Source organism: Oncorhynchus keta, chromosome 8, assembly GCF_023373465.1.
Source record: "Oncorhynchus keta strain PuntledgeMale-10-30-2019 chromosome 8, Oket_V2, whole genome shotgun sequence".
NCBI classification, from domain to species: domain Eukaryota; kingdom Metazoa; phylum Chordata; class Actinopteri; order Salmoniformes; family Salmonidae; genus Oncorhynchus; species Oncorhynchus keta.
Genome location: NC_068428.1, coordinates 5,595,759 through 5,848,648, shown reverse-complemented (window position 1 = coordinate 5,848,648; position 252,890 = coordinate 5,595,759). Strand labels below are relative to the sequence as shown.

The 252,890-nt window shown below is 43.8% G+C and overlaps 2 protein-coding genes and 2 long non-coding RNA genes across 6 annotated transcripts; 2 read left to right on the top strand and 2 right to left on the bottom strand.

Annotated features, from left to right (window-relative positions):
• Nucleotides 1–85,332: 85,332 nt before the first annotated feature.
• On the top strand, nt 85,333–95,769 carry LOC118386743 (creatine kinase B-type-like). The gene is made up of 8 exons (XM_035774513.2): nt 85,333–85,490; nt 86,230–86,434; nt 87,573–87,727; nt 87,983–88,115; nt 88,825–88,996; nt 92,840–92,963; nt 93,214–93,403; nt 95,379–95,769. The coding sequence occupies exons 2-8, from the start codon at nt 86,242–86,244 to the stop codon at nt 95,555–95,557; spliced, it is 1,146 nt and encodes a 381-aa protein (XP_035630406.1). The 5' UTR covers nt 85,333–85,490; nt 86,230–86,241; the 3' UTR covers nt 95,558–95,769.
• Nucleotides 95,770–104,229: 8,460 nt separating this feature from the next.
• LOC118386742 (MAP/microtubule affinity-regulating kinase 3-like) lies at nt 104,230–246,739 on the bottom strand. Of its 2 annotated transcripts, XM_052523415.1 has the most exons (17): nt 246,018–246,739; nt 226,032–226,223; nt 225,422–225,475; nt 182,150–182,198; nt 160,928–160,993; nt 160,276–160,346; nt 149,169–149,225; nt 145,761–145,997; nt 145,153–145,272; nt 138,077–138,176; nt 131,923–132,035; nt 131,261–131,414; nt 129,826–130,046; nt 127,094–127,200; nt 120,344–120,589; nt 110,267–110,311; nt 104,230–106,695 (listed from the first exon to the last, which is right to left on the bottom strand). In XM_052523415.1, exons 1-17 carry the CDS (start codon nt 246,066–246,068, stop codon nt 106,320–106,322), a joined length of 2,259 nt encoding a protein of 752 aa, XP_052379375.1. In that variant the 5' UTR covers nt 246,069–246,739; the 3' UTR covers nt 104,230–106,319. The 2 variants fall into 2 exon arrangements, with proteins under 2 accessions (XP_052379375.1, XP_052379376.1); XM_052523416.1 differs by lacking the exon at nt 110,267–110,311 and having other exon boundaries at nt 246,018–246,737.
• LOC127931326 (uncharacterized) lies at nt 166,699–168,625 on the bottom strand. 2 transcript variants are annotated; one of them, XR_008140693.1, is made up of 4 exons: nt 168,341–168,625; nt 168,205–168,252; nt 167,789–168,068; nt 166,699–167,604 (listed from the first exon to the last, which is right to left on the bottom strand). It is a non-coding gene; the product is annotated as an uncharacterized LOC127931326 (long non-coding RNA). The 2 variants fall into 2 exon arrangements; XR_008140692.1 differs by lacking the exon at nt 166,699–167,604 and having other exon boundaries at nt 167,613–168,068.
• On the top strand, nt 187,100–191,585 carry LOC127931327 (uncharacterized). Its single transcript, XR_008140694.1, has 3 exons — nt 187,100–187,161; nt 189,684–189,868; nt 190,397–191,585. It is a non-coding gene; the product is annotated as an uncharacterized LOC127931327 (long non-coding RNA).
• Nucleotides 246,740–252,890: the final 6,151 nt, after the last annotated feature.

Here is a 252,890-nt window from a genome sequence, read left to right as displayed (position 1 = left end):
GCAAGTGTATAAGGGAAAGCCAGACGGAGGAGCCCCTGAGAAGAACCAACGGATGCAGGTTGTCCTGGATGTGACACAGGGACTCCATGGTTACAACATGACATGCAATACCTTTTTTACGTTGCACAAGCTGGAACAGGAGCTCCTCAAGAGGAAGCTGACGATGGTAGGAACGGTACGAAAAAAACAAGCCAGAGCTCCCACCTCAGCTGTTGAATACACGGAACAGTGTCCTACATGCCAAAGAAAGGCAAAAATGTATTATTCATGAGTACCCTGCATACAAATGGGAGAATCTGTGGCCAGGAATAGGTGGGTGGACAATTTAGACAAGCTGGTGACTGGCTACAGCTGCAAAAGAAGAACCGTACGCTGGTCACTTGTGATATTCTTCAACATCTTGGACATCTCAGAGTAAAATGTGTTTGTCATCTGGATGGCGTTAAACCCAGATTGGAACAGAGGGAAGTTCCAGAGGAGACGCCCAGCTCCACGAGAAAGAGCCAAGGATTTGTTAAGACCTCAAATCCAGAGGAGGCAACATATCCTAAGTACTCCAGCTTCTGCAGCCTTCGTGAGGAGGATTCAGGAGGAAGATGCTGGTGCCGCATCCGCCCGACCCACAGAACCAACAACTCCAATACAGGAAGTGTGAGTGATATTGTTGCATGTGTGTGTGTCTGGCTCTCCTACTACATACTGTATATATACATACATACATACATACATACATACATACATACATACATACATACATTATATATATATATATATATATATATATATATATATATATATATATATATATATACGGGTGTACGGGTGTACGGGTGTGTATAGTGCATATGTTATCAGTAGGCCATCATTGTAAATAAGTATTTGTTCTTAGCTGACTTGCCTAGTTAAATAAAGGCCTGTAGGACCTGCCTTGTTGATAGGGTTGTTAAGAAGGTAGAGCATCACTTTATTATGGACAGACTTCTCCCCATCTTAGCTACTGTTGTATCAATATGTTTCTACCATGACAGTTTACAATCCAGGGTTACTCAAAGCAGTTTAGTCATCTCAACTTGCTAAATTTCCATTCATTCCATTCATTACAAGATGTTGTTGAGGTTTAGGGTTTAGTGAATGATTTGTCCCAATTATTAACCATGTATGCTGTCTGCATTGCTTGTAACTGAAATAAGTCAACATCTAAGTATTACGTTTTTTTACTTTTTTAAAACGTTTTTACTTTTAAACTATTATGGCTGTATTATAAAAATAAAAATAAACAATGTTGTGTGTCCATCAGACCCATGAACATTGGGTGAATAACAAAAACATGAACACCACACAATGATGAATTATTCCCTTTTTGTTAACAAAACACAAGCTTCCAACTTATCTAACTGGTTAACTCTTGAGGTCCCTCTGGTCTCGATTAACTTAGGTAAATCCTCCCATTGTTTCAATAACTTGCATCTTGATTACCTGGTGCCGTTTCGATTGATTGTAATGGTTTATTTGTTAAAATTGTAGGATTGTAATTGTACCTTTTTTATTCTTGTTTCAAAACGTCTTATGCCTGTAGGGGTAGTATTGAGTAGCTTGGATGAAAAGGTGCCCATTGTAAACGGCCAGCTCCTCAGTCTCAGTTCCTAATATATGCCAATTATTATTAGTATTGGATAGAAAACACTCTAAAGTTTCCAAAACTGTCAAAATATTGTCTGTAAGTATAACAGAACTGATATTGCAGGCGAAACCCTGAGGAAAATGAAAACAGGAAGTGGTTTCTATTTTGAAAACTCCATGTTCCATAGCCTCCCTTTGCTGGATTTAAAGGGATATGAACCATATTCCCTTTCCTATCGCTTCCTCAAGGTGTCAACAGTCTTAAGACATAGTTTCAGGCTTTTATTTTGAGAAATGAGCCAGAACGATAACATCGCGTCAAGTGGTCACATGAGTTTTGCTCGCGCAACAGAATTTGGATAGGTATTGCTTTTCCCTCTCCTACTGTGAAAGACGTTTGCGGTTGATATATTATCGTTTATATATTTTAAAAACAACCTGAGGATTTATTATAAAAAACGTTTGACATGTTTCTGTGGATATTATGGAAACTATTTGGAATTTCCATCTGCGTTGTCGTGACTGCTGTTTCTTGTGGATTTCTGAACATAACGCGACAAACAAACGGAGGTATTTTGGATATAAAAATAATCTTTATGGAACAAACGGAACATTTGTTGTGTAACTGGGAGTCTCGTGAGTGAAAACATCCGAAGACCATCACTGGTAAATGATTATTTTGATTGCTTTTCTGATTTTCGTGACCAAGCTTCCTGATGCTAAGTGTACATAATGTTAGGTTATGCTATCGATAAATTTACACAAACGCTTGGATTACTTTCGCTGAAAAGCATCATTTCTAAATCTGACACGACAGGTGGATTAACAAAAGGCTAAACTGTGTTTTCCTATATTGCACTTGTGATTTCATGAATATAAATATTTATAGTAATATTTATTGTATGTAGCGCTATGCTATTCAGCAGTTGTTGATGACACTTATCCCGATAGGGGGAATGCAGCCCTATAACAAGTTAATTTGAAGTGTTTGTAGTCAGGGCACTACTGTGAATGAGACCCTGGTCTCAATTGGGCTCCACTGAATGAATAAAAGTCTAAACTGATGGGGTTGTTTATTATCAATGGACAATATCCGTTCAATGTACTAATCATTTCACATTCCCAACAGTTTCAAGAGTTCCAGAACAAGGAAATGGGAAACTGTTGTGTGTAAATTCACAATCAAACCTACAATACACAACATATTCCCACCTAAATTGATCACATCCCCTGTGTCACGACTCCGACCGAAGGTAGCTCCCCTTCCTGTTCGGGTGGCCCTCGTCATCACCGGCCGACTAGCTGCCACAGATCCCTTTTCCCCTTTTCTGTTTATTGGTTTCACCTGTGTTTGTTTTAGGCTGATTGGTTGGGCTTTATTTGCCCGCCTGCTGTGCGGGATTGTTCGGGATTGTTCGATGTACACGTCTGTGTGTCACGGTTTTCCCATGTGTTTGCGTTTTTTGCTGGACTGTTTAAGTCCCCCGTGTTTGGGGCATTTGTTTTGGTTGGCGTATGTTCACCATTGTTGTGCATTAAAAGTTAGCACTACCCTGAACTCTCTGCTTCCTGCGCCTGACTTCTCACCCACTACACCCCGGGCGTTACACCCTGCCAATTTGGGCTGCCACTGTTACCACCATCATCCACCCTTCCAATTCCCCTAGAAGATATAAACCCTCCATCCATTCCGTCGTACCACTTTAATCAGTAATTAAAGAGGCAGTAAAATGGCAGCCATAGAGCACCAGTGGTAGAGGGAGACAGATGGGACATAATTCATCTATAAAACGGTCCATATAAAAATGCAGTTAAAACCCAAAACATTTCCCCTTTCATCCGGTGCCAATTTGGTTCTGAATCGTTAAATTGGCCACGCAGGTACAAATGGGATATATTCATTAGTGCATACCATAGCAAACTGTAGCAAAACGTTTCGCATTGAGAACAAGCGTTTTTTTTTTTTGGGGGGGTTCAGGTTAGTCCCTCCCCGTTTCAGCCCATTTCAGTCCATTTGCTTCCATTTACTTCCTAGTGAATACACCCGTGATCTGCTCAAACAAGCACAGGTGGCTTGGAGAATGCCCGTTTTTTTTAAAGTCAGCGATTATGGTAGATACCATGAGATACCATGAGTTGCATAATGAATAGGAAATATAGTCAAGATGTTGACAAGTTTATAAATAATCCTTCAAACTTTGCTTTTGTCAAAGAATCCTCCATTTGCAGCCATTACAGCCCTGCAGACCTTTGGCATTCTAGTTGTCAATTTGTTAAGGTACTCAGAAGAGATTTCACCCCATGCTTTCTGAAGCATCTCCCACATAGTAGGGTTGAGATCCGGATACTATGCTGGCCAGTCCATTATAGACACAATACCAGCTGACTGCTACTTATCTAAATAGATCTTGTATAGTTTGAAGCTGTGCTTTGGGTCATTGTCCTGTTGTAGGAGGAAATTGGCTCCAATTAAGAGCCGTCCACAGGGTATGGCATGACGTTGCAAAATGGAGTGATAGCCTTCCTTCAAGATCCCTTTTCCCCTGTACAAATCTCACACTTTACCACCACCAAATCACCCCCAGACAATTACTTTGCCTCCACCATGTTTGACAGATGGTGTCAAGCACTCCTCCAGCATCTTTACATGTTTTCTGCGTCTCACGAATGTTCTTCTTTGTGATCTGAACACCTCAAACTTAGATTTGTCTGTCCATAACACTTTTTTCCAATCTTCCTCTTTCCAGGTGACTCCGGGTTGCTGGCATTCTAGGCAGAGTTCCTCTGTCCAGTCAGTGTATGTGATCTTTTGCCCATCTTAATCTTTTCTTTTTATTGGCCAGTCTGAGAGATGTCTTTTTCTTTGCAACTCTGCCTAGAAGGCCAGCATCCCGGCTGTTGACGTTGAGACTGGTGTTTTGCGGGTACTAGTTAATGAAGCTGCCAGTTGAGGACTTGTGATGCGTCCGTTTCTCAAACTAGACACTCTAATGTACTTGTCCTCTTGCTCAGTTGTCCCACTCCTCTTTCTATTCTGGTTAGGGCCTGTTTGCGCTCATCTGTGAACGGATTAGTACATAGATCTTCAGTTTCTTGGCAATTTCTCAGATGGAATTGCCTTCATTTCTCAGAACAAGAATAGACTGACAAGTTTCAGAAGAAAGTTATTTGTTTCTGGCCATATTGAGCCTGTAATCAAACCCACAAATGCTCCAGATACTGAACTCGTCTAATGAAGGCCAGTTTTATTGCTTCTTTAATCAGAACAACAGTTTTCAGCTGTGCTAACATAATTGCAAAAGTGTTTTCTAATGATCAATTAGCCTTTTAAAATGATAAACTATGGTTAACTAACACAACGTGCACTTAGAACACAGGAGTGTTGGTTTCTGATAATGGGCCCTTGTACGCCATTGTAGATATTCCACAAAGATATCTGCCGTTTCCAGCTACAATAGTCATTTCCACATTAACAATGTCTACAATGTATTTCTGATTAATTTGATTTTAATATAATGGACAGAAAAAATGATTTTCTTTCAAAAACAAAGACATTTCTAAGTGACCTGAAACTTTTGAACTGTAGTGTATGTACACTTATGTAGTATGTTAATAAATACCAGTACCTGTTGTAATGTCTACACTGGGAGTCGGAAAGCAAGTAGAGGGAGTGACTTTAAGAAGAAATTTCACATGGAGCAAAACAAGAGTAGCGTACAGACTTGAAACACTGAACCAGAAACAATAACACCTGGGGAAGGAACCAAAGGGAGTGACATATATAGGGAAGGTAATCAGGCAGGTGATGGGAGTCCAGGTGAGTCTGATGAGGTGCTGGTGCGCGTAACGATGGTGACAGGTGTGTGTAATAATTAGCAGCCTGATGACCTCGAGCACCGGAGAGGGAGTATACGGACAACTGTGTTAATATCAAATAGAAAAAAAGGTTTGTCTAGATGTATTTTTACAGTACAGGTGTTTTGAAATTTCTCCAGTTAAAGAAACAATTTATGCATTGGTGAATTTCATCAAGTGACGACAACGATTATGGACTTGTCATTGTTATATCACTTGCGATAAAGATGAATCCTCAGCACACAATCACTTCTTCTTCATTGCAATTGTTCTTTATCCACACCCAGTGCCACATTTGAATGTAAATTGAATTGACCTGTGAATTTCATCCCCACTACTCCACTGTAGCTTCTTATCCAGGGCGACTTACGGTAAGTGCATTCAACTATAGTAGGTAAGACAACCCCAAATCACAGTCAACGCAAGTATACATTTTCCTCAGCCAAATCAGTGTTAGTGAGAAAATAAAGACGTATGAGTGTTATTGCGAGAAAGACAAGTACAACAGTAAGGTGTTCATTTTTTGTAAGGGGGTAGTCACGGCAAAGGGACGGGTTTGATATTGTCACGTTCTGACCTTTATTTTCTGTGTTTTGTGTTTAGTTAGTATGGTCAGGGCGTGAGTTGGGTGGGCAGTCTATGTTTGTTTGTCTAGGTTTTGGGAATTTCTATGTTTCGGCCTAGTATGGTTCTCAATCAGAGGCAGGTGTCATTAGTTGTCTCTGATTGAGAATCATACTTAGGTGGCCTGGGTTTCACTGTGTGTTTGTGGGTGATTGTTTCCTGTCTCTGTGTATGCACCAGATAGGACTGTAATTTGAGTTTTCACGTTTTCTTGTTTTGTTAGTTTGTTCATGTGTACCTTAAAGCATTAAAGAAGTACCATGGAAAATTACCACGCCGCGTATTGGTCCTCTGATCCGTTTCGCCTCTCCTCTTCGGAAGAAGAGGAGGAAACTCGTTACAGAATCACCCACCACAATCGGACCAAGCGGCGTGGTAAAGGACAGCGACGACAGCAGCAGCAGCATCAACAACAGAGGCCACCATCACAGGACTCCTGGACATGGGAGCAGATATTGAACGGAGAGGGACCCTGGGCACGGGCTGGGAAAATCGCAGCCCCAAAGCAGAGCTGGAGGCAGCGAAAGCTGATCGGCGGCAATATGAGGAGCCAGCACGGCAGTGCGACAGGTACGAGAGGCAGCCCCAAATTTTTTTGGGGGCACACGAGGGGTGGTACTAAGCCAGGTAGCAGACCTGAGCTCACTCCTCGTGCTTATTATGAGCAGCGCATTACTGGTCAGGCACCGTGTTATGCGGTTGAGCGCACGGTGTCGCCAGTGCGTGTCCATAGCCCGGTGCGCTATAGGGCAGCCCCCGAGAGTGCCATGCGAGTGTGGGCATTGAGCCAGGGCGTATGGTGCCTGCTCAGCGGGTCTGGTCGCCGGTACGCAGTCTGGGTCCAGGTTATCCTGCGCCGGCTCTGCGTGCTGTGTCTCCGGGCGCTGGGAGGGTGCAGTGCGTCCTCTGCCTGCGCTCCGCTCGTACCGGGCAACTGTGGGAGTGGAGCCTAGGGGAGAGGTGCGTGTAGTAAGCACTAGATCTCCCGTGCTTACCCACAGCCCGGTTCAACCTGTGCCTGCACTTTTGAGGGTCCGGGCTCGAGTAGTTGTCCAGCCTGGGGAAGTGGTGCCAAGGTTGCGCACCAGAGCTCCAGTGCTCCCCCACAGCCCGGTCTTTCAGGCTCCTCCTAACACCAAGCCTCCTGAAAGTCTCCCCAGCCTGGTAGTTCCTGTGGCAGCCCCACGCACCAGGCTGTCTCTCAGTCTCCTCCCTGCAGGTGCTCCCGCCTGTCCGGCGCCGCTGCCGGAGCCTCCCGCCTGTCCGGCGCCGCTGCTGGAGCGTCCCGCCTGTCCGGCGCCGCTGCCTCCTGTAGCAGCTCCACGCACCAGGCTGTCTCTCTGTCTCCTCTCTGCAGGTGCTCCCGCCTGTCCGGCGCCGCTGCCGGAGCCTCCCGCCTGTCCGGCGCCGCTGCCGGAGCCTCCCGCCTGTCCGGCGCCGCTGCCGGAGCCTCCCGCCTGTCCGGGAGCCTCCCGCCTGTCCGGCGCCGCTGCCGGAGCCTCTCGCCTGTCCGGCGCCGCTGCCGGAGCCTCCCGCCTGTCCGGCGCTGCTGCCGGAGCCTCCCGCCTGTCCGGCGCTGCTGCCGGAGCGTCCCGCCTGTCCGGCGCCGCTGCTGGAGCGTCCCGCCTGTCTGGCGCCGCTGCCGGAGCGTCCCGCCTGTCTGGCGCCGCTGCCGGAGCGTCCCTCCTGTCCGGCGCCGCTGCCGGAGCCTCCCGCCTGTCCGGCGCCGCTGCCAGAGCGTCCCGCCTGTCCGGCGCCGCTGCCGGAGCCCCTCAGCCCAGAGGCGCCAGAGCCCCTCAGCTCAGAGGCGCCAGAGCCCCTCAGCCCAGAGGCGCCAGAGCCCCTCAGCCCAGAGGCGCCAGAGCCCCTCAGCCCAGAGGCGCCAGAGCCCCTCAGCCCAGAGGCGCCAGAGCCCCTCAGCCCAGAAGCGCCAGAGCCCCTGTCCCTCTGTCCAGAGCCCCTGTCCCTCTGTCCAGAGCTTCTGCCCCTCTGTCCCGAGCTGCCCCTCTGTCCAGTGGGGTCATTGAGAGGGGTTGCCATGGTGAGAAAGCCACGGAGGCGGACAAAGACAATGGTGAAGTGGGGTCCGCGTCCCGCGCCAGAACCGCCACCGCGGACAGATGCCCACCCAGACCCTCCCCTATAGGTCAAGGTTTTGCGGCCGGAGTCCGCACCTTTGGGGGTACTGTCACGTTCTGACCTTTATTTTCTGTGTTTTGTGTTTAGTTAGTATGGTCAGGGCGTGAGTTGGGTGGGCAGTCTATGTTTGTTTGTCTAGGTTTTGGGAATTTCTATGTTTCGGCCTAGTATGGTTCTCAATCAGAGGCAGGTGTCATTAGTTGTCTCTGATTGAGAATCATACTTAGGTGGCCTGGGTTTCACTGTGTGTTTGTGGGTGATTGTGTCCTGTCTCTGTGTATGCACCAGATAGGACTGTAATTTGAGTTTTCACGTTTTCTTGTTTTGTTAGTTTGTTCATGTGTACCTTAAAGCATTAAAGAAGTACCATGGAAAATTACCACGCCGCGTATTGGTCCTCTGATCCGTTTCGCCTCTCCTCTTCGGAAGAAGAGGAGGAAACTCGTTACAGATATCCTGTTTAACCACCTCTCTATGTACCTTCAAAAAGTAACGAAGCTAGTACTGCATGATACTTTAGAATTTGGAACAAAGCTTTGAGCATAAAGATTATTTTCACACAAATATTTACACAATTCTAAGTATTTCATTTTTATGTTGTAATGGGTTAATAAGTGGTGTCCAGGCTATCCCCAAAATGATCTGTCAAATAGTCAGATAGACATGTTTCCTTATTATAGTAAACATTTTACTCACTTTCTGCACATCTGAAATTCAAAATAAGAACATGCTAACTTTTTGGGATTTGACAACCCGTGCCAAAGCACAAAAGAATAGTACAACTTTGAGATTAACCAGTGTGCATGTTTGAAGCAGGGATAATCTTTGTGTGAATTATGTTTAATCCTCAAAAAAAACGGTAACCTGTGTTGTACATCACTTGTCAAGCATATTGCCTAGATTCAGAGTTGAGAACCACATACTCTGACTTCATTGTAGTCACCTGTCAAGCATATTGGCCCGATTCAGAGTTGAGAAACACATACTCTGACTTCATTGATGTCAATTGGAGACTTGAACATTTGAGTTAGTTATCCCAAGTCACAATATTGCCCATACAACATTACCAAATATTATTCGGAAACCTCTCCCCTCACACATGCCCTTTCTTCCCTGCTAGTGCCATTGAAGCAGGCCTGGCATTGGTTGGTGTTGGCAGTCCATAGCGGAGACAAAATTATAAAGGTTACGACGCACGCCTAATCACAGAGCTGTAGCTAAAACATGAGCACTCGCCACGCCATTCGTTCAAATCCAAGAGGGATCGTTTAACTTTCCTGAGTTGGCAGCAAGCCAGCATCACTCTTGTTACGGTTGCCCAGGTCTTCACCACAGAGCGGTAATGGGCCTTGAAGGATTAAATAGATATCACTCTTGGCCTACTTTTCCCGGTAATTTTTTGGATTGATGTTTGGCATTTGATCTTCTTGAGGATGAAGAAGATGAAGAATCACATGCATACAGATGCAGTCTGTTTTTTTTCACGTTTCGCAGCACAGCATGCCTCACTCACCTGGGTCACAATTTCTGAGAGAAAGGCAGACACGGTCACACCCTGAACTGAGAGCTCCTTTTTATTCTCTATTTTGGTTAGGTCAGGGTGTGACTAGGGTGGGCAATCTAGTTTTCCTATTTCTTTGTTTGGCCTGGGGATCATACTTAGGCAGCCTTTTCCCCACCTTAGTTTGTGGGATCTTGATTTTGTATAGTTGCTGTGTAACCTGCAGAACTTTATATTCGTTTTGTATTTTGTTGTTTTTCGGTGGTCATTTTAATAAAAGTAAGATGTCCGCCTACCACGCTGCACCTTGGTCTAACCGCTCAAACGGGAGACTCCTGATTCAAACGACGAGCGTAACAGACACAAAATGATTTCAATATATCCTGGTGATATGTGGCATTTGCTATTTCAATTTAATGCATTTAAATACTTTTTTCCAGGCAACATGCTCTGCTGTGTGCAAAAAGAAGACTACATCTGTATCTAATGGTGAACACAAGAAAGCATGCCTTCCTATTACAAAGCCGTAAAACACTTTATCTCCCCACCGATGGGTTCCTCCCTATCGGTCAACCCTACATATTCCGTTAAGCAGTGGTGCTGAGTCATCATGCATACCATGCACACCTGTCCCCATAAACCACCACCAACATTCATTATGGCCTCCGTGTCCAATTCTTCATTTCCAGATGCCAGCTTCCATGCTCTGAGACGAACTGGGGGGCTTCCATACTGGTGCATTACCCACAGTTCCATGGGACACGCTGGGCTGGTGCCTGGTGGCATACGGGATGTTAAAGGGTGATATGGTTTGCTTAAAACTGATATGTGCATTATGTTCGTCCAATGGTGAATTACATTTAGTGAGACAGAAAACGGTTTGGGATGGGTAAATGGGGTTGGTTGGTTGGTTCTTGATGTAATGTTTCATGTAGGTTGTGTGTTGATTTGGATCAGAGTTTCTACACCACATAGCTGTGACTGGAGTGTGGGCGCCTTGTTGGCTCTGCATCCTACACACACACACACACACACACCCACACCCTTACACAGCATCAATTCAATCAGATCTCCAAACTGGTTTTGTTACCAAACACTATTGGTGTGTTTCGTAAGATGCAATCTTTACAGCTCCCAACTGTCTTCACATTGCAAAGAATGGGTGAACTCACAGGGACATTGAAAGCTGGTTTCCAGGTTTCCCGGGATCAGTCAAAAACACCACTCTTAGAATGCAAATTTGGGTTCATGTGCTCAACAATATAATGTACAGTATACATTGTGAAAACAAGTACCTACTCCTTCATAGTGTAAGAGCAACAAAGAGCTAAATATGGTATGAATCTTCCTACAGATTGCTCAGCAACACATCTGAGTAGAAACGTATTCTACCTATCAGGGGTATGGCTGAAAACAAAGGAATCATCGAGGAGGCCATACAGTAAATATTTGCTCTAAGAGACCAATTATAAGCTGATCTAGAAGACCGAAGAGAAAAGGAAAACCATGTGGAGAAAAAGCTTACACTTTACCACTTTATCACAGTAATTACAAGGCATGATATAATAGAAGTACCTGGTAATATACGAATAGACTAGTGGTTAGTTGCAAATGATGTTTGATTTGGACATAATATGCATCTGCATCAAAATCTGTGACTTCATTGTAAAAAAGCAAGAGTGACTAGGCCCTAAATCTTAACAGTTATCAAGATTTGGGAAAACTGAAAAGTTCAAGATGTTGTACTTACCACAGAGGTTTTCTGTGAGACACCTCTTGTCTCACAAATCTTGATTGTAAAAGTGGTGATCACTAACGAGAGGATAGATTTACGTAGGCCTGCTGCTCCTAGATACGGGGTGAGCAATGACTCAAAAGGAAATGATCATAACCTAGCTAGTAAGCACTTATTGGACCACTGGTGTCTTTCATAGAGGGGGAATCCTTCTTAAATAAAACATGGGAGAACACAAACCTATGAAAGTCTTTCTCGTGGCCACCTATAATTTCATCATTGTGAATTTAAAACCTTGTCTCCATGTTGCAATGCAGTTTTGTTGCTACTTTGCTATCTGGCAACCTTTTTTTACTTTAAAAAAAATTAAATGTACCAACGTCTTGAGTTTTTAATTTTTTCCTCGTTCTACTTTTTTCATTCATATTTTCACTCTGGACGCTTTATCTGGACATGGTTCTACAGAATCTCCACCAGCCGAAGGTAAGTAGTAACATTAACATTATGCCTTCTAATTGCAGTCGCTGTACTCATAATATATAGGAAAACTATCGCCTTATGGTGATAGCCGTGCTGCAAGCCCAGTTTCAGACGCAATCGTCAGGCAAGGTTAATTTAAGTGTAGGAAAGGATGAAACAGTGTCTGTGCCACCAGTACGTACAGATAGTAGTATAAATCCCCTCAAACGGTCCCCGCAGCCGGACAACTTTCTCATGGCTTCTGGAAGAAAATGCTGTCGGAATGCTCAACCGGTGTCGCTCAGTCAGCTGACAGAAACTTTCACCCTTTATGGGATCTGAGCCGCCGAAGCCTCCCACCATTAGCTCTAACAAATTGAAAGCCCTAGTCATTGGCAACTCCATCACCAGCAGTATTAAGACTTCAAACGAATCATCCAGCGATCATACACTGTTTACCAGGGGGCGGGGCTACCGACGTTAAGGCTAATCTCAAGAGGGTGCCGAAACAATCAGAAGTCACCAAGCACAACATTGCTCCAGCGTGTAAATTACCTAGAAAGATGTGTTGGTATGAAGTAATTGTCTCTGACTCACTCCCAGGAGTGATGAGGGGGGAGTAGGGGAGTGATGAGCTCTACAGCAGAGTCTCACACCTCAATCGCTGGTTGAAAACTGTTTCTTGCCCCTCCCAAAAGATCCACAAACAGGACCAAGCCTGGCCTGCTGAGGAGTGACGGACTCCACCCTAGCTGGAGGGGGGCTCTCATCTTATCTATCAAATAGACAGGGCTCTAACTCACAATGAGATAGGGTGCAGGCCAGTGTTCAAAGTTTTTGATATTTTTTAAAACCCAACCCTGATCTGTACTTCTCCGCAACTTTGTTCCTGACCTGTTTGGCGAGCTCCTTGGTCTTCGTGGTACCGCTTGCTTGGTGGTGCCCCTTGCTACGTGGTGTTGCAGACTCTGGTGCCTTTCAGAACAGGTGTATATATACTCAGATTATGTGACACTTAGATTGCACACAGGTGGACTTTATTTAACTAATTATGTGACTTCTGGAGGTAATTGGTTGCACCAGATATTATTTAAGGGCTTCATAGCAAAAGGGGTGAATACATATGCATGCACCACTTTTCAGTTTATTTAAAAAAAATTGAAAGTTATTTTTTTCATTTCACTTCGCCAATTTGGACTATTTTGTGTATGTCCATCACTTGAAATCCAAATAAAAATCTATTTAAATTACAGGTTGTAATGCAACAAAATAGCGAAAACGCCAAGGGGTGTGAATACTTTTGCAAGGCACTGTAAGCATGTCTGACGTCTCTCTGGGAGTTTTGGGTTGGGTTGGGTGTAGGAGTTGGCACATGTCACGACATACACTGTCAACTGTGGGACCTTATATAGACAGGTGTGTGCCTTTCTAAATAATGTCCAATCCATTGAATTTACCACAGGTTGTAGAAACATCTCAATGGATGATCAATGGAAACAGGATGCACCTGACCTCAAATTCTAGTCTCATAGGAAAGGGTCTGAATACTTATGTAAATGAGGTATTTTCTGTGTATTTATTTTTAATACATTTTTTTTAGACCTGTTTTCGCATTGTCATTATGGGCTATTGTGTGTAGATTGATGAGCAAAAAATATAATTTTGCCCATTTTAGAATGAGACTAACGTAACAAAATGTGGAAAATGGAATAGGGGGAAGGGGTCTGAATACTTTCCGAAATGCATTGTAAATCCACTCTTACAATAACACCTGACTACGTGACTGTAATTTCCCGAGATCATTCTTTCTCGATAACTGACAACTATCACAAAGGGAATGCTGTCCGTACAGTTCCATGTGAAACGATCATCTAAGAGCCAAACACTTAGATTCTGATTGGACGGAGGCAGACAGGAAGGTACCTGTGATTGGCTTAAGTATCGTAAGTGATTCAGGCACCACGTTATATCAGATTAATGTTGGCTTGTTTGGTATGAGATGCCATGGCAGGGGTTATATAAAACATTTCCAATTCAAATGAAAAGCTGCAGTCCAATGAGAATTGTGGTGAGATTAAAAATTCCATTGGATGTGGCTAGATTAGATCCTTGTGAAGCTCATCTTACATTTTGACCTTTGATGAAAGTACAATCATCAAATCACTGCATGTTATCACACTCCAAGATAATGAGGTAAATCCTTTGCCATAGAACGGACATCACCACTCAAGTCATTCTATGTCTTTGTACGTTGCAATCTTCTCCTGCCGTTTAAACCACTTCAGAGCTTAAATCGTAAGCAGAGCTCTATAGTACATTTTTCTACTCATGTTTTATCTTACTAAATGCTGATAATGTATAGATACCTTTTTTGTGATGTATCTTGTATTTCTTGCAATACAAAATAGTACATTAAAGTTATCACAATCTTGTAAGGAGGTTTGGGGCCTTTGGACAGCATTACCATGCTTTTGCAAATGATAGCAATCTCCATACCTCACATACCTGTTTCTATATCTTAATGCCTTCTTGAAAATGAGAGCCAGGTGAAAAATCTCTGTGCCCTTGAGCAATGTACCTAACTCCCATTTGCTCCAGGGGTGCCGTGCTACTCTGGCTGACCCATGTAAAATGGTACATTTCACTGCACTTTTACAGTGTATGTAACAATAAACCATGTTTTTTTGTTAGCCAGCAACAACCAGTTTTTATGGTTGTTGAGTCAAATGCACGTGACCATTTCAAGACATTTAGACGTGTAGTATAACCCTCTGTAGGACTACTGTACAAACAGGTACTACTGGAAAATAAATTACATGGATGTGTCCTCATAATGATGCTATTCCTTATCCTGCCGCAATAATACATCCAAGGTATCACAGACACAGACAAATCTAAAACATCCCGTGTTTAGCATCATTAGTAGCGTATGTGCTAATATGCATTTACCGGTATATTGTGGCCATCTTTGAATGCATCAATGTTATTTTCTCAAACTCTTTAGGGACTTTTGTGATGAGTCCAAAGACCACATTTGGATAATGATCATTTTAAAACCTCTTCAGGCTAGGGGGCAGTATTTTCACATCCGGATGAAAAGCGTGCCCAAAGTAAACTGCCTGCTACTCAGGCCCAAAAGCTAGGATATGCATATAATTGGTATATTTGGATAGAAACAACTCTAAAGTTTCAAAAACTGTTACAATTATGTCTGTGAGTATAACATAACTTATTTGGCAGGCGAAACCCCGAGGACAAACCATCCAGGATTTTTTTTTGCTGTTGAGGTGACTGTGTTTTCAATTCGTTTTGTATGTCAACCGTCTTTAGAAATTGGTTGATGTTTTTCCTTTGAGAAATGACGAAGTAGCCCTTTCCTTTCTGGGTGTATAGCCAAGTGGACTGTTTTGTTTGGGGACGCGTGACCTGGAGCTCGCTCCATTTTCATTTTATCCGCTATTGAACACAGTTTATCCCATCTTAAATTTGATCGATTATTTACATTTGAAAATACCTCAAATTGGATTAGGAAAGTTGTTTGGACAAAGCTTACAGGTAACTTATCATCTGTAGTCATGTTGGGCGAGTTGGAACAGGTGTTTATCTGAATCAAACGCGCCAAATAAATTGACATTTTGGAGATATAACAACGGAATTTATCAAACAAAAGGACCATTTGTAATGTTTATGGGACATTTTGGAGTGCCAACAGAAGAAGATCTTCATAGGTAAGGCATGAATTATATCGTTATTTATGAGTTTTGTGTCGCGCCTGGAAATATGATTGTCATGTGTTTGGGGTGCTGTCCTCAGATAATTGCATGGTTTGCTTTTGCCGTAAAGCCTTTTTGAAATCTGAGACGGTGGCTGGATTAACAAGAAGTTAAGCTTTAATTTGGTGTATTGCACTTGTGATTGTCTGAAAGTTAAATATTTCTAATGATTTTTTTTTTTATTTCATGCTCTGCAATTTCACCGAATGTTGTCTAAACGTTCCGCTAGCAGAACCCCTAGCAGTAACAGGTTTTAAGCATTAGCGTTACACTATTTCTTAAAAAGTAGCTTTGTTTGATTTGACTTTCTTTGTATTGAAAATAAAATGTGTCTCCTTGCTTAATAAGTAACAGACAAATTTGGGAAACTGAATGAACTGAACTAAAGCAGTGGAAACAATGGAAATTAGATGGCTGCCGGAGGAGATGGCTGCCGTTTTACGCGCTCCTAACCAAATGTGCTGTTGTTTGTGTTTTGTTTGCGCTGTTTGGAACTTATTTTGTATATAATGTTTCTGCCACGGTCTCTTATGACCGAAAAGAGCTTCTGGATCAGAACAGTGATTACTCACCTCAAACTGGACAAAGAGTTTTCTTTAACGAGTCGGACGCATAGGATTTACTGCTGATAGCGGACCAGGTCCAAATCCCCGTCATTCGCATTAACAAGCGATGCCGATACAAGGGACACATGTCCGGGTGCCTTGTGAGAATTCGTCGTAGAGTGGGTAACCCGCCTCTACCATCCGTTCTATTGGCCAACATGCAATCATTGGAGAATAAACTGGATGAGCTCCATTCGAGACTATCTTATATCTATTGTTTCACTTCGTCGTGGCTGAACGACAACATGGATAATATACATGTCAGGGAGGCGAAAAGGATCAGAGGACCAATATGCGGCGTGGTAAGTGTCCATGGTTCTTTTAATACGTAACTGTACACATGAACACTACAAAACAATAAACATGAAAAACCTAAACAGTCCTATCTGATGCAAAGACAGAGACAGGAACACTCACCCACCAACACACAGTGAAACCCAGGCTACCTAAGTATGATTCTCAATCAGAGACAACTAATGACACCTGCCTCTGATTGAGAACCATACTAGGCCGAAACATAGAAATACCTAAAACCTAGAAAAACAAACATAGACTGCCCACCCAACTCACGCCCTGACCATACTAAATAAATACAAAAGAAAGGAAATAAAGGTCAGAACGTGACAATACAGTTGGCTCGGTTTTCCGGGCGTTGACATAACAGAACAGCTGCATCCGGTGGTCTGTATCTGTTTGTCAATAACAGCTGGTGCCCAAAATCTGACATTAAGGAAGTCTTGAGGTTTTGCTCACCTGAGGTAGAGTATCTCAATATAAGCTGTAGACCACACTATTTACTAAGAGTGTTTTCATCTATATTCTTCATATCTGTCTATTTACCACCACAAATCGATGCTGGCACTAAGACCGCACTCAACGAGCTGTATAAAGCCATAAGAAAAAAAACTCTAGACCACCTATACTCCACACAGACGTGTACAACGCTCTCCCTCAACCTCCATTTGAAAAATCGGACCATAATTATATCCTCTTGATTCGTGCTTACAAGCAAAAACTAAAGCAGGAAGAACCAGTGACTCGCTCAATACGGAAGTGGTCAGACGACGCAGATGCAAAGCTAAAGGAGTGTTTTGCTTGCACAGACTGGGAATATGTACTGGTATTCATCCGATGGCATTAAGGAGTATACCACATCAGTCAGTAAGTGCATCGATGACGTCGTTCCCACAGTGACCGTAGGTACATACCCCATGAATTACATATCCCAACCAGAAGCCATGGATTATCGGCAACATCCGCACTGAGCTAAAGGGTAGAGCTGTCGCTTTCAAGGAGCAGGACCCAGATGTTTATAAGAAATCCCGCTATTCCATTCGACGAACCATCCAACCGACAAAGCGTCAATACAGGACTAGTATTGAATCCTATTACAGCAGCTCCAACGATCATCGGATGTGGCAGGGCTTGCAACCTATTACAGAATACAAAGGGAAGCCCAGCCTCAAGCTGCCAAGTTATACGAGCCTACCAGACGACCTAAATTACTTATATGCGCGCTTCGAGGCAAGCAACCCTAAAGCATGCATGAGAGCACCAGCTGTTCTGGATGACTGTGTGATTATGCTCTCCGTAGCCGATGTGAGTAAGACCTTTAAACAGGACAACATTCACAAGGCCGTAGAGCCAGACAGATTACCAGGACGTGCGCTCGCTGACCAACTAGCAAGTGTCTTCACAGATAATTTCAACCTGTCTGTAATACTGACATGTTTCTAGCAGACCACCATAGTCCCTGTGCCCAAGAACACCAAGGTAACCAGCCTAAATCACTACCAACCCGTAGCACTCAGTCTGTAGCCATGAAGTGCTTTGAAAGGCTGATCATGGCTCACATCAACACCATCCTACTAGAAACCCTAGACCCACTTCAATTTGCATACCAGCTCTACAGATCCACAGATAAATCCATCTCAATTGCACTCCACACTGCCCTTTCCTACCTGGACAAAATTAACACCTACGTGAGAATGATATTCATTGACTACAGCTCAGCGTTCAAAACCACAGTGCCCTCAAAGCTCATGACTAAGCTAAGGACCCTGGGACTAAACACCTACCTCTGCAACTGTATCCTCGACTTCCTGATGGGCCCCAGGTGGTAAGGGTAGGCAACAACACATCTTCCACGCTGATCCTAAACATGGGGGTCACTCAGGGGTGTGTGCTTAACAGGGAGTGCAGTCAACTCCTGCACTCCCTGTTCACCCACGACTGCGTGGCCAATCATGACTCCAACGCCATCATTTAGTTTGCTGACGATAACCAACAACGATGAGACAGCCTATAGGGAGGAGGTCAGGTGCCAGGACAACAACCTCTCCCTTAACGTGATCAAGACAAAGGAGATGATCGTGGACTACAGGAAAAGGAGGGCCAAGCATGCCCCCATTCTCATCGACGGGCTGTAGTGGAACAGGTTGAGAGCTTCAAGTTCCTTTGTGTCCACATCACCAACAAAATATCATGGTCCAAACACACCAAGACAGTCGTGAAGAGGTCACGACAATGCCTATTCCCCCTCAGGAGACTGTAAAGACTCGGCATGGGTCCTCAGATTCTAAAAGATTTCTATAGCTGCACCATCGGGGGCCTCCTGACTGGTTGCATCAACACCTGGTATGGCAACTGCTCGGTCTCCGACCTCAAGTTGCTACAGAGGGTAGTGCGTAGAGCCCAGTACATCAATGGGGCCAAGCTTCCTGCCACCCAGGACCTCTACACCAGGCGGTGTCAGAGGAAGGCCCTAAAAGACTCCAGACACCCTAGTCATAGACCGTTCTCTCTGCTACCACACAGCAACAGGTACCAACTTAACAGCTTCTACCCCCAAGCCATATGTTTACTGAACAGCTAATCAATGGCAACCCGGACTGTTTAGATAGATCCCCCCCCTTTTTAACGCTGGTGCTACTCACTGTTTATTATCTATGCATAGTCACTTTACCCTCACCTACTCATACATATTACCTCAATTACCACATCGAATTGGTATCGGTACCCCCGCACATTGACTTGGTACCGTTACCCCCTGTATATAACCTCGTTATTGTTACTTTCATTTTTTTTTTTTTACTTCAGTTAAATTAGTAAATATTTTCTTAACTCTTCTTATTCTTAAAACGGCATTGTTGGTTATAGGCTTGTAAGTAAGCTTTTCATGGTCTACACCTGTTTTATTCGGTGCATATGTGACAAATATAATGTCATTTGATTTGAAGCATGCAGGGGAAATACAAAAACAATCCACAGATGAGTGACGGAATCAGTGGATTCAGAGGAAATCATTCTTATTGGAGAGAGTCTTTCAAAAGAGTCTTTGGAAAGCTGTGCATGTTTGTAACAGGAAACAGCATCAGTAAGTGTCCCACAAGAGTGATGAGTTCTCATCTCCAACTCTTGGAAGAACACGTTAGGACTTACTTCCCAAACCATTTGACTCCAATCCTGGCACAGTTGACATGCTGGTAAATGAAATCATGTGACAGAATGCATGGAGGAATTTTGATTCCTGACGCAAAGGGAATAATCTGCTGTCTGCCTCTGAGAAATATCGCCGCATTCAAAACAACTGGGAACTCTCTGACTTCCGACTTCAGTGCATTCAAAGACAACTGGGAATTCTGACAAAAAAAGAGTTCCGACTGAGGAAAAAATATTTTTGCCCTTGGGAACTCTGGCCTTTCTAGAGCTCCGACTTTCCGAACTGAAGATCACTGACTTCATGATTTGACCTCACATTTTCAGAGACCCCAGTTGTCTTGAAAGCACCTTAAAACTCATGGTACCCTTCGTCAGCTCATATCTGTGTGAAGCTGGATTAAGTGCCCGTCTCCATTAAAACCAAATATAGATCCAGGTGGGATGTAACAGCAGAGATGAGGTGCACACTGTCGACAACGCCCCATGACTTTGAGAAGTTCCAACGCGGCATTTTTTTTTCTTATTTATTTAAGCAGGTAAGCTAGTTGAGAACACGTTCTCATTTATAACTGCGACCTGGCCAAGAATAAAGCAAAGCAGTTTGACACATACAACAACACAGAGTTACACATGGAATAAACAAACATACAGTCAATAACACAATAAAAAAAGTCTATAAACAGCAAGTGCAAATGAGGTCTGATACCAACAGGCTCAGAGACAGTTTCTATCTACAAGCCATCAGACTGCTGAACATTTGAACTAGACTAACCACCTGCACTAACTCTAGGTCTTCATTGGTAATCAGATTTGGACCTTTTACAATTCTTGAATTCAGAATCTATTTAGGTGGAGTATTGCATATTGTTTTTCTGCTCTCTGGTCCTCTACATTAAGTTTGAGTAAATGTCTTCACATTTCAGTGTATGTAATTATAGATATTCTAACACTTATTAACAATATAAATATTACTTCTGTTGTATTCACTTTTTAAACAATCTCTTTTTACCAGAAATATATCACAAAATAAAGCAGTTACCACATGATCTGAGATTTGTTTGCACCTCCTCGACAATACAGTTGAAGTCGGAAGTTTACATACACCTTAGCCAAATACATTTAAACATTTAAACAATACCTTGACTTTGCTGTCCTAAAGCCATTTTGCCACAACTTTGGAAGTATGCTTGGGGTCATTGTCCATTTGGAAGGCCCATTTGTGACCAAGCTTTAACTTCCTGACTGATGTCTTGGGATGTTGCTTCAATATCTCCACATAGTTTCCTTTCCTTGTGAAGCCATATTTTGTAAAGTACACAAGTCCCTCCTGCAGCAAAGCACACACACAACATGATGCTGCCACCCCCGTGCATGGTTCATGGTTGGGATGGCGGTCTTTGGCTTGCAAGCCTCCCCCTTTTTCCTACAAACATGATGGTCATTACAGACAAACAGTTATGTTTTTGTTTCATCAGACCAGAGGACATTTCTACAAAAAGTATGATCTTTGTCCCCATGTGCAGTTGCAAATCCTACTCTGGCTTTTTTATGGAGGTTTTATACTTGCATACTATTGTTTGTACAGATGAACGTGGTGCCTTCAGGCGTTTGGAAATTGCTCCCAAGGATGAACCAGACTTGTGGAGGTCAACAATTGTTTTCTGAGGTCTTGGCTGATTGCTTTTGATTTTCCCATGAAGTGAAGCAAAGAGGCAATCAGTTTGAAGGTAGGTGTCACGACTTCTGCCGAAGTCGTTGCCTCTCCTTGTTCGGGCGGTGCTCGGCGTTCGACGTCACCGGTCTTCTAGCCATCATTGATCCTTTTTTCATTTTCCATTGGTTTTGTCTTGTCTTCCCACACACCTGTTTTCAATCCCATTCATTACCTGTTGTGTATTTAACCCTCTGTTTCCCCTCATGTCTTTGTCAGAGATTGATTTGTTGTCAGTGTAGTGTTATTGTTTGTATAGGTGCGCGTCGGGTCTTCGTACCCATGTTTTGTTTGTTTGTACATTTATTGTTATGGAGCATACTTGTGGAACTTTATTAAAAGACTCCATATTTACACTCCATTTGACTCTCCTGCGCCTGACTTCCCTGCCACCTATTACACCTATGCTTGACAGTAGGCCTTGAAATACATCCACAGGTACACGCCCAATTGACTAAAATGATGTCAAATAGCCTATCAGAAGCTTCTAAAGCCATGACATAATTTTCTGGAATTTTCCAAGCTGTTTAAAGTCACAGTCCACTTAGTGTATGTAAACTTCTGACACGGTGAATTATAAATGAAATAATCTGTCTGTAAACAATAGTTGCAAAAATGACTTGTGTCATGCACAAAGTAGATGTCTTAACCGACTTGCCAAAACTGTAGTCTGTCAAAACTATAGTCTGTTAACAAGAAATGTGTGGAGTGGTTGAAAAACTAATTTTAATGACTCCAACCTATGTGTATGTAAACATCTGACTTCAACTGTACATGGTAAGTTAATATTTTTGTCATTTTATTGTTAATCTGTTATCATAGGTACACATATTTACACTTTTGAGGTTTAATGATTTAGCTGAAATGCAGCTTTAAATATTTTATATTTGAGGAAATACTGTACATTTATTTTTATCATTTGCTAATGCACTTTTTTTTTCACTTCAGTGTTGTATGTGGCAGTGCAAACATTGTGTCGCCAGAGAGGGTAGTAGGTACAAATTACTTAAACATTTTAAATGACATCATCCTCATGGAAGAGGCCAACATTATCTGTGCATATATGTCAATTGTCCATGCACATTCAAGACGTGGAGTGGACTCAATACCCATGTCTATAAAGCTAATTTATCTCAGTTTACACAGACAGTTTACACAGACAGCTTGTATTGATTTGTTTTGTTCATATTGGAACACATCTGCAAAGTAACGAGACAGTTAGTTGTGTGTTTCTTGGTTGCCCTTTCGAGACAAATAGTTACATACATTTTATACACACAAAAAGAGGAAGAATCATCCACAAACACAGAAACATTTAAAAGCGCAGTTGCATTTGTGGACCCGGTGCAAGTGTCAGATACCTCTGATAATGTGAGGCCTGGCTGTTCTGCTGATGTATCATATGGTGAAGTCAGTGACAGAAAGTGATGACGGTGCTGTTGAAAATCTGCCAGAACTAATTAAGGGGAAAATAGCAGTAATATTGTTGAAATTTGAACATACATTTCATATTCCAGCAATAGGAGTAAGATTAGTTATTTGAAGAGTTGCATTTTTTGTTAAGTTCAGCTTGTGAGCCTGTCATAAAGCGTACAGCTACAGACATTTTCAAAAGCTATAACCTCCACATTGGTCCGGCTGTTATTGAAAAACATGCGAATTCTGTGTGTGTTTCTAACCCTGTGGCAAAACTTTTTCGAAAGTGTGGCCCTCTTGCCACTTCTTATAAAAGAAAACAATACTACAAGCTACATTTTAGAGTTGTCGAGCCTATTGAGTATTTTTTTATCTGTAGACCAAACGAGGTCATTTCAGCACATCCCTTTATTACAGTTATTGCAGGAAATACTACGTCACAACAAATTGCTGGATAAAGTTATGAAGAACAAATAGCTCAAGAAAATAGAGAGGATTTGCATTGTGATCAGCGGGTTTACAGGTATGTTCTGGATGGTGAGCATTATAAAACAAATCGCTTTCAAGCTGTTAAGGAGTTGAACATTTCCATAAAACTTTACATTGACGATTTTGAGGTTTGAAATCGTCTTGGGATCTCATGCAAAAAGCATAAGCTTTGTGGTGTATATTGGGTGTTGGACAATTTGCCTCCTGGCTCTCTCATCCATTTATTTGTCTGTTCTTTGTAAAAGTGAAGATTTGAGGACATTTTGGTTTGAAAAAGTGTTGGATTGTGAAAGATCTGGTAATTTTGGAGCCACGTGGTGTGTTCATAAGTCAGTCGAACGAGTGTATCAAAGGCACTGTGAACTGCGTAATAGCTGACAACCTAGGAGCCCATGGGATGGCAGGTTTTGTTGAAAGTTTTTCTGGTGAATACATCTATAGATTCTGCACAGCTAAGAAATCAGAAATTCAGTCTTTGACTGCTGGTGTTTTTGGGAGTAGAACGCAGGAACTTCATGAAGCCCATTTGCTAGAAGGCCAGCATCCCGGAGTCGCCTCTTCACTGTTCATGTTGAGACTGGTGTTTTGAGGATACTATTTAATGAAGCTGCCAGTTGAGGACTTGAGGCATCTGTTTCTCAAACTATACACCCTAATGTACTTGTTCTCTTGCTCAATTGTGCACCGTGGCCTCCCACTCCTCTTTCTATTCTGGTTAGAGCTAGTTTGCGCTGTTCTGTGAAGGGAGTAGTACACAGCGTTGTACGAGATCTTCAGTTTCTTCGCAATTTCTCTCTTGGAATAGCCTTCATTTCTCAGAACAAGAATAGACTGCCAAGTTTCAGTAGAAAATTCTTTGTTTCTGGCCATTTTTAGCCTGTAATCAAACCCACAAATGCTGATGCTCCAGATACTCAACTAGTATAAAGAAGGCCAGTTTTATTGCTTCTTTAATCAGCACAGTTTTCAGCTGTGCTAACATAATTGCAAAATTATTTTCTAATGATCAATTAGCCTTTTAAAATGAACAACTTTTATTATCTAACACAACGTGCCATTGGAATACAGGAGTGATGGTTGCTGATAATGATAATACGCCTATGTAGATATTCCATAAAAATCAGCCGTTTCCAATGTCTACATTGTATTTCCGATCAATTTTGTTATTTTAATGGACAAAAATGTGCTTTTCTTTCAAAACAAGGACATTTCTAAGTGACCCAAACTTTTGAATGGCAGTGTGTGTTAGTGGACCTTTGGTAATGTAATTCAAATGCATTCTTACTAGTACTAGCAATGAAAACAACACTAATTGAAACAACAAGATTGACATTAGTATAACAGGCAAAACCTATATTGGTTCATTCAACAATACTGACATTAGTATAACAGACAACCTATACTAGTTCATACACAAGTCTACATGTTGTTGTACTAATGTTTGACCAATGTAAACTAAACTTAAATTAATTTGACTAGACTAAGTAAAAGACATTTTAATTAAACAAAAGGAAAATTGATTGAATGTAAATATTAACATGACATTTCACCCACAAATCGATGTGGTGTTCGAACAACACAATCAAGATAGACTGATTTTACTTGATTTGTTTAGATGGAATATAGGTGGCATGATTCAATTACGTTCATCCAATAATTGTATTTTTATTGAGTGTAGGCCCTTACAAACCTTCTAGGACTACAGCTAGACCCACGTGAGATTAGCTGAAGCCTACAGGTGTGTCATCTCTCTCTTCAGACCGGTTGGACAGGTAACAGAAACCGATCTCCGAACGCCCCAGCTCACGTGAATCGAACTTGGCTTGACTGGTCGGACCGGTAAGAGCTTCCTTCCTTACGGGATCGTAAGAGCTGTTTGAGCTGCCAATTACAAAGTTCCATATATATACAGCACCTTGTTGGTGAAAGAGGCAGAGTCGGGATTTGAGTGCTTGGAACTCACTGTCTCCAGATGAAGATGCCATTTATTTTTTTACTAGACTGCAGGATGCCAACTTTGGATTGGAATCTGGATTTGCGTTCAATATATTTTCCTTGTCTTTTTCGTGCCTTTTTTGGTGGGCTGAATAATCGGAAAGATTATACCTCTTTGGTCCAGTGGTTCTAAATAGTTCAACAGTGTTTACCGAAATTGTGAAATGTTTAGGACCACTTGATCAGCGCAAGGGAACGTTCTACCCCAGCCGCTGGACTTCCATCACTCCACAAAGGACGCTTCCAAAGACAAGTGTGAATTGTATCCATGTTTGTTGGTTTATGATTGCAATCGTCACTGTTTAAGACGTACTACATCTATTTGAAAATGCATGATCAGAATACGTTAGGTGGGTATGGGCCTATCGATATACCAGTCGGCATATAAACTACCCAGTCTTTCCCTCCACGTTAAAATAGGCCTAGTCGTATAGGAACATAACCCTATATGTTTAAATGCTTATATATTTGTATTTACAACGTTATTGTAACTATTGTGAAGTGAATCTGTGAATTTTCATAATAAATATGTTCAAATTTGTCAGTCAGCCTAAATTACGTTCATTTATTTTTCTATTGCATGGTTGAAACCAAATGAAATCTTTGTCTTTCACCTTTTCCCCCATAGGCTACTGATTTTATCTCTGCACATGCATCTAATGCATCTAATCAGAAACTTTCTGTCCAAAAATGATGCAGAAAAATTAATCCATGCTTTTGTCACTTCTAGGTTAGACTACTGCAATGCTCTACTTTCCGGCTACCCGGATAAAGCACTAAATAAACTTCAGTTAGTGCTAAATACGGCTGCTAGAATCCTGACTAGAACCAAAAAATTTGATCATATTACTCCAGTGCTAGCCTCTCTACACTGGCTTCCTGTCAAAGCAAGGGCTGATTTTAAGGTTTTACTGCTAACCTACAAAGCATTACATGGGCTTGCTCCTACCTATCTCTCTGATTTGGTCCTGCCGTACATACCTACACGTACGCTACGGTCACAAGACGCAGGTCTCCTAATTGTCCCTAGAATTTCTAAGCAAACAGCTGCAGGGCTTTCTCCTATAGAGCTCCATTTTTATGGAAAGGTCTGCCTATCCATGTCAGAGAAGCAGACTCGGTCTCAACCCTTAAGTCTTTACTGAAGACTCATCTCTTCAGTGGGTCATATGATTGAGTGTCGTCTGGCCCAGGAGTGGGAAGGTGAACGGAAAGGCTCTGGAACAACGAACCGCCCTTGCTGTCTCTGCCTGGCCGGTTCCCCTCTTTCCACTGGGATTCTCTGCCTCTAACCCTATTACAGGGGCTGAGTCACTGGCTTACTGGGGCTCTCTGAGTGGGTTGATTCACTGTTGTGGTCATCCTGTCTGGGTTGCCCCCCCCCCCCACTTGGGCTGTGCCGTGGCGGAGATCTTTGTGGGCTATACTCGGCCTTGTCTCAGGATGGTAAGTTGGTGGTTGAAGATATCCCTCTAGTGGTGTGGGGGCTGTGCTTTGGCAAAGTGGGTGGGGTTATATCCTTCCTGTTTGGCCCTGTCCGGTGGTGTCCTCGGATGGGGCCACAGTGTCTCCTGTCCCCTCCTGTCTCAGCCTCCAGTATTTATGCTGCAGTAGTTTGTGTCGGGGGGCTAGGGTCAGTTTGTTATATCTGGAGTACTTCTCCTGTCCTATTCGGTGTCCTGCGTGAATATAAGTGTGCGTTCTCTAATTCTCTCCTTCTTTCTTTCTCTCTCTCGGAGGACCTGAGCCCTAGGACCATGCCCCAGGACTACCTGACATGATGACTCCTTGCTGTCCCCAGTCCACCTGGCCATGCTGCTGCTCCAGTTTCAACTGACCTGAGCCCTGGGACCATGCCCCAGGACTACCTGACATGATGACTCCTTGCTGTCCCCAGTCCACCTGGCCATGCTGCTGCTCCAGTTTCAACTGTTCTGCCTTACTATTATTCGACCATGCTGGTCATTTATGACCATTTGAACATCTTGGCCATGTTATGTTATAATCTCCACCCGGCACAGCCAGAAGAGGATGGGCCACCCCACATATGCTCTCTCTAATTATCTCTTTCTTTCTCTCTCTCGGAGGACCTGAGCCCTAGGACCGTGCCCCAGGACTACCTGACATGATGACTCCTTGCTGTCCCCGGTCCACCTGACTGTGCTGCTGCTCCAGTTTCAACTGTTCTGCCTTGTTATTATTCGACCATGCTGGTCATTTATGAACATTTGAACATCTTGGCCATGTTCTGTTATAATCTCCACCCGGCACAGCCAGAAGAGGACTGGCCACCCCACATAGCCTGGTTCCTCTCTAGGTTTCTTCCTAGGTTTTGGCCTTTCTAGGGAGTTTTTCCTAGCCACCGTGCTTCTACACCTGCATTGCTTGCTGTTTGGGGTTTTAGGCTGGGTTTCTGTACAGCACTTTGAGATATCAGCTGATGTACGAAGGGCTATATAGTTACATTTGATTTGATTTTTGATTTGATTTGATTTAATGTTGTCCAAAGCTTCGGGGCCTTTTAACATGTCCACATATGAGCCTTTCTGACACAACAAAAGCCTAATTTATTATAGACAAGTGACTCGCCAATGGCCAATTGGGATAAGGTCCGCTTCCCCATCATGTCAGTTGGTTAAAATGCCTTTGTGGATCAGTAAATATCGAGCATTTGAGTGCCGATTATCAGGTGGGTTAAAGCCGGCATGCGGCTCTGTCCATGGTGCTGAACAATGAAAAGATTTTTGACAACGGGCCTTTCGTGATACTGCAAGCAAGCACGCACACACACACAGGTAACCTAAAGATTCACTTTTAACACGTTTAACAACATTGGGCAATCTCACTTGCCTAACAGGCTTACTGTTGGGAAAAAAATAGAACATTCAAGATTGTTGTACACTATTATCGCCTAAGTCTATTAGCCTACTGTTGACACAGAGACCACAATCCTCAACCATATTACTTTCCTCGTTACTGTCTGACGACAAGCACTCATTGTAGATAGACCAATGTTTTTTATGTTTAAATTGATTTAGTCAAGCACGGCCTTCAACAGCCGAAACACTAAGGGTTAAAACCAAGACATTAGAATGCAAAGTAGGCCAGCCTTCCCATGTATTTGCATTATATGCCTTGCATATAAGAATTGGAAAACCTACAACTCCAAGTTCTGCACCCTTTACACGGGACACGAAGCAAATTATTGCACCCGATATTCTTTTTATTTTGTACACGTTAATCAACTGTCTCGTGGTCGTCAACAATTATTTTGCTGAGTTCCAAATTGCTTTTCTGTGATCGGCTGACTGGTGTGAATAATGGTCCATATCATAGATGGCTTCCAGAGAAATTGAAGAAATAATTTAGTTGTCATTTCAACGCACCAAGTATGACTATTTAACTGGTTTGGTATTTTTTTTCTCTCATTTATATTTTCACCTCACTTCATCTTTCCTATTACACTTCGGAGAAAATGTGACCATGTAGCTTTTATAGGCTACCAATGCCTTAAAACTATAATTAAATTCTGAATAAAATATGAAAGGCAAATCTGCGGACACTTTCGACAAAAGGTTATCAATTAAGGGTAGCTTAGTGTCCACACAGCCTGTGCAAATACATAGAGATTAGGTTTGGGCACACAACAAGCTTTGAGTTTTCCCATAACTAGTGCAACAAAAGGCCTACCTTTAATCTTAGGCCTACAGCACTGTAATATATTTCGATGGGGCGTTAGTGTTGTCTAAAATAAGGGAAACAGCCCAAATCTACAGAATCAAACTTGGCCTATGGCTTTATATAGCCTACTGTTTCCTTGTGTGTGAGGGGTTTATTTAACCGGGACAAGCTAAACGTTAAGAAGTTAGACAAAAACATTTCTATCCAGAGCAAGTATTTGTATTAATTAAAGAGTTAACAGCTGAGAGATCCCGTTGGGTGCGCTCTTTGGGAGTTTCATTAGCTTTCAGGCATGTTAAATCATTTTTAAAATGGCTTATAATGATTGCCTCTGGACCCGATAATGCCTTATTTTTTTTATTACAACTCCTCTTGACAGGTGTATTTTTGGTCGAAATTGTGTTTAGCCAATGGCCCGAGGGAGAGAGGTGCCATCCACCGGCACATGACGATATCAAGGCTGCGGCCAATGCCAAGTACTGACATAGGCCTAATCCAAATGAAAGGATGCGAGGAAAGGGACGATTTGCCTATTTCTCTGGGTTATATCTCGTTGAATGTGGTTGGCATAGAGGGCAAGCAGGTAATATCAATGAATGTTAATACCTATGCATGGCTGTCAGTTTATTCGCCCTCGTGGACTGCTCTCTGGGACCAACATTTCCCAAGGGATGCGAGACACGTCACCACCATTGATGGAATTCAAGCGTCTCTCTCGCTCTCCATCTCTCTCGCTCTCCTCTTATCTGCTTTTTAAATCAACAGATGCATAAAATTGTGATTTGGAGCCCTCTAGGTGCATCTGAATTATATCTCATAAGTGATAGACCGTTAGCCTCGTACGAATCATCCTGGTGGTTCGTATGAGGATCATTTGGTTGCTTTGGTGATTCGAACGTGGAAATTAGGAGGTTAATATGGAAACGAGCATACGAGCATAACGCTTACAAATAGGCCTATCTACTTAGCATTGTGATCAAGTGACTCGTGGATGTTCCTCCATTTCTGGAAACACAAAATGCCCCGACTGCCTTGATAGATTTGAAGTCATTGTCCGTTTTATCTGTGGGGCAGGTGGCTTTGTCAATCAATCGACATGGCCCAGAAAAAAAGGTTGCTAAAAACCTCTCATGATGAGAATGATATAGGGCAACCACTACAACCGGTTTATTCATTTAAAATAGACAATTTCCCCCAAGAGTAGGTAAAGGTTACCCAACAAACAGTCACATAATGATGGCCAAAGAATGGGCAAATGGGCTACGACACAAGTTCAAATGGTGAGCGCGTGAGTGACGGGCAGTGAGCGGATGATTTGAGGTGGTCCACGGGCAGCGTGATCACATGCTTTCATTTGGAACTGATAGAATGAGCGCAACCGACTTTTAGATTCACGCGCTCTGGTGAAATAGATGATGTGCTACTGACTTGGGATATACTAATGGGTTTTTGTAGTTCTATTTCCCTGTGGAACTTCGGGAATTGGACAAGCGAAAGCTGTTCTCAGGAATTATTTTGTCATGGCGGATATATCAGTGAGAATATAAGGTTGAAAATATTACGTGATACTTGGCTTATGTCGGTTTGACAGGGTGATAGCGATGACTTTCATGGCTTCACATAATTCCGCTGAGACGGCTGTCCACGTGGCTATATATTTGGATATACCAGTCATTTTATGTGAAGAAAATCTCATGCATAGGTTTTATTTATTTATTTAACCAGGCAAGTCAGTTAAGAACACATTCTTATTTTCAATGTTCAGGGGCAGAACGACAGACCTTGTCAGCTCGGGGGTTTGAACTCGCAACCTTCCGGTTACTAGTCCAACGCTCTAACCACTAGGCTACCCTGCCGCCCAAACCCAAGTACAGTAAGTAGCCAGGTATTAACATTATGAAGTAAACTGCCAAAATAAAAAACATAATTGCAACTAAGGTATTGAAAAACAGTGTAATTTCATGTTGTTTGAATGGTAAAGAAATCTGTGTCTTTATCAGATTTCACGCTTGTTTGCTAATGGCTCGCGTTAGCCTAGATCAAGATTCAGCATGATGAACAGTGTCCGTGCTTCTGTGGAAAACGTGTTGCTTTCGTTCAGGTGCTGAAATTCACCGGAGGCACTCTCCCATTCATAAAACAGGCTACGGAAATATGATATGCATTTGAAAGTGAGAAACGTGTTTGTGCAATATGTGTAAAGCCTATTGAGAAATATCGGTAACACAAAAATCCTATTGAGAGACTTGACACATTTTGCTTAAAACTTTTCCTGGGTAAATAGGTTATTGTTGTTTCAATATATTGCATTCTTCACTTGTGTGGTTCCTCTAACTGAAAATAGCCAAACAATAGTAGCCGAAAAGGGCTGGTTAAGTATAGTTAAGTATAGGCAACAGCCTAAAACAGGAAAAGCTAGCCTATTCTCTCAACAGCCGCAATTGTTTCACGATAACGCATTCCAGAAACACAGAGAGGATCGGTAGTGCCGTCAATCATTCCTCATATATCAGATCTGGATTTCTATACTGTGAGCCGATGTCAGTAATCCATAACGAATTATTACGTTTCAGATAATGGTCAGATGAGGGCGCCAGAGTAATAAGAACCAAGGTTGTCTTGTTACAACAGGTGGTGGGTGTAACAGCCTACCCAACCCAAGTACAGTAAGTAGCCAACTACTGAGGGGGGATGTCTTCACTATCAGTTGCCTAGTTATTTTATGAAAAATACATGAGATCACACAGACGCACAAAATAAATGAAAATGGTTCCTGATTACATAGGTGAGTTGACTGTCAACGAGTAGCTTCAATAAACAGACCAAGCTCTCTACATCCCCACTGTAGGAGATTTGCTGATAAATTATTAATATATACCCACTGATTCTTGAAGAATTTAACTTATGAAAGCCTCATGAGCTTAGTTCAACTGTCATATCCCATCGTAACCCAATATATATATATATATATATATATATGATTACTGTATAGCCTCAGATCATGGTTAAAACTATACATTTGATGTAATGGATGCTCAGTCCTTGCATCCATAGCTCTGTCTATGAATTTGACAGTGGTTATATTTCTCCAGCCCCATCGCTTAGCTGTTTAGTGAAACAGGGGCGGGGGACAGGCTTTGTTATTGTTTGAATTAAGGCTTCCAGCTTTAAAGGTGCAATATGCATAAATCACTCCACCATTTCTTGTTTGCTAAAAATCTAACAGTTTGCCTCATTTCAGTTTATATGACAAAACAAGAAGTTAGTGTAGAGAATCATTGTACCATGTACAATCATTGCCCCCAACCATGATAGACCCTCCATCTCCAAATCGATCCCGCTCCAGAGTACAGGCCTCGGTGTAACACTCATTCCTTCGACAAAAACGCGAAACGGACCATCTCCCGGCTAGCAAACTAAATTACTACAACTACAACACCTCTTTCGCCATCTGGCTTGGATCCTTTGTCGACACGGCGCCCCGCCGCACCACCACGACTAGTCTGCCAACGAATACTCCTTGCGCTGTGCCTTCAACCGGGACCTCCGTCAGACGTCGGAGCAGATGCTTCTATTAGCCCCGGCCTGCTAACTTTTATCGCTGTGTCACCCGCGTGCTAGTGTAGTAGTGACTACTCCTGTTCAGCAATCACTGCCTCATTGCCTGTATCCGCTATGGGTCCGCGGTCAAACGACCACCCCTCATCACTGTCAAACGCTCCCTAAAACACTGTTTATTCTGTTTATTTTTGTTTATCTGTCTTCCCCAGCCGCGAACTCAGGCTTCCCTGTTCCATCTATTGCTGTCCCCTGGACCCTATGATCACTTGGGTATATTCCATTCTGTTTATTTTTGTTTATCTGTCTTCCCCAGCCGCGAACTCAGGCTTTTTGTGTAATTAACCGACCCTCCCTGCCCATTCATTGCCGTCTTAGCTGATTAGCTGTTGTTGTCTTACCCAGCTCTCCCAATCAATGATTGCTTTATGTCTCTCTCAAATGTCAACATGCCCTGTTGTTTAGGTTAGTTATCATTGTTTTAGTTTACAATTGAGCCCCTAGTTCCAGTCATCATACCTCTGATACCTCCTTTGTCCCAACTCCCACACATGCAGTGACCTCACCCATTGTAACCAGCATGTCCAGACATGCAACCTCTCTTATCATCACTCAGTGCCTGGGCTTACCTCCGCTGTACCCATACCCCACCATACTCCTGTCTGCACATTGTGCCCTGAATCTATTCTACCACGCCCAGAAATCTGCTCCTTTTATTCTTTGTCCCCAATGCTCTAGACAACCAGTTTTGATAGCCTTTAGCCATACCCTCATCCTACTCCTCTGTTCCTCGGGAGATGTGGAGGTAAACCTAGGCCCTGCGTGTCCCCAGGCACCCTTATATATATTTTTTGACTTCTGTGATCAAAAAAGCCCTGGTTTCATGCATGTTAACATCAGAAGCCTCGCCCCTAAGTTTGTTTTACTCACTGCTTTAGCACACTCTGCCAACCCTGATGTCCTTGCTGTGTCTGAATCCTGGCTTACGAAGGTCACCAACATTTCTGAGATTTTCATAACCAACTACAACATTTTCCATCAAGATAGAACTGCCAAAGGGGGAGGAGTTGCAATCTACTGCAGAGATAGCCTGCAAAGTTGTGTCATACTTTCCAGGTCTATACCCAAACAATTAGAAGTCGAACTTCTAATTTAAAAATGTAATCTCTCCTGAAATAAGTATCTCACTCTTGCCGCCTGTTATCAACCCCCCCCTAATCTCCCAGCTGTGCCCTGGACACCATATGTGAATTGATCGCCCCCCATCTAGCTTCAGAATTCATTGTGTTAGGTGACTCAAACTGGGATATGCTTACCACCCCGGCCGTCCTACAATCTATGCTAGATACCCTCAATCTCACACAAATTATCAAGGAACCCACCAGCTACAACCCTAAATCCGTAAACATGGGCACACTCATAGACATTATCCTGACCAACTTGCCCTCCAAATACACCTCTGCTGTTTTAAATCAGGATCTCAGCAATCACTGCCTCATTGCCTGTATCCGCTATGGGTCCGCTGTCAAACGACCACCCCTCATCACTGTCAAACGCTCCCTACAACACTTCCAAATCCAGAAAGCAACTGCTCTGAAACGCTAGTAAAACCAAATGCATGCTTTTCAACCGTTTGCTGCCTGCACCCGCCCGCCCGACTTGCAACACCAGCCTGGACGGTTCCTACCTAGAATATGTGGACAACTACAAATACCTAGGTGTCTGGCTAGACTGTAAACTCTCCTTCCAGACTCATATTAAGCATCTCCAATCCAAAATCAAATCTACAAATCTAGAATCGGCTTTCTGTTTCGCAAAAAAGACTCCTTCACTCACTCCGCCAAACTTACCCTAGTAAAACTGACTATCCTACCGATATTCGACTTCTGCGATGTCATCTACAAAAAAGCTTCCAATTCTCTACTCAGCAATCTGGATGCAGTCTGTCACAGTGCCATCCGTTTTGTTACCAAATCACCTTATACCACCCACCACTGCGACCTATATGCTCTAGTCGCTGGCCCTCGCTCCATATTCTTCGCCAGACCCACTGGCTCCAAGTCATCTATAAGTCTATGCTAGATAAAGCTCCGCCTTATCTCAGTTCACTGGTCACGATAACAACACTCACACGTAGCACACGTTCCAGCATGTATATCTTACTGATCATCCCCAAAGCCACCACCTCATTTGGCCGCCTTTCCTTCCAGTTCTCTGCTGCCAGTGACTGGAACGAATTGCAAAAATCGCTGAAGCTGGAGACTTATATTTCCCTCACCAACTTTAAACATCAGCTATCTGAGCAGCTAACCGATCGCTGCAGCTGTACATAGTCCATCTGTAAATAGCCCACCCAATCTACAACTACCTCATCCCCATACTGTTTTTATTTACTTTTCTGCTCTTTTGCACACTAGTATCTCTACTTGCACATCATCATCTGCTCATTTATCACTCCAGTGTTAATCTGCTAAATTGTAATTATTCGCTACTATGGCCTATTTATTGCCTTACCTCCTTATGCCTTTTGCACACACTGTATATAGACTTTCTATTTTTCTACTGTGTCATTGACTTAGTTATTGTGTATTCCATGTGTAACTCTGTGTTGTTGTTTGTGTCACACTGCTTTGCTTTATCTTGGCCAGGTGGCAGTTGTAAATGAGAACTTGTTCTCAACTAGCCTACCTGGTTAAATAAAGGTGAGGGAAAAAATGACAAGCTACCGGGGTCTGACAATCTCGATGGAAAATTACTGAGGACAATAGCCACATCATATTTGCCACATCTTTAAGATCCTGGAAGAAACAGGTACAAAATAATCTATATCCAGAGTAAAACGAGTCCTATATCGACATAACCTGAAAGACCGCTCAGCAATGAAGAAGCCACTGCTCCAAAACCGCCATAAAAAAGCCAGACTACGGTTTGCAACTGCACATGGGGACAAAGATCACACTGTTTGTAGAAATGTCCTCTGGTCTGATGAAACAACACGGAACAAACCCCTAGAATGGCATGGCTCCCAAAGTTAATACTTATTTTTCAGTACTACCAATTACCCCACCGAAAACATTCTTTAAAAAAATATACTCTGCCATAAGAGAATTCATAAAACTCAGAATAAATAGGAAAGTTTTACATGTCCCTAAATGTAATTTAAAGGTGGTTTAAACCTTCCAGATTTGGAATTGTATCTTTCACCAAGCGAGGCTTTAAAAAAAAACTAAAGAGGAACAATGGGTACATATTGAAGATACGCATGCTCATCCCCATAATCTTTTCACGTGTCTGGATTCAAAGGATGGAGCTAAGAACATGATGTAACGGTTAACGAAATCCCAAAACATAGAAGAAGGAAGACAGACAACCAACCCAACTCACGCCCTGACCATACTAAAACAAAGACATAATAAAATACCCCCCCCCCCCCCCAAAGGTGCGGACTTCAGCCGCAAAACCTAAACCTATAGGGGAGGTTCTGGGTGGGTGTCTTTCCGCGGTGGCGGCTCTGGCGCAGGACGTGGACCCCACTCCACCATAGTCCTTCTCCGCCTCTACCTGCCTCCGTGGCCTCTGTGGCGACCCTTGCCGCCGACCTCGGACTGGGGACCCAAGCCACGGGTCCCGAATGGACGGGAGATTCCGGCAGCACCGGACGGACGGGAGACTCCGGCAGCTCCGGCGGAGTGAAGGACGATTCTGGCAGCGCCGGCGTGACGGACAGTATCACTACAGACCCTGGTTCGATCCTGGTGTTGAAACATAACGAATGAAATGACAGTTAACAAAAATGTACGCTTAATCCAGTATAAACTAATGTAAATCATTTATTATACAGGAGACAAAATTCACTAATTCTACAGCACAATGTCAGAGTCATGTACAGTAAGTAGCCTACTACTGAGGGGGGGATGTCTTCACTATCAATTGCCTAGTTATTTTATAAAAAATACATGAGATCACACAGACGCACAAAATTTATTAAAATGGTTCCTGATCTTATAGGTGAGTTGACTGTCAAAGAGTAGCTTCAATAAACAGACCAAGCTCTCTACATCCCCACTGTATGTACGCTTAATCCAGTATAAACTAATGTAAATCATTTATTATACAGGAGACAGAATTCACAAATTCTACAGCACAATGTCAGAGTCATGGGCAGAGTTATAAAGCTGGCTGTGAGAAGTTCTACAATGTAAATGTACTTTTAATCCGCCTATTTGCATATTTCAAGACATGGCATATGGAGGTGTGGTGAGATACCCAATGGGCTGGACATTATTATTTCATCACTTATATTGAAGAAGCTGTTACTTAAATACGGGAAGTCAAATAATACTCCAGCATTAAGAGAATAATCAAATGCTTTCTTATTTAAATCAAGAAAAGATATCTGGCTACAGACAAACCACATAACACATTTCGAAGTCATGTGAGGTCGTAGTATTAGAAACAACATTGGGTGTGGACGCGGTGGGAACATGTGGGTCTGAGAAAGTGTGATGTCATTACTGTTTGTGAAAATGTATGTAAACATTTTTTGTTGTTTTTGTCAATTGCATGTTTTTTGTTTGTTGTAAAAAAATAAAAATAAAAATTTAAACGAAAAATGTAAATTAAAAAATATTTTTTTAAATAGTAAATGTATGTAAATACCTATGGATGTTGGGGGAGTTTCAGCATTTGCAGCATTTCGTTTTGATGGCCTGAGAAACAACACTTGCACTCAATTACCAGTCCTGTGACAACTCAAGACAGTTTACACAAACAGACCCTCAGGCCTGATGGGACACTCTTGCTTTATGTCCACCCCTGCCTTAGAGAAGCATCTCTTTTTAAATAACCTAGTGTCTTTGGTTTTGATGGTAACATAATATAAATAATCATAATATATGCCATTTAGCAGACGCTTTTATCCAAAGCGACTTACAGTCATGTGTGCATACATTCTACGTATGGGTGGTCCCGGGGATCTAACCCACTACCCTGGCGTTACAAGCGCCATGCTCTACCAACTGAGCTACAGAAGGACCACCCATACGTGGTCCTTCTGAGTTAAAGGTTGTTCACCTCGATGCCTTCGTTATTCATCCTGGGTATGCAGCCTCAGGATCATCAATCTTCCAAGGCTCTGAATTTCAGTTGACATGAATAGCAGGTATCAAACCTCTAATTCAACACAGAGAGATAATCAACAGAGACATCAAGCTGAGCCGTTTTATGTTTTCCAAAAGCTGTTAATGTTACCATTGTTACTGAGTTAGCACCTAACTTGTGAACTTGTTTATGAATAAAACTCATTCTCATCTCCCAACTTTATAAGCTCATTATTATCCTCTTTCCTTTTACCTTTGTAACAGAGCTAACACCTAACATGTATCTATGGCACAGGGTTATTTTTGTTCAATGTGTGTGGAGGAAAATAGTGCAGCCCGGCTCCCTTTAGATCTCTTTGTCTGTGAGGAGAATGCAAAGGACCCTGGGTTGCTGCCTCAGCATTTTGCCCCCTCCGAAATAACAGGGGCTTTATAGGAGAAGTTGTTGGTGGTGGTGTGGGCTTGTGTGTGTGTGTGTGTGTGTGTGTGTGTGTGTGTGTGTGTGTGTGTGTGTGTGTGTGTGTGTGTGTGTGTGTGTGTGTGTGTGTGTGTGTGTGTGTGTGTGTGTGTGTGTGTGTGTGTGTGTGTGTGTGTGTGTGTGTGTGTACGCACACCCCTGGGCTTCGCTTGGTCGGAGACAACTTCAACAAGGACCTTCGTACGCCACAGCTCAGCACTTCCATTGCAACTGTTCATTATCACACTGCAATGGCTGGGGACCTTTCTGTCACTGCTGGCTGAATGAATGCTGGCTCTTTGTAAGTTCTACCCGATACACAACACCCCAGAGACCACACGAGGCTGAAGGACGCGATGACCCACGGCCTGTACATGAGGCTTGGAGAATTATAGGTGATTCCGGACTGCTGTTTCTCAATCTGGCCTTATCTCCCATGGGAAGAGTCTGGAAAATAAATATGGTGAATATCCCCCCCAAAAAATGTAACAAAATGCAACTGGTGATTCAAAATCCTCTTGTTAATCATACACAAGGACATTTTCGTTCTCAGTTTGTGAATTGAATTGCTTTAATTTGCTCAAGTATACAGTGCATTCAGAAAGTATTCAGACCCCTTCTCTTTCTCCACATTTTGTTATGTTACAGCTTTATTCTAAAATTATTTATTTTTTTAAATGACCTCATCAATCTACACACCCCATAATGACAAAGCGAAAACAGGTTTTTAGAAATGTTTGCAAATGTATTAATATTTTCAATCAGAAATAACTTATTTACGTAAAGTATTTAGACCATTTGCTATGAGAGACAAAATTGAGCTCAGGTGGATCCTGTTTCCATTGATCATGCTTGAGATGTTTCTACAACGCCATTGGAGTCCACCTGTGATAAATTCAATTGAATGTACATGATTTGGAAAGGCACACACCTGTCTATATAAGGTCCCACAGTTGACAGTACATGTCAATTCAAAAACCAAGCCAAGGAATTGTGGGTAGAGCTCCGAGACAGGAATGAGTCGAGGCACAGATCTGGGGAAGGGTACCAAAAATGTCTCCAGCATTGAAGGTTCCCAGGATCACAGTGGCTTCCATCATTCTTAAATGGAAGAAGTTTGGAACCACCAAGACTCTTCCAAGAGCTGGCCGCCCAGACAAACTGAGCAATCGGGGGAGAAGGACCTTGGTCAGGGAGGCGACCAAGAACCTGATCACCTGTTCACTCTGACAGAGCTCCAGAGTTCCTCTGTGGAAAGACCTTCCAGAAGGACAACTATTTCTGCAGCACTCCACTAATCAGGCCTTTATGGTACAGTGGCCAGATGGAAGCGACACCTCCTTAAAAAGGCACTTGACAGCCCACTTGGATTTTGCCAAACGACAAATAAAGGACTCCCAGACCATGAGAAACAAGATTCAACGACCCTAAGTACACAGCCAGGACAAGGCAGGAGTGGCTTCGGAACATGTCTCTGAATGCCCTTGAGTGGCCCGGCCAGATACCCGATCAAACATCTCTGGAGAGACCTGAAAATAACTGTGCAGTGAAGCTGCCCATCCAACTGGACAGAGGATCTGCAGGGAAGAGTGGGAGAAACACCCCAAATACAGGTGTGCCAAGCTTGTAGTGTCATGCCCAAGAAGACTTGAGGCTGTAATTGCTGCCAAAGGTGTTTCAACAAAAGTACTGAGTAAAGGGTCTGAATAGTTATGTAAATATATTTAATTATTGTATTTTTTAATAATTTTCAAAATTTTCTAAACCTGTTTTTACTTTGTCATGTATGGCATTGAAGCTCGTTTGGAGGTTTGTTAACAGTGTCCAAGGAAGGGCGAGATGTATACAGAATGGTGTCGTCTGCATAGAGGTGGATCAAGGAATCACCCGCAGCAAGAGCAACATCAATGATATATACAGAGAAAAGAGTCAGCCTGAGAATTGAACACTGTGGTACCTCCATAGAGAAGGTCCAAGGTCCAGACAACAGGCCCTCCGATTTGACACACTGAACTCTATCTGAGAAGTAGTTGGTGAACCAGGCAAGGCAGTCATTTGAGAAAACAAGGTTGTTGAGTCTGCCAATAAGAATGTGGTGTTTGACAGAGTTGAAAGCCAAGTTGATTTAAATGGCTGCACAGTATTGTCTTTTATCGATGGTGGGTATGATGTTGTTTAGTACCTTGAGCGTGGATGAGGTGCACCTGTGACCAGCTCGGAAACCGGATTGCACAGTGGAGAAGGTATGGTGGGATTCGAAATCGTCAGTGATGTTTATCAACTTGGCTTTCGAAGACTTTAGAAAGGCAGGGTAGAATGGGTATATATCTGTAACAGTTTGGGTCTAGAGTGTCACCCCATTTGAAGAGGGGGATGACTGCAGCAGCTTTCCAATCTTTAGGGATCTCGAACGATATGAAAGAGAGGTTGAACAGGCTAGTAATAGGGGTTGCAACAATGGCGGCGGATAATTTAGAAAGAGAGGATCCAGATTGTCTAGCCAAGCTGATTTGTACAGGTCCAGGTTTTGCTGCTCTTTCAGAACATCTGCTATCTGGATTTGGGTGAAGGAGAAGCTGGGGAGACTTGGGCAAGTATCTGCGGGGGTGCGGAGCTGTTGGCCGGGGTTGGGATAGCCAGGCGGAAAGCATGGCCAGCGGTAGAGAAATACTTATTGACATTCTCGGTTATCATGGATTTATCGGTGGTGACAGTGTTTCCTAGCCTCAGTGGAGGAGGTGCTCTTATTCTCCATGGACTTTACAGCGTCCCAGAACTTTTTGGAGTTAGAGCTATAGAATGCAAATTTCTGCCTGTTTCTGCTTTCCTAACTGACTGTGTGTATTGGTTCCTGACTTCCCTGAAAAGTTGCATATCATGGGACTATTCAATGCTAGTGCAGAGGATGACACAGGATGTTTTTGTGCTGGTCGAGGGCAGTCAGGTCCGGAGTGAACCAAGGGCTATATCTGTTCTTAGTTCCACATGTTTTGAATGGGCATGCTTATTTAAGATGGTGAGGAAAATACTTTTAAAGAACAACCAGGCATCCTCTACTGACGTAATGAGGTCCATATCCTTCCAGGATACCAGGTCGATTAGAAAGGCCTGCTTGCTGAAGTGTTTTAGGGAGCGTTTGACAGTGATGAGTGGTGGTCGTTTGACCGCAGACCCATTACGGACACAGGCAATGAGACAGTGATTGCTGAGAACCTGGTTGAAGACAGCAGAGGGGTATTTAGAGGGCCGGTTGGTTGGGATGATATCTATGAGGTTGCCCGTGTGGCCTTCCTAAGCCAGGATTCAGACACGGCTAGGACATCAGGGTTGGCGGAGTGTGCTAAAGCAGTGAAAAAAAAAACTTAAGGAGGAGGCTTCTGATTATCTGTTGCAATTGTTGCAACCCCTAATACTAGCCTGTTCAACCTCTCTTTCGTATCGTCTGAGATCCCTAAAGATTGGAAAGCTGCTGTGGTTATCTCAACTCTTGGTGTGGTCCTTCTGTAGCACAGTTGGTAGAGCATGGCGCTTGTAACGCCAGGGTAGTGGGTTCGATTCCCGGGACCACCCATACGTAGAATGTATGCACACATGACTGTAAGTCGCTTTGGATAAAAGCGTCTGCTAAATGGCATATATTATTATATTATATTATTCTTCAAAGGGGGAGACACTCTAGATCCAAACTGTTACAGACCTACATCTATCCTGCCCTGCCTTTCTAAAGTCTTCGAAAACCAAGTTAACAAACAGATCACCGACCATTTCAAATCCCACCTTACCTTCTCCGCTATGCTATCTGGTTTCCAAGCTGGTCATGGGTGCACCCAGCCACGCTCATGGTCCTAAATAATATCATAACCACCATCGATCAAAGACAGTACTGTGCATCCGTCTTCATCGACCTGGCCAAGGCTTTCGACTCTGTCAATCACTGCATTCTTATTGGCAGACTCAACACCCTTGGTTTCTCAAATGACTGCCTCACCTGGTTCACCAACTACTTCTCAGACAGAGTACAGTGTGTCAAATCGGAGGGCCTGTTGTCCGGACCTCTGGCAGTCTCTATGGGGGTAACATAGGGTTCCATTCTCGGGCCGACTCTTTTCTCTGTATACATCAATTATGTCTCTCTTGCTGCTGGTGATTCTCTGATCCACCTCTACGCAGACGACTCCATTCTGTATACTTCTTGGCCCTTCTTTTGACACTGTGTTAACTAACCTCCAGATGAGCTTCAATGCCATACAACTCTCCTTCCATGGGCTCCAACTGCTCTTAAATGCAAGTTAAACTAAATGTATGCTATTCAACCGATCGCTGCCCGCACCTGCCTGCCCGTCTAGCATCACTACTCTGGACGGTTCTGACTTAGAATATGTGGACAACTACAAATACCTAGGTGTCTGGTTAGACTGTAAACTCTCCTACCAGACTCACATTAAGCATCTCCAATCCAAAATTAAATCTATAATATATTTTTCGCAGCAAAGCATCCTTCACTCATTTTGCCAAACATACCCTCGTAAAACTGACTATCCTACCGATCCTTGACTTCAGCTATGTCATTTACAAAATAGCCTCCAACACTCTACTCAGGTAATTGGATGTAGTCTATCACAGTGGCATCCGTTTGGTCACCAAATCCCTATATACTACCCACCATTGCGACCTGTATGCTCTTGTTGGCTGGCCTTTGCTTCATATTTGTCACCAAACCCACTGGCTACAGGTCATCTGTAAGTCTTTACTAGGTAAAGCCCCACCTTATCTCAGCTCACTGGTCACCATAGCAGCACCCACCCGTAGCACGCGCTCCAGCAGGTATATTTCACTGGTCACCCCCAAAGCCAACACTTCCTTCGGCCGCCTTTCCTTCCAGTTCTCTGCTACTAATGACTGGAACGAATTGCAAAAATCACTGAAGCTGGAGACTCATATCACCCTTATAAACTTAAGCATCAGCTGTTAGAGCAGCTTTACAGATCATTGCAGCACCTGTACATAGCCCATCTGTAAATAGCCCACCAAACTACCTCATCCATATGTTATTTTTCCCCATGCATCCCAGTATCTCTACTTGCACATAAATTGTCATTATTTCGCCACTATGCATATTTATTGCCTTACCTCCCTTATCTTACTTCATTTGCACACACTGCACAGTATATAGACTTTTCTATTGTGTTATTGGCTGTATGTTTGTTTATTCCATGTGTAACTCTGTGTTGTTGTTTGTGTCGCACTGCTTTGCTTTATCTTGGCCAGGACGCAGTTGTAAATCAGAACTTGTTCTCAACTGGCCTACCTGGTTAAATAACGGTTAAATAAAATTAAAAGCACATTTTAATAAAAGCCCTTTTCGACAGGATTACCAACAGACTGACGAGCTCAAATAGACAGAAGCCTAGTCAGTTGTACAAATGAATGCATCTTCCACATTTAACCCAACCCCTCTTAATCAGAGAGGTGCTCAGGGCTGTCATAATCAACATCCAAGTCTTTGGCACTTGGGGAACAGTGAGTTAACTGCCTTGCTCACTTTATCAGAAAAAAGTTGTGTTTGTCCTGAAACCTCTCTGTTCCATTGCATGCCTTCCCTCCATTTAAAGGGATATCAACCAGATTCCTTTTCCTATGGCTTCTACATGGTGTGAACAGTCTTTAGACATAGGTTTAGGCTTTTATTCTGAACAATTAGCGAGAAAGATCACATCGCGTCATTGGATGGCTGGGTGCCAGCAGAGTTTTGCATGCGTGAGCAGCTTTGAGCAGATATTTTCTCTCTCCCTCCTATTGAAAAAGCTACGGTCCGGTTGAAATATTATGAATTATTTATTGTAAAAACAACCTGAGGACATGTTGCTTTGGAATTTTCAACTGCCCCGTTGTGTCGGCTCGAGCCTGTGGATTTCTGAACATAACGTGCCAACCAAATGGAGATTTTTGGATTTTAAAATAATCTTTATGGAACACAAGGAACATTTATTGTGTAACTGGGAGTCTCGTGAGTGCAAACATCCGAAGATCATCAAAGGTAAGTGATTCATTTTATTGCTTTTCTGACTTGACCAATCTACTTTGCTGCTAGCTTTTTGTAATGTTTTGTCTGCTGAGACAGATGTCCTAACATAAACACTTGGATAGCTTTCACCGAAAAGCTTTTTTGAAATCTGACACGCCAGGTGAATCAACAACAAGCTAAGCTGTGTTTTGCTATATTGCACTTGTGATTTCATGAAAATTAAATATTTTTAGTAATTTAATTTGAATTTGGAGCTCTGCCATTCAGTGGATGTTGACGAAAAGGATCCCGCTAACGGGATTGGTGCGCCAAGATTAACCAACAGGACTCATAATTTAACAATTGTATTCGTATTTACAGATGGCATACAAGTTTGTTATCAAGGCAGATGAAAGTTTACCTGTTCGAGAAGGCATTTCTGCCAAAAAATGCATTTTGATTAAAGAAAACATTACATTCAAACGGCTCTCCTGTGAAGTTGTGACTTGCGACATATGCCTAGTTTCCTGAATCAGGTCACATATACATGCGTTTATCATTTGTGACCGATCAAATTGGTCTTATGTAGCAAAATATGAAATTATGTTTTTTACATCGGATAAAAAATTGAAACTCATAGCTAGAACATGCTATATCATACACTACAGTTGATGAGCAATTGAAAGTAATTCTGCTTTGAAAAAGTTTATAAACTTGTAAACTCACTTTTGAGAAAATGGCCTTTGAAATGTTTTGGTACTTCTGCTGGAGAGCCCTTCTTTGTCCACGCCCATTCAGAATCGTTCACACCCTCTTCAACTTTATCCCCACCCATCTCTTTAAGGGTTGATCTGAGCGTTCTGTACTAACAGTAGTAGTCAAGCACTCAAGCTAACTTGCTAACTACTGTACTGTCGTGACGTTGCTATTATTAACGCTATGACGGCTATACCACATTCAGTTATTACACAATTAAATTAATTATATAACAATTAATTATGTAGTAGTCTGGAGCACCATAGGAAAAGTTCATTTAACTGGGTATTAAGTTGCAATAATAATGTTTAAAATGATTTTTTTATGACTACCTTATCTCTGGAACCTGCACATGCAAGTATTTTCGTAAAGTATTCAGACTCTTTTCCTTTTTCCACATTTTGTTATTTTACAGCCTTATTCTACAATTGATCAAAAAATATTTTTCCCTCGTCAATTTAGACACACCAGTCACTATAATTACAAAAACAGGTTTTTAGACATTTTAGCAAATTGATATAAAATCAAAAACAGATACCTTCTTAACATAAGTATTCAGACCCTTTGATTTGAGACTTGAAATTGAGCTCAGGTGCGTCCTGTTTACATTGATTATCAAATCAAATCAAATCAAATCAAATTTATTTATATAGCCCTTCGTACATCAGCTGATATCTCAAAGTGCTGTACAGAAACCCAGCCTAAAACCCCAAACAGCAAACAATGCAGGTGTAAAAGCACGGTGGCTAGGAAAAACTCCCTAGAAAGGCCAAAACCTAGGAAGAAACCTAGAGAGGAACCGGGCTATGTGGGGTGGCCAGTCCTCTTCTGGCTGTGCCGGGTAGAGATTATAACAGAACATGACCAAGATGTTCAAATGTTCATAAATGACCAGCATGGTCGAATAATAATAAGGCAGAACAGTTGAAACTGGAGCAGCAGCACAGTCAGGTGGACTGGGGACAGCAAGGAGCCTTCATGTCAGGTAGTCATAACATCTTGAGATGTTTCTACAACTTCATTGGAGTCCACCTGTGGTAAATTTAATTGATTGGACATGATTTGGAAAGGCACACACCTGTCTATATAAGGTCCCACAGTTGTCAATGCATGTCAGAGCAAACAACAAGCCATGAGATCAAATTACCACTCTTCATATGTTCAACCATGGTGGTGGCTGCATCATGTTATGTGTATGCTTGTCATTGGCAGGGACTTGAGAGGTTTTTTTTTATAAAAAGAAGCAAAATAGAGCTAAGCACAGGCAAAAATCTACAGGAAAACCTGGTTCAGTTTGCTTCCTAACAGACAGTGGGAGACACATTCATCTTTCAGCAGGACAATAACCTAAAACACAAGGTCATATATACACTGAAGTTGCTTACCAAGATGACAATCAATATTCCTGAGTGGCCTACTTACAGTTTTTACTTAAATCGGCTTGAACGTCTTTGGCAAGACTTGAAAATGGCTGTCAAGCAATGATTAACAACCATCTTATCAGAGCTTGAAGAATTTAAAAAATAATAATGTGCAAATATTGTAAAATCCAGGTGTGCAAAGCTACCCAGAAAAACTATTTCTGTATTTCATTTTCAATACATTTGCAAAAACTTATAAAAACATGTTTTCACTTTGCCATTATGAGGTATCATGTGTAGATGGTAGAGAAAAACAACAAAAAGATGGAATAAGTCAAGGGGTATAAACACTTTCTGAAGGCACTGTACATGCATGCCAAGTCATAATAATATCATAATAATATATGCCATTTAGCAGACGTTTTTATCCAAAGCGACTTACAGTCATGTGTGCATACATTCTACGTATGGGTGGTCCCGGGAATCGAACCCACTACCCTGGCGTTACAAGCGCCATGCTCTACCAACTGAGCTACAGAAGGACCAGTCTTGTGCAGCCTTGTTAACACACCTTTGTACAGCCTTGTTAACACACCTTTGTGCAGCCTTGTTAACACACCTTTGTACAGCCTTGTTAACACACCTTTGAAAGCAGTTTTATTAGACACTGTTAAAAGAGGATCACAGAGCTTTCTAGCATTACTTGGCAACACATATTTCTCAAATCCAAGAAAATAGTCAAATGCACAACCAGAGAACCAGAGTTTTTAGCAGCAGCCGGCGCTAAATGTAATAGGGGCTAAATGTAGCAGGGGCTAAATGTAACAGGGGCTAAATGTAACAGGTAAGCCTACATTATATTCACAGTACATGATCCATGGTTGGTTGAGTGCCATTGGAACATTTTAGGGATATTCATGAAAGCCTAATGTTTATGCGCTAAAAAAAAAACTTGGTTCTATTTGAGACTCTAGACTACTTATTGGTTTTCATGAGCATACTTACCCACGTGGGTGAGTGAAAGATGAGAGACTATTTAAAGAAAACGAACTGGATTCCTCCTTTTATCTGTGGATTAATTGTCAGCTAGAGAACACACGATTTGGTATGACTCAATATGGGTGAATATTCTACTGCAAACTTTCTGGTCAAATAACAACCCAATGATTTATCTCAAAGGACAAATTAGATAGAAACAGCAAGCTTGCTAAATGTCAATGAATGTTTGTGTGTTTCGAACCTGTCCTCAAATGAATATAGTTGGTTCAGTTTTGTTTTGCTATTTTAACCTGCCTGTCATGAACGCGTCTGGTGCGTATAGACAGTTTGGTCAAGGTAAATCCAGGTGGCCTTTGTCTGTATATATTGTTAAGGCTGGATAGATGATACAGATGAAGGAAAGGAGATTTGGAAAGAAAATACATCTGGACAATTCAGTAACATCCAGCATGGGTCCTCCCATCACCACTATTGGTAAATGCTGCCCCCTCGCAGAATCCTGTAGCAGTGCTGGTATACTATAGCAAGCAGTGGTGATGCGCTCCATAACTGTAATATCAGCTCTAGACTTCACTGGAACACTGCTGTAAAATCATTCTACCTCCACCACTGTTCTCTACAGCAGAAAGTCCACTTGAAATAGAGAGAGTCCGAGAGGAAATTAGAGGATGTAAGGAAACAGAACACATATATCACACGCTCATACCCTTTGTCCTTGACCGGGCTCTGCTCTCCCTGCTGTTGTCCCCATGGCAATGGTCACATGGGCATGGCTGTCCCAGATTAGTTGACCCCCCCCTCCCTTTTTCCTCTGCACGCTCCCTCCTTCTCTCACCACCCCTCCCCCTGCTTAGCGGTTCGCTTAAGGAGAGACGGAGAAAGAGAGCCTCTCCATCCATACATCAGCACTCCTCACCCCTACTCCCTCCCTCCATCCCAGCTGTTTATGGCATTGTGTTAGATAAAATACTCAGTTTACATATCATTCCAAGCCTCTGTTCCAGCCCCTCCTATTATGGGTGTAAAATGGCACAGTGATGCCATCTGTTGGTAAATGTTCATTACTGCAACTCATGTGTTTTACCGGATGCATTGTGATGTACTGAACAAGACTGGTTACTCGCAACAATGCCTTGTCATTTAACATTCAAACAATTTCTCCCAGACCGTAGGCTACAAAAAATGGTACTCTTGTGTGTAACTTCTGCTCTATGCCACTATGCAAATACAATGGTATGCATGCAATGCTTTATTATAATGTTTATTTTATTTTATATATTGGCAGTGTATCAAATACTTATTCTCCTCACTGTATGTGTGAGAGGGAGAATGTTGTGCAACTCACATTTTACCAGACAAACATATTAGGCCGTGGCAACACTTGATTCTTACATGGGACTTCTGCTATCAGAATACGAAGATCGCATTGAAAAGATGGGTCTAGACGTACAAAAGTCACTTTGTGGTCCGACTGTGTTCAGCTCTGGTTGACCACTTCAGAAGGTGGTTAGGGATGTGCGGATTTCTCCTCAATCTGGATGCAATCAGGCTACCAATAGTGAATACAGTGGGTGACATCATCAGAACTCCTCCCACAAGTCTCCATAAAACTTGTGTTTTGGGATTTGGGATTTGTAGAATGCATACTGTCATTTGAATATATCTTGGGAAAAGGGAATCCGGACACACCGTAAACACATTTAAATGTAGGAGTAGATTCATGACGTGTTGGGAATTCCATTGATCAGAACTCTATGATCAGAATAATAAAGCTGCATGAACTGTCAAGTCTAGACACGGCCTTATAGGCTGACCACACCGCTAGCGTCGCATGCGCGAGCGGTACAAAATACATTTAGATATCTATGTCATTCAGTAATTGCACCCATCTCTCCCATCTCCTCATTGGTTTATAGAAGCAGGTACCCACGTGCCATCTCCTCATTGTGTCACGTTCTGACCTTAGTTCTGTTATTTTATCTTTGTTTTAGTATGGGCAGGGCGTGAGTTGGGGTGGGCAGTCTGTTTGTTTTTCTATGTTGGTTTTTGAGTTCGGCCTGGTATGGTTCTCAATCAGAGGCAGCTGTCAATTGTTGTCCCTGATTGAGAATCATACTTAGGTAGCCTGGTATTCACTCTTGGGTTGTGGGTGTTTGTTTTCAGTGTTAGTACCACACGGGACTGTTTCGTTCATTTCACGTTTATTGTTTTGTATTTCGTAGTGTTCAGTTTATGTATTAAAATAAACATTATAGACACGCTGCAAATTGGTCCTCCGATCCTTCTTGCTACTCCTCCTCAGCAGAGGAGGACGAGGGTCGTTACACATTGGTGATACTCGTGTGGGTGATTGAAAGACGATCTGTGTTGCCGGTCGGTGTAGTAATACTATGAAAGTTTAGATGCCAATCACCATATAAGTTCAAAGATGAAAAAGCCTGGAAGGAGGAGAGATGACTAGAAATTATTCGGATGAACGTTTTATGTGTGGATTAATTGTCGGAGTAGAGGACCTTGTGCATTTCAGGTAAAATAACAAATCAATGTTTATATCCCAGGACAAATTAGCTAGCAAGTGCAAGCTAACTAGCTAAATTGCCATAAATGTTTAATGCTTTTCGACCTGTTCCCAAATTAATGAAATTGGTTCAGAGTTTGTTTCGATATTTTTACCTGTGTGTCGTGATCGCGTTTGGTGTAGGGGGACAAAATACATTTATGCACGATGGCGCACCGTGCAGCCAGTTTGGGTTCCGTGTTAGACACTATATTGCACACAAATGTAATGACAACATACCATATTCAACACACCAATACACGCACACAGAATATTATCACTGCTCATGCTAAGACCCAGATGCAGACACATGAGGCGGATAGTATGAGTCTCAGAGTTTATTACAGTACAATGGACAGGCAAAACGTAAGTCAAGGCAGGCAAAGATTCATCCAAATCAGAGTCAGGCTGCTAGAGGACAGCAGGCAGGATCAGGACAGGCAGAAAGGTCAGAACTGGGAAGACTAAGAAAAACAAACTAGCACACAGGAATACGCTGGTAGGACTTGACGGGACAAGACAAATTGGCCACAGACAAACAGAAAACACAGGTATAAATACAGGAGATAATGGGGACAAATGAGAGACACCTGGTGGGGTTTGGAGACGAGCACAAGGCAGGTGAAACGTATCACGGTGTGACAATTACGTAGTTATAAATACCTTGGGCATTAGGCGCAAACTTCAAATAGGTATACTTCTACTTAACACTATCATATCTGTACACATCTATAAACCAAAGACCCACAATGGTGGTCAATGCCATAGAAAGATTGACTTACATAAGGACATCTGTCCTATGAAGGTGCTGTATGTGCTTGCAGCAGAGAAAGAGGTAGTAACTGCACATGAAGAGGTAACAAGAGAGTGGTGATTATGTGCATGTTTGAGATTGAATACATTGCCGTCAGACTGTGCAGAATCCAGGCAGTTCACTGTCAGTGTTCAATGTCCATCCACTTCTGAGGACATCGGGAGATGACATGGAAACTGGCCGCTAGGTACAACAGTGAGCGCTGTTACCTTCAAATAGGTTTGGGGTTTGCTAGGCTATTGTGGACAAGGATGGTGGATGGGCATTAACATCTGCCTCTGATTTGAAAGGCTGCGTGTTCAAATCCAGTGATAGAAAGTTGTTTGGGAAATGTTAGCTTTAAGACTATTCCGAACCTTAACTCTTACCATAACCATTTGGATTTAATGCCTAACCTTAAGAATGATGAGTTGATGCCTAAACCTTAAACACTTTGAAATGTGACATTTGGAACCACTTTGAGAAACATGGATGAACGTCTCATTCGGACGTGAGACTGTGAGAACTTCACTACAAATCACCTTCACCCCAAATTACTACTCAAAATTAGTGATTCTGTGCTGGCTCAAACGGATCCCCTCAAAACACACTGAAAGTGCGTGTGTGTGTAAAGGCTGATGTGGTTAGGAGGAGTGTGAAAGGATCATGTGTGCTGTGTGTTTGCTGTGTAGTATGTGTAGTGATGTGTAGTGATGTGTAATAGTGGTGTGCATGGCAAGAGTTTGATTGGAGTGTAGACTTTAAAACCTACCATAACCAGAATCTGTGGATAGATGGCAGCATTCGCGCAAAACTGAATGTGCGAACCACCGCATTTAACCATGGCAAGATGACTGGGAATAGTCATTCCCTCCACAGAGCAGTCAATCCCTCCGCAAAGGCAATCAAACAGGCAAGTTGCAATTCAACGGCTCAGACACGAGACGTAATGTTGCAGGGTCTACAGACAATCACGGACTACAAAAGGAAAACCAACCACTTCGGAGACACCAACATCTTGCTTCCGGACAAGCTAAACAGCTTTGAGGATAACACAGCGCCACCGACACGGCCAGCTACCAAAGACTGTGAGCTCTCCTCCGTGGCCGACTTAAGACATTTAAATGTGTTAACCCTCACAAGGTTGCCGGCTCAGACGGAATCCCTAGCCGCGTCCTCAGAGCATGCGCAGACTAGCTGGCTGGTGTGTTTACGGACATATTCAATCTCTCCCTATCCCAGTCTGTTGTTCCCACATGCTTCAAGAGGGCCACCATTGTTCCTGTTCCCAAGAAAGCTAAGGTAACTGAGCTAAACGACTAGCACTCACTTCCGTCATCATGAAGTGCTTTGAGAGACTAGTCAAGGACCATATCACCTCCACCCTACCTGACACCCTAGACCCACTCCAATTTGCTTACCGCCCAAATAGGTCCACAGTCGATGCAATCTCAACCACACTGCACACTGCCCTAACCCATCTGGACAAGAGGAATACCTACGTGAGAATGCTGTTCATCGACTACAGCTCGGCATTTAACACCATAGTGCCCTCCAAGCTCGTCATCAAGCTCGAGACCCTGGGTCTCGACCCCGCCCTGTGCAACTGGGTACTGGACTTCCTGACGGGCCGCCCCCAGGTGGTGAGGGTAGGCAACAACATCTCCACCCCGCTGATCCTCAACACTGGGGCCCCACAAGGGTGCGTTCTGAGCCCTCTCCTGTACTCCCTGTTCACCCACGACTGCGTGGCCACGCACGCTCCAACCCAATCATCAAGTTTGCGGACGACACAACAGTGGTAGGCTTGATTACCAACAACGACGAGACGGCCTACAGGGAGGAGGTGAGGGCCCTCGGAGTGTGGTGTCAGGAAAATAACCTCACACTCAACGTCAACAAAACTAAGGAGATGATTGTGGACTTCAGGAAACAGCAGAGGGAACACCCCCCTATCCACATCGATGGAACATTAGTGGAGAGGGTAGTAAGTTTTAAGTTCCTCGGCGTACACATCACAGACAAACTGAATTGGTCCACCCACACAGACACCATCGTGAAGAAGGCGCAGCAGCGCCTCTTCAACCTCAGGAGGCTGAAGAAATTCGGCTTATCACCAAAAGCACTCACAAACTTCTACAGATGCACAATCGAGAGCATCCTGTCGGGCATTTCGCTACACTCGCACTAACATCTGCTAACCATGTGTATGTGACAAATAAAATTTGATTTGGATTTGATTTGATTTGAGACCTCCATGAAAACGATATAAGATACAGTGGGGCAAAAAAGTATTTAGTCAGCCACCAATTGTTCATGTTCTCCCACTTAAAAAGATGAGAGAGGCCTGTGATTTTCATCATAGGTACACTTCAACTATGACAGACAAAATGAGAAAAAAATATCAATTTTTTTATTAATTTATTTTTAATTAATTTTCTGGATTTATTTTCTCATTTGTCTGTCATAGTTGAAGTGTACCTATCGAAGTGTACCTATGATGAATATTACAGGCCTCTCTCTCATCTTTTTAAGTGGGAGAACTTGCACAATTGGTGGCTGACTAAATACTTCAAGCTGCTTGTCATGGCTGCCCTGTGATAGATAGATAGATAGATAGATAGATAGATAGATAGATAGATAGATAGATAGATAGATAGATAGATAGATAGATAGATAGAACAGGCAGGCTGTCGTTCGACACTGTCAGGCTGGGATCTCAGCCCCATTCCCTTTCTCTTCCTTTTGGTGCCTAAAGGACTTGCCCCAGGTTGAGGTATGGAAGGAACTTAGCCGAAGTGTAAGCACCCTACAGTTTTCTTTTACATTGTCATAAAAAATTTAATAAAAATCCCCTTCATGTTTTTTGTTGTTGTTGAATTTGTACCCCTTTTTCGTGGTTTCCAATTGTTAGTAGCTACTATTGTCTCATTGCTACAACTCCCGTACGGGCTCGGGAGAGATAAAGATTGAAAGTCACGCGTCCTCCGATACACACCCCAACCAACCGCACCAATGTGTTGGAGGAAACACTGTGCATCTGGCAACCTTGGTTAGCGCGCACTGTGCCCGGCCCGCCACAGGAGTCGCTGGTGCGCGATGAGACAAGGACATCCCTACCGGCCAAACCCTCCCTAACCCGGACGACGCTAAGCCTGGGCACGAACCCAGAGTCTCTGGTGGCACAGCTAGTGCTGCAGTACAGTGCCCTTAACCACTGCGCCACGCGGGAGGCCCTTTCATGTTTTTTATATATTTTTTGAAAGAACTGTAGGGAAATGAGTGAGATTGCAGATGGAAACAGGAATGGTACACACTGGTCTTGAAACCCCGTTACTAGACAAGACTCTGAAACAACTCAATTCATTTTTGTCTCCTGCTGCTCTCCGTCTCTGTTTCCCTCTCAATTCAATTTCAATTCAAGGTTTTTTTTCGCATGAGAAACATATGTTAACATTGCCAAAGCAAGTGAAGTAGATAATAAACAAAAGTGAAAAACAATTTTAAAAAATGAACAGTAAACATTACTCACAGAAGTTCCAAAAGAATAAAGACATTTCAAATGTCATATTATGTCGATATAAGGTGTTATAACAATGTTCATATAGTTAAAGTACGAAAGGGAAACTAAATAAACATATATATGGTTTGTATTTTCAATGGTGTTTGTACTTCACTGGTTGCCCTTTTCTTGAGGCAACATGTCACAAGTCTTGCTGCTGTGACGGCACACTGTGGTATTTCACCCAGTAGATATAGGAGTTTATCAAAATTGGGTTGTTTTCAAATTATTTGTGGGTCTGTGTAATCTGAGGGAAATACAGTATGTGTCTCTAAAAGGGTCATACATTTGGCAGGATGTCAAGAAGTGCAGCTCAGTTTCAACCTCATTTTATGGGCAGTGTGCACATAGCCTGTCTTCTCTTGAGCCAGGCATGCCTACGGCAGCCTTTCTCAATAGCAAGGCTATGCTCACTGAGTCTGTACATAGTCAAAGCTTTCCTTAAGTTTGGGTCAGTCACAGTGGTCAGGTATTCTGCCACTGTGTACTCTCTGTTTAGGGCCAAATAACATTCTAGTTTGCTCAGGTTTTTTTGTTAATTACTTGACACATTGGAAATAATTATCTTTTTGTTTTCTCATGGTTGGGTCTAATCTCTCTGTAGGTGATTGCTTTGTTATGGAAGGTTTGGGAATCGCTTCCTTTATTTACTGTTTAGATTTTCTACTGCCAAGTTTACACCTTCGCTATTACATCGGAACGTTTTGTCCAGGAAGTTGTCTAAAAGGCATTGAATTTGAATTGGTTGTTGCCCAATAGTTTTTTTGGGTAGGTTTGCACACTACATTCCTTCCATCTATAGCATTTCTTAACATTATTCAGTTCCTTTGGCTTTGATGCCTCATGATTGAGTATTTCTCTGTTCAAGTAGACTGTGATTTTGCTGTGATCTGATAGGGGTGTTAGTGGGCTGACTGTGGACACAGAGACTCTGGGTTGAGGTCAGTGATAAAGTAGTCTATAGTCCTACTGCCAAGAGATAGATGTACCTACCATAGGAGTCCCCTCGAAGCCTACCTTTGACTATGTCCAGCGTGTTATAAAAGCTGTAGGAGTTGTGACTCATTTTTGATGGTTATGTTGCCATAGTTGTGTCTAGGGGGAAATATGGGGAGGGAATCAAATAAAATTTGATTTGATTTGACCTCCAGCTAGGTGTTTGTCCCCCTGTGTGCTGAGGGTGTCAGTTTCTTGTCCAGTTCTGGCATTCAGGTCACCACAGACTAGTACATGTCCCTGGGCCTGGAAATGATTGATTTCCCCCTCCAGGATGGAGAGGCTGTCATCGTTAAAGTATGGGGATTCTAGTGGGTGGATATAGGTAGCACACAGGACAACATTTTTCTCTGTTAAGATCATTTCCTTTTGAATTTCCAGCCAAATGTAAAATGTTCCTGTTTTGATTAATTTAATAGAGTGAGTTAAGTGTGCTCTATACCACATTAGCATACCCCCTGAGTCCCTTCCCTGTTTCACACATGGTAGTTTGGTGGATGGGACTACCAGCTCTCTGTAACTTAGAGGGCAACCAGTGGGTCCGTCTCCTCTATACCATGTTTATTGTAGGATGACAGTGGCTGTATTTCTGATTTTTTTAATGAAGTCCAGGTTCCTGCTCTTTAGACCAAAGCCAGATGACCTCAGGCCTTGGATATTCCAGGATGATATAGTGAAGGCTTTGTGTTCCATAAAGTGTCCAATGTTGTTGGTCATGTGGTTTGGCCTCAGGCCAGTAGGTGTGAGCAGAGCCTGCTGAGCATCTGGTACATGCCATTGACTTGACCTAGTGTAAGAGTAGGGGTTGGGCCTGTTTTCCTGCTCACGGCCTGGGCGTATATGTGAATTCCATGTTGAAGTACGGGGGGCATGGGGTGGGCAGGAGGGGCATAGGTCTGATCTAAGGGGGCCCAAATGGGGTGTGGGTATGGTTGACTTGGGGGGGTGTTGAATGGTTGGGGTGGGAGTGTGGATGTGGCTGGTGGTGATGCGGTCTGGATGTAGGTCCTCTCGGTGTGTAGGTTCGAGGGGGGTGTTCCCGCAGGTCTGGCAGAGTGTCTTGCTGGTCTGGGCGGGTTGTCTTTCGATCTGTTGCTCCTGTGTGAAGTGTTGAGGGCGATTGTCCTTTAGGGTCCGGGCAAAAGTTGGCACTGCTGATTTGTAGAGGTAGACCTGGTCATAAAGGCTGGTCAAGTCCAGGGTGGAATGGTGGGCCAGGTAAACATTTGGTTTTGAGGCATAGTCACAGGAAATACTTGTGTTTACCCGCTGTATGGTAGCAGTGTGGAAGTCTTTCTGTGGTAGAAGGGTGGATATAACCACTTGTGCATTGGGGAAAGTAGAAGAAGGTTTTTCAATCAATCCCTTGAGTGCTGTGTCCACCCTTTCCTGCTGTGCTATTCTTCCTGACTGTAGTTATTACGGACATGGTTTTGTGATTTCATAACTGTGTTACAGCTCTCATAACATGTAAATGAGGTAATGGAGACTTGTGTATTATTATGTGGCTGGGTGACCCTAGTTGGTCCTCAGACAGAAGGTCTAGGGCGCGCTGGGTGTTTGGGTATTTCCTGTATATATTTCCCATTTGAGTCCATAAGGAGAACAATCTGTGGCTTGTGTATGTCCTCAATTGATGTGGGGGTGTTGTCAGAAGGGCTATCAGGGTGGCTGACAGGGGGGTGCACAGAGGGGTGGGCTTGGGGTTCTTAATTTGTCTGTCCTCCTGTGATTTTGAATATATGGTCAGGGTCTGGGGTGGACTGTTCTGCTGTTGTGTCAATACTTTTGACGGCAGCTGAGGTGGGCTGTTCTGCTGGTTTCTCTGCAGAGGTGGCCACCGTTCCAATTGGCTGTTCTCTGTCAAACGCCATCACCCTCTCCTCCAGCAGTCTGATCCTCTCCTCTAGTGCGCTGTTCATCTCCTGCTCCTGCTCTTTCTCCTGTTGAAGTTGTCTCACCACTCTCCAGAGTGCAGATGTGTCTCTCTCCACCTCCAGCTCTCCGGGTCTGGTTTAGGGAGTGTTGTTAAGCTGGTGTCACGAACGTTGTTGTAAGAATCGGACCAAAGTGCAGAGTGGTTTGGGTTCATCATCGTATGAGCACCGGCACAAAAAAAAAACTATAAAGAGCAAAGAAACAAACGTGCAGCTTTGTCGTGCTCAAAGGCAACAATACAAAAGCAAGATCCCACAAAAGCCCAGTGGGAAAAGGCTGCCTAAATATGATCCCCAATCAGAGACAACGATATACACCTGCCTCTGAATAGGAACCATACCAAGCCCACATAGACATATAATACCCTAGAAAATACCCTAGAAAACCCACCCTAGTCACACCCCGACCTAACCAACATAGAAAATAAAATGCTCTCTATTTTCAGGGCGTGACAGCTAGAGGATTTTTTTGTGCTGACTGGAGTGTGTTCACCTCCTGTTCCGTGTTCCCCTCCTGTTCCAGCTCCACCTGCCTTACCTCCAGCTGGGTGAATGTATCCTTCATTTCAATGAGGTAGTATTACTCTGTGCTGGGAGGTTGACTTTCCTCTTGGGGTTGCTCGTCTGTGGGGTTGTTAAATGAAGAGGTATGGTCTGACATGCTCGGGGTGGGGGTATCTTTCTCAAGAGAGAGCTTATCCTACTGAGCTATCTCTTTAATAATGTGAAAGTCTAGCTGAGACTGTTTGGGGTTTCCCTGTGACATTACGGTTCCAGATTTGTACATGTTCACATTTGCTGACTCAGAGTCCTTGTTACGCATCGGTAACAACCCCCAGGGGTAGTGTGTTAATATAGCACTATGCCATGCCAGGGGATGGTTTGTGTGGAAGATGAAGTTGTTTATGTTCCCATTTTTATAACAGTCAGAAAAAAGTCTCTCTTGAGTTTCCATAAGGAGCTTAATTTTGTAATCTTTTTGTGCCTTATAATTTTTTTATATACAGTGGGTACTGTATTTTAAAATCAGGTTGTAGGTTTGAAGTTTTGATTGGGAGGTTATGTTGTGGAGGGTAGCATCCTGTATACTTTATGTTCCTGACAAAAATCCTCTCTTTAAAAAAAAATCATGCTGAAAAATGCGGGAGCTCATCTGCTCATGACCTCTACCTCTCTCACTCTCTCTCTCTGTTAGTGACTCAGTAGAAAATAAACCGTTGATCAGATTAAAATCCAAAAGCAATTGAGGGAAAGCTGTGTTGCCTTTTTAATACAAAGTACCAACCTCCTATTACAAAATCCTCTATGTGCTCTGGGTGTTTGTGATGCTCCCTCCGGCCGCAGACACAATATATAACATTCTGGTTAAGAATAGACCCAAACGCCACACACATACACAGCTCATAACCCTGCACATACACACATGTAAACAAATGCGCAAACACACACAGAGACATTCTCTGTCACACAAACTACTATATAATACTACTATATGCCATTTAGCAGACGCTTTTATCCAAAGCGACTTACAGTCATGTGTGCATACATTCTATGTATGGGTGGTCCCGGGAATCGAACCCACTACCCTGGCGTTACAAGCGCCATGCTCTACCAACTGAGCTACAGAAGGACACTGACACTGAATAATTATTCTCTTGGTAGCAATGTGTAATCACCAGCGACATAACTGACTAACTGCAGTGCTCTCTAGGATGACCTTCCAGGCACAATACAAAAATTATATCTTATTTTTCCATTTCATGACATAAGCCCATTTTTCTGGACATATTCACTGAATTTAGTCTTCAGAAATAACGCCAGGGTTTGATTTGACAAATGGGACATCATAGCCCAAGCCGAGAGGTCACCAATGGCTGCTACTGACCTTTACATGTGATGTACATAGTCTTGTCCTGCCTTACAGGTGTCTTAGGGAGAATTAAGACTATTTTCATTCATTACATAACCGGTAGATAAATGTTTTTATCTAAACGATCTGAACAGTTGCTGTTTTTTTCTTCCATTATATATACAGTACCAGTCAAGAAATTGGACACATCTACTCATTCAAGAGTTTTTCTTTATTTTTTACTATGTTCTACATTGTAGAATAACAGTGAAGACATCAACTATGAAATAACACACATGGAGTCATGTAGTAACCAAAAAAGTGTTCAACTTTAGATTTTTCAAAATAGCCAGCCTTTGCCTTGATGACAGCTTTGCACACTCTTGGTATTCTCTCAACCAGCTTCACGACGTAGTCACCTGGAATGGATTTAAATTAACAGGTGTGCCTTTTTAAAAGTTCATTTGTGGAATTTCTTTCCTCCATAATGCGTTTGAGCTAATCAAATCAAATTGTATTTGTCACATGCAGATGTTAATGCGAGTGTATTGCGAAATGCTTGTGCTTCTAGTTCCGACAATGCAGTAATAACCAACGAGTAATCTAACCTAACAATTTCACAACAACTACCTTATACACACAAGTGTAAAGGGATAAAGAATATGTACTTTACTTTAAAGATATATGAATGGGTGATGGTACAGAACGGCATAGGCAAGATGCAGTGGATGGTATCGAGTACAGTATATACATATGAGATGAGTATGTAAACAAAGTACGTATACATATGAGATGAGAAATATAGGGTATGTAAACATATAAAAGTGGTATTGTTAAAAGTGGCTAGTGATACATATATTACATCAAGGTGGCAAGATGGTATAGAGGACAGTATTTAAATATGAGATGAGTAATGTAGGGTATGTAAACATTATATTAAGTGGAATTGTTTAAAGTGGCTAGTGATACATTTTTACATCAATTTTTCCATTATTAAAGTGGCTGGAGTTGAGTCAGTATGTTGGCAGCATTCACTCAATGTTAGTGGTGGCTGTTTAACAGTCTGATGTCCTCGGTCCCAGCTTTGATGCACCTCGCCTTCTGGATGATAGCGGGGTGAACAGGCAGTGGCTCGGGTGGTTGTTGTCCTTGATGATCTTTATGGCCTTCCTGTGACATCGGGTGGTGTAGGTGTCCTGGAGGGCAGGTAGTTTGCCCCCAGTGATGCGTTGTGCAGACCTCCCTACCCTCTGGAGAGCCTTACGGTTGTGGGCGGAGCAGTTGCCGTTGTTGTTACCCACCCTCACCACCTGGGGGCGGCCCGTCAGGGAGTCCAGTACCCAGTTGCACAGGGCGGGGTCGAGACCCAGGGTCTCGAGCTTGATGACGAGTTTGGAGGGTACTATGGGGTTAAATGCTGAGCTGTAGTCGATGAACAGCATTCTCACATAGGTATTCCTCTTGTCCAGATGGGTTAGGGCAGTGTCGCCAATGCACTTGCTAATAAACTCGCTCACTGAATCAGCGTATTCGTCAATGTTGTTGTTTGATACATTGCGGAACATATCCCAATCCACGTGATCGAAGCAATCTTGAAGCGTGGAATCATATTGGTCGGACCAGCGTTGAACAGACCTGAGTGCCGGAGATTCCTGTTTTAGTCTATGTCTATAGGCTGGGAACAAAATGGAGTTGTGGTCAGCTTTTCCGAAAGGAGGGTGGGGGAGGGCCTTATATTTACATTTACATTTAAGTCATTTAGCAGACGCTCTTATCCAGAGCGACTTACAAATTGGTGCATTCACCTTATGACATCCAGTGGAACAGCCACTTTACAATAGTGCATCTAAATCTTTTAGGGGGTGAGAAGGATTACTTATCCTATCCTAGGTATTCCTTAAAGAGGTGTGGTTTCAGGTGTCTCCGGAAGGTGGTGATTGACTCCGCTGTCCTGGCGTCGTGAGGGAGTTTGTTCCACCATTGGGGGGCCAGAGCAGCGAACAGTTTTGACTGGGCTGAGCGGGAACTGTACTTCCTCAGTGGTAGGGAGGCGAGCAGGCCAGAGGTGGATGAACGCAGTGCCCTTGTTTGGGTGTAGGGCCTGATCAGAGCCTGGAGGTACTGAGGTGCCGTTCCCCTCACAGCTCCGTAGGCAAGCAGCATGGTCTTGTAGTGGATGCGAGCTTCAACTGGAAGCCAGTGGAGAGAGCGGAGGAGCGGGGTGACGTGAGAGAACTTGGGAAGGTTGAACACCAGACGGGCTGCGGCGTTCTGGATGAGTTGTAGGGTTTAATGGCACAGGCAGGAGCCCAGCCAACAGCGAGTTGCAGTAATCCAGACGGGAGATGACAAGTGCCTGGATTAGGACCTGCGCCGCTTCCTGTGTGAGGCAGGGTCGTACTCTGCGGATGTTGTAGAGCATGAACCTACAGGAACGGGCCACCGCCTTGATGTTAGTTGAGAACGACAGGGTGTTGTCCAGGATCACGCCAAGGTTCTTAGCGCTCTGGGAGGAGGACACAATGGAGTTGTCAACCGTGATGGCGAGATCATGGAACGGGCAGTCCTTCCCCGGGAGGAAGAGCAGCTCCGTCTTGCCGAGGTTCAGCTTGAGGTGGTGATCCGTCATCCACACTGATATGTCTGCCAGACATGCAGAGATGCGATTCGCCACCTGGTCATCAGAAGGGGGAAAGGAGAAGATTAATTGTGTGTCGTCTGCATAGCAATGATAGGAGAGACCATGTGAGGTTATGACAGAGCCAAGTGACTTGGTGTATAGCGAGAATAGGAGAGGGCCTAGAACAGAGCCCTGGGGGACACCAGTGGTGAGAGCGCGTGGTGAGGAGACAGATTCTCGCCACGCCACCTGGTAGGAGCGACCTGTCAGGTAGGACGCAATCCAAGCGTGGGCCGCGCCGGAGATGCCCAACTCGGAGAGGGTGGAGAGGAGGATCTGATGGTTCACAGTATCGAAGGCAGCCGATAGGTCTAGAAGGATGAGGAGAGAGAGTTAGCTTTAGCAGTGCGGAGCGCCTCCGTGATGCAGAGAAGAGCAGTCTCAGTTGAATGACTAGTCTTGAAACCTGACTGATTTGGATCAAGAAGGTCATTCTGAGAGAGATAGCGGTAGAGCTGGCCAAGGACGGCACGTTCAAGAGTTTTGGAGAGAAAAGAAAGAAGGGATACTGGTCTGTAGTTGTTGACATCGGAGGGATCGAGTGTAGGTTTTTTCAGAAGGGGTGCAACTCTCGCTCTCTTGAGGACGGAAGGGACGTAGCCAGCGGTCAGGGATGAGTTGATGAGCGAGGTGAGGTAAGGGAGAAGGTCTCCGGAAATGGTCTGGAGAAGAGAGGAGGGGATAGGGTCAAGCGGGCAGGTTGTTGGGCGGCCGGCCGTCACAAGACGCGAGATTTCATCTGGAGAGAGAGGGAGAAAGAGGTCAGAGCACAGGGTAGGGCAGTGTGAGCAGAACCAGCGGTGTCGTTTGACTTAGCAAACGAGGATCGGATGTCGTCGACCTTCTTTTCAAAATGGTTGACGAAGTCATCTGCAGAGAGGGAGGAGGGGGAGGGGAGGAGGATTCAGGAGGGAGGAGAAGGTGGCAAAGAGCTTCCTAGGGTTAGAGGCAGATGCTTGGAATTTAGAGTGGTAGAAAGTGGCTTTAGCAGCAGAGACAGAGGAGGAAAATGTAGAGAGGAGGGAGTGAAAGGATGCCAGGTCCGCAGGGAGGCGAGTTTTCCTCCATTTCCGCTCGGCTGCCCGGAGCCCTGTTCTGTGAGCTCGCAATGAGTTGTCGAGCCACGGAGCGGGAGGGGGAGGACCGAGCCGGCCTGGAGGATAGGGGACATAGAGAGGCAAAGGATGCAGAAAGGGAGGAGAGGAGGGTTGAGGAGGCAGAATCAGGAGATAGGTTGGAGAAGGTTTGAGCAGAGGGAAGAGATGATAGGATGGAAGAGGAGAGAGTAGCGGGGGGAGAGAGAGCGAAGGTTGGGACGGCGCGATACCATCCGAGTAGGGGCAGTGTGGGAAGTGTTGGATGAGAGCGAGAGGGAAAAGGATACAAGGTAGTGGTCGGAGACTTGGAGGGGAGTTGCAATGGGGTTAGTGGAAGAACAGCATCTAGTAAAGATGAGGTCGAGCGTTTTGCCTGCCTTGTGAGTAGGGGGGGAAGGTGAGAGGGTGAGGTCAAAAGAGGAGAGGAGTGGAAAGAAGGAGGCAGAGAGGAATGAGTCAAAGGTAGATGTGGGGAGGTTAAAGTTGCCCAGAACTGTGAGAGGTGAGCCGTCCTCAGGAAAGGAGCTTATCAAGGCATCAAGCTCATTGATGAACTCTCCGAGGGAACCTGGAGGGCGATAAATGATAAGGATGTTAAGCTTGAAAGGGCTGGTAACTGTGAGAGCATGGAATTCAAAGGAGGCGATAGACAGATGGTTAAGGGGAGAAAGAGAGAATGACCACTTGGGAGAGATGAGGATCCCGGTGCCACCACCCCGCTGACCAGAAGCTCTCGGGGTGTGCGAGAACACGTGGGCGGACGAGGAGAGAGCAGTAGGAGTAGCAGTGTTATCTGTGGTGATCCATGTTTCCGTCAGTGCCAGGAAGTCGAGGGACTGGAGGGAGGCATAGGCTGAGATGAACTCTGCCTTGTTGGCCGCAGATCGGCAGTTCCAGAGGCTACCGGAGACCTGGAACTCCACGTGGGTCGTGTGCGCTGGGACCACCAGATTAGGGTGGCCGCGGCCACGCGGTGTGGAGCGTTTGTATGGTCTGTGCGTTATGCGTTGCAGAAGTTAGAATAACAATGATCCAGTGTTTTACCAGCCCTGGTAGCACAATGGAAATGCTGATAGAATTTAGAGATTCTTGTTTTCAGATTAGCCTTGTTAAAATCCCCAGCTACAATGAATGCAGCCTCAGGATATGTTTCCAGTTTACATAGATTCAAATCAAGTTCGTTCAGGGCCATCGATGTGTCTGCTTGGGGGGGAATATATGCGCCTGTGATTATAATCGAAGAGAATTCTATTTGTAGATAATACGGTCGACATTTGATCGTGAGGAATTCTAAGTCAGGTGAACAGAAGGACTTGAGTTACAGTCTCTTATGTCTCTCTGGAATGCTACCCTTGCTCGGATTTCATTGTTGTCAAGAGACTGGACATTGGCGAATAGTATGCTCGGGAGCGGAGCCCGATGTGCCCGTCTCCGGAGCCTGACCAGAAGACCGCTTCGTCTGCCCCTTTTACGGCGACGTTGTTTTGGTTCGCTGGCTGGGATCCGATCCATTGTCCTGGGTGGTGGGCAAAACAGAGGATCCGCTTCGGGAAAGTCGTATTCTTGGTCGTAATGATGGTGAGTTGACGTTGCTCTTATATCCAGTAGTTCCTCCCGACTGTATGTAATAAAACCTATTGTGTCGAGGGCAAAGATGTGGGGAAGGGTACAAAAACATTTCTGCAGCATTGAAGGTCCCGAAGAACACAGTGGCCTCCATCATTCTTAAATGGAAGAAGTTTCCTAGAGCTGGCCGCCCAGCCAAACTGAGCATTCGGTGGAGAAGGGCCTTGGTCAGGGAGATGACCAAGAACCCGATGGTCACACTGACAGAGTTACTCTGTAGAAATTGGAGAACCTTCCAGAAGGACAACCATCTCTGCAGGACTCCACCAAACAGGCCTTTATGGTAGAGTGGCCAGACGGAAGCCACTCTTCAGTAAAAGGCACATGGAAGCCAACTTGGAGTTTGCCAAAGGGCACGTAAAGGACTCTTTGGCCTGAATGCCAAGCGTCACATCTTGGGGAAACCTGACACCATCCCTACAGTGAAGCATGGTGGTGGCAGCATCACCTTGTGGGGATGTTGTTCAGGGACAGGGACTGGGAGACTAGTCAGGATCGAGGGAAAGATGAACGGAGCAAAGTACAGAGAAATATCCTTGATGAAAACCTACTCCAGAGAACCTCAGACTGGGGCGAAGGTTCACCTTCCAACAGGACAAAGACCCTAAGCACACAGCCAAGACAACACAGGTTCGGTTTCAGGACAAGTCTCTGAATGTCCTTGAGTTGCCCAGCCAGAGCCCGGACTTTGAACTTGATCAAATATCTCAGGAAATACCTGAAAATAGCTGTGCAGCAATCCTCCCCATTTGACAGAGCTTGAGATGAATTGCAGAAACCCCAAATACAGGTTTGCCAAGTAGCGTCATACCCAAGAAGACTTAAGGCTGTTATCGTTGCCAAAGGCGCTTCAACAAAGTACTGCATAAAAGGTCTGAATATTTATCTAAATGTGATATTTCAGTTATAAATGTGAAAAATGTATTTGAACATTTTCTAAAAAACCTGTTCTTGCGTTCTCATTATGAGGTATTGTGTGTAGATTGATGAGGGAAAATAACAATTTAATTCATTTTAGAATGAGGCTGTAATGTAACAAAATGTGGAAAAAGTCAAAGGTTCTGATTACCTTCCCGAATGCACTGTAAGACAAAACTAGAGCCTGCACGACTTGCTGTTTGGCGTGTGGTGTCAAAAAAAAAAGCAAAGCATCTCTTTATTAAGGGCAGACCTCTCCCCATCTTTACAACCATTGAATATATATGTTTTCAACATGACCGTTTACAATATAAGGTAACACAAAGTAATTTATTCTCGTTAACTTGTTCAACAGCCGCAAGATTCATTACCAGATTCAAACGAGGACTAGAATTTAGGGAATGCTCTAAGTTGCAGAGATGTTCAGGACCAGTTTATTACTGGCCAACCATTCCAAAACAGACTGCAACTCTTTGTAAAGTGTTTCGGTGACTTCATTAGCTGTGGTTGCTGATGCGTATATGGTTGAATCATCAGCTTACATGGACACTACAGACAGATAATGGGGTTGAGAGGCAGGAAATAGACAGAAAGAAGAACAGGAGACACAAAGAGTGGGAAATTATAGCAATAGAAAGAGAAATTGAGAGATGGCGAGAGGGAAAGATGAATAAGGGAAACAAATCGAGAGAGGGGGCAAAAATAGGAATAGAAAATGTTTTAAAAGGGACAGAGAGGGAAGGGACTATTGAGATAGTTTGAGAGTATGGGTACAGACGAAATAGCATTACTGTAAGTTCCATCTGGCCACACCCTTCTCTGCGATAGCCCCCTTCTGTCTGCCACTCTCAGGCCCCAAGGAGTCTGCAAACACAGACGAGAGAGAGAGAGAGACCTTTCAGATAAGCATAAGTAGCTTGATCTTTCGCAAAAAATCTCCAGTTCCTATCATTGCATTACCTACGTGAAAGATTTTGAGTGTAACACTTGTTTCTCAAGTAAGGATGGAGTACAAAACTGTTGTAACTGCTAATTTACTTTACTTGCATTACAAAACACCTTGCTTGCTTGCTGTCAGTCTTGCACGGCCACGGCATGAACTGCATTACATTGCTGAAAGTGATAGAAAGTCCAAGAAAGTGATAACATTGTTACTGTTGGGTGTGAAGACACTGAGGGTTATTTTTAAAGAACCTGAAACACAGAGAGTTGGAGATATGCACACACACACACAAATGTGCACACACACACACACACACTCTATCTCCTTTGATGTATTACGTGCCTCTATTTTAGCCACAAATTGTGGCTTGTGGTTTCACATCTCTTTTACAAGGAAAACCAGACCAGGACGAAGTAATGGTAAAACCGAAGCTAAAATATAGAGTCTGGCTCTGCTTTCACAGGGACTTCAGCAGACTCACTAACAAATGATACTGACACATAGACAGACAGAGAGAGAGAGAGAGAGAGAGAGAGCTTGAAATGAACCCACACAGGCAGATGATGAAAGGAGAGGAAAAGCTGATTATGTAAGGGATTGGGCGGTAATGACCAGTCTGCTGTAAGAGCAGTTGCCACGAGCGTGCACACTTAATCTTTCCCTCCACACATAACAGCAGCAGTGATTACTACGGCTGTGGATCCTACTATAGCCTCACCCGCAACCACCAACCTTTCACCCGTAGAGGACCTGCTATTTCAGGAATTCCTCGCAGGAGCACTGTGGTGAAATAGTCCTAATGAGTGGAGTCAGTAAGCCGTTTCCAGGAAATCAACAGGATTCACCCTGGTGATTACCCAGGGGAAGAGGAAGGAACAAGGTTGGCCACAGGCTGAACTGAGGTTAGGCCTTCTATGCACACAAACAAACCTTTATATTAAGTTATTTGTTAGCCCAAGGTTTACTGTGGAGGGTTACTCCGCTATACCCACATTAGCCTCATATACCCGAAGACAAAGCCTCACAAACAATGGACATTTATTGATGAGCTTTGGGAAACTTAAATCAGTTTTACCAAACTTCTATCAGCATGTTAAATGTGTAACCAGAGGGAAAATAACTCTGTACACCTATACTCCACACACAGAGACGCATACAAACCTCTCCCTCGCCCTCCATTTGTCAAACCTGACCATAATTCTATCCTCCTGATTCCTGCTTACAAGCAAACATTAAAGCAGGAAGCACCAGTGACTAGATCAATAAAACAAGTTGTCAGATGAAGCAGATGCTAAGCTACAGGTTTTTCTAGCCTGACTAGAATATGTTCCAGGACTACTCCAATGGCATTGAGGAGTACACCACGTCTGTCATTGGTTTCATCAATAACTACGTCGATGACGTCGTCCCCACACACTCTCCGCAGCCGATGTGAGTAAGACCTTTAGACAAGTCAACATTCACAAGGCCGCAGGGTCAGATGGATTACCAGGATGTGTACTGCGAGCATCCGCTGACCAACTAGCGAGTGTCTTCACTGACATTTCCAACCTCTCCCTGTCCAAGTCTGTAATACCAACATGTTTTAAGCAGACCACCATATGCCCAAGAACACTAAGGTAATGTCTGTAGCCATGAAGTGCCTTGAAAGGCTGGGCATGGCTCACGTAAACACCATCATCCCAGAAACCCTAGACCCACTCCAATTTGCATACCGCCCCAACAGATCCACAGATGATGGAATCTCTATTGCACTCCACACTGCCCTTTGCCACCTGGACAAAAGGAACACCGATGTGAAAATGTTGATCATTGATTACAGCTCAGCGTTCAACACCATAGAGCCCACAAAGTGCATCACTAAGCTAAGGACCCTGGTACTAAACACCTCCCTCTGCAACTGGATCCTGGAATCCTAACGGGCCACCCCCAGGTGGAAAGGGTAGGTAACAACATATCCACCACGCTGATCCTCAAAAAAGGGGTCCCTCAGGGGTGTGTGCTCAGCCCCTCTCTACTCCCTGCTCACTCATGACTGCACGGCCAGGCACGACTCCAACACTATCATTAAATTTGTCTATGACACAACAGTGGTAGGCCTGCTCACCGACAATGAGACAGCCTACAGGGAGAAGGTCAGAGACCTGGCAGTGTGGTGCCAGGACAACAACCTCTCCCTCAATGTGATCAAGACAAATGAGATGTGGACAACAGGAAAAGGAGGACTGAGCACGCCCCCATTCTCATCAACGGGGCTGCAGCGGAGCAGTTTGAGAGCTTCAAGTTCCTTGGTGTCCACATCACCAACAAACTAACATGGTCCAAACACACCAATACAGTCGTGAAGAGGGCATTACAATACCTATTCCCCCTCAGGAGACTTAAAATATTTGACATGGGTCCTCAGATCCTCAAAAGGTTTTACAGCTGCACCATCGAGAGCATCAGTGCCTGGTATGGCAACTGCTTGGCCTCAGACCGCAAGCACTACAGAGGGTAGTGTGAACGATGTACTGGGGCCAAGCTTCCTGCCATCCAGGACCTCTAAACCAAGCGGTGTCAGAGGAAGGCCCTAAAAAAATTGTCAAAGACTCCAGCCACCCTAGTCATAGACTGCTCTCTCTGCTACTGGAGTGCCTAGGCCCAAGAAGCTTCTAAACAGCTTCTACCCCCCATAAGACTCCTGAACATCTAGTCAAATGGCTTCCCAGACTATTCACACTGCCCCCCTCCACACCACTGCCACTCTCTGATGTCATCTATGCATAGTCCCTTTAATTAACTCTAACTACATGTACATACTACCTCAACTAACCGGTGCCCCCGCACATTGACTCTGTACGGGCACCCCCCTGTATATAGCCTCCACATTGACTCTGTACTGTAATACCCTGTGTATAGCCTACACATTGACTCTGTACCGGCATCCCCCTGTATATAGCCTCCACATTGACTCTGTACCGTAATACCCTGTGTATAGCCTCCACATTGACTCTGTACCGGTACCCCCTGTATATAGCATCCACATACACTCTGTACCGGTACCCCCTGTATATAGCCTCCACATTGACTCGGTACCGGTACCCCCTGTATATAGCATCCACATACACTCTGTACCGGAACCCCCTGTATATAGCATCCACATACACTCTGTACCGGTACCCCCTGTATATAGCCTCCACATTGACTCTGTACCGGTACCCTCTGTATATAGCCTCCATATTGACTCTGTACCGTAATACCCTGTATATAGCCTCCACATTGACTCTGTACCGGTACACCCTGTATATAGCCTCCACATTGACTCTGTACCGGTACCCCCTGTATATAGCCTCCACATTGACTCTGTACCAGTGCCCTCTATATACAACATCCACATTGACTCTGTACCGGTACCCCCTGTATATAGCCTCCACATTGACTCTGTACCGGTACCCCCTGTATATAGCCTCCACATTGACTCTGTACCAGTGCCCTCTATATACAACATCCACATTGACTCTGTACCGGTATCCCCCCGTATATAGCATCCACATTGACTCTGTACTGTAATACCCTGTATATAGACTCCACACCCCCTGGCTATATCCCTAGTCCAGCTACTCCTCTCCCTGGTCCAGCTACTCCTCTCCCTTGTCCAGCTACTCCTCTCCCTTGTCCAGCTACTCCTCTCCCTTGTCCAGCTACTCCTCTCCCTGGTCCAGCTACTCCTCTCTCTTGTCAAGCTACTCCTCTCCCTTGTCCAGCTACTCCTCTCCCTGGTCCAGCTACTCCTCTCCCTGGTCCAACTACTCCTCTCCCTGGTCCAGACATTATTCTCATTATTCATTTTTCTCTCTCTGCTCCTCTGTGTTGTTCTGTGACCACATTAAACAAAATCAATCCAAAAAGTTACATTTTTACTGTGTATTTCCATGAAATTGAAAGAACTTCAACACCTAGCTATGTCTCCGATTGAGATTGGAATCCATAATTTTGGTGTTGGGTAAGCTTGTATGTAAAGAAAATGTAAGGTTTTTAGAAATGTGTTAATTGACTACATATTCTGTGAAAACAACATGAATTATGTTGATTGTATGGTCCATAACAGACGGATGTTGTGCTAATTGTGTTTAAAGTTTTGAAAATGTCAATACAGATTGGACAAAGGTGTCACATCTGTTCCTGCCACACCCCCTAGTGGACATCTGCTGTCTCCTTGACCTGCAGCCGCTCCTCCTGGGCACAATCTCTCTCTCTCTCCCCCTCCCTTTCTGTTTGTTTGTGATTGTGTGGTTGGAGACAGGTGTGTTGGAGCCAGAGCAGATCCCCACCAGCTGCAACCCATTCCATAATCAAGACCTCTACAAATACTCAGTCCTGCCACCTCCACTCTGCCAGATAGTAATCTCTGTTCATTTTGCCGCTCTGACTCAGTCTCCTGTTCCACATCGTGCTTCCCTGTTCTGGATTCACCATACCACTACTCCTTTGGATTCCACTCTGGACCTGTTTACCCTGTTCCAACCCAGCTCACTCCAACCTCAGCCTCCACATCTACCACTCATCTGAGCTTCCCCAGATCTGCACTCCATATCTCCCTGTGTTACAATAAATACCTTGGATCATTCATCCCTGTTTCTTGGTCTGAGTCTGCTCTTGGGTTCCCCTGTGCTGCTCTGCCTAACAAAAAGGATGTTAGCGATTGTAAAAAAATATATATATATATATATATATATATATATATATTTAAAAACTAATTTCTCTATGCTGTACTCTATTAAGGAATTACTTAGAACTTTGCCATGAGTTTCCAATATTTGTCCCAGCAGGACTTGGAAGCTTCTTGCAATGTCAACTTACACTTAGAGAATGTGCCCATTGAACACACACACACACACACACACACACACACACACACACACACACACACACACACACACACAGTCCTAAAGAGGCTTGGAGATTATAGTCTGGCCTGTACAGTACAGAGTCATGTGACACACATTGTGATTGAAACGCACATATTTTATTTTTGCATGTGAGTGCATTTGTGAGTGCATGTGTTTGAAAATATAGGTTTATGTGTAAATGTATACATGCAGTATTTGTGCGCATAGATGTTACATGTAGCGGAACTGTGTGTGTGGACAGGCTTACCTTTGCACTGTGGGGGGCAGCCCATTAGGGCCTTGATTTGAGTAAGCAGATAAGGAATAGTGAGCGGCGTGTGTGTGTACAACCCGGTCTTCAGACAGCAGCACAGCCACTTTACCCTCACCTCCATTTTGACATGCCATAGATCAAGGTGACCAGAGATGATCCAGTGTGCGTGAGTAGATCCTTTTAACATGATAGACAGATGTTGATCCCTACTGTGACACATATAGAGGGCCATTGAAAAAACACACTATCGTGACACGGTCCAAGCCGGGCAATGACCCCCCTTCATTTTTCCGTGTTGTAAGGTTTCAGCACACAAGACAGTGACAATCCTGCCTTACACTTCACCCATCATCCAACTCCTGGGTGCTAGAATACACATCGCACCACCATGACAGCAACACCTAATATGGCTCTCATATGCACTAGCTACAGTAAGGAATAGATCGTATCACGTTACAGTTTTATCCTCACTTGCAGTTATAATGCTTTATAACTTGTTATAAGCACGTATGATCCGTTGTAATGCCTTATTAAATCATTGTGTTGATAAACCACATGGGGAGCAGAAATTACAGTGGATTGTGGATTGCAAAGTATTCTCGTATACACTACCGTTCAAAAGTTTGAGGTCACTTAGAAATGTCCTTGTTTTTGAAAGAAAATCACATTTTTTGTCCATTAAAATAACATAAAATTGATCATAAATGACTATTGTAGCTGGAAACGTCTGATTTTTTATGGAATATCTACATAGGCGTACAGAGACCCATTATCAGCAACCATCACTCCTGTGTTCCAATGGCACGTTGTGTTAGCTACGTGCCATTATCATTTTAAAAGGCTAATTGATCATTCGAAAACCCTTTAATCATGAAGGCTATTCCATGTGAGAAATTGCCAAGAAACTGAAGATCTCTTACAACGCTGTGTACTACTCCCTTCATAGAACAGGGCAAACTGGCGTGGGGAGTGGGAGGCCATGGTGCACAACTGAGCAAGAGGACAAGTACATATCCTCATGACTCCTGTAATGAAAGTGTCTGCCCTGCCACTGTTCCTGTGCCCTCGCTGGGGCCTGCTGCTGTGATGAGCAAGCCACTCTCCTCTCCCCTATGCACTCAAGAGCAAAATCGTTGGACATTTCAAAATGCAATTGCAGGAAAAGCAAAGCTTTGGAAGCTTTGTCCCCCTTTCCCTGTCGAAGAAAGGAGGGTCTCAGCTTTCTGTAAGTATATTTTTTCTCAACTCTCAATATTCAGCCCAATAGCAACTATGTTACAACCAAGATATTTGATATGGCTTTGAGATATGGAGCGCATTGTGCGCGAAATGCCCACCGGCCATTGTGACTGCTAATAGGTTTTATATTAATAATAATATTATTATTATTATTATTATTATTATTATTATTATTATTATTATATTATATTATATTATAATAGGTCTAATGGGTAGTAGTCTGCAACAGTTTTTTATGACATTAAATGTACAGTTGGATAAATGTGTGGCTAGTAGCAGTGGTTATTATACAGTATTTAGAGTTAGCATTCTAGTTCATGTGTTTTGAGTTTCCACTTCCATAGGTGTTGAACCCCACATTAATTTGCCTATGAATTTAGTTAGTGCACATGAAGATCTATGTAATTCATCTCTATTGAACCAAATAAAATGAAAAAAAATCTGTACTATTTTGACAGTAAAATATAGAAACTATAGTCTCATTGTCAACCCTAAATTCATGACAATCACTGGATTAGGTTGCGCATCAAAATATCTTGACTCATGCATTCCTGCTTGTTAGATTAGACAATGTTTTTCTTGAATACCTCAGTAGTCTATGTATTATACTTCTTAACAAAGCACTATGAATGAGTTCCTAATATGATAAGTCATGATTTGGGTCCGACCAAATCATGGGCTGGTGCACAAACCGGGGTGATGGTATGTGGGTGGCAGGTAGCCTAGTGGTTAGAGTGTTGGGCCAGTAACTGGAAGGTTGCTGGATCAAATCCCTGAGCTGACAAGATAAGTATCTGTCTTTCTGGCCCTGGACAAGATAGTTAAACCCACTGTTCCCCGTTAGGCCGTCGTTGTAAATAAGAATTTGTTCTTAACTGACTTGCCTGGTTAAATCAATAAAAAACATTTTTTAACTGTAAAGGTGAGTGACCCCAGAGGAAAATGTTAGTGCCCTGTAATAGTGTAGCTGTTCATTCAGGGGAACTAATTTGAAATATAGCCTACGTTATTAGCTTGGCTTTTATAATGTATATGGCTTAAGCAGGAATACAGACAGACAGTCTGAGAACAAAAAGAAGCACCGAGTGACAACAGAGAAAATGCTGATGGAGGCGGAATGTGTTGTAGAACAGAATGGAAGTACTCTGAAACACTCAAAGTGGTTCTTCAATCTGAATATTGATGTTTTTAATAGTGATGGGAAGTTAGGCTCTTTTTAATGACTCGATCTTTTTGACTCATTTGGTCAAAAGAACTAATATTTTGACTCATCTCCTTCCTTTGGATCAGTAATGCCCAGGGCACCTTGTCCGAGAGAGATTTACATGGTTATCAAAACATCCCACCAGGGTAAGCCTACACGAAACACAAACCTTATTTTAAGTGTTTCTAGAAATGAATGGTGGAAAAACGATGGAACCATTTCTCTGTTTGACTGCTAGGTTTTATGTGTATTACAACACCTCTGCTACAGGAGCTGTCATTAAAAAAAATGAATGTCACCTTTATTTAACTAGGCAAGTCTGTTTATTTAAAATGACGGAATTATCCAGACAACGCTGGGCCAATTGTGCACCACCCTATGGGACTACCAATCACAGCCGGATGTGATACAGCCTGGATTTGAACCAGGCACTGTTGTGGCACATCTTGCTTTGAGATGCAGTGCCTTACACTGCTACGCCACTCAGGAACATTTGCAACAGAGATCTGTAAATGTTTGCTTTAAACAATGCACATTTGTTGATTGCTAGGCATTCAAACAAAATGATTTGATAACCTGAACCAGTTTGCATGCACTGGTTACAGTTAAGAGATGGATACATGCTAGAAAAACAGAACAAAACAAAAGTAGGTTACCTACCAGGCTACCACCGACAAATAGAGCAAAAACATTCACAACAAAAAACTCTCATAGTCAATAAGTATTCAACCCCTTTGTTATTGTTATTGTCCTCCAGTACATCAATCTATCTATCTTTCCGTATCATTGGCCCCGTGGGGACGTAGATGTGGACATCCGCGAGGATCTGGAGAGGGAATCCGCCCCTTTACCTGCCCTCCAGAGCGCATCTACGTCCCCACGGGGATGAGAGATCAACTGATGACATTTGTACATACATCCCTTGCCGCTGGCCACCCAGGTATCACCAGCACCATCCAATCCCTCTCTGATAAATACTGGTGGCCCACCTTGGCACAGGACATTTCACACTATGTCAACTCCTGCTCCATATGTTCAACATCTCTCTGGAACACTCCAGCAGGGAAACTACTTCCCCTCCTCAGCGGCCTTGTTCTCATCTGTCCATAGACTTTGTAACCCCCTTTCTGATGGTTTTACCACCATTATGGTTGTTGTTGACAGATTCTCTAAATCCTGCTGTTTTATCCCTCTCACTGGTCGACCTACCACTCTCCAGGTTGCTGAGGTACTATTCAAGCAGGTCTTCCGGCATTATGGCATCGTTTCCAATCGTGGTCCCCAATTCACATTGCGGGACCTCGAAAGCCAACATGTCTCCACAATACTAACCTAATTGACAGAGTGAAAAGAAGGAAGCCGTACAGAATAGAAATATTCCAACATGCGTCCTGTTTGCAAAAAGGCACTAAAGTAATACTGCAAAAATAATTATCCTGAATACAAAGTGTTATGTTTTGGGGCAAATCCAATACATCACTGAGTACACTCCATGTTTTCAAGCACAGTGGTGGCTGCATCATGTTATGGGTATGCTTGTAATCATTAAGGACTGGGGAGTTTTCCAGCAAAAAAAAAAAAATGGAATGGAGATAAATACAGGCGGAATCCTAGAGGAAAACCTGACTCAATCTGCTTTCCACCAGACACTGGGATATGAATTCACCTTTCTGGAGTTGCTTACCGAGAACACCGAGAAGTGAATATTCCTGAGTGACCGAGTTAATGATTTGACTTAACATATGCCTGAAAATCTATGGCAAGACTTGAAAATGGTTGTCTAGCAATGATCAACAACCAATTTGACAGAGCTTGAACAACTTTGAAAAGAATAAGGGACAAATGTTGCACAATCCAGGTGTGGAAAGCTCTTAGAGATTTATCCAGAAAGACAGCTGTATTCTCTGACAAAGAGGATTCTAACATGTATTGACCCATGGGGTTGAATACTTATGTAAATGAGATATATTATATGTATATTGTAATCAAGATACTGTATATTAGTGTTAATAATTTTTTACAAATGTTATCATTTTAACCCACTTTAACATTACAGACAAGTTTCTGTAGATTGTAAACAAAAACATGACAAACCAATTTTAATACTATTTTGTAATAACATTTTTGGTAAAAAGTCAAGAGGTGTGAATACTTTCTGAAGGCACTGTAGTTGTTATTATGTGGTTGTTGTTAGCAAATATATATAATAACACTATATACAGTATCATTCAAACGTTTGAAAGGGTTTTCTTTATTCTTAATATTTTCTACATTGTAGAATAATAGTGAAGACATCAAAACTATGAAATAACATATGGAATCATGTAGTAACCAAAAAAGTGTTAAACAAATATATTCTTCAAAGTAGCCACCCTTTTCCTTGATTACAGCTTTGCACACTCTTGGCATTCTCTCAACCAGCTTCATGAGGAATGCTTTTCAGAGTCCTGAAGGAGTTCCCACATATGCTGAGCACTTATTGCCTGCATTTCCTTCACTCACCTGTCCAACTCATCCCAAACCATCTCTATTGGGTTGAGGTCGGGTGATTGTGGAGGCCAGGTCATCTGATGCAGCACTCCATCACTCTCCTTCTTGATCAAATAGCCCTTACATAGCCTGGAGATGTGTTTTGGGTCGTTGTGATGTTGAAAAACAAATGATAGTCCCACTAAGCGCAGAATGCGGTGATAGCCATGCTGGTTAAGTGCCACCAGCAAAGCAGCCCCACACCATCACACCTCCTCCTTCATGCTTCACGGTGGAAACCACACATGCGGAGATCATCCGTTCACCTACTCTGCGTCTCACAAAGACACGGCGGTTGGAACCAAAAATCTCAGATTTGGACAAGCAAGTATTTTCTTCTGATTGGTTAGTAGTGATCCGTTAGTAGTGGTTTCTTTGCAGCAATTCGATCATGAAGGCCTGATTCATGCAGTCTCCTATGAACAATTGATGTTGAGATGTGTCTGTTACTTGAACTCTGAAGCATTTATTTGGGCTGCAATTTCTCAGGATGATAACTCTAATGAACTTTTCTTCTGCAGCAGAGATAAATCTGGGTCTTCCTTTCCTGTGGCGGTCCTCATGAGAGCCAATTTCATCAATCAATCAATCAATCAATCAAATTTTATTTATATAGCCCTTCGTACATCAGCTGATATCTCAAAGTGCTGTACAGAAACCCAGCCTAAAACCCCAAACAGCAAGCAATGCAGGTGTAGAAGCACAGTGGCTAGGAAAAACTCCCTAGAAAGGCCAAAACCTAGGAAGAAACCTAGAGAGGAACCAGGCTATGTGGGGTGGCCAGTCCTCTTCTGGCTGTGCCGGGTGGAGATTATATCAGAACATGGCCAAGATGTTCAAATGTTCATAAATGACTAGCATGGTCGAATAATAACAAGGCAGAACAGTTGAAACTGGAGCAGCAGCACAGTCAGGTGGACTGGAGACAGCAAGGAGTCATCATGTCAGGTCGTCCTGGGGCACGGTCCTTGGGCTCAGGTCCTCCGAGAGAGAGAGAGAAAGAAAGAGAGAATTAGAGAGAGCATATGTGGGGTGGCCAGTCCTCTTCTGGCTGTGCCGGGTGGAGATTATAACAGAAGATGGCCAAGATGTTCAAATGTTCATAAATGACCAGCATGGTCAAATAATAGTAAGGCAGAACAGTTGAAACTGGAGCAGCAGCATGGCCAGGTGGACTGGGGACAGCAAGGAGTCATCATGTCAGGTAGTCCTGGGGCATGGTCCTAGGGCTCAGGTCAGTTCATCATAGCGCATGATGGTTTTTGCGACTGAAATTTTCTGGATTGACTGACCTTCATATCTTAAAGTAATGATGAACTGTCATTTCTCTTTGCTTATTTGAGCTGTTTCTTGCCATAAGATGGACTTGGTATTTTACTAAATAAGGCTATCTTCTGTATACCACCACGACATTGTCACAACACAACAGATTGGCCCCAAAGCATTAAGGAAAGCAATTCCACAAATGAACTTTTTACAAGGCACACCTGTTAATTGAAATACATCCCAGGTGACTACCTCATGAAGCTGGTTGAGAGAATGCCAAGAGTGTGCAAAGCTGTCATCAAGGCAAAGGGTCTCAAATGTAAAATATATTTTGCTTTGTTAAACATTTTTTTGGTTAATACATGATTCCATATGTGTTATTTCATAGTGGTGATGTCTTCACTATTATTGTACAATGTAGAAAATAGTCAAAATTAAGAAAATTAGTAGAATGAGTAGGTGTCCAAACTTTTGACTGGTACTGTATACAACAGTACTGCATGTGGACACCCCTTCCAATGAGTGAATGTGGCTATTTCAGCCACATCCGTTGCTGAGAGATGTATAAAATCGAGCACACAGCCATGCAATCTCCATAGAACAATTTGGAAGCATTTGGTATTTTAGTAGGATCCCCATTAGCAGTTGCAAAAGCAGCAGATACTCTTCCTTGGGTTCCACACAAAACATGACATATTACAGAACATTAATAGACAAGAACAGCTCAAGGAGAGAACTACATGAACTCCATCCATCCAATAAACCTCCCTCTCCCCCATTCTCCTCCCAATTCTTCCTCTTTCCACTGGCTTGCTCCTATACCGACTAGAGTCCTGTCCCAACTAGGTAAGTGAAGATGTTGCCCAGGTCAGAGAGTGCGAGGCTGGGGAGAAAAGGAGCCGGGGTGGGAGGGGGGGGTGTTGAATGGTGGACACACTGTTCCCAAATCAGAGCGATCGCACAGCCTTATCTGTGCACTCTAAATCATTCATACAGTACAGCTCGGCCTGGGAGCACATGGGGTCTGTGGCGAAGCTCTGACTGCCTAATCTGCTCCTATATGGTAAAAGCCATCTGTATCCTCCAGCACTGTGAATTATGTAAAAGGCCACAGAATGAGAGAGAAAGAGAGAGGCCATGAGACATAGAAAGAAAGGTAGAGAGAAATGTAAATGGAGAGAGAGAAGAGGGAACTATAGAGTGAAGAGGGAGGAGTATAGGAAGAGGGGGAGTGAAAGAAAGAATGAAGATTGGAACAAGGAAGAGTGAAGAGAAAGGGAGACCGAGGGAAAGATGTTCAGATTAAAGATAACGAGAGGGAGTATTTTGAAATAGAGACAGATCTGAGAATACTAAGAGATGTACAGATTAAAGGGAAGAGAGGGAGAAGTAGCCTTCAGCAAGGGATGGCTTGAGATAAGAAAGAGGCTGAAATAGAGAGGAAGGGTGATGTATAAGTGAGGGAGAGGTAATGAGAGAGAGATGGATAGAGAATCTGTTCACACACTAACCCCCCCCACACACAACTCTCCTCCATGTTAACAGCCTTACAGCAAGCAACAGTGATCAATAACTTGTGACAGCCCCGAACAACCAAAGCATCTGCTAAATGACTCAAATGTAAATGTAGTGTTCTCCAGCCTCTGTGTGTGTGTGTGTGTGTGTGTGTGTGTGTGTGTGTGTGTGTGTGTGTGTGTGTGTGTGTGTGTGTGTGTGTGTGTGTGTGTGTGTGTGTGTGTGTGTGTGTGTGTGTGTGTGTGTGTGTGTGTGTGTGTGTGTGTGTGTGTGTGTGTGTGTGTGTGTGTGTGTGTGTGTAGCCTCCCACACACACACACCAGCCTCCCGCACTGGCCTCCTGTCATTCAAAAGTATGAAAGCCAAACGCAAGAGCCGGGCCAAGGAGATCCATCATTCTTACAATGCCAGGCCCTTTAACCAGGCAGTAGAACATTTTAAAGTGCATGCACTGGGATTACCTGTAAAACAGCTATCGTTAGCTGCAGCATTTGTTGAGTGGCATCAATGGAGCTTTGAAATCCTTCTGTGCATTTGCTTCCTCTGCTGTTGCTTAGTTGCACAGACACAGGTGGAGAGTGTTTAGGGGATAGGAGGAGGGCAGGGTTGTGAGACTAGGAGAAAGTGTGAAGGAGGGAGGAAGATTTTGCTCTATTCTTCCTTCGCTTTGAAGAGAGAACAAAATGGCTGACAAGTGCTGACACGGCTGGTTGCCATGTGGAGTGGCCAACGCGGATGCCAGGACTCTGTGTGCCTGCGTTTTGAGGGCTCTTCCGATGTTGTTGGTGTTCTGAGGTTGGTTCTGGGGAAAGAACATAACCTGTCCTGTGTTACTGCGGTTTTTCATCAGGCCTAATCTGAAGCCCGGGTTCAAGGTCTAGTAGGGTTGTGTTCCAATTGGCACCCCGTTACTGAACTATAAAGGGAATACTTTTGACCAAGGCCCTTAGGGCTCTGGTCAAAAGTAGTACACTATAAGGGGAATAGGTTACCATTTGGGAAGCATTTTCAGGGCTTGAGAATGTAGGGCATAATAGGGCATAGTAGTAGGGTGTCTACTGACAGGTGGGAAGAGGTGGAGGGAAGAGAGAGAGACAATCAGAATGTCCTTGGAGGCAGAGCAAATGACAGCTATGGATGCTTGGTATTAAAAACATCCAAAGATACGGGGCAGTGGCACATAACTCAGTGGGAAAACACACCACTAATGCAAGGAATGTCATCCTACTTTTCCTAGGTTTCAAGTTCTACAAACAGTCACCAACACCAAGCACCAATTCTGATAGCTCAAACACAGATGACCTTATAGCAGGTAGAGGTGCTCACAGACACAAACAAGATATGATGCTACAAACTGTATTTTTGCATCCAACAGAGACAAAATGGGGGCACTTTGATAGATAATCTAAGAGATTATGCAGGGCTCTTAAAGATTAATGTTAACTGCATGACCAAAATGGATTACTACTTCTGGGAAAGAGAAAGCAAGGCTAAGAGACACGGAGACAGAAAGAGTGACGCTGCTGTACTGAACACATGCATTTGTTCTTGGTTTTCTGGTTGTCATAGATATTGAAACTAGCCTGCAATATGTTCTTAGACACAAATAGCATTGATGGCATACAGTACACACTGTTCCTTTGTTTATATCAAGGTCTTTGCTATGAATATGCATTTCAACTAAGAGATCCTCCCATTTGCTATTACACAGACGAGTAAGGCCCAGATTTCATCATCCCACGGCATGAATCACCCATTCTACTTCTCATCTACATTTGAATCATCACGACTTCACATTCGGAGGGGATGGATGGCAAAAAGCAGCGAGGGATACAATGGATGACCACATAACGAGGATGCTTTTTCCCAACAGCACTCTTGGCTGGCCCACCTGGCACACCGTGTGAGCACATGCTCTTCAGAGCACTCGTCTGGTAGAAAACCAGAAAGGTTTTTAGGAAAGGAAGATAAAAAGAACTAGGGACCATGGCAAAGATATCAACAGTGGTTCAGGAATTAGGATGCTAGCGGAAGTCAGATTGCGGCACAAAATCCTGTTTGTAATTCGGCAAAGAACAAATGACATTTAAAAAGCTATTTTCTTCCCTGAAATCGAATTATTGAGCGATATGTGCTGACATTCAGACGCGACCACAGAAAAGATCATGTATCTTCCTAACCAACTTGAACTCCAAATACACCTCTGCTGGTTTCAACCAGGATCTCAGTGATCACTGCCTCATTGCCTGCATCCGTAATGGGTCTGCGGTCAAACGTGACAGATGTTCTGAAAGAGCTGCAAAATCTGGACCCCTACAAATCAGCCAGGCATGATCATCTGGACCCTCTCTTTCTAAAATGAACTGCCGCAATTGTTGCTACCCCTATTACTAGCCTGTTCAACCTCTCTTTCATATCGTCTGAGAATCCCAAAGATTGGAAAGCTGCTGTGGTCATCTCCCTCTTCAAAAGGGGAGACACTCTAGACCCAAAATGCTATAACCTATATCTACCCTACCCTGACTTTCCAATGTCTTCGAAAGCCAAGTTAATTAACAAACAGATTACCACCCATTTAGAATCCCACCGTACCTTCTCCGCTATGCAATCTGGTTTCAGAGCTGGTCATGGTCCTAAACGATATCATAACCGCCATCGATAAGTGACATTACTGTGCAGCCGTATTCATCGACCTGGCCAAGGCTTTCGACTCTGTCAATCACCACATTCTTATCGGCAGACTCAACAGCCTTGGTTTCTCAAATGATTGCCTCGCCTGGTTCACCAACTACTTCTCAGACAGAGTTCAGTGTGTCAAATCAGAGGGCCTGTTGTCTGGACCTCTGGCAGTCTCTATGGGGGTGCCACAGGGATCAATTCTCAGGCCGTCTCTCTTCACTGTATATATCAATGATGTCGCTCTTGCTGCTGGTGATTCTCTGATCCACCTCTATGCAGACGACACCATTCTGTATACCTCTGGCCCTTCTTTGGACACTGTGTTAACTAACCTCCAGACAAGCTTCAATTTCATACAACTCTCCTTCCGTGGCCTCCAACTGCTCTTAAATGCAAGTAAAACTAAATGCATGGTCTTCAACCGATCACTGCCCACACCTGCCCGCACGTCCAGCATTACTACTCTGGATGGTTCGCTTAGAATATGTGGACTACAAATACCTACGTGTCTGGTTAGACTGTAAACTCTCCTTCCAGACTCACATCAAACATCTACAATAAAAAATGTAATCTATAATCGGCTTCCTATTTCGCAACAAAGCATCCTTCACTCATGCTGCCAAACACACCCTCGTAAAACTGACCATCCTACTGATCCTGACTTCGGCGATGTCATTTACAAAATAACCTCCTACAATCTACTCAGCAAATTGGATGCTGTCTATCACAGTGCCATCCGTTTCGTCACCAAAGCCCCATATACCACCCACCACTGAGACCTGTATGCTCTCGTTGGCTGACCCTTGCTTCAAACTCGTTGCCAAACCCACTGGCTCCAGGTCAACTATAAGTCCTTGCTAGGTGATGCCCCGCCTTATCTCAGCTCACTGGTCACCCGTAGCATTTATTTGATTTGTTTTATTTATTTTGCTCCTTTGTACCCCAGTATCTCTACTTGCGCATTAATCTTCTGCACATCTATCACTCCGGTGTTTATTTGTGAAATTGTAATTATTTCTCCACTACGACCTATTTATTGCCTTACCTAATCTTATTTCATTTACACACACTGTATATAGACTTTTCTATTGTGTTATTAACTGTGTGTTTGTTTATTCCATGTGTAACTGTGTTGTTTGTGTCACGGCTGTTGAATAAGGATGTCCAAGGTGCGGCGTGGTGAGCGTACATATTCTTTATTTTTAGATGACGCCAAAAGAAAAACAATAAACACTACAAACAAACCGTGAAGCTATGTGCCCTAAACAAAGTCAACTTCCCCACAAAGAAAGGAGGGAAAAAGGGCTACCTAAGTATGGTTCCCAATCAGATACAACAATAGACAGCTGTCCCTGATTGAGAACCATACCCAGCCAAAACATAGAAATACAAAATCATAGATATCAAAACATAGAATGTCCACCCCAAATCACACCCTGACCAAACCAAATAGAGACATTTAAAGGCTCTCTAAGGTCAGGGCGTGACACACACTGCTTTGCTTTATCTTGGCGAGGTCGCAGTTGTAAATGTGAACTTGTTGTCAACTGGCTTACCTGGTTAAATAAAGGTGAAATAAAAAATACATTAAAAAAAGATATATACTATATGTAGGAATGTCTTGTGTCGGTCCTACCTGTAGTGTTGGTACATTGAATATTCCTCATCTGCATATATCATAAATTGCTATTGCAAATAGAAGTATTATGTTCAACAACTGACATTTGCAGATATTATTTTGACAAACACACCTTGGTGCTTACAATTCATTCTCTATTGTCATAGATTTGGTGGGCATTGTCATCTGTGATATGACTTTCTTTTAAGCACGTACTGATGAAACTGTCACTTCATATTTTTTTCTTGACGTCTCCAAACGCTCTACATTTATTCACTCTGTGATAAGGTTGGATCCTATATGCTACTTTTATTATTGTCCTGTAAATGATTCAGTGCCTATAATTTACACTGTGTGTAGAATGGGCATAAAGGAATGTACCTCTACTACTAAATTACTACTAGATTATAGTGATAAGGAAAACAGCATACACATTTGGCCTGTGCATTTATTTGCCTATAACTAATCAGAATTCCATTATGTTTACATAAAAAAAAGAGAGAGTACTTCAAAATGAGAAGATCCTGCCATGGAAAAGACGACTGGGTGGACATAAAGTGGAAAGGAGGAGAAATAACTCCCACCATGCAGCAGGACACCTTCAGCTGTGGGGTCTTTGTAATGCAGGTTTGACAGTTATATTTTCAATAATGAGTAGCTGTTATGTGGCAATTAGGTCAAAAACGTTGTTTTATTTTTTGGTGGAGATGGTCTGTAAAGCTAACAGGTTTAAGTCTAATAGCATGAGATGAAAGTAGACAAACATCAGAGTGTGCGATTTGAGGTCACTGGGTCACAAGACCAAGGAGCTATTGAAATTCTACATTTTGAAAAATTCATGTAAAATCATGTGAGATGAAAATGGACAAAATAAAGGGTGTGCAATATAGAAGGGTAGTCATTGAACATAATTAACCCTTTTTAAGTCATTAGGTCACATGACCAAGGAGCATTTGAATTTTTAAATAAATAAAACAAATAATGTAAATGAAATTGGACAAACTAAAGGGTGTGCAATGTGTAGGCCCACTGAGTGAACCTTGTTTGAAGTCCCTAGGTCACATGACCAAGGAGCTATTGAAATTCTAAATTTAGAAAAATTCATGTAAAATCGTGTGAGATGAAAATGGACAAACTAAAGGGTGTGTAATATAGAAGGATATTCAGTGGACATTCTGAACCTTGTTTGAGTCCAGTAGGTCATATGCCAATGAGCTATTGAAATTCAAAAATGTAAATTAATCATTTAAAATAGTGTGAGATGTAAATCAACAACAACAAAAAATGTGTGCAATGTGTGTCTATGCCATCGGGTTAGCTGGAAACAGGTTTTAAAGTTTTAGGAGTAGTGGTTAAATAGCAAATGAAATTTGAAAAATGTGATTTGTCACTATGTTGACGGTCCCTAACTGCTGTTGGTGTAGGTAAGGAAAACTGCAGGCGAATATCCATTGAATATCCAAACTGAAACCAGCTTTACCTCAGTTTTTTGTGGGGGGAGAAATAAGCCCCATGGAGCATATAATATGCCTATTGTTAAAATGGCATTACAAATGAGCCACACAAAAGCATTGGAATATGAAAATAAAACATTATTCATATATATTAATAGGCCACTAAATGTCCCCATCATCATAAAGAACAACGACATTCGCCTGAAACAGCCCGACATTTTAGCTTATGTATAGGCTACCTGAAGCCCATTGGACCATATTAACATATTTGACATTGCTAAATGAGCAGGGCAGGGTTCTGTGTGTGGTGACATTCCGGCTTAAATGGAATGTAGCCACTGGTACCATTCAATTCTCTCTTACTGTTGTCAATAAAGAGATCTGTCAACGAACGCACCACTTGATCTGAGTGGTGTCGGCTGTAAAATCCCAGCAGTGACGCTACATGCAATTGCGTTATTCCCATTTCCAATAGGATGAATGAACTTTAAATAGTATCCAATCAGAGGAGAGCTCCTCTGGCATATAAAAACCTAGTGAAGCTGATTCAATCTGAACACCATTATTAGCTTTGGTGTGTCTTTTCCAAAGAAAAACGTCCTACGGTAGGTTTTTTTAACGTTGTATAAATGCACAAGTATGTCATCATATTTGCAGAACTGTTAGGTGTCTTATATGCTTTGTATTTAATACATGTATTGGTCAAATAGGCTATATGATAATGGCAAAACGTTTGTAATATAGGATGAACAAAGACTGGTATTTTTAGACAGCATCTCGGGAAAGCGCATCTAACCCTAGAGAAATGGGGAGACGTCAGTGATTTGGTTTCACTCAAAACGATTAAATCGAACTGACATGTACAATATTTCACCCTGGTTAAAACCGTCAACTAGTGTAGAGGGGTGTATTTTCCGTTTGGCTTCGCCGTTTACACGGAAGAGACCGCAAGGTCGTGGTCTATCTGCAAGGTCTTATCTGGTGCTTGACATCACGCATTCGGTTGCTTCAAACTAATGTGAACAGTATTGCCTCGCACTGTAACCGATATATTTTGGGTTAACGTGGATTTAAATGCATTCCCTTTGTTGGACATTTTTATATTTTAGAGAAAATAAATAGCCATATTTGCGTGTTGCCTGTACCCTCTCAGATTGAGGAATTGGCACGCAAATGGCAGGAATTTTGTTTGCTACCTCAAAACCAGGTGTCGAAATAGCCGACCACTGCGTCACAATACGTACAGTAACTCAAGTCTTTTTCGACCCTGTTCCTATTAGTTATTCCATTTCCGGGTCTAGGCTCTTGGCCACTGACACCTCATCGTTTCATCCTTGCGCACAGGTGAACGCAGTCATGCCTTTCGGTAACACCCACAACAAGCTGAAGATGAGCTACTCCGCGGAGCAGGAGTACCCCGACCTCAGCCAACATAACAACCACATGGCCAAGGTGCTCACCCCAGAGATGTACGCCAACCTGCGGGACAAAGAGACTCCAAGTGGATTTACCGTGGATGATGTCATTCAAACTGGAATTGATAACCCAGGTAAACAGCCCGAGCTTGCCTAGGTTGGTCCTAAACCGTCTTATCCCGCTTCGAGAGGGCGAAGGGTTTTAGTTATAGCCTACCCACTCATCCGGTGCTTGGATTTTGCATTGTCAGCCATGTACGGAGTGAAAAACCTCCGCTGTTGAAACGGTGACCTTGTTACCAAGTGCCTGTGATGTGGCCACTAATGCAATGTTCAGTATAATAATAGGAATTCATTATTTGTGGCCCTGTCGATCGCATTGTTCCAGTTAACAATCAATGCATTAGGACTGACATATGGGATCCATGGCCATACACCAATTTATTCCAATTTGTCACAGCAGCATCACCAACAATCTTTGTTGAGCAAGGTCAAGTCCACTATTTGTCTGCAGGTGACATTACAGGCTAAATTGATGCCTTGAATTTTATTCCCCTCTGTTGTTGGGTCACATGTTCATGTAACAGCGGAATTACTGACTTTGAATTGTAATGTAGGCCTTTAATTTGATAATGTCTATTGTGAGGCCCTACTACAACATCCAGTGTAAGTGGCAACCAACTGAAGATGTGTACCGGTATGCAAACTAGACCTGGGTTTAAATACTATTTCAAATACTTTCACATTGAGTAGTAGCATATAGATGTTTTTTATTTGAAAATACAAGTAGTTGAATATTGGAATGTGTATTGGCATGCATTTAAAAATATATATATATCATGCATTTAACTCGGGCCCTACATTGGGAGTATTTTAAATACATGTATTTGAAAAACCTCAAATACACAGAAAATAAGTATTTAAATTACAATTTTAAACCCAGGTCTGCTGCAAACCTTAGTCACCTCAACTTAACATTTTTCTTAATCAGAACATGTACAGCATTATGAATGTCAACCCAAATTTGTATTAATGGCTTCAGTGTAGATGGTGTTATTCTGACAGCTTGCATCTGAAGGGTGGCTAAAGCTATTACTGGAACTAAGACCAATGTGACTGCTGGCACAGCTGACCAATTTTCAATACAATTCCAAAACCAATTACTGTCAACCAACTGCATTTTGTCAGTGAACTTTCACTTGGATGACGTCAACTGTTGGCACCATTGGCTGGCATTTTTATTCCTTCAACTCTGTCCCTGTTTTATTCAAGGCCACCCCTTCATCATGACAGTGGGCTGTGTGGCCGGAGACGAGGAGACGTACGAGGTGTTCAAGGAGCTGCTGGACCCCATCATCGAAGACCGCCACGGCGGATACAAGCCCTCAGACAAACACAAGACTGACCTGAACCCAGATAACCTTGTGGTAAAGGCACACAATGTCCACACTCTGAATCGCCTCACACCCTGGTTCACCACATAGACACTCCCAAGGTTGTCCTACATGAGTTGACTATTTGGGAAATTAATTTGTCAATGAAAATCCATATTTGGCATAATGGCCACACAACCCATTATTTTCAAACCTCCATATAGCCCAACCCTGGTTTAGTCGCTATCAAATGTCCATACCTGTTAGCAATTAGCATGAAAGCTAACACGACGGTTGTTGTTTTGGCAGGGTGGGGATGACCTAGACCCCAACTTCGTCCTGAGCTCCAGAGTGCGAACTGGCAGGAGTGTCCGTGGCTTTTGCCTCCCCCCACACTGCAGCCGTGGGGAGCGACGTGCCATTGAGAACATGGCAATCGAAAGTGTGTAACTGAGCCCTGTCCTCTTCAATGCCTTGAGTCCTGCTGCATGCCCTTTGTGACACTGCCCCCTGACAGCACTGAGTGGAACTTTCTTAATTAGACTATTGAAGTCATGCCACACTGCAATTGACTTGCTGCTCTTGACTGGCATTGGTTAAGACTTAATTATTCCAAATGTGTTTTATATAATGGCAGTTGTGTAAAAAAGTACCCAATTGTCAAAGTAAAGCTACCTTCATAGAAAATTATTCGAGTGAAAGTCTTCCAGTAAAATACTACTTGAGTAAAGTATGTGGTTTTAAATGTACTTAAGTATCAAAAGCAAATGTAATTGCTAAAGTATAAGGACTTTGGAATTATTTTTATATTAAGCAAACTAGTCAGTACAATTTTTATTTACAGATTGCCAGGGGCACACCATAATTGAAGCACTTGTGTTTAGTGCGTCTGCCAGATAAGAGGCAGAAAGTGTAGCTTAAGTAAAAGCAGTCAACCCAAAAAATGACTTGGGTAGTACTTTAAAGTGTTTTTACTGAAGCATTTTACACCACTGTGTAATTGAATCCTTAACTGAAATTGCCACTTTGAGAAAAATATAACTGCTTGATTGTTGGCCTAATCCTTACAAATATGCAATTTATAGTTGGTGAAAAAGGTTGACCACTCATGTAGGCTTACTTGTTTTACTGACGTTCTCATTTTTTTGCAGGTCTAGCCTCACTGGATGGGGACCTCAATGGCCAGTATTACGCCCTGAAGAACATGACAGATGATGAGCAGCAACAGCTGATTGACGACCACTTCCTGTTTGACAAGCCCGTGTCCCCCCTGCTGTTGGCGTCCGGGATGGGCCGTGACTGGCCTGACGGCAGGGGTATCTGGTGAGTTCCCCGGGCACCACAGCAGAGTTATCTCCATGTAGATGTCAAATGGCTTCCTTTTCCTTTCATGATGGCAGATGAATAAAGGGACTTAGTCTGGCATTCTCCTGCCACTCAGCTTTTCTAGTGAGTCCCTCCCATGGTCTGTCGGTGTTCACTAAGGAAGGCGCGAAAGTGCAGTAGAGGGTAAAATGGTGCCGGAGAATGCTGACGTTTTACATGTCCCCAACCAATTGTTTTTGTTTACTTGCAACTTTTTGAGAATTATTTTGTACATGATGTTGCCGCTACCATCTCTTATGACCGAAAATAACTTTTACTCACCACGGACTGGCAGAATATTCTTTGTCCTGTCTGACGAGCCCGACGCAACTGATTTACTGCTTTCTCGGGAACAGGCCCAGATCCCCATGATTAGTGTGGGGAAAAAGGGGCCAGAGGGCATACTGACTTCTGAGAATTTGTAGACTATCGAATAAACCCCCATTTCCTTCCATTCTGCTAGCAAATCTGCAATCTTTGGAGAATAAAATTGATGACCAATGCGGAAGATTAAACTTCCAACGGGACAATCAAAACTGTAACATCTTATGCTTCACGGAGTCGTGGCTGAACGACGACACGATCAACATACAGCTGTCTGGTTATACGATGTACCGGCAGGATAGAACAGCGGCGTCTGGTAAGACCAGGGGCGGCGGACTATGTAGTTTTGTAAACAACAGCTGGTGCACATTATTTAAGTCTTGAGCTATTGCGGTCTACAGCTTATGAGATGCTCTATCTACCTAGCGTTTTCATCTGTATTTTTCATAGCTGTTTACATACCACCAGAGAAGGAGACTGGCACGAAGACTGCATTGAATGAGCTGTATTCCGCCATAAGCAAACAAGAAAACGCTCACCCAGAGGCGGTGCTCCTCGTAGCTGGGGACTTGACAGCAAAGAAGCTTACATCCGTTTTACCACATTTCTATCAGCATGTTAAATGTGCAACCAGAGAACTCTGGAACACCTTTACTCCACACACCGAGACTCATACAAAGCTCTCCATTTGGTAAATCTGACCATAATTCTATGCTCCTGCTTACAAGCAAAAATTAGAGCAGGATGCACCATTGACAAGCGCAATAAGTGGTCAGATGAAGCAGATGCTAAGCTACAGGACTGTTTTGTAGCACAGACTGGTATATGTTCTGGGATTCTTTCGGATGGTCACTGGCTTCAAGTGCATTGATGACATCATCCCCACAGTGACTGTATGTACCCCAACCTGATGCCACGGATCACAGGCAACATCCACACTGAGCTGCCACTTTCAAGGAGCAGGACTCTAACCGATGCCCTCCGAAGAATCATCACAGGCAAAGCGTCAATACAGGACTAAGATTGAAACTTACTACACCGGCTCTACCGCTCGTCGGATGTGGCAGGGCTTGCAAACCATTAGACTACAGAGGGAAGCACAGCTGAGAGCTGCCCAGTGGCACGAGCCTACCAGACCAGCTAAACTACTTCTATGCTCGCTTCGAGGCAAAGACCACTAAAATATGTATGAGAGCACCAGCTGTTCCGGGAAGATTGTGTTATCACACTCTCTGCAGCCAATATAAGACCTTTAAACAGGTCAACATTCACAAGGCCACAGAGCACGACGGATTACCGGGATGTGTACTGCGAGCATGCACTGACCAACTAGCAAGCGTCTTCACTGACATTTTCAACCTCTCCCTGTCCGAGTCTGTAATACCAACATAATGTAACCACACCACTATATTGCCTGTGCCCAAGAACACTAAGGTAACCTGCTTCCATGACTACCGACACGTAGCACTCACGTCTGTAGCCATGAAGTGCTTTGAAAGGCTGGCCACGGCTCACATCAACACCATTATCCCAGAAACCCTAGACTCACTCCAATTTGCAAACCGCACCAACAGATCCACAGATGCGATATATATATTGTACTCCACACTGCTCTTTCCCACCTTGACGAAAGGAACACCTTTTTGAGAAATGCTACTCATTGACTACGGCTTAGCGTTCAACACCATGGTGCCCTCAAAGCTCATCACTAAGCTACGGACCCTGGGACTAAACACTTCCCTCTGCAACTGGATCCTGGACTTCCTGACAGGCCGCCCCCAGGTGGTAAGGGTAGGCAACACATCCGCCACACTCATCCTCAAAACAGGGCACCCTCAGCGGTACATGCTCAGTTCCCTCCTGTACTCCCTGTTCACTCATGACTGCATGACTCCAACGCCATCAAGTTTGCCGACGACAAGTGGTAGTCCTGATCATCGATCGCAACAAGGCCGCCTATAAGGAGGTCAGAACTGGCTGTGTGGTGCCAGGACAACCTCTCCCTCAACGTGATCAAGACAAAGGGTTGGCAAGTAGCCTAGTGGTTAGTGTTGGACTAGTAACCGGCAGGTTGCAAGATCTAATCCCTGAGCTGACAAGGTAGAAATCTTCCTAGGCCGTCATTGAAAATAAGAATCTGTTCGTAATTGACTTGCCTAGTTACATAAAGGTTAAAAAAGTGGACTACAGGAAAGAGGACTGAGCATGCCCCCATTCTCATCGAGGCTGCAGTTTGAGATCTTCAAGTTCCTTGGCGTCCACATCACCAACAAACTAACATGGTCCAAGCACACCAAATACAGTCGTGAAGCAGGTACGACAACCTATTTCCCCCTCAGGAGACTGAAAAGATTTTGCATGGGTCAGATCCTCAAAAGGTTCAACAGCTGCACCATCGAGCGCATGGTTGCATCAAGGCCTGATATGGCAACTGCTCTGCTTCCGACCGAGTGTAGTGCGTACGGCTCAGTACATCACTGGGTCCAAGCTTCCTGCTATCCAGGAACTCTACCAGGTGGTGTCTGAGGAAGGCCCTAGAAATTGTCAGACTCCAGCCACCCTAGTCATAGACTGTTCTCTATGCTACTGCACGGCAAGCAGTACCAAGTCTAGGTCCAAGCGGCTTCTAAACAGCTTCTACCCCCAAGCCATGAGACTCCTGAACAGCTAATCAAATGGCTACCCAGACTATTTGCATTCCCCCCCTTATTTACACCACTAGTTCTCTCATCTATGCATAGTCACTTAAATAGCTCTACCTACATGTACATATTACCTCAACTAGCCGGTGCCACCGTACATTGACAGTGTATATAGTCTCGCTATCGTTATTTTGCGGCTGCTCTTTAATTACTCAACTTTTTCTGATTCTTATCTGTATTTTTTAAATGCATTGTTGGTTATGGGCTCGTAAGTAAGCATTTCACTGTAAGGTCTACCTACACCTGTCGTCTTCGGTGCATGTGCCAATAAAATGGACGCTAGTTGACCTCTTCAATAGTCAAAATTTACTGGAGGCCCCATCTACTATTCTACAACCCTGTTCCTGGAGAGCTACCCTTCTGCAGATATTTGGTCAAATGCCAATTATGAGTAATCTAATTATTAGAACCAGGTGTGCTAGATTAGGGTGAGTGTGAATACCTACAGGATGTTAGCTCGCCAGGAACCAGCTTGGTGTGCCCTGCTCTAAAATAGTGAGATTCAGTTATGTTCTCTGTGGGTCATTTTAAAGGAGTCTCTGGGTCGAAGTTCCTCTAGGTACCGATCTAGGACAACCTCTCCAAATCCTAACCATTAGCGGTGAATTTGTTCTTTGATCGGCGTCTATGACTAACTTCACCCTACGCTGGAGTACCAGCTGGAGGGTGCCTTCAGTGAGAGTAAAACATGATCGTTATGTATAATGGCGTCTCATTCCAGCCAATGTTGAACTAATATGTTGATTTTTTTTTTTATTTCTTTTTTTGTTGACAGGCACAATGATGGCAAGACCTTCCTGGTCTGGGTGAATGAGGAGGACCATCTGCGGGTCATCTCTATGCAGAAGGGTGGCAATATGAAGGAGGTGTTCCACCGCTTCTGCACAGGCCTCACAAAGGTGTTAAGCCCAAGGCTCAATTCTACAACGTAATGTTAAAGAACATGTGCAAACTACGTTGCTGGGGTTAATTGCATTTGAATGCAGTCTACTTAAAATGCTATGCAAAATGGTACTTCAAAAACTGTTGCAAAAAAAAAAAGTGGGAAACATTTTAAACTTAAAACAGTCCCCCAACACTGCAGTTGCTTTCTCCAACAACTTCTAACCTTTTGGTCCCTTACCTCACTGTTTCCTCTGACCACTTCAGATTGAGAGCCTGTTCAAGGACCAGGGCCATGAGTTCATGTGGAACGAGCACCTGGGCTACGTGCTCACCTGCCCCTCCAACCTGGGCACGGGGCTGCGCGCCGGCGTGCACGTCAAGCTGCCCAACATGAGCAAGCACGAGAAGTTCAGCGAGGTCCTCAAGAGGTTGAGGCTGCAGAAGCGTGGCACAGGTACGTCCATTTTGAATACACCAACTCTATTAGGAAATGTAGATGGGACATTCTGTCCAGCAGTTATTGGGATTAAGTGAATGTCGGGCAGATCTGGAGTAGTCTCTCTACGTTTGGTTTAGTAACCAATGGTTGTTACTGTAGGCTGGTAAAACATTGTGCAGTCAAGATGTCAATGTTTAATTGAATCGGAGTCTATGTACTTAAATTGACAGTTATACTAATCCAACATGCCTCTAAACCTTTGGCTGTAACTGTGGCTGCAATTATCCAAAATGTAGATAAGACCTAGTGGAAAGTGTTAACTGTCCACTGAATAGGGCCAGGATGGCCAACTCTCCTCCTGGGGAGCTACACTGCTGCCGGAATTTGATCAGCCCTACTCCTGTTTTGGCTAAGTAGCTGCTCCTCGGGCCTCGTAACTGTGCACCACTTCTGAAAAGACTGGACTGCACACATACAAAAATATTGAGATTTATAAACTTAGTTTACACCCGTCATAAATCAGACTTGTCCTGAAACTGCATGCGTGAACAACCATTAAAACACTACCTGAAATGCCCATCTTTCCCTTTTTTATGGTGACAACACAGCCCTTATTTGCTGGATGTATTGGAATTAGGCCAAGGCAGTTTCTAAAGGCAATGGCCAACTACATCAAATGTCTCTCTGGAGGTGTTGGAATTAGGCCAAGGAAGTGTCTGAAAACGATTTGCTAATTGTTGGACCTGTAAACATGTTTAGTTTTTCCCGACCCTAAATATGCTGCACTGCCTGCAAATTCTGAAACCTTGTCTATGTTAAACTACAGTCGGCCTACTTGGTGGTAGACGACACACTTCAAAGCACAACGTAAACTCTGTTCATTTACATTCTACTGTTATAAATCACACTCCCTTTTTCTGACGCCTAGAGCAGAACACTTCAAATAATAGCTTATCAGACCCAATTTAAATGAGGGATGCCCATGGTAATTTGTTATAGGCTAAAGCCTATGACAAATATAGTTATAAATTGTTTACTTGAAACATTTGCAATTCCAGTAGGTTAAGATGTGCAGTACCCTAAAATGTAAGGTGAACCTTCTGTTCTACCCTTAAACTGCGCTCGATTGGATTGCATGGAGATAAATACTTAAGACAGTGTTTCAAATACTTACTACTGTAAAGTGGGTCCCATTTAATGTAGGTGTTTTAGGCTACTTCGAGTGAAACAAAGGTACATTTATTATGGAAATGGATGCCTATTTCCAACTTTTAGAATGCAGAGATGTGAAACATTTATCTTCACGAATGGCAAATGATTGCATCTTATAAGGCTGCCTGTTTATTTTTTTTATCAATAAGCATGTCATATCCCCCACTTGCACAAAATGGTAGGCTACTTGCAATGCAATACTTCAACCACTGGAAACTGTGCATACACATGGCCTATAGCAGGATCATCAACTAGATTCAGCCAATTGGGAAAACTTAGTGGGTTTTGGTTGGGGGTGGCCAGAACATAATTACAAATTTGTAGACTGCAAGCCCAAACTCCAATATTTGACTAACAATCATTTCAAACCTTGTTTACATTTTGTACACGATCACGTCTGTGTGGGAGTACTTAAACAGGTTTACAAAAATAACTTGGGGGGGCCAAATAAAACCACCCATGGGCTGCCAGTTGGGGACCCCTGGTCTAAAGTCTGCAGGAAGCTAAGCACATTCTCACATCAAATTCCATGTTATAAATGTTAACTTTTGAGTGAACTGGAGCATGCATATTTGTGCATATGCAAACATTTTTGGAGCCCCCAGGACTTAGATTACAGTAGCTGAAAGGCATCAAAGTAGGGCTGCCTGGAACTAAAACCTGCATACCCACTGGCTCTCCAGGAGCAGGATTAGCCTATCACCCCTAGTTGCGGAGAAGCCAACCGTATCAGCACCATTTGGCTCAGCTTTTCTTTGGTGTACACCCCCCCCTCCAGGTGGTGTGGACACTGCAGCAGTAGGTGGCGTCTTCGACATCTCCAACGCAGACCGTCTGGGCTTCTCCGAGGTGGAGCTGGTGCAGATGGTTGTCGACGGCGTCAAGACCCTCGTCGAGATGGAAAAGTGTCTGGAGAGTGGCCAGTCCTTCAACGACCTGATGCCCGACCAGAAGTGAACACGCTCTCTCAAACCTTCTAACCTCTTACCTCATCACCAATATCTCCCCCTTGTCTCCGTAAATAATCTTCACGACATCAAGGAAATGCACTCTGCCCGACACGTTTAGTGGCACAAGTTAGATGAGTCTTCATCTGTGTGATGAAGGATTTTGTATCAAATGCAGCTGGATATTAACATCTGAAATAAAAGTATCTTTGGCCCATGGAATGTGTTTGTCACTTTGAGCAAGTGATTTGTTTTGACATTGTGTCATGAATTAGTCATTTCTAATACTTTTTCTGTGCTTAATTACACTTGCCTACTGTAGCTCAATTGACAAAGGGAAATTCTGATGCAAACCAAATGCATGGTGTCTATAGATGCATTGTATTCTGACTGAATTCCCTTGGTGTACCACCTTTTGTGCAATTGTTACCCGTCCAATGAGCTTATCATATAAACTACAATATATATAAACTACACGCATCACATTTAATTACATTTTTATATATTGCTACTAAAAAAATGTAATCACAAATGTTATATTATTAATTTCAGACAACAGTATTAGCATGAGAAGAACTTACCAGTCCAAAACGATGTCCTCTCCATTCAAAAAATATTCCTCCATTTGGGAATCGCTAAATGAATCGTCCTCCAACAATCTCTGTCTCACATTCCCAAAATGGTGTGTACATCTGTATCTAGACTTAGATTTAGCTTTCCCTGACTTAGTTGCAAACGGATTGATATATAAACAGCTGAAGATGCGCTTTACCAAAACAACGCTGTGCGCAACATGCGTTGCTCCTTCCTGTATGAATCTTCAATGGCGAATGACCTTCTTTACACCGGAGTTTAGTACATGGGTTGGTCTTCCAACACAAACATTACATATTGCCGTTTACCTCAGCTATCTACCCAGCTAGATTTCAAGATGATCAGTGGTCATTGGGTTAAAATACAGTCAATCAACAAAACAGCGGTCATATCACTGGTGCACAATGTCATTACTTGTCTTCAAATCGGTTTCTTCCAGTCAATACGTCTCGTGAAATGACCCATCAGGTTTAATTGTGTTACAAACAAACCAGTTGATTGCAATGAAACCAAACATGACTGAAAAAGTCATGTTTAGTGTGTGTATTTACATCGAATGCGTCCTCAAATGGAATGAGACGGAATTCATGACAAGCGGTTCACAAAATGTTTCGTGTTAGGCTATAAAAATGGATTTGATCAAACAAAAGACCATTCATTGTGTAACAAGGAGCATTGGAATTGCAAACAGAGGAAGATCGTCAAAGTTAAACTTTATTTTATTGCAGTTTGTGATTTTGTTACGCCTGTGCTGGTTGAAATAGTTGTTTTTTATGGGGCTCTATACTCAGATAATCACATCGTATTCTTTCGCAGTAAATCCTTTTTTTTATTACTTGGAATGACATTGAGACCCAAGCTATAGGCTTCTGTGGCCATGTGCAAGTGATAGTATAGCACCAAACCTAGTTCATTTGTTTGAATTATCCCCAGACTTAATGTTTCGTTAAATATTAGTCATTATCGGTAGCCACCGTCAGTTAAATCTACACGTCACTGACTTGTTCCTTTGCATTTCCTTCCTCAAGTTAATGTGGTTGTTGCTGAGGATAGCTAGCAATGGTGGATCATTATGCTAACGTATTGAGTTGTGCAATTTGGGACATGTAGCTGATTTGAATCATTACGGAACGCAGACCATAAGTAACAGTTTAAACCTAGAGCCTGGTTCACAATGACTACTGTTCAACCCCTATTGTACACTTCTCACCTTACAATATTTCATGGCTAGAACAATCGAATGTCAACTTCCAGGATGAATCAAACCCTAAATTATATACACGATCGGTATTTTTAATCTACCAATTGGTGAAGACAGTTTACATGGTCTTTATTTTAAACTGTTCTCCATAAATTAGAATTAAAAAGTACACAAAATATAAAGTGATGGCTTTAGATACTTAGTGAAAATCTGTAGGCCAGAAAGTGGGGTTTTAAGAGGTTTAATGAGGTCTTCAGCGCAAGTAAGTATCATGCCTGTTACACAACTGCAGAAGTTAAGTTGGAATACTAACTACTGAAATGTACGCCTTATGACTATTCTATTGGGGCCCAATTTAGACTTCACAGTAAATCCTGCCCATTTGGCACTACGCGCAGGCTAGAGCAACCACTCAAAGTATTTGATCCCAGGTCTGGAGTCAGAGTAGCATCACTACTCTGGACGGTTCTGACTTATATGTGGACAACTATAAATACCTAGGTGTCTGGTTAGACTTGAAATTCTCCCAGACTCATATTAAGCATCTCTAATCCAAAGTTAAATCTAGAATCTGCTTTCTATTTCGCAACAAAGCCTCTTTCACTCATGCTGCCAAACAGACCCTCGTAAAACTGTCTATCCTACCGACCCTTGATTTCGACGATGTCATTTACAAAATAGCCTCCAACACTCTACTCAGAAATTGGATGCAGTCTATCACAGTGCCATCCGTTTCGTCACCAACGCCCCTTATACCACCCACCATTGCGACCTGTATGCTCGCGTTGGCTGGTCCTCGCTACATATTTGTCGCCAAACCCACTGGCTCCAGGTCATCTATAAGTCTTAGCTAGGTAAAGCTCTGCCTTAGCTCACTGGTCACCATAGCAACACCCACCCGTAGCACGCGCTCCAGCAGGTATATGTCACTGGTCATCCCCAAAGCCAACACCTCCTTTGGCCGCCTTTCCTTCCAGTTCTCTGCTGCCAATGACTGGAACGAATTGCAAAAATCACTGAAGTTGGAGACATATCTCCCTCACTAACTTCAAGCATCGGCTGTCAGAGCAGCTTACCGATTGCTGCAGCTGTAAATAGCCCGTCCAACTATCTACCTCATCCTCATATTTGTTTTTTTTGTTGCTCTTTTGCACACCATCTGCACATCTATCACTCCAGTGTTAATTGCTAAATTGTAATTACTTCACCACCATGGCCTATTTATTGCCTTACCTCCTTCATTTGCACACACTGTATACAGATTTTCTATTGTGTTATTGATTGTCCCATGTGTAACTTGTTTGTGTCGCACTGCTTTGCTTTCTTGGCCATGTCACAGTTGTAAATGAGAACGTGTTCTCGACTGGCCTAACCGGTTAAATAAAATAAAAAATAGGCGGATGCAGTAGAGTACAATTTAGTTTGAGTAATTTTATAGGATTAGTTCTCATAAGCCTTGTTATGAATTTGTTAACAGCTGAATGTTCATCTTTGACTAATTGTTTCGATACGATTTAGACATATCTAGCGACAACATTTTGGTATCCACTGAACCTTATGATCTGAGAATTTATTCATATTTATAGCCCAAACTGTTTAACATAATTAACCGCCTTCAGGACCACGATGATTATTGTTAGCATGTGTGATACTGCTGTGTACTCTAGCTCTTCAGGACCAGCTGGAGACCCCTGTCATACAGTGATACCTAGTGGTCCCATTTAGGGGAGCCTGCCGGTGGGGGAAGTCATTGAATTCAACAGAACCCATGGTAACACCCACTGTAAGCCAAAGCATTAAGACATCTGTTAAACACAAACCAGCTCAGTAACATAACAGATAGGCGTGAAGCTGTGAGCACAGTTCACTCAATGACTCAGCATGCGTCCCAAATGGAACCCCATTTCTTATTCCAAATGGGCCCTGTTCAAAAGAAAATGCATTACAAAAGGGGTTAGGGTGCCGTTTAGGACAACAGCCCTGCTAAAAGACCGACAACTGATGGGGCCAGAAAGCTGCAATCCAGAGTTATGGAGCTGTTCTTGAATACAGTGAAATGCATGATACATACCCATTGATTCTTGAAGAATATAACTTAAATTCCTCGCGAGCTTAGTTCAACTGTCATGCTCCATCAGAACCCAAAATATGCCTGTTTTCTGTTTGTGAACACACTGCATAGCCTCAAAGCATGGCTGGTCAGTCCCCGCTTGCGTCATTTAATGGTACAAATGAATCAATGTGGCGTGAACACAACCAGTCATGATAGTTTCAACTGATTGTCAAGCAAAACACTTAAAGTAGGCTATCTGCGCATGTCCGTCCACTCCAAAATAATCCAAACGGTGCAAAGCATGTACACTCGTGCCATTTAAAGAATTTTAAACATGTCTATTTCCAAACACAAAGTGTGCCCAGTGACATTCTTGCTGACAAATTAACTTTTTTTTTTGTAGCCTGAAACTGTCCCGTGATTGTCACCCTCACACATGGTCAATTATCATGACTCGGCTAATCAAATCAAATCAAATTGTATTTGTCACATACACATGGTTAGGGGACAACAATGTGTAATGGGCCTACCGGTAGCTAGTGATGTAGTGGTAAAAAAAACAATAGGTGGATAAACTCTGATTTCCGGTGGCGTGAACTTAGGCTCCATATACTTTCAATGCATTTTTCTGAAAATGGAGGGTCAACTGCGTTTAGTTGTGTTACCCTCTAAGCTGAGGCAGTTTTACACACAGAACAGGTAGCCTACATTAATATAATACACAAGTTGAATTCAAATGTGTTTACACCCTACCTCATGAGTTAATGCCTGGAGTTTTCACAGATTGTGTGACATAAAAGACTACCTTTATTTCCTTATATTAATGACATTTAAGACAGTCTTGTAATTATTACGCATTTAACAATTTAATTAGAACCCTGTACGATTCCTGGATCGTGGAGATGTCGGAAAACGCATTGTAACTATGCCGATGTAACATTTCATTATGTTTCTCTGTGAAAACAGTTCTCACGGGCACCCAAATCCAAAATAATGTAGGCCTACGTCATTGCTAAATCAAATGCTTCTAACTGAAAGAGTCAACTATCCTTAATGTTGGGATGTTTTGGATGCGCATTGGTGTCTAGCCGTAGGCTAGTTGTCTAGTGATATTGGTGTCTAGCCGTAGACCAGTTCTCTAGTGATATTGGTGTCTCGCCGTAGGCTAGTTGTCTAGTGATATTGGTGTCTAGCCGTAGGCTAGTTGTCTAGTGATATTGGTGTCTAGCCGTAGACTAGTTGTCTAGTGATATTGGTGTCTAGCCGTAGACCAGTTCTCTAGTGATATTGGTGTCTAGCTGTAGACTAGTTGTCTAGTGATATTAGTGTCTAGCTGTAGACTAGTTGTCTGGTGATATTGGTGTCTCGCTGTAGACTAGTTATCTGGTGATATTGGTGTCTCGCTGTAGACTAGTTGTCTGGTGATATTGGTGTCTCGCTGTAGACTAGTTGTCTGGTGATATTGGTGTCTCGCTGTAGACTAGTTGTCTGGTGATATTGGTGTCTAGCTGTAGACTAGTTGTCTGGTGATATTGGTGTCTAGCTGTAGACTAGTTGTCTAGTGATATTGGTGTCTCGCTGTAGACTAGTTGTCTGGTGATATTGGTGTCTAGCTGTAGACTAGTTGTCTAGTGATATTGGTGTCTAGCCGTAGGCTAGTTGTCTAGTGATATTGGTGTCTAGCTGTAGACTAGTTGTCTAGTGATATTGGTGTCTAGCTGTAGGCTAGTTGTCTAGTGATATTGGTGTCTAGCTGTAGGCTAGTTGTCTAGTGATATTGGTATCTAGCTGTAGACTAGTTGTCTAGTGATATTAGTGTCTCGCTGTAGGCTACTTGCCTAGTGATATTGGTATCTAGCTGTAGACTAGTTGCCTAGTTATATTGGTGTCTAGCTGTAGGCTAGTTGTCTAGTGATATTGGTATCTAGCTGTAGACTAGTTGCCTAGTTATATTGGTGTCTAGCTGTAGGCTAGTTGTCTAGTGATATTGGTGTCTAGCTGTAGGCTAGTTGTCTGGTGATATTGGTGTCTAGCTGTAGACTAGTTGTCTAGTGATATTGGTGTCTCGCTGTAGACTAGTTGTCTGGTGATATTGGTGTCTCGCTGTAGACTAGTTGTCTGGTGATATTGGTGTCTAGCTGTAGACTAGTTGTCTGGTGATATTGGTGTCTAGCTGTAGACTAGTTGTCTAGTGATATTGGTGTCTCGCTGTAGACTAGTTGTCTGGTGATATTGGTGTCTAGCTGTAGACTAGTTGTCTAGTGATATTGGTGTCTAGCCGTAGGCTAGTTGTCTAGTGATATTGGTGTCTAGCCGTAGACTAGTTGTCTAGTGATATTGGTGTCTAGCCGTAGACCAGTTCTCTAGTGATATTGGTGTCTAGCTGTAGACTAGTGGGTTCGATTCCCGGGACCACCCATACGTAGAATGTATGCACACATGACTGTAAGTCGCTTTGGATAAAAGCGTCTGCTAAATGGCATATATTATTATTATATTATTACTAGTTGTCTAGTGATATTAGTGTCTAGCTGTAGACTAGTTGTCTGGTGATATTGGTGTCTCGCTGTAGACTAGTTATCTGGTGATATTGGTGTCTCGCTGTAGACTAGTTGTCTGGTGATATTGGTGTCTCGCTGTAGACTAGTTGTCTGGTGATATTGGTGTCTCGCTGTAGACTAGTTGTCTGGTGATATTAGTGTCTAGCTGTAGACTAGTTGTCTGGTGATATTGGTGTCTCGCTGTAGACTAGTTGTCTGGTGATATTGGTGTCTCGCTGTAGACTAGTTGTCTGGTGATATTGGTGTCTCGCTGTAGACTAGTTGTCTGGTGATATTGGTGTCTAGCTGTAGACTAGTTGTCTGGTGATATTGGTGTCTAGCTGTAGACTAGTTGTCTAGTGATATTGGTGTCTCGCTGTAGACTAGTTGTCTGGTGATATTGGTGTCTAGCTGTAGACTAGTTGTCTAGTGATATTGGTGTCTAGCTGTAGGCTAGTTGTCTGGTGATATTGGTGTCTCGCTGTAGACTAGTTGTCTGGTGATATTAGTGTCTAGCTGTAGACTAGTTGTCTGGTGATATTGGTGTCTCGCTGTAGACTAGTTGTCTGGTGATATTGGTGTCTCGCTGTAGACTAGTTGTCTGGTGATATTGGTGTCTCGCTGTAGACTAGTTGTCTGGTGATATTGGTGTCTCGCTGTAGACTAGTTGTCTGGTGATAGTGGTGTCTCGCTGTAGACTAGTTGTCTGGTGATATTGGTGTCTAGCTGTAGACTAGTTGTCTGGTGATACTGTTGTCTCGCTGTAGACTAGTTGTCTGGTGATATTGGTGTCTCGCTGTAGACTAGTTGTCTGGTGATATTAGTGTCTAGCTGTAGACTAGTTGTCTGGTGATATTGGTGTCTCGCTGTAGACTAGTTGTCTGGTGATATTGGTGTCTCGCTGTAGACTAGTTGTCTGGTGATATTGGTGTCTCGCTGTAGACTAGTTGTCTGGTGATATTGGTGTCTCGCTGTAGACTAGTTGTCTGGTGATATTGGTGTCTCGCTGTAGACTAGTTGTCTGGTGATATTGGTGTCTAGCTGTAGACTAGTTGTCTGGTGATATTAGTGTCTCGCTGTAGACTAGTTGTCTGGTGATATTGGTGTCTCGCTGTAGACTAGTTGTCTAGTGATATTGGTGTCTCGCTGTAGACTACTTGTCTGGTGATATTGGTGTCTAGCTGTAGACTAGTTGTCTAGTGATATTGGTGTCTAGCTGTAGGCTAGTTGTCTAGTGATATTGGTGTCTAGCTGTAGACTAGTTGTCTTGTGATATTGGTGTCTAGCTGTAGACTAGTTGTCTAGTGATATTGGTGTCTAGCTGTAGACTAGTTGTCTAGTGATATTAGTGTCTAGCTGTAGACTAGTTGTCTAGTGATATTGGTGTCTAGCTGTAGGCTAGTTGTCTAGTGATATTGGTGTCTAGCTGTAGGCTAGTTGTCTAGTGATATTGGTATCTAGCTGTAGACTAGTTGTCTAGTGATATTAGTGTCTCGCTGTAGGCTACTTGCCTAGTGATATTGGTATCTAGCTGTAGACTAGTTGCCTAGTTATATTGGTGTCTAGCTGTAGGCTAGTTGTCTAGTGATATTGGTATCTAGCTGTAGACTAGTTGCCTAGTTATATTGGTGTCTAGCTGTAGGCTAGTTGTCTAGTGATATTGGTGTCTAGCTGTAGGCTAGTTGTCTAGTGATATTGGTGACCATCATCAGCTGGTCCAGGAAAGAAAACAAATATTGATAGAAAATAAAGTTAAATAAATGGTCTACTTCTGGTCACATTTAGGGGAGCTAATATCTTATTCATGGAAGCTGAACCCCCCTGGTTCCCCTGTAATTTGCACCCTGATCAGTCCTTGCATCCATTGTCTTGATCTATGAATTTGAGTTGGTCTCCAGCTCCATCCCTTAGTTTTTTACTAAAATAGTGGCAGGGTTTCTGCTTTGTTATTGATTAAAACGCAGATGGCCCCTTTAATGGCTTTTCAGTGTCATTGATGGCTGAGTAATGTAACAATGAAGGCACTTCCTTCATTACTGCAATAGATAACATGGAAAAATAAGATCTCACATTACCCACATCCTTTTTTCAAAACTATAGTCACTTAATATTGCATTTTCATCTAAACCTTTATTGATACAGGTTTGTTTCATTGACAAAATCACTTTTGCAATAGAGAATATGGTCGCTTTATTTCTAAAGCGACTTCTGAAGTCAACACATTCGTTCGGTGTCCCATGCGGGAATCGAACCCACAACCCTTGACGTTGCCATGGATTCAGTCAAACACAGAGTCTAGTCACTGAAGGTATTTTAATAGAGACACGTGTTAAACTTACTCGGTGATGAATGAGTTAACACTAATTCCACAGCTCCAGGCTCAATACAAAAAACAAGGAAGTATATCAATATGTAGCTGTTGGAAAACTAAGGTATATTATTTACATTCTCCCCCACCCCCCACCCCACCCAAAAAACAGTGCCAGCATTTTTAGGAGGGTGGAAGTGAATACTGAAGGCCTGAATATGGCCATAGTTGATCTTCGATCTGTTCCAGGAATGGCCGACCGCATCTGAACTGGCCCAGGTGGGTAGGACCAGATAGAAGGGGGCATTTCAGTAATATCTGAGAAGAGAACCGTTGAAACAATTATGTTAACAAAGGAAAAATATACATAATTCAGATATGCCAGGAAGGAAAATCTTCCCTGAAGTCTCTTTTTTTTGTAGCGAGTGACACAGTCCCATGACACTTTGCAACAATCCCCCATTTTAAAGCGTGGGTCTGCCAAAGTGAGTCATCCTCCAGGCCCCGTTTCTGGGGTGGGTGACCCCGTACAGCAGAGGCTTAGCTGGGTCCATACATTGCATTTATGCTGTTATCACATGGATAAACACTAATGAACAACCGGTTCAAATCATAGAATGAAAGTGTGCAAGTGTGTAGAAGCTGGCTAAGTAAGGGTAGAGGGTGCAAACGACTGCCAAAATCAACAGTATTTGACAGTAATACAATAACTACTTGTGCAATTAGCTAGGCTATCCAACCACTCATATCTGGCAGCCATATTATCTTGACAAGAGGAATTCTTGGGTACTCTATAACAGGGGGAAGGGGTCCATTTGTAATGTTCTTCCTCCATTCCCTCCCTTGTATGAGAGTTTAAACTCCTAATGGGGAGGCATCTTCCAGACACGGGCTCTCCAACCCTGTTCCTGGAGAGCTACCTTCCAGTAGGTTTTCAATCCAACCACAGTTGTAACTAACCTGATGTAGCTTATCACCCAGCCAATTATTAGGGTTGTAGCAAAAACCTACAGCCAGCTCTCTCCACTGGCTTCCAGTTGAAGCTCGCATCCGCTACAAGACCATGGTGCTTGCCTACGGAGCTGTGAGGGGAACGGCACCTCAGTACCTCCAGGCTCTGATCAGGCCCTACACCCAAACAAGGGCACTGCGTTCATCCACCTCTGGCCTGCTCGCCTCCCTACCACTGAGGAAGTACAGTTCCCGCTCAGCCCAGTCAAAACTGTTCGCTGCTCTGGCTCCCCAATGGTGGAACACACTCCCTCACGACGCCAGGACAGCGGAGTCAATCACCACCTTCCGGAGACACCTGAAACCCCACCTCTTTAAGGAATACCTAGGATAGGATAAAGTAATCCTTCTCACCCCCCCCCCTTAAAAGATTTAGATGCACTATTGTAAAGTGGCTGTTCCACTGGATGTCATAAGGTGAATGCACCAATTTGTAAGTCGCTCTGGATAAGAGCGTCTGCTAAATGACTTAAATGTAAATGTAAATGTAATGATAAGATCTCCGGGAGCAGGGTTGGAGAGCCCTGTTCCAGAGCCACAATGACAATAATGCATTCAGCAAAAAAAACAAGACAACCAAATGTCAATGTCAGACGAACGTCCCCGACAGCTCAGGACCACCTTTCACATCATCAACTATAATAATGCTCCAAAGACACAGGAAATTATTGCCAAAAGCAGTTTTCAATACCTACTTTGTCTTGGAGGAAAACCGTTGTGAATTTGCTACTTCAGTTTTTTACAACGGCTGTACAGCTCGTTCAGAGTCCATTTTGAAGCTCTTTCTCTCCCCACGTTACGCAACCTACTTTGGTCCCATCAAATACAACTCTGGACCTCAAAGCCAGTCCCACCCCATGTTTTCATTGTTCCCCTCTAATCAGGGACTGATTTAGACCTGGGACACCAGGTGGGTGGAATTATTTATCATCAGGTAGAACAGAAAACCAGCAGGCTCCGGACCTCACAGGGTCAGAGTTGAATATCCCTGCTTTAGTCTATTTCAAATCGCAATATTTTACCTGCTCGCTCAACACTCCCCCACCCTCATATCTTTAGGAGGCCCTACAACTTGAGCTCGTTGGCAATTTTGGACGCAATGTTCTTAAAGGCGATGGATGTGCCCGAGATCCGCTTGAAGCGCACACCGTTGAGTGAGAGTCGCGGCAGCTTGCACACTTCCATCTCCCACTGAACCAGGCTCTCGGCGTGGCCGTCACCGTGCACGCACAGCAGCAGGAAGCGCTCGCGCTGCTCGTAGTCGCAGTTGTTGGCGTCCAGCACCTTGCGGATCTCGCGCATCATGTCGTGGGGCTCCATGGACGACGTGGTCTTCATGCTCCAGGTGAAGCGGAGGGAGCGCGGCTTGGTGTCCTTGGGGTGTTGGCCGTGGGGGGGCTGAGGCTGCTGCTGGTCCTCCTGATCACCTGACATGTTGCGACTGCCGGGGAGGAGAGGAGTTAGTTAGAGGGGTGGGAGATGGAGGGTGTGTGTGTGTGTGTGTGTGTGTGTGTGTGTGTGTGTGTGTGTGTGTGTGTGTGTGTGTGTGTGAGAGAGAATCTATGCATCAGCCTAAGTGAGTTTTGAATGCCAATGTGTCTAAATATGTAACATGATCAAATGTGTGTAGTGGATCACCTGTTCACACATTTCATTTAGCCTGCTCATGAATATCTTACAGGCTACAACACCATATCGACACTGAGTGTACAAAACATGAAGAACACCTTCCTAATATTGAGTTGCACCCAACCCCCTTTTGCCCTCAGAACCTCCTCAATTAATCAGGGCATGGAGTCTACAAGGTGTCGAATGCATTCAACAGGGATGCTGGCCCATGTTGACTCCAATGCTTTCCACAGAGGTGTCAAGTTGGCTGGATGTTCTTTTGGTGGTGGACCATTCAGTGTGGAAAAACATAGCGTTTCAGACCGGTGCGCCTGGCACCTAGTACCATACGTCATTCAAAGGGACTTAAATCTGTTGTCTTGCCCATTCACTGTCAATGGCACACATACACAATCCATGTCTCAATTGTCTCAAGGCTTCTTCCCCTTCATCAATGTCGATTTAATAAGGCATCATAGCTTTCACCTGGTCAGTCTGACATGTTTTGTACACTCGGTGTATACAAGCAGACACTGGTGACAGATTCATTTTAACGTCATTGGTGCATTTACACCACCCGTCCATGCAGGGGCACTCTTGTGTACTTTCAACAGGCAGTCATGCAGTGGGGGACACAAAGGCAACAATGTAATTTCACAATACATCTAGTGACATGCACAAGAAAATGCAGACCTCACTTCTGCATGCAGGCAAAGCAGAAAATAATTAGCCACTAATCAAAATTATTCCAACACATGAAATAGAGCATTATGTTCAAACAGAACCGTTGTTCTACATGGGCAAGGTAATGCCATTGACTCAAATTAAAGTCGGTTCGCATGAATGAGTTTCACCATTTAGATGTCAGTAAAAAACAGGAAATCAAAATTGAGGGAGAGTCAGGGCTGTCCTCTGTTGGACTCCTAGCCACTCTTATAATGGTCCTATTGGAGACAGCAGTATCTCTTCCATACAGGGCTGTCCTCTGTTGGACTACTAGCCACTATTATAATGGTCATATTGGAGACAGCAGTATCTCTTCCATACAGGGCTGTCCTCTGTTGGACTCCTAGCCACTCTTATAATGGTCATATTGGAGACAGCAGTATCTCTTCCATACAGGGCTGTCCTCTGTTGGACTCCTAGCCACTCTTATAATGGTCCTATTGGAGACAGCAGTATCTCTTCCATACAGGGCTGTCCTCTGTTGGACTCCTAGCCACTCTTATAATGGTCCTATTGGAGACAGCAGTATCTCTTCCATACAGGGCTGTCCTCTGTTGGACTGCTAGCCACTCTTATAATGGTCCTATTGGAGACAGCAGTATCTCTTCCATACAGAGAACCAGTGTACATGTTCAGCACTGTGCAAAATAGATCAGCGTGAACTAGGTCCAGTAGGGCCCTATAAAATACGTAATTTTTTTGCCTGATTCCATTGTTTTCCCAAATTCTGTTTTCTCTGTTTTGTTTTTCGAGGTTTCCGTTTGTCACTAACAGCTACATAGCATACAGTCGTGGCCAAAAGTTTTGAGAATGACACAAATATACATTTTCACAAAGTCTGCTGCCTCCGTTTGTATGATGGCAATTTGCATATACTCCAGAGTGATCTGCAAATGAACTGAATCCCATAAAAACATTTCCACTGCATTTCAGCCCTGCCACAAAAGGACCAGCTGACATCATGTCAGTGATTATCTCATTAACACAGGTGTGAGTGTTGACGAGGACAAGGCTGGAGATCACTCTGTCATGCTGATTGAGTTAGAATAACAGACTGGAAGCTTCAAAATGAGGGTGGGGTTTGGAATCATTGTTCTTCCTCTGTCAACCATGGTTACCTGCAAGGAAACACGTGCCGTCATTGCTTTGCACAAAAAGGGCTTCAGAGGCAAGGATATTGCACCTAAATCAACCATTTATGAGATCATCAAGAACTTCGGGTGGTTCAATTGTTGTGAAGAAGGCTTCAGGGCACTCAAGAAAGTCCAGCAAAAGCCAGGACCATCTCCTAAAGTTGATTCAGCTGCGGGATCGGGGCACCACCAGTACAGAGCTTGCTCAGGAATGGCAGCAGGCAGATGTGAGTGCATCTGCACACACAGTGAGGCGAAGACCTTTGGAGGATGGCCTGGTGTCAAGAAGGGCAGCAAAGATCCACTTCTCTCCAGGAAAAACATCAGGGACAGACTGATATTCTGCAAAAGGTACAGGGATTGGACTGCTGAGGACTGGGGTAAAGTCATTTTCTCTGAAGAATCCCCTTTCCGATTGTTTGGTGCATCCGGAAAAAAGCTTGTCCAGAGAAGACAAGGTGAGCGCTACCGTCGGTCCTGTGTCATGCCAACAGTAAAGCATCCTGAGACCATTCATGTGTGGGGTTGCATCTCAGCCAAGGGAGTGGGCTCACTCACAATGTTGCCTAAGAACACAGCCATGAATAAAGAATGGTACCAACACATCCTCCGAGAGCAACTTCTCCCAACCATCCAGGAACAGTTTGGTGACTAACAAAGCCTTTTCCAGCATGATGGAGGACCTTGCCATAAGGCAAAAGTGATAACTAAGTGGCTCGGGGAAAAAAACATTGATATTTTGGGTCCATGGCCAGGAAACTCCCCAGACCTTAATTCCATTGAGAACTTGTGGTCAATCCTCAAGAGGCGGGTAGATAAACAAAAACCCACACATTCTGACAAACTCCAAGCATTCATTATGCAAGAATGGGCTGCCATCAGTCAGGATGTGGCCCAGAAGTTAATTGACAGCATGCCAGGGCGGATTGCAGAGGTCTTGAAAAATAAGGGTCAACACTGCAAATATGGATTCTTTGCATCAACTTCATGCAATTGTCAATAAAAGCCTTTGACACTTATGAAATGCCTGTCATTATACTTCAGTATTCCATAGTAACATCTGACAAAAATATCTAAAGACACTGAAGCAGCAGACTTTGTGAAAATTATATTTGTGTCATTCTCAAAACTTTTGGCCAAGACTGTAGACTAGACATACACACGCACCACACACACAGATGGGCATTCCTGTGCCGTTTCCGGAAAAAAAAACTGCAAATCACTTATTTGTTTTGTTCATGTCTTATGATTAACTTGACAAATTAATTGTCAATACACATTTACTTTATGTCCTACTAAGTTCAATACATTTTTGAATATTGTTCAATTCCATTTTTAATGTCTAGATTCCATGACTCCATCTACGTTTTCCACAATGCAGATTTAATAGGGCCCTACTCAAGAGAGAACCCAAAACCCCAGGCATGCCTGGAGTGGAGACCCAGGATGGCAGAGCAGATGGCTGGGTTGACTGTACATTGGGTTGGAGGGGATAAGAGATGGAGGTGGAAGAAAACACTGATGATTTGAAGTATTCCGTCTCACCTTGAACCTTCCAACCTGCCGTTTCTCTCAAACTCTTCGGGGCCTCTGAGATATGGAGGCGTGAGATAACACAGAGAGGAAGAAAGACACAGGAGAGAGAAAATCTGATCTTAACACTCCAGTTAAAAAGAGAGCGGATCAAAAATACTGATACCGAAGGGGGAAAGACTCATTTTAGGAAATGAGAGAGAGGAAAAAAAGAAGAGGAAAGACAGTATTGACAGGGAGGCCGTGTTAAACTGTATCTAGTCCATAAAGGACCCATGCCCAATGGCACGTCTGGTAGTCAGACATTTCACGCCACCAGTATGGGACGTGCAAACAGCAGAGAAGTCCTGTGAGTTGTGATGAAACAAAAGGCTGTGTGTCAGTGCTGAACTTCCTGTCCTCCATATTGCCATGCAGCTCCAGCCAGTTTGATGACCTCTATACATTCTCTTTGGCAATGGGAAGGGAGAACAAAGGTGTGAAGAGAGACTGTTTTGTGGAGGTGTTTGGTTGAGGCGTGCAGGCAGCTGTGTGTGTGTTCACAGAAATACTTTAAGGCATATTCACACACTCAAGTGCAGATACAGTACATTCGGAAAGCATTCAGACCGCTTGACTATTTCCACATTTTGTTACGTTAAAGCCTTACTCTAAAATGGATTAAATAGTTGTTTCTCCTCACCATTCTACACACAATACCCCATAATGACAAATCTCCCAAAAATGCTTCCACCTCCCTTAAAAAAATGAAATTTCACATTTACATAAGTATTCAGACCCTTTACTTTGTTGAAGCACCTTTGGCAGCGATTACAACCACCAGTCTTCTTGGGTATGACGCTACAAGCTTGGCACACCTGTATTGGGGAGTTTCTCCCATTCTTCTCTGCAGATCCTCTCAAGATCTGTCAGGTTGGATGGGGAGCATTGATGCACAGCTATTTTCAGGTCTCTCTCTCGAGATGTTCGATCGTGTTCAAGTCTGAGCTCTGGCTGGGCCTCTCAAGGATATTCAGAGACTTGTCCCAAAGCCACTTCTGCGTCGTCTCTGTACTTTGCTCCGTTCATCTTTCCCTCGATCCTGATTAGTCTCTCAGACCCTGCCACTGAAAAACATCCCCTCAGCATAATGCTGCCACCAACATGCTTCGCCGTAGCGGTGGTGCACGGTTTCTTCCAGACGTAATACCTGGCATTCAGGCCAAAGACTTCAATCTTGGTTTCCTCTGGTCAGAGTCCTTTAGGTGCCTTTTGGCAAACTCCAAGCAAGCTATCATGTGCCTTTTACTGAGGAGTGGCTTCCGTCTGGCCACTGTACCATAATGGCCTGATTGGGGGACTGCTGCAGAGATGGTTGTCCTTCTGCAAGTTTCTCCCATCTCCACAGAGGAACTCTGGAGCTGTGTCAGAGTGAACATCGGGTTCTTGGTCACCTTCCTGACCAAGGCCCTTCTCCCCTGATTGCTCAGTTTGGCTGGGCGGCCAGCTCTAGTAAATGTCTTGGTGGTTCCTAACTTCTTCTATTTAAGAATTAATGGAAGCCACTGTGTTCTTGGGGACCTTCAATGCTACAGAAATATTTTGGTACCCTTCCCCTGATCTGTGCTGAGACACAATCCTGTCTCGGAGCTCTACAACCATTCCTTTGACTTCATGGCTTGGTTTTAGCTCTGACATGCACTGTCAACTATGGGACCTTATATAGACAGGTGTGTGCCTTTCCTAATCATGACCAATCAATTGAATTTTTTTTATTTTTTTTATTTTACCTTTATTTAACCAGGCAAGTCAGTTAAGAACAAATTCTTATTCTCAATGACGGCCTGGGAACAGCGGGTTAACTGCCTGTTCAGGGGCAGAACGACAGATTTGTACTAGTCCAACGCTCTAACCACTAGGCTACCCTTACCACAGGCGGACTCCATTCAAGTCGTAGAAACATCTCAAGGATGATCAATGGAAACAGGATGCACCTGAGATACATTTTGAGTCTCATAGCAAAGGGTCTGAATACCTATGTAAATTACATCGCTTTATCATTATCGGGTATTGTGTGTAGATTGAGGAGGAATCCATTTTAGAATAAGGCTGTAACGTAACAAAATGTGGTAAAAGAGGTCTGAATACTTTGAATGCACTGTACATGTAGACACATTCACGCCAAACCCTCTCACACAGATGCACACAGACACATCTAATTGTCATGCGGCTGGAGAGTGCTGGACCTGGTTGGCTGTGAGATTGAAAAAACAAAGCGAGAAAGGGATTGTTCGATGCTCAGACTGAAGGAGCACTATCTCTGGGCTGGATGGAGTTCCCCTGAAAAGAGGCAGGACACGAGAACTGGTGGAGCAACGATTGTGATTAATAGAGCTAGATGGTACTGAACTGAAGAGCTTGAAAATACAGCTATAATTCAAGTCCACAATGCTACGCTTCACAGCTAAACCAAAGGCCTGCACTTTTGAGATGCATTGTGCAGGTAATCGACAGTCATCAAGAAAAAAAACTCAGGCAAGAAGGACTTAAAGGCTATTTGGAACAGATTCTAAGTCATACTGAGTCAAGGAGAAATTGAGGGACAAGTTCCTTAGCCAGGTGGATAAGGGCTCAAATCAAGGATAAGTTTCATTGCTGGGCCAGAATAGCTTCCAGGGACACCAACGCGAGGAGAGAGAGGACGATGGGGAGGAATTTTTTCTATAGTCTGGGGGGATTCGGTACCTGAACGCTGTCCTGCAACGAACCACTTCTCAATCATCATCTCGATCGGCAGCCACTTTAAGAGCCCAGTACCCTAAATTACACATTCAAGAAGAAAAATTAAGCAGAGCTCTCTGAAATTAAAGATGGTGTCCATTGCGTGAGAGAAAAAAGTACAGCCTAGCCCATGAAATTATTCTCATTAAAGAATGTTGGTTGTCTTCAGTGTGTGTGTGTGTGTGTGTGTGTGTGTGTGTGTGTGTGTGTATATATATATATTTATTTATTTATATAGTTGAAGTTGGAAGTTTACATTCACTTAGCTTGGAGTCATTAAAACTCATTTTTCAACCACTCCACACATTTCTTGTTAACAAACTATAGTTTTGTAAAGTCGGTTAGAACATCTACTTCGTGCATGACACAATTAATTTTTCCAACAATTGTTTACAGACAGACAATTTCACTTATCACAATTCCAGTGGGTCAGAAGTTAACATACACTAAGTTGACTGTGCCTTTAAACATCTTGGAAAATTCCAGAAAATGATGTCATGGCTTTAGAAGCTTCTGATAGGCTAATTGACATCATTTGAGTCAATTGGAGGTGTACCTGTGGATGTACTTCAAGGCCTACATTCAAACTCAGTGCCTCTGTGCTTGACATCATGGGAAAACCAAAAGAAAACAGCCAGGACCTCAGAAAAAAATGGTAGACCTCCACAAGTCTGGTTCATTTCTAATTTCCAAATGCCTGAAGGTACCACGTTCATCTGTACAAACAATAGTATGCAAGTATAAACACCATTGGACCACGCAGCAGTCATACCACTGGAGGCCTACAAACCTAACTCAGTTACACCAGCTCTGTCAGGAGGAATGGGCCAAAATTCACTCAACTTATTGTGGGAAGCTTGTGGAAGGCTAACCTTTGACCCATGTTAAACCATTTAAAGGCAATGCTACCAAATACTAATTGAGTGTATGTAAATTTCTGACCCACTGGGAATGTGATGAAAGAAATAAAAGCTGAAATAAATCATTGTCTCTACTATTATTCTGACATTTCACGTTCAGGGAATCTTTACTAGGATTAAATGTCAGGAATTGTGAAAAACTGAGTTTAAATGTATTTTTCTAAGGTGTATGATAACTTCCAACTTCAACTGTGTGTGTGTGTGTATATATATATAGTACACACACACACACACACACACACACACACACACACACACACACACACACACACACACACACACACACACACACACACACACACACACACACACACACACACACACACACACACACACACACACACACACACACAGTGGGGCAAAAAAGTATTTAGTCAGCCACCAATTGTACATGTTCTCCCACTTAAAAAGATGAGAGTCCTGTAATGTTCATCATAGGTACACTTCAACTATGACAGACAAAATGAGGAAAAAAATCAAAATAATGAATTTATTTGCAAATTATGGTGGAAAATAAGTATTTGGTCACCTACAAACAAGCAAGATTTCTGGCTCTCACAGACCTGTAACTTCTTTAAGAGGCTCCTCTGTCCTCCACTCGTTACCTGTATTAATGGCACCTGTTTGAACTTGTTATCAGTATAAAAGACACCTGTCCACAACGCCAAACAGTCAACTCCAAACTCCACTATGGCCAAGACCAAAGAGCTGTCAAAGGACACCAGAAACAAAATTGTAGACCTGCACCAGGCTGGGAAGACTGAATCTGCAATAGGTAAGCAGCTTGGTTTGACAAAATCAACTGTGGGAGCAATTATTAGGAATTGGGAGACATACAAGACCACTGATAATCTCCCTCGATCTGGGGCTCCACGCAAGATCTCACCCCGTGGGGTCAAAATGATCACAAGAACGGTGAGCAAAAATCCCAGAACCACACGGGGGGACCTAGTGAATGACCTGCAGAGAGCTGGAACCAAAGTTTTTTTATTTTTATTACCGTTTATATTTTAGTTTTTTCCCTCAACTTTTTCACTCCGGACGCTTTATCTGGACATGGTTCGTCAGGACCTCCAACAGCCGAAGCTAAGTAGTAACATTAACATGATGCCTTCTAATTGCAGTCGCTGTACTCATAATATACAGGAGAACGATCGCATTACGGCGAGGATAGCTGTGCTACAAGCCCAGCTTCAGACGCAATCGTTAGGCAAGGGTAATTTCAGTGTAGGAAAGGATGAAACAGCGTCTGTGCCACCAGTAAGTAGATAGTAACTTTAGTATAAATCCCCTCGCACGGTCCCCGCAGCCGGACAACTTTCTCACGGTTTCTGGAAGGAAATGCTGTAGGAATGCTCAACCGGTGTCGCTCATTCAGCCGACAAACTTTCAACCGGTTTTCCCCATTAAGCAGCGAGTCGGAGTCAGAGGCCGAGCCTTCTCTGGTCTCTACTCCTCCCGTTACGGGGTCTGAGACGCCGAAGCTTCCCACCATTAACTCTGACAAATTGAAAACTCTAGTCATTGGCGACTCCATTACCCGTAGTATTAGACTTAAAACGAATCATCCAGCGATCATACACTGTTTACCAGGGGGCAGGGCTACCGACGTTAAGGCTAATCTGAAGATAGTGCTGGCTAAAGCTAAAACTGGCGAGTGTAGAGAGTATAGAGATATTGTTATCCACGTCGGCACCAACGATGTTAGGATGAAACAGTCAGAGATCACCAAGAGCAAAATAGCTTCAGCGTGTAAATCAGCTAGAAAGATGTGTCGGCATCGTATAATTGTCTCTGTCCCCCTCCCAGTTAGGGGGAGTGATGAGCTCTACAGCAGAGTCTCACAACTCAATCACTGGTTGAAAACTGTTTTCTGCCCCTCCCAAAATATAGAATTTGTAGATAATTGGCCCTCTTTCTGGGACTCACCCACAAACAGGACCAAGCCTGACCTGTGAGGAGTGACGGACTCCATCCTAGCTGGAGGGGTGCTCTCATCTTATCTACCAACATAGACAGGGCTCTAACTCCTCTAACTCCACAAGGAAATAGGGTGCAGGCCAGTGGAGTCTGCCACTAGCACAGTCAGTGTAGTCAGCTCAGCTATCCCCATTGAGACAGTGTCTGTGCCTCGACCTAGGTTGGACAAAACTAAACATGGCGGTGTTCGCCTTAGCAATCTCACTAGGATAAAGACCTCCTCCATTCCTGTCATTATTCAAAGAGATCATGATACCTCACATCTCAAAATAGGGCTACTTAATGTTAGATCCCTCACTTCCAAGGTAGTTATAGTCAATGAACTAATCATTGATCATAATCTTGATGTGTTTGGCCTGACTGAAACATGGCTTAAGCTTGATGAATTTACTGTGTTAAATGAGGCCTCACCTCCTGGCTACACTAGTGACCATGGTGGAGATCTTTGTGGGCTATACTCAGCCTTGTCTCAGGATGGTAAGTTGGTGGTTGAAGATATCCCTCTAGTGGTGTGAGGGCTGTGCTTTGGCAAAGTGGGTGGGGTTATATCCGTCCTGTTTGGCCCTGTCCGGGGGTGTCCTCGGATGGGGCCACAGTGTCTCCTGACCCCTCCTGTCTCAGCCTCCAGTATTTATGCTGCAGTAGTTTGTGTCGGGGGGCTAGGGTCAGTTTGTTATATCTGGAGTACTTCTCCTGTCCTATTCGGTGTCCTGTGTGAATTTAAGTGTGCTCTCTCTAATTCTCTTTCTTTCTCTCTCTTTGAGGACCTGAGCCCTAGGACCATGCCTCAGGACTACCTGACATGATGACTCCTTGCTGTCCCCAGTCCACCTGGCCGTGCTGCTGCTCCAGTTTCAACTGTTCTGCCTTATTATTATTGGGCCATGCTGGTCATTTATGAACATTTGAACATCTTGAACATGTTCTGTTATATTCTCCACCCGGCACAGCCAGAAGAGGACTGGCCACCCCACATAGCCTGGTTCCTCTCTCGGTTTCTTCCTAGGTTTTGGCCTTTCTAGGGAGTTTTTCCTAGCCACTGTGCTTCTACACCTGCATTGCTTGCTGTTTGGGGTTTTAGGCTGGGTTTCTGTGCAGCACTTTGAGATATCAGCTGATGTACGAAGGGCTATATAAATAAATTTGATTAGAGGACGACTGATCCGTGTAAAGGAAAGAATGAATGGGGCCATGTATCCTGAGATTTTGAGTGAAAACCTCCTTCCATCAGCAAGGGCATTGAAGATGAAACATGGCTGGAAAATCTTTGGAGGGAGTTGAAAGTCTGTGTTGCCCAGCAACAGCCCCAAAACATCACTGCTCTAGAGGAGATCTGCGCCAAAATACCAGCAACAGTGTGTGAAAACCTTGTGAAGGCTTACAGAAACCGTTTGACCTCTGTCATTGTCAACAAAGGGTATATAACAAAGTATTGAGATAAACTTTTGTTGTTGACCAAATACTTATTTTCTACCATAATTTGCAAATAAATTCATTAAAAATCCTACAATGTGATTTTCTGGATTTTTTTTTCGAATTTTGTATGTCATAGTTGAAGTGTACCTATGATGAAAATTACAGGCCTCTCATCTTTTTAAGTGGGAGAACTTGCACAATTGGTGGCTGACTAAATACTTTTCTGCCCCACTGTATGTATGTATGTATGTATGTATGTATATAAATCACACACACACACACACACACACACACACACACACACACACACACACACACACACACATATATATATAATACATACTACACATACATAGATACATACATACATACATACATGTATATACACACACACACACACGTGTATATGTGTGTATATACCGGTCAAAAGTTTTAGAACACCTACTCATTCAAGGGTTTTTCTTTATTTTTACCATTTTACACATTGCAGACCAATAGTGAAGACATAACACACAAGGAAATAGCACACAGGGAATCATGTAGTAACCCCCACCTTGTCACAACACAACTGATTGGCTCAAATGCATTAGGAAGAAAATAAATTCCACAGATTCACTTTTAAGACGGCACACCGGTTAATTGAAATGCATTCCAGGTGACTACCACGTTGAGAGAATGCCAAGAGTGTGCAAAGTTGTCATCAAGGAAAAGGGTGGCTACTTTAAAGAATCTCAAATGATGATTCCATATGTGTTATTTCATAGTTTGCTGTCTTCATTACTTTTCTACAATGTAGAAAATAGTAAGTATAATGAAAAACCCTTGAATGAGTAGGTGTTCCTAAACTTTTGACCGGAAGTGTATATACCTCAAATGTACTATACCTCAATTGCAAACAAACAAAACATTTTTTTGTAAAAATGTATTGCCATAGACTCTTGGGCCACCCCTGACATCACTGATCCACAGAGTGTGGTACCAACTTCATACAATTAATAAAAGCCTTGTCGCCAAAAGGAAGGGTTCTTGCCTGAATACCATCACGCTAGATGCTGCCAAACTAGCAATGGCTCCCACCAACCTTTTACCAACTTGTATGTACTGTCATAAATGCATTGTATGGTGCAGAAGTTCTGCAATCATATACACATATGAAACGAGCACACGACTAAATAAAAACATACTGTGTTTCATAGAAGAAATTGGTCAGCATTTACATTAGTGATTGTGCACAGACCTGCTCTGTAGAGGACCATGCATGGTTGATTAGTATAGTCTGAGCTCAAAGGCCGATAAGAAAGCATATAGGTCTTAGACATGCTCAATTGCGCACCGATTAGGGCTTGAGGAGCCAAGAGGTCAGTCAGTTTCAGGCATTTTATTCAAGCTCTTTGTCCACACAGGGTTAAAAAATGAATTACATAGTTGACCGATTAGTCAAGTGTTTCTGATTAATTACACACTGAGCCAATTGGCAGGGTCTTCCTCCCTTTTGATAAACCTGAATTAAATATTTGTATAAAAAAAAAATGTAACAACCAGTCAAATTTTGTACAAACAAATCTTTAGTTAAAAAAAAAATTAAAAAAAATCATGTTTGACGTTTCTGTTTTTGGAGCAGCATAATAAAATCAGTAGATTTTAGGTGTCAACATTTCTGTGAGACATCTCTGTCTGAGCCTGGCTGCTAGCCTGGCTGCTAGCATCTGTTACTGGCATATTTCAGACAGCTTGGATAATGAATCATTGCAGAGTATAATTCTAGAGCTTAGGTGTTCAAATCTGGTCCAGGAAATACCTGAGTAGCAGCTATGAATGGATAAAGTTGTGAAAAAAGTTTAATTAATATATTAAATAATACTTTCATGTTATGTTACTTTTCAGATTGAACTTGAGGGTCTTTTCTTTGTTCTTTAGTCATCGAACACAAAAAGGCCCCAAAAAGTAATGAAGACATTCTGTACATGACAGAGCATCGTGACATCAAAATATAATTTGGGTTAAAATGTAGAACCAGATTTATTCTGAGGGGAGACTCTTTTGAAAAGTAAGACGAATAATTTCAGCCTATGACCATATCTGTCTGGACAGAATAATGAATATTAGCCACAAAAACTGAAACGATGCCACTATTCATTCTAATTCTGGTACACAAACAAATTGAAAGCCGCATTGATAGATTTTGTCAGTGGGGAAGCTAACATGGACTACAAAGATAAGTGAGAGAAATACATACTGACATTTAGTGTTAAAAGCAGGGCAGGTCTACTACTCAGTTACACTAAATCCAAGTGTACACATGGCAGACCTTTGAGTGAATGATGTAGATGCACTAAGACTAAGGCACTGAAAAACAACTTTCATTTCACTCAGTGAGTCAAAACTACAGTGAGCTCCAAAAATATTGGACAGTGACATATTTTCTGTTGTTTTGGCTTTGTACTCCAGCACTTTGTGACAGGGGTTCATTGCAGACTGTCAGCTTTAATTTGAGGGTATTTTCATCCATATCGGGTGAACCTTTAGAAATTATATCACTTTTATACAAAGTCCCGTCCCATTTTAGGGGACCAAAAGTCTTTTCCCACCAGAGATGTGTTTCCATCACTGTGCGTGATGATGTAGTGCACATACCAATACCGTTTGCAGTTAAATTCCCATGGACCTAATAAAAAATACAGCATGGCGAATTTGGCCCGTCAAGTTTTCAAAGAAAAATGTGAACTTAAATGTTAATCATCGTTGAAATGAAATGAATAACAAAAAAACAGGAAATCTCCCCCAAGTGATTTTAATTTTGGAAAGCTGTTCCAAGTATTCCCACCCATAATAGAGAGACACGTGATCGTATAAGCAAGCTTTGAAATGATCGTGTTTTAGTCAAATAGACTAAAGTATGAGACTTGAGTATGAAATAGGGTATGGATTCATTCCTCAAACCCACGGTGCCGAACACTGCGTACAGTGGGACGTTTGAATTGTTTCGGGGATACCATTGGCGGCTTTGGCTTACCTGCGTGTGAGCTTGGAGGTGAGCTTGGTGAAGAGGTTGGAGGAGCCGCGGCTGCGGGACTGCGAGAGGGGTGTGGCGTCATGCGAGAGCGTGGGCGAAGCAGGCGGGCCGTTGTAGGTGGCAGTGCGGCGCTCCCGCAGCTGGCCGCCGTGGAAGGTGCTGCGGCTGGCCGTGCCACGGGGGAAGGGAACCCGGTCGGGGGGCGTGGCGCTGCCAGGGTTCCGTTGACTGGAAGTCGCTGTTGTGCTGGGGAGGAAACCGGGTTCATGTTCATAACAGGGGGTACCATCACAGCAGATGTTTGGTTAGTTATGACTTTATCAACCACATCATGTGAACACTTGGTTTTATTGTTTAGTTGACTAAAGAGTTCAAGGGAAACTACAACAGAACCTTCAGGACATTCAAGCCAATGAAAAAGAGGTTGCTTATCTTTGCTTCACTAGGGATGGTTTGTTTATCAGGTGAGATTTGGCTGGCACTACTTCGGACCAAATACACTTGGGTATGTTAGAGGAAAGAGACCAGAGCAGGAGGCAATCCTTCTTCGTATTAAACACACAAATGGACCTTTTAAAAGAGGTCCTCAGCCATTGGAGGTGGTGTTTTGGGGGTGAAGCTAACGGAATGAGAAGTGAGCAAAAGTGTGGGATGAGTGTTCGGGAGGGAAAGGGTACGATTGGTCAGAAACTAATTCGGTGGGAGGTCAGACGGCGTTAGAGAGAGTTAGAAAGTGTGGACAGAGGGGGGGACGGACGAGGTTAGAGAGAAAAGCAGACAGATCAAATGAGACCCCCTAGTCAAACCCCTGGGAGTTGGGGTGGGAAGCCTCTTACTTAGGCCTGAAGTCAACGCCGTCGGTAGGTGGCAGCGTTTGGCGGCATGTGTGGCCCGAAGCCGACAGGGCCTTCTGGTGGCGCAGGTGGACTGAGGCCGAGGAGGGGGTGAGGGCCTTGGAGTAGGCAGAGAGGCTTGTGGTGCAGGCCGCCGACATTTCACTCATGCTGCCCCCAAGAGGACAGGAGTCGAAGTGGGGCGAAAAAGGCCACAGGGCCAGAGCAGAAAACGTGGATTTAAATAAAGCATTGAGGGCATAAAAAGAGTCAAACTTCATAAGCCAGAGGTAAAGGACAGAAAAGGCTCTATTGAATGAATGTACTGGAACAGCAGAGTAGTATAGCTAGTTAGACAAGCAGAAGTTTAAGGGAGCTTATTCTGCAGTGGTGACTGTGTGTCTATTGGGTTGCACTGGTAAAAGGGTGTGGATTGTCGAATGGATAGGAGTGTGTCGCCCTCAGTCCGATACATATCGGTTTTATTTATAATTGAGGGGAATTGGATCAGTGTATAGCAATGTCGCATTGCACTCATTTTATTTGTGAATGTCGTGAATACCTCATTCGCAACATGAATGACTCATTCAAAAAGTCAACTTGTTGATCAATCTGAGCACTCAACATTAATTGCTATGGTAACACAAGGAATCTCGGAAAACAAAATGTGCGTTTCTTAGTAGACAAACCCAGGTAAGTCCATCCCTGTTTTACTCAATTTCTTCCATTTGGTGCCTAATGAACAAGAGAGATGAAAGGCTGTGACCCCTGCTAACCGACGGCGGTCAAATGACAGTCAGAAACCAATAGAGGACAAGCTTACGTCTAAGTTTTAAACCCTCTTGGAACCATGAGGAGAAGTTCAAACATAACTTCCAGGGCACTTTTGTCCTCAAGACTCTCTTGGAATAGTCCATTTTAAACTTGACCAGGCTCGTATAGTTGTAATCAGAACACTTCATCAAGCAGGCCAAAAGTGTTTTATCCAACGCCACATATGGACTACTTAAAAATACATGATAAGACAGTCCTTTCAAAGTAGCAGTCTTGGGTAATATACACTTTGGTTTTTCTTCAGCTTGACATTTACAGGCCCCAATGTATCCTTCTGTTGTTCCTAACCAATGGGTTTTTGGCATGGCTGCCCCCCCCCCCCTAGTGTTACAGAGAAAACACGATGTTCGTGCGTGTGATAATGATGAATAGGGCCTTCCGGCACCTCTATTGAAACAACAACCCCCCTTCAGACACAGCGTTTAACTAGAACACCATATTCAAGGCCAGCATGAATTTGGAATAGGGTGGTGTACGGAGCTGCCGCGGGCATACTGTTTCTTCCAATAGTGTGGAAAGAGATGTGTGTGAAAATGAGTGTCTTTGTTCATGAGACAAAGACAACAAATGTGTGTTTGAGAGTGCGTTTGTGAGAGTGTGTGTGTGAGAGTGCGAGCGTGCATGCATTTGTGTGTGTGTGTGTGAGAGAGTGCGTGCATTCGTGGGAGTGTGTGAGAGAGTGTGAATGCGTAAGAGAGCGTGCGTGTGAGTAGCCTAGCAGCTAAGAGCGTTGGGCCAGTAAAAGTAATATAATTAAAGAGCAGCAGTAAAATAACAATAGCAAGGCAACAGGAGGTACCGGTACAGAGTCAATGTGCGGGGGCACAGGTTAGTCCAGGTAATTGAGGCAATAGTTATTAAAGTGACTATGCATAGATAATAAACAGTGAGTAGCAGCAGCGTAAAAGAGGGGGAGGGGCAATGCAAATAGTCTGGGTAGCCATTTGATTAGATGTTCAGGCGTCTTATGGCTTGGGGGTAAAAGCTGTTTAGAAGCCTCTTGGACCTAGACTAGGCGCTCCGGTACCGCTTGCCATGCGGTAGCAGAGAGAACAGTCTATGACTAGGGTGGCTGGAGTCAATTTTGTGACAATTTTTAGGGCACTCCTCTACTCTCCTGGATAGCAGGAAGCTTGGCCCCAGTGATGTACTGGACCATACGCACTATCATCTGTAGTGCCTTCCGATCGGAAGCCGAGCAGTTGCCATACCAGGCAGTGATGCAACCAGTCAGGATGCTCTCGATGGTGCATCTGTAAAACCTTTTGAGGATCTGAGGACCCATGTCAAATATTTCAAATAGTCTCCTGAGGGGGAATAAGTTTTGTCGCGCCCTCTTCACGACTGTCTTGCTGTGCTTGGACCATGTTAGTTTGTTGCTGATGTGGACACCAAGGAACTTGAAGCTCTCAACCTGCTCCACTACAGCCCCGTCAATGAGAATGGGGGCGTGCTCGGTCCTCCTTTTCTTGTAGTCCACAATCATCTCCTTTGTCTTGATCACGTTGAGGGGGGCGGTTGTTGTCCTGGCACCACATGGCCAGGTCTCTGACCTCCTCCCTACAGGCTGTCTAGTTGTTGTCGGTGATCACACCTACCACTGTTGTGTCACCGGAAAACTTAATGGTTGTGTTGGAGTTGTGCATGGCCGTGCAGTCATGAGTGAACAGGGAGTATAGGAGGGGACTGAGCACGCACCCGAGGGGCCCCTGTGTTGAGGATCAGCGTGGCGGATGTGTTGTTACCTACCCTTACCATCTGGGGGCAGCCCGTCAGGAAGTCCAGGATCCAGTTGCAGAGGGAGGTGTTTAGTCCCAGGGTCCTTAGCTTATTGATGAGCTATGTGGGCACTGTGGTGAGCTGTATGAATAGCATTCTCACATAGGTGTTCCTTTTGTCCAGGTGGGAAAGGGCAGTGTGGAGTGCAATTGAGATTGCATCATCTGTGGATCTGTTGGAGCGGTATGCAAATTGGAGTGGGTCTAGGGTTTCTGGGATAATGGTATTGATGTGAGCCATGACCAGCCTTTCAAAGTACTTCATGGCTGCAGACGTGAGTGCTACGGGTCGGTAGTCATTTAGGCAGGTTACTTTATTGTTCTTGGGCACAGGGACTACGGTGGTCTGCTTAAAACATGTTGGTATTACAGACTCAGACAAGGAAAGATTGAAAATGTCAGTGAAGACACTTGCCAGTTGGTCAGCACATGCTCAGAGTACACGTCCTGGTAATCCGTCTGGCCCTGCAGCCTTGTGAATGTTGACCTGTTTAAAGGTCTTACTCACATTGACTGCGGAGAGCGTGTTCACACAATCGTCCAGAACAGCTGATGCTATCATTGCATTTTTCAGTGTTACTTGCCTCAAAGCGAGAACTAATTTTGCTCGTCTTACTGGGCAGCTCTCGGCTGTGCTTCTCTACGTAGTCTGTAATAGTTTGCAAGCCCTGCTACATCCGACGAGCGTCAGAGCCGGTGTAGTACGTTTCGATCTTAGTCCTGTATTGACGCTTTGCCTATTTGATGGTTCATCGGAGGGAATAGCGGGATTTCTTATAAGCTTCAGGGTTAGAGTCCCGCTCCTTGAAAGCGGCAGCTCTACCTTTTAGCTCAATGCGGATGTTGCCTGTAATCCAGGGATGTATGTACATGTACAGTACATACATGTACCGTCACTGTGTGGATGACGTCATCGATGCACTTATTGAGGAAGCCAGTGACTGATGTGGTGTACTCCTCAATGCCATCGGAAGAGTCCCAGAACATATTACAGTCTGTGCTAGCAAAACAGTCCTGTAGTTTAGCATCTGCTTCATCTGACCACTTTTTTGGTGACCACTGGTGCTTCCTGCTTTAATTTGTGCTTGTAAGCAGGAATCAGGAGGATATAATTATGGTCAGATTTGCCAAATGGGGGGCGAGGGAGAGCTTTGTACGAGTCTCTGTGCGTGGAGTAAAGGTGATCTATAATTTTTTTCCCTGTGGTTGCACAATTGACATGCTGTTAGAAATTAGGTAAAAACGGATTTACTAAGTTTCCCTGCATTAAAGTCCCCGGCCACAAGGAGTGCCGCCTCTGGATGAGCGTTTTCCTGTTTGCTTACGACGGAATTTATGATTATTTGTTGTCCGGACCTCTGGCAGTCTCTATGGGGGTGCCACAGGGTTCAATTCTCGGGCCGACTCTCTTCTCTATATACATCAATGATGTCGCTCTTGCTGCTGGTGATTCTCTAATCCACCTCTATGCAGATGACACCATTCTGTATACTTCTGGCCCTTCTTTGGACACTGTGTTAACAAATCTCCAGACGAGCTTCAATGCCATACAACTCTCCTTCCGTGGCCTTCAACTGCTCATAAACGCAAATAAAACTAAATGCATGCTATTCAACCGATCCTTGCCCGCACCTGCCCGCCCATCCAGCATCACTACTCTGGACGGTTCTGACTTAGAATACGTGGATAACTACAAATACCTAGGTGTCTGGCTAAACTGTAAACTCTCCTTCCAGACTCACATTAAGCATCTCCAATCAAAAATTCAATCTAGAATCGGCTTCCTATTTCGCAACAAAGCTTCCTTCACTCATGCTGCCAAACATACCCTCGTAAAACTGACCATCCTACCGATCCTTTACTTCGGCGATGTCATCTATAAAATAGCCTCCAACACTCTACTCAGCAAACTGGATGTAGTCTATCACAGTGCCATCCATTTTGTCACCAAAGCCCCATATACTACCCACCACTGCGACCTGTACTCTCTCGTTGGCTGGCCCTCGCTTCATACTCGTCGCCAAACCCACTGGCTACAGGTTATCTAAGAGTCTCTGCTAGGTAAAGCCCCGCCCTATCTCAGCTCGCTGGTCACCATAGCAGCACCCACTCATAGCACACGCTCCAGCAGGTATCTGTCCCTGGTCACCCCCAAAGCTTTTTTTGCACCACAGTATCTCTACTTGCACATCCATCTTTTGCATATCTACCATTCCAGTGTTTAATTGCAATATTTTAATTACTTCGCCACCATGGCCTATTTATTGCCTTAACTCCCTTATTTGCACTCACTGTATATAGACTTTGTTTTCTTTTTTTCGACTGTATTAAAGACTGTATGTTTTGTTCATTCCATGTGTAACTCTGTGTTGTTGTACGTGTCGAACTGCTATGCTTTATCTTGGCCAGGGCGCAGTTGCAAATGAGAACTTGTTCTCAACTAGCCTACCTGGTTAAATAAAGGTAAAATAAATCAAATATATATAAATAAATTGAGAGCGGTCTAAGTGCCAGCATCGGTTTGTGGTGGGAAATAGACAGCTATGAAAAATCCAGATGAAAACTCTCTAGGTAGATAGTGTGGTCTACAGTTTATCATGAGATACTCTACCTCAGGTGATCAAAATATCGAGACTTCCTTAGATATCGTGCACCAGCTGTAAGATATTTCAGTTTTTAATGTCATGGTGGTAGGATATATGTGCTTTTAGTTTGTCCATTTTATTATCGAGCGATTGTATGTTGGCCAATAGTACCGATGGCAAAGGCAGATTAGCCACTCGTCGCCTGTTCCTCACAAGGCACCCCTATCTCCTTCCGCAAAATCTCTGTCTCTTTCTCCTGCGTATGATGGGGATGAGGGCCTGTTCGGGTGTCTTGGAAAATCCCTCTCGTCCAACTCATTAAAGAAAAATTCTTCATCCATTTCGAGGTGAGTAATCACTGTTCTGGTATCCAGAAGCTCTTTTCGGGCATAACAGACAGTGGCATAAATATTATGTACAAAATAAGTTACAAATAACACGAAAAAATGAACAAATAGCACATTTGGTTAAGAGCCAATAAAACAGCAGCCATCCCCTCCAGTGCCATTTTATAATCCCCGAGCCGACTAGGTGAAGAATCTCTCAATATGTCTTTGAGCAAAGCGCTTAATTGCTCCTGTAAGTCAGTCTGGATAAGAGTGTCTGCTAAATGACTAGAATTTTTTTTTTTAAACGTGTGTGTATGCATGTATCTGGGTCTGTGTGCCTGTATTTAGGGGGTCAGGAGGGACAACAGGACAGAGCTTTGGCCCCTCTCACCTGTTCTCTTTTCCATTCTGGATGACAGCGGAGTGGCGGTCCGAGGCATTCCTGTCACTACACACATACGTGTTCCTCCTCGTCATGCCCCCTGACATTGAGTTAGCCTGGAGGGAGAGAGCGAGAGGGTTATGAAAAGAGAGAAAGAGGATAAGGGTGAGAGAGTGAAAGAAAGAGGAATTTTTATTTTATTTTTTTAAACACAATCCATTTACACTGTCGTGCTTTTTGTCAGTTCTTTCACTTTTCACGCCAATAAAGTTTCTTCAATTGAATTGATAGAGGGGGAGGAAGGAAGCTGAGACAGATGGTGACAGACAGAAAGAGATACAGAAATAATGAAAGGTCAAACAGAAGAAAGAAAGTCATGCAGACCACAACACACTAGCTCATAGCAGTAGAAGAATTACGGAGAGGAAAATAGACAATTGAAGGAAAACAAGAGGAGATACTGTACTAATGAGGACCAGTACAAATGCTGTAAACATTCTCTCTCTCTTTTTCCAACATTGACATCACCCTGTGAGCGAGAATGACCGTGCGTTAATGTCTGTGTAATTGTGGTTGGTGTGTGAACCTGTGTGTATATACACTATACAGTGTATATACAGACATATTCAGACCCCTTCACTTTTTTCACATTTTGTTACATTACAGCCTTATTCCAACATTGATATAAAACATGTTTAATGATCATCAATCTACACACAATAACCCATAATGACGAAGAAAAAAACAGGTTTAGAAATGCAAATAAAAATGTAAATATCACATTTACGTAAGTAATCAGACCCTTTACTCAGTACTTTGTTGAAGCACCTTTGGCAGCGATTACAGCCTCGAGTCTTCTTAGGTATGACGCTACAACTTTGGCACACCTGTATTTGGGGAGTTGATCCCATTCTTCTCTGCAGATCCTCTCAAGCTCGGTCGGGTTGGATGGGAAGCATTGATGCACAGCTATTTTCAGGTTTCTCCAGAGATGTTCGATCGGGTTCATGTCCGGGCTCTGGCTGGGCCACTCAAGAACATTTAGAGACTGGTCACGAAGCCACTCCTGCGTTGTCTTGGCTGTGTGCTTAGGGTCATTGTCCTGTTGGAAGGTGAACCTAGCCCCAGAGGTCCTCAGCGCGCTGGAGCAGGTTTTCATCAGGATCTCGCTGTACTTTGCTCCGTTCATATTTCCTTTGATCCTGACTAATCTCCCAGTCCCTGCCGCTGAAAAACATCCCCACAGCATGATGCTGCCACCACCATGCTTCACCGTAGAGATGGTACCAGGTTTCTTTCAAATGTGACGCTAGGCATTCAGGCCAAAAAGTTCAATATTGGTTTCATCAGACCAGAGAATCTTGTTTCTCTTCATCTGTGAGTCCTTTAGGTTCCTTTTGGCAAACTACAAGTGAGCTGTCGTCCCTTTTACTGAGGAGTGGCTTCCGTCTGGCCACTCTACCATGAAGGCCTGATTGGTAAAGTGCTGCAGAGATGGTTGTCCTTCTAGAAGGTTCTCTCATCTCCACAAAGGAACTCTGGAGTTCTGTCAGAGTGACCATTGGGTTCGTGGTCATCTCCCTGACCAAGGCCCTTCTCCCCCGATTGCTAAGTTTGGCCGGGCGGCCAGCTCTAGGAAGAGTCTTGGTGGTTCCAAACTTCTTCCATTTAAGAATGATGGAGGCCACTGTGTTCTTGGGGACCTTCAATGCTGTGGAAATGTTTCGGTTCCCTTCCCCAGATCTGTGCCTTGAAACAATCCTGTCTCGGAGCTCTACGGACAATTCCTTCGACCTCATGACTTGGTTTTTGCTCTGACATGCACTGTCAACTGTGGGACCTTATATAGAGAGGTGTGTGCCTTTCCAAATCATGTCCAATCAATTTAATTTATCACAGGTGGACTCCAATCAAGTTGTAGAAACATTTCAAGGATGATCAATGGAAACAGGATGCACCTGAGATACATTTTGAGTCTCATAGCAAAGGCTCTGAATACTTACAGCGGGGCAAAAAAAGTCCCTTGGCTCATTGTTGTTTCGGAGGACGCATGACCTGACCGTTGCCCCCCTTAAGTCTGTTGGGGAGTTGCAGCGATGAGACAAAGTAGTAATTGGGGAGAAAAAGGGGGTCAAATAAAAATAGAAATCCCATGCACAATGCCAAGCGTTGGCTGGAGTGGTGTAAAGCTCGCCGCCATTGGACTCTGGAGCAGTGGAAATGCGTTCTCTGGAGTGACCATCTGAATCTGGGTTTGGCGGATGCCCGAATGCATAGTGCCAACTGTAAAGTTTATGGAGGAGGAATAACAGTCTGGGGCTGTCTGGGGCTGTTTCATGGTTCGGGCCCCTTAGTTCCAGTGAAAGGAAATCTTAACGCTACAGTATACAATGCCATTGTAGACGATTCAGTGCTTTCACATTTTTGGCAACAGTTTGGGGAAGGCCCTTTCCTGTTCCAGCATGACAATGCCCCCATGCACAACGCAATGGTCCATACAGAAATGGTTTGTCGAGATTGGTGTGGAAGAACTTGACTGGCCTGCACACCTTTGGGATGAATTGAATAGCCAACTGCGAACATCACTAATGCTTGTGGCTGAATGGAAGTCCCTACAGCAATGTTCCAACATCTAGTTGAAAGCCTTCCCAAAAGAGTGGAGGCTGTTATAGCAGCAAATAATGACCATGCTTTTTTAAAGAGTGTAGTGTATCTTCCATGTGTATATTCTTTGTACTCACGGTGGGTGTGGTGGAGCCTTTCTTGTGGTCGGGGACGTCGGCCTTGTTGGGGTTGTTGGCATTACCTAGTAGGGGACTGGCAGGGGCAATGCCGCCACTGCGCCCACCCGACAAACCAGACTTCTGGGTCTGAGCACCACCATCCACTTTGTAGTCGCCGTTGTCGGCCGAGGTGGTCTGGCTCCTCTTGGGATAGCCCACCGAGGGGATGGACGGACCGGCTGGATGGATGGAGGGAGGGACAAATACAGGGATCAGTGTGGAGTTCAAATGGGAACTGTGCTGCATTGGAGGTTCACATGCATCTTCCTATATTTTCCCATATTCTCTTTACCTCCTTTCCTCCTGTCCCACTTACATCATCTTCCTCCCAGTCCCTCCCTCCCTCCCTCCCAGCCCCTCTCTCCCCCCTCTCCTCCCTCCCAGCCCCTCTCTCCCCCCTCTCCTCCTTCCCAGCCACTCTCCCTCCCAGCCCCTCTCTCCTCCCTCCCAGCCCCTCTCTCCCTCCCAGCCCCTCTCTCCCCCTCTCCTCCCTCCCAGCCCCTCTCTCCCTCCCAGCCCCTCTCTCCCCCCCTCTCCTCCCTCCCAGCCCCTCTCTCCCACCCTCTCCTCCTTCCCAGCCACTCTCTCCCTCCCAGCCCCTCTCTCTCCCCCAGCCCCTCTCCCCCTCCCTCTCCTCCCCCCCTCCCCTCTCCTCCCTCCCAGCCCCTCTCCTCTCCCCTCTCCTCCCTCCCAGCCCCTCTCCTCTCTCCCTCTCCTCCCTCCCAGCCCCTCTCTCCCTCTCCTCCCTCCCAGCCCCCTCTCCTCCCTCCATCCCCCCTCTCTGCTCCTCCCAGCCCCCTCTCTCTCTCCATCCCCTCTCCTCCCTCCCAGCCCCCTCTCCTCTCTCCATGCCCCCTCTCCTCCTCCATGCCCCTCTGCCCTCTCTCCCTGCCCCCTCTGCTCCCTCCATGCCCCCTCTGCTCCCTCCATGCCCCCTCTGCTCTCTCCATGCCCCCTCTCTCCCTCCATGCCCCCTCTCCTCTCTCCATGCCCCCTCTGCTCTCTCCATGCCCCCTCTGCCTCTCCCATGCCCCCTCTGCCCTCTCCATGCCCCCTCTGCCCTCTCCATGCCCCCTCTGCCCTCTCCCCCTCTGCCCCCCCCCTCTGCCCTCTCCATGCCCCCTCTGCCCTCTCCATGCCCCCTCTGCCCTCTCCATGCCCCCTCTGCTCTCTCCATGCCCCCTCTGCTCTCTCCATGCCCCCTCTGCTCTCTCCATGCCCCCTCTGCTCTCTCCATGCCCCCTCTGCTCTCTCCATGCCCCCTCTGCTCTCTCCATGCCCCCTCTGCTCTCTCCATGCCCCCTCTGCTCTCTCCATGCCCCCTCTGCTCTCTCCATGCCCCCTCTGCTCTCTCCATGCCCCCTCTGCTCTCTCCATGCCCCCTCTCCCTCACCCTGGTCGCTGTAGCGTCGCTGTTTCTGGGTGCCGGAGATAGACCGCTGGGTCTTGAGATGGGCAGAAGACTGGCCGTTGTTGTTGCGCTCGATGGCGGGCCGTGCCTTGGCCAGAGACAAGTTACTGCTAGAGCTGGAGTCACTAGCCTCCAACTTCGAGAGAGAAGAAAAGTTTCCTATTAAATCACGCTGCAGATGAGTTTTACTGTATCTTTTGGATCTGTGCTCTTTGGAAAAGTCACTCAATATGTTTCACATGGCATTTCAAATAGGGACATTTGTGACTGTGGCGGTATCATCCAAACAGACTGTGTTTCAAACCTGTATACTTTCAACCACTTACATACCCCTAAACCTTGATTTAAACAAATAAATTGTGCTAAAAGCAAGGAATAGAATAGAACCAGTGCTTTCTAACATGGTCATTTATGGCCAGGTACTGGGTCAATCCCAAATCGTTCCCTTAACCCTACACACTTGTGGAGATTGAGAGGATTTGATTGGTATTAGCAATGTTGTGAAACTTCCACTGAGCCTATCTGAGGGCAAGGTGAAGCTATTACCAGATTGATTACACAAGTCAAATCCTCTCAGCATCTGCCCAGTGCAGGGCTTGGGGGACAATTTGGGATTGGGCCACTTTTGCCCAGTCTGTCCTTACCTCTGTGGACTTCCTGCCCAGTAGCAGGTAGGTGGCAGTGATCTCATCGTACTTCATCCTGGTTAAAGACTCAGTGACCTCCTCTTGAGTGTAGCCCATCTCCACCATGATGTCTGCAGGGAATCAGGAGTGGGACAGGACAGGCATTAGCCTCACGGAACATGGTACGGATCTTTTTAGACCTTAGAACTGGAACCTCCATCAGAAGCTAGCCTTCAGAGGACAGCCAGGTAATTAGCTACTAGGTATTTGGTCTTTGTCAGCCACTGCTAGAAGTCTTTACCTTTAGCACAGACACCAGCCGCTTTAGCCTGGATAATATCTGCCAGTCTGCACAGCGCAATATCAGCCCTGAGCATAACGGACTGCTTTTTTCCCCCCACTACATCTCCGGATTCCTGCCGCAAGCTCTGGACCATTTCACCGGATCATCGCAGCTAGCTAGCGACTACCGAGTGGCTATCGTGGCTAACGCCCTTGTCCAGAAGCAAGGACCAGTTAGCCTCGAGATAGGCCCATTCCCCCAGCTAGCAAACAAAGTACACCAACTACAATACCTCTCTTGCCAATTGGCCTGGACCCTCTATAGACACGGAGCCCCGCCGATCCATCACGACTGTTCTGCTGATGTACAGTGCCTTGCGAAAGTATTCGGCCCCCTTGAACTTTGCGAACTTTGGCCACATTTCAGGCTTCAAACAAAGATATAAAACTGTATTTTTTTGTGAAGAATCAACAACAAGTGGGACACAATCATGAAGTGGAACGACATTTATTGGATATTTCAAACTTTTTTAACAAATCAAAAACTGAAAAATTGGCCGTGCAAAATTATTCAGCCCCCTTAAGTTAATACTTTGTAGCGCCACCTTTTGCTGTGATTACAGCTGTAAGTCGCTTGGGGTATGTCTCTATCAGTTTTGCACATCGAGAGACTGAAATATTTTCCCATTCCTCCTTGCAAAACAGCTCGAGCTCAGTGAGGTTGGATGGAGAGCATTTGTGAACAGCAGTTTTCAGTTCTTTCCACAGATTCTCAATTGGATTCAGGTCTGGACTTTGACTTGGCCATTCTAACACCTGGATATGTTTATTTTTTAACCATTCCATTGTAGATTTTGCTTTATGTTTTGGATCATTGTCTTGTTGGAAGACAAATCTCCGTCCCAGTCTCAGGTCTTTTGCAGACTCCATCAGGTTTTCTTCCAGAATGGTCCTGTATTTGGCTCCATCCATCTTCCCATCAATTTTAACCATCTTCCCTGTCCCTGCTGAAGAAAAGCAGGCCCAAACCATGATGCTGCCACCACCATGTTTGACAGTGGGGATGGGTGATGAGCTGTGTTGCTTTTACGCCAAACATAACGTTTTGCATTGTTGGCAAAAAGTTCAATTTTGGTTTCATCTGACCAGAGCACCTTCTTCCACATGATTGGTGTGTCTCCCAGGTGGCTTGTGGCAAACTTTAAACAACACTTTTTATGGATATCTTTAAGAAATGGCTTTCTTCTTGCTACTCTTCCATAAAGGCCAGATTTGTGCAATATACGACTGATTGTTGTCCTATGGACAGAGTCTCCCACCTCAGCTGTAGATCTCTGCAGTTAATCCAGAGTGATCATGGGCCTCTTGGCTGCATCGTCCTCTCCTTGTATGAGCTGAAAGTTTAGAGGGATGGCCAGGTCTTGGTAGATTTGCAGTGGTCTGATACCCCTTCCATTTCAATATTATCGCTTGCACAGTGCTCCTTGGGATGTTTAAAGCTTGGGAAATGGTTTTGTATCCAAATCCGGCTTTAAACTTCTTCACAACAGTATCTCGGACCTGCCTGGTGTGTTCCTTGTTCTTCATGATGCTCTCTGCACTTTTAACGGACCTCTGAGACTATCACAGTGCAGGTGCATTTATACGGAGACTTGATTACACACAGGTGGATTGTATTTATCATCATTAGTCATTTAGGTCAACATTGGATCATTCAGAGATTCTCACTGAACTTCTGGAGAGAGTTTGCTGCACTGAAAGTAAAGGGGCTGAAAAATTTTGCACGCCCAATTTTTCAGTTTTTGATTTGTTAAAAAAGTTTGAAATATCCAATAAATGTTGTTCCACTTCATGGTTGTGTACCACTTGTTGTTGATTCCTCACAAAAAAATACAGTTTTATATCTTTATGTTTGAAGCCTGAAATGTGGCAAAAGGTCGCAAAGTTCAAGGGGGCCGAATACTTTCGCAAGGCACTGTATATCGGCCGATGTGCTCTCAACCGGCCTCTGCATCATTGATGTCGGTGAGGACCCAGCTACTAGCCCCGACCCGCTAACTCTCTGAGCGCCGTGTCTCCCGCTCGCCTAGCGTAGTGACGACTGCCGAGCGGCTCCCTGTTTCGTCCATTGCTGCTTTTTGGACCCTATGATCCCACACATTTACATTACATTTAAGTCATTTAGCAGACGCTCTTATCCCCACGGCTACACAGCTGATACCTACTGGACTGCTCATTAACACGGTACTTAATTTTGTTTATCTGTCGGCCCCAGCCTTGAACTCAAGCCCTGTGTGTAACTAACTGACCCTCTCTGCCCATTCATTCATCCATTTACCCATTCTTGTTGTCTTAGCTTTTTACCCATTGTCTTAGCCCTCCCAATCAACACCTGTGATTGCTTTATGCCTGTTGTTTAGGTTAGCTCTCATTGTTTTGTTTTACTGCGGAGCCCCTAGTCCCACGCTCTACATGCCTCAGTTACCTCCCTTGCCCCACCCCCCACACATGCGGAGACAGCACCTAGTTTAATGCCACTTCCAGAGATGCAGCCTCTCTCGTCGTCACTCAATGCCTAGGTTTACCTCCACTGTTCTCGCACCCTACCATGCCCTTGCCTGAGCATTACGCCCTGAATCTATCCTACCGCGCCTAGAAGTCTGCTCCTTTTACTCTGTTCCGAACGCACTAGACGACCAGTTCTTATAGCCTTTAGCTGTACCCTCATTCTACTCCTCCTCTGTTCCTCTGGTGATGTAGAGGTTAACCCAGGCCCTGTGTGTCCCCAGGCGCTCTCGTTTGTTGACTTCAGTAACCGGAAAAGTCTTGGGTTCATGCATGTTAACATCAGAAGCCTTCTCCCTAAGTTTGTTTTATTCACTGATTTAGCACACTCCGCCAACCCTGATGTCCTTGCTGTGTCAAAATCCTGGCTTAGGAAGGCCACCAAAAAGTCAGACAATTCCATCCCCAATTACAACATTGTCCATCAAAATAGAAATGCTAATGGGGGAGGAGTTGCAATCTACTGTAGAGATAGTAGGATAGAGCTCTGCAAGCTATCAAGGTCTCTGCCCAAACAGATCGAGCTACTACTTTTAAAAATCCATCTCTCACTGTTGCCACTTGTTATAGACCCCCCTCAGCTCCCAGCTGTGCCCTGGACAACATATGTGAATTGATTGCCCCCCATCCATCGTCAGAGTTCGTACAGTTAGGTGACCTAAACTGGGATATGCTTAACACCCCGGCCGTCCTACAATCTAAGCTAGATGCCCTCAATCTCAAACAAATTAGCAAGGAACCTACCAGGTACAACCCCAAATCCGTAAACATGGGAACCCCATGATATCATCCTGACTAACTTGCCCTCTAAATACACCTCTGCTGTTTTCAACCAGGATCTCAGCGATCACTGCCTCATTGCCTGCGTCCGTTATGGGTCCGATCACCCCTCATCAGTGTCAAACGCCCCCTAAAACACTTCTGCAAGCAGGCCTTTATAATCGACCTGGCCCGGGTATCCTGAAAATATACTACTGACCTCATCCCATCAGTAGAGGATGCCTGGTTATTCTTCAAAAGTGCCTTCCTCACCATCTTAAATAAGCATGCCACTTAAAAAATGTAGACCTAAGAACAAATATAGCACTTGGTTCGCCCCAGACTTGACTGCCCTTGACCAGCACAAAAACATCCTGTGGCGCACTGCATTAGCTTCGATTAGTCCCCGCGATATGCAACTTTTCAGGTAAGTTAGGAACCAATATACACAGGCAGTTAGAAAAGCCAAGGCTAGCTTTTTCAAACAGAAATTTGCATCGTGTTCTTAAAGATTGGAAAGCTGCCACGGTAATCCCCCTCTTCAAAGGGGGAGACACTCTAGATCCAAGCTGTTACAGACCTGTATCTATCCTACCCTGCCATTCTAAAATCTTTGAAAGCCAAGTGAACAAACAGATCACCGACCATTTCGAATCCCACCGTACCTTCTCCGCTATGCAATCTGGTTTCCGAGCTGGTCACGGGTGCACCTCAGCCACGCTCAAGGTCCTAAACAATATCATAACCGCCATCGATAAGAGACAATACTGTGCAGCCATCTTCATCGACCTGGCCAAGGCTTTCGACTCTGTCTATCACCTTATTCTTATTGGCAGACTCAAAAGCCTTGGTTTCTCTAATGACTGCCTCGCCTGGTTAACTAACTACTTCTCTGATAGAGTTCAGCGTGTCAAATCAGAGGGCCTGTTGTCTGGACCTCTGGCAGTTTCTATGGGGGTGCCACAGGGTTCAATTCCCGGTCCAACTCTTTTCTCTGTGTATATATTAATGATGTCGATCTTGCTGCGGGTGATTCTGTGATCCTCATTTACACACACTGTATACAGATTTTCTATTGTTTTATTGTCTGTACGGTTGTTTATCCCATGTGTAACTTTGTGTTGTTGTTGGCGTCACACTGCTTTGCTTTATCTTGGCCAGGTCGCAGTTGTAAATGAGAACTTGTTCTCAACCTACCTAGTTAAGTAAAAGTGAAATACATTTCTTAAATAAAAACACCCAATAGCCTGTGGTGGTCTAGCAGTTTGTGCTGCTGCCTACAGAGCACACCGTGTCGGCGTGGGTTTGAATCCGGCCCACACCCTTCTGACCCTCTCAACTTCCCCGTCTCTCCCTCTCACAGCCTCTATTCAATAAAGAAACAAATATGTGAGGAGAAAAGCAAATAACCAATAGGCTGGGAGCGTGTGAACATCGCCATTTCCTGTTTGTTAAGGGGGAACCAAAAATACTAGGGGGCATTGAATTTATTAATTTAATTTAATAAACATTATTAATCCCACAAGGCTAAATTGTATGTTCAGCAACAACATACTAATGCACACATTAGAGACATATTGACAGAGCACTGACTGCTGGTGAAACAAACATAACCTAACCCAAAAACAAAATCTAAAATGAAGACCGTAAATAAAGGTGAGTAAACTGTACATAATGTGGGGAACCAAACAGGGCCTCCTTGTTGTTGAGACTGTGGAATATCCTGTGACACACACTCGTCTCTCTCCCACTGCTGAGTGAGATCAATGCTGCCATCGACAGAGGGCATGGTAGGGGAGGGGGCAAGCCCTGGGGGTCCGAGTGGAAAGAACAAGGCCTGCCAGACTGTATCGACTTGTGGATCTGTGAGTGCGTTTGTTCGGAACGCACACATGCATTTCAATAATGACTGTGTTACTGAGTGCGGTTGTGTTAATGCATGGTCGTGCATGATTTTGAATGACTCTGTGTGTTTTAATGACTGTGTGTGTTAAGGTGTGTGTGTGTCTAAGGGAAGTGCTAGACCATGTGCTGCCTGCGTGTCTGAAAACAGCACAGCTCTGCCAGGCTCACGTTGGGCACAGCATGCAAGGCTAGCCCCTAACACAGGGGGTAAGGGGCGATTCCCTCTAAATACATGTGCAAACCCATCTGAATCAGGTGTGTTAGAGCTAGACAGGATCAAAAGCCTGTATACTCAGTAACTCTCCATGAAGCGGCATGACCATCCCTGGTTTAATAAAGTCATTGACTCTCCCAAATGGCACCCTATTCCCTACATAGTGCACTACTTTTGACCAGAGCCCTATCAATCATATTACATTATTTAGGGAATGGGGTGCAATTTAGGACGATACAGTGTACAGATTTATAGATGTAAAGCCAGTCCCCAATTCCCTCCCTAACCCTTCCTTAATGCAGATCTAAGGTGTAAGCAATATGGTAGAAGCTCCACCCCTACACTCTTTAAACCTATACCTGTTCAGATCTGAAAACATTGAAAGGTAAGGAAGCAAATTGGGAGCCGCTGATATATATAGCGAGAGGAGTGTTGGAGTCAATGTACCTATTCTCTTCTGGTCTGTGATGTCCTGTTCTGGCTCCATGAATGGCTTCAGTTCATTCTCCTCTAGGCCTGCGTTTATCCACCGGTCCTTCATGATTTGCTATGAGGGAGAAGGACAGACAAACATCAGTCTCGGCTCTAGAGGCCCAATTACCTGCCAAACGAAGTGGAATTTCATAACAGTGATGCCTAATCCTAAATCAACCACTCACCCCTACATTGTGTGCCTATGCACTTAGATCTGTAATAGATACAGCAATTTGTAAATATTTCAACCTAAGCTATCAAAAGGCAAAATTAGGGGCCATTATAATATTGCTTCTCTCATCTTTTCAGATGTACCCAAGTGAGGTAATGGCGAGGGCCCACGTGTAGGGGCAAGGGGTCGATTTGGGATTGGGTAAAATAGTGGCAATACAGTGCAATACATTAAGAAAGAATTCAGACCTCTACATTTTGTTACGTTACAGCCTTATTCTAAAATTGATTACATGCTTTTCCCCCTCAATAACCCATAATAACAAAGCGAAAACAGGTTTTTTAGAAATGTTTGCTAATTACGTTTTTTTTTTTTACAGAATTCCTTAATTTACATAAGTATTCAGAGCCTTTACTCAGTACTTTGTTGGCAGCAAAAACAGGACGAGTCTCATAGCAAAGGGTCTGAATACTTATGTAAATGAGGTGTTTCTGTTTTCAATTTAGTTTTTTTTAGCAAAAAGTTTTCACTTTGTCATTATGGGGTATTGTGTGGAGATTGATGAAGAAAAAAATGTAACTTAACCAATTTTAGAACAAGGCTGTAACGTAGCAAAATGTGGAAAAGTTGAAGGGATCTGAATACTTTTCGAAGGCACTGTTTGTGCCAGTGTCTTTCTGCTTCGGCCAACTATTTTCTCATGGGCTTGTTTGACAACTCTGCTACTCAAGTCACAGCCTGGACGTCTGCTGGTGTTAGATTCTTCCTGGTAGTAAAATGATTGATTCATTTCACTGAATGGCCCGAGATGCCATTCACCTAGGTTGTGTTCATTGGGGCACACCACAGAAAACATTTAAAAATGTTTTTCAACAGAGAACACAAACAAGCGTTGGTGCCTCATGAAGTCGACCCTAGTGTCCCATGTCTGAACAGTTCCTTAATTAGAAGGGAAGGATGAAAAACAGCAGAGTGGCAGACCTCCAGGTCCACATTTGGGAGGGGGGGGGACGGGCAGGGTTGGGACCAATTCCAATTTAATTTCAAATCAGGAATTGACTGAATTGAAATAGAATTCACCCCAACTCTGGATGAGGGTCTATAGAAGGACTGTCGGTCAGTAGAGTAGTTTACTGGGGTCACATTCAGCAGAGAACTTTACATACCATTCAGATTGAAAAACAAATCCTTCTCTCTCAAGAGGAAATCGTGACAACTCTATACAATATATTTATATCTGCAATATTCTGGAACGTTGCAACATTTTTAAAAAATAGTATTAATACTTAATTCCACTTTGACAATATGGGCTATTGTGTGTAGGCCAGTGACCAAAAATATCTACATTTAATATTCAGGCTTTAACATAACAAAATGTGGAAAAAGTCAAGGCACTCTTGTTCACAAACCACTCCAGACAGTACCAGTAATCCCAATACACTTCAATATCTGCACCAAGACAGGACAATACTCATCCCCTTCACTCAAAATGCAGTCACAGCAGCAGCCAGACAAGGGGAAAGAAACTTCTTCCAGCCAGACAAGGGGAAAGAAACTTCTTCCAGCCAGACAAGGGGAAAGAAACTTCTTCCAGCCAGACAAGGGGAAAGAAACTTCTTCCAGCCAGACAAGGGGAAAGAAACTTCTTCCAGCCAGACAAGGGGAAAGAAACTTCTTCCAGCCAGACAAGGGGAAAGAAACTTCTTCCAGCCAGACAAGGGGAAAGAAACTTCTTCCAGCCAGACAAGGGGAAAGAAACTTCTTCCAGCCAGACAAGGGGAAAGAAACTTCTTCCAGCCAGACAAGGGGAAAGAAACTTCTTCCAGCCAGACAAGGGGAAAGAAACTTCTTCCAGCCAGACAAGGGGAAAGAAACTTCTTCCTGCCAGACAAGGGGAAAGAAACTTCTTCCTGCCAGACAAGGGGAAAGAAACTTATTCCTGCCAGACAAGGGGAAAGAAACTTCTTCCAGCCAGACAAGGGGAAAGAAACTTCTTCCAGCCAGACAAGGGAAAGAAACTTATTCCAGCCAGACAAGGGGAAAGAAACTTCTTCCAGCCAGACAAGGGGAAAGAAACTTCTTCCAGCCAGACAAGGGAAAGAAACTTCTTCCAGCCAGACAAGGGGAAAGAAACTTCTTCCAGCCAGACAAGGGGAAAGAAACTTCTTCCAGCCAGACAAGGGGAAAGAAACTTCTTCCAGCCAGACAAGGGGAAAGAAACTTCTTCCAGCCAGACAAGGGGAAAGAAACTTCTTCCAGCCAGACAAGGGGAAAGAAACTTCTTCCAGCCAGACAAGGGGAAAGAAACTTCTTCCAGCCAGACAAGGGGAAAGAAACTTCTTCCTGCCAGACAAGGGGAAAGAAACTTCTTCCTGCCAGACAAGGGGAAAGAAACTTATTCCTGCCAGACAAGGGGAAAGAAACTTCTTCCAGCCAGACAAGGGGAAAGAAACTTCTTCCAGCCAGACAAGGGGAAAGAAACTTCTTCCAGCCAGACAAGGGGAAAGAAACTTCTTCCAGCCAGACAAGGGGAAAGAAACTTCTTCCAGCCAGACAAGGGGAAAGAAACTTCTTCCAGCCAGACAAGGGGAAAGAAACTTCTTCCAGCCAGACAAGGGGAAAGAAACTTCTTCCTGCCAGACAAGGGGAAAGAAACTTCTTCCTGCCAGACAAGGGGAAAGAAACTTCTTCCTGCCAGACAAGGGAAAGAAACTTATTCCTGCCAGACAAGGGGAAAGAAACTTATTCCAGCCAGACAAGGGGAAAGAAACTTCTTCCAGCCAGACAAGGGGAAAGAAACTTCTTCCAGCCAGACAAGGGGAAAGAAACTTCTTCCAGCCAGACAAGGGGAAAGAAACTTCTTCCAGCCAGACAAGGGGAAAGAAACTTCTTCCAGCCAGACAAGGGGAAAGAAACTTCTTCCAGCCAGACAAGGGGAAAGAAACTTCTTCTAAAGAAAATGTAAACAGATAGATATGGGGACTATTTTATTCCAACAGGCATTAGGCTGTATAATAGATAGTCTGTTGGTCTTTCCAGTATACTGCACATTAGTGAATATGACCCCGATAACCCATGTCTGTTGGTCCCTCCAGTATACACCATATTGCACTTTCACTTTAAATGTGTAGCTATAGCACTTTGAATGAATTATTGTGTAGTTTAGGTTGTATGTATTTTTAAGCACATGACCAAATGAATTTCCCCCTGGTGGGATAATAAAGTTGCAATAATAAAGGAGCAATGACGTCTGCAGCTCCGAGACAGAGAACCTGGAGAAGGCTTGCTTTGTACTTAATTTCACCTTAGATAGACCAGTTGAGAACAGGTTCTCATTTACAACTGCCACCTGGCCAAGATAAAGCAAAGCAGTGCGGCACCAACTACACAGAGTTACACATGGGATAAACAAACAAACAGTCAATAAGACAATAGAAAAATCTATATAGAGTCTGTGCAAATGTAGAAAGATTAGGGAGGTAAGGCAATAAATAGGCCATAGTGGCAAAATAATTACATTTTGAAAATAAACACTGGAGTGATAGATGTCCAGGAGATGAATGTGCAAGTAGAGATAGTGGGGTGCAAAGGAGAAAGAAAATAAATAACAACATGGGGATGAGGTAGTTGGGTGGGCTATTTACAGATGGGCTATGTACAGGTGCAATGATCGGTAAACTGCTCTGACAGTTGATGCTTAAAGCTAGTGAGGGAAAAATAAGTCTCCAGCTTCAGTGATTTTTGCAGTTCGTTCCAGTCATTGCCAGCAGAGAAGTGGAAGGAAAGGCGGCCAAAGGGGCTGACTTTGGGGTTGACCAGTGAAATATATCTACTGGAGCGCGTGCTACGGGTGGGTGCTGCTATGGTGACCAGTGAGCTGAAATAAGGCGGGGCTTTACCTAGCAAAAACCTATAGATGACCTGGAGCCAGTGGGTTTGGCGACGAATATGAAGCAAGGGTCAGCCAATAAGAGTGTGCAGGTCGCAGTTGTGGGTCGTATATGGGGCTTTGGTGACAAAACGGATGGCACTGTGATAGACTACATCCAATTTTCTGAGTAGAGGGTTGGAGGCTATTTTGTAAATAACATCGCAGAAGGAAAGGATCGGTAGGATAGTCAGTTTTACAAGGGTATATTTGGCAGCATGAGTGAAGGATGCTCTGTTGCGAAATAGGAAGCCAATTTTAGATGTAATTTTGGATTGGAGATGCTTAATGTGAGTCTGGCAGGAGAGTTTACAGTCTAACCAGACACCTAGGTATTTGTAGTTGTCCACATATTCTAAGTCAGAACCATCCAGAGTAGTGATGCTAGATGCGCGGGCAGCGATCGGTTGAAGAGCATGCATTTAGTTTTGCTTGCATTTAAGAGCAGTCGGAGGCCACGGAAGGAGTACTGTATGGCATTGAAGCTCGTCTGGAGGTTTGTTAACACAGTCAGTGTCCAAAGATGGGCCAGAAGTATACAGAATGGTGTCGTCTGCGTAGAGGTGGATCAGAGAATCACCAGCAGAAAGAGCGACATCATTGATGTATACCGAAAAAATAATTGGCCCGAGAATTGAACCCTGTGGCACCCCCATAGAGAATGCCAGAGGTCCGGACAACAGGACCTCCGATTTGACACACTGAACTCTATCTGAGAAGTAGTTGGTGAACCAGACGAGGCAGCCATTTGAGAAACCAAGGCGTTTGAGTCTGCCAACAAGAATGCGGTGATTGACAGAATCGAAAGCCTTGGCCAGGTCGATGAATACGGCTACACAGTATTGTCTTTTATCGATGGCGGTTATGATATCGTTTAGGACCTTGAGCGTGGCTGAGGTGCACCCATGACCAGCTCTGAAACCAGATTGCATAGCGGAGAAGGTATGGTGGGATTCGAAATGGTCAGTGATCTGTTTGTTAACTTGGCTTTAGAAATGCAGGGTAGGATAGATACAGCTCTGTAACATTTTGGATCTAGAGTGTCACCCCCTTTGAAGAGGGAGATGACCGCGTCAGCTTTCCAACCTTTAGGGATCTCAGACGATACGAAAGAGAGGTTGAACAGGATAGTAATAGGAGTTGCAACAATTGTGGCGGATAATTTAAAAAAAGAAAGGGTCCAGATTGTCTAGCCCAGCTGATTTGTAGGGGTCCAGATTTTGCAGCTCTTTCAGAACATCAGCTATCTGGATTTGGGTGAAGGAGAAATGGGGGAGGGAGTGTCGGGTAATTTCCCAGGGGATGCTAATGGACCTTTAACCCTATTAAATAACCTGCATCAAGAAAATGATGATTAAAAGAGTTCAGAATAAAGGTTCTCAATTACCACCTGTGAGTCAACCAGCAGCTGTTTAGGGAGCTGTGCATCTCCTTTGCACTCTAAACTTTTCAAAAATGTTGAAGGATTATTCAGATTATCAGCAGTAGACTTGAGATAGTGGTCTGCTTTCAGCTTTCGGGTCATAGCCACAACCTGATTCCCGAAGGCGTTTAAAAGCCATCCAATCATCAGCTGAATCAGACCTTAAGCCCATAAAGCATTACGTTTCCTTATGATTGCTAGTTCATCTGAGAACCTGTGGGCTGTCTCTGCCTGTAATTCTGTTTTGTTTGAAAGGGGCATGCTTGTTGCATGATTCCTGGAATTCTTTATGGAAATTTAAAAAAATAAAAAATAAAGCAAATTCAACATCAGGGATGAATTCAACTTTATTCCAGGCAAAGTTAAAAACATCATGTACAAAACCCTGAGTATCAAACTGCTTCCAATTCCTTTTCATGATAATACGTGCATTTTTAAATCCCTCGCATAAGCAACAGCACAGTGATCACTTAAATAAATTGAAGCAAAATCAATTAGGATTTCAGTGGACTGTTTGCATTCAACCTTGCTACATTAACAACAGTGGCGGTCGGTTCCGTTTCAGATGAGGGAGGACAATACATTTGTTTTATGAGCATGACCTTATTTCTATTACAGCATATTGGATGACTGTCATCCATTTTCCATTTACCCAGCTCAAAACATCATTGAAAGGCTGAGGCTACTATATGATACTTAAACTTTCCATATACCCATCATGAGGTTGCTACAACCTAGCCTATGATTGACATTTTACAACGTACACTACATTAGAAAAATATTCAGACCCTTGACTTTTGTTACGTTACAGCCTCATTCTAAAATGGATTGAATACTTTTCGAATCAATCTACACACACCCCATATTGACAAAGCAAAAACAGGTTTTTGCCCCTAGACTCTGATCTAAGGTCAGTTTTAGATAAATACACAAGGACACACAGGGACACATGTGATGAGAGTGGTAGGACTGCCTTTAGCTGTTTAATTAATTATGTCTGTTTCCTCAACACAGGGAGATGAGTGAGTGTACAGACAGGACTATGGTGTAGATGGGGGAGGGGTGTGTGTGTGTGTGTGTGTGTGTGTGTGTGTGCGTGCGTGTGTGTCTAGCAGTGGGAAATCTACTCTATCGGATGGAAGACGTGTGTGTGCACGTACCAGCGTGTGCACGTACCGGCGTGTGCGCGTACCGGCGTGTGCGCGTACCGGCGTGTGCGCGTACCGGCGTGTGCACGTACCGGCGTGTGCACGTACCGGCGTGTGCACGTACCGGCGTGTGCACGTACCGGCGTGTGCACGTACCGGCGTGTGCACGTACCGGCGTGTGCACGTACCGGCGTGTGCACATACCGGCGTGTGCACATACCAGCGTGTGGGCATGAAGGTGCTGTGTTCAAACCTTGCATCCCAAACATCTCCACACAGACAGAAACCAGGCAGGAGTGACGTGAAGAAGGAAGGAGTCCGTGGACTACATAAGTAGTAAGCGTAAGACATATTTACATTTCAGACATCCTCCCTCACCTCAAGTGTACCACGCTTGGATGGGTTGAGCACCAAGAAGCGCTTGAGGAGGTTTTCGCAGTCGGTGGACATGTAGAAAGGGATACGGTATTTACCCCTTACAACACGCTCTCTCAGCTCCTAAAGGGGGAGATAGAGAGGAGAGGTTAAAGGCAGGGTCGGAGGTTTAGAGGTCAGGGGTCAGTCGGTGGACATGTAGAAAGGGATACGGTATTTACCCCTTACAACACGCTCTCTCAGTTCCTATAGGGGGAGATAGAGAGGAGAGGTTAAAGGAAGGGTCGGAGGTTTAGAGGTCAGGGGTCAGTCGGTGGACATGTAGAAAGGGATACGGTATTTACCCTTTAGACAACACTTTCAGCTCTTACAGAGGATATATAGACCCTGTGTCTCAACCTGTCTCCCAAAGTGTGCAATCTGGTACTCTTCCCCACGCAGTTAGCATGGTATGTAAGTGTAAGCATGATCGAGATGGAGTTTTTACCATTCTTACACTAGTCCTTTCCTTTCAAAGCAAGTGCACATTTAGGACAGATGGGTAGAGAATAGGGACATAAGAGTGAAGGCCAGAGTTAAAGATCAACACACATACACATATTTGCACACACCTTCAGATTCTGACCGTCGAAGGGCAGCGACCCTGACACGAGCGTGTACAGTATGACTCCCAGGCTCCAGACGTCCACCTCAGGCCCGTCGTACTTCTTCCCCTGGAACAGCTCTGGGGCGGCGTAGGGTGGGGAGCCGCAGAACGTGTCCAGCTTACTGCCCATTGTGAACTCGTTACTGAAGCCAAAGTCAGCAATCTTGATGTTCATGTCAGCGTCTAGGAGTAAGTTCTCAGCCTGGTGCGGGCGGGGGAGAGAAGGTGAAGTGAGTGTGTTTGTGCGTGGTATTTATTCAGTGATGTGAAACACTGACCATTGTTGTTGTTTACAATTAAAAGGGGGAGGTAGATGGCTGGGTTTTACACCGGAACTAGTGAAATATAGGTGGGGTGTGTGGGGGACATCATTCAGTGTGACACAAGATGTCGATCCCATGTGGCTTAGTTGGTCGAGCATGGAGCGTTCAATGCCACGGTTGTGGGTTTCATTCCAACGGGGGACAAGTACGAAAAATGTATCCACTCACTACTGTCAGTCGTTCTGGATAAGAGCGTCTGCTAAATGACTCACATCTACAATATATGAGATGCTAATAGCGAAGTAAACATTGGACATTTACACCGACAGTAACATTGTCAGACTGTCAGTCACCCACACTTTGTGGTCTTGAATGTTGCAGGGAGAAAGACTGAACTGACACGAGTCCCAGTTGTTCTGACAATAATAATATATGTTATACACTAAACATTCATATCAGCTTATAATGCAGACAATAATAATAGATGTTGTACACTAAACATTCACATCAGCTAATAATGCAGATAATAATAATAATATATGTTGTACACTAAACATTCATATCAGCTAATAATGCAGACAATAATAATAATATATGTTGTACACTAAACATTTATATCAGCTAATAATGCAGACAATAATATAGGTTGTACACTAAACATTCATATCAGCTAATAATGCAGACAATAATAATATATGTTGTACACTAAACATTCATATCAGCTAATAATGCAGACAATAATAATATATGTTGTACACTAAACATTTATATCAGCTAATAATGCAGACAATAATATAGGTTGTACACTAAACATTCATATCAGCTAATAATGCAGACAATAATAATATATGTTGTACACTAAACATTCATATCAGCTAATAATGCAGACAATAATATAGGTTGTACACTAAACATTCATATCAGCTAATAATGCAGACAATAATAATATATGTTGTACACTAAACATTCATATCAGCTAATAATGCAGACAATAATAATAATATATGTTGTACACTAAACATTAATTTCAGCTAATAATGCAGACAATAATAATATATGTTGTACACTAAACATTCATATCAGCTTATAATGCAGACAATAATAATATATGTTGTACACTAAACATTCATATCAGCTTATAATGCAGACAATAATAATATATGTTGTACACTAAACATTAATTTCAGCTAATAATGCAGACAATAATAATATATGTTGTACACTAAACATTCACATCAGCTAATAATGCATACAATAATAATAATATATGTTGTACATTAAACATTTATATCAGCTAATAATGCAGACAATAATAATATATATATTTTTTAAATTTATTTTTACCTTTATTTAACCAGGCAAGTCAGTTAAGAACAGATTCTTATTTTCAATGACGGCCTAGGAACAGTGGGTTAAATGCCTGTTCAGGGGCAGAACGACAGATTTGTACCTTGTCAGCTCGGGGGTTTGAACTTGCAACCTTCCGGTTACTAGTCCAACGCTCTAACCACTAGGCTACCCTGCCGCCCCAATATATGTTGTACACTAAACATTTATATCAGCTAATAATGCAGACAATAATAATATATGTTGTACACTAAACATTTATATCAGCTAATAATGCAGACAATAATAATATATGTTGTACACTAAACATTTATATCAGCTAATAATGCAGACAATAATAATATATGTTGTACACTAAACATTCATATCAGCTAATAATGCAGACAATAATAATATATGTTGTACACTAAACATTCATATCAGCTAATAATGCAGACAATAATAATATATGTGTCACACCCTGGTCTTAGTATTCTGTGTTTTCTTTATTATTTTGGTTAGGCCAGGGTGTGATATGGTTTTATTATGTGGTGTGTTTTGTCTTGGGGTTTTTTCGTAGGTTTTGGGATTGTGGCTTAGTGGGGCTTTCTAGCATAGTCTATGGCTGTCTGAAGTGGTTCTCAATCAGAGGCAGGTGTTTATCATGGTCTCTGATTGGGAACCATATTTAGGCAGCCATATTCTTTGAGTGTTTCGTGGGTGATTGTTCCTGTCTCTGTGTTTGTTTGCACCAGATAGGCTGTACAGGTTTTCACGTTACGTTTGTTGTTTTTGTATTGTTTGTTTTTTTCATTGTTATTAAACATGTATCAAGAATACCACGCTGCATTTTGGTCCGACTCTCCTTCACCGCAAGAAAACCGTAACAGAATCACCCACCACAATAGGACTAAGCGGCGTGGTGACAGGCAGAGGCAGGAGGAGCAGCGATCACATGACTTCTGGACTTGGAAGGAGATATTGGACGGAAAAGGACCCTGGGCACAGCCTGGAGAATATCGCCGCCCCAAAGAAGAGCTGGAGGCGGTGAAAGCGGAGAGGCGCTGGTATGAGGAGGCAGCACGGCGACACGGATGGAAGCCCGGAAAAACTAGGTCCCCCCGTGTGGTTCTGGGATTTTTGCTCACCGTTCTTGTGATCATTTTGACCCCACGGGGTGAGATCTTGCGTGGAGCCCCAGATCGAGGGAGATGATCAGTTGTCTTGTATGTCTTCCATTTCCTAATAATTGCTCCCACAGTTGATTTCTTCAAACCAAGCTGCTTACCTATTGCAGATTCAGTCTTCCCAGCCTGGTGCAGGTCTACAATTTTGTTTCTGGTGTCCTTTGACAGCTCTTTGGTCTTGGCCATAGTGGAGTTTGGAGTGTGACTGTTTGAGGTTGTGGACAGGTGTCTTTTATACTGATAACAAATTCAAACGGGTGCCATTAATACAGGTAACGAGTGGAGGACAGAGGAGCCTCTTAAAGAAGAAGTTACAGGTCTGTGAGAGCCAGAAATCTTGCTTGTTTGTAGGTGACCAAACACTTATAGTCCACCATAATTTGCAAATAAATTCATTAAAAATCCTACAATGTGATTTTCTGGATTTTTTTTCTCATTTTGTCTGTCATAGTTGAAGTGTACCTATGATGAAAGTTGCATCATAGGTTGAACTTGCACAATTGGGAGAACTTGCACAATTGGTGGCTGACTAAATACTTTTTTGCCCCACTGTATGTATGCCAGGGTATGTGTGTGTGTGCATGAAGTGTTCATTACCTTCAGGTCTCTGTGTACAATCTTTTTCTGATGGCAGTACTGCACAGCTGACACAATCTGGAAAGGACCAAGACCATAGAATTAAAGTTAGAAGATATTATGGCATTTATTTAATTATTTTTATTTTCACCTTTATTTAACCAGGTAGGCTAGTTGAGAACAAGTTCTCATTTGCAACTGCGACCTGGCCAAGATAAAGCATAGCAGTGTGAACAGACAACACAGAGTTACACATGGAGTAAACAATTAACAAGTCAATAACACAGTAGAAAAAAAGAGAGTCTATATACATTGTGTGCAAAAGGCATGAGGAGGTAGGCGAATAATTACAATTTTGCAGATTAACACTGGAGTGATAAATGATCAGATGGTCATGTACAGGTAGAGATATTGGTGTGCAAAAGAGCAGAAAAGTAAATAAATAAAAACAGTATGGGGATGAGGTAGATAAAAATGGGTGGGCTATTTACCGATAGACTATGTACAGCTGCAGCGATCGGTTAGCTGTTCAGATAGCAGATGTTTGAAGTTGGTGAGGGAGATAAAAGTCTCCAACTTCAGCGATTTTTGCAATTCGTTCCAGTCACAGGCAGCAGAGAACTGGAACGAAAAGCAGCCAAATGAAGTGTTGGCTTTAGGGATGATCAGTGAGATACACCTGCTGGAGCGCGTGCTACGGGTGGGTGTTGCCATCGTGACCAGTGAACTGAGATAAGGCGGAGCTTTACCTAGCATGGACTTGTAGATGACCTGGAGCCAATGGGTCTGGCGACGAATATGTAGCGAGGGCCAGCCGACTAGAGCATACAGGTCGCAGTGGTGGATGGTATAAGGTGCTTTAGTGACAAAACGGATGGCACTGTGATAAACTGCATCCAGTTTGCTGAGTAGAGTGTTGGAAGCTATTTTGTAGATGACATCGCCGAAGTCGAAGATCGGTAGGATAGTCAGTTTTAGTAGGGTAAGTTTGGCGGCGTGAGTGAAGGAGGCTTTGTTGGGGAATAGAAAGCCGACTCTAGATTTGATTTTCGATTGGAGATGTTTGATATGAGTCTGGAAGGAGAGTTTGCAGTCTAGCCAGACACCTAGGTACTTATAGATGTCCACATATTCAAGGTCGGAACCATCCAGGGTGGTGATGCTAGTCAGGCGTGCGGGTGCAGGCAGTGAGCGGTTGAAAAGCATGCATTTGGTTTTACTATCTTTTAAGAGCAGTTGGAGGCCACGGAAGGAGTGTTGTATGGCATTGAAGCTCGTTTGGAGGTTAGATAGCACAGTGTCCAAGGACGGGCCGGAAGTATATAGAATGGTGTCGTCTGCGTAGAGGTGGATCAGGGAATCGCCCGCAGCAAGAGCAACATCATTGATATATACAGAGAAAAGAGTCGGCCCGAGAATTGAACCCTGTGGCACCCCCATAGAGACTGCCAGAGGACCGGACAGCATGCCCTCCGATTTGACACACTGAACTCTGTCTGCAAAGTAGTTGGTGAACCAGGCACGGCAGTCATCAGAAAAACCGAGGCTACTGAGTCTGCCGATAAGAATATGGTGATTGACAGAGTCGAAAGCCTTGGCAAGGTCGATGAAGACGGCTGCACAGTACTGTCTTTTATCGATGGCGGTTATGATGTCGTTTAGTACCTTAAGAGTGGCTGAGGTGCACCCGTGACCGGCTCGGAAACCAGATTGCACAGCGGAGAAGGTACGGTGGGATTCGAGATGGTCAGTGACCTGTTTGTTGACTTGGCTTTTGAAGACCTTAGATAGGCAGGGCAGGATGGATATAGGTCTGTAACAGTTTGGGTCCAGGGTGTCTCCCCCTTCTGAAAAAACCTACACTCGATCCCTCCGATGTCAACAACTACAGACCAGTATCCCTTCTCTCTTTTCTCTCCAAAACTCTTGAGCGTGCCGTCCTTGGCCAGCTCTACCGCTATCTCTCTCAGAATGACCTTCTTGATCCAAATCAGTCAGGTTTCAAGACTAGTCATTCAACTGAGACTGCTCTTCTCTGTATCACGGAGGCGCTCCGCACTGCTAAAGCTAACTCTCTCTCCTCTGCTCTCATCCTTCTAGACCTATCGGCTGCCTTCGATACTGTGAACCATCAGATCCTCCTCTCCACCCTCTCCGAGTTGGGCATCTCCGGCGCGGCCCACGCTTGGATTGCGTCCTACCTGACAGGTCGCTCCTACCAGGTGGCGTGGCGAGAATCTGTCTCCTCACCACGCGCTCTCACCACTGGTGTCCCCCAGGGCTCTGTTCTAGGCCCTCTCTTATTCTCGCTATACACCAAGTCACTTGGCTCTGTCATAACCTCACATGGTCTCTCCTATCATTGCTATGCAGACGACACACAATTAATCTTCTCCTTTCCCCCTTCTGATGACCAGGTGGCGAATCGCATCTCTGCATGTCTGGCAGACATATCAGTGTGGATGACGGATCACCACCTCAAGCTGAACCTCAGCAAGACGGAGCTCCTCTTCCTCCCGGGGAAGGACTGCCCGTTCCATGATCTCGCCATCACGGTTGACAACTCCATTGTGTCCTCCTCCCAGAGCGCTAAGAACCTTGGCGTGATCCTGGACAACACCCTGACGTTCTCAACTAACATCAAGGCGGTGTCCCGTTCCTGTAGGTTCATGCTCTACAACATCCGCAGAGTACGACCCTGCCTCACACAGGAAGCGGCGCAGGTCCTAATCCAGGCACTTGTCATCTCCCGTCTTGATTACTGCAACTCGCTGTTGGCTGGGCTCCCTGCCTGTGCCATTAAACCCCTACAACTCATCCAGAACGCCGCAGCCCGTCTGGTGTTCAACCTTCCCAAGTTCTCTCACGTCACCCCGCTCCTCCGCTCTCTCCACTGGCTTCCAGTTGAAGCTCGCATCCGCTACAAGACCATGGTCCTTGCCTACGGAGCTGTGAGGGGAACGGCACCTCAGTACCTCCAGGCTCTGATCAGGCCCTACACCCAAACAAGGGCACTGCGTTCATCCACCTCTGGCCTGCTCGCCTCCCTACCACTGAGGAAGTACAGTTCCCGCTCAGCCCAGTCAAAACTGTTCGCTGCTCTGGCCCCCCAATGGTGGAACAAACTCCCTCACGACGCCAGGACAGCGGAGTCAATCACCACCTTCCGGAGACACCTGAAACCCCACCTCTTCAAGGAATACCTAGGATAGGGTAAGTAAGGGTAAGTAATCCTTCTCACCCCCAAAAAAAAAAAAGATTTAGATGCAAGTGGCTGTTCCACTGGATGTCATAAGGTGTATGCACCAATTTGTAAGTCGCTCTGGATAAGAGCGTCTGCTAAATGACTTAAATGTAAATGTAAATGTAAGAGGGGGATGACTGCAGCAGCTTTCCAATCCTTGGGGATCTCAGATGATATGAAAGAGAGGTTGAACAGGCTGGTAATAGGGGTTGGGACAATGGCAGCGGATAGTTTCAGAAATAGAGGGTCCAGATTGTCAAGCCCAGCTGATTTGTACGGATCCAGGTTTTGCAGCTCTTTCAGAACATCTGCTATCTGGATTTGGGTAAAGGAGAACCTGGAGAGGCCTGGGCGAGTAGCTGCGGGGGGGGCGGAGCTGTTGGCCGAGGTTGGAGTAGCCAGGCGGAAGGCATGGCCAGCCGTTGAGAAATGCTTGTTGAAGTTTTCGATAATCATGGATTTATCGGTGGTGACCGTGTTACCTAGCCTCAGTGCAGTGGGCAGCTGGGAGGAGGTGCTCTTGTTCTCCATGGACTTCACAGTGTCCCAGAACTTTTTGGAGTTGGAGCTACAGGATGCAAATTTCTACCTGAAGAAGCTGGCCTTAGCTTTCCTGACTGACTGCGTGTATTGGTTCCTGACTTCCCTGAACAGTTGCATATCGCAGGGACTATTCGATGCTATTGCAGTCCGCCACAGGATGTTTTTGTGCTGGTCGAGGGCAGTCAGGTCTGGAGTGAACCAAGGGCTATATCTGTTCTTAGTTCTGCATTTTTTTGAACGGAGCATGCTTATCTAAAATGGTGAGGAAGTTACTTTTAAAGAATGACCAGGCATCCTCAACTGACGGGATGAGGTCAATGTCCTTCCAGGATACCCGGGCCAGGTCGATTAGAAAGGCCTGCTCACAGAAGTGTTTTAGGGAGCGTTTGACAGTGATGAGGGGTGGTCGTTTGACTGCGGCTCCGTAGCGGATACAGGCAATGAGGCAGTGATCGCTGAGATCCTGGTTGAAGACAGCGGAGGTGTATTTGGAGGGCCAGTTGGTCAGGATGACGTCTATGAGGGTGCTCTTGTTTACAGATTTAGGGTTATAACTGGTGGGTTCCTTGATGATTTGTGTGAGATTGAGGGCATCTAGCTCAGATTGTAGGACTGCCGGGGTGTTAAGCATATCCAAGTTTAGGTCACCTAACAGAACAAACTCTGAAGCTAGATGGGGGGCGATCAATTCAGAAATGGTGTCCAGGGCACAGCTGTGAGCTGAGGGGGGTCGGTAGCAGGCGGCAACAGTGAGAGACTTATTTCTGGAGAGAGTCATTTTTAAAATTAGTAGTTCGAACTGTTTGGGTATGGACCTGGAAAGTATGACATTACTTTGCAGGCTATCTCTGCAGTAGACTGCAACTCCTCCCCCTTTGGCAGTTCTATCTTGACGGAAAATGTTATAGTTGGGTATGGAAATCTCCGAATTTTTGGTGGCCTTCCTGAGCCAGGATTCAGACACGGCAAGGACATCAGGGTTAGCAGAGTGTGCTAAAGCAGTGAGTAAAACAAACTTAGGGAGGAGGCTTCTGATGTTGACATGCATGAAACCAAGGCTTTTTCGATCACAGAAGTCAACAAATGAGGGTGCCTGGGGACATGCAGGGCCTGGGTTTACCTCCACATCACCCGCGGAACAGAGGAGGAGTAGTATGAGGGTGCGGCTAAAGGCTATCAAAACTGGTCGCCTAGAGCATTGGGGACAAAGAATAAAAGGAGCAGATTTCTGGGCATGGTCGAATATTTTCAGGACATAATGCCCAGACAGGGGTATGGTGGGGTGCGGGTACAGCGGAGGTAGGCCCAGGCACTGGGTGATGATAAGAGAGGTTGTATCTCTGGACATACTGGTTGTAATGGGTGAGGTCACCGCATGTGTGGGAGGTGGGACAAAGGAGGTATCAGGGGTATGAAGAGTGGAACTAGGGGCTCCACTGTAAACTAAAACAATAACTAACCTGAACAACAGTATACAAGGCATATTTTCATTTGAGAGAGACATACAGCGAGGCATACAGTAATCTTACAGTACATACAGTTGATTGGGAGAGCTAGCTAAAACAGTAGGTGAGACAACAACAGCTAATCAGCTAGCACAACAACAGCAGGTAAAATGGCGTTGACTAGGCAGAGAGGGTCAGATTAACTACACAGCCTGAGTGCGGCTGGGGCCGACAGATAAAAGATAAACAAGCAGAATGGAGTACCGTGATTAATGGACAGTCCAGCAGGCATCAGCTATGTAGCCAAGTGATCACAGTGTCCAGGGGGCAGCGGTGGATGGGACAGGGAAGCTAGACTGGTGAGTATTATCCAGGCTAAAAAAACTGGCTGGCGGTGCAGAAGGTAAAAGCCGCTAGCAGTGGCTAACAATGACTAAATAGCTTGTAGCTAGTTAGCTGGTTAGCTTCTGGAGGTTCTTGAATGTGTTCTAAAACTGAAAAATAATAGCGATTTCGTATCACATTGGGTGAGGCAGGTTACCGGAAGGTATAATCGAATTAAACATCGAAAAGGGATTGAAAGTAAATATGGGTCCAGTGAGTGGTTGGGCTGGCTGGGGACGCGGCGATTCAGACAGTTAGCAGGCCTGTGCTAACAAGCTAACAGTTAGTAGGCCGGGGCTAAACAAGCTAGCAGTTATTGGACTGGGGCTAAACAAGCTAGCAGTTAGCAGGCCAAATTAGCAAGCAAGCAGATAGCAAGGGCTAGAAAGTTAGCCTTTGGGGGACGTCGCGATGGGGTGAGTCTGTTTATGCCTCTTCATGCGGTGACATCAATAGACCGGTCATGGGTCCGGATATTGTAGCCCAGGAGTATTCTTCGGTGGTAGCACAGGAGCTCTGGCCGGGCTAGCTTCAAGCTAGGTGGATGGAAACGCGAGCCAGGAGTAATCATCCGGGGTTGCGGTTAGCTAGTTAGCTAGTTAGCTAGTTGTGAAGATCCAGCTGAAAATGTTCCGTTTGCGGTGGAAATCCGGGGATAAAAAAATAGTTCCGTTATGCTCTGGTTAGAGTCGCGTTGTTCGAACTGGCGAGAGCTTTCCGAGCTAAAGGTTAGCTGATGACCGCTAGCAATGGTTTGCTGACTGATAGCTGGTGGTTAGCTGGCTAGCTTCAGTTGAGGGGTTCGGATCAGAAGTAAATATAAATACTTTAGAGAAAAAAAAGCAGATCCACGCTACATTGGGTGAGGCGGGTTGCAGGATGTTGAGGTTTAGCAAAATGTTTTAAAAGATATGCGAAGAAAAATATGTTAAAAAAACGATATATACAAGGGACACGACACGACAAGACGTCTGACTGCTACGCCATCTTGGATTTGTAGTTGTTGTTATAAAAGTTATTCTAACTACAGCCCTTTAGATTTGGAGTTTGACACGTGACAGAGGAGCTTGGGGTTCATTTGGGACTGGTCAACACTGTCTGGTGTGTGAGTGTGTTTGTGTGTGTGCTTGCGTGAGAACCCGCACCCACTTCTCAGAACTTCATTGATTGGACAACAGGGAAGTAACTGTGGCCAGTAATGAGTCATGCACGGTGTGTGTATGTTAGATCTGGGGGGTTTCCCCATCCAGGTAAACAGGGGCTGAACAGAACTAGCTAGTGACTGATTACTGTCAACAACATACTATATACTGTAACTACAACAATATCTATCAATGTACCTATCCATTGGGGTAATACATATCAATGTACCTATCCATTGGGGCAATACATATCAATGTACCTATCCATTGGGGCAATACATATCAATGTACCTATCCATTGGGGCAATACATATCAATGTACATATCCATTGGGGCAATACATATCAATCAATGTACCTATCCATTGGGGTAATACATATCAATCAATGTACCTATCCATTGGGGTAATACATATCAATGTACCTATCCATTAGGGTAATACATATCAATGTACATATCCATTGGGGTAATACATATCAATGTACCTATCCATTGGGGTAATACATATCAATGTACCTATCCATTGGGGTAATACATATCCATTGGGGTAATACATATCAATGTACCTATCCATTGGGGTAATACATATCATTGTACCTATCCATTGGGGTAATACATATCAATGTACCTATCCATTGGGGTAATACATATCAATGTACCTATCCATTGGGGTAATACATATCAATGTACCTATCCATTGGGGTAATACATATCAATGTACCTATCCATTGGGGTAATACATATCCATTAGGGTAATACATATCAATGTACCTATCCATTGGGGTAATATATCAATGTACCTATCCATTGGGGTAATACATATCATTGTACCTATCCATTGGGGTAATACATATCATTGTACCTATCCATTGGGGTAATACATATCAATGTACCTATCCATTGGGGTAATACATATCAATGTACCTATCCATTGGGGTAATACATATCAATGTACCTATCCATTGGGGTAATACATATCAATGTACCTATCCATTAGGGTAATACATATCAATGTACCTATCCATTGGGGTAATACATATCAATGTACCTATCCATTGGGGTAATACATATCCATTGGGGTAATACATATCAATGTACCTATCCATTGGGGTAATACATATCCATTGGGGTAATACATATCCATTGGGGTAATACATATCAATGTACCTATCCATTGGGGTAATACATATCAATGTACCTATCCATTGGGGTAATACATATCAATGTACCTATCCATTGGGGTAATACATATCAATGTACCTATCCATTGGGGTAATACATATCAATGTACCTATCCATTGGGGTAATACATATCAATGTACCTATCCATTGGGGTAATACATATCCATTGGGGTAATACATATCCATTGGGGTAATACATATCAATGTACCTATCCATTGGGGTAATACATATCAATGTACCTATCCATTGGGGTAATACATATCAATGTACCTATCCATTGGGGTAATACATATCAATGTACCTATCCATTGGGGTAATACATATCAATGTACCTATCCATTGGGGTAATACATATCAATGTACCTATCCATTGGGGTAATACATATCAATGTACCTATCCATTGGGGTAATACATATCAATGTACCTATCCATTAGGGTAATACATATCAATGTACCTATCCATTGGGGTAATACATATCCATTGGGGTAATACATATCCATTTACCTATCCATTGGGGTAATACATATCAATGTACCTATCCATTGGGGTAATACATATCAATGTACCTATCCATTGGGGTAATACATATCCATTGGGGTAATACATATCCATTGGGGTAATACATATCAATGTACCTATCCATTGGGGTAATACATATCAATGTACCTATCCATTGGGGTAATACATATCAATGTACCTATCCATTGGGGTAATACATATCAATGTACCTATCCATTGGGGTAATACATATCAATGTACCTATCCATTGAGGTAATACATATCAATGTACCTATCCATTGGGGTAATACATATCCATTGGGGTAATACATATCCATTGGGGTAATACATATCCATTGGGGTCCCCTTTACTCCTCTTTTACCCATCCCTCTTTTCTCCCCCGCCACCTCCCCTCTCCTGTGCTCCTCTTTTACCCATCCCTCTTTTCTCCCCCGCCACCTCCCCTCTCCTGTACTCCTCTTTTACCCATCCCTCTTTTCTCCCGCTCCACCTCCCCTCTCCTGTACTCCTCTTTTACCCATCCCTCTTTTCTCCCCCGGCACCTCCCCTCTCCTTTACTCCTCTTTTACCCATCCCTCTTTTCTCCCCCAGCACCTCCCCTCTCCTTTACTCCTCTTTTACCCATCCCTCTTTTCTCCACCTCCCCTCTCCTGTACTCCTCTTTTACCCATCCCTCTTTTCTCCCCCGGCACCTCCCCTCTCCTTTACTCCTCTTTTACCCATCCCTCTTTTCTCCCCCAGCACCTCCCCTCTCCTTTACTCCTCTTTTACCCATCCCTCTTTTCTCCACCTCCCCTCCCCTTTACTCCTCTTTCACCCATCCCTCTTTCCCCCTCCCCTCCCCTTTACCCCTCCCTCTCCCCCCCTCCCCCTCCCCTCTCCTTTACTTCTCTTTTACCCATCCCTCTTTTCTCCCCCTCCCCTCTCCTTACTCCTCTTTTACCCATCCCTCTTTTCTCCCCCCTCCCCTCTCCTTTACTCCTCTTTTACCCATCCCTCTTTTCTCCCCCGGCACCTCCCCTCTCCTTTACTCCTCGTTTACCCATCCCTCTTTTCTCCCCCTCTCCTCTCCTTTACTCCTCTTTTACCCATCCCTCTTTTCTCCACCTCCCCTCCCCTTTACTCCTCTTTTACCCATCCCTCTTTTCTCCACCTCCCCTCCCCTTTACTCCTCTTTTACCCATCCCTCTTTCCCCCTCCCCTCCCCTTTACCCCTCCCTCTTTTCTCCCCCTCCCCCTCCCCTCTCCTTTACTTCTTTTTACCCATCCCTCTTTTCTCCCCCTCCCCTCCCCCCCTTACTCCTTTTTACCCATCCCTCTTCCCCCCCCCTCCCCTCCCCTCTCCTTTACTCCTCTTTTACCCATCCCTCTTCCCCCCCTCCCCTCCCCTCCCTTTACTCCTCTTTTACCCATCCCTCTTTTCTCCCCCCTCCCCTCTCCTTTACTCCTCTTTTACCCATCCCTCTTTTCTCCCCCACCTCCCCTCTCCTTTACTCCTCGTTTACCCATCCCTCTTTTCTCCCCCTCTCCTCTCCTTTACTCCTCTTTTACCCATCCCTCTTTTCTCCACCTCCCCTCCCCTTTACTCCTCTTTTACCCATCCCTCTTTTCTCCACCTCCCTCCCCTTTACTCCTCTTTTACCCATCCCTCTTTCCCCCTCCCCTCCCCTTTACCCCTCCCTCTTTTCTCCCCCTCCCCCTCCCCTCTCCTTTACTTCTCTTTTACCCATCCCTCTTTTCTCCCCCTCCCCCCCCCTCACCTTACTCCTCTTTTACCCATCCCTCTTCCCCCCCCCCCTCCCCTCTCCTTACTCCTCTTTTACCCATCCCTCTTCCCCCTCCCCTCCCCTCTCCTTTACTCCTCTTTTACCCATCCCTCTTTTCTACCCCCTCCCCTCTTTTCTCCCACTCCCCTCTTTTCTCTCCCTCCCCTCTCCTCTCCTTTACTCCTCTTTTACCCATTCCTCTTTTCTCCCGCTCCCCTCTCCTTTACTCCTCTTTTACCCATCCCTCTTTTCTCCCCCTCCCCTCCTCTCCTTTACTCCTCTTTTACCCATCCCTCTTTTCTCCCCCTCCCTCTCCTCTCCTTTACTCCTTTTACCCATCCCTCTTTTCTCCCCCTCCCCTCCTCTCCTTTACTCCTCTTTTACCCATCCCTCTTTTCTCCCCCTCCTCTCCTCTCCTTTACTCCTCTTTTACCCATCCCTCTTTTCTCCCCCTCCCCTCTTATCCATCCATATTTTCTCCCCTCCCCTCTCCTTTTATCCATCCATATTTTCTCCCATCTTCCTTTCACCCCCCTTCTCCTAGCTCCCTGTCCCAGCTCTTACATCAAGTGACCCAGATATCCCCATCTCCACTGCGACAGTGGCCTGAACCAATGAGGAGACGGGGTGGGGTCAGGGGAGCCCCTGTCTGGACTTACGGGAGACCCCCTTTCACTGATTGGCTGAAACTGACAGGAATGGCCTAGGATCTTCCCAGTTCCCAACGAAATATGATGACATGTGTGTGTGTTAGCATGTTTGTGTGTGAGGGGGGCTTACGTCTGTGTGTGTGGGTGTGGCTTGAAAATCTGTCATCCAGCAAGGGTGACTTTGAACATGGGGTGTGTATGTTAGTGTATGTGCGTGTGTGTAGGGCTGAATTCAGTCTGCTGTAGTACCTGTCTAAATTTTGCCCTGGCTTCCTTCTCCTTCATCCTCCCGTGAGCTACGAGGTAGTCAAAGACCTCCCCTGGAAGGAAGGGAGAGCGAGACAGAGAGAGAGTCCGAGAGAGGTTTGAGTTCAACTTTGACTGAATGGAGACATTCTAAAATGTAGTTTCAGACTCCCAACTTATTTTGAATGTCTGGAACCCATCAACAAAGCATCAATTGCTAGTTCGGCAGCCTCATTTGTCCTAGATTAAGGCAATACTATGTGTTACAATAAAGTACTATGGATATCAGGAGACAGACCAACCCTCCTCCTGGAGAGCTACTGGTTGTGCAGGATCTTGCTCTAGCCCTGCCCTCAAACACAGCTAATTCCACTAATAGACAACTCATCAGGACCTTGATTGCCTGAAGCAGGTGAGTTAGCACAGGGCTTGGGCAAAAGCCTGCACAGCCGGTAGCTCTCCAACAGAAGGGTGTCATACTATAATAATCATAATACTTGTATTTTAGATAAATAAATGTGCTTTTCGTGGATTATGCTCAAAGCATATTCTAAATATGATGTTGTACTGTATGACATATTACTAAGTAACTTACCTCCACTGGCATATTCTAAATATGATGTTGTACTGTATGACATATTACTAGGTAACTTACCTCCACTGGCATATTCCATCACCAGGTAGAGCGTTTTCTCAGTCTCTATCACCTCAAACAGTTTCACTGTGGAGGGAGGGAGGGAGAGAGAGAGGTAGAGGGTGAGCGCACGTGACATAACGAGATTAGCCAGGTTGCCTCAGGAAAGAATCGGTGCAGTAGCTAGCGCTGGCTGTTTGTTCCCAGGCTGGGAACACCAAAATTGTTGCAACCCCTATTATTAGCTTGTTCAACCTCTCTTTCATATCGTCTGAGACTCCGAAAGATTGGAAAGCTGTCGCGGTCATCCCCCTTTGTCTAGACCCAAAGTGTTACAGACCTGTATCTATGCTACCCTGCCTTTCTAAGGTTTTCGAAACTCAAGATAAACAGATCACCGACCATTTCGAATCCCACAGTACCTTCTCTGCTATGCAATCTGGTTTCAGAGCTGGTCATGGTCCTAAATGATATCATAACCGCCATCGATAAGAGACAATACTGTGCAGTTGTAATTCATTGACCTGGCCAAGGCTTTCGACAATGTCAATCACCGCATCCTCATCGGCAGACTCGACAGCCTTGGTTTCTCAAATGACTGCCTCGCCTGGTTCACCAACTACTTCTCAGACAGAGGTCAGTGTGTCAAATCGGAGGGCCTGTTGTCCGGACCTCTGACAGTCTCTATGAGGGTGCCATCAGAGTTCAATCCTCGGGCCGACTCTCTTCTCTGTATACATCAATGACGTCACTCTTGCTGCTGGTGATTCTCTGATCTACCTCTACGCAGACGACACCATTCTGTATACCTCTGGCCCTTCTTTGGACTCTTTTCTAACAAACCTCCAAACGAGCTTCAACGCCATACAACACTCCTTCCGTGGCCTCCAACTGCTTTTAAATGCTAGTAAAACTAAATGCATGCTCTTCAACCGATCGTTGCCCGCACCTGCCCACCCATCCAGCATTACTACTCTGGACTGTTCTTGACATAGAAAATGTGGACAACTACAAATACCTAGGTGTCTGGTTAGACTGTAAACTCTCATTCCAGACTCACATTAAGCATCTCCAACCCAAAATTAAATCTAGAATCGGCTTCCTATTTCGCAACAGAGCATCCTTCACTCATGCTGCCAAACATACCCATGTAAAACGAATATGTATTACCCCAATGGATAGGTACATTGATATGTATTACCCCAATGGATAGGTACATTGATATGTATTACCCCAATGGATAGGTACATTGATATGTATTACCCCAATGGATAGGTACATTGATATGTATTACCCCAATGGATATGTATTACCCCAATGGATATGTATTACCCCAATGGATAGGTACATTGATATGTATTACCCCAATGGATAGGTACATTGATATGTATTACCCCAATGGATAGGTACATTGATATGTATTACCCCAATGGATAGGTACATTTACATTTACATTTAAGTCATTTAGCAGACGCTCTTATCCAGAGCGTTACAAATTGGTGCATACACCTTATGACATCCAGTGGAACAGCCACTTACAATAGTGCATCTAAATCTTTTACATTAATATGTATTACCCCAATGGATAGGTACATTGATATGTATTACCCCAATGGATAGGTACATTGATATGTATTACCCCAATGGATAGGTACATTGATATGTATTACCCCAATGGATAGGTACATTGATATGTATTACCCTAAAGGATAGATACATTGATATGTATTACCCCAATGGATAGGTACATTGATATGTATTACCCCAATGGATAGGTACATTGATATGTATTACCCCAATGGATAGGTACATTGATATGTATTACCCCAATGGATAGGTACATTGATATGTATTACCCCAATGGATAGGTACATTGATATGTATTACCCCAATGGATAGGTACATTGATATGTATTACCCCAATGGATAGGTACATTGATATGTATTACCCCAATGGATAGGTACATTGATATGTATTACCCCAATGGACGGTGAAAAAATAAAACATGAAACAGACAGGCCATAGGTAGGCAGGTGGACAGGTAGACAGGCAGGCAGGCAGGTAGACAGGCCATAGGCAGGCAGGTAGACAGGTAGACAGGCAGGCAGGCAGGTAGACAGGTAGGCAGGCAGGCAGGCAGGTAGACAGGTAGACAGGCAGGCAGGCAGGTAGACAGGTAGACAGGCAGGCAGGCAGGTAGACAGGTAGACAGGCAGGCAGGTAGACAGGCCATAGGCAGGCAGGCAGGCAGGTAGACAGGTAGACAGGCAGGCAGGTAGACGGGCCATAGGCAGGCAGGCAGGCAGGTAGACAGGCAGGTAGACAGGCAGGCAGGCAGGCAGGTAGACAGGTAGACAGGCAGGCAGACAGGTAGACAGGCAGGCAGGCAGGTAGACAGGCCATAGGTAGGCAGGTGGACAGGTAGACAGGCAGGCAGGCAGGTAGACAGGCCATAGGCAGGTAGACAGGCAGGTAGACAGGCCATAGGCAGGCAGGTGGACAGGTAGACAGGCCATAGGCAGGCAGGCAGGTAGACAGGCAGGTAGACAGGCCATAGGTAGGCAGGCAGGTAGACAGGCAGGTAGGTAGGTAGACAGGTAGACAGGTAGACAGGCCATAGGTAGACAGACAGGCAGGCAGGCAGGTAGACAGGCAGGCAGGCAGGCAGGTAGACAGGCAGGCAAGCAGGTAGACAGGCAGGTAGACAGGCAGGCAGGCCATAGGTAGACAGGCAGGCAGGAAGGCAGGTAGGCAGGCAGGCAGGCAGACAGGCAGGCAGGTAGACAGGCAGGAAGGTAGACAGGCAGGAAGGTAGACAGGCAGGAAGGTAGACAGGCAGGAAGGTAGAAAGGCAGGAAGGTAGAAAGGCAGAAAGGTAGAAAGGTAGAAGGTGAAAGGTAGAAATAGAAAGGTAGAAAGGTAGGTAGGTAGGTAGGTAGGTAGGTAGGTAGGTAGGTGGTAGGTAAAGTAGGCAGGCAGTCAGGCAGTCAGGCAGGCAGGCAGGCAGGCAGGCAGGCAGGCAGGCAGGCAGGCAGGCAGGCAGGCAGGCAGGCAGGTAGATGAGCAGGTAGGCAGGCAGGCAGGCCATAGGTAGACAGACAGGCAGGCAGGTAGACAGGCAGGTAGGCAGGTAGACAGGTAGACAGGTAGACAGGCAGGCAAGCAGGTAGACAGGCAGGTAGACAGGCAGGCCATAGGTAGACAGGCAGGCAGGAAGGCAGGCAGGCCATAGGTAGACAGACAGGCAGGCAGGTAGACAGGCAGGTAGGCAGGTAGACAGGTAGACAGGTAGACAGGTAGACAGGCAGGCAGGCAGGTAGACAGGCAGGCAGACAGGCAGGCCATAGGTAGACAGGCAGGCAGGAAGGCAGGTAGGCAGGCAGGAAGGCAGGCAGGCAGGGAGGCAGGCAGGCAGACAGGCAGGAAGGTAGAAAGGCAGGAAGGTAGACAGGCAGGCAGGCAGGTAGACAGGCAGGCAGGCAGGTAGACAGGCAGGAAGGTAGACAGGCAGGTAGGTAGGTAGGTAGGTAGGTAGGTAGGTAGGTAGGTAGGTAGGTAGGTAGATGAGCAGGTAGATGAGCAGGTAGGCGGGTAGGCAGGCAGGTAGGTAGATGAGCAGGTAGGCAGGTAGGCAGGCAGGCAGGCAGGCAGGCCATAGGTAGACAGGCAGGCAGGCAGGCAGGTAGAAAGGCAAGCAGGCAGGCAGGCAGAGACAAGAAAAGACAGATGAGTAGAGACTCCACAATAGCAGCTCACAGCAACTCTGCTGCAGCCTCCAGGCCACCACCATCGGAGCAGATAACATGTGTGTGTGTTCCAGGGGGACAGGAGTGTGTAGAGTACGGGATACAGAGCATGGAAAGGGTGAGAAACACACATGGGTGATGTGTAAGTGTGTGTGTTCCAGGGGGACAGGAGTGTGTAGGGTACGGGATACAGAGCATGGAAAGGGTGAGAAACACACATGGGTGATGTGTGTGTGTGTGTTCCAGGGGGACAGGAGTGTGTAGAGTACGGGATACAGAGCATGGAAAGGGTGAGAAACACACATGGGTGATGTGTGTGTGTGTGTTCCAGGGGGACAGGTGTGTGTAGGGTACGGGATACAGAGCATGGAAAGGGTGAGAAACACACATGGGTGATGTGTGTGTGTGTGTGTTCCAGGGGGACAGGAGTGTGTAGAGTACGGGATACAGAGCATGGAAAGGGTGAGAAACACACATGGGTGATGTGTGTGTGTGTGTTCCAGGGGGACAGGAGTGTGTAGGGTACGGGATACAGAGCATGGAAAGGGTGAGAAACACACATGGGTGATGTGTGTTGTGTCCAGGGGGACAGGAGTGTGTAGAGTACGGGATACAGAGCATGGAAAGGGTGAGAAACACACATGGGTGATGTGTGTGTGTGTGTGTGTTCCAGGGGACAGGAGTGTGTAGAGTACGGGATACAGAGCATGGAAAGGGTGAGAAACACACATGGGTGATGTGTGTGTGTGTTCCAGGGGACAGGAGTGTGTAGAGTACGGGATACAGAGCATGGAAAGGGTGAGAAACACACATGGGTGATGTGTGTGTGTGTGTTTCCAGGGGGACAGGAGTGTGTAGAGTACGGGATACAGAGCATGGAAAGGGTGAGAAACACACATGGGTGATGTGTGTGTGTGTGTTCCAGGGGGACAGGAGTGTGTAGAGTACGGGATACAGAGCATGGAAAGGGTGAGAAACACACATGGGTGATGTGTGTGTGTGTGTTCCAGGGGGACAGGAGTGTGTAGAGTACGGGATACAGAGCATGGAAAGGGTGAGAAACACACATGGGTGATGTGTGTGTGTGTGTTCCAGGGGGACAGGAGTGTGTAGGGTACGGGATACAGAGCATGGAAAGGGTGAGAAACACACATGGGTGATGTGTGTGTGTGTGTGTGTGTTCCAGGGGGACAGGAGTGTGTAGGGTACGGGATACAGAGCATGGAAAGGGTGAGAAACACACATGGGTGATGCGCGTGTTCCAGGGGGCAGGAGAGAAACACACAACACACAAGGGTGCGCGTGTGCCTCCAAACACTCTCATAGCCATTTCTCATAGGCCTTGAATGCATTGTGCCAATTGCTTCAGTGATGTGCCATGACTGGACACGAAGCGCTAGGCAGAGGGAATGTGAAATCAAAGCCTACACAGTTAGATGGAAAAATCACCAGCCATCAGGCTAAGTCCCTCCCTATCTAACTGAATTGGAGCAGAGTTGAGCACAACTCTCTTTCTAAATCACTATCTGGTTCACTTTGTCTGTGGGTGCCCTCCAGAATACACACATTCTGAAGAACTAGGACAATATGTAATCATATTGATGTCTGGTACATTAAAAACGTGTGGATGTTGAATTGCACAGAATGCACCCTGCTTGTCTGTCGGTTAGGGCTGCACAATTAATTCAAATTCACATCCTAATATCGACATGTGCAATATCCATATCGCATGCAATATTTTGAATAACTATTTTTATTTTATTTAACTAGGAAAGTCAGTTAAGAACAAATTCTTATTAACAACGGGTTAACTGCCTTGTTCAGGGGCAGAACAAGAGATTTTTACCTTGTCAGCTCGGGATTCGATCCAGCAACCTTTTGGTAACTGGCCCAACCACGAGGCTACCTGCCGCCCCAACGATGCTGCGTTCCACTTTGCTTCTTAATATAAATCATTCTATTACTATGATTCCAACAGTTCACCCAAGCGGTTTGATTTATATCAAGTCAAATTGCAATATTTGGTCCCCAAAAAAATAAATGATTACATTTTTTGCCCATATCGTGCAGCCCTACTGCCTGTCTGTCATTCAGACCTTCTCAACTCATCACCAAGTCCTTGATCGGGCAAATCAGGAGTGTTTTTTACATTTAATTTAACCAGGCAAGTCAGTTTAGAACAAATTCTTATTTATGACGGCCTAAGAACAGGGGTTTAACTGCCTTTTTCATAGGCAGAATGACAGATTTGTACCTTGTCAGCTCGGGGAATCAATCGAGCAACCTTTCGGTTACTAGCCCAACGCTCTAAACACTAGGCTACATATATGCCAGTGTTAGAGATGAGAGAGAACAAAACTGTGCACTCCCTGGGTGTCCCCACCAACAAGGAAACCCTGCTATGAAAGGAAGAAAACTGAACATATGGCCCAAAAGTCACATTGTTACTCTTAGCAACATTTGGCATAATCTGAACATTTATGTATCTGGCTGCTTATTAAAAATGTTTGTTTGGGCTACTTTCCATCCTGCCGAAGAAATTGTCTCGGAGAGAAAACCTGCAGATTTTTCGAGCATGTTGGTGCCAGGAGCAATGGCTGCATACTGTTCTGAAATGAGACTATGGCCAACTAATCCCACAGTCACTGTCTGTATCAATTAGTCTTGCATCTCTCCCTCTGTTTTGTCATTTCCTTCAGTCTCTCTCCCTCTATATTACCTCTTCACTGTCTGTATCCCTCAGTCTCTCTCCCTCTATTTATATTACCTCTTCACTGTCTGTATCCCTCAGTCTCTCTCCCTCTATATTACCTCTTCACTGTCTGCATCCCTCAGTCTCTCTTCCTCTATTTATATTACCTCTTCACTGTCTGCATCCCTCAGTCTCTCTCCCTCTATTTATATTACCTCTTCACTGTCTGTATCCCTCAGTCTCTCTCCCTCTATATTACCTCTTCACTGTCTGTATCCCTCAGTCTCTCTCCCTCTATTTATATTACCTCTTCACTGTCTGTATCCCTCAGTCTCTCTCCCTCTATATTACCTCTTCACTGTCTGTATCCCTCAGTCTCTCTCCCTCTATATTACCTCTTCACTGTCTGTATCCCTCAGTCTCTCTTCCTCTATTTATATTACCTCTTCACTGTCTGCATCCCTCAGTCTCTCTCCCTCTATTTATATTACCTCTTCACTGTCTGTATCCCTCAGTCTCTCTCCCTCTATATTACCTCTTCACTGTCTGCATCCCTCAGTCTCTCTCCCTCTATTTATATTACCTCTTCACTGTCTGTATCCCTCAGTCTCTCTTCCTCTATTTATATTACCTCTTCACTGTCTGCATCCCTCAGTCTCTCTCCCTCTATTTATATTACCTCTTCACTGTCTGTATCCCTCAGTCTCTCTCCCTCTATATTACCTCTTCACTGTCTGTATCCCTCAGTCTCTCTTCCTCTATTTATATTACCTCTTCACTGTCTGTATCCCTCAGTCTCTCTCCCTCTATATTACCTCTTCACTGTCTGTATCCCTCAGTCTCTCTCCCTCTATATTACCTCTTCACTGTCTGCATCCCTCAGTCTCTCTTCCTCTATTTATATTACCTCTTCACTGTCTGTATCCCTCAGTCTCTCTCCCTCTATATTACCTCTTCACTGTCTGTATCCCTCAGTCTCTCTCCCTCTATATTACCTCTTCACTGTCTGCATCCCTCAGTCTCTCTTCCTCTATTTATATTACCTCTTCACTGTCTGCATCCCTCAGTCTCTCTCCCTCTATTTATATTATTTAGCACAATTAGTTTGCATTATATAGATCAATGTTTGTTTCTGTGATCTAATCAAGATTATGTCCCGCCCCTTTTCAATGTAACAAACCAGATCAGTTGAGAGCCATATTTCCACATTTGTTGATGTTCTTTGCTAATTAGCAAGTTATTTGCCCAGTTATAGATAAGTATAGGTCAGCAATGGGGAGTTACTGCTTCCTACAAGAGTACAAAACGTGTAGGTTTATAGGAGTTACTGCTTCCTACAAGAGTACAAAACGTGTAGGTTTATAGGAGTTACTGCTTCCTACAAGAGTACAAAACGTGTAGGTTTATAGGAGATACTGCTTCCTACAAGAGTACAAAACGTGTAGGTTTATAGGAGTTACTGCTTCCTACAAGAGTACAAAACGTGTAGGTTTATAGGAGTTACTGCTTCCTACAAGAGTACAAAACGTGTAGGTTTATAGGAGTTACTGCTTCCTACAAGAGTACAAAACGTGTAGGTTTATAGGAGTTACTGCTTCCTACAAGAGTACAAAACGTGTAGGCTTATAGGAGTTACTGCTTCCTACAAGAGTACAAAACGTGTAGGCTTATACCCTGACTACACCGCTTTGTGCGTTACAAAATAAATGTAGAAATCTATATTATTCAATTATTGCACCCACACCTCTTTATAGGAGATACGCACGCGCAAAACGAGCGTCTGCGTTGCTTCCTACAAGAGTACTAAAATAGAAGTCAGTTCTATTTCTGATGCTGATACAAACTGCCTCTTCCAGTCCTGCCTCTCCCATCTCCTTGTTGTTTTCTAGAAGCAGGTACCCACATGCCATCTCCTCATTGGTTATACACACATGGGTGACAAAGACAAACAAGGTCTGTGGCGAGTAATGCACCTAATGTGTGAAAGTTGCCAATCACAATGTAAAGTCCAGAAAAGAAAAATCCTGGAAGGAGGAGAGATGACTAGAAACGATTTGGTTGACTGTTTTACGTGTAGATTAATTGTCGGAGTAGAGGACCTTGTGCATTTCAGGTAAAATAACTCAATGTTTATATCCCAGGACAAATTAGCTAGCAACAGTAAGCTAGTTAAATAGCTAGTTAAACTCCTGCTCCAGTCTCAACTGTTCTGCCTGCAGCTATGGAACCCTGACCTGTTCACCGGACGTGCTACCTGTCACAGAACAGCTGTTTTCAACTCACTAGAGACGGCAGGAGCGGTAGAGATTAGAGCACCCACACCTCGACGCGCCAACGATTAATCGGAATGGCCGATTAATTAGGGCCGATTTCAAGTTTTCATAACAATCGGAAATCAGTATTTTTGGGCGCCGATTTGACGATTTTTAAATATTTTTTATATACCTTTATTTAACTAGGCAAGTCAGTTAAGAACACATTCTTATTTTCAATGACAGCCTAGGAACTGCCTCGTTCAGGGGCAGAACGACAGATGTTCACCTTGTGAGCTCGGGGGATCTAATCGTGCAGCCTTACAGTTAATTAGTCCAACGCAATAACGACCTGCCTCTCTCTCGTTGCACTCCACAAGGAGACTGCCTGTTACGCGAATGCAGTAAGCCAAGGTAACTTGCTAGCTAGCATTAAACTTATCTTATAAAAAACAATCAATCATAATCACTAGGTAACTACACATGGTTGATGATATTACTAGATATTATCTAGCGTGTCCTGCGTTGTCTATAATCCGACTGAGCATACAAGTATCTAAGTATCTGACTGAGCGGTGGTAGGCAGAAGCAGGCGTGTAAACATTCATTTAAACAGCACTTTTGTGCATTTTGCCAGCAGCTCTTCGTTGTGCGTCAAGCATTGCGCTGTTTATGACTTCAAGCCTATCAATTCCCGAGTTTAGGCTGGTGTAACCGAAGTGAAATAGCTAGCTAGTTAGCGAGCGCTAATAGCGTTTCAAACGTCATTCGCTCTGAGCCTTCTAGTAGTTGTTCCCCCTGCTCTGCATGGGTAAAGCTGCTTTGATGGTGGCTGTTGTCGTTGTTGTGTTCCTGGTTCAAGCCCAGGGAGGAGCGAGGAGAGGGTCGGAAGCAATACTGTTACACTGGCAAAACTAAAGTACCTATAAGAACATCCAATAGTCAAAGGTTAATGAAATATAAATGGTATCGAGGGAAATAGTCCTATAATTCCTATAATAACTACAATCTAAAACTTCTTACCTTGGGAATATTGAAGACTCATGTTAAAAGGAACCACCAACTTTCAAAAGTTCTCATGTTCTGAGCAAAGAACTGAAACATTAGCTTTTTTACATAGCACATAATGCACTTTTACTTTCTTCTCCAACACTTTGTTTTTGCATTATTTAAACCAAATTAAACATTATTTACTTGAGGCGAAATTGATTGATGTATTATATTCAGTTAAAATAAGTGTTCATTCAGTATTGTTGTAATTGTCATTTTTACAAATTAATAAATACAAAAATTGTCCGATTAATCGGTATCGGCTTTTTTTGGTCCTCCAATATTCGGTATGGGTATTGGCGTTGAAAAATCATAATCTAGTAGAGATACTCTCAATGATCGGCTATGAAAAGCTAACTGACATTTACTCCTGAGGTGCTGACTTGTTGCGCACTAATCACAACTACTGTGATTTATTATTTTTATTTTTATTATTTCACGATGGAGCACGCGTGTAGCCGGTTTGGGTTCCGTGTTAGCCTACATTTCAATCTGTCAGGTCAAATATGCAAATAAGCCAATAGGCAGAGGGGTAGCTTACATTGTCTAAATCTCTGTATGGTAATAATTCATGTTATTTTGTAAAGTAAACACAGTAAAAGGCAGTTTAAAGACACCTATTTGGCCCATGGCGTTACAAACCAAGCAAAAAATTACAAATTAAAATGTCAAGTCTTCATAATGTAAAAAGCATTTTTTAAAGTGTCATGCAATGTAAGGCTGCATTGACCCCCACATATAGGCTACTGTAGGCTATATTGCATACATCTGAATGCTATTTCCACGTGAAAATGTTACGGAATTTGTTCCATCGGTTTTGTTGGTAGGCCTACATTATGCTCAAATTGCCACAATAGCCTATTGGCTATTGGCTATAAACTGTAAGGGTACAGCCTCAGTGGTCACTGTAAACGAGCACCGGAAGTTGCAAATAATTCTCACAACATTCAAGTTTCCGCTCACAAGACCTAAAATTTGCTCAGCGGCAAAAACATTTGAGGGAACATTGCCCACCTCGTCTCTCACTTTTCCCGAACACCTGTCATATTTTAACTCAATATGCTTTATTGGCATCGCAATTTGAAATTCACTGAGGACATATCTTTCCGTCCCTCCCGTTCATCCCTATTAACTAACAGTTTCTTTCTCCATATCATCCTCCTTCCCTCCCTGACCTACCTGGCTTGGTGGGAGGGAGAAAGTGGGAGAGCGGAAGTTGAGTGAGAGAAACACAAACAAAATGGCTACCCACAGGCATAACCAAACGATCTCCAACCACATGCCAGCGGATTCAGACCACCAAAGGGGAGCCTGCTGGGCAAGGCAAGGCAGGCGAGCACAAATCGGCTTTGTAGATGACATTTCCCATTTTGTTTTGTTTGGCATATGAAACTTACTGAAAATATGAGATCCTTGCACACTCCTCTTTCATGAGCAATTTTAAGAAGACAAAAACATTCAAACAGATGCATTTATTATAAACTTGATTTAAATAAATAATCAACACATCCTGCCTGGTCTTCAATCTGGACCATCAACTTATTCTGGTCTGTTAGTGCCGGGCTAGAGCATAAGCTTGAGGGAGTTGCCCAGGAGGGAGTAGGCCTCCTATTGATATGAACAGAGAAAGAAACATCATTGCCATGACAACTGGTCTCATGGCCTCTTTCTTTTTGGGCTCTTTCCAGGTTTTCCTGAGAGGGCTGGTGTGTATGAGCGTGGGCACACTCACACAACACGAACATGGAAGACACAAAACACAGCAACACAGACACACACACAATTAGGCTAAAGATTAGTAGGAAGTGGAGTAGGAAGTGGAGTGCCATTTTTCAGTTCATTAGATTGAATGAGAGAGATTGGGAGGTACACTATGTTGACACCTGCTCATCGAACATCTCATTCCAAAAACATGGTGATTCCTATGGAGTTTGTCCCCCTTTTGCTGCTATAACAGCCTCCACTCGTCTGGGAAGGTTTTCCACTATATGTTGAAACATTGCTGTGGGGACTTGCTTCCATTCAGCCACAAGAGCATTAGTGAGGTCGGGCACTGATGTTGCGTGATTAGGCCTGGCTCGCAGTTGGCGTTCCAAATCATCCCAAAGGTGTTCAATGGGGTTGAGGTCAGGGCTCTGTGCCCGGCCAGTCAAGTTCTTCCACACCGATCTCGACAAACCATTTCTGTATGGACCTTGCTTTGTACATGGGAGCATTGTCATGCTGAAACTGGAAAGGGCCTTCCCCAAACTGTTGCCACAAAGTTGGAAGCACAGAATCATCTAGAATGTAATTGTACTGTATGCTGTAGCGTTAAGATTTCCCTTCACTGGAACTAAAGGGCACGAACCATGAAAAACTGCCCCAGACCATTTTTCCTCCTCCACCAAACTTTACAGTTGGCACTATGCATTCGGGCAGGTAGCGTTCTCCTGGCATCCGCCAAACCCAGATTAGTCCGTCGGACTGTTGAAGTATGATTCATCAGAGGAGGCGTTTCTACTGCTCAAGAGTCCAATGGTGGCGAGGATTTAGACCACTCCAGCCAACGCTTGGCATTGCGCACGGTGATCTCAGGCTTGTGTGCGGCTGTTCGGCTATGGAAACCCATTTCATGAAGCTCCCGGCGAGCATTTCTTCTGCTGACGTTGCTTCCAGAGGGACTTTGAAACTCACTGGGGAGCCAGGTCCAGCAAATCAGGCTTAATTACAGACAGAAATAAGCTTTTTGTGCATATGGAACATTTCTGGGATCTTTTATTTAAACTCATGAAACATGGGACCAGCACTTTACATGTTGTGTTTATATTTTTGTTCATTATAGATGACATCACCAAAATGACAGCGGGAGAGAGGCATGTCCCCTCTACTAATCCCCTCTACCACACGGAACCCCAATAATCTACTGACGGAACGCAAGAGGTGGCTAACAACAGACCTCCATCCTATGCTAGCTTGCTACCGATGTCCTGGCTAGCTGTCTAAATCGCCGTGACCCCCAAACCAACCACTCCACTCACTGGACTCTTTTGATCACTCGACTAAGGATGCCTCTCCTTAATGTCAATATGTCTTGTCCATTGCTGTTCTGGTTAGTGTTTATTGGCTTATTTTACTGTAGAGCCTCTAGTCCTGCTCACTATACCTTATCCAATTTATTAGTTCCACCACCCACACATGCAATGACATCTCCTGGTTTCAATGATATTTCTAGAGACAATATCTCTCTTTTCATCACTCAATACCTAGGTTTACCTCCACTGTATTCACATCCTACCATACCTTTGTCTGTACATTATACCTTGATGCTATTTTATCGCCCCCAGAAACTTCCTTTTACTCTCTGTTCCAGACGACCAATTCTTATTGCTTTTAGCCGTACCCTTATTCTTCTCCTCCTATGTTCCTCTGGCGATGTAGAGGTGAATCCAGGCCCTGCAGTGCCTAGCTCCACTCTTATTCCCCAGGTGCTCTCTTTTGATGAGTTCTGTAACCGTAATAGCCTTGGTTTCATGCATGTTAACATTAGAAGCCTCCTCCCTAAGTTTGTTTAATTCACTGCTTTAGCACACTCTGCCAACCCGGATGTTCTAGCTGTGTCTGAATCCTGGTTTAGGAAGACCACCAAAAATTCTGAAATTTTAATTCCAAATTACAACATTTTCAGACAAGATAGAACTGCCAAAGGGGGCGGTGTTGCAATCTACTGCAAATATAGCCTGCAGAGTTCTGTCCTACTATCCAGGTCTGTACCCAAACAATTTGAACTTCTACTTTTAAAAATCCACCTCTCTAAAAACAAGTCTCTCACCGTTGCCGCCTGCTATAGACCACCCTCTGCCCCCAGCTGTGATCTGGACACCATATGTGAACTGATTGCCCCCCATCTATCTTCAGAGCTCGTGCTGCTAGGCGACCTAAACTGGAACATGCTTAACACCCCAGCCATCCTACAATCTAAACTTGATGCCCTCAATCTCACTCAAATTATCAATGAACCTACCAGGTACCCCCCCAAAGCCTTAAACACGGGCACCCTCATAGATATCATCCTAACCAACTTCCCTCTAAATACACCTCTGCTGTCTTCAACCAAGATCTCAGCGATCACTGCCTCATTGCCTGCATCCGTAATGGGTCAGCGGTCAAACGACCTCCACTCATCCCTGAAACACTTCAGCGAGCAGGCCTTTCTAATCGACCTGGCCGGGGTATCCTGGAAGGATATTGATCTCATCCCGTCAGTAGAGGATGCCTGGATATTTTTTTTAAATGCCTTCCTAACCATCTTAAATAAACATGCCCCATCCAAGAAATGTAGAACCAGGAACAGATATAGCCCTTGGTTCTCCCCAGACCTGACTGCCCTTAACCAACACAAAAACATCCTATGGCGTTCTGCATTAGCATCGAACAGCCCCCGTGATATGCAGCTGTTCAGGGAAGCTAGAAACCGTTATACACAGGCAGTTAGAAAAGCCAAGGCTAGCTTTTTCAAGCAGAAATTTGCTTCCTGCAACACTAACTCAAAAAAGTTCTGGGACACTGTAAAGTCCATGGAGAATAAGAACACCTCCTCCCAGCTGCTCACTGCACTGAAGATAGGAAACACTGTCACCACTGATAAATCCACCATAATTGAGAATTTCAATAAGCATTTTTCTACGGCTGGCCATGCTTTCCACCTGGCTACTCCTACCCCAGTCAACAGCACTGCACCCCCAACAGCAACTCGCCCAAGCCTTGCCCATTTCTCCTTCTCCCAAATCCATTCAGCTGATGTTCTGAAAGAGCTGAAAAATCTGGACCCCTACAAATCAGCCGGGCTAGACAATCTGGACCCTTTCTTTCTAAAATTATCTGCCGAAATTGTTGCCACCCCTATTACTAGCCTGTTCAACCTCTCTTTCGTGTCGTCTGAGATTCCCAAAGATTGGAAAGCAGCTGCGGTCACCCCCCTCTTCAAAGGGGGGGACACTCTTGACCCAAACTGCTACAGACCTATATCTATCCTACCATGCCTTTCTAAGGTCTTCGAAAACCAAGTCAACAAACAGATTACCAACCATTTCGAATCTCACCATACCTTCTCTGCTATGCAATCTGGTTTCAGGGCTGGTCATGGGTGCACCTCAGCCACGCTCAAGGTCCTAAACGATATCTTAACCGCCATCGATAAGAAACATTACTGTGCAGCCGTATTCATTGATCTGGCCAAGGCTTTCGACTCGGTCAACCACCACATCCTCATCGGCAGACTCGACAGCCTTGGTTTCTCAAATGATTGCCTCGCCTGGTTCACCAACTACTTCTCTGATAGAGTTCAGTGTGTCAAATCGGAGGGTCTGCTGTCCGGACCTCTGGCAGTCTCTATGGGGGTGCCACAGGGTTCAATTCTTGGCCCGACTCTCTTCTCTGTATACATCAATGAGGTCGCTCTTGCTGCTGGTGAGTCCCTGATCCACCTCTACGCAGATGACACCATTCTGTATACTTCCGGCCGTTCTTTGGACACTTAACAACCCTCCAGGCAAGCTTCAATGCCATACAACTCTCCTTCCGTGGCCTCCAATTGCTCTTAAATACAAGTAAAACTAAATGCATGCTCTTCAACCGATCGCTACCTGCACCTACCCGCCTGTCCAACATCACTACTCTGGACGGCTCTGATACGGCTCTGATACGTGGACAACTACAAATACTTAGGTGTCTGGTTAGACTGTAAACTCTCCTTCCAGACCCATATCAAACATCTCCAATCCAAAGTTAAATCTAGAATTGACTTCCTATTTCGCAACAAAGCATCCTTCACTCATGCTGCCAAACATACCCTTGTAAAACTGACCATCCTACCAATCCTCGACTTTGGCGATGTCATTTACAAAATAGCCTCCAATACCCTACTCAACAAATTGGATGCAGTCTATCACAGTGCAATCTGTTTTGTCACCAAAGCCCCATATACTACCCACCATTGCGACCTGTACGCTCTCGTTGGCTGGCCCTCGCTTCATACTCGTCGCCAAACCCACTGGCTCCATGTCATCTACAAGACCCTGCTAGGTAAAGTCCCCCCTTATCTCAGCTCACCATAGCATATCCCATCTGTAGCACACGCTCCAGCAGGTATATCTCTCTAGTCACCACCAAAACCAATTCTTTCTTTGGCCGCCTCTCCTTCCAGTTCTCTGCTGCCAATGACTGGAACGAACTACAAAAATCTCTGAAACTGGAAACACTTATCTCCCTCACTAGCTTTAAGCACCAACTGTCAGAGCATCTTACAGATTACTGCACCTGTACATAGCCCACCTATAATTTAGCCCAAACAACTACCTCTTTCCCAACTGTATTTAATTTATTTATTTATTTAGCTCCTTTGCACCCCATTATTTTTATTTCTACTTTGCACATTCTTCCATTGCAAAACTACCATTCCAGTGTTTTACTTGCTATACTGTATTTACTTTGCCACCATGGCCTTTTTGCCTTTACCTCCCTTCTCACCTAATTTGCTCACATTGTATATAGACTTGTTTATACTGTATTATTGACTGTATGTTTGTTTTACTCCATGTGTAACTCTGTGTCGTTGTACCTGTCGAACTGCTTTGCTTTATCTTGGCCAGGTCGCAATTGTAAATGAGAACTTGTTCTCAACTTGCCTACCTGGTTAAATAAAGGTGAAATAAATAAAAAATGTGGGGACCTGTTAGATAATCGCCAGGGCTTAATGACACACACAGAGTGACACAGGAAAAATGTCACTGTGTGTGTGTGTGTGTGTGTGTGTGTGCGCGTGTGTGTGTGTGAGAAAGAATGTGAACAATCCAGCAAAATAAGGGTGGAATCCTACCCAGGGATTAGAATAACGTTTGGGAATGTCACAACGTCACCACTCTGGAGAGGAATTCCCAAACATGGGACAAGGGAGGAGGGGGAAGGGCAGATGAATGCACGCAGCTAGCATTTTGACTGGGAATGAGCCCATTCATTCAAGAAATGAAATAAATTCCTAATTGAAAGTGAATAGACCTTGTTATTAAAATACGCTAGGAAAGTGTAAACAAACTCGTACCAGCTCATGAATTTTCAGAGGCATGAAACCTCCATATGTTCTTGTGTTGTTTTTTACGCATGTGCATTCACAACAAATGAAAGGCTTTAAATTGTTATAAAAATTAAAAACCATAATAAAAATCTGCTTTTTTTTTACCATTTACCAAAGTCGTAGTTTTTTCCTCACTCTACGTTTTTCATTCACATTTTCACTCTGGACGCTTTATCTGGACATGGTTCTACAGAATCTCCACCAGCGAAGCTAAGTAGTAACATTAACATGATGACTTCTAATTGCAGTCGCTGTACTCCTAATATACAGGAGAACGATGGCCTTACGGCGAGGATAGCCGTGCTGCAAGCCCAGCTTCAGATGCAATTGTTAAGGAAAGGTAATTTAAGTGTAGGAAAGGATAAAACAGCATCTGTGCCACCAGTAAGTACAGATAGTAACGTTAGTATAAATCCCCTCGCACGGACCCCGCGGCCGGACAACATTCTCATGGCTTCCGCAAGGAAATGCTGCTCATTCAGCCAACAGGAACTTTCAACCAGTTCTACCCATTAAGCGAGTCCGAGTCAGAGGTCGAGCCTTCTCTGGTCTCTGCTCCACCCGTTACGGGGTCTGAGCCACCGAAGCCTCCCACCATTTAGCTCTGACAAAATGAAAACCCTAATCAATGGCGTCTCCATTACCCGCATTATTAGACTTCAAACGAATCATCCAGCGAGGGAGCAGGGCTGTAAAAGACTCATCTGAAGACGGTGCTGGCTATGGTTTAAACTGACGAGTGTAGGGAGTATTGTTATCTACGTCGGCACCAACGATGTCAGGATGAAACAGTCAGAGGTCACCAAGCACAACATAGCGTATAAACTAGCTTGAAAGATATCGGCATCGAGTAATTGTCTCTGGCCACCTCCCAGTTAGGGGGAGTTGAGCAGAGGCTTATAACTCAATCGCTGGTAGAAAACTGTTTTCTGACCATCCCAAAATATATCATTTGTAGATCATTGGCACTCTTTCTGGGACTCATCCGTAAACAGGACCAAGCCTGGCCTGTTGAGGAGTGACGGACTCCATCCTAGCTGGAGGGGTGTTCTCATTTTTATCTATGAACAAAGACGAGGGCTCTAACTCCACAATGAAATAGGGTGCAGGCCAGGCAGCAGGCTGTTAGCCAGCCTGCCAGCTTAGTGGAGTCTGCCACTAGCACAGTCAGTGTAGTCAGCTCAGCTATCCCCATTGAGACTGTGTCTGTGCCTCGATCTATGTTGGGCAAAACTAAACATGGCGGTGTTCGCCATAGCAATCTCACTAGCATAAAGACCTCCTCCATTCCTGTCATTATTGAAAGATATCATGATACCTCACATGTCAAAATAGGGCTACTTAATGTTAGATCCCTCACTTCCAAGGTAGTTATAGTCAATGAACTAATCACTGATCATAATCTTGATGTGATTGGCCTGACTGAAACATGGCTTAAACCTGATGAATTTGTTGTGTTAAATGAGGGCTCTCCTTCTGGTTACACTAGTGACCATATCCCAGCGCAGTTTTGCTAACATTGACAAAAGCAAATTTCAATAAATATATATTTTTAAATTGCTGCATTTTCGTCTTTTGAGCTTCTCGTCATGAAATCTATACAGCCTACTCAATCACTTTTTATAGCTACTGTTTACATGCCTCCTGGGTCGTATATATTGTTCCTCACTGAGTTCATATCGGACCTTGTAGTGATAGCAGATAATATTCAACTTTTTGGAGACTTTAATATTCACATGGGAAAGTACACAGACCCACTCCAAAAGGCTTTCGGAGCCATCATCGACTCAGTGGGTTTTGTCCAACATGTCTCTGGACCTACTCACGGTCACAGTCACACTCTGGACCTAGTTTTGTCCCATTTAATAAATATTGTGGATATGACTGTTTTTCCTCATAATCCTGGGCTATCGGACCACCATATTATTTTTGCAATCGCAACAAATAATCTGCTCAGACCCCAACCAAGGATCATCAAAAGCTGTGCTATAAATTCTCAGACAACCCAACGATTCCTAGATGCCCTTCCAGACCCCCAACCTACCTACCCAAGGACGTCCGAGTACAAAAATGTGTTAACCAACTAACTGAGGAACAAATATGTACCTTGTGTAATACTGTAGATGCAGTCACACCCCTAAAAACTAAAAACATTTCTCATAAGAAACTAGCTCCCTGGTACACAGAAAATACACGAGCTCTGAAGCAAGCTTCCAGAAAATTGGAACGGAAATGGCGCCACACCAAACTGGAAGTCTTCCGACTAGCTTGGAAAGACAGTACCGTGCAGTATCGAAGAAGCCCTCACTGCTGCTTGATCCTATTTTCCCAACCTAATTGAGGAGAATAAGAACAATCCATCATTTATTTTTGATTCTGTCGCAAAGCTAACTAAAAAGCAGCATTCCCCAAGAAAGAATGGCTTTCACTTCAGCAGTGATGAATTCATGAACTTCTTCCACGAAAAGATCATTAGAAAGAAAATGATGGACTCCTCTTTGAATCTGCATATTTCTCCAAAACTCAGTTGTCCCGAGTCTGCAAACCCTGTGCAGGTCCATGTCAAGGACCTAGGATCAAGGGAGACAAGTTTTTAATCCTATATCTCTTGACACATTCATGAAAATAATCATGGCCTCTAAACCTTCAAGCTGCATACTGGACCATATTCCAACTATACTACTGAAAGAGCTGCTTACTGTGCTTGGCCCTCCTATGTTGAACATAATAAACGGCTCTCTATCCACCAGATGTGTACCAAACTCACTAAAAGTGGCAGTAATAAAGCCTCTCTTGAAAAAGTCAAACCTTGACCCAGAAAATGTTTTTAAAAATGAAATCAGCCTGTATAGAATTTCACATTACTCTCAAATGTCTTTGAAAAAGCTGTTGCGCAGTAACTCACTGCCTTCCAGAAGACAAATCATGTATATGAAACTCTTCAGTCTTGTTTTAGACCCCAGACTGCACTTGTGAAGGTGGTAAATGACCTTTTAATGGCGTCAGACCAAGGCTCTGCATATGTCCTTGTGCTCCTAGACCTTAGTGCTGCTTTTGACACCATCGAGCACCACATCATTTGGAAAGACTGGAAATGCTAATTGGTCTACACGGCCAAGTTTTGGCCTGGTTTAGATCTTATCTGTCAGAAAGATATCAGTTAGTCTTTCTGAATGGTTTGTCCTCTGACAAATCAATTGTAAGTTTCATGGTTCCTCAAAGTTCTGTTTTAGGACCACTATTGTTTTCACTATATATTTTACCTCTTCGTGATGTACTTCGCAAACATAATGATAACTTTCACTGTTATGCTGACGAAACACAGCTGTACATTTCGATGAAACATGGTGAAGCCCCAAAATTACCCACCCTGGAAGCCTGTGTTTCAGAAATAAGAAAGTGTATCCCCTATGAACAAGGCTCTCTTATAAAATAGATTTTAAACTCAATGTGACTCCCTGTTTAAATAAAGGTTAAAAGAAATGTTTAAAGTGGATGGCAGACAAAACAGAGATGCTAGTTCTGGGTCCCAAAAAACAAAGATATTCTGTTGTATCTGACAATTAATCTTGATGGTTGTACAGTCCTCTCAAATAAAACTGTGAAGGACCTCGGCATTCCTCTGGACCCTGATCTCTCTTTTGATGAACATATCAAGACTTTTTCAAGGACAGCTTTTTTTCCATCTTCGTAACATTGCAAAAATCAGGAACTTTCTGTACAAAAATGATGCAGAAAATGTAATCCATGCTTTTGTTACTTCTAGGTTAGACTGGTGCAATGCTCTACTTTCCGGCTACCCGGATAAAGCACTAAATAAACTTCAGTTAGTGCTAAATACAGCTGCTAGAATCCTGACTTGAACCAAAAAATGTGATCATATTACTCCAGTGCTAGCCTCTCTACACTGGCTTCCTGTCAAGGCAAGGGCTGATTTCAAGGTTTTACTGCTAACCTACAAAGCATTACATGGGCTTGATCCTATCCATCTTTCCGATTTGGTCCTGCCGTACATACCTAAACATAAGCCTCCTTATTGGCCATGTACTCTTATTATCTCCACCCGGCACAGCCAGAAGAGGACTGGCCACCCCTCAGAGCTACTTCCTCTCTAGGTTTCTTCCTAGGTTCGTGTCTTTCTGGAGAGTTTTTCCTAGCCACCCCTCAGAGCCTGGTTCCTCTCTAGGTTTCTTCCTAGGTTCCTGTCTTTCTGGGGAGTTTTTCCTAACCACCGTGCTTCTACATCTGCATTGCTTGCTGTTTGGGGCTTTCGGCTGGGTTTCTGTACAGCACACAGATGTAGAAAGTACTTTATATATAAATGTGACTGATTGAAACATGTATGAGCACACATTGCTATGAGGATTTACAGAAGTGAGCCATACACTTACCAATGTTTGGATGGTTTAGAATCTTCATTATTCGGACTTCTCGGAAGAGCTGAAAAGAAAGGAAGTTGAGAAGATGTGAGATTTTCTTTCCTGCAGACATTTAGAGGAAGAGGTACATAACTGGTGACATTCTCTGGTTGTTGGAGGGATAGTATAGGCCAATATTGGACACTAAAACTAAAGTATGTACGTTAATGCAGGCTTCCACACATACTCTAACACACACAAACACATTACTTTTTTCATTGTTATTGGTAACTTCCAGTCCCCCCCATACCGCTCCTAAAACAATCTCACTTCCCACAAGTTACTTCCACATGAAAGCCCAGAACACCACAACAAACAGAGACGGAACGCGAGAGAGAGAGAGAGACAGACAGACAGAGACAGAGAGACGGACAGAGAGCCTCCCAACTCTCCCAGACTATGACTTCCTGGTGAGTTTGGAAAAACACTTACTCTGCCTTTCTTTCTTTCCTCCCTCTCCCTCACTCTTTTTCTGTCATGAATGAATGAGCAGGACAGTCTCTCGTTCCTGTAGCCACCCATTGTGATGCTATTGGACCATGGGGTCTCAGATGACCTTCTGACCCCGATCTCTTGTCATTGCCCTGGGACGTAGATGATCTGATTGGCCGGTTGTCAGCCGTGGTCTCCCACGCAAGATGGTAAGGCCTTCCCTTGGTATCCCTCTACCACTCCATCTATTTGACTCTCTCCCTTAGAGAATACATTCAATGTCGCCAAAAATTATTGGGTCTCCTAGGAAACACTTAGCAATTTTGTTTCCTACCCTGTCACAATAACCCTTCCCTGGGATTTTAACTGGTTGTCAAACAACACTGTATTCAAAGTGCCCACTATTATGTTCTAACTATGGGGCGGCAGGGTAGCCTAGTGGTTAGTAACCGGAAGGTTGCAAATTCAAACCCCGAGCTGACAAGGTACAAATCCGTCGCTCTGCCTCTGAACAGGCAGTTAACCAACTGTTCCTAGGCCGTCATTTAGGCCGTCATTGAAAATAAGAATTTGTTCTTAACTGACTTGCCTAATTAAATAAAGGTAAAATATATATATATATATATATATAAATAAATAAAAATTGATGAATCATTATATTTCCATGATGCCAACAGTTTACCAAAGTGTTTTGATCTAAATCACAAGTCAAATATCAATTGCAACATTTGGTAAAGAAATAAGGCCTATAACTGTGGAAATGATCTCAAATGAGTGCAGGAAATGCAGAAATTGACAAAAGTGCTGAAAATTATTTTAGGTTGAATTGAACAGTATAAAACAATCAGAATAAAGAAAGACTAATTGAAATCACTTAGAATGTATGTGTTGCCACTCTAGGATCACTCACTACTCATAAAGCACCCTGGGATCACTACTCATAAAGCACCCTGGGATCACTACTCATAAAGCACCCTGGGATCACTACTCATAAAGCACCCTGGGATCACTACTCACTACTCATAAAGCACCCTGGGATCACTACTCACTACTCATAAAGCACCCTGGGATCACTATTCACTACTCATATAGCACCCTGGGATCACTCACTACTCATAAAGCACCCTAGGATCACTCACTACTCATAAAGCACCCTAGGATCACTCACTACTCATAAAGCACCCTAGGATCACTCACTACTCATAAAGCACCTAGGATCACTCACTACTCATAAAGCACCCTAGGATCACTCACTACTCATAAAGCACCCTGGGATCACTATTCACTACTCATAAAGCACCCTGGGATCACTACTCACTACTCATAAAGCACCCTGGGATCACTCACTACTCATAAAGCACCCTAGGATCACTCACTACTCATAAAGCACCCTAGGATCACTCACTACTCATAAAGCACCCTGGGATCACTACTCACTACTCATATAGCACCCTGGGATCACTATTCACTACTCATATAGCACCCTGGGATCACTCACTACTCATAAAGCACCCTAGGATCACTCACTACTCATAAAGCACCCTAGGATCACTCACTACTCATAAAGCACCTATGATCACTCACTACTCATAAAGCACCCTGGGATCACTATTCACTACTCATAAAGCACCCTGGGATCACTATTCACTACTCATAAAGCACCCTGGGATCACTACTCACTACCCATAAAGCACCCTGGGATCACTATTCACTACTCATATAGCACCCTGGGATCACTCACTACTCATAAAGCACCCTAGGATCACTCACTACTCATAAAGCACCCTAGGATCACTCACTACTCATAAAGCACCTATGATCACTCACTACTCATAAAGCACCCTGGGATAGCTCACTACTCATAAAGCACCCTGGGATCACTATTCACTACTCATAAAGCACCCTGGGATCACTACTCACTACTCATAAAGCACCCTGGGATCACTATTCACTACTCATATAGCACCCTGGGATCACTCACTACTCAAAGCACCCTAGGATCACTCACTACTCATAAAGCACCCTGAGATCACCCACTACTCATAAAGCACCCTAGGATCACTCACTACTCATAAAGCACCTAGGATCACTCACTACTCATAAAGCACCCTGTGATCACTCACTACTCATAAAGCACCCTGAGATCACTCACTACTCATAAAGCACCCTGAGATCACTCACTACTCATAAAGCACCCTAGGATCACTCACTACTCATAAAGCAAATGTATAACTTTTATTATTCAAAAACTAAAAATACCGTCCAATTTCTTTATATTTTAAATACTTTGATATGATATTTTGGCCATGTCGCCCAGCCCTAATCTCTCTGTATCTCCAACCATCTCTTTTGCTGCAACTTCCCCTCCAATCCATTTCTTCCTCTCCACTCCATCCATCTCCCTCCCCTGCTCGCTCTTCAGGCAGGTGGCATAAATAGGGGCCTAGACCTCAGCACGCTTGGTGTGTTATAAGAGTATGTTATGTGTGTGTGTGCATGTGTATCAAGTAAGTGTGTGTGTGCTTGTGAGTTGAGCCTGAGTGCGCTTGTGTATGTGTGCGCAAGTGTTGTGCATTGACTTCTGAGTACTGGGAGGAGTTCACTATCTCCGAGTGCTCTGACTCATGGCTGGTAGATAGATCCCTGACAAAAACGGTCCATTATCTCCTGCGTCACAGGTACGTACACGCACACATTGAATCAACGACCCACACACACACACAACCAACTTACTGAAGCATGTGTGCACAAACACACAGCTTCACTGACACACACAACCAACTTACTGAAGCATGTGTGCACAAACACACAGCTTCACTGACACACACACACAACCAACTTACTGAAGCATGTGTGCACTGACACACACACACACACACACACACACACACACACACACACACACACACACACACACACACACACACACACACACACACACACACACACACACACACACACACACACACACACACAACCAATTTATTCCACAGGACACCAATGAACTACTATTGACTTCCTGGTAAAGTAAGATATCAGAATTGTAGCAACATATCTGAGATAAATACATGATTTTGAAACGTGAATGAGAACACAGAGTTTGGAGATCTCCCTGCCTAGAATAAATCCCCTGGGTCATGATCATTAGGCACCAAACAGTATAAAACGTTCTGGTTCGGGTATCCACCCACTTTGCCCAGTGTGGGTAAAAAAAACTGTTTTGGTGATGAAATTACAATACCTTATGTTATAAAATACATTTTATCATGATAAATGAGCATTCATGTTCTGAATAGTTCAGTGTGGTCTTTAACATATTATTAACATTATATATATTTTTAAAGTCTGATTTCATAACATAATACATCCGATAATAAGCAGAGCTTTGTTGAAACCTGCGATGAGAGAGGTTTCTCGTAATAACCTGAGGATTTGACATTTTGTGGTCTTCGTCTTCAATGTTGTTTCAGCGGGTCGCAGAAAGAACATTTACCACGACACGAGCTGAATTAAATGTATGAGGCTTTGAAAATGAAAAAAAGTGTTTTATACACTCAGTGCGCCGTTGATATTTCACAGAAATATGCTTGTTTTTGTCAGACATTATCGAAAAATAAGACATTTAGACTATGAAAAGTGTATACTTAAATATGAAAATACATGTCATGTCTCAAAATCGATATCCATCTTACCTCTATATTGGTTTTTATTTCCTGTAGATTTCAAGAAGAAGTGAGCCTGTCAGGTAGCCAGTAAACCTAATTCTTGCACAAAATCCAGTCTAGCTGACCTGATGCAACTTTCCATATTTTTGACCACTTTCTTTTTATCTGGCCTCCATTGATTCATTCACCCTAATTTTGGCCCATCCTACAAGGGTAAAAACCCCATTAACTTGTTTATTAACTGATTATGACAGAGACTTGAGATTTGGACCATTGTTTTTCTTAGAGAATTAGCTACACAATTAAACTATTATTTTACCCATTGGTCAAAATATGCATTTCTGATTGGACACCCTAGACTGAAAAAGAGAGGTCCTACATGGACTTGTCCATTAAACACTCATATTGATTGGTCGTTGGGCCATTCTACCGAATCAGTGCCTTTTTCCGTCCCCAGGACATTACAAGCATAAGTATGCCTGAAAAATATCAGCATAATACATTATATTATGAAGCAACGTGTCCTGCACTTTGTCCTAATTGCAATGTGAGGATAAATCATGTAAAACTTTAATTAAAAACTTTCCAACACTACACTTCACCATGGAATATAATGATTAGAATCCTATAGAAATCTACATTTTTTTTGTATTATTGGGTGACTCTATTTCCAATTTAGACATAAAATACATTTTCTCATCAGAAATTCATAATATGTTAGTTAAAATACACATTTTAGTCATGTCCCCAGGTTTTCACTCAGTCATGTTACCCTGACACATTCCCCCTCTAAAAATGTGGGACATTCCACAAGTCACATGATCAACAGGAAGTAGTAGCATTTGAGTCTCCTGACCAAACGTTCTCCCTCTTTTTCTGTATCATATTGTAAGTATGACTGTGAATGTCAATCTCAACGTACAGTCCTGTAACCTAAATTATTTCTTAATGTTATTATGTTGTTTTTAAAGATACTATTAGTCAACCACTTGAAGGTGCTAAGTGTTATCATGCTATTAGCATTGATGCCATGTGGCTACATTTCATGTATTTGCTAATGCTATGCTAAAAACTCAGTCCTGTAACATTCAGTCCTGTTACTCATATGAAGGGTAAAAGGACTGAATAAGAGTAACAGGGGTGAGAAGTTTGAATGAAATAGCCATTTTAAATGTGTGTCTGGTATATACATTGATTAATTATAATACTATTCTCTTGATATTAAGTTTTAGAGTTGGAATCACTGAAGGTGTTTTCAGTTTTACAATGTGAACACATTACTTACCGGGAGCCAATCGATTAAGTGCTGCAAGACAAGCAGCGGCGCTGTCGCTTGCGACACAATACCGACCCAGAAAGGAGAGAGAGGTACTTAAAAGAAGGAACAGCAGAAATACAGGGAGGACAGAGCATTCAGTCGATAACATTAGTAAGAGGGAAAAGCACAGACGTCGCAAAAAAAAGTGGAGGCAGACTACAGGATCAAGTCCAGGAAAGATGGCAGCTTCATAAACAAAGTCCGAGATTTTTACACCAGGGATGATGTCAGTCAAATTACGACCGGGAATAGGCAGACCCTCACCCAGAAGAAAATCAAAAATTCAGAAGAGGTTCCTTTAGGACAGGATGAAAAATCTACATGCAAAGTTTCTGGCAGAACATGATGGGTCGATCTCATACTTCCTCTTCTGCTCACTGCCCCCCTTTTGGGTTGGTCACCCAACTCTAAGTGACCGGGAGACTTGCATGTGCAAGCTGAACGAACATCTCAGTTGTATAGTACAGAAACTTCACCACCTGAAGATCATCAACACTTTCAATCTTGATGAACTTCTAAAATCCATCACGGAACATCCAAAGTCATCATAAAAATAAAAAAAGAGTTCCAGACCACCCAAGAGCCACTGCTGGAACAGCTGAACCTGATGCTACGCAAGTTTAACAGGCACACTTACAACATCAAGAATCAGTTTACCCACTACAGAGCACTGAAACAAGGCTTGAAAGCATATGAATGCTTAATTCATGTTGACTTTGCACACAGGTGTGCTTTATGTGCATACAACCCCCCCTGACCAGTGTCCTTCTGCAGTGTCCCCCTCTAGACAGAAGGGCCCACCAGCAATCTGGCAGCACTTGTCACCAGTGCTTGATTATGTGCAGAGTGCACATCCAGAGGTCTCCACCATCCATTTTTACAGTGATGGCCCTTGTACTCAGTACAAGCAGCGAGGGAATTTTTCTGCAGGAACGTGGAACTTCTTTGAGGCAAGCAACGGCAAGGGTGCCCCTGAAGAGGACGGCTGACAGTCTTGTCGGCAAGGGGACAGATATCCCTGATGCTTCAGAGCGGTTTTCTGTGTTAAGCAAGACTGATATAGCAATCAAGTTGTTTTTTGTGGAAGAGGAAGCAGTCGACAGAACAGTGTCAGAGATGCCCAAGGATGTGCCACCAGTTCTACGATGAAGATGCACCAGGCAGTAACCCTGGGCCATGGAGAGCTGACCTACAGGGACGTCAGCTGCTTGTTCACAGCAAGACAACATCTGAGCTGTGAGCGCTTTAATGCAAACCATTTCACATTCAATCAGTGGCAAAGTCCTGAGGTTGTTGGCAAATGGTGTGTGCTGAAGTACAACGGTCAACTGTACCCTGGCATCGTCACAGACAAACAACACACATGTCAAGTTTTGTTGTATGAAAAGGATTGGGGCCACAGGTTTCGCTGGCCAGCCTGCGAAGACATCCTTTGGTACCCGTTTCAAGACATCCTGTGTACCATCCCACCAGTGAGGCAAGTCACAGCTCATTACATGGAAATTGACAACAAAGTCTGGGCCAAACTAGAGATTGTTTCTTAGAAAAGGCAAGTTTCCGCGGGGAAAATATGCCGCTGTACAACGTGACAGTTTCCACACCCTAATTGTAGGATAACCAATACCCAAACGGAGATGAAAGTAGTGAAAATAAAAATCTCATTGCTTTATCAAGACCAGTCCCCGCGCCTGTCTCAGAGCAGCACCAAACGGTGCTGAAATAGTTGACCACACCCGGGTAGGGTGTTCAAATCCTATTATAACAAATTGGATGACGGTGGGTCAGAACATAAGTATATAATATTAGCATAATTAATTGGACTACACTACAAATTTAACATGTTTAACACATATGCTTAGTACATAGTACATTCGGTGACAATAAGATAATCACTATGTATCTATTCAATTATTATTTGTCTATTTCTCTGTGTGTTGATTGGTGGGGAAAAACAGGTCTACACAGCCTACTTTTTTAACGTCGACATTTGTTCAGAACAATTTGCTTGACAGCCAGATTAAATGTTGCTCTCAAAAAGTATCAAGAAGAAAGATGGATAAGTATGCTCTCTCTAATTCTCTTTCTCTCGGAGGTCCTGAGCCCTAGGACCATGCCTCAGGACTACCTGGCATGATGACTCCTTGCTGTCCCCAGTCCACCTGGCCGTGCTGCTGCTCCAGTTTCAACTGTTCTGCCTGCGGCTATGGAATCCTGACCTGTTCACTGGACGTGCTACCTGTCCCGGACCTGCTGTTTTCAACTCTTTAGAGACAGCAGGTAAGAGATACTCTGAATGATCGGCTATGAAAAGCCAACTGATTTTTACTCCTTTCTCAGGTGCTGACCTGTTGCACCCTCGACAACTACTGTGATTATTATTATTTATGAACATTTGAACATCTTGCCATGTTCTGTTAAAATCTCCACCCGGGCACAGCCAGAAGAGGACTGGCCACCCCTCATAGCCTGGTTCCTCTCTAGGTTACTGCCTTTCTAGGGAGTTTTTCCTAGCCACCGTGCTTCTACATCTGCATTGCTTTCTGTTTGGGGTTTTAGGCTGGGTTTCTGTACAGAACTTTGTGATATCAGCTGATGTAAGAAGGGCTATATAAATACATATGATTTGGATAATGAAAATCAAAGTTTCAGAGGAGAACTAATTATGAATCTAAGCATAGAACGTTCAGTGGTATTCCCGCCCCATATAGAGGCCCGACACAGAAACATTGAATCATTAACTGCAAATTGCACACGCAGATTTTTTTGGCGGGCATATTTTGTCATTTAAACGGGTTCAATCTGCAGTCACAAGGAAGAGGGAAGCAGTCGCTGACAAGGTGGAGAAAATTGAGGCCTTTACTAGGAAGCTTGAGTTGTTGGATTTGGACTTGTCATCTGGAAGGCTACTGCACTTCAGCACACTGAAGAAACGGCAGGCAGAGGGACCAGGCCGAGGGACCAGAGGGACCAGGCCGCAGCATCGTCACAGAGCTGATGGAACATTTAATAAAGCAGCTGAGGGACAACGTATCCACCAGATTTGAAGACCACACGCCCAAGGACATCATTGTGTTTGTACGTGATCCTCTCACAGTCCGCCCAGGTGGAGAATTCTCCTCCCTTGCTAAGAAAGCGATACCCTCGCTGGATGAGGTTTTTTTAAATGTAACCTTTATTTTACAAAATGCCTCCAGCTGTCCATCACTACTGTAAATAAAAACACAGAATATCTAAGGGGCTTTTATTTAAATATAATGCAGGGTTAATAATAATAATAATTTTAACCCCTTCCACTTGCTAAAGGTTCCAATTGATCTTTTTTTGTTAAATCAATTAGTATATTTGAGTTTAACCACAATATTTGTTGTATTATTTGTTCTGTCTTTTCTGATGGGTTAAACTGAAATTGCAACCAACTTCCTATGGCTTGTTACTTTGGAGATGATTTTGTTTTCAAATAACCCGAAAGTGAGCGATTGTCACCATAGAAAGAAGCTGGCTTGATGAAAACGATGTCCATTTTGTCTGTTCTCTTCGCAATGTCATTTTTTTTCCAGATAAACAGCTCATTTTTTTTCCAGATAAACAGCTCATTTTTGAATGGTAACTGTGTTAAGGGTGGAGTTTGGGGCAGGGTGAGGAGTACTGGAAAGGTGTGACTTTCAGTTTACAATAGGCCATAAGTATACAGCAGATCGCAGATTGTCCTCACTTTGATTATGCTGTAACAACATACTGTAGCACCATGACCAGGATCTCTAATCATTTAAGTGAGCAGATTAGGGCTTTCAGGAGGAACGGAAAATCTACTGGAGACATTTAAAAAAATACTGGTAGCCTTGGGGATTTTGGTCACGGACAGTGCTATTTGCAAACACTATCATCAGATGTCTGTGTTACGTCGAACGGGAAAGCCCGGGAAAATGATCAGGTACAGTAGGCTACAATACTGTAGGCCTAATAATGGTTAAATAAATCGACTGCTGGTCTTTAATGTCTGCGGCACATGTTTACATTGTATTTCAATTCCAGCAAGACTATTGAAGCCATCGACTCACTAATGGATGAAGATGATGAGCGCTCTGAAAAGCCATCAAAATTGCTACAGAAAAAAAGAAGATCAAGCCGAGTCCCAAGCATCCCCTCAAACTCCATGTGTGGGGGGCAATTTCTCGCCAGGGACCAGGCCCGTTGTTGACTGTTGATTCTAAGTTTATCTATTTAAAAAGCAAAAAAGGTATTGAACACCATGCTTGGCCCCGGTACAGTAGGCCAGGGGGCTCTTGACTTGGGTCATCAGGTTTCTCAAACACACAAGCCCGACAGGTGTAAAAGGCTCAATTTAGCTGCTAGCTCCCCCGGCCAATGACTTTTAACATGAAACGAGGTAACAGTATCTCCTCAAAGGTGTTTAATCCAACCCCCCCTCAAAGGCTTTAGGGGATATTGTTAGTGAATGAGAAAAAGAGAGTGGGAGAGAAGATGAGAGTGTGAGAGAGAGAAGGAAAGAGAGAGAGAGCGCACGGTGTAAAGACCATGTGTCACCTTTTGAAGGAAGCCAAGGTGCGGTGTTGGAGGTGATCTGAGGACTGAGGACCAACGTTTTCCAGTGACCTAACGGACTGACAGGAAAAACTGACAACTGACCTGCAGCCTGTTTTGCCAACTCTATCTCTGGCTTGGTTGAGATGGTTGACTTAGTTTGTCAAGGACTAATATTTAAATTCAAGGACCATCAATTTGTAATAATTCCTATTAAGCAATTGTTTAGTCACCACCAGATGGCAGTATATCACCACAACCTCATGAAGATAAAAAAAAACTAACTTACTAATCTTCACTGCCTACAAGTTCTACTCAATAATATGTGTTTCACACTTTTCTTATATGAACTGTAACTCAGTAAAAGCTTTGAACTTATTACACCTTCCGTTTATATTTTTGTTCAGTATACATGCTAACAATATTAAATTGTCTTTATTTAAATGATCCTTATATTTCACTACACTTTAGGTCCCACAGGCTGCCCCAATACATAGACATATTCAAGGTATTCCAGTACTTGAATTTCAGAGTGACAAATTCAAGTGCTTTATGCACCTTGTACCCTGGTAGTGGCGCCCTCTCTAAATAGACAAGAGCAAGCTAGCTTATCGCTAAACATCCACCATATTGCTTTCGCTCATCGTGTCACTTCAGATCAGTGCATATGATAGAGAGGCCGTGAGGAGAGGAAGCCCCCTTAGACTGTTGGGATGAGGGTAGGGTTAACCCCATTTAGTCAACTGGTCAATTGTTTGGTCAATAGTGGTTAACCGAGAATGTTTTAAAAACATTACAATTATTTAAAAAATGATGCAACATCTTGATTGACATCTGTCTCAGCGGACTAATCCAATGCGGAAGCCACACCAGTATCACAATGTTTGGCTAACCTAATTTCTGGGAATGCATTCATTATTATTACAGTATTTTACAGTTCTCATTTCCGGAGTGGACGTGTTTGTACAGCGCACCACCCAGGGTACACTTGTGAGAAACAACTTTTAGTTTATTTCATTCCATGTACGAGTTGTCAATTTATTCATTCTGTTTGGAGCGCTCCTGTCAATGTCGAGTAAGGATGCGCTCCTGATTATACATAGAAGTAGGCCTAGGCTACCGAGCCTGCGCTTAAATGTCAGCTTCTAAAATGTGCCCATTTGAGGATCTGATAATATTTCTGATGATCTTAACTCGCAACCACTAATGATCTGGAGCTTCTCAAAGTCATTTTCTTCACCTCAAACAGCAAGTAAACAAAGTCTGTTTTTTACATCCATTGAGAATGACAATTGCTCCTAAATGTAGCCTATTTCTAAAATATTTCCACAGCTCTCTCCCTTTTGATAACCACTCGGCATGAAAGAGGGGGGGAAATGTCATGCTCTGATCAGGTGGAAATGTCATAAAATAGGCCTACCTGATTACTTCTTATCCCTTGTGCAAATAGCCTACAGTTGTGCTTGTTTGGCGCTCACTGGTGCGGAAAACTCTGAGGGTCCAGAATATTTCATACAAAAGTTTCAAGTTTGTTAGGTCAAGCTTCTGGCTGGACCAAATCGATAGTTGATACGTTTCAAGTTCCTTGCAGACATGCCATGTGTAGTCAATTTGATCGATTTTTATAAGGATATTTGTTGCAGGCTGAAATGTTTTTATTTGTTGGCTTTATATAGGCTATTTTTACATTGTTGGCAATAGAAGTAACTTTTAGATTGTATAATTTTCATTTTGATATAATTTTAATTAATCACATGACAATGATTTTGAGATAGGAAGACAATTATAAACTAAACTGTTCAACAAAAATATGCATACGAAAATCATAACTCACATCAGTAGAATTGGTCATATAAATTGGCACACCAAGGTTTCCAACCCCTGGTGTAGCCTATTACCGGAAACTTTGTGAGCTTAAAAGCCAGCGGGAGTTGGTGGTTCGGGAACATTTTTTTATTCTATTGGTTAGGCTACCTTAATCTCTGGCTCCTTCTTGAGTCATTTGTTTCTCTTAAATATTTCCATTACAGTGTGCTTAAAGCATCAGACAAGCTCAGAAGACTTAAAAAGATTTGATTTCATTAAAACACATACGGTATGTTAATATATGGAAAAATACACATTTTAATATTTCAACCAATTGATTGCTTGAAAGAACAGACAACTCTAATTCGCCCAAGATTTGTTTTTGTCGGGGACAGCCCTAGATGAGAGAGTGGAGATGAAGACATGAAGACAGTTTAGACTATTGGGATTGGGGAAAGGAGATGAAGACAGTAAAACAGTTTAGACTATTGGGATTGAGGAAAGGAGATGAAGACAGTAAAACAGTTTAGACTATTGGGATTGAGGAAAGGAGATGAAGACAGTAAAACAGTTTAGACTATTGGGATTGAGGAAAGGAGATGAAGACAGGAAGCCAGTTTAGACTATTGGGATTGGGGAAAGGAGACGAAGACAGGAAGCTCACTTAGATTGTTGGAATGAGGGAGAAGAGACGAGGACAGGAAGCCAGTTTAAACTGTTGGAATGATCCTCTCTCTTCCTCAAAATAGTTTTTGCTCTTGCGAGAGAGAAAGAAACAAGGAGACAAAATAATGTTTCCCTCCCCAGTGTTTTAACTTGTCTCCTTTGGATGTGGAGAGGGATTTTATGGGTGTAGACCAACAGTGAAATGCTTACTTAGGGGCCCTTTGCAACAATGCAGAGAGAAAGAAAAATATACAAACAATGGAAAAATAAATACACAACGAGTAACGATAATTTGGCTTATACAGTGGATTGGGGAAGTATTCAGACCCCTTTTTCCACATTTTGTTGTGCTACAGCCTTATTCTAAAATGTATTAAATGAATACATTCTCAATCTTAACACTATACCCCATAATGACAAAGCGAAAACAGGTCTTTAGAAAATGTTGCTAATTCAACTTGGAGTCCACCTATGGAAAATTCAATTGATTGGACATGATTTGGAAAGGCACACACCTGTCTATATAAGGTCCCACAGATGTCAGAGCAAAAACCAAGCCATGAAGTCAAAGGAATTGTCTGTATAGTTCTGAGACAGGATTGTGTCGAAGCAGAGATCTGGGGAAGGGTACCAAAAAATGCTGAAAGTCCCCAAGAACACAGTGGGCTCCATCTTTCTTAAATGGAAGAAGTTTGGAACCACCAAGACTCTTACTAGAGCTGGCCGCCCAGCCAAATGGAGCAATCGGGGGAGAAGGGCATTGGTCAGGGATGTGACCAAGGTCCCAACGTTCACTCTGAAACAGCTCCAGAGTTCCTCTGTAGAGATGGGAGAACCTTCCAGAAGGACAACCATCTCTGCAGTGCTCCACCAATCAGGCCAGACGGAAGCCACTCCTTAGTAAAAGGCACATAACGGCTCTCTGGTTTGATGAAACCAAGATTGAACTCTTTGGCCTGAATGCCAAGAATCACGTCTGGAGGAAACCTGGCACCAACCCTACGGTGAAGCATGGTGGTGGCAGGATTATGTTGTGGGGATGTTTGTCAGCTGCAGGGACTGGGAGAATGGTCAGGTTTGAGGGAAAAATGAGTGGAGCAAAGTACAGACATCCCCTTCATGAATCATTTCTCCAGAGTGCTCAGGACCTCAGACGGGGGCAAAGGTTCACCTTTCAACAGAACAACGACCCTAAGCACACAGCCAAGACAACTAGGGGTGGCTTCGGGACAAAGTCTCTGAATATCCTTGAGTGGCCAAGCCAGAGCCCGGACATGAACCAGATCGAACATCTCTGGAGAGACTTGAAAATAGCTGTGCAGCGACGCTCCCCATCCAACCTGACAGAGCTTGAGAGGATCTGCAGAGAAGAATGGGAGAAACTCCCCAAATATAGGTGTGCCAAGCTTGCAGCATCATACCCAAGAAGACTCAAGGCTGTAATCGCTGCCAAAGGTGCTTCAACAAAGTACAGAGTAAAGGGTCTAAATACTAAAAAATCTAAAAACCTGTTTTTGCTTTGCAATTATGGGGTAGTGTGTAGATTAATGAGGGCATTTAAAAAATGTAACATACCCAAATATTGAAAAAGTCAAGGGGTATAAGACTTTCCAAAAGCATTGTATGTACACAGTAAACTGTAGCAGCAGTGTCCGTGACAAGACAAAGCATTGTATGTACACAGAAAACTGTAGCAGCAGTGTCCGTGACGAGACAAATCATTGTATGTACACAGTAAACTGTAGCAGCAGTGTCTGTGACGAGACAAAGCATTGTATGTACTCAGTAAACTGTAGCAGCAGTGTCCGTGACGAGACAAAGCATTTGTGCAAAAAGGGTCCAGGCATAATGGTTAACTATTTAACTTTCGTCACTGAAAAAAATGGTACCTTTATTTAACTAGGCAAGCCAGTTAAGAACAAAAACAATGATGGCCTAGGAACAGTGTTAACTGCCTTGTTCAGGGGCAGAACGGCAGATTTTTACCTTATCAGCTCAGGGATTCGATCTAGCAACCTTTCAGTTACTGGCCCAACGCTCTAACCACTAGGCTACCTGCCGCCCCAAATGCTTGGTGTTAACCAACAGTGGAATGGACAAACTACTAAGCTGTTCAGGGTCCTGTTGGTTCCAGATGTGCTGCATCGGTACCGCTTGACATGTGGTAGCAGAGAGAACAGTCTATGGGTAGCTGGAGTCTGACACTTGTTAGGGCCTTCCTCTGATACCGCCTAGTATCGAGGTCCTGGATGGCAGGGAGCTTGGCCACAGTGATGTACTGGGCCATACGCACAAACCTCTGTAGTGCCTTGCAGTCGGATGCCAAGCAGTTGCCATACCAAGCGGTGATGAAGCCAGTCATGGTGCTCTCAATGGTGCAGCTGTAGAACTTTGAGGGGCCATGCCAAATCTTTTCAGCCTCTTGAGGGGGGAAGGGTCGCTGTCGTGACCTCGTCACCTGTGTTGGTGTGTGTGGACCATGACAGATCCTTAGTGAACTTGAATCTCTCGACCCGCTCCCACTACAGCCACGTCGATGTGAATGGGGATGTGCTTTGGTCCTCCGTTTACTGAAGTCCACGTTCAGCTCCTTTGTCTTTTTTTTATAATGACGTTGAGGGAGAGGATGTTGCCAAGTCTCACACCTCATCCCTATAGGCTGCCTCTTCGTCATCGGTGATAAGGCATATAGCCGAGGAGGGCACTATGGTGTTGAATGCTGGGCTGTAGTCAATGAACAGCATTCTCACATAGGTGTTCCTTTTGTCCAGGTGGGAAAGGGCAGTGTGGAGTGCAATGAAGATTGCATCATCTGTGGATCTGTTGGCACAATATGCAAATTGGAGTGGGTCTAGGGTTTCTGGGATGCTATTGTGAGCCATGACCAGCCTTTCATGGCTACAGATGTGAGTGCTACTGGGTGATAGTCATTTAGGCAAGTTACCTTGGCATTCTTGGGCACAGGGACTATGGTGGTCTGCTTGAAACATGTAGGTATTACAGACTGGGTCACGGAGAGGTTGAACATGTATTTGAAGGCACTTGCCAGCTGCTCAGTGCATGAGCACGCATCCTGAGTGCGTGTCCTGGTAATCTGTCTGTGAATGTTAACCAGTTTATTGGTCTTACTCACATGAGCTACGAAGAGCGCGATCATACAGTCATCCGGAACTCTCATGCGTGGTTCAGTGTTGCCTTGAAGCGAGCATAGAAGGTACTTACCTGGTTGGCTCGCGTCACTGGGCAGCTCGCTGCTGGGTTTCCCTTTGTAGTCCGTAATAGTTTTCAATCCCTGTCACATCAGATGAGCGTCAGAGCCGGTGTAGTAGGATTCCTTTAGCTCAGTGTGGATGTTGGCTGTAAGCCGTGGTTTCTGGTTGGAATATGTCCGTACGGTCACTATGGGTAGACGCAGTCGGTGCACTTCTTAATGAAGCCGGTGACTGATGTGGTCAACTCCTAAGTGCTATCCGATGAATCCCGGAACATACTCCAGTCTGTGCTCGCGAAAACGTCCTGTAACTTAGCATCCGCTTCATCGGACCACTTCCTGTTTGAGTTTTTGCTTTTGCGACATTCTGGTAGAAATGAGGTAAAAACAGATTTCAGTGTCCCTGCATTAATATCACCGAACACTAGGAGTGCCGCTTCTGGATGAGAATGTGCTTGTTTATCCATTGCAGCGCCATTCAAACATTGTAGAGAGAGAGGCAACTCAGAAACAGATTCACACACGGTGTTAAATGCTGGATTGGGTGACGAGCAGGACTCTACAGCGGTTATGTAAAGTGTGTTCCCTTCCTGCCTGTGAGTCTAGCTGTGAAGTAAACAGACGCCCAAAGGTACTTTCTTGCTTTATTTACCGGTGGCTCATCTGGTTAGTTGATTGGCAGCGCTCTCTTTTCCTGGAAGAGAGAGGGGAATGAGTGTTCACCACTGACGATTCATGGGAAAGAGGGATTGAGCGAGGGACAGAGCCAGGGAGTGAGAGAGAGTGAGTGAGTGAGTATGTTCCCCTCTCAAACAGTTCATGTCAGCATTAAACCTGAGCATCTGCTTAGGACAGGAGCACACACACTTAACATTCTCTCCAACACACACACACACACCCCCTCACACACACACTTGACATGTGAACAACAGCAGGAGTGTTGGTACAGGGAGCCACTTTACCGTAATAAATGTTTTATGGATGATCTGAACAGCCATCCCACACAGGGGATGCATGGGGAGGTCTCTCTCCCTGTGTGTATGTCTGCTGCACATCTGTCAGCTAGTATAGGTAACTGCATTCAAGTATTTACCTGTGTGTGTGTGTGTGTGTGTGTGTGTGTGTGTGTGTGTGTGTGTGTGTGTGTGTGTGTGTGTGTGTGTGTGTGTGTGTGTGTGTGTGTGGTGCCCGCGAGGCAGTAGCAGCAGCATCCTGTGTTTCACCATGACACAGCTGTTCAGTGGGAGAGGGAGAGAGAGTACTGAATAATTCACTCTACTCATGTGGATAAACACACACATGCCGACGAATCACACACACAGTAAGTGTAAAAGAAAATGTCAAACGGTACCATCACTGCAATACCACAAAGAAAATGTGTAATGGGAAAGCAATCCTCACACAAACAACATTTGTGCACAAATGCGATATGACAATATACATCGTGTGACAACAGAAAAACGTCTCATATTATGCTCTGTCGTTTATTTCCTTGTGTCGCAAGTCACTCTTTACGGCAATATTTTCCGTCAATTGGACGACGCTTTAAATGTTCTAAATTTGCAACACAAACAAACATGGAGGAGAGTGAACGTGACACAGAGCCCGTACCTAAAAGAGGGGCTACTTCGGTCGCATGGACGTGGTTTGGGTATGAAAAGTCTGACTTGGAACAGAAAACCGTCCTCTGCAAAATATGCTGCAGGCCGGTCCCGACAACAGCCTCAAACACCACTAACCTCCTTTACCCCCTGCGCAAGAATCATGTGGAACAGTACGGAGAGGCTACGGATGAGACCCAACAGTACAGTCGAGGGCTCAAAACAAACCCCAGACTCAGACGTTGCAAGATGCTTTTGCCCGCGGCACATCATATGGCAAAGAATCATGAAGATGAAAGGAGATAACAGCTGCTGTTACAACTTACAACTGCAAAGACATGGCCCCAATTTACACGGACGAGAAACGGGGGCTTTGTGAGTTGGTGTCAACACTCGACCCAAGGTACCAATTTACACGGACGAGAAACGGGGGCTTCGTGAGTTGGTGCCAACACTCAGCCCAAGGCCCCAATTTACACAGACGAGAAACGGGGGTTTCGTGAGTTGGTGCCAACACGCCACCCAAGGCACCAATTTACACGGACGAGAAACGGGGGTTTCGTGAGTTGGTGCCAACACTCCACCCAAGGCACCAATTTACACGGACGAGAAACGGGGGCTTCGTGAGTTGGTGCCAACACTCCACCCAAGGCACCAATTTACACGGACGAGAAACGGGGGCTTTGTGAGTTGGTGCTAACACTCAACCCAAGGTACCAAATTGATATGTGAAGTATTAATGCCAAAATAACATGCAAGCCCCAAAAAATATATATACATTTTAGGCCTACATTTATTTTGTGTTTTCTATTTACCTTTTTAGATTTGATACAAAAAAATTGAATATTTTGTTACATGCTTTATTGAACATTTGCACCAAGGTTCTAAATAAAAGGAGAAATAATCAAATATGAGGAAGTACCTTTTATTTGTTGAGTTTAGTTCTAAATGTTCTAAATGTAATAAGAAATAGGCCTGTGACCACATTCTATATAAACTATTTATTCATTGAATTTACAGACAATGTGCTATATCGTGATATGTATTGTTATCAGGATATGAAATTACCTATATAGGGCTGGCCATATCGCACAGCCCTATGCTCAACTAACGATTAATAAATGAGGCCCATTGACACAACCCTGCATGGATGTCACAGAATAGGTTTTAAAATAAATGGAGCTACAAATATGATGCATTTGAATGCTCTCTCTCTCGCTCACACACAAACACACAGAGCAGTCTCAGTGGAGGAGACAGGTTGACCCTGTCAGGTTGACCCTGTCAGGTTGACCCTGTCAAATCAGCCACATACATTCACAGCAGAGAAAGTTGATGAATATAAGAGGTTAACGAGACGCTCTGAGGCAGAGCTGTACATGTTCGTGCTCGGCTGGAACAGACACACCAGATTAAACAGGTCAACTAAGCATCAAGCCCTTTACTTGTTCAATAAGGTAATGGGGTGTTTCATCAATTATGTGCAACGGCTGAGGACGTGGTTTCTGAGGACTGGGTTGGGATCTATACTAGTAAACACGGATCTAGATGGTGTGGGAGCAGGGCTAGAGGTGGTTTGAGTTGGCTATAGATTGCAGGTCGAGCCCTGGCCCTTGTTCAACAGGTCAGGATGAGCTATCAACTAGTGGGGACGAGGCAATGGGTTAGTGTCTTGTGGGAACCATTCAAATATACAGCTGCTAAACAGAGGTATCCAAATAGAATGGTAGACAGAAAGACAAGACACAAATGCATGCAAACACACAAGAGAGACACACATCACTTTACAGACACAGCAATCAATATGGCATGCAAGGATACTTGGCCACTGGCCCACTTTCCACAACCCCCATTAATGTGTTTGCCTCTCCAGCTTTATCCCGGTTTTTCACATGCAGACATGTATTGCTCTGTTCATACACACAGCAGCCATACTGTTCCCTCCTTGTACATATCTTCCTGTTTGTCACATGCACACGCACAGCATTTCCTGCCTCCTGCGTAATTATCGTATTTCGTCGTCCTAACGTAGTCTACTGCCCAGCAGCTAGCCACATAGCTAACGTCCACCGTCTACCGTATAGCAGGACTGTAGAAACTATTACACTCAACTGAACGACTTGATTAGTGTAGTGTTAGCTAGCTACATAGTTGTCTTTGCTGTCTTCGTATCCAAGATAATTGTGTAGTTTATAGTGTGTAGTCTTAGAGTGATTATCTTAATTTACCGAGGTTAGCTAGCCAGCTATTTGTCGTCCTTAACGTAGGAGACACTGCTAGCTAGCTAACAGCTAACAGCTAACAGCTAGCCAACGTCTACCGAATATAACTTCTGCACTCAACAACCCGGTCGCATTCCGCTTCGCTCCACAGGTAGTATCACATTTTCATTTCATTTCATTACAGCACAACGGTTGATTTGCTTGATCGTAGCTAGCTACATAGCTAGCTACATAGCCGTCTTTGTATCAAAGATAATTGTGTAGTCTAGAGCGATTTTCTAGGTTAGCTAGCCAGCTATTGTCGTTCTTTTAACGCAACGTAACGTAATCAACACTGCCCCGAATAGCTGCACTGCTATTACACTTGGTCCTTCTGTGGCTCAGTTGGTAGAGCATGGCGCTTGTAACGCCAGGGTATAGCTGCACTGACTAGAAAAAAGCTAGCTAAATGGCATATATTATTATTATTATATTATATTACACTCAACGGAACGACTTGATTAGTGTAGTGTCAACAACGCAGCCACTGCCAGCTAGCCTACTTCAGCAGTACTGTATCATTTTAATCATTTTAGTCAATAAGATTCTTGCTACGTAAGCTTAACTTTCTGAACATTCGAGACGTGTAGTCCACTTGTCATTCCAATCTCCTTGCATTAGCATAGCCTCTTCTGCAGCCTGTCAACTATGTGTCTGTCTATCCCTGTTCTCTCCTCTCTGCACAGACCATACAAACGCTCCACACCGTGTGGCCGCGGCCACCCTAATCTGGTGGTCCCAGCGCGCACGACCCACGTGGAGTTCCAGGTCTCCGGTAGCCTCTGGAACTGCCGATCTGCGGCCAACAAGGCAGAGTTCATCTCAGCCTATGCCTCCCTCCAGTCCCTCGACTTCTTGGCACTGACGGAAACATGGATCACCACAGATAACACTGCTACTCCTACTGCTCTCTCCTCGTCCGCCCACGTGTTCTCGCACACCCCGAGAGCTTCTGGTCAGCGGGGTGGTGGCACCGGGATCCTCATCTCTCCCAAGTGGTCATTCTCTCTTTCTCCCCTTACCCATCGGTCTATCGCCTCCTTTGAATTCCATGCTGTCACAGTTACCAGCCCTTTCAAGCTTAACATCCTTATCATTTATCGCCCTCCAGGTCCCCTCGGAGAGTTCATCAATGAGCTTGATGCCTTGATAAGCTCCTTTCCTGAGGACGGCTCACCTCTCACAGTTCTGGGCGACTTTAACCTCCCCTTGTCTACCTTTGACTCATTCCTCTCTGCCTCCTTCTTTCCACTCCTCTCCTCTTTTGACCTCACCCTCTCACCTTCCCCCCCTACTCACAAGGCAGGCAATACGCTCGACCTCATCTTTACTAGATGCTGTTCTTCCACTAACCTCATTGCAACTCCCTCCAAGTCTCCGACCACTACCTTGTATCCTTTTCCCTCTCGCTCTCATCCAACACTTCCCACACTGCCCCTACTCGGATGGTATCGCGCCGTCCCAACCTTCGCTCTCTCTCCCGCTACTCTTCCTCCTCTTCCATCCTATCATCTCTTCCCTCTGCTCAAACCTTCTCCAACCTATCTCCTGATGCTGCCTCCCTCAACCCTCCTCTCCTCCCTTTCTGCATCCTTTGACTCTCTATGTCCCCTATCCTCCAGGCCGGCTCGGTCCTCCCCTCCCGCTCCGTGGCTCGACGACTCATTGCGAGCTCACAGAACAGGGCTCCGGGCAGCCGAGCGGAAATGGAGGAAAACTCGCCTCCCTGCGGACCTGGCATCCTTTCACTCCCTCCTCTCTACATTTTCCTCCTCTGTCTCTGCTGCTAAAGCCACTTTCTACCACTCTAAATTCCAAGCATCTGCCTCTAACCCTAGGAAGCTCTTTGCCACCTTCTCCTCCCCCCCCCTCCTCCCTCTCTGCAGATGACTTCGTCAACCATTTTGAAAAGAAGGTCGACGACATCCGATCCTCATTACATTACATGTTTGCTAAGTCAAACGACACCGCTGGTTCTGCTCACACTGCCCTACCCTGTGCTCTGACCTCTTTCTCCCCTCTCTCTCCAGATGAAATCTCGCGTCTTGTGACGGCCGGCCGCCCAACAACCTGCCCGCTTGACCCTATCCCCTCCTCTCTTCTCCAGACCATTTCCGGAGACCTTCTCCCTTACCTCACCTCGCTCATCAACTCATCCCTGACCGCTGGCTACGTCCCTTCCGTCTTCAAGAGAGTGAGAGTTGCACCCCTTCTGACAAAACCTACACTCGATCCCTCCGATGTCAACAACTACAGACCAGTATCCCTTCTTTCTTTTCTCTCCAAAACTCTTGAACGTGCCGTCCTTGGCCAGCTCTACCGCTATCTCTCTCAGAATGACCTTCTTGATCCAAATCAGTCAGGTTTCAAGACTAGTCATTCAACTGAGACTGCTCTTCTCTGCATCACGGAGGCGCTCCGCACTGCTAAAGCTAACTCTCTCTCCTCTGCTCTCATCCTTCTAAACCTATCGGCTGCCTTCGATACTGTGAACCATCAGATCCTCCTCTCCACCCTCTCTGAGTTGGGCATCTCCGGCGCCCCACGCTTGGATTGCGTCCTACCTGACAGGTCGCTCCTACCAGGTGGCGTGGCGAGAATCTGTCTCCTCACCACGCGCTCTCACCACTGGTGTCCCCCAGGGCTCTGTTCTAGGCCCTCTCCTATTCTCGCTATACACCAAGTCACTTGGCTCTGTCATAACCTCACATGGTCTCTCCTATCATTGCTATGCAGACGACACACAATTAATCTTCTCCTTTCCCCCTTCTGATGACCAGGTGGCGAATCGCATCTCTGCATGTCTGGCAGACATATCAGTGTGGATGACGGATCACCACCTCAAGCTGAACCTCGGCAAGACGGAGCTCCTCTTCCTCCCGGGGAAGGACTGCCCGTTCCATGATCTCGCCATCACGGTTGACAACTCCATTGTGTCCTCCTCCCAGAGCGCTAAGAACCTTGGCGTGATCCTGGACAACACCCTGTCGTTCTCAACTAACATCAAGGCGGTGGCCCGTTCCTGTAGGTTCATGCTCTACAACATCCGCAGAGTACGACCCTGCCTCACACAGGAAGCGGCGCAGGTCCTAATCCAGGCACTTGTCATCTCCCGTCTGGATTACTGCAACTCGCTGTTGGCTGGGCTCCCTGCCTGTGCCATTAAACCCCTACAACTCATCCAGAACGCCGCAGCCCGTCTGGTGTTCAACCTTCCCAAGTTCTCTCACGTCACCCCGCTCCTCCGCTCTCTCCACTGGCTTCCAGTTGAAGCTCGCATCCGCTACAAGACCATGGTGCTTGCCTACGGAGCTGTGAGGGGAACGGCACCTCAGTACCTCCAGGCTCTGATCAGGCCCTACACCCAAACAAGGGCACTGATTCATCCACCTCTGGCCTGCTCGCCTCCCTACCACTGAGGAAGTACAGTTCCCGCTCAGCCCAGTCAAAACTGTTCGCTGCTCTGGCCCCCCAATGGTGGAACAAACTCCCTCACGACGCCAGGACAGCGGAGTCAATCACCACCTTCCTGAAACCCCACCTCTTTAAGGAATACCTAGGATAGGATAAGTAATCCTTCTCACCCCCCCCCCCTAAAAGATTTAGATGCACTATTGTAAAGTGGCTGTTCCACTGGATGTCATAAGGTGAATGCACCAATTTGTAAGTCGCTCTGGATAAGAGCGTCTGCTAAATGACTTAAATGTAATGTAATGTAAATGTTGTCATAACGCTGCTGCTAGTACCACCACTACTGCTAGTAACCCCTGTTTGTCACATGCACACACACAGCATTTCCTGCCTCCTGTGAGTTAGATTGATAGAGATGGGGAGGGGGAGAGAGAGGGGTGAGATTGATAGAGATGGGGAGAGGGAGAGAGAGGGGTGAGATGGGGAGAGGGAGAGAGAGGGGTGAGATGGGGAGAGGGAGAGAGAGGGGTGAGATGGGGAGAGGGAGAGAGAGGGGTGAGATTGATAGAGGGAGAGAGAGGGGTGAGATTGATGATGGGGAGAGGGAGATGGGGAGATTGATAGAGGGAGGGAGAGGGGTGAGATTGATAGAGATGGGGAGAGGGAGAGAGAGGGGTGAGATTGATAGAGATGGGGAGAGGGAGAGAGAGGGGTGAGATTGATAGAGATGGGGAGAGGGAGAGAGAGGGGTGAGATTGATAGAGATGGGGAGAGGGAGAGAGAGGGGTGAGATTGATAGAGATGGGGAGAGGGAGAGAGAGGGGTGAGATTGATAGAGATGGGGAGAGGGAGAGAGAGGGGTGAGATTGATAGAGATGGGGAGAGGGAGAGAGAGGGTGAGATTGATAGAGAGATGGGGAGGGGAGAGAGGGGGGGAGAGGGTGAGATTGATAGAGATGGGGAGGGGAGAGAGAGGGGTGAGATTGATAGAGATGGGGAGGGGAGAGAGAGGGGTGAGATTGATAGAGATGGGGAGAGGGAGAGAGGGGAGATTGATAGAGATGGGGAGGGGAGAGAGAGGGGTGAGATTGAGAGATGGGGAGGGGGGGGAGAGGGGTGAGATTGATAGAGATGGGGAGAGGAGGAGGGAGAGGGGTGAGATTGATAGAGATGGGGTGAGGGAGAGAGAGGGGTGAGATTGATAGAGATGGGGAGAGGGAGAGAGAGGGGTGAGATTGATAGAGATGGGGAGGGGGAGAGAGAGGGGTGAGATTGATAGAGATGGGGAGGGGGAGAGAGAGAGGGGTGAGATTGATAGAGATGGGGAGGGGGAGAGAGAGGGGGTGAGATTGATAGAGATGGGGAGGGGGAGAGAGAGGGGTGAGATTGAAAGAGATGGGGAGGGGGAGAGAGAGGGGTGAGATTGATAGAGATGGGGAGGGGGAGAGAGAGAGGGGTGAGATTGATAGAGATGGGGATAGGATGGGGAGGGGAGAGAGGGGTGAGATTGATAGAGATGGGGAGGGGGAGAGAGAAGGGTGAGATTGATAGAGATGGGGAGGGGAGAGAGAAGGGTGAGAGAGGGGTGAGATTGATAGAGATGGGGAGGGGAAGAGAGAGGGGTGAGATTGATAGAGATGGGGAGGAGGAGAGAGAGGGGTGAGATTGATAGAGATGGGGAGGAGGAGAGAGAGGGGTGAGATTGATAGAGATGGGGAGGGGAAGAGAGAGGGGAGAGAGAGAGGGTGAGATTGATAGAGATGGGGAGGGGGAGAGAGAGGGGTGAGATTGATAGAGATGGGGAGGGGAGAGAGAGAGGGGTGAGATTGAGAGAGATGGGGAGGGGAGAGAGAGAGGGGGTGAGATTGATAGAGATGGGGAGAGGGAGAGAGAGGGGTGAGATGGGGAGAGGGAGAGAGAGGGGTGAGATGGGGAGGGGGAGAGAGAGGGGTGAGATTGATAGAGATGGGGAGAGGGAGAGAGAGAGGGTGAGATGGGGAGAGGGGAGAGAGAGGGGGGAGATGGGGAGAGGGAGAGAGAGAGGGGTGAGATTGATAGAGATGGGGAGAGGGGAGAGGGGGTGAGATTGATAGAGATGGGGAGGGGGAGGGAGAGGGGTGAGATTGATAGAGATGGGGAGAGGGAGAGAGAGGGGTGAGATTGATAGAGATTGGGAGGGGGAGAGAGAGGGGTGAGATTGATAGAGATGGGGAGGGGGGGAGAGAGAGGGGTGAGATTGATAGAGATGGGGAGGGGGAGAGAGAGGGGTGAGATTGATAGAGATTGGGAGGGGGAGAGAGAGGTGAGATTGAGAGAGATGGGGAGGGGAAGAGAGAGAGGGGGGAGATTGATAGAGATGGGAGGGGGGGAGAGAGAGGGGTGAGATTGATAGAGATTGGGAGGGGAGAGAGGGGTGAGATTGATAGAGATGGGGAGGGGAGAGAGGTGAGATTGATAGAGATGGGGAGGGGGAGAGACTAGGGGTGAGATTGATAGAGATGGGGAGGGGAGAGAGAATTTAGAGATTGATAGAGATGGGGAGGGGGAGAGAGAGGGGTGAGATTGATAGAGATTGGGAGGGAGAGAGAAAGGGTGAGATTGATAGAGATGGGGAGGGGGAGAGAGAGGGAGAGAGAGGGGTGAGATTGATAAGAGATGGGGAGGGGTAGAGAGAGGGGTGAGATTGATAGAGATGGGGAGGGGGAGAGAGAAGGGTGAGATTGATAGAGATGGGGAGGGGGAGAGAGGGGTGAGATTGATAGAGATGGGGAGGGGGAGAGAGAGGGGTGAGATTGATAGAGATGGGGATAGAGATGGGGAGGGGGAGAGAGAGGAAGAGACAGGGAAAGAGAGGAAGAGACAGGGAGAGAGAGGAAGAGACAGGGAGAGAGGAAGAGACAGGGAAAGAGGAAGAGACAGGGAAAGAAAGGAAGAGACAGGGAGAGAGAGGGGTGAGATTGATAGAAATGGGGATAGAGATGGGGAGGGGGAAAGAGAGGAAGAGACAGGTAAAGAGAAGGGAAGGGTTATTAGGGGTGAAAGAAGAAAGGAAAGATGGCAAAGACATAAGTCTAAATGTCTATTGCGGTTCCTCTTTGCTACACCCCTCTGCTGACCTCAATATATTTACATTTAATATATCCCTCAGTCGCTCTCCTATACTCTCTTTTTCTGTCTCTCCCTCCATTACAATCTCCCTTCCATACCATCTTTTTGTCACAATTTCACTTCCACTCTCCTTTTCTCCCTCCATCACCTGTCCTTTTGTGGGCAGGACCACAATGTGTCTTATCACACTATAGCTACAGCACAAATATTTGGAAAGCTACTATTGTTAAGGTTTCACAACCATATCTGTACATTATGTGTACATAAGAAAACAGAATTTAGAAGGAATTTATATAAACACCATGGTTTAACCCAGAGCTTTGGTGCAACATGAGGTCCATTTACTTTTCAATGCAGCCAATTCAGGAAGAGAATATAAATTAGCTTTTTAAATAAAAACAAGGAAACAAATGGGCAATTTTTCCACTGAATTGAAAACCCCTGTCTCCCGTAGTCCTGATGTTCAGTTGGTTCTAGAAAATGTATCTTCCATATTTATTCCTCTGGCAGATAAACACGCCTCTTTTAAACAATTCAGTCAAAGATCGAACCCTTGGTTTTCTTCTGCATTACCTGAGCTCATTCAGAGGAGAAATCAGACCAGGGCCAAAGCAAGAAAAACGGACTGTAGTAGATTGGAAATCTTTCATACAGTACATCGGTTTCTCAGCTCTCACGATTAAGAAAGATATATCTAGCTACTTTTTTAAGCTCTCAGACTCTGCTGCTGATCCTTCTAAAGTTTGGAAAACAGTAAATGCATAACAATGATTATTTTAAAATCAAATTGAACTTGGCAGGCTTTTTATTTATTTGATAGAAATGGTGGTGTTGTTGACCCTGGTCAGCCAAATCGACTACTCTTACCTCTGCCAGCCTATAGCTGAGTCAATGGGTAAACTTCTAGATCATTTCTGTTGTCTCGCAAAAAGTAGAAAACAGATTATTCATTCGACGTTCCTAAAGTCGGACCTAGACTTACGGCGTCATCATCTACAGTTGAAGTCGGAAGTTAACATACACCTTAGCCAAGTACATTTAAACTCAATTTTTCACAATTCCTGACATTTAATCCAAGTAAAAATTCTCTGTTTTAGGTCAGTTGGGATCACCACTTTATTTTAAGAACGTGAAATGTCAGAATAACAGGAGAAAGAATGATTTATTTCAGCTTTTATTTCTTTCATTACATTCCCAGTGGGTCAGAAGTTTACATACACTCAATTAGTATTTGTTAGCATTGTCTTTAAATTGTTTAACTTGGGTCAAGCATTTCGGGTAGCCTTCCACAAGCTTCCCACAATAAGTTAGGTGAATTTTGGCCCATTCCTCCTGACAGAGCTGGTCTAACTGAGTCAGGTTTGTAGGCCTCCTTGCTCTCACACGCCTTTTTCAGTTCTGCCCACAAATTGTCTGTAGGATTGAGGTCAGGGCTTTGTGATGGCTACTCCAATACCTTGACTTTGTTTTCCTTAAGCCATTTTGCCACAACTTTGGAAGTCTGCTTGGGGTCATTGTCCATTTGGAAGACCCATTTGCGACCAAGCTTTAACTTCCAGGCTGATGTCTTGAGATGTTGCTTCAATATACCCACGTCATTTTCCTTCCTCATGAAGCCATCTATTTGTGAAGTGCACCAGTCCCTCCTGCAGCAAAGCACCCCCACAACATGATGCTGCCACCCCCGTGCTTCATGGTTGGGATGGGGTTCTTCGGCTTGCAAGCTCCCCCTTTTTCCTCCAAACATAACGATGGTCATTATAGCCAAACAGTTCTATTTTTGTTTCATCAGACCAGAGGACATTTCTCCAAAAAGTATGATCTTTGTCCCCATGTTTACTTGCAAACCGTAGTCTGGCTTCTTTATGGTGTTTTTGGAGCAGTAGCTTCTTCCTTGCTGAGCGGCCAGGGTATGTTGATATAGGACTCGTTTTACTGTGGATAAAGACACTTTTGTACCCGTTTCCTCCAGCATCTTCACAAGGTCCATTGCAGTTTTCTGGGATTGACTTGCACTTTTCGCAAAACAACGTACGTTCCATCTCTAGGGAGACAGAACGCGTCTCCTTCCTGAGTGGTATGACGGCTGTGTGGTCCCATGGTGTTTATACTTGCGTGCGATTGTTTGTACAGATGAACGTGGGACCTTCAGGCATTTGGAAATTGCTCCCAAGGATGAACCAGACTTGTGGAGGTCTCCATTTTTTTCCTGAGGTCTTGGCTGATTTCTTTAGATTTTCTCATGATGTCAAGCAAAGAGGTCCTGAGTTTGAAGCTAGGCCTTGAAATACATCCACAGGTACATGTCCAATTAATTCAAATTATGTCAATTAGCCTATCGGAAGCTTCTAAAGCTTCCACGCTGTTTAAAGGCACAGTCAACATAGTGTATGTAAACTTCTGACCCACTGGAATTGTGATACAGTGAATAAGTGAAATAATCTGTCTATTAACAATTGTTGGGAAAATGACTTGTGTCATGCACAAAGTAGATTTGCCAAAACTATAGTTTGTTAACAAGAAATTTGTGTAGTGGTTGAACGTAGATATCAAGCTCCCCAAATCAATGACGGTAACAATCGTCAGTTGCCACGCTCCGCAGTTGCACCACCAGTCCCGGTCTACCGGCTACGCTGACACAGCCTCTCTCCGTGCTCTGAAACTGCACAAGTTCCTCAGTAAATTCTGGCTTGAATAAATATGGCTCTGAATAAAAAACCTTATCAAAATGTTCTGATTATTTGCCAATAAGCAAGAAAGATAGCTACTTTAGCTACTAGAGCACGCAACAGCTGACTGCCTCCAGGGAGTTTTGTTAACAAATCCACAAGTCTTACAGGAAGAGTGCAGGCAAAACCCAAATGAGGAAATTGATAGAATCTCATTTCTTAGGATTTTCAGTCAAATGAATGAATATATAAAATATGTATTACTATGTATAGCTTTGTAAGACTATGAATGACCAACCACCCAGCTTTGGAGTAATTAGAAGGGCTATTTCCCTACTTTTGAGAGGAGCTGGCTAGTAGACTTCCAGATATTGCGCTAAGCTAACAATATGCCATCTTCAACTTCCTTCAAACTGTAAGCAGAGACATAAAAATTATATCCATGAGTTTGTCGGACTCTGGGTAAGTAGGAAATTACCCCAAATACCGAAGTGTTCCTTAGAAAAAAATATCATGGCTTAATACGTGTTCATATGAAATTTTGATACTTGAACATGAAAAATGGTTCGGTAATTGAATTTGTTACTTTCAGTTATTATGTCAAATATATCTCACGGATCAAATCTGTATCAGTGCAGCCAATGTCCCCCTTACAGCAAGAGCACACTGTGCCAGCTCCACTTAGCCCCTTACCGGGAGTCTCGGCTGCATCATGTTAGCTAGCCACTCATTCTGCAGAGACGTTTGCACACTTCAACAATGAAACACGGCATGTAGAAATGTTTTAACAGTTCATTACGGTTTGCAAAACATACAAAACACTTCGCAATGCAATATGATAACGGTAACTTCCAGCTTTGTAGGCTAACATTTCTTGCTAGCTTAAAGCAGAAGCTAACATCAATTCACTACCCTAATACTTTGGCAAACCATGATGTAAAATATGCTAATTGCCACAAACTTTATTGATTAACTTAAAAATCAGTCTCTCCCAAAGATGATCTATTGTCTCAGGGAACTGACTGTATGTGTAAATAGGGCTCTGACAGCCGTCCCCTCAACCCTCCTGAATTACGTCATTACTTGTTAACTTCTTTGGGACTGAGGGGCAGTATTGAGTAGCTTGGATAACAAGGTGCCCAGAGTAAACTGCCTGCTACTCAGGCCCAAAAGCTAGAATATGCTAAATATTAGTAGATTTGTATGGTAGACACTCTGAAGTTTCTAAAACTGTTTGAATGATGACTGAGTATAACAGAACTCATGACAGGCAAAAACCTGAGAAAAAAATCCAACCAGGAAGTGGGAAATCTGAGGTTTGTAGTTTTTCAAGTCATTGCCTATCGAATATAAAGTGTCTATGGAGTCATATTGCACTTCCTAAGGCTTCTACTAGATGTCAACAGTTTTTAGAACCTTGTTTCAGGCTTCAACGTTGCAGGAGGAGAGAATGAGAGCTGTTTCAACCAGAGGTCTGGCAGAATGCCATGAGCCGATCATGCTCCCGCCCGCGAGAGGTAGCTGCGTTCCACTGCATTTCTAAAGACAATGGAATTCTCCGGTTGGAACATTATTGAAGATTTATGATAAAAACATCCTAAAGATTGATTCTATACATCATTTGACATGTTTCTATGAACTGTAATAGAACTTTTTTGACATTTCGTCTGAACAAGTGATTGCGCATTATGCATTTGGAATACTGGGCTAAAGGTGCGAACAAAAAGGAGGTTTTTGGAAACAGTGAAGTGGGCAGGGCAGTACGGATTTCTTCTCTTAAATCTACAACCAGAGTCTGAACATCAGACAGGATGGCAATTGTCTCCCTCAATCTGTGCAATGGCTACTGCTATAGGTTTCAGGAGTTTCAGGCTGCTTACCACGCTCTGCCTAAATACATCATCCAGGAGGATCCTCTTGATAGGGCTGTCCATATCTACCTCTTGTTGAGGTAGATTGCTGCTATAACTTGATGACCCTTCACATACCTAACCATTTCCTTGGCTCTCTTGTAGAGTGTATCCATTTCTTTCAGAGCCATGATATCCTTGAGGAGCAGATTCAATGCATGAGCAGCACAGCCAATGGGTGTAATGTGAGGGTAGGACTTCTCCACTTTAGACCAAGCAGCCTTCATGTTCACAGCATTGTCTGTCACCAGTGCAAATACCTTCTGTGGTCCAAGGTCATTGATGACTGCCTTCAGCTCATCTGCAATGTTGAGACTGGTGTGTCTGTTGTCCCTTGTGTCTGTGCTCTTGTAGAATACTGGTTGAGGGGTGGAGATGATGTTGTTAATTATTCCTTGCCCACAAACATTCGACCACCCATCAGAGATGATTGCAATACAGTCTGCTTTCTCTATGATTTGCTTGACCTTCACTTGACCTCTGTTGGACTCTGCATCCAGCAAATGAGTAGATAAAGCATGTCTGGTTGGAGGGGTGTATGCTGGGTGAAGAACATTCAGAAATCTCTTCCAATACACATTGCCTTCAATGTTCACACTACATTCAGCATTCTGGTGGACATTCCTGCAGTCAGCGTGCCAATTGAACACTCCCTCAAAAGTGACCTTTTGTCTCCAGCACAAGGTGCACCTGTGTAATGATCATGCTGATTAATCAGCTTCGTAATATGCTTATTGATATGCCACACCTGTCAGGTGGATGGATTACCTTGGCAAAGGAGAAATGCTCACTAACAGGGATGCACACAATTTGAGAGAAATAAGCTTCTTGTGCGTATGGTCTTTTTCTGTGATCTTTTTTTCTTTTCAGCTCATGAAACTTTACATTTTGCGTTTCTATATTTTTGTTCAGTGTATGTTAAAAGTACTCCAACAGGGCCAGCGTATGCTGAACTAGGCGAATGGGAAGAGAAATGTGATTAGCAAAAACGAGATATGCTTCCACCCGTGACCCAATTTGCTGCACCCAAGACGCACTGCAGGAAATAAACAGTCCCCAAAAAGACTACTGAACACACAAAAGTGCAAAGTCTGTGGTCCAGTGGACGCTCCCAGGTCTATAAGCACATACCACTCTTTGAGACCCGAGTTAAATCCCGGTCTGTCGAAATCGTGTTAAAAAACACACAGGAGCCTTAACCGGGGGAGACCATTCATATGCCTCCACAGTATCTTACCAGTTCCATTACACACAATAAGATGGATCAATATTGTGTTAAAGTCCAGCTGAACTCATTTACATAGTTTATTTGGTCTGCATTGGAGTCTGTTGGTCGAGAAGTTGGTGTTTTCTTGTTTCACCCCAGTCGTTTGAAGTGACCTAGCTTCAGGGGAGGAAATAACAAGATCCTACGGAAATATGAACTGGGCACCTATTGTACCGTCCAGCACAAATATCTCTGCATAACAGGGAGGCGGCCCTAAAGACAAGGTTTACCCATTCAAGGGACAATGGAATAAAGGGAAGAAGAAAATTGGTCTGTAGCTCTGGGTATTGTTGCACTCCATTGCTCATACGAACCCCAGCAGGAATTCATTTCAGTCAGGGGTTATAGTCACCCAACCCCCACCCTTGCTGAAATGACTTGTTTGAGTAGGATTTTTTTTTTTTAAACACCCCCAACGCCGGGTGACATATCACTTCACAAACAGGGCCTGAGAGGAAGGAAGCAGGCTGGCTCGGTGGCGTGGGTGTGGGAGTGAGTGTTGCCTGGGTAAGGCTGCCTGTCTGCTTGGGGTCATGGAGGGACAGGTTGCTGGAGGGATTGAACCACAGCCCCCCAGCCTCTGACTGTCGCCTGGATTGACCCCTCAAATACAACCCGGACATGAGCACTTCCAAGGTCAAATGCCAGAAATCAATGATTAGGAAAGAAAATATGTGAAGTGCAACAACGTCTCAGTCGAGCTGACCCAAACATAAAACACTCCCATTACAATGCTGAGTAATGAGTCGCATAAACAGTTTGAAAGGTGGCACGAGATGGTCTAAAAAAGGCCCAGGGTTCGATTTCTAAAGCTGCACTATGAAGTGGAAGGGAGAAGAAAATAATAATAATTGTATTGCAAGGCAAAAAAAAAATGTCACTCTCCTAGAGCAAGAAAAACAGGAAAGGAGATGTTCCAGTAACATCTGATGGCAGCGTGCCTCGGAGTGCCGGAGAGAAGAACGACTTGCTCTACCCCTAGTTAGGCTTACTTATTTACTTTACATTCTTGCAGAGCTAATACAACACAATTGGTACATTTTGTGGCTGGAGAAAGTCACATTTTGGAGTGCCCCAAAATCATTTCTCTTCTCCTCTAGCACATGCCCTGGTGGAATTTTCCAACCCGATAGGAGAACTGTCTGCAACCCACCGTGATACAGAACACCCGGTGACTCCGTCTGCAGAACACATATCAGCAAGGAACACTAGGAGGACATGGAGTAATGGTGGAGATACAAAGACACACTATAAATCTTTGCAGAGCCCTGGCATGATGGGCATCTGTGGATCTCAAAGATAAAGTGTGAGGGGTGCTACACATTTCACTGTAGAAGCTCATTTCTTTAAAATGGTACCAGAGGCATATAATTCATTTGGCTGGCTCCTCATCCTAAAAACCTATGAAAGCATTTTGAATCAAAAAGTGACCCCCACCCCCAAAAGAGTGCAATGTGCAAAAGCGAGACAACTCGCTCAGACCTTATGAAAATGCGATGTCGAGTCCAGACACAATAGCTCCACAGATGAGTAAACAGAGTCCAGACACAATAGCTCCACAGATGAGTAAACAAATGGAGCAGCCAAGACGTAACAGCAACAGTCCCTTTCTGCTACTGGCTGATGTCAACGCCGATGAGGTCACTGCCTGACAAAAGTAAATGGGACAGGACCACATAGGGGCCGCCAGACAACCTTGATCGCTCAAGGGGGAAGCATTCATGAGGCATCGCTAACTGCAGCCACACAGTCCCTCCCAAAACTGTTCTCAGCAATTTGTGGGATACACCTACCATAGTACCTGCTCATCAATAGGGTAACTGCCAGTATGTTCAGGAGTTGGGATTCACTAAAGGGTGTTATTCAATCAAAAGCGCCGTTTCATCGATTGGACAAAAACATTCTCTTCCCGTACTGTGAGGAAGGTGAATGAACAACCCAATTGGGTAACTTGTTGTTGTTTCACACGTCATTCTCTTACTGATTATGCCAATTGAAACATGCATTATTGCAGCACAGGCAGACTATTGTTTTGTCTTTCCCCAGGCATTCACTGTTGCCAGGTTGGACTGAATAAGGCCTCATATTAGTGGAATAATAGAGATTGTGGAAACACTCATTTCAATCCACTGTCAAAACATTTTGAATGTGAAACCACTATATTGATAGGAGCGAACACAGAGAAGCTGACTAGAAAATAAACTGTGTATTTAACACTAGTTTAGGGATAACATCAGTATTGTAGTTGTCTGCTTTTATCTACCAAAAAAACTATTCTTCTACCCAACATCTCCGACCAATATCCTTCTAATCCCCTCCTTCCACCCCCACATCCTGATTAGCTCATAACGCCCAGGTAAATGGGATTTCACCACACCTCTCGCAGATCCCTTATGGTGTTTGAGGGGTTTCACGAGTATACTTCCATATCCCCGGTGGCCCGGCCCAGGTCTTAATAAAACCCCTCCCTTCTAAAAGCAGGAATATTGACTGACTCTGCAGCGGGGTTCTCCTCCCACCAATTACATAAATAAAACCGGGGCAGATAAAAATAGCTACAGTGAACGAGTCTATGAAAAACTGAGGAGAGCAAGAGGGGAGGTAAGGATGGAGGGATGACATTGTTTTTGCTGTACAAACTAAGGTGCTCATTTTCTGAATTAAGGTCCTGAGTTGTCTGGGTTTTTAGTGTATTTTAATATAGGATAGCGCTGCAGTGGATAGTCACTGTTTTGCAGGCTCCTGACCAATTCTGTTATTTTGTGTGTTTTTTGATGCTGATCTTAACTTTTTTTGTACATAATGTCACCGCAATCATTTCCTAAGATCGAAAACTGCTTCTGGACATCAGGTTACCGATTTGGGTGAAAAAGTTTACTTCAATGAGGCAGCAGCTCTGTATTTTTTGCTTTCATGGGACCAGGCCCTAATTACCGGGACTCGAAAGAGGAAGCAGCAGCAAAAGTGTGGCAAGCGAGGTGGCATCCTGACGAGACCAAGCAAATAGAACAGAGGGCAATGGAGAACCTGAGAGCATTCCTGTTTTTGCATTCTGAAGTGACCCCCACCCCCCAAAACTATCATGATCAGCTCCTTTATTTTACTGACATTGAGGGAGAGGTTGCTGTCCAGGCACCACACTGCCATGGTCAGACCTTCTCATCATCATCGGTGATCAGTCCTTCCGTCATTGTCGTCAGCAAACGTAATGAAGTCATGCACGGCCACACAGTCGTAGGTGAACAGAACAGGAGGGGACTAAGCACACCGCTGAGGGGCCCCCGTGGCAGATGTGTTGTTGCCCACCCTTACCGCCAGGAAGTCCCGGATCCAATTGCAGAGGGATGTGTTCAGTCCCAGACTCTTGAACTTGGAGGAGACTATGGTGTTGAATGCTGAGCAGGTGGGTGAGGGCAGCAGCAAAGATTCCACGCGAGCCTTTGCACGAGCCAAATTGCTCACAGCTCCCAGGGGAGTCGTCAGTGCCTGTCACCCGCAAGCGACGAGTTTTTAGGAAGTGTGTTAAGTTTGTGAAAGTGGCAAAGATTTGTGTCGACTGTGAAATCCAACTGATTCCATTGTGTGAAAACGCACACTAGAGGGTTGCATTCCTGTGGGATGCCCTCAGGACCTGTAGGTTCTATGACTGCGGCACGGTCTGCATTTTTCATGCTGCAGGCGAGAGGTCAGAGATTATTTGGAAATGGTTGTCTTTCTGCTTTGTATGCGTTAACCTACCTATTGTATCAGCCTTTTCACACGGACAGTCTTACATGAACTGGCACATTATCGGGCTGGCGTTCCCATGGTCTTCATTGTTTTTGTTCTCCTTACAAATAAACTCAGGACATGTACGGGTTCCTGTCAAAGTGCCTTATTTTCTGTATGTCGTGTTGTCATTTCTAATGTAGCACACCGTATGTATGGAGCATAATGCATTTACAGTTTTATTCACTTGTTTTCAAGTACTGGTGAGAAATAATGCATTCCGATTATAGATCGTAATAGACACCTATGATGTGTGTAAAATACCTTTTTGAAGGTTGTACTGATTATAATGAGCTCATGTTAAGCTATTTGCCAGCTATGTGTGGCGCTGTTTGTTGACATTATACAATGCATTCTTGGTGTCACGTAAACGTCTGTCAGACCAAAGATGTTATGAGGTGAAGGAATGGTTCACTCATCTTTCAAGTAAACTTCCGGAAGTGAATGAAGGGACGTGAATTATTGTAAACAACACACCCCTTTCAATATACACACTGCAAACAGAGTTAACTCATCTCGGTCTGCTCTTATTATCTGTGGTTGACTAGAAAAAACTAAATTGAGGTGCGCAAACACTACCCATGATGGATTACTTTCGTTTTCTAGAAAGTGTTTTACTCAATTATTTTGATCAATGGTGAGCTCAACCATGATGTGATGCATTTTAAATAGTAAATCGCTATTAGCCAATTCATATAGTTGTTTCTGTTCAGAAAGATATCTAATCTAAATATGACCGCTTATGTAATGTCAATCTTTCCTCAGTTAGCGCTAGGATGTAGCCTACATTTTCCGGTTTGGATGATTGTGTTATGCTGTCGTTACTTCTGTGAATGTCAGAAGATTGCATCCAAAAATAAACTAGTCATATTCAGGACATAGCTTTGCAAGGACAGCTTTTATGCAAAATGTTTGTGGCTAGCTCAAATGCTGACTTTTGCAGCAATGGAAACTGGACGTTCTAGTCAAACCAGTTTGAGTGTACGCTGCAGGGACAACTGTAGAATGATCACAAACATTTGTTGGTACTTGTGAAAAGGTTAAACCTCTATTGGCGCATGAACTGCTAGCGGGACATCTACGACAACATCCTGTGAAATTACAGAGAAATTCAAAATACAAAAAAAAATCGTAATATTAAAACACTCATGGAAATACAAGTGTCATACATCATTTAAAAGCTTAACTTCTTGTTAATCCAACCGCATTGTCAGATTTCAAAAAGGCTTTACGGCGAAAGCATACCATGCGATTATCTGAGAACAGCGCCCCACACCAAAATACTTTTCAACCAGCACAGGCGTCACAAAATCACAAATAGCGATTAAATCACTTACCTTCCGAAGATCTTCCTCTTTTTGCAATCCCAAGGTTCCCAGCTGTACAATGGTTGTTTTGTTCGATAAAGTCCTTCTTTATATCCAAAAAGGTCTGTTTAGTTGGCACCAATGATCTCAGTAATCCTCTCTTTCAACATGAATACAAACTAATCCAAAAAGTTACCAGTAAAGTTCATCCAAATAAGTCAAACGATGTTTCAAATTAATACTCAGGTACTCTAATATCTAAATAAATGATAATATTTAAGACGGAGAATAGTATGCTCAATAGGGAACATAAATACCGAAGAGCGCGCACCTCATTCACGCACCTCATTCACCAACAAGACCACTTTTCTAATGAGAGACAAGTTGTAGTTCTTCCAACTACTTGTTAATTTTTCAATAAACAAGCCTGAAACCTTTTCTAAAGACTGTTGACATCTTGTGGAAGCCATAGGAACTGCAATCTGGGTCCTATATATTTATATTTCAATTAGGCAAACACTGAAATTGCCTGTGACCTCGAAAAAAAAACATTCCTTGGGTTTTCGCCTGCCATATCAGTTCTGTTATACTCAAGAGTGTTTTCTATCCAATGCTACCAAGTATATGCATATCCTAGCATCTGGGCCTGAGTAACAGGCAGTTTACTTTGGGCACGTCAGTCATCAGAAATTTCAGACAAAAACCAGTATGCTAACGAAGTTAAACACTGTTTCCCATGTTTGTTCAATGAACCATAAACTATTAATGAACATGCACCTGTGGAACGGTCATTAAGACACTAATAGCTTACAGATGGTCACAGTTATTAAGGTCACCGTTATTAAATCCTTAGGACACTAAAGAGGCCTTTCTACTGATTGAAAAACACCAAAAGAAAGATGCCCAGGGTCCCTGCTCATCTGCTTGAACGTGCCATAGGCATGCTGCAAGGAGACATGAGGATTGCAGATGTGGCCAGCGAAATAAATGGCAATGTCCGTACTGTGAGACGCCTAAGACAGCGCTACAGGGAGACGAGACTGACAGCTGACCGTCCTAGCAGGAGCTGACCATGTGAAACAACACCTGCGCAGGATCGGTACATCCGAACATCACACCTGTAGGACAGGTACAGGATGGCAACAACTGCCCGAGTTACACCAGGAACGCACCATCCCTCCAGTGCTCAGACTGTCCGCAATAGGCTGAGAGAGGCTGGACTGAGGGCTTTTAGGCCTGTTGTAAGGCAGGTCTTTCTTTACCAGACATCACCGGCAACAACGTCGCCTATGGGCACAACCCACCATCGACCAGACAGAACTGGCAAAAAAGTGCGCTTCACTGACGAGTTGTGGTTTTGTCTCACCAGGGGTGATGGTCGGATTCGCGTTTATCGTCGAAGGAATGAGCGTTACACTGAGGCCTGTACAATGGAGCGGGACCGATTTGGTGGTGGAGGGTCCGTCATGGTCTGGGGCGGTGTGTCTCAGCATCATCGGACTGAGCTTGTTGTCATTGCAGGCAATCTCAACGCTGTGTGTTACAGGGAAGACATCCTCCTCCCTCATGTGGTATCCTTCCTGCAGGCTCATCTTTACATGACCTTCCAGCATGACAATGCCACCATATTGCTTGTTCTGTGCGTGATTTCCTGCAAGACAGGAATGTCAGTGTTCTGCCATGGCCAGCGAAGAGCCCGGATCTCAATCCCATTGAGAACATCTGGGACCTGTTGAATCGGAGGGTGAGGGTTTGGGCCATTCCCCCCAGAAATGTCTGGGAACTTGCAGGTGCCTTGGTGGAAGAGTGGGGAACATCTCACAGCAAGTCCTGGCAAATCTGGTGCAGTCCATGAGGAGGAGATCCACTGCAGTATTATGTACAGTGGGGCACAAAAAGTATTTAGTCAGCCACCAATTGTGCAAGTTCTCCCAATTGTGCAAGTTCTCTTTTCATCATAGGTACACTTCAACTATGATAGACAAAATGAGAAAAAAAAAATCCAGAAAATCACATTGTAGGATTTTTTATGAATTTATTTGCAAAATATGGTGGAAAATAAGTATTTGGTCACCGACAAACAAGAAAGATTTCTGGCTCTCACAGACCTGTAACTTCTTCTTTAAGAGGCTCCTAGAGGAACCAGGCTCTGAGGGGTAGCCAGTCCTCTTCTGGCTGTGTCGGGTGGAGATTAGTACATGGGCACTAAGGCCAGATTGTTCTTCAAGATGTTCAAACGTTTATAGATGACCAGCAGGGTCAAATAATAATCACAGTGGTAGAGGGTGGTCAGTACCTCAGGAGTAAATGTCAGTTGGCTTTTCATAGCCGAGCATTCAGAGGACGAGACAGTAGATGCGGTAGAGAGAGAGAGTGGAAAACAGCAAGTTCGGGACAGGGTACAAGGTTCTATAGCCCGCAGTCAGAACAGTTGAAACTGGAGTACCAGCACGACCAGGTGGACTGGGGGTAGCCAGGCCAGATAGTCCTGTGGCATGATCCTAGGTTTTAGGTCCCCCGGGAGGAGAGGGAGAGAATTCGAGCGAGCATATTTACATTCACACAGGACACCAGATAAGACGGGAGAATTACACCAGATATAACAGACTGACCCTAGCCCTCCGGGGACTGAGCTTAATCTGTGTCTGGGAAACTGGCCTTTAAGCAAACTAGTTTAACAATCTCATCTATCAAACCCCATCCAGAGGGCACGTTCACTGAAACCACACTGGTCAATCAGTCACTTATCATTAGAACCGCAGGGCCTTGAGGGACCTGCCCTTCAAGCTGCCATTCTGACTGCTAACAGGTGTAATTAATATATTTCATATATGCTATTGCAAAATATTCATTTGTGTTCATGAAGGTGTCAAGTAACAGAATTTATTTTAGTTAAAAAAAGAATAATAAAATAGCATTTTCATTTGTTTGTAACTGTAAGCTATAGGTGAAAACAAACTGGTCAATGAATTGTATTTGGACTTTTGTTCCAACTAGGAAACAGAAAACATATGTCTTAGAACACTAAAATGTTATTTGGATTTTAAAATAGTGTACAAAATACCACAAAGACACACAGTCAGCAAAACACACGGTCAAGTGTTGAAAACAGTAGCCTAAACATCATTATAAGCGCCAAGTGTGCTTGATAAATAGTGAAAATCAGCACAAAAGCAACAATGGCATCATATTTTAAATTAATGTCGATATGGCAGCAGTCAAAAATAGTCAAATATTGTCAGCTCGTGCTTACGTCTTCATCCCGCTCGTCTTCCGCTCCTACCCGCTCCTGCAGTTTTTCATACCACACTACCGACTCCCACCCGCTACTGGAAGAGCTGGTCCCAAAAACCAAACCGCAGTCCTGCAGTGTTATTTTAGACGAATGTGATACAGCTCACTTGTCAGCATTGGTCCCAGCAATTTTGCGCCCTATAGGCAATATCAAATATGCTAAAATGACTTGAGAAATAGGTGGCCCATTTTACATTAGGCTTTCTGTATTACTGGACTATATCATCCAATATACTAGATGTAGTTTGGGAAGCAGAGTTGGAGTCTTGCCCTTTTCTCTTTATACGTTTTAGGAGTGTGAAGATTCTCATTATTTATATTTTTATCTCCCCAATTTAATGGTATCCAATTGGTAGTAGTTACAGTCTTGTCTCATCGCTGCAACTCCCGTACGGACTCGTCCTCCGAAACACAACCCAACCAAGCCGCACTGCTTCTTGACACAATCCCCATCCAACTCGGAAGCCAGCCGGAAGAAACACTGTACACCTGGCAACCTGGTCAGCATGCACTGCGCCCAGCCCCCCACAGGAGTCACTAGTGCGCGATGAGACAAGGATACCGGCCAAGCCCTCCCTAACCCGGACGACACTGGGCCAATTGTGTGCCGCCCCCATGGGCCTCCCGGTCGCAGCCGGCTTGGACTCGGACCCAGAATCTCTGGTGGCACCCGGGAGGCCCATAGGAGTGCGACGATTTTCAGCCAGAGCAATATGGATGATCAATATTTATATCTAGGCAATGTAGTGAACTATAGCCTAATCATATTAAGGAAGTACATTTCCTTGGAAAGAACTGCCCTGTGCTTCTCCGCCCATACTTAGGCTATAGCCTACTCTATTTATTTGAGGCCACACAAGCTCCTGATCTCGAAGGTATATGGAATCTGAACTAGAAGCGGCAAGAAAGAGGACTGCTACACTTGCCACGTTTTGCATAAGGACATAGCCTAACTTTTTAGGTTTGCAGGCAGAGACTAACAAAGGGGTAATCAGTACTTAATGAAACGGGTGCCACGCCCGCTCACCCTAGTAGCCAGCCTAGGCACCCGTCGTTCGACTCACGTTATTCCATTATCAATATTTATTTAGGCACTGTAGTAAACTACAGTCTAATCATATTTCAATTAATGTCATATTGAAGTTAACTGCCACGTGATTCTCCATCCATGTAGGCAGCCTCCTCTATTTCAACACATACCAGGCACAGAACTCGCACACCCAACTTGGAGAGAAGTAGGCTCCTGAAGTTGCCCGAGTGTGTGAATAATGCGACAAATAAAAAAATGTGCTATTAAACCCTTTACAAAGATCTGTGAAGTTAATTTGGATTTTTACAAATGATCTTTATAAGACAGGGTCCTGAAAAAGGGACGTTTCTTTTTTTGCTGAGTTTACATACGAAAAAAGGCCAGTTCAAACTACCATTGGGAATTGTGTTCCCTCAGGACAAAATGCAAAACTTGTGGTGCTTTCAAGACATTAGAATTAACCCTTCTCTCCGAGGGCCCTGGCTCCTATACCATCCCTATCACGATGCCCTGAGCGAAGCTGTGGAGACTGATACTGCACCGAGGAGGCAGTAAAAGATTGGTATGGCTTAGCATGGTACATTGTCAGTCTGACTGCAGGCTGCCTAGCGAACTGCGTGGAGCCGTGGCAGCTATCTAGTCGGCACCGTTCCCTGAAGGACACTTGTGCATAATAGACGGAGCCTACTCATGGAAGGAACGGGACAGCATGGTGTCCCCTCAGCTACCTTTGCATGTGGAGGTTTGTCCATTTTGACTGAGTGATTGTTGTATGGGGCAGAGACTCTCTGGCTACTGTTAGCTACGGTTTAAGGGGGGGGGGATCTGTATAGCTGCAAGGAATCTGTATATCTGATCTGTATAGCTGCAAGAAAAGGCCACAGGACAGGGCAGCAACCGCAGTCTGGTAAAGAGCCATCCAAGGGCACCATAGTAAGGTCTACTACAGTTCCAAGCGGATCTCAAGAAATAGATAGAAAAGTATATTTGTATATATGATATTACCAGTTGGCACAGGTCCTAATATTGGGTTAGGGTTACTCTGCCACACAACATTGGGGGGAAAGTTCTAATGTCAAAGTTAAATAAAAGTCCAGAAAGACGCACCTCATTTGTGGCCTTTAACTCTTTTGTGGGCCAGCAGGTGTGTTTTAGCGTCTGCTCATTCCAGTTTCATCAGAGCAGAATAATAAAATGGGCCTTGAGGAGGAAATGTGGGTACTGTGTGCACTAGGCCCTCCAACCATCCAATGGGTCAATGGCCCCACTTCACTTCCCTTCCCTTCCCTTTCCCCACTACAGCCCAAACCCCAGCCCCTTCTCCTTGGAAAGTTGTTGCTTCTCTTCCCATGTTGGCAGGGCCAACCCTCATCTTTCACCAGCCACCCATTTGGATTTCTCCTCAGAGGTTATTATTAGCAGCCTCTGAAATTCAAGTCCACCGAGGGTTCCTCTAACAGCCACAGCTTTACCCCCCTACCTCCCATCATGCAGTGGGACACAAGGACTGAGACCTTTAAGGGGGTAGGGACTCTGCACCTCAGCTCAAACTCCTTTGTGAAGTTAGTAACACACTCTGAAATGAAGCTAGTTATATCACCAAGACACATACTGTGGTGTGTAGCACCCACTATGACAAGGTGTCAAGAACTCATAGGGAATCAAATTAATTAGCTATAATTGTGCGTTTCACAACAAAAATTGTTTCAATGGCTACTCAATGAAGGGAAGTCCCATACACTCACAGGGCACCTCCATCAATATAGACACAAGACTGATTTTATAATACCTAATGAATATAGGGCATAAAAAGTGTTTTACTAATGCTTTTCACTGCATACAGCTTTCAAAGTGGGAATATTACATGGAGGCCTAATTGATATCCCCGACATCCACAACCAGAGAATGCACTAATGTGGAAATAACGTTGGAGAAGGATGTGCACGTTTCAATAGGGAGACAATGGGTTTTTCTTTTACCTTTTGAAGACTAGTAGGATTCAGTTGTGTCTTGTCAATGATTTTAATGGCAACCTGTCAAGAAAGAGTAAAGGAAAACAATTAATCCTGTATCAACCACTCCTAAAGACTCAAGAATTGGCACGCCTGTAAACGGGCCACCAATGACAAACGTGTTTCTCAGAATGCATAGTAGCAATTCTAGAGTGTGTAAAGCATTGCATCTAGGAGAACTGCGAGGGCTGGTGGGGGTCTCAATACAATTTGCTTCAGTTCCTCTAGTTTGTTGCTTAATTAAGTTTAGTTTACAGCATTTAAAGCACAGTATATCTAGTTCAATTTCCCTATTACTCTCAGGCCATTAACTTGCATTTTGTTTGTTTCACCAATGAACAAAATGCAATTACATTGACTATTGTTATGATTAATGCAGTGCGTTGCCCCTGGACTATTCAGGTGCAGGAAGGGTGAGGTGACTGGTATTAGCAAAGCCCACAAACTAACTTTGTGAAAATAACTTCCTCCATAAAATACAAACAATTCTACTTTACTGTATTATTTTCTAGACATACAAATTAGATAATGCACTATCAATCATGACAGGTGCCTCCGGAGTCTGATGGGGTCTCACCTCTCTGCCCGTGAGGATGTGGCGTGCCAGCTTGACCTTGGCGAAGTTTCCCTTGCCGATGGTCTTGAGCAGCCGATAGTTTCCGACGTGCGGCTGCTCGTCGGCACACGAGGCGATAGAGTTCCGGCAGCGGGAGCCCGAGCGCCCGGGTCGCGTGGTCACCTCATTGCGCGCCTCAGCGTGCGAGGTGTGCTGTGGACAGAAGATAAGTCTCTCAGAGGTCATTTGAAGTCTAGAGGGGGACATTGATCTTTGCGCAGACAGGCAGCAGCAAAGCAGCTTAGAACATGACACAATCAAAAGCCAAAAGCTAGAAAAGGTCAAATGTTCCTTGCCTAGAGGGCATTGGTCAGAGCAGAACTTATCAGTAGGCATTCAAACAATCACTATGGGTAGAGCCGTGGTCTAGTGGTAACACTTCCCGGCACGCGTCACACCTGGGTCGTTTCATGTCATTTCAGCAAGCAATGACACCCACCATCTCAGATTGTTCTGACATAGATTCTGTAGTTCGAAACTGATAACATAAGCATTCTGGAAACATTACTTTGTTTAAATATAATTTGATCTCTTGAGAAATTAATCTAATTGACGGCACCCAAATTGCCCAGTTTAATTGATAGGATTCATATACTACTTAAATATAGTACCTGACATCCGATTTGGACTAAACTTTTTTCTAACAATGAACAAGACATGAGGAATCCAAAGATGTGGTAAAAAGCCATCCACGGACCCTCCCCCACCCCCCACCAACAAGTATTTGATCATACATGTTTGACACACAGTATGGAGCTGCGGCTCAGAGTACTGTTCCTTCTTCTTATGTAATGTATTCTTCGAAAAACAAATGAGTTAATGGAATTGTAACGCCATGGTCATTTCATGACATAACAGTTGAAAAGAACAGAGAACAGTCGAAGTTGGACCTGTTTGAACTGACCTTTGACAGAAAAGACAAGCACGCAGCACGGTGTGTTCACAGAGGGTCCAACGTTTGCGCTGCGTGGGGATGTTGTCCCCCCCCCCAGATTGAAATGGTTGGGATTATGTACCATTTTACATCCTGATATTACCAGGTTCTGACCACTAGATGGTAAGGTTCTTGGTGTTAGGTGATTGTTTCTTTAGTTGTTAAACTCGGAGCGGTTGTTTTGGGCCTGGTACCGGGTTCTGACCACTAGATGGTAAGGTTCTTGCTGTTAGGTGATCGTTTTTTTACTTGTTAAACTCGGAGCGGTTGTTTTGGGCCTGGTACCGGGTTCTGACCACTAGATGGTAAGGTTCTTGCTGTTAGGTGATCGTTTTTTTACTTGTTAAACTCGGAGCGGTTGTTTTGGGCCTGGTACCGGGTTTGCGGAGCTTACGTATCCACTCTGTCAATGTCGCTCAGAAAATAGAAAGTGACATCCTTCAAAAGCTACAGAACTTATCTTTTTGGAAATTGCGCTCAAATCCTACTGCTAGCGAAATCATGAGAATGCTCTCACCACCACACAGGTCATAAATCATGCACTATGGTGATATTTATAGAGTATACAATTTAGATGTTTTTTCTTCTCCTGTTGACATATCATCATTGGTAAGGATTGCAAAGGATACAAACATACAGGCATTAGCACGAGTTGACATAAGGGTAAGAAAGTACTGGTGAGTAAATCATATCAGCACTGCCTGGTAATGAGGGTAGAGATTGCTAAATGTTTGAACAACATTGAAAAGTCATTAGTATTAAAGTATGAGTAAAGCAGTCGAGTGAGCATGTGGCTGCACACGCAAAAACCTCACCTAGAGAAACCTTCCCACCCACGGTATAATACCTCACCTAGAGAAACCTTCCCACCCACGGTATAATACCTCACCTAGAGAAACCTTCCCACCCACGGTATAATACCTCACCTAGAGAAACCTTCCCACCCACGGTATAATACCTCACCTAGAGAAACCTTCCCACCCACGGTATAATACCTCACCTAGAGAAACCTTCCCACCCACGGTATAATACCTCACCTAGAGAAACCTTCCCACCCACGGTATAATACCTCACCTAGAGAAACCTTCCCACCCACGGTATAATACCTCACCTAGAGAAACCTTCCCACCCACGGTATAATACCTCACCTAGAGAAACCTTCCCACCCACGGTATAATACCTCACCTAGAGAAACCTTCCCACCCACGGTATAATACCTCACCTAGAGAAACCTTCCCACCCACGGTATAATACCTCACCTAGAGAAACCTTCCCACCCACGGTATAATACCTCACCTAGAGAAACCTTCCCACCCACGGTATAATACCTCACCTAGAGAAACCTTCCCACCCACGGTATAATACCTCACCTAGAGAAACCTTCCCACGGTATAATAACTAATCTAGAACAGACTTATTTCAGAAAACAGTACCGGAGTGCCAAGTCTAGGTCCAAAAGGTTTCTTAACAGCTTCTGTTAACAGCTAATCAAAATGGCTACCCGGACTATTTGCATTGTCCCCCCCCCCACCCCCATTTTACGCTGCTGCTACTCTGTTTATTATCCATGCATAGTCACTGTACCTCTCCCTAAATGTACAAATTACCTCAACTAACCTGTGCCCCCGCACATTGACTATTTACCGGTACCCGCTGTATTTAGCCTCACTACTGATATTTTATTGTTGAGATAAGTCAGGTTTGAGGAAAAGGTGAACGGAGAAAAGTACAGTGAGATCCTTGACAAAAACCTGCTCCAGAGCACAAAGGACCTCAGACTGGAGAGAAGGTTCACCTTCCAACAGAACAACATCCCTAAGCACACAGCCAAGACAACACAGGAGTCTCTGAATGTCCTTGAGTGGCCCAGCAAGAGCCCGGACTTGAACCCGATCAAACATCTCAAGAGACCTGAAAAGAGCTGTCTAGCAACGCTCCCCATCCAACCTAAATCAAATCCAATTGTATTAGTCACATGCGCCGAATACAACAGGTGTAGACCTTAGTGAAATGCTTACTTACGAGCCCCTAACCATGTACATGTAGGTATAGTTATTAAAGTGACTATGGAAAGACTATGGAAAGATAAGAGTAGCAGCAGTGTAAAGGAAGGGGGGCATTTACAAATAGTCTGGGTAGCCATTTGATTAGATGTTCAGGAGTCTTATGGGTTGGGGTAGAAGTGGTTGAAACGCCTCTTGGATCTAGACTTGGCGCTCTGGTACTGCTTGCCGTGCGGTAGCAGAGAGAGCAGTCTATGATCCAGAAGTCAGCCCTATTTGGTAAAAGACTAAGTCCATTTTACGGCAAGAACAACTCAAACAAGCAGAGAAATTGACAGTCCATCATTACCTCAATACATGAAGGTCAGTCAATATGGAACATTTTCAAGAACTCTGCACATCAAGTGCAGTACCAAAAACAATCAAGCGCTATGATGAAACTGGCTCTTACGAGGACCGACACAGGAAAGGAAGACCCAGAGTTACCCCTGCTGCAGGGGATACGTTCATTAGAGTTACCAGCCTCAGAAATTGCAGACCAAATAAATGTGTGAGAGAGTTCAAGTAACAGACATCAACCTCAACTGTTCAGAGGAGACTGCGTGATGCAGGCCTTCATGGTCAAATTGCTGCAAAGAAACCACTACTAATGGACACCAATAAGAAGAGACTTGCTAGGGCCAAGAAACACAAGCAATGGACATTAGACCGGTGGAAATCTGTTCTTGGTCTGATAAGTCCAAATTTGACATTTTTGGTTCCAACTGCTGTGTCTTTGTGAGAAGCAGATTATCTCCACATGTATGGTTCCCACTGTGAAGCATGGAGGAGGAGGTGTGATGGTGTGAGGGTGATTTTCTGGCGACACTGTCAGTGATTTATTTAGAATTCAAGGCACACTTAACCAGCGTGGCTAACACAGCATTCTGCAGAGATACGACATAGACCCAACACACCTCCAGGCTATGTAAGGGCTATTTTACCAAGAAGGAGAGTGATGGAGTGATGCATGAGATGACCTGGCCTCAAGCCAATTGAGATGAGTTGGACCACAGAGTGAAGGAAAAGAGTGAAGGAAAAGCAGCCAACAAGTGCTCAGCATATGTGGGAACTCAAACACTGTTGGAAAAGCATTCCAGTTGAAGCTGGTTGAGAGAATGCCAAGAGTGTGCAAAGCTGTATAAGCAAAGAGGGATTTGTTTAACACTTTTTTGGTTACTACATGATTCCATGTGTTATTTCATAGTTTTGACATCTTCAGTATTATTCTGCAATGTAGAAAATAGTATAAATAAAGAAAAACCCTTGAATGGAGTAGGTGTCCAATCTTTTGACTGGTACTGTATGTAAATGTGATACCAGTTGTTTTTTTTTATACATTTGCTAAAATTTCTACAAACCTCTTTTGCTTTGTCATTATGGGGGTCATTATTGTGTGTAGATTGACGAGGGGGAAAAAAAAAACGTTTTATCCATTTTAGAATAAGGCTGTAATGTAACAAAATGTGGAAAAAGTCAAGGGGTCAGAATACTTTCCGAATGCACTGTACATCATCTACAGCATAATTATTAACTTGACCATGCTTAAAGATATATTCGATGTGTGATTTGTTACCCATCCACCAATTACTGCCCTTCAATACAAGGCTTTCAAAAAGCTCCCTGGTTGTTGTAGTGGATTCTGTGCTTGAAATGTAATACTTGCCTGAGGGACCTTACAGATGTATATATAGGGAACAGAGGAAGGTGTAGCCATTAAAATAAAATCATGTCAACCCCTATTTTTTCACGTAAAGTCCATATAACTTGTGATTTAAGCCAAATTTTGCAAGCTAGCATTATTATTATTTTTTTATTATTATCTTCACTTAATCACTAGTTAAACTACACAGGTTGATGATATTACTAGGTTTACTAGCTTGTTCTGCGTTGCATGTAATCAATGCGGTGCCTGTTAATTCATCATCGAATCACAGCCGACTTCAACTTCGCTAAACGGGTGATGATTTAACCTCTCTTGGGTAGGGAGCAGTATTTTCACATCCGGATGAAAAGCGTGCCCAAAGTAAACTGCCTGTTACTCAGGCCCAGAAGCTAGATTATGCATACAATTGGTAGATATGGATGGAAAACTCTAAAGTTTCTAAAACTGTTAAAATTATGTCTGTGAGTATAACAGAACTGATATGGCAGGCGAAACACAGAGGACAAACCATCCCAAAAATGTCAGCATATCACTGTTTTCAATAACTGTCAGTTTATTAAGGCTATCACTTTTATTGGCTGTCACAATGGCTATTAGTTTTATTAAGGTGAAATCCTCCCAGATTTCAGTTCCTAGGGCTACCACTAGATGTCAGTGTTTAGAAAGAGTTTCAGGCTGTTTTTTTTTTTTAAATGAGCCAAAAATTTGATTTTTTTTTCTAGGTGGCTCCCATTTTGGCTGTAGTGTTTCCAAGCGAGTGAAGAGAGTGCGTTCTTTGGTATTTATCTCTGGTAAAGATGATAACAATTCTCCGTCTTAAATTTGATTGTTTATTTACGTATTAGGGTACCTAAGGTTTGATTATAAACGCTGTTTGACTTGTTTGGAAAAGTTTATTAGTAACGTTTGGCATTCATTTTGTATGCATTTTGATGGTGGGAAACTGGGTGGATTATTGACTGAAGCGCAACAGCTAAACTGAGTTTATGGATATAAAGAAGGACATTATCGAACAAAATGACCATTTGTGATGTATCTGGGAACTTTTGGAATGCCAACAGAAGAAGATCAAAGGTAAGGCATTTATTATATCGCTATTTCTGACTTTCGTGGCGCACCTGCCTGGTTGAAATATGTTTTTCATGCTTTTGTATGCGGGGTGCTGTCCTCAGATAATCACATGGTGTGCTTTCGCCGTAAAGCCTTTTTGAAATCTGACACCGCGGCTGGATTAACAAGAAGTTATGCTTTATTTTGATGTATTAGACTTGTGATTTTATGAAAGTTAAATATTTATAATTCTGTAGTTTGAATTTCGCGCTCTACAATTTCACGTGATGTTGGCCAGGTGGGACGCTAGCTGAGCATTTGCGGAAAAAAATCACAATCGTTGCACAAATGTACCTTACAATCAATGCCTTTTTTAAAAATTAATACACAAGTATATTTTTGAAAACCTGCATATGTAGTTAAAAGAAATTCATGTTGCAGGCAATATTAAATAGGGAAATTGTGTCATGTTTCTTGCGTTCAGTGCAAGCAGTCACGGTATATGCAGCAGTTTGGGCCGCCTGGCTCATTGCGAACTGTGTTAAGACCATTTCTTCCTAACAAAGACTGTAATTAATATGCCAGAATTGTACATAATTATAACATTGAAGGTTGTGTAATGTAACAGCAATATTTAGAGACTTAGGGTTGCCACCCGTTAAATAAAATACGGAACGGTTCCGTATTCCACTGAAAGAATAAACTTTTTGTTTTCGCAATTAGAGTTTCCGTATTTGACCATATTAATGACCAAATGCTCATATGTGTGTTTATTATACTATAATTAAGTACTTGATTTGATAGAGCAGTCTGACTGAGTGGTGGTAGGCAGCAGCAGGCTCGTAAGCATTCATTCAAACAGCACTTTACTGCGTTTGCCAGCAGCTCTTAGCAATGCTTGAAGCACAGTGCTGTTTGACTTCAAGCCTGTCAACTCCCGAGATTAGGCTGCAATACTAAAGTGCCTACAAGAACATCCAATAGTCAAAAGGTATATGAAATACAAATAGTATAGAGAGAAATAGTCCTATTATAAACTACAACCTAAAACTTCTTACCTGGGAATATGGAAGACTCATGTTAAAAGGAACCACACCAGCTTTCATATGTTCTCATGTTCTGAGCAAGGAACTTAAACTTGAGCTTTTTTACATGGCATATATTGCACTTTTACTTTTTTCTCCAACACAGTTTTTGCATTATTTAAACCAATTTGAACACGTTTCATTATTTATTTGAGACTAAATTGATTTTATTTATGTATTATATTAAGTTAAAATAAGTGTTCATTCAGTATTGTTGTAATTGTCATAATTACAAATATATACACAGTTGAAGCAGGAAGTTTACATACCTTAGCCAAATACATTTAAACTCAGTTTTTCACAAATCCTGATATTTAATTCAACTATAAATTTCCTGTTTTACGTCAGTTAGGATCACCACTTTTTACACCACTGTGGAATGTCAGAATAATAGTAGAGAGAATGATTTCAGCTTTTATTTCATTCATTACATTCCCAGTGGGTCAGAAGTTTGCATACACTCAATTAGTATTTGGTAGCATTGCCTTTAAATTATTTAAATTGGCTCAAACGTGTTGGGTAGCCTTCCACAAGCTTCCCACATTAAGTTGGGTGGATTTTGGCCCATTCCTCCTGACAGCTGGTGTAACTGAGTCAGGTTTGTAGGCCTCCTTGCTCGCACACGCTTTTTCAGTTCTGCCCACAATTTCTTTGGGAATGAGGTCAGGGCTTTGGTCACGGCCACTCCAATACCTTGACTTTGTTGTCCTTAAGCCATTTTGCCACAACTTTGGAAGCATGCTTGGGGTCATTATCCATTTGAAATAATCTGTCTGTAAACAACTGTTGGAAAAATGACTTGTGTCCTGCACAAAGTAGATGTCCTAACCGACTTGCCAAAACTATAGTTTGTTAACAAGACATTTGTGGAGTGTTTGAAAAACGAGTTTTAATGACTCCAACCTAAAGTGTATGTAAACGTCCATACACACATATACATATATATACATATATATACATATATATATACATATATATATATATATATATATATACATATACATATATATATACATATATACATATATATATATATATATATACATACATATATATATATATATATATATATATATATATATACATACATATATATATATATATATACATACATATATATATATATATGTATATATATGTATATGTATATATATGTATATATATATATATATATATATATATATATATATATGTATATATATATATGTATATATATATATGTATGTATATATATATATATATATATATGTATATGTATATATATATATGTATATATATATATATATGTATATATATATATATATATACATATATATATATATACACATATATATATATGTATACATACATATATGTATATATATGTATATATATATATGTATATATATGTATATATATACATATACATATATATATATATATATACATATACATATATATACATATATATATATATATATATATACATATATATACATATATATACATATATATACATATATATATATATATATATATACATATATATACATATATATACATATATATACATATATATACATATACATATATATACATACATATACATACATATATATACATATATATACATATATATATATACATACACACACATATATACATACACACACACATAAATAAAATAGCGGATTAATCGGTGTCAATCAACCTCTAGCTGTGATGCAGGTCCTCTTGGTCAAATTGGGCACTGCTGTCCTTTCCTGCCCATCATGTCAGATGGGCTAACCAAAACCAAGCAACTTTCTCAATCTCACCCAAATGGGGTCCTGCAGGGTGAAAAATAAAAAATAAATACCCTCATATTTATGTAACTAAACATTGTATTAACATGTGGTTACATGGGAAATGTCATTATTTTGTTTGGTGACAGACTTACAATGAACAGGGGTCACCTTAAAGCATTAGAAATATCTTGCTGCGTTTTGTAAATGCAGATCTAAAAATGCTTCGTATTGTCATTTCTGCTCAGCATCAAACTAATGCTCTGCTTCGGTTGCTCTTCTCCACTGGGATGTGGAACGGGAATCCTATTAGCAGACAGCCTCTGACATGTAGCTACTTGTCTCTGGTAAAACGCAAGATGAACTTTAAAACAAAACATTTGGAAATGTAGCTGGCTACATTCTTTGTATCATAAACATTAGAAATATGATGGCCATGCATCGTTTTTGGCAACAAAAAAAAACCAACGTGTTATTTCACTGCAAACTCAGTTGTGTGGCTAGCCAGCCAAATAGCGTTGCACTTTGTTGTCACGTGATGAAAATGAAGCTATTTTCTGCTGAATGTGTTGCACCAGTGTATCTTCTGTGAAGAAAGACTATAGTTGTGTAACGGGTGTGAAACGATAGCTTAGTTAGCGGTGGTGCGCACTAAATAGTGTTTCAATCGGTGACGTCACTTGCTCTGAGACCTTGTAGTAGTAGTCTATTGAAGCAAAACAATTGTAGACTTTCAATGCGAAATGCAGCTCTGCTTTTTGAAAATGCAGATCTGCTTTTTGAAAATGCAGATCTGCTTTTTGAAAATGCAGATCTGTTTTTTGAAAATGCAGATCTGCTTTTTGAAAATGCAGATCTGTTTTTTGAAAATGCAGATCTGCTTTTTGAAAATGCAGATTTCTGAACTCTAACGTGACCCCTGATTAGTTTAAATTCATTGGTTTCAGTAGCTAGGTTTATACAAATATTGTAAAATCTGCACTTTAAAAAAAAAGCGGATAAAATGGTTTGCATGATGAAAATATTGCGTTTTCAACTCTACAGAATGGTTGTGTCACACAAATTGTTGCGATAAATGGCATACTTGCCCGATCTGGTTTTGGCGCATGCGCTAGACAACAGTTCAATGATAAAGTGGACAGGGAATGTTATTTGATGAGTTTATGGATAAAAAATAATAATTCAATTATAGTCAAGCGCCGATCCTTATGTCACCAGCATCATTCAAATGACAGCCTACCCTCAATATTTATTGGACATTTGCATGAAGCTTGGTTATTACATCTGCCTATAAACTCTGCATACTTTTTTTATGCATGAAATGGTTGGATGAAAACCGGTTTACTGTTGAATGAGAAATCATAAGATGACGCCAAACGCTTCAGCCTCAGTCTACATTTAAAAGACACACACAAAGAGCATCGTTGTAACATTGTGGCAACATTGACACACTGCTGGGATGTTACTGCTGTGAAAACAACCCCTTGGTCTGTGGTTTCTCCTTTTCAGTCAGAACACTTTCTGTTCGTCTATGACCAAGTGTTTCGTAAGACAGTGTCTGTTCAAAAAACACAAACAAAACACTTAATGGGGGGGGGGTAATGTTTTTGCTACTTGTGTGCACAGAGTTCTGTGTCTACAACTACTGTGTTGAACCCGTTGTCCCCCTCCTCGCAGATTAGGCCCATTTTAAATGCTAATGACACCAGCAACCAAGTAGCTTACCCTCTATCAGGGTTTCTGTCAGAAAAATATAGTTTCATTTACCGGAGATGTGAGGAATTCACCAGACACATATGCATTGCGTGCGCAACTTGATTAGGGGGTCCACCCCACAGTGCTCAGAAGGACTGAAAATCACATTTAGATTCTGGTCATGTATCTTAACAGAACATGCACGTCGAGGATGAAATGACATGTCTTTACCACGCACTTTGAAGATGTTAGAATAACTGTCCACATTAATTTTTTCTCAGCCATCAAGACGAGCAACAAAAAGCTACATTGCTGACTTATGCATAGGTGGAGAGTGAGTTTCAAGTTTGAGGAAACATTTTCACCATAAACCTTTATAGTAAAACATGCCATGTATCATCGCATTTGCAGACTTTAGTCAAATAGCCTACTATTTGTATTATGATGAGTAGATTGGATAATCATAATTTAAGCCAATAATATATCTCAATCACTGTTCGCAAAAACAAGATTGTTCTTATGCATGGCTGAGCGTGTATAGCGTAGAGGCCTGGGATATAGGCTATATCAGACACGTTTATTCATTCTTTGCACAGGAAAAAAAATGTCATAATTCTTCTCCTTTATAGGAATGGGAACATGAGACTTTTTTTTGTAATACGTTAAATTACAGGTGGGCCTACTCTGTTGACAATGACAAACAGATCAATGAAAACGACCTTGACCATGTAAAAGGCCTAAGAGAAGGGGAGACACCAATGGAATATGACGGCCATCTAAACTGGAGGAGGAAAAACGAAACTGAAGTGGCACAACAACGATAACGAATGAATATGACCGATGCTCTCCACTGGTGACAATAAGATAGACCTACTGTTTTTCGTTCCATTAAGTTTATCAGTTTGATAACTAAAAGACAGATGAGTATTTTCATTGTCTTCTCTTTACAGCCATTTGCTTTGCAAACTGTTTTTCCCACGATTGCATTTTTAAAATATATTGTGACATGCCTGGCTGGGCCTCTAAATATCACTGATAGTCGTAACTCAACAATAATCTATTTGGTATTTGCAGGACATGCTTCATTCCCTTCCAACTGTAGGCAGTGTCATTTAAAACAACCTACTCTTCTCCCCCCTAGGGGAAGCTAAATGATCCTCTGTGGCCAAATCATGCTTTAGTAGCCTTTTTATTATTTGATTTATTTCTGTAAAGACAAGAGTAGCCCAAATTAGGCTGTATCATTTTGTCAATTTAATTCAATCCCCCCGCTTGTTGAGAAAGAAATAACAGACAGACTCTGGAACAGTTGTTGGATGATAGATCCAAAACTCATGCAACCTGTAGGCCTGGGCTACATCATTATTTTTTTAAAGCAATGAACCCGATGCAACAGATAAGAACGTTTAGCTTAAATATGTTGATCAAATATGAATTTAACATTATTAGCGCAACAATGCGCAGAGTGCAGTTGGCTATCAGACAATAAAAGAAAGTTGAAAACCAATAGAACATGAGCGAAATAGGCTACTGGTTTCAATGGCATATGGAAGGAAGTCTTTACAAAATCATTTCCTCTACGGATATGGTCAGATTTTGACTAGGCTACATTGAAGCAAGGTAAAACATTCCTCACAATATGTAGTAAAATGTTCAAGTTTCAAACAATTAAGTAGCTATAGGTTTTCAAAATGCATACAGCCTCCAGCTCATTGCAAAGTGGTGTGTGATGCACTGATGAAACCTGCCTTACTTATGCATTTGAATTGTGAAGGGGAAGCGCACTTAAATTAGCCAGTAAAGAAATAAAGCCTTTTTTTAACAGAGGCCCCCAAAAAATATTTAACACACGATTGCACTTAGAATTGTTGCAAGATGATTGGGCTTATCAAAGCGCTTTCTAACAGATTTTCCCTCCGAGGCTCTGTTATCTGTGATACTTAACGAATAAATACACACACGCAGCAATTTAATTACACATAATTATACAAATCAACCCATTTACACCGATAAGCATGACCGGTCAGATTGAATTCCTTCAACTGGTTTTCCCATCAATTAATAGGCTAAAAAGCATTATTCCGCAATGGATTCATTTCCTTTTCCCGGACAATTGGCCAGGTGTCAATTGTATTTAATCGGTTTACAAAAATATATAAAAATACCGGCTAACGGAAATCCTGTCCTCTATATACCAAAGTTCTGACAGCTCTGAGCAAACTGGGACACGCTCAAAACTCAAACTGAAAGAACATTGATTCTCCTAACCTTTCAAAAGATCATACAAAAGGCAATTGTGAACTATAATCCCACAACGTGCAGTACAATGACACTGAGGAGGAGTCTGTATGCCACCGTGACAATTTGGCTCTATGGAATAGGCCCTAAGAATCAGAGCATCTTCATATCTAGGACCATATAGCGATGTGAACTCCGTATTGGGATAGGTCGGCTACAGCATGTAGCCTGTGCGGTCCAACAGTTAATGCTGTGGACCCTGTCATGTACAGCCTAGGCTACCAGAGTTCAAATACAACCCACTGCCCTCCGGATTCACTCGGTCTCCTAATTTTCCTATCTTAACAAAATAAATCCAACCCAGACAAAACAAATCATTTAAAAAGAGATAGTTACAGACGATCCTCTATGATGGCGTCAGAAGGCCCATCTGTGGTTTCTCATTCTGCTAAACCACTTGCAGTTTAATGCCTTTCAAAGTCATGCACACAGACAATGAATCAACGTTGTGCCCCAAAATAACAGACCAAGGTAGCAACCGTAGTGTCAAAGGCTTGGTCAGGAGGGATGGAGTCGTTTGGTGTCAAGGATTGGCTCCATTGTGAAAGTCTCTCCCATGTATGGTGTCAAGGGTCGGATGTAGCCTAATTACAGTATGTGCTGTGTGAGCAAGGGGGCTCATTTTAAACACAGCACCGGTTGTTCAACTCAAACTTGAATGTGACATTGGTATGGGTAGCCGAATACAGGTTTTCGAAATTGCAGGTCTCTCTTAATAGGACGCACAGACATGTCTGATTTGCGCACAGAATTCGAAAGTCTCCAAATACCTCAACCTTTGCTTACAGTAAAAACTATGAACCCTGATCAATTTAAAATAGCCCGGTTGATACTTTTGCATATTCACTAACCTAAACGTTATCTTAAATGCCATCCTGACGAGATATTCTCTCACGCCAATTGTCATTAAATATTTCCTAAAATTCAAAGAGTTCGCCCAATTTGACTTTGTGACAAAACACGCAAATGTAGTGTGGATAATCATTGTAGCATCTAAATCGTTGTGAAATAGATTTCCCATAACTCAAAATATTGTATTTTCAGCTGGTTTACACAACAAAAAAAGTACAAGACACAAAAACGAAATTTAAGAATGGGATGCATAGAAATAGCGCACATTGAATAGATCTACAGCTTCGTAGACTTGCTGACAATGATGACAGATCTATAACTCTAGTTCTATGTAGATCTGGTCAGGTTAACCAAAAAGTTTAATGATGCAGCTTTAACTAAAACGGGTGACTTCTGGAAGAGAATAGATACTTACTATGGCGACACGGTGCCCTTTTAACGAGTGTGAGCCCTTCATCCTCGCTGTATGGCAGAGAGTGCTCGTCCGGTTTTGTGCTGGTGGCAGGTTATTGATCCAAATTGCGCTCAGTGATGCTCAGACAAGTGTGAACACATTGTGGTCACCTGTCGCTCAATTCAAACGTGTTGGGCAGACAGAGCCCAAACTACTTTTTAGTTTTTTCAAATTGCCGGCGTCTTGAAGCTAAAATTGAGATAATGTATACGCTGCCAATGACCATACAAAAAGTAACAGAGGAATATCAATACAGCGAATTTAGGAAAACTATGAATTTGAGGTAAGTGCATGGGGACCTCCACTATTATAGTGTATGGTCTATTTTATAGCGTATATCATCATCGCTTCATTTCCACGGCCATATATTCATGCGGTCCGGTGACCGCTCCATCATTGAAACAGAGTGCCTGGGTTGGCGGCCTAGAAACGGCATATTACCTGTAATGCTGCCTCGTATATATAACAATTCGATTGTGGTGGGGCAAGGTCCAATCTTTACATGACAAAGATGCCTGCTCTGTTATTAGTTGGCACGGTATTATGAGGTACAGTGCCTTCAGAAAGTATTCAGACCCCTTGACTTATTCCACATTTTGTTGTTACACATCCTGAATTCAACATGGATTCAATTGATTTCTCACCCATCTCCATGCAATACCCCATATTGACAAAGTGAAAACACGTTTAGAGGCTGTTTCCTCTGACACATTGGTGCGGCTGGCTTCCGGGTTAAGTGTGCGGGTGTTAAGTAGCGCGGTTTGGCGGGTCATGTTTCGGAGGACGCATGACTCGACCTTCGCCTCTCCTGAATCTGTTCGGGAATTCCAGCGATGAGGCAAGATCGAAATTGGGGAGGAAAAGGGGGTAAAATACAAACAAACATATTCCACTTTGACATTATGGGGTATTGTGTGTAGGCAAATGACAAAACAAATCTCAATTTTAAACATTTTCAATTCAGGCTGAAAAGCAACAAAACGTGGAATAAGTCAAGGGGTGTGAATACTTTCTGAAGTCACTGTACCCCAGAATACCGTGCCAACCAATAAAAACAGAGGCATCTTTGTAATGTCACATTTGGACCTTGCCCCACCACAATAGGGTGTTCTAAGTGTTGTTCAACCTTCCCAAGTTCTCTCACGTCACCCCGCTCCTCCGCTCTCTCCACTGGCTTCCAGTTGAAGCTCGCATCCGCTACAAGACCATGGTGCTTGCCTACGGAGCTGTGAGGGGAACGGCACCTCAGTACCTCCAGGCTCTGATCAGGCCCTACACCCAAACAAGGGCACTGCGTTCATCCACCTCTGGCCTGCTCGCCTCCCTACCACTGAGGATAATAATAATAATAATAATAATATAATAATATGAGGATATGAGGAAGTACAGTTCCCGCTCCGCCCAGTCAAAACTGTTCGCTGCTCTGGCCCCCCAATGGTGGAACAAACTCCCTCACGACGCCAGGACAGCGGAGTCAATCACCACCTTCCGGAGACACCTGAAACCCCACCTCTTCATGGAATACCTAGGATAGGGTAAGTAAGGGTAAGTAATCCTTCTCACCCCCCAAAAAAAAGATTTAGATGCAAGTGGCTGTTCCACTGGATGTCATAAGGTGTATGCACCAATTTGTAAGTCGCTCTGGATAAGAGCGTCTGCTAAATGACTTAAATGTAATGTAAATGTAATAGAATGTATCGATAGGAGGCAGCATGACAGGTAATAATATACAGTATCTAGGCCGCCAACCTATGTTCTCTGTTGCAATGCCTTCAATGATGTAGCTGTCAGTGCCTGTCATCCGAGCGCATGACGTTGAGAATTAACAGACGAAACTGAACACGATCACCGGTTGAATCTCTAAACATTACGAATTGCAAGAAATTGGCCAGAAAATAGCCCAAAGGCTTTTCATTTGTTGGTGTGTAAAATACAGACACAAATATATAACACACTAGGGATGCACGATATACCGGTAAGCATATCGGAATGAAACGATATTAGCTAAAAAATGCCAACATTGGTCCGATGTCTAGTGCAAAACCTGATGTGCAAAACCAATGTCAAAGCTGATGTGCATACCTATAATGTAGGTAGATGACGTGTTGCTACACTGTATTCCTAACCTAGCCCACAATGTCTGCTGTGTGGATCGAGCAGTCAACAAGTCAAGCAGTCATTTGAAAGAGTAAGAACATTTCAGCGAGACAACTCAAAAGGCTAAATCCAGTCATGCCAAGATAATGGTGCTCATTGCCCTTGACAATGAACCGCTCTGTCGTGGGTGATGTTGGCTTTCGTGACTGGTCGAGCACCGGTACACATTACCAAGTAGGCGCTATTTTTCCAGATGTTGCCCTACCAGAGTTACACAGTGTTGTTGAAATTAACATCCATGAGCTACTTGCTATGGGCGTCACTGCTATTAGCTTCACGACTGACATTTGGACCAGTGATGTCAGCCCCCATGAGCATTATGAGTCTGACAGCACAGTGGGTCGACAAGGATTTCATACTGAGGAAAGCCGTATTGCATGCTCATTAATGTGCTGGTTCTCATACCGCTGCTGCCATTTCAATGGGATTTGAGAACATGTTTGAAGCATGAACACTCCTAGCTCCATTCAAACAACTGACTGGAGAAATAAGCTCAACTGCGTTTGCAGCAGACGTGATACCCTGTCATGGTAATGAAACGCCTGCTCAACAAAAATGCCAACACAGACTGTTGGGTTAACATGGAAAAGTACTAGAGGCTGTGATCAAGCGATTCGGTGGCATTCTCTGAGCCTCTACGGTGTCTCCACCATGGTCGATGCCAGGTACAACGACCGCTACTTCAATGCAGACTAGAAACAGGGTTTACGTGAAATGTTACCGACACAGCTGGACAAGATGGAAACGGACACAGTGACAGTGCGCACCGAGGAAGAAAGGCCACGGACAGACAGAGCTGAAACTTCACTGCTTGACATGTATGATGAAATCCTGGTTGAGACTGAACAAATGAACAACGAAACAGCACAGCAAGTAAGTGAAAGAAATCGGTTTTGATTACGTTTTACTGGTACTGGGGACTTTTTCGTAAATGACAACAAAATCACTTTGTCAGTGTGTTCCAACTATTTAACTGTACTAGAATGCTTAAAAGGCCGTAAAAATGTTAAATATTGGTATTGGTTTTTTTGGCAAGGAAAATAATCAGTCAAAAATGTAATATCGGTGCAACCCTAATAAACTAAGCAAAAAAAAGAAACGTCCTCATTGTCAAATGCGTTTATTTTCAGCAAACTTAACATGCGTAAATATTTGTATGAACATAAGATTTAATAACAGAAAAACTGAAGAAGTTCCACAGACATGTGACTAACAGAAATTGAATAATGTGTCCCTGAACAAAGGGGGGGGGGGGGTGTAACAGTAAGTATCTGTTGTGGCCACCAGCTGCATTAAGTACTGCACTGCATCTCCTCCTCATGGACTGCACCAGATTTGCCAGTTCTTGCTGTGAGATGGTACCCCACTCTTCCACCAAGGCACCTGCAAGTTCCTGGACATTTCTGGGGGGATTGGCCCTAGCCCTCACCCTCCGATCCAAGGGGTCCCAGACGTGCTCAATGGGATTGAGATCCGGGCTCTTCGCTGGCCATGGCAGAACACTGACATTCCTGTCTTGCAGGAAATCATGCACAGAACGAGCAGTATGGCTGGTGGCATTGTCATGCTGGAGGGTCATGTCAGGATGAGCCTGGAGGAAGGGGACCACATAAGGGAGGAGGAGGTGTTCCCTGTAACGCACAGCGTTGAGATTGCCTGCAATGACAACAAGCTCAGTCCAATGATTCTGTGACACACTGCCCTAGACCATGACGGACCCTCCATCTCCAAATCGATCCCGCTCCAGAGTACAGGCCTCAGTATAACGCTCATTCCTTTGACGATAAACGTGAATCCGACCATCAACCCTGGTGAGACAAAACCACCACTCGTCAGTGAAGAGTACTTTTTGCCAGTCCTGTCTGGTCCAGCAACGGTGGGTTTGTGCCCATAGGCAACGTTGTTGCCGGTGATGTCAAGTGAGGACCTGCCTTACAACAGGCCTACACGCCCTCAGTCCAGCCTCTCTCAGCCTATTGTGGACAGTCTGAGCACTGATGGAGGAATTGTGCGTTCCTGGTATAACTCGGGCAGTTGTTGTTGCCATCCTGTACCTGTCCCGCAGGTGTGATGTTCGGATGTACCGATCCTGTGCAGGTGTTGTTACACTTGGTCTGCCACTGTGAGGACGATCAGCTGTCCGTCCTGTCTCCCAGTAGCTGTCTTAGGCTCCTCCGCTCTCTCCACTGGCTTCCAGTTGAAGCTCGCATCCGCTACAAGACCATGGTGCTTGGCTACGGAGCTGTGAGGGGAACGGCACCTCAGTACCTCCAGGCTCTGATCAGGCCCTACACCCAAACAAGGGCACTGCGTTCATCCACCTCTGGCCTGCTCGCCTCCCTACCACTGAGGAAGTACAGTTCCCGCTCAGCCCAGTCAAAACTGTTCGCTGCTCTGGCCCCCCAATGGTGGAACAAACTCCCTCACGACGCCAGGACAGCGGAGTCAATCACCACCTTCCGGAGACACCTGAAACCCCACCTCTTTAAGGAATACCTAGGATAGGATAAAGTAATCCTTCTCACCCCCCCCCCCCTTAAAAGATTTAGATGCACTATTGTAAAGTGGCTGTTCCACTGGATGTCATAAGGTGAATGCACCAATTTGTAAGTCGCTCTGGATAAGAGCGTCTGCTAAATGACTTAAATGTAATGTAATGTAAATGTTTCACAGTACGGACATTGCTCTGGCCACATCTACAATCCACAGGCCTCCTTGCAGCATGCCTAAGGCATGTTCACCCAGATGAGCAGGGACCCTGGGCATCTTTCTTTTGGTGTTTTTCAGTCAGTAGAAAGGCCTCTTTAGTGTCCTAAGTTTTCATAACTATGACCTTAATTGCCTACAGTCTGTAAACTGTTAGTGTCTTAACGACCGTTCCACAGGTGCATGTTCATTAATTGTTAATGGTTCACTGAACAAACATGGGAAACCGTGTTTAACTTCTTGGTGACAAGGGGGAAGTATTGAGTAGCTTGGATTAATAAGGTGCCCAGAGTAAACTGCCCGCTACTCTGTCCCAGATGCTAATATATGCATATTATTAGTAGTATTGGATAGAAAACACTGAAGTTTCTAAAACTGTTTGAATGAGGTCTGTGAATATAACAGAACTCATATGGCAGGTGAAAACCTGAGACAAAGAGGTTTGTAGTTTCATTTAACCAGTTATGCATTAGGGGGCGCTATTAAAAATGTTGGATGAAAAACGTTCCCGTTTTAAACAAGATATTTTGTCACGAAAAGATGCTCGACTATGCATATAACAGCTTTGGAAAGAAAACACTGACGTTTCCAAAACTGCAAAGATATTGTCTGTGAGTGCCACAGAACTGATGTTACAGGCGAAACCCAGATAAAAATCCAACCTATTGTGTGCCGCCCTATGAGACTCCCAATCACAGCCGGCTGTGATACAGCCCGGGATCGAACCAGGTTTTGAAGTGAAGCCTCTAGCACTGACATTCAGGGTGTAGGGTTGAATCCATTTTAGAATAAGGCTGTAACATAACAAAATGTGGAAAAAGTCAAGGGGTCTGAATACTTTCCCAATGGCACTGTATGTATTTCTCTGTAAGCACACATACATACTCTACGCAACATGTGCATCTTGCATAAACTGCGTGCCAAGTAGTCTTACTTACAGAGCTTTCTGTCCTGACTAATTACCAATCTGGAAAATGTGTCACGGTCCGAAATCAATTCTGTAGTAATAGGCCTAATGTGAATGTAAAGTTTGGGCCACATATAGTCTACGCGCTCTGCGTCCGTCTGACATTCGGATACAAAGCTTAGTTATGCACTATTGTGGATGGTTACTTTGTATCACAGTTTGGGTACAAGGCCATTTTAAACCAATAGCCTAACATAATTCTTAAAAGTTGACCAACACCGATTTGAGAGCTGAAAATGGTAAAGAACTAACCGTTATTCAACTGAACAAATACTTACATTTTCAGTGTCACGCTCATTGACAGTAGGTAGTGGCGTTCTGGTTGACATTGTAATAATTCCTTGATCCCCGAAGTGGTTCTGCGTCTGCTTTTTGCTTTTGCTGCACCTTAGTCTAACGACAGTACAGCAAGTCTGGAACTGATATTTAAGATCATGGATTCGTTCACCCACATTAACGCAACGCCACAGCCAAGTTCCAGCAAAACATACGCCGGAAGATGTCTAGAACACCGATTCATTAAATAAATGATCGAACCGCATTACTGTACAGAATACACCGGTGGGACAGATTGCGACAAAGGCAATTCCCCCAAAAAAGTTGTCCAAAAACAAACCATAACCCCGAGCTCCAAAATATAACAATCCGTTTTTCGGGAACGACTCTATTGTAAAAGCTCAATAAACGTTGTTCTGATAGTTCACAGGTCCTCAACCAATTCACAGAACGTCCAGACAATGAATAGGGGAGGAAGGAGTTCACGTAAAACCGGTCTCAGAATTTGTAGGCAATTTTTGAAGCCTTGGGTTCCTGTAGATTTTCGGCTTCTGACACGCACTGCTCCGGTTTCCGATGGGGCTGGTACCCCGAAAGACTCAAATTCGGTTAAAGACCTCCCTCTCATCCCAAAAGTAAGGGTGGTTTGTTTGATGGGTAGATCCAAGATGGCCGCCAACTAACTGGAGAGAGGCAAGCCAAACCCAATGTGTTTGAGAGGAAGTGAGGAAAGAGGGGCTTTAAAGCTTATTGGCGCTTCGGCTGAGGTCAGCGCGTTTGTTGTTGCTAGGGTGATTACTGGATAAAAAAATATCTACCTGCTGCACAAGACATGAAATACCATGCCTACTGTACTCCATCCCATGCATGCATTGTCAGTGAATCAACTGAAAGCACAGATTGACTTGGCTGTTTTGTTTTTAATTTTGTGTGCTGCTCCATCTCTCATGATTCTGAACACCCAAATCTATCCATCTATATTGTGACCACAGTCATTCAGTCTCACATGCTTCCTCACACACATACACATGTTTACAGTTTAAAGCTTGCTGGGAACAAAAAAGGATACATGCATTGCCACACTTAATTCTGAAATGGATTTGAAAGAAAATAAACTAACAATCAGGACGAACAATTGGAATGTGTGTGTGTGTGTGTGTGTGTGTGTGTGTGTGTGTGTCAGAATGACTGTGGTTACAATATAGATGGAACTCTCAGATTATTATTGTATTAGGGGAACCCTGGCACTCAAAATAGTGCCCACACACAGCGTCCTGTCTTGTGTTTCTCACATGGGGGGAAGGATGAGCCGCACCTCTAGCAATGCACTTCCTGTGTGGCCCACATGCACCGTCAAAGGGTCTATTCACATAGAGAGAGAAAATGGAAAGTGACAGAGAGAAATGGGGAGAGACAGAGAGAGAAATGGAGTGACAGAGAGACAGAGAGAGAAATGGAGAGAGAAATGGGGAGAGACAGAGAGAGAAATGGAGAGTGACAGAGAGAGAAATGGGGAGAGAGAAATGGAGAGTGGCAGAAAGAGAAATGGGGAGAGACAGAGAAAATGGAGAGTGACAGAGAGAGAAAATGGAGAGTGACAGAGAGAGAAAATGGAGTGACAGAGAGAGAAAATGGAGTGACAGAGAGAGAAAATGGAGAGTGACAGAGAGAGAAAATGGAGAGTGACAGAGAGAGAAAATGGAGAGTGACAGAGAGAGAAAATGGAGAGTGACAGAGAGAGAAAATGGAGAGTGACAGAGAGAAAAATGGAGAGTGACAGAGACAGAGAGAGAAAATGGAGAGTGACAGAGAGAGAAAATGGAGAGTGACAGAGAGAGAAAATGGAGAGTGACAGAGAGAGAAAATGGAGTGGCAGAGAGAAAATGGTGAGTGACAGAAGAGAACATGGAGAGTGACAGAGAGAGAACATGGAGAGTGACAGAGAGAAAATGGTGAGTGACAGAGAGAAATGGAGAGTGACAGAGAGAGAACATGGAGAGTGACAGAGTGAAATGGGGAGAGACAGAGAAAATGGAGAGTGACAGAGAGAAAAATGGAGAGTGACAGAGAGAGAACATGGAGAGTGACAGAGAGAAATGGAGAGTGACAGAGAGAAAAATGGGAGTGACAGAGAGAAAATGGATGACAGAGAGAGAAAATGGAGAGTGACAGAGAGAGAAAATGGACAGAGAGAGAAAATGGAGAGTGACAGAGAGAGAAAATGAAACAGAGAGAGAAAATGGAGAGTGACAGAGAGAGAAAATGGAGAGTGACAGAGAGAGAAAATGGAGAGTGACAGAGAGAGAAAATGGAGTGGCAGAGAGAAAATGGTGAGTGACAGAGAGAGAAAATGGAGAGTGACAGAGAGAGAACATGGAGAGTGACAGAGAGAGAAAATGGAGTGGCAGAGAGAGAAAATGGTGAGTGACAGAGAGAGAAAATGACAGAGAGAGAAAATGGAGTGGCAGAGAGAAAATGGTGACAGAGAGAGAAAATGGTGACAGAGTGGAGTGGCAGAGAGAGAAAATGGTGAACAGAGAGAGAAAATGGAGAGTGACAGAGAGAGAAATGAGTGGCAGAAAAAATGGTGAGTGACAGAGAGAGAACATGGAGAGACAGAGAGAAACATGGATGGTGAGTGACAGAGAGAAAATGGAGAGTGACAGAGAGAGAACATGGAGAGTGACAGGGAGAAATGGGGAGAGACAGAGAAAATGGAGAGTGACAGAGAAAAATGGAGAGTGACAGAGAGAGAACATGGAGAGTGACAGAGAGAAACATGGAGAGTGACAGAGAGAAAATGGTGAGTGACAGAGAGAAAATGGATGACAGAGAGAGAACATGGAGAGTGACAGGGAGTGAAATGGGGAGAGACAGAGAGAGAAATGGAGAGTGACAGAGAGACAGAGAGAGAAATGGAGAGAGAAATGGAGAGTGAGAGAGAAATGGGGAGAGACAGAGAGAGAAATGGAGAGTGACAGAGAGAGAAATGGGGAGAGAGAGAGAAATGGAGAGTGGCAGAAATGGGGAGAGACAGAGAAAATGGAGAGTGACAGAGAGAGAAATGGAGTGACAGAGAGAGAAAATGGAGAGTGACAGAGAGAAAATGGAGAGTGACAGAGAGAGAAATGGAGAGTGACAGAGAGAGAAAATGGAGAGTGACAGAGAGAAAAATGGAGGAGTGACAGAGAGAGAAAATGGAGAGTGACAGAGAGAGAAAATGGAGAGTGACAGAGAGAGAAAATGGAGAGTGACAGAGAGAGAAAATGGAGAGTGACAGAGAGAGAAAAATGTAGAGTGACAGAGAGAGAAAAATGGAGAGTGACAGAGAGAGAAAATGGAGAGTGACAGAGAGAGAAAATGGAGTGGCAGAGAGAAAATGGTGAGTGACAGAGAGAGAACATGGAGAGTGACAGAGAGAGAACATGGAGAGTGACAGAGAAAAATGGTGAGTGACAGAGAGAAAATGGAAGTGACAGAGAGAGAACATGGAGAGTGACAGGGAGTGAAATGGGGAGAGACAGAGAAAATGGAGAGTGACAGAGAGAAAATGGAGAGTGACAGAGAGAGAACATGGAGAGTGACAGAGAGAGAACATGGAGAGTGACAGAGAGAAAATGGTGAGTGACAGAGAGAAAATGGAGAGTGACAGAGAGAGAAAATGGAGAGTGACAGAGAGAGAAAATGGAGAGTGACAGAGAGAGAAAATGGAGAGTGACAGAGAGAGAAAATGGAGAGTGACAGAGAGAGAAAATGGAGAGTGACAGAGAGAGAAAATGGAGAGTGACAGAGAGAGAAAATGGAGAGTGACAGAGAGAGAAAATGGAGTGGCAGAGAGAAAATGGAGAGTGACAGAGAGAGAAAATGGAGAGTGACAGAGAGAGAAAATGGAGAGTGACAGAGAGAGAAAATGGTGAGTGACAGAGAGAGAAAATGGAGAGTGACAGAGAGAGAAAATGGAGTGGCAGAGAGAAAATGGAGAGTGACAGAGAGAAAATGGGGAGTGACAGAGAGAAAATGGAGAGTGACAGAGAGAAAATGGGGAGTGACAGAGAGAAAATGGAGAGTGACAGAGAGAGAACATGGAGAGTGACAGAGAGAAAATGGGGAGTGACAGAGAGAAAATGGAGAGTGACAGAGAGAAAATGGGGAGTGACAGAGAGAAAATGGGGAGTGACACAGAGAAAATGGAGAGTGACAGAGAGAAAATGGAGAGTGACAGAGAGAAAATGGGGAGTGACAGAGAGAGAACATGGAGAGTGACAGAGAGTGAAATGGGGAGAGACAGAGAAAATGGAGAGTGGCAGAGAGAGAAATGGGGAGAGTAAGAGCAAACAAGAAAGACAGGAAAATATTCTCTCTCTTCATGTGAAAATAACAGCTGTCTTCTTCTCTCACCATGAGATGGACTCTGGGGCAACGAGGGAGTACGCAACCAGCAGAGAAGAGCCTGGGAGTTCACTCACGTCACACTGACCTCACCTCAATAGCAAAAAAGTGTCTTTGCACAAGTCCAGGGTGATCACACAGACCCGTACATACACTCACGTACACACACCTTACTCTTTAAACATCACAAAAACACTTCCCACAGTTTCAGGAACATCTGACAGCAAAACACACTCATCACGTTGCATCATAGTGACTCAATCAATCACACCGACTCTGGTCCTGCAGCTCACGTAACTAGAACATTCAGGGTTAGGGTTGTGTAATTTTTTTTTAAACTACTAAGATTAGTCCGATCCAAGTTATAATGAACAAAAATATAAACCCAACATGAAACAATTTCAAAGCTTTTACTGAGTTACAGTTCATAGAAGGAAATCAGTCAAGTGAAATAAAAAATTCATTAGGCTCTAATCTATGAATTTCACATGACTGGGCAGGGGTGCAGCCATTGGTGATCCTGGGAGGGCAGGCCCATCCACTGGGGAGCCAGGACCCACCCTCCCTCACCTCAGACAATCCCACAGGTGAAGTAGCCGGATGTGGAGGTCCTGGGCTGGCGTGGTTACATGTGGTCTTCAGTTGTGAGTCCGATTGAACATACTGCCAAATTCCCTAACGTTGAAGGCAGCTTATGGTGGAGAAATTAACATTCAATTCTCTGGCAACAGCTCTGTTGGAAATTCCTGTAGTCTACATGCCAAATTCACATTCCCTCAAGACTTGAGACATCTGTGGCATTGTGATAAAACTGTGGCTTTTATTGTCCCCAGCACAAGGTACAACTGAGTAATGATCATGCTGTTTAATCAGCTTCTTGATATGCAACACCTGTCAGGTGTATGGAGTATTTTGGCAAAGGAGAAATGCTCACTAATGGGGATGTAAATAAATTTGTTCACAAACAGAGAAATAAGCTTTTTGTGCATATGGAACATTTCTGGGATTTTTTATTTTAGCTCATGAAACATGGGACCAACTCTTTACCTGTTGCGTTCATATTTTTTGTTCAATGTAAATTTGCGTGGACAACTACAAATACCTAGGTGTCTGGTTAGACTGTAAACCCTCCTTCCAGACTCACATTAAGCATCTCCAATCCAAAGGTAAATCTAGAATTGGCTTCCTATATTGCAACAAAGCATCCTTCACTCATGCTGCCAAACATACCCTCGTAAAACTGCCCATCCTGCCGATCCTCGACTTCGGTGATGTCATCTATAAAATAGCCTCCAACACTCTACTCAATAAACTGATGCAGTCTATTACAGTGCCATCCGTTTTGTGACCAAAGCCCCATACACGTCGCCAAACCCACTGGCTACAGGTTATCGACAAGTCTCTGCTAGGTAAAGCCCCGCCCTATCTCAGCTCACTGGTCACCATAGCAGCAACCACTCGTAGCACACGCTCCAGCAGGTATATCTCACTGGTCGTCTTTCCTTCCAGTTCTCTGCTGCCAATGACTGGAACGAACTGCAAAAATCTCTGAAATTGGACTCATATCTCCCTCACTAGCTTTAAGTACCAGCTGTCAGAGCAGCTTACGGATCACTGCACCTGTACATAGCCCATCTGTAAACAGCCCATCAATCTACCTGCCTCATCCCCATACAGTATTTATTTATCTTGCTCCTTTGCACCCCAGTATCTCTACTTGCACATTCATCTTCTGCACATCTACCATTCGTGTTTCAATTGCTATATTGTAATTACTTCGCCACCACGGCCCATTTATTGCCTTAACTCCCTTATCTTACCTCATTTACAGTCACTGTATATAGACATTTTGTTCTCTCTTGTTCCGCTGTATTATTTACTTGTTAATTGTTTATTCCATGTGTAACTCTGTCGTATGTGTCGAATTGCTATGCTTTATCTTGGCCAGGTCGCAGTTGTAAATGAGAACTTGTTCTCAACTAGCCTACCTGGTTAAATAAAGGTAAAATTAAACAAATAAAGTCTGACGGTGACATTGGTTTTGACATTCAGTTCCCTATTTGCACTCAGGCATCGATTTATTATTTTGACTTTTCATTCTTATTTCGTAGGATTGTGTAATGTCTATTTGAAGTTGAAGTTGAATATACATGAGTTGAGCACTGCCCTGCTATTCATTTACATCTTTGCTTGTTTGTTATTGCTGGATTCAAGTTGAAACTGTCGGTAATAGCGCCCTCTACTGTTTTACGTGGGAATAGGACTACTTGTATGAGCTTCATGAAATCAATTCATTCCCGATCTTGTGAATGTAGTTAAACTGCTGATTCCATAGTATTAAACTTTTTCCTAAATATGTCATTCTCGGCCTGCTAAATTGGTGTGGTCACTCACTTACAATCCCCTTATTCTCGTAAAAGAAAACACTAACTCCAAGTCCAGACAATGTAGGAACAAAGGACTGTACCTAATGCTAATAACGTATT

Bases quoted from the DNA above. Each gene is read 5' to 3' on its own strand.
- LOC118386743 (XM_035774513.2), top strand. From the start codon at position 86,242: ATGCCTTTCGGTAACACCCACAACAAGCTGAAGATGAGCTACTCCGCG. The intron at 86,435-87,572 runs GTAAACAGCCCG...GTTTTATTCAAG, and splicing joins AACTGGAATTGATAACCCAG to GCCACCCCTTCATCATGACA. The intron at 93,404-95,378 runs GTACGTCCATTT...CCCCCCCTCCAG, and splicing joins GCTGCAGAAGCGTGGCACAG to GTGGTGTGGACACTGCAGCA.
- LOC118386742 (XM_052523415.1), bottom strand. From the start codon at position 246,068: ATGTCAACCAGAACGCCACTACCTACTGTCAATGAGCGTGACACTGAA. The intron at 182,199-225,421 runs GTAAAAGAAAAA...CTTTCTTTTCAG, and splicing joins ATCCTACTAGTCTTCAAAAG to CTCTTCCGAGAAGTCCGAAT. The intron at 138,177-145,152 runs GTGAGGGAGGAT...TCTCCCTCATAG, and splicing joins CCAAGCGTGGTACACTTGAG to CAAATCATGAAGGACCGGTG.